Source organism: Lissotriton vulgaris, unplaced genomic scaffold (assembly GCF_964263255.1).
Source record: "Lissotriton vulgaris unplaced genomic scaffold, aLisVul1.2 SCAFFOLD_673, whole genome shotgun sequence".
Classification (NCBI taxonomy): Eukaryota; Metazoa; Chordata; class Amphibia; order Caudata; family Salamandridae; genus Lissotriton; species Lissotriton vulgaris.
In genome coordinates, this window is record NW_028242452.1 from 8,325 (window position 1) to 296,682 (window position 288,358).

Sequence of the window (288,358 nt, forward strand, 5' to 3'; positions counted from 1 at the left end):
GAAAAATCATCCAGCATTTACTATAACATGTATGCGGATGATACTCAACTATACCTGAAGATCGCCTCCCCTGAGGACATTCAGTCCAACTCAGGCTTGCTGGAAACACAAAGCTGGCTGACACGTAACCACCTGAAACTAAATGCTCTAAAAACAGAATTCCTCCTAATCTCACCCCACAAGCAATCACCGGTCATCGAACAATGGTTGAATCAGCTAACTGCTCTTAACTGCAGACCTCACCTCGTGGACTCCGCATCCTCGCTTGGTATTATACTAGACAATAGTCTGAACATGCACAAGCACATCAGTTCCCTCACCAAAGGAGAGAACCTCCAACTTAACATCCTAAATAAGCTCAAACCCTATCTCCCTGCTCATGACCTAAGGGTTGCAGTGCAAGCAGATCGCACATCTGGACTATGGCAGTGCAACGCATTGTTGCTTGCCCAGAGTGAAAACTGCTCCCCTTAGGGTGGCCTTCAATGCTGCGGTTAGGCTCGTAACAGGCGCAAATAAATTCAACCACATCTCTCCAGACCTGCTAGCCCTGAAATGGATCCCATATTTATCTTGGATACAGCTGAAAATTGCATGCATGACACCCAAAGCCATCCACCTCAAGACCCTGATGAACCTCGCCCAGAAACTGGAGCTCTCATGTGGTTCAAGAGCCTCCAGAAGTACCAGCACCCTCTTACTCAAACCACAAAAATTAAAGAAAAAAAAAGACCTATAATAGAGCACTCTCAGGTATGGCGCCAAGGATCTGGAACTCTCTTCCCCGCGAAGTCAGGGTGATCCCTTCCACTATCCTCTTCAAAATAGAAGTTAAAGGGCTCTTGATGAAGAAAGATCTGAATCAGTCGGCCTTCCTCACTTGACTCCCTTGCTATCAATGCTGTTTTGTGTCCTAGAAACTAGGCTCACGGAATGTTGGACATTTTAAGTCAATGTACTTTTCGCTATGTTGAATATTTGTGTTTGAATGTACACGTCCTACTGCACAATCTGTAAAGCGTGCCAATACCCTCTGTGGTAATCTTCGCGCTATATAAAACTTGCAAAATAAAATAAATCTCCCTCATGGTGGTTCGGCGATGAGCCCACCCACGAGCAGAGCAAGCCGGGATAGCAGCATCACAGGTTTGTAGTATACGAATAAGTCAGTGTTAGCATTCTGTCAAAAAACAAGGCAAGACCCACACATAGTAGTTTAGAGTGCTTACAAGAATCCTCGCAGAGCAGCGAATGCGAGCTGGCTCGACTTAAACATGAAAAGCGGCTACTGTTGCTCAAAGGCAACAACCCTCGAGTGGTGTGTGCGGGGTCCGCTGGACTAAGGGAGTGCTGGGAAATGAGTGACCACACTCACAGGGAGTTTTTTCCCCTTCTCCCCATTGTTGGGGAAGATATAAGCCAATAGGAAGCATGCTTGTTACCCACTGAGAGGCAGGAGGGTTCACTGCAAGTGCAGAGAGCGGGATCCCATGTGGGAAACAAGAGTCCACAGAGGAATCCTGCTAACAGGACACCTTAGTATAGAAAAGTGCAAACATTTAGAGTAAAACAACCCCGGGACTGTGCAGCTCTGTGCACCGATCCCCAGGCACTTTATCTTACTGCATGTCGTACCTCCCCCAATGTGATTGAATATGCGCTTAAAGCCCAGATCTCATTGTGTCCGGAAAGCAGGGCATTGTGAAACATAAGTGAACGCACGCAGAAAATAAAATCAAAAAGCGGCTGCCGTTGCTCAAGGTCAACGTCCCGAGAGTGGTGTGTGCGGCGGCCGCCATTGCGAATCAAAGCACGTTGTGCCTACAGTAAGAGAAACTTAATAAAGCAAATCGAGCTTACAGACTTAGGAAAAAGGTATTGTGTAACAACCGAAGTAAAAGGGCCAGTCACCATGGGAGGTTACAAATTAAGACAAGGCGTTACTAAGGAGAGGTTAACAAGCCTATTTCCGAACCAGAAGGCAGCATTTACGAAGGACAATGACAAGCCAATAACAAATATGGGTGGAGAGTGGGCGAGGCTTCTAGTCCATACTCCACTACAAGTCTTGCAGAGCAGCACATGTGCACTGACTAGGCTCGACCTAAAAAAAAAAAAAAGGTAACAACGCTGTGCGGCTGATGTAAGATTTAAAAGCTTGCATTTCTAATGTGTGTGAAATACATTGAAGAAAAAAAAAAGCTTACTTTAAGACACAAAATATATTTAACAAAGGAGGACAGGTGCTGTGCTGCCCAACATTCAGTGCCATCTGCTTTCTCTATCTAGCCTGAGCTGTTTATAGTCCGGTAGGAATGGGCCAAATTGTGGCTGAAAAGGATAGTGTCTCGCTGCAGCACTTGCACGTCCTATGCTGCAGACACCTTGCTAGAGTGCAAAGGAGGACAGTCATACAAGACCTCAATCACACAGGCACATAGCTACAGCTACTCGAACATGGAACTGTACTGGAGGACATGCATGTGGACAGGCTACAAGCAGCTAGAATTAAATGTGGATCTCATTGAGTGCCTACTGGTGATGGACTATATTGCATAAAGACAACAATTACGGAGAGACGAAGCAGGTGTGCTTTTGGAATGCATAATTAGACCACCAACTACACCTATCCTCTTGGAGCTTACACCCACCAATATCCGTTGCACCACTCAATTAGATATTATTGAGGCCTTTCGCAGGAACTACACAGAGCTTAACGGCGCTCGACGCCTTCAGACCCCTGGCATCATTGAAAAGATTTTCAGTTGCCTCATATATCGACTAACCATAAAGAAGGATTGGTAGCCCTTCTGACATGGGCGAACTCCGCCAAACTATTGGCAAATTGGCCCGTAATAAGACGTCCTGGATGGATGGGCTACCCATTGAATTTTATGCAACATTCCTCTCCCGACTAATTCAACAGTTGAATGGCTCTTTAATGCATCCTTAAAGCAAGTCTTGACTACATCCTTACTAAACCTGCCCGTAACTAAGAAGACCCATCTTCTTATAGACCTCTATCCCTCCTAAACACGGAATACAATACGTACAGTGAAGTGCAGGTGAGACAGCTGCTCCCTCTGATCCGAGCTGATACACACCGATCAATACAGATCTGTTAAACGGCAGAGCACCTCACTGAATATACGTGGCTTATACCAGGTCATGAAGGTGGCACGAGATTGCTACCCTGCAGAAAGCTGCCTATCCTTACACAAAGCAGGCATTTGATATATTGGGGGTGGGATTACAAGTTTAACACTCAAATTCAATATTCCTTCCTAGGTTAGGCTCTTATACACTAATCCTACTGCAAGAGTGGAAGGGTGCACACATCACAGTACCCAGAGTTCTGTGGCACTATACAGGGACGCCCACCATCGCCTCTGCTAAGTGTCTAAGCAATGGAACCCCTACAACAAGGCCTCAGGAAGCTAGACCGCGAGTGGGGAATCATGCAGGGACCTGTGATTCATACTGTCTCCATGTTTGCAGATGATATGATTTTATAGTTGTGACCTTGATACAGATCTGACACCTATATTTAACTAACTCCAATTGTTTGGTGACCGGTCTGGTCTTAGAGTCAACCACGCCCAATCCCATGTTTTCATTCCAGGACAGCATGGAGCAAGATACACTGCTCTTAGGAGCACACAACATACAAGAGACACCAAAGTTCCACTATCTGGGCATCCAGATCTACAGAAATAGTCTTTGGATCACACCGATTGTCATTAGTATGCCGGATAACAGTGGCTAAGATGGTAATGCTGTCCCGTCTGTTGTATTACTTTGTTAACTTAGCTATTGTTATCCCCACAACGATTTTCAAAACACAAAATACCTTACTGATTGAATTGATATGGGGCACAGGATGGATTAGGGTTATCCTACTCAAGATGCAATTACCACCTTGAGAGGAAAGGATGGGCACCCCGGACCTCAAAGCTTATTGCTTAACGGGACAACTAGTGACTGTCCTACTGATAGGCAGATTTCAACAGACAAAATTAACTATACACAACACATTCAACAATTAGGCATACTTCATAGATCATTGCTAGTACTGGTATGACCCACTCCTCTTCCATTACTGCTCCTCATTGCACTAGCATACTGGAGATGTGTTCTCTTCTATGCAAGTTCACCCCCCTAATACGCCACTGAAGAATTTACCCACACCAGTGGGCACACTCACGTCGACTAGGCTATCGTCCTGGGAAAGTGCAGGGGTTACGACAATTGTGGATCCATTAGCAAAGGGCGCACTAATGAGACATCAAGAGTTCACAAAACTCCTTCGCCTGAAAGATTCAGTTTTCCTGACACATGCCAATCATTTTCGATATGTCAGTACAATGGAGCCCCACCCCCCAGGGCACAACTACACAAAGTAACAGAGCCTCCTTTGGACATCCAAACGCACTGGACGTTTGTACTCAATATAGCGCAGTTTACAGAGACGTAGATCTAAGCTGGCAGTTAAGGGTTAGGGCTTGGGGGGTGGTGGTAAGGGTTAAAACAATGTTTTATGTTTGGCATTTCTGCTGTTTGCTCTTTCAGACTGTTTGCAGAAGAATATTGTATTGCTTGATGTATGTTCAACATGTTGCATGCAATGCAAGAGTGATAAGCCTCCTCGAACCTCATTGTATAGTTCTATTTGACATGTTTAGGATTTCTCTGCCCAATAAAATAGGTATGAAAAAATTAAAGACTGAGAATTCACAAGAACACAAAAATTGGTTTCAGTCGTTCAAAGCCTATTAATACTCCGGTGTGTTCTGGGAACCTTGCTTTATGAATGTATAAAAAGAACTACATCTGGGATCCTGCTAAGCATTGTAGAATAGCACAGCTACTAGAATACCTAAAGAGTAATGTTTTCTTCATGTTACAACCTACACAAAAACACTGTTTCCAGGTGTATTTTTTCAGTGGAAAATGTTTTTTAGAAAAAGGGCTGTTCTTGGATAGGTGTACAGTACGACAGTTCCATAAATTGATAGTTTAAGAAAAATGCTGCTACTAAATGATAAGTTTTGTTTACAATTTCATCTAAAAAGTATACTTTAAAAAATACGCTTCAGTATTCCGCACATGCGCAGCAAGATTCTACAGTGTATGAATATCAGAGAATTCCATGACTGTCATATTACTGTGTCATCAAACTGATGGCTAATAGTGTTCTTGACCCCTGAAAGGACTTCATAATACTGAATCTTCTGAAGACATTAGTAAGACAAAAACACTATTGTTTAACAAGTTATGAACGAAAAACACTGATAGAACACACTTGACCTTTTAACATGTAATTCATGGATTTGGCACAAAGATTTGCGGGTTGGTTGTCACACTAACCCTCATCCAGAAATTTAAAAAAAGACCAAGACGCTGCACGGCTGATGTAACATTCCAAAGCTTTCATTTCTATTGTGTGTGAAATACATAAAAAAAGAAACCCTTAATTTAAGACACAATATATATTTAACAAAGTATTGCGGACACATGCTGTGCTGCCCAACATTCGGTTCCATCTGCTTGCTAGATCTAGTCCAAGTTGTTTATAGCAGGTAGGTATGGGCCTAATCCGGACTGAAAAGGCTAGTGTCCTGCTGCAGCACTTGCACGTCCTATGCAGCAGATACCTTGCTAGAGTGCAAAGGAGGACAGTCCAAGAACAGGGCAACAACACAGATAAGTCTAGCCTCAGGCTTTAGCCGCTGCAGCCTGAGCAGCCGTCAACTGCTGAATTTTCATACTCATCATTTCCACCACAGCTGAAAAAGAGAACACATTTAATTATAAAGATATTTAAGGAAAAGCAGTCACAATTATAACAAAATATTATCACAAAATAAGAGATTAATTTTATGTGCAGATCTGCACCCGTTTGGTTTCCCTTTAAGACACCCATCTTCCATCCATTAGGTCCGTCTTTACCAGCTTGTTCATCTCATTCTCCACCATCTGCTCTCCCTCTACCCAAACTCTCCAAAGGCTTGGTCTCAGTGCTCGGTTCTGATAGATTCAATGCCTCAGCTTCTGGTTGCTGTCCCACTAACTCTCAGCAGTGTATGCAACAAGAGTCCAGATCGACCTTTTTATATTAAAATTAATTGCATCCATATAACAGATACATCGCCATACAGCATGTGCACATCCATGAAGAGATTCTGTAAAGCATGTGTCAACTCAAACAATTAACCGGGTCTACTGTACAATGGGAACATGGTAGTCCTATCTGACCAATCCAAAACTATTTCCAAATCTAAAAACGTGTGCATCTTGACCTTTGCCCTAAAATAAAATGTTGGAAAACATGCTCTAACGTCTCATCTAATTCAGAATTCTAAAACACAATCACTAATCCGTGTGCGTCTAATGCATAATTCAGGAATAATATATAACCGAGCATGTGTGAGCTTGTTCCAGGACTTTTGTAGTCTTTGGAAATCACGTGTGCTTATACCACTACCCAAGAGAGGTTTTAACAAGCATTTACAATGCAATGGTCTCGGCATTATTAAAGGTAGAGCTATTGGCATTGCTCATTTTTTTTTTTTTAATCAAAAATAAATGGCATTGTCATTTACAATGCCAATAGCTTAAGAGTCAAAACCATTGAAGACAAGGAGAATTGACAGAAAGGTTAAGACGTTATATAATCAAAAAATATATGTTCCATACCAATATTATTCTGTGTGAATATTCTGTGGTAGTTTAGTTACGTGATAAGAAGGGAGATGTGTGGTTTCTTCAGCAGGTCAGAGGATTCTAGAAGCTGCGGTGTGTGGTAAAATGTGGGACCTTTCATTGTTTAGGTGATGCGCTTCACAGAAACACTCGTACAATAACTCCTTCTCACTTGGGTCAGCTGCTCACACCTTATAGCAAGTTGTACTCTTGGAAATGTCCCCGTTGATGCTGGTTACCAATAGTTTCCTTGGCCGACCGAGGCCTCATGACTAAGTGGCTCTGTGCTCCCTGTACTGCCTTGTAGCCTTGTGTTGGAACACAAGGTTTCACCTTACTTATGGCTATGCCCCGAGTTGGGTATTATTATTTATTTCACCACTAAGCTGAGCATCCTCATTGGCTTACATGCAGGTGAAGTTCTTACGTACTCTGATGTCATGGTTACTTCCAGGATGCCCCTTCATTTCCATAGTCCTGACGATGCCCCATCATTTTACCAAGAGGGGTTAAAATATGTTGACAAGCTATTGTAACAAACAGGAAATGTGTCTGTTTCATCCAATAAAAAAAAATGTTGTAGTACCTTCAACAGTTGTCTGTTACTGTGATAAAAAAACGTTGTGTATTTCTGCAGTGTAGCCACACAAAAACCTTGGTTTTGACACTGGGGACATATTGCATTAAGTGTTTGATTGTTATGGTAATGTTTTTTTTGGGGGGGGGTGGGTATTTTTTTTCATGTTTTAACAAGTATAAATAAAACAGGACTTCTCTTTATACCAGGAGTGGCTGGTTGTGTTCTAGATTCCAACTGTGTTATTTTACCTGTTACTTATATAATACTGTTCAGATTATGGACTACCTCATTATTTTGTAAAGGATGCCAGGGTGAACCGCTGCTGCCTGGGATTTGACAGATGAGTGAGAGCAGACCCGAGTCCTGGGTGGAGGGCTGTAATGGAATGCAGAAGGGGGGCAGACACTGCGCAGCATGTCTACACCCCCACCCCCACGGACACTAAGGGGCAGGCACGGGTAAAGGGGGGCACGCACTGCGCAGCATGTCTTTACACTCCAAGGGACAGTAAGGGACAGTAGAGGAGCCCAGATCAGCTGCATGTTTTTACACCCCCCACGGACAGTAAGGGACAGACACGGACAGTAAGGGACAGTCATGGACAGTAGAGGAGCCCAGATTAGCTGCATGTTTTTACACCCCCCACGGACAGTAAGGGACAGACACGGACTGTAAGGGACAGTAGAGGAGCCCAGATGAGCTGCATGTTTTTACACCCCCCCCCACGGACAGTAAGGGACAGTAAGGGGCAGGCATGGGCAGTGGATGAGCCCAGATCAGCAGCATTTCTTTACACCCCCACGGACAGTAAGGGACAGGCAAGGACAGTAGAGGAGCCCAGATCAGCAGCGTGTTACACTACCACGGACAGAAATGGACAGGCACGGGCTGTAAAGGGCCGGAAGGCACACACTGCGAAATGTGTCTTTACACCCCCACGGACCGTAAGGGACACGCAGACTAAGTGGGGGGAGGGGGGGGAATACATCAGCAGCATGTCTTTACACCCCCACGGACAGTAAGGGACCGGCATAGACCGGAGAGGAGCCAAATCAGCAGCGTGTCTTTCAATGTCCACAGACAATAAGGGACAGTCACGGATTGTAATGGGGCGGAGGGCACCGATAAGCAGCATTGCTTTACGCCCCCACGGACAGTAAGGGGCAGGCAAGGACAGTGCAGGAGCTGAAATCAGCAGCATGTCTTTACGCCCCCACGGACAGTAAGGGGCAGACATGGACAGTGGAGGAGCTGACATCAGCAGCATGCATTTACACACCCACGGACAGTAGGGTGCAGGCACGGACAGTGCAGGAGCGGAGTGCACACACCACCAGCATGTCTTTAAACGCCCACGGACAGTAGGGTGCAGGCACGGACAGTGCAGGAGCAGAGTGCACACACACCACCAGCATGTCTTTAAACGCCCACGGACTGTAAGGACACCCACAAGGAGGGGGACACCAGCCCACACAGGGACAGTGATGGGCCCCACTGAGCGTACAGGTGCAGAGGATCACAGCTCATGCTCACAGCACCGCAGACCTGGGCTGGCTGCGCCCCAGCTCTGCCCTAGATTCCTGCTCCCGCGCACACGGAGCGCAAGGGAGGCGCGCGGCATATTAATGCCCCGTGGGTTTAAGTCACATTAAATCTCCGGACCGGAAGCTGAGCTTTGCTCAGCTTATAGGTCCCGAGACCTAAAAATCACACCTACACCATTAGACCTTCTCTATGCAACAGAACCACAGGTGCACCACTCAGTATCTCCACCACTACACAGCATCTTATGCAATAAATCACACCCCCACCATTTAGACATCATCTATGCCACAGAACCACAGCTGCACCACTAGAAGGCAACTCCGCCAACAGGCTACATCTCTTTCACTAGACCACCACTTCACAACTATATATTTCAAATGTAACCACTGTCCATGTACCTTATGGGCACCACTAAAGCACGTGTTCACAAGCTGCCCCATAACCATAAGGCTCCTGCACCGCCACTGCAGCGTTTCTCTCACTCTTCCCTGTCTCGAGCCCACGTCCCTCCTTCATGACTCATCACCGCATTCGGCTCTTGTTAATCCTAAATCAATGGAGAGATGAACACACAGGGTAGTGTCTAGTAGGGCCCTGAAAATATTAGGAGATGTGGTTTCAGGGCCACAGACTCTTTTACATCTTGCAACACTTTATGGCGATTCAGCTTGCAGATCTTCACAAGGATAAAAGGCCGAGTCATGCAGATCTTCAGAAGGGTAAAAGGCCGAGTCATGCAGATCTTCAGAAGGGTAAAAGGCTGAGTCAAGCAGCTCTTCAGAAGGATAAAAGGCCGAGTCATCCCTGCGGGGCTTAAAACCAGTGATCTGCAGGCGGCCTGCAGGCATGTTCAGCAGACTCTTTAACACACCGTGCTATCTTGCAACCAGTGAAGCGCTCATCTCACACCTCCAGCCCGCCAATCAACATCCTTCTCTCATTCTAGCCTCGACAGAACACGGCGCATTCAACATTCTTTTTCTGTGGTAATTACACAAAAAGACGACCCCGGCTCTGTGCCCGGGCTGCAGCTGGGAGGCGATAATTTGATTCTCCAGCGTCTCCCATCGCAACAAGTTGGGGCAGGGACGGTGGCACGGGAAGGGAGTAAGATGGAGGGGTCTACTCCACCCCTCCTCTCTCTCCTTTTTCCATGTAACCCGTTCACCCAAGCAGACGTTTATTTTCAAGGACAGCGCGTTATGTGGGTGGGCGAGGGTGAAGTAAAGCCTCAAGAAGGGCACCCACTCTGTCCTTCCTCTCTTCGCACCCCTTGATACCCTCGCCCATCACTTCAAGCTTAAATGTATAGCCAGGGCCACTGGAATTATGCGGCAGGGGACGATCAAATTATGCGGCAGCGTTGTCTAAATTATGTGGCCACAAACGCCAAATTATGCGGCATAATGCTGCGCATTTTGTTATAGAACTGCTGTTCACCTTCATAGGACCAGTTAAATACCCAAATACAGCAATAAGCAACAGTAAAGTGACCGGTCGTTGTGTGCAAAGGGCAGTCCATTGCATGCCAACAAACATGGCTGCGTTTTAGTAACTTTTGATCCCCTTAATCTAGAAACAAATGTTAGTGTTAAAAGAAGCAGATGGTCGATTATGCGGCAGATCCACAATTATAAGGTAAACGCTGCAGCCGCTAAAGCACATTATTCTGGTGGCCCTGGATATAGTTCGTGTGTGGTAGACTATCAAAGGCAGGGGTGCGGGGCGGCCAATGGGGCGGGGGGGGGGGGGGGGTCTCTAACGCTGATCAAGTCTCTGTCCTCAGCACCCCTTCCTACAATACTAGGGTGCAGGAAGGGCGGCGTGGGGTCTAATCCAAGTAAATGCCCCATCCCACTGTTCAGGTTTAAAGAGAAATACAGTTATAATAATGAACCCTCACTCCTTTGGGTTCCGAGGTCACTGCACCTGCTGCATTCATGATACCTACCCTTGGCACCCTCATGGCATGTCCGCTCGCTCAGGCATGATTCCTCCAGCTACCTCTCCTTGAACCACTCAGTCGCCACAAGGAGGGGGAGGGGCGCCTTTATGAAAAATGTTTCTTTTTTAAGCGGAGGAAACGAGTTCAGCCTCGACAGAAGCGTCAGCTTCTCGGTTACCTCCACTTGGCCCCCAAGAGATCCTAAATATATATATATATATATATATATATATATATATATATATATATATATATATGGGTGCCCCGCCCCACATTTTCAGGTGAGAGGCGGCGGCCACCTTCTAGACGGGTTATATTACCTGTCCCTTACCCCACGATTCAAAACATATCTCAGTCTCAGGTGAGAGGCCACCTTCATGGAGGGGTATATTCAGAGGGTGGGTTAGCTTCACACGAGCCTCTGCGTCTCCGTACCCCCTCCCCCCTCCCACGCGTTGAACATGTCCATAGGCCGCCGTCCATCCCAGGTGAGAGGCCACCTTTATGAAAGGGGTAGCTTCAAAGGGAGGGGGTCAGCCGCAGCAAGCACCGCCAAGTTCTCTGTGCCCATGTCGCCTGCCCCCCGCGCATCATAAAGCCAAACCTCTTAAACATCCCCCCCCCCCCGTATCCGCCAATCTCAAAGGTGAGATGGCATTTGTTGGGGGGCCTCACTCAGGAGTATTTGCTTGTCTGTCACCCCCCTCCCAGTGTAGAGGCCACCTTCCGAAAGGAGATTCTTCAAGGACAGCACACTACGGGGGAGGGACGTAAGAATGAGGTCAGCCCCACCCGGAGCCTCCTCTGCCCCACCCCCCTCCCTGCTCCCGCTGCCCGCCCCTCCCCGATTCCTTCTCTGATTGGAAGTCTCCGCCTCACGTCAAGGAGCAGATGGCTGGGAGCGAGTCTGCTTGCCAGACATTTACCAGCTTGTGTTCCTCCAGTCCCCGCCGCGGAAGAGAAGAATGAATAAAAGCACCCCCCCAAAAAAATGTTTGAGCGAGTACGTGAAATAGCAAAATAATTGTTATTGTGGTCATATTCAGGACGCGCCACATTTCTTCGTGGCTCCTTAAGTAATACATACTAGCAAACGCTATTATACTCGTGTTATCGACCTTGGAAGGATGACAGGTGCAGGCGGCCCTGGCCTCCCATCGTCTGTAGGTTACACAGAATTCCAAACAGATAGTCGCATCCGCGGGACTCGAACAAGCCACCTGCAGCGCACACCTCTCTACTGCACGCGCTGAACCCACTCAGTTACCTCACAGGTAAACTTGTGACCCGGAAGTCGCACAGTGATCTCTGCAGCAGATTGGGGAAAAAATACAGTCTTCGCCCGGTCGTGATCACATGAGGTTTTGGTTTCTGAGCCAGGATGGTTTGCAGAAAGTCTCATGATCATGCCAAGCCAGGGAGGCACGTGCCCATCTGTACCCAGGTCAGAGTCAGACTATAACGTAGGCAGTCCTCACGCAACCCCACAGGGCGCGAGGCAGCCAGGGTGGAGGGCCGACAGACAGGCAGCTGTAAGGGAGGGGGGACGACTAACAAGCCAGACTGGAGGGCTTGAAGAAAGGACAGAGAGAAAGGAAGTAGGGAACGCTGGCGGGAGCACTCCTAGGAAGGCAAGCTGGAAAGAATGGGTGAAGGAAGGCAGACGGATGCACTAAGCAAAACGAAAGTAAGGCAGGGAGGAAAAAAAGTGGAAGCAAAGAAGGCAGGTGGGGAGGCAAGAAAGACAACAGATGGGTAAGGCTGGCACAGGTCTATCCATGCGCAGGAGCGGGGGCACCCAGACCCGTGACGGAGGATGCCAGCATCTCCCACCATCTGAGCCCGCGCCGTCCTTTGCATCTGCCCCCTTCGGCCGAGCGCCAGACCTGCCGCATGCACCAATGACTGGGTCTTACCTCCCGCCGAGGCGGTGCGGGCAGCATCGGTAGCGCTTGGACGGGGCAGACTGTGTGGTAGGCGCATGGCGGCCTCCTGGCCTCGTGCTCTCACGGTCCGCAAAAGAAGTTCAACCAGCCCTGCGTTACTCCCAGTGCGTCCACGCGCTGTGTTGTTTGTGGGGTGAGGGCCTGCTGCGCATCTGCCCCCTTCGGCCGAGCGCCAGACCTGCCGCATGCACCAATGACTGCGGGAGACAAGGGTCTTACCTCCCGCCGAGGCGGTGCGGGCAGCATCGGTAGCGCTTGGACGGGGCAGACTGTTTGGTAGGCGCATGGCGGCCTCCTGGCCTGGTGCTCTCACGGTCCGCAAAAGAAGCTCAACCAGCCCTGCTTACTCCCAGTGCGTCCACGCGCTGTGTTGTTTGTGGCTCCCAGTGCGTCCACGCGCTGTGTTGTTTGTGGGGTGAGGGGCCTGCTGCTGTTTTAAGCGGGAGGAAGGGAAGTGGGTCCGGCGGAGGAAAGAGCGCAGGGAGAGGAGGAGGAGGCTGAGAGAGGAAAGGCAGTAGGAAGGAAACCGAGGCAGGATGCAGCATCGGGACAACGGAAGGTCTGTCTCGTCTGGCGGTCGGGCAGAAATGGCAGCCTCAAGCTTCGAAATTTTTCCGATTCGGGGGCGTGTTTTGCTGTCCTGAGTGACGGACAACGTCACGAGCTAAAGAACAGCAAAATTTACGCCCCCAAATCCGAAAAAGACGGGGCTTGTTTCGAGTGACTCACTTCTCTTCCAATGGCTGGCCTCTGTTTAAGAAGCCAGCCAATTGAAGCGAACGGAGCTGAGAGGCGGGTCTAAACTGCCCTACTAACTGACATTAATTCTCTGACCGGAAGCTGCTTTCGCAGCTTCGTCCCGAGACCTAAAAACTGGAATGGGCTACATCTTACACTTAATGCGAGGTGGTTGAGCAGGGCCATTACAGGTGTAGCGTTAGGTGCATTTACTTTTCTTCTTTAGCTGTTAGTTTGAAAATTGTCAAAGCTTAGTAGCATATTAACCTGTGTGGAATTCAGATAAACCCATTAGAAAGACCAGCACAGACCTTCCCAAATGCTATAGGATGGATGACCACCCATCTACAGGAAACATTGCTGGATATCCTAAGGCCTTTTTCAAGAATCACAGCCTTACCCTGTTTCATAGCATGCTTCTCTTGAAGTGCTGGCTGAATCTTTTCGATCTGCTTTGTTAGAAATTCCACTTTCCGTTTGAAGAAGTCTTTGGCACGGTCTGAACTCTGGAAAGACAGATCAGAGGCATGGTAAAAAAAAAAAAAAAAAAAACACTATCCACCCACACACACATACACCACTACATCGTAATGCCAAGTTCTAGATACATGACCAGCCTCAACACCTTACATCTCCCATCCCATCCCTCATCCCAATGTGTACTTTTATGGAGTGTGTACGTGATTGATTTTGAGACTGTTGCAAGGTGCAGCGGCAACAGTGATGTTGGGGTGCAGAAGCAATGGAACAGGGCACTGGCAAGTCAAGCCAGGTGGAATTCGGCATGCCTTTATGTGACATACTCGGGCACCTACAGAGACCAAAGCCTCAATCCTTTCTATTGCTTGCCCAATGGAAAGAACTATATACCAGAGCTCAAGGACATGAACTTGTTGCAGCGGTAGCTAGAACAGAATTGTCGAACAGAGATGGGGGAGGCAAGTGTCTGCACACATTTTGGAATCGTTGGTGCTAAACGTGAAAAAAAAAACAATTATGCATCAGTGTCCAGACGTGTTCCCATAACTTTTAAATCAGTATTAGTGAGAAAATGCACTGGCTGGTAAATAGCCAGCCCTTCATTTCCCGCTACATAGGATTAGGGGCTATTTTGTATTACGACTTCAAGGTGATCAAAATCTTTGAATTTGTCGACTGCGTGTGTCTAATTTACCAACTGCCCATGGTGAAAGCAAGTGACTCATGTATTCCATCAATTTTCCACAGTTAAATGGGATGTAAACTCATTGATTAAATACCCTTCGCCACCGAAAAATCTATCAACCTACACTCCAGTGATGGAGTGTTTATTCCTTCCTATTTTTAGGTCAAGTCACACCGAAAAGGTATGTTATACAGATTCATGGCTAACAGAATAAACCAAAGATGAAACATGAGCGACAACACTCATCACTACATCTTATCATAATTTGCATACATTAGCTACCATGGCTAAAGATTTGTAGTGAGAAAATGGTCAAAGTCAGATCATTGGAGGATACTGCTAGCAGCACACATTGGCAGGCAATCGTCTTCAGGTATACTAGTGGGCAACTACTGTTTACTAAAAGATAGATTGAAGGCTTCAATTAATCTCAGCCACTGGTACACCAAGCTACCTTGGATTGGCCTGCGTTATATGCAAAACAATCTTGACACCGCTATAATGGAAACATTCCAGACAGAACTGCCAAGCCAAGTGCTCCCTAAACCAGAACACAAGCACCCCCAGTACCGGTTTTGCCACACTTAGGGCTCAGTCAGATATAGCTTGTACTAGTGACAGTGTCCACAAGACCTAACAGTGGGCATACCAGTTCCACTCAGGGTGACACCCTAAAGTATATAAGAAGTGATGGATAGAATGCTTAAGTTAATGTCAGCCACTGGTAATTACTCGCAGCCGCATCCCAATCCATTTAATGAGCCCATAACAAATGCAAGACCAGTCTTGGGTTGCTTGTGTTCTGGTTCAGAAGGACCTGGTTTGGCAATTCAGGCTGGACTGTTCCCAATGGAGCTGGGTCAAGACTGATTTGTTTATAGCTGGGTCAAAACTAACGTTGCATGGTGTGCAAAATAATGGATTGGGATCACCCAGAATAATTTCCAGTACCCGAGATTAATTCAAGCATTCCATCTATCATTTTTTTGGATACTTTAATATGTCACCTTAAGTGGGACAGGTAAGCCCAGATAAGGGTCATTGGAACCAAGCTATACTCTTCTGATGAACCCATACCTGTGAAACCGGTCCTTGGTTGCTTGTGTTCTGGTTCAGGGTGGACCTGGCTTGGCAGTTCGGGCTGGATTGTTCCCACTGGAGCAGGGTCAACACTGAACTTCATAGAGTTGGGCCCAAACTGAGGTGACATGGTGTGCAAATTAACAATGGACTGGGAAAAGACCCAAGTAATTACCAATGGCTGAGATTAATTCAAGCATTCAGTCCATCACTTTCGTATACTTTAGGACTACTACTGGAGAGAGATGAGCTCCTTCCAGCAACTACCACAAACTTACCTAAAGACAAAGTCACAAGCATACCTACTAATCAGGTTTACCTAGAGCTCCCACTTGCCTGAGTTCTGGGGGGGTGGGGTTGGGGAGAGGGACTTTCAGGGTGAAAAAAAAATCCCGCAAACGTGACCTGCAAAAAATATTGCACATCATGACTGACAAAAGGTGTCATAAGACTTATCACTCAAGAATCCCAGTCGGACACATGGATAACAACGGGTTGTAGTTGTAGAAGTGCTTTACTACTCTCAAGATGGCAAAGAGAGTGGTTCACTGCATGCAAAAACAAGCACTGACAAAGCCAACAGATATCGCCTATGCAAGAGCTATTGGCTTTGTGTTTTTAGCCATACTGTACAATAGCATGGCTGAAAGTAAAGAAAAAAAACTGCTTTTATTTGGTCGAGGCTAGCCACCTCCTATTGAGGTTTTTAATTTATTTATTATTTTTTTTACTCTCAGCCACGCTTCTGTAAAACAAGCACTTTTGTTGAGTGCTGCAACTTAATAGCTCTGAAAAGAAGGACTTTTAAAAGTGATAAAATTGACACTTATCTCTCAAGCTAGCGGATAAGGAGGACTTAAGGAAAAAATCATTTTTGGTCAATTGCCAATTCTTTTGGTAGGTTGTCGCCCCAACCCTATTTGTCATATCATTTACGATCTTGGATTAAGAATAAATTTATGCACTTGAGGTTGGGAAGATATCCGACAACGGATGGAATTCCAAAATGGGAGAATCAATGGTCACTGATTATTTGCAGGCTTTGTGGGCTAAGTGAGGAAACAATAATGCATATTGTAATTTTATGCCCAGCATTGGCAGATGCTCGAAGTCTATCCTAAAACCGATTTTTAATGAACTAGGAGTTATAACATATAGGAATGCAATTATTACTTGTTTGAGTGGGGTCAATATTAAACTTATTTATCTTTTTGTTAAGTTAATCATTATTGTAGAAAAGAAATTCAAAAGAGTTGATGGACTAAGTAAATGTATTTAGAGATAAAATATCTAAGGAATATAACTGGAGAACTGTTTGAAGTATAATGTTATACCATCTTAAGGGCCTACTAGCACAATCTAATCTAGTGACGCACATTGCACTTTATTATTGCTTGCAAATGGAAAACAGCTAAACATTTGTATTTATAATACTTACTGCTAACACATGTCTCTTTAGTTAAATGCTGCTATAATAGTATTTGCTGCTAGCATAAGGCACATTAGCAAGTATAATGCATTGTAATTATTTTTATGTAATGTTTTAATATTTTATCGAAATGTCATTTATCATCTCATTACTGGTGGATCATTTTTAGGATGTGAATAGCTTTGTGTATGTTTTTTTTTTTGGTTCTCTTCTCTCGATTGTAATGATTTTAATTAATCAACAAATAAATTCTACTACTACTACTACGGCTCGGCCTTATCCAAGGGCGTGCTCAGATTACGGAGAAAGGAGCGGAGGCGAGGCGGCCGCCTGCCCGGAAGGCGGGGGTGTGCTCAAGTCAGGGGTATGAGCATGGGCAACAACCTGCGGCACCACAGGGAGCCCTGCAGGGCTATGCAGCGCGGCAGAGGCGCCGTGGGACAGAGGGGGACCCAGGAGGGCCGCACCCTAATAACCTACAGTGGAGCGTAGATGGGGAGCCAGCCGGGCCATGCCCTAACAATACCACATCCCCGACGTTTCAGGGCGGCAAGAGCTCAATTGGTGCCGGGGGCGAACCAGCCGACGAGTTTGTCGGAGACCCCACAAGAAGTTGAGGTTCAGAGGATGCTCCAGGAACTGGAGAGGACCTAAGGGAGACCTGCAAGGCCGTAGCATAGGCCTCCATTTAGGCCCGAGTCGCCCCCACACCCGGAAAGGGCGAATAGAAAGAGGCAGACAGTCAGGAGCGCACATCCGGGAAGTTCCGGGAACCAGTGCCCCTGACAACAGGTGAGGTCGATGACCTAGGCGACAAGCGCCTCGACTTACCAAGTGGAGAACGACGGCCCCGGACACCCCAGAAGGCAATCGACGATGGAACCGGCCAGTAGAGGGATCTGCAGTCGACGAAGAGGCTGGGGGAGGGGTGGGGGGGGGGGGGGGGGAATAGACTACTTAGACCGGGACAGCGATCCGAGAGAAGCTTCATATGGCGCTCCGGCCGAGATTTCGGTTTCAGAAGCTGGCATGCTTCACAGTCCGTGGAGTCATGGTGCTCGCCTAGACACCACATACAAATAAGATGCGGGTATGTCGCGGATATCTGCTGTGAACAAGAATTACAAGATTTGAAACCCGAAGGCATTGCGCACTGTTCCAGGCGCGAAGTGCCAAAAATGAGGCCTGAAAACAGGCCAGAGGATCTCACCCCGGATCCGCGTTGCACGCAGGAAAGAAGGAAACGGACGTCAGCGCGCCAGGTGGGACTTATATGACCTGCTGATGTCACATAGGAGGAAGAAGTCGGGCGGGATCGTGTTGCGCCGTCCCCCGGCGTGCAGAGGTGCTCCTGCAAAAAAATTCCCGGATCCAGTATCACACCTGGGGATATTCTCAATTAAGGAATCTGCGGCTAGATGTCTATCAAATAGAACATGCAATGATGGGTGTGTGTGGGGGAAAAGGCCTATGACAAGGAAAGCAAAAATTAAGAAATTGAATCAAAGAGACAAAGTAGAAACTGCCTGAGCCCAGCTCCCACTGCGGCTCCCCAGTCTGGCCAATTCTTGGCTGCACGCCCATCCCCCACAGCAGCCTGTCTTGACAAACATGCCTCACGGAAGAAGCCCTTTTGCCATCCATGCTAAGCATATAACATCAAAAATGTGCTGACACAGTAACACTACAGATACACAGGGACAGCAAATGCTGAGTGAGAGAGGTCATCGCTGTTCACTTCGACCTCATGCTAGAAACAGGGGCAATACTACAAAAAACAAAGGTTATGGTGGAGGGGGTGAGGTGGGATGAGACGGAGCTTGTAAAAACACAGCTCTAGTATGGAGTGTTCAAAAACAAAGAAAAAGTAGCTTCTAAAAAGGGAGCAGTGGATGTACACAAGAACTTCGTTCATGTTGTGGGGCAGGGTAAAACACAAGATGCATGCTATGGCTGAAGCGTATGAGAGCGACAAGGGATCAGTAAATGGTAAGCCTATGGGCGGGATGAAGCCCACAGACTGAAAACAACAGGTCTCAAGACAGCTGCACTTTCTGGCCGAAACCTAAAACGGTAGCTAAACCCATTCTGATCAATGGAATGGGAGGAGATTGTCGGACAAGTTTAGTCTCAATTAAACATTCTGGTGATCCAACAACAGAAGCTATTAATAAAGTCCAACACCAGAACAGCAGCTGACCTGGTTTCTGTACTAGCCATTAGACAGCTCAAAGACACGGATGGTCTTTACTTTATTCCACAAGCCCAGACTGAAATGCGGTTCATTACAGAAGTCACATGAATAAAGGGAAGAAATAATGCAAATACATAGCCCAACTTGGAGCGTTTAGGAGGGTTTGTTTTATTCTTTCTCTCACCTGTTCAACGTAATAACCAGTTCCCACATCAATCAGCACATGCTGCACATCATTCAGCTTGCCTGGAACATACATCTGGAAAGGAGGTTAAGGAAAACACACAACATGACTCAATTTATGCAACATGCCATCAACCCATCTGACACTAAGTCTATTGCAATTCAACGTAGTGTAATCCATGTATGGCTTCCGAAGCTGTGCATTCTGACTTTGTTCAGGTCTGCCTGGATTATTCTAGGATTTTCCATTAGAAGCTGGATAGTGTTAGTTCACAAATGGGCTTCATAATTAGTTGTTGCTGTTTGATTGTAAAACACTGGGCTCTGCAGTCCAAGGTGTACTCCCAATGTGCCTTCACTCAAAGTTGAATCAGCCACTATGCCCTAAAAACAGGCAAAATAAAGTCTGATGGTGGTGGCAGGTGATTATAGTTTAGAGACACTAGCTATGCCAGTATTTAACTATGATTGACTGACTATTCTGGAACTCAACTGTTCTCTGCCTAAACTATAGCCTGTCCTGGGTAACAATTAACGCACAATGACTAAAAGTAAGGAATTGGACTTCAAAAATGTGCAACTTAGTCCGTTAGCCATTTTAAATATTAACACAGACTTCGATGGGGAGCCCTTCACCCATAGCAGAGTTTTTGGGTCATTTGGTCTTTTGGACCATTTTACTGCTTTCTCAGCTACCTAGGCTCAAACCCACAGACAAAGACAACTTCCTACATTGTAGGATTCTGTCTGGAAGCCCTGTCTCAGTGATTTTAAAAACAGAAAGCCTACAGTAAACCCATGAGTTTTGCAGAGAACACCTGGATATTCCACCATACAACAACTTTGGTCACAATTGGGTGATAGGTTGTATTTTTGGCCACACACAGACTGGTCAGTATAGTTTCTTGTGTTATTTCATAATATGGACGGCCCTATTATCCTAACTTAACTAGAGTACCCAATTTTCAAAACAATAGCTCTGTATGTAAACAGAGTTTGGCGTAATTATTTAGTTCAAAATGACCCCTGCACCCCAATCCCAACAGAAATGCATCATTCACAACAAGAAAGTCTGGGTGGGGGAAGCAAGAGTGGCCATCCATAGGTCAGATTGGTGCTGGTCTGTTACCCCTGAATATCCAGAGCCATGTCCTGCAAAATCAGGGTGGGGGCATCCTAGGTGCTTGACCCACTGACCCATGGTGTTCCACTGTGGGGGCACACAGGTATAGGGCCATATGGTGTACTGGACAAGGAGAATGCGCAAGGATGGGAGCCCAAGACACCTTAACAAACTTAAGGATCATATCCTAAACATTCCAGAACCGATTTTTGGGGGTAGGGGCCTTAACACCATTATAATAATAATAATAATAATAATGATAATAACACCTTTTGTATAGCGCCTGGTTACACTAGGCAACAGTGTGTCCCCGCGCTTTAAGACTAATTACCAGCACAGAAACCCGGAGAAACAGAAGGTCGCTGAAGGAAAGGGCGAGAGGATCTCAGGGTTTAGGAAAAAGGTACGATTTCAATTTACGCCTAAAGTTTCCTTCAGATGGCTCCATCCGGAGCTCAATGGGGAGGTCATTCCACTGTTTGCTGGCCAGATATTTGAATGACCGTCACCCATCCGTGCCCGTTGGATTCTGGGCACCTGAAAGAGCATACAGCCCTGAGATCGTAGATAACGATTAGGGTAGTACTTGGTAAGTAGTTTTTGGAGATAGACAGGACCTCTCTCATAAGCAATGCGATGGGTCATGCACATACTTTTAAATATAATGCGCTCCCGTATGGGGAGCCAGTGGAGTCGCACTAAGGCTTGTTTCCCTGAAGATCTTCTAGAGAGGTTGAGCGCCAATCTAGCTGCTGCGTTTTGAACACATTGAAGCCTATGAAGGCCTTTCCTACTCAGGCCTAAGTATAAAGCGTTACTATAGTCGAGATGGGGCGTCACCAGAGTATGGATTAATGTTTTCCTGCTGTTAGCAGGAAGCGAATCCAGGGTCTTGCGTAAGGTCTTAAGAATCCCATAGCATTTTCCTGCTATCCCCTTAGTGTGATGTTCATAGGATAGAGTCTCGTCCAGTTTGACCCCTAAATTCTTAACCTGTTCCAATGGTTTAGGGACGGTGCCAAGTTCTTTAGGCCACCATGCCGACGACCAAATGGATGGAGATTTCCCCAACACCAGAAGTTCAGTTTTATTAGCGTTGAGGCGTAAGCAATTTGTATTCATCCATCCCGCTAGTCCGCTCAGACAGGCAGTAAAGTTGGCTGAGGCCTCATCCGGAGGCTGAGACAGTGTCACTACCAGCTGGGTGTCATCAGCATATGACACTATCTCAACCCCATACGCCTCAACCAGCTTGGCCAGGGGCGCCATATAAAGATTAAACAAAGTCGGGCTCAAAATTGAGCCCTGAGGCACCCAGTGTCTGAGCGAACGCACCCCAGATTTAAAAGGTGGACAGTGAACTTGGAATTGCCTATTCGCCAAGAATGTACGCAACCACTCGTGAGCCAGACCCTCAATGCCAGCCTCGCTAAGACGAGAAAGCAGCAGAGGATGGGAGACTGTGTCAAAAGCCGCGCTCAGATCTAATAAGAGGAGCGCGGCTGTCTTCCCCTCATCAACTTTACTCCTTAATAGCTCGGTGGAAAAGAGGAGGGCCGATTCAGTTGAGTGGTGCGCTCTAAATCCTGACTGCGAGGGATGCAGGTGCAGTCCCCTATCCAAATGTTCAGAGAGCTGTTTGTTAACTATCTTTTCCACCACCTTAGCGCAAAAGGGCAGCAGCGATATAGGTCGATAGTTATCTAACTGCGCAGCACTCGGATTAGGTTTTTTCTTTAAGGGGATGACCTGCGCTATTTTCCAGTCTTGAGGCATGTGGCTTGTTTTAAAGGATAGTTTCGCCATATGGCCTATGTGAGTCGCTAGCAGTTCGGCTTGATTCCTAAGGACGTTGGGACGGGCCACATCCCTAGGGGAGCCTGATTTAATGCTGCGGATAATGTTCAGCAGCTCCGTGGTGTTAGGCACCGTAAACTGATTAAGGCACCCGTTATTCCCCTCACTGCTAGTGGAGGTATCCCTAAGGGGTTCTTCCAGTACCTCTGGAAAGGTTTTATATATATTGTCCACTTTCTGCACAAAAAAAATCAGCAATAGCTTCACACATGGCTGTCGAGTGCAGATCAGGAGCTATAGTTCTCTCCAGTGAGGTGAGTTCCTTGTAAATAACAAAGAGTTCTTTAGTAGAGTTCTCCGCCCATTCAATTCTATTCTTTAAGAAGTTGCGTTTGGTAGATCTAATCAATTTATGATAGCTCTTTATACTCTTCTTATAATTGAGTCTTGCCGAGTCGTCATATTTACAGCGCCAGATGCACTCTAACTTTTTGCATTCTGTTTTACATGCTTTTAATTCAACATTGAACCACTGAGCTGTTTGAGCACCTTGCTGGGGTCTTGGTAGTCCACGGGGCAGTTTCATCCAAAGCTCCAGACAGCCATTTTTCATAGTCTGTCCAGGCTTCGTCTACACTGTCTTTAAGTGGGTGGCTGCCTCTTTTTAAAGCCAGCTCTCACTCGTCCTGCTTAATTTTCCCCCATTGCCTACGTTTACATGCCATCCGTTTATTGCTAACCAATAATTTGGACTCCCCACGGATGGTAAACTCCACCAGAAAATGGTCCGACCATAATACCTTACTGGGGGTTGCACGACCACCCCCTCCCTGTTGGCGAAGATCGGGTCCAGAAGATGGCCAGCTTTATGGGTAGGAATCAGGGATTGAATGTGAAGATTAAACATTTTTAAAGATGTTAGTAAACTTAGAGCTTCCATGTCGTTTTCATCCTCAATGTGAAAATTGAGGTCACCCAAAATCAGAAATTTATACCGTAGTGCAGGATGGGCAATTACTTCCATCAGGCTGTCCAGAAAAGGCGAGGTCTTACCTGGCGGACGATAGATCAGGTAACCATTAATGGCCCTGTTAGGGGGGTATTTTATAGTAAAGAGAGCGGTTTCACAATCTTTAATTGACACGGTCTATAAAGTGCATGACAGACCCAGTTTATGAATAATGGCGATACTGCCTCCCCGCTGTTTGACCCGGTCTAGTCTTAATATCCCATAATCCTGCGGGAGAGCTTCCAATATATCTGGATTGGACTCTGCATCCAGCCACGTCTTGGTTAAGAAAAGTGCATCTGGTTGTTTTTCCAGTAAAAGGCCATAGATGTCCACCTTGTGCTTCCTAGGGGAGCGACAATTAATCAGTAGCATGTTCAGAGACTCTGTCTTACAGTCAACAGTGGTGTCATTAACTGGATTGTACAGGCAGGTCTTACACATCAGGGGCAACCTATCTACATTCAGAGTATGCCTACAGGCTCTCTGAATGGAAGGACAGAGGCTTAATAATTGGTCTTTGGAATATCTGAGCGGTTGCAGAGCATCTGCAGAGATTTGAGCAGAGTTTCGGGCCCCTAGCCCCGTCCGGGCACAGACGGGCTTGCCTTTGGCGCGCCCGCTGCGCGGTCGGGAAGACCGTGTCCTTTTATCCAGTGTGGAGGAGGGTGGGATGCGGCCAGCAACTGCACCGCAACCCTTTCCTCCCTCCAGTATGGCGGGTCTAGCGAGTCTCTCCTGCAGCGTCAGCATGTAGTCTGCTGCGCTGCGCTGGGAGAGGGGAGCACAAGGGAAAGGCTGGTCTCTCACGGAGCACCAAAGCGTTAGGAATTGCCACACAAAGTAAGTAAAATGCACAGTAATACACAAATTCTAAAAACGGTTAAAAATCCCAACACGCTGTCCCCCGGCTTTCCGCCTCAGGGGTGAACGCAATTAAATTATGTCAAGGATAGCCCTTAGGGCAATCCACCACTTAAGTTCAGGTGGCACTACCCTCACTAACTGAAACCCCCAAGGAAAGCAAAAGTACAGCAGTCGACCAGAAGTGGTCTTTAAGTGACAATGGCGAGCCTGCCATGAGCAGCCAGTTACCGAGGTACAGGAATACATGCATCTCCAACATTTGTAAATGGGTTGCGACCAAGTCATCCCTTTCGTGAACACCCGAGAGATCATAGTAAGACTTCACAGCAAATTGGAGCACCCTAACCCCACTGTGAATAACAGGAAGCATCTATGGGAAAGCTGGCCAGATACAAGAAAATATTTGTTTTGCAAGCTCAGGGACTACATCCAGGTTACACAGCAGAGAGGGCATGTGCCAGAGTGAGAAATGGGCCTTGTCCTTTCTCACAAAGGCATTCAATGATCCGAGGTCTAGTATAGGCCTGAGGCCTTCATCCCTTTTTGGCATGATGTACGGCAAATAGCTTCACTTGCGCTTTTCAGCGTCTGGCATCCACTCAATGGCGCCTTTGGCCAGCAAAAGAATGATTATTTCCATCTAGAGGACTGTAAATACATTTTCTGTTGTGGGTTGGAGGGATGAATAGGACAGGGGACAAAATTAGGAGCAGGGGACAAAATTAAAAGCAAGGCGTAGCCCCTTTGAATAATATGTAAAACCCATTGGTTTGACATGATAAAAGGTCATATCCTGTCCCCTACCAGCTAGTCAGTCTGCGAGGGAAGAATCAAAGCGGCTTATGTGCCATTGAAGCAAGGGAGGAAGAACAAGATGACTTCTGCTTGAGTGAACGACTTTGGCTACAGCTGCATTCTCTGCTTTAAAAAGGCTTGGCCAGTTCCTGCACAAGATGAAGTTGGCCGTTGCTAGTGGGATAATGGGATAGTCCCCTACATTTACTGGTTTGCTAGTAGAATTGCCAGGCTGGGGACAATAACCCAAAGGTCTTGCTGTGCTGTAACAATCCATTCCCTCCGCTCACCAAAAGTCTAGATCTTTCAAAGAGCATGTACATGAGGGTTATGCCCTAAATATCAAGTAACCGATTTGGCTTGAATTTTGGAAAGTAAAGCCCTGAGATCTTCTGGGGTGATCCCACTAGCAATGTCCTATAAGGAATGGATGTACCTGCCCAGAAGGCACACAGAGTTCAAAGTAGCGTAGGACAAAGCTAGCTGACAAAACAATTTTCTGCTTAAAGACATCACTAAGTTAGACTCCTTGGATGTGGGCTCGAAAGAAAAGTCTTCGGATTGACTTACCTTTTATAAATAGGCAAGAAAGATTACAGGCATGGGATGTTTGTTGGGAAGTAAGGTTCACTAGGTGCTGGTCTGTGTTGCCTAGCCACAGGCTGACTGGTCGGAGCCACAAGAGTCTCGTTAAATGGCAGCATTGCTCTGAATTGGGACCAGCTCTTCGAATTTCAATCACTAAACTGATTTAGCTTTTAACTGTGGGAACTTTTAGATCTAGCACTTCTATGGCTCTTTGCACTCCCTCCGTAAAGAAGGTTCTTTCTTTCGCTGATGTACCAGCAGAAGTACAGCCCACTGGCATTTTGAAGGTCTAAGTAAAGCCCTTCAACAGTGTAGGGAGGTGGTGGCAGCTTGCCAGTCTTCTTACATCGCCTGTGCTGTGCCAAGGAGAATATTTTGTAGGCCTGGACTGTGTCCGAATTGAAGACAAATGGGTCTTTCAGCCTCTATAAATCCAATTAAAAACCAAAAGGTGATTGAAGGAATGCTTGAATTAATCTAAGCCAGTGCCACGTTCCAGACCATTGTGTTCGGACTCAGTGCAAGCATTTCTCCCATCACCTTCTGTGTGTCTGGTAATGGAAAAGCACTGCACAGGCTTGATGTGGCCTACACGGATTCTAGGTTGGAGACTGGTATCAGAATTGGGTCTGCACAAGCAAAGGCACTGAAGAGACTGGCATATACCTTAAAGCCAGGAGGGAAGTCTAGACAAATGTTAGCAAGGACATTAAAACAGGTGCAGAAGGACTAGTCAGCAATGGTGGACAGCCTGCTGCCAGTTGTCTGAATGGAGGCCCCCGCTGTTCCAGTGGGGCCTGAAAGGCACCAGCTGAATGATCTTCAACATTATATGGTATTGTAATTGCATTTATATAGCAATTACTACCCCTGACGAGGCGTTGAAGACCCATAGACGATTAGTGTTAAATTAGTATAGTGAAACATGCAAGTTCATTTTAAGTGTTGGATAGGTTAGTCAGTCATTTTGATTTGGAATGATAGTAGAAGGATAGAGGAAAAAGGTTTGTATTTATATAACGCCTGTTGACCCATGCTATTCAGCAAGCCCATAAAGGATTAGTGGTGAACTAATATGGTGAAATATGAAGTAATTTCAGTGGTGTATATTTAGTCAAATTATTTGGAGTGAGACGGATAGCAGAGGGATAAAAGGGGAAGAAAGGTTTGCATTCATATAGCACTTTGTTACCCCTGATGGGTGTTGAAGCGCTTTTCTGGCGAGTAGCACGACACTTTGGAACCCATGAAGGATTAGTGTTGAAAATTAGTATGGTAAAACATGAAGTAATTTGAGTAGTGAATATGTTATTCAGTTATTTGGGTAGAGAAGGGAGGTGGCAGGATAGAAGAGGGAAATAAGTTTCTATTTATATAGCGCTTGCTACCCCTGATGGGGTTTTGAAACACAAGTGACACGCTACTCTGGAACCCATCAGGATTAGAGTTGAATTAGTACGAAGAATCATGAGTAATTTTAGTGGTGGATATGTTAGTCCGTTATTTGGATTGAGAAGGGTTGGGGAGGGGTAGAAAAGCAAAAAGGTTTGCATTTATATAGCACTTGTAACCCTGAATGGGTGTTGACTCTTTATTAGCGATTAGGACACTACTCTGGAACCCTATAAAGGATTAGTGGTGAATTAGTATAGTTGAATATGGAATTTGAGAAGTGAACAGGTTAGTCTGTTAATCTTGATTGAATAGGATAGCGGAGGGATAAAAGAGTAGGATTTTTTTTGGGGGGGGGGGGGGGGGAAGAGTCTAAGAAAAGGGTTATTTTGGCGATCATAGTAGTGGTATGGGGTTTAGGATAAATGAGAGAGTGGATGTAAAGGATATATTGATAGATGTATAGGATGAGAGCTAGGGTAATGCATAGGAAAGAGTAGTAGAAAGAAGTTTGAGATGAGTCAGAAGGTTGGGCTAGAAGATATAATGAGCCAAGTATAGGCTGAGAAATAGGGTAATGCATTGGAAATGCTAAATTAGAAGAAAGTGATAAATATATAGATTCATAAGTACATTGAAAGTACGGTATATAGATGCATAAAGGAGGTAAGTATATGTAGATTAAAGATATTGATAGGAGCCTCAGGATGAGAAATTGGGTAGTGCATTGGATAGGCTTTCAGGAGAAAAGTAACAGACACAGATCCAGTACATGGAAGGTACATAGATGCACAATGGAAGTACGTACATGTAGACCAAAGATGATGTATTTATTATTATTTTTCTCTCAACAACAATTATTTTACATGTTTATTCAAAGTAGTACACAAAGATACGTACATATCTATAGTGAAAACAAATGCTTATATACAGAGGGCTATGCTGTAAATTTCTGTTTGCGTATGGTGCTTATGTGGGGAAGAGACATTTGGAGTAGTTTTCTTAAGATAAGGTGGTTGTTGGTGGACCTTCTATTAGGGGTAAAGAGTTCCATAGTTTGGCTGCTTGAACAGAGAAGGATGTGCCACCCAAGGTTTTTTTCTTGTATGGTAGGATTTTGAGGCGCGATGCTACTTTAGAGCGGATGTTCCTTTGTTGAATGAGTTTGGTGATTTTATTGCGGATGAAGAGTGGTTCCATTCCATGTATTGCTTTGTGGGTGATACAAAGCAGCTTGAACGTGGATCTCCTGGCAACCGGTAACCAATGCAGGGCTTTCAAGGCAGAGGAGATGTGGTCTTGCGGTTTGATATGCAAGAGTAGTCTGGCAGCCTAGTTCTGAATCCGTTGTAGTCTTTTCATGGTCCTTAAAGGTGATCCTTGGTAGAGGCTATTGGCGTAGTCTAGTTTGGACAGAACAAGGGAAATGGTAGATTGTACCTTGTGTGGAAATGCTAAATGAGAGAACATTTGTCGCAGTGTTTTTATAGTGACAAAGCTTGTTTTTTCTAGTTTATCCACTTGGGCATTAATTGACAGCTTGGATTCCATGGTCATTCCGAGGTTTCGTACTTCCTTCGAAACTTTAGGCAGTGATCCCAGTTCATTAGGCCATGCGGCAAGCAGGTTGTAATGTTTCCTATTGCCACACATGAGTATTTCAGTTTTTGAAGCATTCAATTTGAGATGGCTCCAAGTCATCCACTGATCCACGGCCCTCAGACAGCTGAAAAGGAAAATGTTACTTACCAGTATGCATCTGTTCTTGGCATGTAGAGCTGCAGAGTCGTACACTTTTGCAATCGATCGCCACCTGGTGTTGTGCTCGGATGATTGCAGGTTGTTGTCTTCTTGCAAGAAGACTTTGTAGTCACGAGATAGGTGACTCCTCCCTTGGACAATGCTGCGCATGGTCATCAACTCCATCCTCAGATTGTTTTTCGCCATGATGGAAAATGATGGAGTTAGTAGAAGTAAAGAGAAAGGATGTCCATGCGTGTGCATCTAAGTAAGATGAGTACTGGAACGGATACAAGTCCGGGAAGGTGGGAGGGTGTGTACGACTCTGCAGCTCTACATGCCAAGAACAGATGCATACTGGTAAGTAGCATTTTCGGTTCGAGGCATATGAGCTGCAGATCGTACACTTTTGCAACGATTGTGCAGCAGTGTCTCCCCTAGCGGTAGTCGCTTGTATATGTTGCAGCATTCCGAAATAGTGTTCTAAGGACAGCTTGGCCTACTGCAGCTTGCTGCTTGGCTTGCACATCAACACAATAGTGTTTACTGAAGGTGTGTGTTGTAGACCATGTTGCTGCCTTGCATATGTCCTCTAGTGGTATATTTCCTAAGAAAGCAATGCGAGTTGAGTGCGCACTAGGAGGAACAGTTAGTGTACGTTTAGCTTTTGATAGCATATTTGTATAAACTTTACAATCTATCTGGCAATTCCTCCCTTAGAAATGGGATTGCCCTTGTGTGGGGGAGAGAAAGATACAAATAGTTGTTTTGTCTTTCGGAAGGATGTAGTCATGTCTGTATAGTATAACAGAGCTCTTCTAACATCTAAGGTGTGTAAAGCCCTTTCTGCAACAGAGGCCGGTTTTTGGAAAAACACTGGTAGCTCTACTGATTAGTTCAGGTGAAAAGGAGTAATAACCTTTGGCAGGAATTTAGGATTGGGCCTAAGAACCACTTTGTTAGGAAGTATCTGAAAAAATGTTTCTTGTATTGTGAATGCTTGTATTTCACCAACTCTTCTGAGAGAGGTGATGGCAACAAGGAAGGCAGTTTTCCATGAGAGGAATTGCAATTCACACTTGTGTAAAAGCTCGAAAGGGGGTCCCATAAGTCTTGTAAGGACCACGTCTAGGTTCCATACTGGGGCAGGTGGTAACCTAGGTGGGATTATTCGTTTTAATCCTTCCATAAATGCTTTGATTGCAGGTACTCTAAAGAGAATTAGATGTTGCATATTCTGTAAATAGGCTGCAATTGCTGCCAGAAGCAGGCGTATGGAAGAATAAGCCAAATTGGACCGTTGTAGGTGTAGAAGGTAGCAAATAATATTTTGGATGGAAGCATCCAGAGGATAAATGAGATTATTGTTACAATATATTGCAAATCCTTTCCACTTAGCGGCATAACATGCTCTGGTAGTGGGTCTTCTAGCTTCTTTAATTATGTTCATACAGTCTGGTGGTAGGTTTAAGTAACCAAACTCTAAGACTTCAGAAGCCAGATCGCCAAATTCAGTTGGCTTGGTTCTGGGTGTCTTATTTCTCCATGGTTCCGTGTTAACAGGGATGGCGTGAGCCGTAATTTTTTATGTGGAACCAGTGAGATCTAGTAGTGTGGCGAACCACGGCTGACGTGCCCATGTGGGAGCCACTAGTATTAGTTAGAGAGACTGTTGTCTGAGCTTGCGTACTACTAGTGGAATGAGTGGGAAAGGCGGAAAAGCGTACGCAAATCTGCCTGACCAGTTCATCCATATCGCATTCCCCTCCGACCGTGGGTGTGGAAACCTGGTGGCGAAGGTTGGGCATTTTGCATTTTCGTGGGTGGCAAACAGATCTATTAGTGGATGCCGCCACATTTGGAAGAATGGTTGAAGAACTTGTGGGTGTATCTCCCATTCGTGAATCTGTTGTGACTGACGACTCAACAGATCTGCTATCTAATTGTGAATTCCTGGAAGGTGTTCTACTGTCAGGTGTATGTTTTGAGGAATGGCCCATCTCCAAATGTTCTGTGCAAGCTGGGACAGTTGCAGAGAGTGTGTCCCCCCCTGTTTTTGTATATAATACATGGCTCTTATATTGTCCGTCCGGATTAGGACAGCTTTCATACTTGTACCTGAAACGTTTTGAGTGCTAGGAAAATTGCTAGCAGCTCTAGATGGTTGTTATGGAACTGTTTTTGGTGGTTGTTCCATTGGCCTTGTGTGGTATAATGTAGGAGATGGGCTCCCCGTCCTGTGAGGGATGCGTCTGTCGTGAGCATTATCTGTGGAACAGGTTCTAGGAACGGCCGTCCCTTTGTCAAATGTTTGGTGTTCCACCATTGCAGAGAGCGATATGTACGGCTGTCTACCAACACCAGGTCTGTGAGCTGACCTTGAGCCTGATTTCACTGCTGTACTAGACATTCTTGTAATGGGCGCATTTGCAGTCTTGCGTGAGGAACTATGAAGATGCAAGACGCCATCATGCCTATCAGTCTCATGAACACTCTGACTTGGAGAGACTGCTGGTGTTGAAAAAGGGAGACTAAGGTCTGAATGCTCTGTATCCTGGCTGGACTGGGATACGCTAGATCTGTAGACGTGTCTATGGTAGTTCCTAGATACTGATGAACGTGCGAAGGCTATAGGTGCGACTTGGTGTAGTTTATTGTAAACTACAAGTCGTGCAATGTCTGAATTGTTTGTTTTGTGTGTTGGACACACTGGTTGAACGATTTTGCTTTTATGAGCCAATCGTCGAGGTAAGGAAAGACATGTATCTGTTGTCTTCTGAGATGTGCTGCTACTACTGCTAAGCACTTTGTAAACACTCGTGGTGCTGTGGTGACCCCGAATGGAAGTACTTTGAACTAATAGTTCTGTCCTTGTATGACAAACCTTGGATACTTTCTGTGCGCAGGATGTATAGGAACATGAAAATAGGCGTACTTTAGGTCTAGTGTTGAAAGAAAGTCTCCCTGTTGTAGTAGTGGGAGTATTTGTTGTAAAGTGATCATGTGAAAATGATCTGATTGTATGTAATGGTTGAGGGGTCCGAGGTCGAGAATTGGTCTTAGTGTCCCGTCCTTCTCGGGAATTACGAAGTACAGGGAGTAAACTCCTGTTCCCCGTTCCTCTAAAGGAACTACTTGAATAGCATCCTTTTGTAGAAGTGCTATAACACTATAGGTGTGACAGGGTATACTCAGACATGAGTCCCTTTCTCACTGCACCATCAGGATTCAAGCAAGCCGGGCCGAAGAAGGCTGAAATGCCAGAAACCGGTCCCCGGTAGCTTGTCTCCTTTCTGGTGAAGAATTGGCTTGGTAGTTTAGTCTGCCCTGTTCCCATGATGCACTGGGCCAGGGACAGACTGATTTGCATATAGCCAGGTTCTGAGCTGAGATGGTGCAGTGAGATAAATAACGGTGATGGATCAAGCCCTGATCTTTGGACTGGGTAAGAGTGGTCTGCTTAATTCAGACACTCTGTTCATCACCACCCCCTTTTCTGAATCATAACTTCCTGCTGAAGCAGAGTTATATCTTCTGTGGACATTGGACGCAGCACGGGTGGTATGTTCGGGGGGGTTGCTGTGAGTTCTAGGCAGTAGCCATGTTGGATAATTGGTCTTACCCATCTGTCTGTTGTGATGGAATTCCAGACAGGTAGGAACTGTGATAATCTGCCCCACACAGGAGTGGAATGCTGTAGGGGAGGCAGAGGGAAGTCACAGTTTAGGAGTGGAAGAGGAGCGGTTGTTGTTATTACCTCTACCTCTCCCCTTGTTATTGTTGCCTCTGTATCCTACTCTAAAGTAGCCTTTGTTAGAGGAGGCCTGTGTGTGCGTCTTAAAAGATGATGTATCTGTGCCGGTTTGCTTGGAGCCTCCTCTATAAAAGGAGCGGCGAAAAGAACTTCTAGTCTGTGTGGATTATAATGCACCAATAGACTTAGCTGTGTCCGTGTCTTTCTTCATCTTTACTAGTGTGTTGTCTTCTTCCGGCCCGAACAACTGGTTCTGATTGAAGGGCTGGTCAAGATAGTAGTCTGTACCTCTGGTTTAAAACCTGAAATGCGTAACCACGCATGACGTCTGAGTATAACACTAGTATTGACTGCTCTAGATGCTGTGTCAGCTACATCTAGTGCACATTTAATTGAGGCATTGATATTAATTTGCCTTCTTGTAAGAGCTCTGCTGCCTGATCTTTGTATTGATCTAGGAGGTGCTCCATTAGTTTTTCTAATTGGTCGTAGTGAGCCCTGTCATAGCGCGAGAGTAAGGCTTGTGCATTTGCTATGCGCCATATGTTTGTTGCCTGCGCAGCAATCCGTTTCCCTGACGCATCAATAACTTTAGATTCTTTGTCAGGAGGGGGCGTGTCACCAGAAGTCTGGGAATTGGCTCTTTTACGTGCATTAGACACTACCAAAAAGTCTAGTGGCAGATGTCCCTTAATATAGACTGAATCAGATGGTGCTGGTCTATACTTCTTTTCTATTCTTGGATTTAACACCCTACATCGTACCGGGTCTTTAAATATTTCTGGAGCATGTTTAAGGACTCCTTTGATCATGGGTAGTATTTGCGTAGACCTTGTTGTCTGCTCAAATGTATCCAGTAAAAAATCCTCATCAATGGCATCAGAGTGCATTGGAACCCCATGGTAAAGGGCGGTTCTATTTAATAGATGATTAAACCCAATACTATCTTCTGGAGGGGAATGTTTTGTTGGGTAGTACGGAGGATCAGGAATGTCTGGCACATTGTGTGGTGGAAAACCATACATGTCGTCATTCTTAGGATATTCTGGATTGACATCTTCATCTAAAGGGTATGCATGTGGCTCTGGTACGTCATTCACTCCACCTAGATCATACTTCTCGTCAGTGTGGTGTGATGATGCAGGAGATAGAACAGGAGAAGCTATAGGTTCAATATAAGGAGGGATAGGAGAGGAAAAAGGTGAAGGAGAGGAAGGGTGCATTGGAGAAGTAGCACAATCCTTTTTGCCAGGAACCACAGGTAGAAGTGGTGTGTCTGCTGGTCTCTTCTTGTAAGGAATTGCTTTCACATGTCCAGTTTTTGGAGTGATATGGACCTTTCTTTGTTTCAGGATCTGGTCTAAACAGTTCTTCCTCCTCTACAATCTTCTTCGGCGTCGATTTTTTCGGTGCCGATATGGGTTGTTTTGTGTTTTTTGCTTTAGGAGGAGTTATCGAGTCCTGTGGCAAATTTTTCGGTGCCAAAGGTGGTTTCCGCTTGGTAGGCTTGTTAGAGGGTTTAGGTGTCTTTGTATCAGGCCTTGGAGTCTTTGGTACCAATGTTGGAGATTTCGGCGTGGAGACAGGTCTTGTTGGCCCTGCGGCGCCGGACTCTGGCTTTCCATCTTTATTCTTGGAACCGGAAGGTTTCTGAGTCAAAGCTTTCGGATCCGGAACAGTTTTTGGCTTCGGCACCGAGGTGTCTTTTGGTTTGGGTGCCGAAGGATCTTTGTCTTTGGGCACCGAAGGGCATCTTGGCTTCGCTGTCGAAGAGTCATTCTGTGTCGAAGGATGTTTCGGTGCCAATGGAGGAGGTGGAATTGGCCCATGCGGTTTCGTCGGTGCCGAGGCACCGGAAGGCATAGTCTTTTTCCTCGGAGCCGAGCCCGTAGGCGGGCGTCTGAGGGTAGATTTCGGTCTTGACTGGGCCCCATAGGCGGAGTGCCGACCGCTGCCTTTGGCTTGGGTAGTGTATGCTGTGCAGGGGCAAGAGTACTCACGGGTTGCCGAGATGGAATCTAGTCATCTGAGTCCTCTGCCCCCGATATGATCTGGAGATCAGGAGAGTCTTCCTCGGCCACGAGTGGAGCCTCGTCCTCGGAGATATCTTCGAGTGGATCCTCGTCCCCGGAGACGTCCTCTCCGACTATCTCCTCCTCAAAGATGGCCTCTGGTGCTGGCGCTGATCTCCTCATCTCGTGTCGACGTGCCCTCCGATCCCGAATGGTGTTCTTTGATCGGAAGGATGCACAGGCTGCGCAGGTCGACTCGTCGTGTTCCGGCGATAGACAGAGGTTGCAGACCTCGTGATGGTCGCTATGAGGGAATTTTGCTCGACATACCGGGCATCTCTTGAATGGAGTTCTGTCCATGAGACGTAGGCCATACGGTGCCGATAGGCCCAACAGCCCGCGTAGACGCACGAAATGTAGCTGGTGATGTCGAAAAGTCTATTCGATGTCGAAAATGTGTATATAAAGTTTCACGCTTTGAAGTTGCTGAAAAAGTATTTTCTAGCCGGAACGGAAAACTTTCATCCGAACCCAGTGGCGGAAAAAAACAATCTGAGGATGAAGTCTATGACCATGCGCAGTATTGTCCAAGGGAGGAGTCGCCTATCTCGTGACTACAAAGACTTCTTCCAAGAAGACAACAACCTGCAATCATCCGAGCCCAACACCAGGTGGCGATCAATTGCAAAAGTGTACGATCTGCAGCTCATATGCCTCGAACTTGGTGATTTTCCAATGTCTTTGGGGAATTCCAGTTGAATACGTGAGGTGAAATTGATTGATCAGTACAGAGAATGACATGTAGATGTTGAAAAGCTTGGGCGAGATGATAGAACCTTGAGGGACCCATGCTTTTGTGGAGTACGGTTTGGAAGAGAAAGGTGGGGTATGGATGAAAGTTCGGTTTTGAAGGTAGGACGTGATCCAGTCCAGAGCAGTTCCCTCTATGCCGGCTTCATAGAGTCTTTGTTTTAGAGTGTCATGGTCAACCATGTCAAAGGAAGTTGAGGTCCAAGAGGAGCTTCTATCTACTGCACAGCTGAGAATGACTGGGAAATACAATCAGGGCATGCTAGGATTAGCTGAGGGACTGGATCAGTGTCAGAAGACACTGGAGGCTCAGGACCCTTTGAGTGTCGCCCTCCCAATCTCTCATTTGAGATCATGTGGTGGAATGAAATTGATCCCGGCTTGGCATTCTTGTGTTTCTGGTATGTTTTCGACTTACCTGAAGACTTTGAAAGAGAATGGGACTTTTGCTCTGACCCAGCCTCATGATCAGGAGTGGTTCCATGTCTTGGAGTGGGCCCACAGCTTCAAACACCACCTTTTCTCTTCAGTGACATACAGCCAGGCTTCCCACTCCCTGCTAACTTTCAGGTGCATGATGTTGCACTTTTCACATGACTTCCGGAAGTTCCTGGAGCCCATGCACCCAAGGCACAGGTTGTTCAGGCCTGTGAGACATTTGCTATCTAAACTAATGGCATAATTAGAAACCTGTCATTTTCAGCTGAAACATAATCCATTGGCTTTAAATTATTTTGACAATCATCAGAAAACGGTGCAGATCTACGTTGAATGGTATTGAAAGAGAGGAACTGACATCAGAACACTATATGCGGTTCAGTCCCCTCCCTTCTGGGGCGTGCAAGATTGCCACTGTACCACCTGCAGGAGTCAATGCTGGGAGAACTTTCTGGATATAGTCTGATGACTTGGATATTCTGAAGGTGGGGAATCTGTGGTTAAAAGAATGGGTCAGTAGGTACAATTTAAAAATCTTTCAATCGGGACTTGGAACTTTTTAGACTAACATCAGAATTTTTACCCATGCTTAACACTTTCAGGTGAAATTTAAATACACATCTCTTCCACAAATACCAGATCTCTTCAATCCTCTTTACATTTTCGATATTAATGTGTTACTAGTTAGTTTAACCAATGTTTTCCAGTTTTGCTGTGATACATATTTTTTAAAAAGGCACACAAGGACATCCAAGGGTGGTTCAGGTGCTCTTTATAAGAGACTTCATCTTTAAAAAAGTTAAGAGTAACAAGACTAGAGCAAATAAAAGCCAACCTCTTTCTTCTAGGCTAGAGTAGAGTAACAACAATATGTTCATATCACCCAAAACACAACCTCCATGACACAAACGTCAAAATAATTTTGTGATTTGCAGTAATTTTAAACACTTAAAGGACCCCTGTCTCTTTAACAGGCCAATTTAGAAGCTGTTGCAAATCAGGAACAGGAAATTTGCTTCACATCATGCAGCAAACGCCTGTTAAATCGAAGTATAGAGGGCAATAAACTCAGAAAGTGGGTGTGGTGCATGTCAGAATTATTGATATCAAACGGTTATTATATAGAGTCAGGGGTTGGACTTCTAGAACATTATTTGGGGCCTAGGACAACAAGGTTTCATGTTTATTTTGTCTTAGGGACAAGTATGCCCAACTTCCTGCAGCACAAACCCTTTGGCTGCCAGTTTACAGTACCACTTGATGGATCAGGAAAAGCCATGGATTGCAGTTAAGGTAATATTCGTGTACTCCAGTGAATGCTGTTCGAACTTTATTTATAGTTCATTAATGCAAAGCCTTTATTATTAGGGTGAGTGTTCTAATTAAATAGTGTAAGCTTAGACTGCACTGCTGACAGCAGCCCCAGTATGAAAATATCTACACACGTTTGAAAAGTTCAACAATATGAGGCGAAGTATAATGCTCACAGAATGCGCTCAGATTAGATGCAAATATTTGCACAAGTTTTAAAGCAAGATTGACGAGTCCTTGCTTTCAAATTAAATGTACACAAAAAACACGAGGACAACATGTTTCACTATACTATAATTAAAGTTTAAGTATCATTTCTTTGGAACATCATCTAGCAAAATGTGTTGATCCATGCTAGTATTCGCAAAAAAAATCATTATGGAGAATCCGTGCTACCAGTTTATTATGAGAAACATGAAAATAAACAATCCTTGGCAAAGCCAATACGTCTGACATTTGTAGTAAGCCTTTTGGTTTAGTTAAAGCTGTTGTGGGAGCTGCTAGGCCCTCACCATTATAAGCAGCACTGGCAAAAAGCAATATGTTGCTCTCAAAAAGCACACCTTGCCACAGTAGTCTCTGGCAATGAAAAAAAAATCTGTGTGCCGATATGCTCCTTGTGAAAGCAGAATGCTGTCACTCACAGTGAAGCTAATCTATAGGTAGGTAGGTACGTAGGGACATAATTTTTATTAAAAACAAAAGGCTTTAGTTAACTAAAGACCTACTTAAGGGCCCAATTCTTGACCCCTTCATGCTCATGACGAGCTCAGCTCGTCATGAGGCACGGTTGAGCTGTGCTGATGACGAGCGGAGCTCGTCATGAACAATGCGAATTACACATGCATCAGCACAGGAGGGGAAAACCATTAGCAGCGATGTTGTTAAATAAGTGACAAAATTGCACCCATTGTGTATGCCCATGCGTTAGTGCAGATTTACAGATTTCATGAATTAACAATAATTCACTGAAGTAGGCCAGGAAATTGTACTCCTACAAAATATTTGTGTACTGCATTTTAGCACAAGCAAATATGCACGTGTAGATTTGCTCATGCGAAAATCTGTTGAGCGTTTAAGAGTTCGTTTTTCCCTCCAACTACTTTTTTTGCCAACCATCGAAGAATTTACTTCTGTGCTTGTGAGGAGTAAATTACAACCTTTCTTAGAAAAGAGCTGGTGAAAATCCCTAAAACATGCACATTATTAGTTTGCACAGACACCAAAGTGCATTCCAACCCTGAAACTATTGGTTAACCCTACCTCCTGCCCCAGTATGTAGATCCATGGAAAGGTGGCAAAAAGCATGAATTGCTGGAATTCAAATCCTACGATTGTATGAGCCCTGGCATAGGCGACGGACTATTATCAGAGCACTTCTTGAGATTGCTGCCTTAATTTATCACCGCACTACGAGGCGCCAAAAGGGACAAGTGGATTTTCTTTACAGGACAAGTAGATTTATGAAGCAACCTGTCAAATAGACAAGTAGATATTTTATTAAAATTCCACACCACTGTGTAGAGGGATTTAGGTACCACCAAAACAAATAAGAACGCGAATAAGGGTGTACTGTGAAGTTTTCATTTTCTTTACCATGGACTCAGCATCCCTAACTAGATTTCTGATCTAGTGGGCTGCAAATGCATGGAGGGTCGAAAAATGCTCTTACAGTTGAATACTACACATTACACTGTGAATTCAATTGATTGTGAAATTCGTTAGGAATACAATAGAATCTTGAGCAACTTAGTCCATATATCAATTTTGTATAGCAAATTTAAAACTGCAATGAAAAGGATACAGAACTGGTCAGTGGGACAAGCAATTCCTTCCCTATAAAAGAAAGAAAAGAAATGTCAATTTAACATTTTTATAAATAAATCATATCAGCCCTACCAAAGCACCCAAATTAGGAGTATGCTGCGCATGCTATGCTGGTCAGCCAATCGTACAGATTTACAAAAGTTCAAAAGAGCACAGAATAAGTCCTGTTCATCCACAATCACATTCTTTTGTTTGCAAGCTACACATATTGTGAAGGTTGGAGTATTAGATTTTGTGGCAACGATTGGTTTCAACCAGTAAAGCTGTAAAATGTTTACCACAAAACTGAAATATGTAAGTTGCACAGTTCACACGATGGGCTTGCTCATCGTTGCACAATATTTAAAAAATAAAATATGGAACCTTGAACTGCACACCAAAGTTGCCCAACGTTGATGCTTGAGAGGATGGTTTGGTTGAACAGAGGGGCATGACCGATTCTGAAATGTGTTCTCCTGAATACCAGAAAGCAGTGAAATTTGCACTGGGCAGAAGCTGTGGTCCCAAACTTCATGACTGATTAATATCTAGAAAAAGGTGGCAGACATTGGGATTTTTCGCCTCATATTATTAACAAGAACAGAAAAGCTTCATATGTCCTACAGTTGAGGAAAGGCTCAAAACGTTTTAAAACATCTGTTCATGACTTTCACACTAATTGAAGATGAGACGCTGATCCTTAAACTCTTAATAAATGCATACATTTCTATGGCACAAATAAAGCCGGACTGATTAGTTTCCAAATTCGATATAGAAGCTATTCTGTAATAAGATACTTATTTGGAAGCCACAAATTCATAGGTGCAATTTAAATCGCAAACCTTTTATGATTCACTTTTCTACTCTGATGAGACCGTCATTTGAAATATGTTCTACACTTTGTGTGCTTATCAACCTATAATAAGCATAGGACACAAAGAGAACAAAAATAAACTTCAAAATGAAAATTGGTAAGAGACTTCTCTATTGAAAATTGTGCACTCGGTCAATTGATTCGCGATGTAATGTTGTCCCAGGCACCAAATTATCTTAACTGAACAAGGAGATATTGCAGCTATTCACACCATGGTTTTGGTTTGCTAAAATACCAGTTTTTGTTCCTAATTTATAATAAGAGGGACTTGTACATCATATTCATTTGTACCCCAAGATATCTGCAGTCTGCAAAGTTGAACTATACTATTATCAACACCCAAGTACAACCAGGAAAGTACCATCTGTGACTTTAGAGTACAGTGAAGATCTCAAAAAAAATATAAACTATTTATTTACTTAGGAGATATAGAAAGCACAAGTAGACTGGCTGCTTTCACGGAGTTCTGAAAAGACAAGGTGACCAGAGTGCCAATATTAGAAAAGGGTAAGTCCTACAGAATGTTGAGTGACATACCCATTCGATACTGTTCATGTATTGGCACAGACTGGATGAAGCCCGTTTAAAGTGTTTAGCCTGCAGTTGTTTGTTTTCTGACCTCCAGTTAGTTTAAATGTTTGTTAATTGGCAGTGGTACAGATTAATTGACCAAAGTTTTTTGGGTCGAATTTAACCTGGGGCATGTTTTCTTTCAGTCGGCCTTGCACACGATGTATGGATCTGATCCTGGATTCCACAGAGACAGTGGAAGACTTAATGTCAGTATTGCTTGGTTGCATTTCTTGAGGGTGATGCACAGTATAGATGCATAATTTTGCAGCATTTGCAACTGTCAATGTACTTTTTTTCTTTACAATCTGAGGTAAGATTACAGTAGTTCAGACAACTGCTAAAATGGCTCTAGTCCGTTCCTCTCAATGATTGATTTCCTTCAGCGGCAGGATTGTTCTGAGCAAGAACACCTGAAGGTTAAGGCCTGTGACTTCAATGTTCCTTTGTGGAGCTAAAAACTAGAGATCTTCATAAAAGATTGTTTAAATATTGTTTTTACTTTGAGATGTGGACGATGGGGAACCCAGGCCATTCAAACAGCAACTTTCCATTGTCAAGGACTCAGAGTAACAGGATCTCCATTTCAGATTTGTTAGCACGAGGGTAATTTTCGTTCATCCAATAAAAAAAGGAAAATGCTACTTACCAGTATGCATCTGTTCTTGGCATGTAGAGCTGCAGATTTGTACACTTTTGCAATAGATCGCCACCCGGTGTTGGACTCGGATGATTGGAGGTTGTTGTCTTCTTGGAAGAAGTCTTTGTAGTCACAAGATTGGAGACTCCTCCCTTGGACAATACTGCGCATGGTCATCGACTCCACCCTCAGATTGTTTTTCGCCATGATGGGAAATTATGGAGTTAGAAGTAAAGAGAAAGGATGTCCATGCGTGTGCATGTAAGTAAGAGGAGTACTGGAACGGATACAGGACGGAGGCGGGAGGGCGTGTACGAATCTGCAGCTCTACATGCCAAGAACAGATGCATACTGGTAAGTAGCATGTTCCGTTTGAGGCATATGAGCTGCAGATCGTACACTTTTGCAATGATTGTGCAGCAGTGTCTCCCCTAGCGGTGGCCGCTTGTATCAGTTTCAGCATACTGAAATAGTGTTCTAAGGACAGTTTGGCCTACTGCAGCTTGCTGCTAGCCTTGCACATCAACACAATAGTGTTTAGTGAAGGTGTGTACTGTAGACCATGTTGCTGCCTTGCATATTTCCTCTAGTGGTATATTTCCTAAGAAAGCCATAGAGGCTCCTAGTTTGCGAGTGGAGTGCGCTCTAGGAGGAACTGTTAGTGTACGTTTAGCTTTTTGATAGCATATTTGTATACACTTTACAATCCATCTGGAAATTCCTCCCTTAGAGATGGGATTGCCCTTGTGTGGAGGAGAGAAGATACAAATAGTAGTTTTGTCTTTCTGAAGGATTTAGTCTGGTCTGTGTAGTATAACAGAGCTCTTCTAACATCTAAGGTGTGTAACGCCCTTTCTGCAACAGAGTCCGGTTTTTAGAAAAACACTGGTATCTCTACTGATTAGTTAAGGTGAAAAGGAGTAATAACCTTTGGCAGGAATTTTGGATTGGGCCTAAGAACCACTTTGTTATGATGTATCTGAAAAAATGGTTCTTGTATTGTGAATGCTTGTATTTCACCAACTCTTCTGAGAGAGGTGATGGCAACAAGGAAAGCAGTTTTCCATGTTAAGAATTGCAATTCACACTTGTGTAAAGGCACGAAAGGGGTCCCATAAGTCTTGTAAGGACCACGTTTAGGTTCCATACTGGAGCAGGTGGTAACCTAGGTGGGATTATTCGTTTTAATCCTTCCATAAATGCTTTGATTGCAGGTACTCTAACCACATCGCTGCTGTGGTTAATTTTCCCCTGTGCTGGGAATTGCCATTTTGCTGGTGTCATGACGAGCTCAGCTCGTCATCAGCACAGCTCAACTGTGCCTCATGACGAGCTGAGCTCGTCATGAGCATGGAAGGGGTTAAAGAGAGATAGATGTTGCCTATTCTGTAAATAGGCTGCAATTGTTGCCAGATGTAGGCGTATGGAAGAATAAGCCAAATTGGACCTTTGCAGGTGTAGAAGGTAGCAAATAATATTCTGGATGGAAACATCCAGTGGGTCAATGTGATTATTTTTACAATATATTGCAAATCTTTTCCACTTAGCGGCATAAAATGCTCTGGTAGTAGGCATGGGCGGAAAATCCGTTCCGCACGCGGATTTTGCGGATTTTCGGGAAATCCGCAATCCGCGAGATTTGCGAATCTCCCGCAAAATCCGCAAATCCGCGAGCAGCGGATTTTGCTCGCACTGCTCGCACTGTTCGCGTGAGTTCGCGCCCCGCGAATAAGTGCAAAATTGCAGAAATACGATCTTAGCAAAACTGAAAGTAACTACTTACCAGGTTCAAAAGTTCAGGCTCATCATTAGTAGCCATTTCCTGTAGTGCTTCCTGAGGGGCCCCTCCAGAGTTCAGTTGCCAGTTGCAACTATTATGTGACCCTGCTCTGAACCTCAGAATAGTTACACATATGCCACAAAGGTCCTGAATTACAGCTAAGGGAGACAAGCAGGAGCCAGGCTGGAAGTTAAAATCCATTAATCAGCCCCTAATTCATTATTGTCAGTTGGGGCAGGGCAGGTGTTGTAACTAATTTTGCAACAATGAAAGCACTTAGCAAGTGCAAAAGATCACTAATCAGGGCGCACTAAGGAAGCAGGTGCCAGCTAAAAAAATATTCTGTGACACATTAATCAGAATGTGTCACATTTTCTCTCTCTCACATTTTTTGAATTTTAGGCGCACGTTTTTAATCTTGACACCTACACTAATGCTTTAAGGAAAATTTTCCAGTTTAGGTAGTCATTTTTAATCATGCACATTTTTCTTTAAGCACTGCACATTCTTTTTTCTAACTGTAGATCGCACACAATTGTGACTACAGGCACTGCCTCTTGATGGTATGGGCAGTAGACGGAGCAATTGCCCGTCTCCCACATGATGATATGCCGCCATGAGGGTGGTCTGATGGGACTTTACTTGCCCTGTGTAATGCAACACACTTCCCTGCACGCATATCAGTGTGATTCTTTTTGCACCAGTCAGCACAGCACACCATTACAGACCTGGTCTCCTCTTTTTGTGTGTTTTAACACATTAATCAGCCCCAAATTAATTCAGGTCACTTGAGGCAGGGAAGGTGTGCTTTGCTTTGCCGAAAATAATGTACACTGGACAACCAGAGGGTGTGGTGATGAAACAGAGGGTGGCATGGGTGGGCCAGAGGGTGGCATGAGTAGTCAGAGAGTGGCAGTGGTGACAGAGAGTGGCAGTGATGAAGAAGAGTGTCCCAAACAGGCTGGACACGTAGAAACAACAAGTTCGCGAAACTTGCGACCCGACAGGTAAGTTCGCAATTTGCGAAAGTGTACAAAACCCTCGCGAACTGGCAGAAACACGGGCGAACACAAAAAAAAAAATCCGCAAATTCGCGGGAATTCGCGGATTTTGCGGATTGCGAATCCGCAAATCCGCAAAATTCGCGAACGCGAGATCCGCAAAATTCGCTCATGCTTATCTGGTAGTGGGTCTTCTAGCTTCTTTAATTATGTTCATACAGTCTGGTGGTAGGTTTAAGTAACCAAACTCCAAGACTTCAGGAGCCAGATCGCCAAATTCAGTTGGCTTGGTTCTGGGTGTCTTATTTCTCCATGGTTCCGTGTTAACAGGGATGGCGTGAGCCGTAATTTTTGATGTGGAACAAGTGAGAGATCTAGTAGTGTGGTGAACCACGGCTGACGTGACCATGTGGGAGCCACTAGTATTAGTTTGAGAGACGGTTGTCTGAGCTTGCGTACTACTAGTGGAATGAGTGGGAGAGGCGGAAAAGCATACGCAAATCTGCCTGCCCAGTTCATCCATATCGCATTCCCCTCTGACCGTGGGTGGGGAAACCTGGTGGCGAAGGTTGGGCATTTTGCATTTTCCTGGGTGGCAAACAGATCCATCTGTGGATGGCCCCACATTTGGAAGAATGGTTGAAGAACTTGTGGGTGTATCTCCCATTCGTGAATCTGTTGTGACTGACGACTCAACAGATCTGACAACTCAACAGATCTGCTATCGGATTGTGAATTCCTGGAAGGTGTTCTACTGTCAGGTGTATAGTTTGAGGAATGGCCCATCTCCAAATGTTCTGTGCAAGCTGGGACAGTTGCAGAGAGTGTCCCCCCCCTGTTTTTGTATAGAATACATGGCTGTCATATTGTCCGTCCGGATTAGGACAGCTTTGTTTCGTACTTGTACCTGAAACTTTTTGAGTGCTAGGAAAATTGCTAGCAGCTCTAATTGGTTGATTTGGAACTGTTTTTGTTGGTTGTTCCATTGGCCTTGTGTGGTATAATGTAAGAGATGGGCTCCCCATCCTATGAGGGATGCGTCTGTCGTGAGCACTATCTGTGGAACAGGTTCTAGGAATGGCCATCCCTTTGTTAACACCATCGATGCTAGTGTTATTTTCCTCCTATGCTCGAACTTGAGATTCCCCATTGTTCATGACGAGCTCAGCTCGTCATGAGTGTATGGAGGTGTACACCATGACGAGCTGAGCTCGTCATGAGCGTCAAAGGAGTTACGTTTTTGGTGTTCCACCATTGCAGAGAGCGATATGTACGGCTGTCTACCAACAACAGGTCTGTGAGCTGACCTTGAGCCTGATTCCACTGCTGTGCTAGACATTCTTGTAATGGGCGCATTTGCAGTCTTGCGTCAGGAACTATGAAGATGTAAGACGCCATCATGCCTATCAGTCTCATGAACACTCTGGCTTGGAGAGACGGCTGGTGTTGAAAAAGGGAGACTAAGGTCTGGTGCTCTGTATCCTGGCTGGACTGGGATACGCTAGAGCTGTAGATGTATCTATGGTAGCTCCTAGATTCTGGTGAACGTGCGAAGGCTCTAGGTGCGACTTGGTGTAGTTTATCGCGAACCCCAAGTCGTGCAATGTCTGAATTGTTTGTTTTGTGTGTTGGACACACTGGTTGAACGATTTTTCTTTTATGAGCCAATCGTCGAGGTAAGGGAAGACATGTATCTGTTGTACTCTGAGATGTGCTGCTACTACTGCTAAGCACTTTGTAAACACTCGTGGTGCTGTTGTGACCCCGAATGGAAGGACTTTGAACTAATAGTGCTGTCCTCGTATGACAAACCTTAGATACTTCCTGTGCGCAGGATGTATAGGAACATGAAAATAGGCGTACTTTAGGTCTAGTGTTGAAAGAAAGTCTCCCTGTTGTAGTAGTGGGAGTACTTGGTGTAAAGCGATCATGTGAAAAGGATCTGATTGTATGTAATGGTTGAGGGGCCTGAGGTCGAGAATTGGTCTTAGTGTCCCGTCCTTCTCGGGAATTAGGAAGTACAGGGAGTAAACTCCTGTTCCCCGTTCCTCTAAAGGAACTACTTGAATAGCATCCTTTTGTAGAAGTGCTATAACTTCCTGTTGAAGCAGAGTTATATGTTCTGCTGACATTGGACGCTGCACGGGTGGTATGTTCGGGGGGGTTGCTGTGAGTTCTAGGCAGTAGCCATGTTGGATAATTGGTCTTACCCATCTGTCTGTTGTGATGGAATTCCAGACAGGTAGGAACTGGGATAATCTGCCCCTCACAGGAGTGGAATGCTATAGGGGAGGCAGAGGGAAGTCACTGTTTGGAAGTGAAAGAGGTTCGGTTGTTATTACCTCCACCTCTTCCCTCGTTATTGTTGCCTCTGTATCATCTTCTAAAGTAGCCTTTGTTAGAGGAGGCCTGTGTGTGAGTCTTAAAAGATGATGTATCTGTGCCGGTTTGCTTGGAGCCTCCTCTATAAAAGGAGCGGTGAAAAGAACTTCTAGTCTGTGTGGATTGTAATGCACCCATAGACTTAGCTGTGTCCGTGTCTTTCTTCATCTTTACTAGTGTGTTGTCTACTTCCGGCTCGAACAACTGGTTCCGATTGAAGGGCTGGTTCAAGATGGTAGTCTGTACCTCTGGTTTAAAACCTGAAATGCGTAACCACGCATAACGTCTGAGTATAACACTGGTATTGACTGCTCTGGATGCTGTGTCAGCTACATCTAGTGCACATTTAATTGAGGCATTAGATATTATTTGCCTTCTTGTAAGAGCTCTGCTGCCAGATCTTTGTATTTATCTGGGAGGTGCTCCATTAGTTTTTCTAATTGGTCGTAGTGAGCCCGGTCATAGCTTGGGAGTAAGGCTTGTGTGTTTGCTATCGCCATATGTTTGTGCCTACGCATTAATCAGTTTCCCTGACGCATCAATAACTTTAGATTTTTTTAAGGACTAAAACAAGGCAGACAGTGGAACCTTCTTTGTACATTAAACTAACCAAAATTACTCAAGAGTAAATTCCCCTTATATTCTAAGAGGGGACTTGTGTGCACTCCGAATAACCACCCACCATCACAGTGATAGTTCTAAATAGAACTTAACATGACTTCATTCATAAGCTCAGGTGCACCGTATGTTGAATTTGTGAACACTCCATCACAAACTTATTACAAAGACAATACAAATAGTGTCCAATTTTTTAGAAAAAAATCCACTTCATTGTTCCATTTGTACTCAACAGCAGACGCGTTTCATCCCTCACGGGACTTCTTCAGGGAGTGAAAAATAATTGTGGGTAAATCAGCCGGTAATGAAAGGAGACAGGATCCCTGGTCAAGTGCTATACGGACTGGAGGAACGCGACTAGACATCCGAGGAGACTGATCGAGCATTTTCGTGCTCCCGCGAGTCGACTGTGGCCAGAGGGAAGGTTCACAAATTCAACATGTGGTGCACCTGAGCTTATGAATGAAAACTTTAGATTTTTTTGTCAGGCGGGGGCGTGTCACCAGAAGTCTGGGAATTGGCTCTTTTACGCGCATTAGACACTACCAAACAGTCTAGTGGCAGATGTCCCTTAATATAGACTAGATCAGATGGTGCTGGTCTATACTTTTTTTCTATTCTTGGATTTAACACCCTACATCGTACCGGGTCTTTAAATATTTCTAGGAGCATGTTTACTGACTCCTTTGATCATGGGTAGTATTTGCGTAGACCTCTGAGACTGCTCAAATGTATCCAGTAAAAAATCCTCATCAATGGCATCAGAGTGCATTGGAACCCCATGATAAAGGGCGGCTCTATTTAATAGATGATTAAACCCAATACTATCTTCTGGAGGGGAATGTTTTGTTGGGTAGTACGGAGGATCAGGAATGTCTGGCACATTGTGTGGTGGAAAACCATACATGTCGTCATTCTTAGGATATTCTGGATTGACATCTTCATCTAAAGGGTATGCATGTTGCTCTGGTACGTCATTCCCCCCACCTAGATCATACTCCTCGTCAGTGTGGTGTGATGATGCAGGATATTGAACAGGAGAAGCTATAGGTTCAATATAAGGAGGGATAGGAGAGGAAAAAGGTGAAGGAGAGGAAGGGTGCATTGGAGAAGTTGCACAATTCTTTTCTGGCAGGAACCACAGGTAGAAGTGGTGTGTCTGCTGGTCTCTTCTTGTAAGGAATTGCTTCCACATGTCCATTTTTTGGCTTGATATGGACCTTTATTTGTTTAGGATCTGGTCTAAACAGTTCATCCTCCTGTACAATCTTCTTCGGCGTCAATCTTTTCGGTGCCAATATGGGTTGTTTTTTGTTTTTTGCTTTAGGAGGAGTTATTGAGTCCTGTGGCAAATTTTTCGGTGTCGAAGGTGGTTTCAGCTTGGTAGGCTTGTTAGAGGGTTTAGGTGTCTCTGTATCAGGCATTGGAGTCTTTGGTACCGATGTTAGAGATTTCGGCGTGGAGACTGGTCTCGTTGGTCCTGCGGCGCCGGACTCTGGCTTTCCATCTTTATTTTTGGAACCGGAAGGTTTCGGAGGAGTCGAAGCTTTCGGATCCGGTACAGTTTTTGGCTTCGGCACCGATGTGTCTTTTGGTTTGGGCACCGAAGGGTGTTTTGGCTTTGGTGTTGAAGAGTCCTTCGGTGTCGAAGGATGTTTCGATACCAATGGAGGAGGTGGAATTGGCACATGTGGTTTCGTCGGTGCCGAGGCACCGGAAGGCGTAGTCTTTTTCCTCGGAGCCGAGCCCGAAGGCGGGGCGTCTGAGGGTAGATTTCGGTCTCGAATGGGCCCCATGGGCGGAGTGCTGACCGCTGCCTTTGGTTTAGGTAGTGTATGTTGTGCAGGGGCAAGAGTACTCACGGGCTGCCGAAATGGAATGGAGTCATCCGAGTCCTCTGCCCCCGATATGAGCTGGAGATCAGGCGAGTCTTCCTCGGCGACGAGTGGAGCCTCGTCCTCCGAGATATCTTCGGGTGGATCCTCGTCCCCGGAGACGTCCTCTCTGACAATCTCCTCCTCAGAGGCCTCCGGTGCTGGCGCTGATCGCGACTCGTCGTGTTCCGGCGATAGACAGAGGTTGCAGACCTCGTGATGGTCACTAGGAGAGAATTTTGCTCAAAATACCGGGCATCTCTTGAATGGAGTTCTGTCCATGAGGCGAAGGCCGTACGGCGCCGATAGGCCCAAGGGCCTGCGTCGACGCACCGGAATGTAGTTGGTGATGTCGAAAAGTCTATTCGATGTCGAAAATGTTTATATAAAGTTTCACTCTCTCCCCCTCCCCTCGCCACCGGGCCACTCTCAGCAGAGTACAGACGCTGAGAGCTGGTCTCGGGCAGCCGATCCAAAATTAGCGGCCATATTGGGTGTGGGCGAGCGCGGTGACGCGCTCCAGCTGCAGATAAAAGGCCACGGTCATGCCTCCGCACAGCGGACGCGCCGGACCTGTGCCGGAGTCGTGCCAGAGTCCTGCCGTCTGCGCCCGTCCACGGCCGGACGGGGCAAGGGGCCATTACCCCTAGTCCTTTAGACAAAAACTCTGAGTTATGATAACACCACATTATATCGGTTAAGACCTACTGAGATGGCGAAATGTCAACATACATTGGACCCTGCTAAGTCTCTTTTATTATGCTAACATTGTCACAGGCACTTTAAAAAGCACGACCACCGGGACAGAGACCATACGTCCACAACACTTTACGATCTAGCACTTCTAAATTGTAGCTCCTTGCCAAAACACTGCACAGAAATAGGACTTTTAATAGAAGAATTGGGTTTGGATGCCATATTCCTGACCGAAACCTGGATCCAAACAGGAAATGAACCAGACATCGTCCGCGCCCTACCTCCAGGGTACAATATCTGTAGAATAGACCGCAGCACAGGAAGAGGTGGAGGGCTAGCCCTTATTTTTAAGGACAAGTATAGCTGTCGCCTCCTGCCTTCAACCTTTACAGAAGGAGAAAACCACCTTTTTTCTCTAGAGCTATCTTCTTCAGACTGTCTATCGGGTAGTCTGATATATCGCCCCCCCCAGAGGCGCTTAAGGATTTCATTCCAAATTGATTGATCTAGCCTCAGAACAAGTGATAGCCATGGCCAATTACACCACTTTAGGAGACTTTAATATTCATCTAGATGATGTCTCTCTGTCCACCACCAATAATCGCCTATCTGGCCTTCAGGCCTTCGGTCTTGACCTAAAATGTCCACTTCCTACTCACGGGAAAGGCCACTTACTGGAACCTGTATTCAGTGAACTGCAAAATCTTACTTCAGGAGACCCATTTTTTAGTTCCCCTGTTCTGGGTCACTAAAAATACGGGAGAGGCACCTCCCCTCAATGTAATATACGACCGAAAGTGGGGTAAGCTACCTTTGGATAAATGGCAAACCTCTTTAAAAGCCACTCAACCTGTAATAGGAACCAACATTGAAGAGGCAAATACCAACTTTAATATCTGGATCCAAAATACGTTGGACTCCATTCTCCCGAACGTTATCACACAGAAATGTGATAGGAAAAACACCGCACCATGGTATAGTCCTCAACTAAGATTGTTAAAACAAACATGCAGTAGACTTGAAAGAACCTGGAGAGCTTCTCCCTCGAAAGACACAAAAGATACATATAGACAAGCTATCAGGAGCTACAAAAAGGAAATAAAAGAAACAGGCTAAATTTTATGAAGAAAAAATAGCCACTGCCGCTAATTCTCCCAAAGAGATCTTTCGAATAGCGAAAACTCTGATTAATCCGACACAAACACCCCCTGCCAAAGAAGGAGCCCAGGAACGCTGTAACAAACTCGCAGTGTTCTTTAAAGAAAAAATAGAGACGATATACAACACCTTTCCCTCCAACCAAAATGATACAGATAGTCAGCATCTTACTAATTCAATCGGAGTGCCCATCTTAGACCATCTGGACCCTCTGACGCCAGAGACACTCAATACAATCATTGGTAAAGTAGTCTCAGGTTCTCTGACAGATGCTGCACCGCCCAAACAGCTAAAAGCAATAATTAATTCTGTCCAAACTACTATAATGGACATATTAAATCTTTCCTTATCGATCGGTATAGTCCCCTCATCATGGAAGTGTGCAATGGTGAAAGCATTGATCAAAAAGCCTAGTCTGGACCCCTCCATTCTATCCAATTATTGGCCAATTTCCCTCCTGCCATGGCTCAGTAAATTGGTGGAGAAACATGTAAACAACATTCTCACCAATCATCTCGTATCAAACAGTCTGTTGGATGACACCCAGACTGGGTTTCGACCTAACCAAGGTACAGAGACTGCACTGTTGCTAGTAACAGAAGAGGCAAGGAAATTGGTAGACTAAGGAGGAAGGGCAGCTATTATCCTGTTGGACCTCAGTGCAGCGTTCAACACTGTCAAACATTCCATCTTGACCAACCGCCTCAGAATGAGCGGGGTGTCTGGCGCTGCCCTGAATTGGATTGCCTCCTTCCTCAGTGATTCAGAAAAGGGGGTGGTGATGAACAGAGTGTCTGAATTAAGCAGACCACTCTTACCCAGTCCAAAGATCAGGGCTTGATCCATCACCGTTTTTTAGCTCACTGCACCATCCCAGCTCAGAACTTTGCTATATGCAAATTAGTCTGACCCTGGCCCAGTGCATCATGGGAACAGGGCAGACCAAACTACCAAGCCAATTCTTTCACTGGGAAGGAAACAAGCTACCGGGGACCAGTTTCTGGCATTTCAGCCGTCTTCGGCCCGGCTTGCTTGAATCCTGATGGTGCAATGAGCAAGGGACTCACATCTAAGTATACCCTTCCACGCTTATGGTGGACAAAAATGATTCAGAAAAGGGGGTGGTGATGAACAGAGTGTCTGGATTAAGCAGACCACTCTTACCCAGTCCAAAGATCAGGGTTTGATAGTTTGGTCTGCCCTGTTCCCATGATGCACTGGGCCAGGGACAGACTAATTTGCATATGGCCAGGTTCTGAGCTGGGATGGTGCAGTGAGCTAAATAACGGTGATGGATCAAGCCCTGATCTTTGGACTGGGTAAGAGTGGTCTGCTTAATTCAGACACTCTGTTCATCACCACCCCCTTTTCTGAATCGTTTTTGGCCACTATAGGTGTGGCAGGGTATACTCAGACATGAGTCCCTTGCTCACTGCACCATCAGGATTCAAGCAAGCCGGGCCGACGACGGCAGAAATGCCAGAAACCGGTCCCCGGAAGCTTGTCTCCTTTCTGGTGAAGAATTGGCTTGGTAGTTTGGTCTGCCCTGTTCCCATGATGCATTGGGCCAGGGACAGACTAATTTGCATATAGCCATGTTCTGAGCTGGGATGGTGCAGTGAGCTAAATAACGGTGATGAATCAAGCCCTGATCTTTGGACTGGGTAAGAGTGGTCTGCTTAATTCAGACACTCTGTTCATCACCACCCCCTTTTCTGAATCCTTCCTCAGTGATCGCCATTTCCAAGTCTTTGAGGGAGATATAGTTTCATCTATTCAGCTGTTGGAATGTGAGGTTCCACAGGGTTCGGCATTGAGCCCAACACTATTTAATATTTACATGAAGCCGTTGGCAGCTGTGGTACATCCATTCGGCATTAAGATAGTCAGCTACGCAGACGATACCCAACTGGTGGTATCGCTGGGCCAAGATGCGGGTTCGTCTGATAGGCTGACACCCTGCCTTGAAGCAGTAGCCGGATGGATGGAGGAATCCTGCCTCAGTCTTAACGGAGAAAAAAAACTGATCTTGTTGGGCAATGCCGCCCCTGCTTCCACCATGCCCTCATGGCCCACATGTTTGGGTCCAGCTCCACTACCCAAACCGCATATAAAGAGTTTGGGAGTGTGGCTTGATGACAAATTGACCTTTAATCACCAGGCCACAATATTATCATCAACATGCTACAGCCTGTTAACGATGATGCGAAAAATTCTCCCTCTCCTCCCTTTTGTAGCACGAAGAATCATGATTCAGGCCTTAATTTTTTCCCGGCTGGATTATGGGAACTCACTATACCTGGGAGCTCCTCTGTCCACCATTAACAAATTACAGGTGGTACAAAACAGTGCAGCCAGACTACTCCTCCAAGTCCCTAGGAGACAATCAGCCAAACAAGCTCTTCGTCAGCTACATTGGTTGCCAATGAATGCCAGAATTCAATTTAAAACACTGTGCATAGCCCACAAATCCATTTGGAAAACAGGCCCTAAAACTCTCCACCCATTAATGCCACTCTATTTACCATCTAGGCCGCTTCGATCCAGCAACCAATTTTTAGCCTCCACTAGAAAGATAAAGAAAGCAAGATGGGGGGGCTGCTCCTTTTCACACCTAGCGGCTAAATTGTGGAACGGCCTTCCCCAGTCTTTAAGAGAGACACGTAGCCTGACTGTCTTCCGCAAACATCTGAAGACACATCTCTTCAACTAGTGTCCTCACTGAATTGTCACTCTTGGTTCTGAAGGGCTACGAGGCCTCCGTGTAGTCTGGCGCTATATAAATACTCTTTCAATTCAAGTCTTTTCTAGCTGGAGCGGAAAACTTTCATCCGAACCCAGTGACGGAAAAAAAACAATCGGAGGATGGAGTTGATGACCTTGGCAGTATTGTCCAAGGGAGGAGTCACCTATCTCGTGACTACAAAGACTTCTTCCAAGAAGACAACAACCTGCAATCATCCGAGCCCAACACCAGGTGGCGATCTACTGCAAAAGTGTACGATCTGCAGCTCATATGCCTCGAACATGGTATTTAGGTGTTCCGTAATGTTTGCCCCTGATGTGTTGGGTACCCTCAGTATAAAAATGGAAATGTATCGCTGTTATAGTAGGTGTGGTGCTGGAAGTATACAAGTGTTGAACATTAGTGGTCAGAGGGAGGTTACTCCCCCATGAACCCTGCATCTCTCTTTGAACTGATAATGCTTGTGTTCCAATGGTTAAGTCGCTGGCTTTTATCATGGTCGAAGGAACATATCAATTTTAAAACTGTGCCAGAATTGACAAGTCTTTCCAGAAGGATCGCCTAGGTATCGTAAGCTGCTGAAAGATCAAGTAGAATTAGAGCTCCTTGCTTTTCTTTGACCAATGTACAAAGAAGATTTTCCCTAAAGTCAACATGTGGTTTCTGTTCTTGACAAGGGAATATAACTTTATTGTAGGTCATGGAGGATATGTATGCATTCAATTTGCTCGTGTAGTTTTAAAGTTATTTTCTTCCAGGTTTTTGTTGATGTAAAGCATGTTGGAAGTGGGCCGATATTTTCTGGATTTACTGTTTAAGGAGAGGTATGATGATTGCATGTTTAAGATGTTTTGAAAAAGATGTGCTAGAGAGGAAACCATTAATCAGTTGAGAGGTCAACCAACAGTGAAGAGAAATGCTTTTGCCTAACTACAGGTCAAGGCTCAATATTAAGGATGAAAGGAACTGCAAGATTTCTGGATTGGTTAATTTCTCATAGATTTTGAACACTTCTTTGATTCACTGATCAGTTTACAGATCTAGGTTTGTGTGGCACATTTTATGGCATTATTATAGAATTTCCTTTGTCTCTTTCAACACATCTTATCCTGTTCAGACAGTGACTTACACCATAGGCATTCCAACCCACATCACTCCCATTTTAGGCTGCCTGGTCTTTCAGTAAACCATTTGTCAGAGGTTTTCAGACTAGTTTTGAGTAAAAAATACCTTGGAGGGGATGGAAAGCATCTAATCAAAGGTGAAATATGCAGATTCTATGGAACATTGGACATGTCTGGTTCTCTTTTGTCAGAGTTATATAAGGCAAGAACTCCTTTCTAGCTTTTCTTGTATTGTCTACTCTGAGTAGCTGTGGCAAGGTGTTTTGAAGCATGTATGTAAGGGAGACTAATTAGTGAGTGATCAGATCATAAATAAGGATGTACCCGAGGATTTTTTGTTTTGAACATAAATGTGAGCACTTAAGTCCGGGGGTGCGCCGCAAAGTCTGAATGCTCATAGGCTATATTTTGTTGAAACCAAGGGCATTTAGATTTTCATTGCGGTCCCAAGCTTGTTTGGAGTCTGATTGGATAACCCAGGAGATGAAATCACATATTTAAAAGATTTTTAATATCCATACTGCACAGGTGCAATTCTACTGTTTGCCAAATCTGGTGCACATCCATTCAGTATTTCTTTTCCTTTATCTTTCAGAAAAATTTCCTATGGGAAATCAATGCTTTTTTTCCACCTCCCAGTCTACATTTTTTATTATACATGACAAAACTTGGCTGAGTAGAATGGCAAGTGTTGGCTACATTGGCCCATACGCAAACTTAACAGACAAATCAAAAATGCTTTTACAATCAACACAGGCTTAAACAACGGCGATTACGTGTGTGTAATACACACATATATACAAAAAGAACAATTGATGGACAGAATGCAGAACAATGTCATGCATTCACCCTAGTACAGAGATCTGGGCCTACATCCATCGTTTTTCTGCTTTCCATGCCATTCTAGTTTGAACCCTGCCATATGCAAATCAGTCTTGATCCTGCACCCAATGGGAACAGTCCAGCCCGAACTGCTAGCCCCTCCCTGGACTGGAACGAAGCATCCTAGGACTGGTTTCGGGGTTTTTCCCCTCATCATTCAGGATAGCTTGATTGCAGAGCAGTTGAACCCAATATGCAGCTCTCGTTATATATATATATATATATATATATATATATATATATATATATATATATATATATATATATATATATATATATATATATATATATATATATATATATATATCCCCATATATCCAGCAAGAGGAAAGAGTCAATCTCCGAAACGCGTCAGTCGAGGCATGCGATAAGATTGAATTTGTCTTTCATTTAAAGGTGTCCCTGCGCTTTGAATAATCTTGCTGCGAGTGCTTTCTAAAGAAAGGCAACTTGTGGTACATATATATATATATATATACACACACACACACACAAACACACACATACATATTCCAAACAAAAGGTGTCCCCCAGGCAAGAACGCACTTGAAAAGCAGACTAATCTTGTCATTTGTAACCGCACTCTATTGTAGATAACCGGACATCATTGGGCTTTAAAATTTCAGCAGCCCTACATGTTTCAGCGCTCCTGCGCCTTGATCACGGGCAAAATGCAATGTCAGCAAGCGGAAAAAGCAGCAAACAAATCACTACCTTTTTAAATAGTTCCGGAAAACACCCCTCGGTAATCAGACTGGACTGTGTTTGAAGTTTGCAGGTAAAAGCAGTTTATGGAAATAAACCGGAGTCTTGTGTTTTTAGCTCACCGGAGAGCTTTACTTTGTATGATTAATGTTCAGTTTTCAAAACTGAGTCCACCGAAGGATTTAATTATTGAAAGCATGCAAATTACAAGTCCCAGGACTCAAATGGAATCTCCGACCAAGGGGGGTGTATATCTATGCGATTTGTAAAGTGGGGGCCGAGATATAGGGCGGTTATGGGGTACCAAAAGTGCTTTCCCGATGCAATTTCCCATACTGCAGCCCAAACAGGTGAATGCAATTACACCAAATTTGGCAGAAAACTAGATCTTGTTCCAGAATGTCATTTCCAGTTGCAGATTATTTTCGCGAGGGGAGAGAAGGAGGCAGCATTGCACTGCATGATAAGGGTATAAACAAAGGTGTGAGCTAGACTATCATATCCAGGAATCCTGCGGTAGTGTTCAGTCCAACGCCAAGTATTTGGGAGCATCACTGATGTTTAGAGTTCCACATCACTGAATGAGGAACCACAAAAAAATGCATTTACCATCATGCAAAATGCCTGGAGCCCCAAGTGCAACCTACACAACTGCCTTTGGGAGGAGTCGTCGAAAAACCACTTTAAAGGGAGTGGTCTTTGAGATCCAGGAGTATCCATCAGCCTGTGAGACCGGCACTGATGCCGGCCATTTTGGCTAGAAACGAGTCTATCCAAGCGTTTCACAGACTGTAAGGACAGAGCTGCAAGTGTGCTCATTAAATCCTTTGTTTTACCCGGAGCAAGTGTGAGAAGTTAGCCTGGCATATGATGTCCACTAGTTCTGTGGGTACCTTGCACCAGTCTAATCGACCCTTATTGATGGTGGTTGTGTAGTCAACCTTATAGAAAGCAATCCTAGTGGTCGCCTGGACCAGCAGTCATCAGGCTAAGACTTCAGAGAGCGTATTAAGCAAGTTGTTTTACCAATTATAATCTCTTGAGTACCAAATGAAAGGACACCACACAAGGTATATATCAAATATATATGTATTTATTCTAAACACAACCCCTCTGTACTCTTTATGAGGTCAGAGGTAAAAGTACAAAACAAGTTACTCAATTACTATACAATAAGTTGCACAGTATACGTTGTGCCCTAGGGGCCTCACAAACCATATACTAAAATAGTGGTATAAGAACCATGAGAAAATTAGAAAGCAGGCCTGGGGCCTGTGGAATCGCTGGGACTACTCTAAACAACCAAAGTTTAGGAAGTAGGAGGCCCACAGGAGACGCGTGCAGTGTCTAAACACAGCAGCGGGTTACCATTGACTTTCTATGGAAAACGTAGAAGTTACAAATATACAATTTAAGGACACTTCCGGATGGACTACGATGGAACCCTTTTAAACTAGGACACTTCGCTGGAGTCAGTCAATATCTTCCAGAGAGGCTGCCATCACACTTAGATTCCGCCTTACTCAACTCCGTATTTTCCACCGCTCATATCCGACTGGGGTCATTCTTGCAAGGATTGGGTTTAGGCCAGACGATCTTTGTTTAAGGGGCTGCCGGCAGTCAGCTACTTTTTACCATATGGTATGGGAATGTCCGATGGTGCAGAGCAGATGGGACAGAATAACGACACATATGCATTCCGCGCTGGGAAAGCCACTTACCTTGACGCCACGACTGGGCCTGCTCAATATATGGGAGGCGACTGATCATATGGAGACAGTGGTGGAATTGGAATTGCGAAGGAATAGAGATGGGGAGCAAAATATGTAATATGTATGTTTAATTTACCTTGATTTCTAATACGACGCTAAATGTAACCTGCATTGTGAAATTATAAATAACAGTGAACTTGTCTGTCATTCTTTCAAATAAAAATATTTTAAAAAAAATAAAACAAACTAGGACACTTCGAGAGTCAAGACCCACAGTAGCACCGGAGTACTCGTGTTACCTCACCCAGGGAAGCCGGGTGCATAGGTGTCTTTTCGTGTCGGGTTTCGTCGTCTTTTTCAATGGAGAGCTGCAAAGAAGTACTGCAGGCGACCAGAGGAAAAGTGTCCGGGTGGATCCAGGGTGGATCGAAGATCTGTAGAACCTGAAAGCAGAAGGGACAGAGTCTGGGTCACTTGCCAGTGACCAGGGCGGCAAAAGAAAGATGCCACCAGATGTCAGGTGAGGTCGAGGCCCACGGGTCACTCGTGGAGTGGGGGCCTCGGAGCTTCGTGCAAATGGTTCAAGCACCCCAATGCACGACTTAGAGTTACCTCGTGAAGTTAGTGCAGCTTACAAAATGCAGGATGTCCAGGAGTTCCGGTCCCACTTCTTTCGTGTCCGCCACGGGTCTCAGCTTTGCTGTGAGCGATGGTCGGGGTCAGAGATGTCTGGAAGTCAGTGTCCTGTGTTGCAGATTCTTCGGGATCCAGCGGGAGCCTCAAAAATGCAGACCGGCAAAGTTGCTGTTGGTGCCTGTTTGAACAGGGTGGTCACTCCTTGCCCACAAGGGAGATGTCCTCCATCTTCCAGTCGAAATGGAATGTCGAAGGTCCAGGATGTATGTTTCAAAGTTTCGTCCAGGGTAATCTAAAGTCCTAGTGACTGGGCTCCTATACTTATACTAAGTTTAGGGGCTGGACTACCCTTAAGGTCCCTCCTATGGGTGGACCTGGGAAGGGGGTGGTTACACCCCTTTCCCTTTGTCCAGTTTCGCGCCAGAGCTGGGGCAGAGTGCCCCAGCAACCGGTTTGAACTGGGAAATGCATGGGGCACCTTGTGTGCCCCAGGCAGTGTCTGGGAAGCATTCACTGAATGCAGCCCTCCCTGCCCCAATACACTAAAGCCTGTCTAGGGAGGTGCTGGCACCTCCCTGGGCAGGAAACCTATTGTCCAGGCCTCCCCTGCTGGAGTTTCGTCCAGCAACAGGAGGTCAGACTTGTGTCTGTGGCAGCAGCATCCATTTTGTGATGCTGAGGCTCTGTTTAACTTTAACCGGGTAAACCAGTAACTACATGTCTTCTCCCTCCAGAAGGGAGAAACACTACCACCGCCGCCAGGACTGGCGGGGGGGGGGGGGTAGTATTCCAAAGTGTTTGACACCGTACACAACATTTTTTGATAAAGCCAAACCAAAGTTAGCATTAACCGCGAGGATTATAAAAAGCACTCTGCCTCCAAGATTGTTAAGGCCTGCCATAGGAGTGACTTATAGGTGTATATATGTAGATATAGGTATACTATATCTAAGAAAGGGGTGTTTACACCACCTTACCCAGGCTGTGTGAACAGACCTGTGGTGTCAGTTTGGAAGGCAAACCAGGGGTGGCATAATACAGGCTGCAGCCCCTGGTAGGCCTAGGGTGCACCTATGGTACACTATACAGGGGCTCACCAGGGGGACCCAGGGGGACCCAGTAACCAATCTGGTATGTACGTGAAGTACATAGTATCAATTTAGAGAGAGAACAGCTGGACTGTGGGCCTGATTAGCAGGGCCACAGCCACACTAAAGTCGAAAAACCATAGAATCGCAGCAAAAAGTGGGGGTAACCATAGGAATCAGACTCTACTCTCCTACAGCAAGTGTCCCGCTAACTTTTTACCAAGGTTAGCATTGGGTGTGTGGGGGAGAGAAAAATAAAAAATAAAAAAAAATAAGAAGGAAAGAGAAAGAGCTTTTCCATAAGAAAAGCATTTTTTGTTTTGCTAATAACTTTGGTGCTGTCGGGGGAACCAGGGAGATTCGTAAAGTGGGGGCTGGGAAAAAGGGCGGCTTTGGGGGTACCAAAAGTGCTATTTCCGATGCAATTTCTCATAAGGATTTTAGACACTACTGCAGCCCAAACAGGCGATTGGAATGACACCATATTTGGCAGAAAGCTATTTATGTATTTATGCAGTGATATATTTTGATCATCTGCTGGAGGATGTTCCTGTGCAAGTTTGATATTATGGATTTATCCAGGACAACATCTCCATCATTATACATGGAGTCCCTGGATTTAGTCTTTGGGCAAATATTACTTACCCAATTATCTCGGACATTTGAACCACTTTGCACTTTATGAATTGTACAATATTGTACTAATATTATTCTCTATACTTATTGTAACTGCAACGTTTAAAATTGGGCTTTATTAGAGATGCCTAGTATTTTTTTTAGGTTTATGCACCACGTGATGACCATAAATGGATGTTTAACTATTGCGGCGAGAATATGATTAAGGGCAGGACTGACCGAAACGAGTCATGCTTCCATAACTGCAATAAAACAGAAATACATAACCATGTCGTTGCCAGTCTCTTGGCGGTGGTACAGGGGGTTTGGACATTTATTACGGAGCAGCATCTGGCTTGCGATACAGACCTCCTCCCTACTGTGGCTGAGCGGTATACAGCAGATTGACAGCTGCTGCTTTCATTTGGAACTTGCTTTGTTGAGGGAGAACCGCCAACCCCTGTTCCCGGAAGTATACACAGCCAGGACAGTTTCACAATGTGTGTCGGAGGACCGAGGCAGAAGAAGATTTCTCACTGTGGTGAGTGTGAGAGCACAGGGTGGAGGTCTTGTGGTCCACTGGATACCAAGCAATACATAGGTTCAGTAGACACCAATTGTACGCAGTCAATATGTCAGCCGACAAGCTGGTTGTGAGGGAAGAGGCAGCAGACTAGTTGTTCGGGAATTTGCCCAACGTTGATAAAAGCATTCAGCCCCGTGTGACAGTGGCAATGCTGGGGACTGAGTTGGTAAAAATGTAATTGAGGACTCTAGAGAAATGCATGAAAACCGAACAAGCTTAAACGGTGTTCCCTCCAAAAGTACCTGGAAGTTGGACGTGGCCCCCGCAGACTACATGTTCTTCCAGTACCCAGCTACGAGAATCCAAATCCTGTAATGTTGAAGGAGTGGGGAACAGCAATATGGAGGAGTCTACTCGTCTGGTGCAGATATTGGTCAAAAATGCTGAAAATCGATAGGGAGTCACTACAAAAGGAAATTCAGTCACCTAATAAGGAGCTGGGTACATTGTTGCAAAATCAAGATCTGATTTCGAAGTATCGGGAAGAAATTCTCGCACGCTTAAAGGAAAGCCTGAAAAATTCACAAATTCCAACCCCACAAGACCGATTACGAGACAGGACACATTTTCACGTTTGCAAGAGATTTGACAAACAGAAAAGGCAACATGCAATTGACAGCAATTGTGGCAAACAAGACAATGGTTTGGGGCAGCTGCCTCCGCAAACATATCCTGCTCAGCATTGGAAAGCGAAACGCATTGGGAAAATGAAAGGATCCCCATAGGTCAATTGGCGTCCAATAAGTTCTCAAATTTTTTTTAACGGAGAGATCACTGACAAACGCTGAGACGAGAGAGACGAGGGTCAAAGGAAACAAAGGAGAAATGAAAGGCGGTTCTAACGCAGGAAGTGTCACAGAAGACTCAAAGAAACAGGTGCACCAGAAGAACTGGCCAAAGAAGCAATAACTCACAACAAATTCCAATATAAATAGCAATCCAGTGATCCATCTATCCAGCATAGAATTGAATGATGCTGAGAAATCGACTTCTCTTTGGGTTTCTTGTTCTGTCCGGAGAGCACGTTCAATTATGCTCAGACCAGGATTGACATTTTCAAATTCATCCGAAAATTAAAATGCTCTAAATTCAATCTGCTCAAATCCAAAATCCAAAAAGCAAAGGCGGGACGCAGCAATTCGGTATTCATGTGGCAATGCGGAGCTTCAAGTAGATGATTTGCGGACACTACATGATCTGTGTGCCTTACAAGCTGAAAGCTCTTTGGCAGAACAAGGTATGTCAACACAAACTGATTAATGACTTCTCTTGTGAGGTTATGAGGAGCATATCTATCAGCATATCTATAAATCTATTATGAGGAGCATATCTATGAGGAGAATATCTATCCCTTTTAAACCAAGGTCTACTTTAGTTAAAGCTAAAGTCATGCCTCGTGATGCTATCGACATTTTTAATGACAGGCTTGCGGAAAATGTGAAAAACTGAACCATATTACACAACGCCAACAGAGGAAGTATCACTGATAAAGTCAAGACTGATAAAGGAGGCAACATTGTCCTAAAGTCAAGGCAAGATTATTTACAAGAGAAATACACCCAACTTAATGATGTGATGTGCTAAGAAAGGAGTAGTTGGGACACTATAGACAGCAGACTAGACGCATCGAGAACAGTTGCAAAAATGGAGAGATGGATTTAGGTTTTGAGGAATAGCAGTTTAAAAAACATTATTCCCCCTAATTTATAAATTCTGCTGAAAGTTCATAAGAATAAAACTCGACCTCCTGGCAGACCCATTATCTTTGCACGACAAAGCACTTTTGAAATTGGTACATTGATTTCTTTTTGAAGGATTTTGAGAGAATGAGATTTCAAGAGAGAGGGAACCCCACTGTCACCAGGGAACAGGGTGCAAGAACACAAAGTCAAAAGGAAATCCCTGGGATGGATTTGTTGGGCTATGGTGTCAAAACCCTTGCAGTTGCACTATAGTACCTGATTTACAGCCTACTATAGATCACTGTCTGACAGGAAAAGATTAACATAATGGTTTCCACAGAAAAAATATATTTGTTAACAATCTAGTACTTTTATTAAAACAAAGAATATTTTACAATAAAAAGCATACATTTAAAATTTCAAAGGAATTTTCCCTGAAAAGTAAAAGTTAATAGAATATGGACAGACAGTACGGTAATGAGGCATATAAGTTCATACACAACACATTATATATTATACACAATAAAAAAATTATACCAAAATCAACATATGCAGCAAAGCAAACAGACCCCTTTTAAAACAGTGGTACTTAAGTATTTTCACCACGATAGATTTTTGGATCCACTGGCCTAATGTTACATGTGCGATCTTACACAAGTGCGACAAAGTTACATGTACGTCCCGTGTGTATTTAGGCTTGAAGTGGATTCTCTCGTATGAAAATGCGTCGACGCGTTTCGGTGCTGTGCACTTGATATGGTGGCACCTTCCTCAGGACTTCATATTTGGGGTTTCCTGTGCAAGCAGGACTTCGCTCTCCCTGTTATAAGGGGCAAGATAATATCATGTCAGTATCTATTATCCTATTTACATGGTTATATTATAGACCAATTGTCTCCCTAGTCTTGTTTTTCCACAGCTGTCTTAGTGGTACATTTATACATCGTGGTTTTGTATGTCATTCAAACCTTGAATTATCTATTGACTGGTTATCTACATGACTTCCATTGAATTATGGGGGTTGTGTCTCCAAAATCCCTGCCCCCACGTTGGGGATCATATCAGCAGTATACTGTTCAGATAGCATAGAAATAATGTCTCTTTGTGCATTTACACTCCTGTTCTTTGTTCTATTGTGTAAATATCAAAGGCCCTTACGTCCTCCAAATATAATTCGTTGTGGAAATCATTAATTTGGGGCTCTTAGATTCAGGGTGGGCGAGTAGTGGCGTGTTTCACATTCCCCCCAATCTCACCTTTGTTGGGGGAAAGGATGTTTCCGGTAATAACTGGGCGCCTGTGGCGTCGAATCAGAACAGTTATTTAAAAAATGTCTGGCTGGTGTGGCCTGCGAATAAACACATACGTTTCAGTTACATGAAGAAAGGTCAACACCATATAATCTAGGTGGGCAATTTATGGACATTGTTTTACCTTTTTGTCTTCTTCTAAACTCCTCCTACTGGGATCTTTTGTCTCCAAGTTGGTCTAGTTTTTTTCTTTATTAGGAACACATATCTAATAGAAAGCATAAGTATATATCTGGTTGTCTCTTCTAATTTTTATAAGACCTTATACCCACGCTTACAGTTCTTAGTTAGTAGTTACCTGTTTGTTTTTGAAAGACTCCTCCTATGGGGTTCTTCTATCTTTGCGTCTCTCTGGTATTTTTATTTACAAATCATGTATCTATTTAGAGAAAAAAAGGGGGATTTTTGTTTCCGATTTTACCTCTCTTGGTTCTATTTGACTCAAAGGTTATTTTGTTTGTACTTGTTCTACCTAGAATCTTACCTGGAATCGTTTTAAAACCCACTTCAAACGGGCATATATTGTCTTTGGGCCTCGCAGGAACTGGATATGTTCTAGTAGAATCAAAAGAACATATGGGTCAGTTAAGGCTAAAGCAACAATCTCTCGGACTCATCATTAATTCATGTTGAGACGTTCTGAAAAGCCCGAAATTTATTAATTTGCTATGTTTATTAAGTGGCCCCCGTTCCTCATACAGGACTCAGGGTCGTGCACGTGTAGCAGTAAAACTTTACTATGTCACTTTAATGCCTGTGCTTAAAAGTTAAAGTTTAGGCGCATCCTACAGTCTCTTCCGTGGGAGTCTGACTAAGAAACGATCGTTTTTTTGTATACGGAGAAAAGACTCCCCATCCCGCTTTTCTTATTTGGCTAGGAAAACATGCTCTTTTTACATTGTGGGGAAAAAAAGCCTCAAATCCCGCTTTTGGATTATTCGGGCAGCCCTTTTCCCGTTGTGTGGTGGAAGGTTACTAACGATTACATTAAATCGTAACCATCCAGGCAGACACTGGCCCACGCCTGTTCAACATAAATCTAGGATATCCTCCCCCATTTGCGTGAACTGCTCGTAAACTGTAGCTTGTCCTTACCTTAGTGCGTGTGGCGCCGCGTTTCTGCCTCGTTTAAACCGCTTTCTGGCGTCCATGTCGGACAGCCTTCTATTTATATATACTTAATGACTAATTATTACTAGCAGCTGGTTAGTTTACTTCTGTTAGGGGGCGTGCTCTATGTTGGTGGTATCGCCATCTTTGAGTGGTGATTTTTAGCGTCCATCGCCCAGTGTATTGTTTGTTTACATTTGCCATAAACCCACGGGGTGCCGTCTATACTGTATTGGGGTATATTTTACATCGCTTCTTGGCTAAACCGAACTTCCCCTCAACTTATTACATATGTTTTAATACTTGGCTGATTGCTTTCTATTCCTCACGGTGTGTTCATATATTGTAGCGCGATTTTAAAAAACGGTATTGGTAACCTGGATATTATGCGTAATTCCTGTCATCATTCTTTTTTTATATTGACATTGGCCGTTTAAAATAAACGGGGGATGTTCTATTTTACTTTTGAAGTAAGTGATCCCTCGTCCTATTATTATTATTGTTTAATTTCAAAGCGATCATCCGTGTTTTGGAATACTCTGTACTGAGGTGATTCACAATACAACTAAAAAACCCAGGCCTACCGTTTTCGGGGTTGCCATGCATTTTCTAGTCTTTTGCCATACAAAAGATTTTTTAATGTTATTAAATGTATATGTACCTAGTGTTAAGCTATCATCGGAAAGGGGGGGGGGTTTGGGGAATATTTCATTAATTGTCTAAGGGGGGGGGAGAAAAAGGTTCACCTTACCCCTCATGTTTTGTTTTCTTTTGGAGCCAGATAGTTATGCTGATTGTTATTATTCTTGTTGGTCGCCATATTTGCCTTTACGTTTTTTTGAACCTGTTGGTACTATCTCTATTCACTGAGCTATTTGGTTCCACTTGGTTTTATTGAGTGTGTATCATATTAGTGCCTCCCATTCTTCTCTTGAGTTGAGGCCTTTCTTAATTGTATTGAATTTAATCATGTACCACTGTTCTTGTTGTTTGCGCCTGCTTGTACTATCGCCTAGTCTAGTCTGCTCTTTTATTCGTTCTATGATAATCCATCTGAGGTCTTTCTCATTGTGGCCTTTCTCAGTGGAACCAAATAGCTCAGTGAATAGAGATAGTACCAACAGGTTCAAAAAAACGTAAAGGCAAATATGGCGACCAACAAGAATAATAACAATCAGCATAACTATCTGGCTCCAAAAGAAAACAAAACATGAGGGGTAAGGTGAACCTTTTTCTCCCCCCCCTTAGACAATTAATGAAATATTCCCCAAACCCCCCCCCCTTTCCGATGATAGCTTAACACTAGGTACATATACATTTAATAACATTAAAAAATCTTTTGTATGGCAAAAGACTAGAAAATGCATGGCAACCCCGAAAACGGTAGGCCTGGGTTTTTTAGTTGTATTGTGAATCACCTCAGTACAGAGTATTCCAAAACACGGATGATCGCTTTGAAATTAAACAATAATAATAATAGGACGAGGGATCACTTACTTCAAAAGTAAAATAGAACATCCCCCGTTTAAAATAAACAGCCAATGTCAATATAAAAAAAGAATGATGACAGGAATTACGCATAATATCCAGGTTACCAATACCGTTTTTTAAAATGGCGCTACAATATATGAACACACCGTGAGGAATAGAAAGCAATCAGCCAAGTATTAAAACATATGTAATAAGTTGAGGGGAAGTTCGGTTTAGCCAAGAAGCGATGTAAAATATACCCCAATACAGTATAGACGGCACCCCGTGGGTTTATGGCAAATGTAAACAAACAATACACTGGGCGATGGACGCTAAAAATCACCACTCAAAGATGGCGATACCACCAACATAGAGCACGCCCCCTAACAGAAGTAAACTAACCAGCTGCTAGTAATAATTAGTCATTAAGTATATATAAATAGAAGGCTGTCCGACATGGACGCCAGAAAGCGGTTTAAACGAGGCAGAAACGCGGCGCCACACGCACTAAGGTAAGGACAAGCTACAGTTTACGAGCAGTTCACGCAAATGGGGGAGGATATCCTAGATTTATGTAGAACAGGCGTGGGCCAGTGTCTGCCTGGATGGTTACGATTTAATGTAATCGTTAGTAACCTTCCACCACACAACGGGAAAAGGGCTGCCCGAATAATCCAAAAGCGGGATTTGAGGCTTTTTTTCCCCACAATGTAAAAAGAGCATGTTTTCCTAGCCAAATAAGAAAAGCGGGATGGGGAGTCTTTTCTCCGTATACAAAAAAACGATTGTTTCTTAGTCAGACTCCCACGGAGGAGACTGTAGGATGCGCCTAAACTTTAACTTTTAAGCACAGGCATTAAAGTGACATAGTAAAGTTTTACTGCTACACGTGCACGACCCTGAGTCCTGTATGAGGAACGGGGGCCACTTAATAAACATAGCAAATTAATAAATTTCGGGCTTTTCAGAACGTCTCAACATGAATTAATGATGAGTCCGAGAGATTGTTGCTTTAGCCTTAACTGACCCATATGTTCTTTTGATTCTACTAGAACATATCCAGTTCCTGCGAGGCCCAAAGACAATATATGCCCGTTTGAAGTGGGTTTTAAAACGATTCCAGGTAAGATTCTAGGTAGAACAAGTACAAACAAAATAACCTTTGAGTCAAATAGAACCAAGAGAGGTAAAATCGGAAACAAAAATCCCCCTTTTTTTTCTCTAAATAGATACATGATTTGTAAATAAAAATACCAGAGAGACGCAAAGATAGAAGAACCCCATAGGAGGAGTCTTTCAAAAACAAACAGGTAACTACTAACTAAGAACTGTAAGCGTGGGTATAAGGTCTTATAAAAATTAGAAGAGACAACCAGATATATACTTATGCTTTCTATTAGATATGTGTTCCTAATAAAGAAAAAAACTAGACCAACTTGGAGACAAAAGATCCCAGTAGGAGGAGTTTAGAAGAAGACAAAAAGGTAAAACAATGTCCATAAATTGCCCACCTAGATTATATGGTGTTGACCTTTCTTCATGTAACTGAAACGTATGTGTTTATTCGCAGGCCACACCAGTCAGACATTTTTTAAATAACTGTTCTGATTCGACGCCACAGGCGCCCAGTTATTACCGGAAACATCCTTTCCCCCAACAAAGGTGAGATTGGGGGGGAATGTGAAACACGCCACTACTCGCCCACCCTGAATCTAAGAGCCCCAAATTAATGATTTCCACAACGAATTATATTTGGAGGACGTAAGGGCCTTTGATATTTACACAATAGAACAAAGAACAGGAGTGTAAATGCACAAAGAGACATTATTTCTATGCTATCTGAACAGTATACTGCTGATATGATCCCCAACGTGGGGGCAGGGATTTTGGAGACACAACCCCCATAATTCAATGGAAGTCATGTAGATAACCAGTCAATAGATAATTCAAGGTTTGAATGACATACAAAACCACGATGTATAAATGTACCACTAAGACAGCTGTGGAAAAACAAGACTAGGGAGACAATTGGTCTATAATATAACCATGTAAATAGGATAATAGATACTGACATGATATTATCTTGCCCCTTATAACAGGGAGAGCGAAGTCCTGCTTGCACAGGAAACCCCAAATATGAAGTCCTGAGGAAGGTGCCACCATATCAAGTGCACAGCACCGAAACGCGTCGACGCATTTTCATACGAGAGAATCCACTTCAAGCCTAAATACACACGGGACGTACATGTAACTTTGTCGCACTTGTGTAAGATCGCACATGTAACATTAGGCCAGTGGATCCAAAAATCTATCGTGGTGAAAATACTTAAGTACCACTGTTTTAAAAGGGGTCTGTTTGCTTTGCTGCATATGTTGATTTTGGTATAATTTTTTTATTGTGTATAATATATAATGTGTTGTGTATGAACTTATATGCCTCATTACCGTACTGTCTGTCCATATTCTATTAACTTTTACTTTTCAGGGAAAATTCCTTTGAAATTTTAAATGTATGCTTTTTATTGTAAAATATTCTTTGTTTTAATAAAAGTACTAGATTGTTAACAAATATATTTTTTCTGTGGAAATCATTATGTTAATCTTTTCCTGTCAGACAGTGATCTATAGTAGGCTGTAAATCAGGTACTATAGTGCAACTGCAAGGGTTTTGACACCATAGCCCAACAAATCCATCCCAGGGATTTCCTTTTGACTTTGGGATTTTGAGAGAAACCTTCCCTAATTCATTTTAGATCCTGGAGATGTCCTTAAACATATTTATGATATTCCTTGGCATTCGGATTATCTCTTAATGACCCTTGATGTATAATCGCTATGTACTGGCATCAATAACTAAGATGGGTTACGTGCTGTTAAGTATTTCCTGAAGAGTAGACATCTGTGCATGTATATCCATAATGGCATATTATTATCTATGAACAAATGGTGTCTGGAGAACTATTTTTACTTCAACCGAGAGGTGTTCCATCAGAGGCGCTGGAAGGCGGTGGCCACGTACTTTGCCTCCAGTTCCACGTGTTTACACATGGGTTGGTGGGAGGAGCGGGTGCTCATCGCAGACCATGGTGATCAGTGGAAGGAGCACATAGTATGTTGTCTTCATTACATCAACAATTTGTTTGTCAAATGGAAGGGCAAATCTGAAACAGCTATGGAATTTGTTGATAATATTAACAATGATACAGTCAACTTACATTTTGTGGCTCATTTCGTCAGTCAGGGGTTTAGTTTTTGGACTGGAGTAGCTACACCAAGGACAATAATATTAAAAAATGCTTACACAGGAAGTCCACTGCAGGCAACTCTGCACTACATGTTAATAGCTTTCACCTCAAGCATTTGAAGAATAGCATTCTGTACAGTGAGATGCTCTGTTAGAGGAGGAATTGCAGTTACCCTGCTGATGTTACTCAGATGCAGGAAGACGACAGATTTCTACAGATGGGTTACACTCAGGGAGTGTTGGATATGGCCATTAAGAAAGCAGATCAGAAAAGCAGGAAGACTATTTGATTGGGTCAAAGTTCAGGATCCGGTCAGTAAACGTATTCTGACTTTCAGGAAACCGGATAAAGAAAGAAGCTATATGTAACAGATATTGGTCACTAGTGCAGGGGAGCACATTTTAGGACCTACACATCGGCTATCCATAATTTTTTGCAAGGCACCATGCATGAGGAATGCTCTTGTGAAGACCAGTCTGGAAACGGTGACCAGCAGCAGTTGGCTAAAGCCTCTGCATGGGTTTTATGAATGCAGCTCATGCAGAGCATGAAAATTTGGCAAGAATACCAGTGAATATGTGACCCCGTTTTGGGAAAAACCGCAACCAAAGCAGAGGTGTACAATTGCAAAATTGAATATGCAGTCTATGTTTTAGAATGCAACTGTAGATAGCAGTACGTGGGGAGTACAAAGTTACAGGTCCACAAGAGGGTACAACAACACCAGAGAGCGATCACCAATAGGGATCAGTCATACCCAGTCGCTAGGTACTTTAGACAACACCATAAGAGTAAAATGAAGTGCATTAAATATTGTGATGATTCTGTTCCTAAGTTGGTTTGTGGTGGCAACCAGGAGAGGCTGCTGAGGCAACTTGAGACATGTTCTATATTGAATTTCGATTCCAAGGCTTCTAATGGTCTTTATTTAGTTTATATGATTTTCATAATTCTCTAGATACCCGAATACAGCATTTTGTTTTCCCATTTATCAGAGTAGCCACGTATGTGATCAGACCGATGCCTTTGAAAGACAAAATCTGCAAGACACTTATCCCTAGCATGAACAAATTGAATCCGGTTCAAGGATTTTATGTTTGTGGACGTTGCAAAGCATGTAAATACAGCTCCAACGTTAAAGAAGTAAAATTATCAGAACACTGTAAACCCTACAAAATCCAAAAACATTTTTCATGTCATACTGAGCCTCTCACACCCAGAGAACCACACAAGACCCCTCGCACACCCAACCACTCACACCTATCCAGAGAGCCACAACACCATTCACACACCCAGACACCAGTACAGCCAATCGCACACCCAACTCAGACACCAAAAAAAACACACTTACACACTCATACAGCCACTCACACCCATAAAGACACTTGCCCAGCCACTCACAGATCCACAAAGCCACCTACACACCCACTCACTCACACTAGTGCACAGGTTGCAGGGATGTTATCAATAGGAAAAACATTAAAAAAAATTCTGTTAAAAAAAACAGAAATTCACACAAAAAACTAAAGGTTACAGGGACATCGTAGTGAGGTTCAGATTTTATACAAACAAAACCACAGATATTCGGAACTTATAGTTATTTCCAGAAACTATAACTCGTGCCCTAAGGCAACTATAACTTGCCATTCACTGCTAATAACCTCTCATATTACATTACTCATGACATCTTCCATGGCATCACTGAAAATAGAACTCCAACATGTGCAGTGAAGTTATTGATGAGTAAACTGAGCATGGCGGGTGAGAGTTAAAGTACCTTAGGGCACGAGCTATAGTTACTTGAGATAACTACTGAATTTCTACTTGTGTGTGTAAAATTTGAACCCAACTATAACATCCCTGTAACCTTTGGGTTTTTGGTTTACATTTACGTTTTTAATGCCATTTCTGAGCTAGGACATCCCTGTAACCTTTGGAATTTTCAGTAGAAAACACACACACACACACACCCTCCCTCTCCAAACCAGGGGATAAATAGGAATAAATAACCTTATTTGGTGTACATGCTTTTACTGAATGGCATCTTATATACAACTATTCCTTTTAATATAAATAGTTTGTAACATCATTGACATAGATTACTTCTGCGGTGGACGGATGAATCTTACCACACCCCAAACAACTCATGTGGGTAGAGTTTATCTTTGTACTTCAAGCACTACTAGCACAGTTTAAACTTCTTGCAAATTGTCAATCGCCCACTAGTGTATGTAGATACAGATCAAAAGTAGACATTTTTCTATATACTACATCCATATTCTGTAACTTACATAGGCTCAAAACCACAGTTTATTAGGTTAACTAAACACTTGCCTTCGTTGCTTGGGGTGAGAACGTTAAGACAATCCTTGGCTTCCACATACTTCGTCTGGACCACCTTTAGTTGGGCAATAGAGGAGGAAAGGAATTCCACTTCCTATTAAAATAAAAGACATGCTCAGAAAGAATAAGTGTACTCGATTTATTCCAAGAAGGAAGGTTTTTGATAACTATTAGACCATTGGACAGAGGTTTGCCACTGTTCAATTTCAACTTAAAAAGATAGGAGACCAGTGCCACTAAGCCAATCAAACATTAAACTCTTAACACCTGGTGCTACTCTACTACCAGATTATCCGAAACTGTCTCTTTATCCCCTTCTATGTTTGCCTCTCTCATGTATGCAGCACACGTCAGACATATCTTTCCTACCACACCTGCTACCTCAGTGTCTCCTCTTGGTCTGTCTGCAAGTACCTCTTCTCTGACAGAGTACGAGGTTTGCTTAGCGACAAGATTGGATGCTTTGCATGTTAATATGACTTCATAGTTCCTGCAAGCCCTTCAAGTGCCATTTGGCAGATGGGAAGGGCATAATTAACGTGTTGAAAGAAGAAAGGATAATGCAGTCAACTGACCAAGAAATAGTTAGTTACTTTTAATCCTAGTTCTTCTAAAGGAGTATACTCATTAAAGTCCTCATCAATGAATTCTACGCCCATGCACAGGATCCCGGATCGCTTTTCATAAAGTATAAAAACAATTTTCTTTCTGAAAAGCACCATTTTAGATGAAAAAGCTTATGACATCCTATAGCAGTCTTTCTAAATGAACTTTCATGAATTCCCTTTTTTTTTTTTAAAGCGTATTTTATAAATCATGAGAATGTCACTAAAGAAAGCGTCAAGAAACTTTCAGGTACATTTTAAAAAGAAAACAAGCATTTGCAATGCAATCAGTCTCGCCTTTGGGACCTTATAAGCAGTTTAATGCAGCACATTACCGTACATTACTGCAAAGTAGCCTAGCTATGGACTGTGTGGCGGTGATCATGGAACTGGCAGTAGATTTGGCAACTGACTAGGGATCGTGGTATTTAAGCTCTTTGGAGTTGTTTGAAGAGAAATACATTAAATTATTGATACGTTTTAATTAAATGTGTAAAATAGTGAAGACTACAAAAAAGTTTTTGTAAGTTTGTGGAAATAAAAAGGCATGTTTTGAAGTTACTCCCACCCTCCGATAGTCTGCCCACAGTTCCCAAGCATGGTGCCAACAGAAAAGCAGAGCCACACGAGGGTAGGGGTAGGGTGGGAGCAATGAGCAAAAGCACTGTACAAGAATGTAAGTTATGACTTCATGCAACTCCCAGCTCAACAAAATAAGCGAAAAAACAAGATACCATTCCTTGCAGTGAGTTAGACTGTGAAAAGTAAACAGCAGGAGTAGGGAAAGGAAATTACAGAAACCAAAAACTAAAGAAAAAGGCACAACAAATGCAGGGTACCACCTTGAGACAATAAGGTTCTCATGTTAAGCAATGGATAAGCTGCCACACAGGAAGCAGGCCCTCAGAACCACCATCAACATAACATTATTTGATTTATCGGGCCCCAAGATTCTAACATCAGGAAATCTACCTCCCCAATACTATTATGTGGATAATCAATTAATAATCACAGCATGATCTCTCACTATAGCTACGCATAATGAATGTTTAGCACAGCAAACAGCCCTGCAGCAAGAGGCCCATCAGAACTCAACTCGGGTCAGGCTAATTACAGCGGACACTGCTTGTTGATAAAGCCAGGTTACTGTGACCTAACAGTCATTGTGACCTTTAGCACTGTGCACACTGCAGCATGCAATGTGATTGGGGCCGTTCCTTCAGCATCAGCCTGCATCACTGTGTCCTTACTGAAAGGTCCCGGTACCCATAGAAACCAGCCAGACGGCCCCATGAATGGGGCCAGGGGCTACACTGAGCTCAGACTCTCGGCGGCAGGTGTGGGGCACCTCTCGTCTCGCCACCCTCCTAAAACAAGAAACGTCCCCAGCACAGACTAGTCAAAATAGGTCCCGATACACAGACCTATGCATCTCCGATGGAAACCCCCGTGCAAGGGACTGGACACATTCAAACCTCCACGGCGTTTATCTCCCTATATTTACGCACTAGCCCAGAGTAGAACACACAGACCCATCCAGCCCCAGCAGCCTGTGCCCTCCAACGTCAATACTGCACGTATGGTCTGAAAATAACAGGCCTCTATTGACGGGCTCCAGCCTGCGCCCATGGTTAACTGTTTCTAGGCCGCCCTCTGGTGCACGCGACTACCATGGATGTCTCAAGCCCCACTGCCCCACCCCCTCCAGCTCAGAGAAGCAGCCCCTGATAGAGACCCGACGGCTGAGATCACTTACCCTGCGCCGGTGGGAATGCGTCTGCAGCCTCCTCCACCGTGGCGAACTGGGGCATCATATACTGAATATGTGGGTGCACCCCCGAATCGACCTGCTCGGAGACCGTGGGACAGGCGGATGCAGTTCAGGCGCGACGTCATCCTCAAACAAGTTGGCCTGGAGTTGAGAACAGCCTAAGAGACACGGGAGGGCATGAGCGTGACACCGTGAGCGTGCACGTTGGCATTCCCTGCGGCTTCTGCCAGTGGCGGCCCTGCAAAGCTAGAAGCGCGTTCACAGACCTGAATCTGCTCGTGCACAGGTCTGTCTCCAGGTCTGTCTTCCTTGGAGGCAAACACGGCAGCTATAAGTCTCGTTGGCGGCAGCGCTTTGCGCTGCAAAGCCAGCGAGACCTAAAAATACAAAAGGGCAATGTAACCTAACCTTGTGCGCCTACTAAGCCTGAAAAAGTGAAACTGTTCTTTTAAGAAAGAGCATTCACCAGTATCCTATTATTTCTTTGCAGTCAGTCAGTCCAGTTTTTTTTAAGGGAATTACTGATCCTGAGAAAACAGTAGTCTATTTCCTTGTCTGGTACAAGGAGAGGAGGGAGGAGTGTTGCTTATGACTAAATGAAGCTTCCCAAGGAAAAGAACTAGCATTAAAGTTAATCACTGGACCACAGGCGCCTGAGCAGGCCTGACCATCTCGTCCCAACTGCACAGGCCCTTTCGTTTGTGGATGGAGCCCCCAAGATAGCCACCTTCAATCTGTAACCCCAGCTTATCTGAGCCCTAAACAGCAAGGACAAAGAAAGTTGGGTCGAAAACACTCAGTGCTGTGTGGCTTGTAACTTTAAAACTTCTCTTTTCTTCTACCGGAGACTGTTTACATTTCTCTCCTGGGTTTCTAAAGCTACTAGAAGACAACCCCCCTCTCCATAACCAGCTAAAATTGCAAACCACACCTGTAGGCCTAACCAGAGTGTCTTTAGAGACTGCGCGAAAAGCCGTATTTTAGTGGCTTGAGATTTGGGCCTTACCTGCAGTGTGCATTGAGCCTGTCTGTTTCCATGGAGAGTCAAACTTTAGGAGCACACACCTGAATTCCCCTCCCCTGCCTTGTGCTTCAGTGATAGGCCCACAGGTATAAAGGCAGGCCTGACTCCTACCCTTACACCCACACAGACCATTAAATTTAAGGTCATATACTATTTCAATAGGTTTCTTACTGGTTGTTGCAGCCGCGTTCTGATTGGTTGCTAAGGTTACGGTTTGTATTGGTCCTAGAACTTCGCATTTGTTTTCAGATTGGTTGATAAAACTAACTAGGGTTCTGATTCGTTCCAAGGGTTTAGGGCTAGAGTTCCCATTGGTCCAAGGTCACCCGATCACTAGGACTATTTAACCTTAGGGTGTTTCAACACGAGTGTCAAGGACAAGGGCAGATGCTTATTTGTGCTGGGTTGGGCCTAGGGCCAGCAATGCTGCCCCCATCTCCATTTACCTGCCACCACCTTAAGCCATCCACATCCTCAAACATACAAACACAGTCTCAGCAAACATGCACTACTCATTCACAACAAACTCTATCCATATTTCAAGGTCTCAACAACTATTAAACCCCACAAACCAAATCTATAAACATTCTGCCCCTAATGTCACACAATGGCTCCGTTGTTCTTACACAAACCACTACTCTGCCCTATACCACTATCATATCCACACATCACCAAATTAAACAACCTTGAACCAGTCAAACACACCCTCCCTTTTCAGCTCCACCATCTAGTTACTCCTAACTAAACCCATTCCATCACCAGCAAACCTATACGCAACCATCTCTCATATGCTTCACAAACACCCTCCTCCTCTATTTACCAAATAAAACACAATCACTAGACACCACCACATATATTACCTCTTCCTGCTGCCAAACACAAACATTCATAACCCCTGTCCATCCGCTCACACAACACACATTCTTGTCCACTGCATATCCCCCTTTCTCATTCAACTTCCATTACCAGTACTTTACATCCAAAACTGACACACACACACTACCTCATCAATATGTCAGTTCACTACTCTAAAGAAACAGAACACACTCCTTCCCGCCAATTATAGATTAAGACTGCTACATTTCAAGTTTCTACATCAGCTGTATAGACCCCCCTGCAGCTTCAACAAATGGGATTAAGATCAAATAGTCACTGTTGAAAATGTACAACACCAGACGCAACGTTTACCCACCTTGCTTGGCACTGCCCAGATAGCAAAATACTAGGACAAAGTATTCATCATAATACGAGACATCATCAAGATAGACCTAGGTTGCACATAGTTGCTAGGCCTGCTGGGGTATGTCCAGGAGATCCATCCCCCCCCCAGCCCCCCCCCCCCCCCCCCCAACTCCGAGGCAACTAGTGGCGATGTTGCTACAATTAGTCAAACACAAAATCGCCATACACTGGGGTGGACGTAACAACCCCTTCACAGAATCTTGGATTAAGAGCATTACATACTGCCTAGAACAACTATCTACCTATTGGGGACGTATGCCCCTGGCCTCCAGACCCAAGGACATCTGGGCTCCATTTGCAGAATGGCTGGTACGGGAGGGGACACCTCGCCTAGATACACACACCTATTATAGATAACGATGCCCAACCACCTAAAACTGACACTATCACTTACGTGATCAAAAAACGCAGCAACTGCCCAGGGAATACACCCGGATATGGGAGTAGGATGCTTAAACATAACGTGCTGCATAGAGGATTACTGAATAATAACTACGAAGCATAGATATATAACTGTGCTGTGTTACACCCCAGGTAGCATGTAAACTAAAGTATGGCTGAAATAGACATCAAAGGACACTGCAATAATGCTTCCATCGGTTTGTGTTAGTTTTTATTTTAAGATATGCAAATGATGTGTAAAATGAACATACTATGTTACCTATTTGCATAATAATAACAAGCATTTGCAATGCAATAGGTCTCGCATTAGGAAAGTTTGAGTTATTAGTCTTGTACATGACAAATTTGTTATTTATGTGTTATTTTTGAAAATTGTGAAAATAGCTTAGTCATTTACAATGCTAATACTTTTATTTTTTGACAATGTGACACCAATAGCATTTTTAATGTAACATGTTTTGTATTTACGTGACTTAGAAGTACTGATTTTACAAATAATGGTCTAAAAAAAAAATACTTAAATAAAAGTTATTGTACTTTATAATGGCAATAGCTCAAACTTTTGTAATTAACTTTTGTGAAGATTATGTTCTTATATTTTAGTCACAATAAAATACAATGAACAGAAGGGAAATAGTTTTTTGTGACATTTGTTATAAAGCTTTATACATTGAGAGAACATATTTGAACCAGTTGTTGTTGAATGTTTGCACAGATTGATACAGTGGTGCCGCCGAGTGATGTTGTGGTGCCGCCGAGTGATGTTGTGGTGGTGATGAGTGATGTTGTGGTGGTGATGAGTGATGTTGTGGTGGTGATGAGTGATGTTGTGGTGGTGATGAGTGATGTTGTGGTGGTGATGAGTGATGCTGTGGCGTTCAGTGATGTTATGGTGCCCCTGATTGATGCTGTTGTGCGGTAAAGTGAGGGCGATAGGTAAAGTGAGGGCGATAGGTAAAGTGAGGGCGATAGGTAAAGTGAGGGCGATAGGTAAAGTGAGGGCGATAGGTAAAGTGAGGGCGATAGGTAAAGTGAGGGCGATAGGTAAAGTGAGGGCGATAGGTAAAGTGAGGGCGATAGATGTGTGTGGTTGTATGTGTGTGTGCGTGGTTGTATGTATGTGTGTGCGGTTACAGAAGGATGTATGTGGAAGAGAGCAGCAGATCAGCATATTATAAGAGAACAGGGAGTTAGAGAAGTAGGCAGTGGAAGGGAACAGCAGATCAGCACGGGAGAAGAGAACAGGGTTTTGGAGAAAGGGGCGGGTGGATGAGAGCAGCAGATCAGGATGGTAGAACAGAACAGGTAGTTAAAGAAGGACGCGGGTGGAAGAGAGCAGCAGATTAGCACAGGAGAAGAGAACAGGGAGTTAGAGAAGGAGGCGGGTGGAAGAGAACAACATATCAGCACAGGAGAAGAGAACAGTGAGTTAGAGAAGGGGTCGGGGTGAAAGAGAACAGCAGTTTAGCACAAGAGAAGAGAACAGGGAGTTGAAGAAGGAGGCGGGTGGAAGAGAGCAGCAGATCAGCACAGGAGAAATGAACAGGGAGTTAAAGAAGGAGGCAGGTTTTAGAGAGCAGCAGATCAGCACAGGTGAAGAGAACAGCGAGTTAAAAAGGATGCAGGGTGGAAGAGAACAGCAGATCAGGATGGTAGTAAAGAACAGGGAGCTAAAGAAGGAGGCGGGTGGAAGAGAGCAGCAGATCAGCACAGGAGAAGAGAACAGGGAGTTAAAGAAGGTGGCAGGAGGAAGAGAACAGCAGATTAGCAAAGTAGAAGAGAACAGGGTGTTAAAAAGGATGCAGGGTGGAAGAGAACAGCAGATAGGCACAGGAGAAGAGAACAGGTAGTTAAAAAAGGAGCCGGGGTGGAAGAGAGTGGTACAAAAGGGGGTGGTGATGGAGGGAGCATCTGAATCAAACACTCACACCCAGTCAGAAGATCTGGGTTTAATCCATCACAGTTCTTTAGCCCACTCTGCCACCCCAGTTCAGACATGGCTATATGCAAATCAGTCTGACCCTGTGCCTCATGGGAACAGTCCAGCCCGAACTGCCAAGCCATGTCTTCCCTGGACCGGGAACAAGCTTCCGAGGACCGGTTTCTGGCATTCCAGCCGTCTTCAGCCCGGCTTGCTTGAATCCAGTGGCAAAGTGAGCAAGGGACTCACGTCTGAGCATACCCTGCCACACTTATGGCGGCCAAAAGCGGTACAAAAGGGGGTGGTGATGGACGGAGCATCTGAATCAATCAAACACTCACACCCAGTCAGAAGATCTGAGTTTAATCCATCACTGTTCTTTAGCCCACTCTGCCACCCCAGTTCAGACATGGCTATATGCAAATCAGTCTGACCCTGTGCCTCGTGGAAGAGAGCAGCAGATTAGCACAGGAGAAGAGAACAGTGATTAAAGAACTGCAAGCCGGCCGCCGTGAATTCCAGTCAGGCCGTCGCTATTTCAGAGCGGGCCGTGCTAGGCCGGACGAAGCCGAAAACTGCCCCCCGTGACGGGGGGCTCAGACCACGGCCCTATTAGGCGCCGCGCAGCGATAGGATGAAGCTGCTGCGCCCTTCAGTACTGCCTGCTGATTGGCCGCTGTGGACGAGCCTCCTTTCGCGCCTCGCATCCGATTGGTTCCCGGGCCGCCCGCATCATCACGGACCCGGGAACAGGTCACCACCTAACCGGAGGGCTCAGGGAAGACCGAGGGCCCTACCCACTACGAGACACCGTTGCAAGGGGCCCGGAGAGGCCCGAAGACCAAGGTAACCCCCCCCCCCGGGAGGAGGACGGAAGGCCGGAATAGGCCCGAGTTCGCCCCTCCCCTGGGGAAGACTGTTGAAGGGCCCCGTTGGCCCTAATTGGCCTGTTAATGTACAGGACCTGGGCCAGAGCCCTGCAGGACTCCCTTGAGGCCTGCGTTGGTTGGAAATAGCCCCTGTTGGGGAACGGATTGTTCACACTTGCCTTGTGCTGGCCCAGAGGGTTATGATTATTTCTGGCCTGATGAAATGTTTATTCCTGAATTATTTTACCTAAGGCAATGGTTCACTTCTACTTACTGGAAGGTTATTCATCCCTGATGCAATGTTCATAATTACTTGGTGAAATGTTTCCTCTTGTTTAACAAGATGTGGCCTGGTATGTAGAGATCCGATTATTCCTAATTCATGGAATGTTATTTAAATGTCTTTCTAAGGAATTTCTTGCAGGTGCTGACTAGGAGCAGGGCTGTTGCCAGGCCTACCGTTATTTAACATTTAATATTTATTTAAGTATTTATGGCCGGGTAATGCAAAACATGTGCTTCTAAGGGAAGGAAATAAGTATATTCTTCTGCGATTTTTGATTACTCTGATCTTGATCTTCGATAAAACGTATTTATTTGAATCAACCATACTGGTGTGGTCTGTCTTTACGTGCATTCATTGTTTCAGCGGATGAGTGTGATGTGTAGTCACTTTACACCTAAGCTTCGGGTGCCTACCTGCTCGAGCCAAGCTACCCCCGGGGACCTGGTGACCCCCGTTCCTACATTTGGTGGCGAGTGGTGGGATACAGGACCTGTGACTATACAGCACCCTCCGGTGGGACAGAGTGCGCTGCAATTAGACTAGACACCTATCGTGCATGCAAGCCTACTCAATTGACCCCCACTGTCTAACCTGAGTGTATAGAGACCTGTTTTGACCTAATCCTGTTACCTACATCCTAGTATCCTTCCTCTAATTTATCTGGGTCCCCACCTGTCAAAATGGAGTTCCAGCTGGCCAACCTTGAAGAGTATACAGTGGTGCAGTTAAGGGAATTTTGTCAGGGGATGGGGGTGCCGGTTGGGCGGAGAGCCGCAAAGGAGGAACTCCGTACCGCCTTGAGGGCATGGTTAAGAGCCCACCCAGAGGGGAGAGGGGATGGGGAACAGGAGGGGCAGGGCACACCAGGGGAAGCGGCTACCCAAGAAGAGCTAGACCTACTGGGTATTGAGGTTACTGAAAATGTTTTTGCCAGGAAGACATTCCAGGGCAGGTAGTAGTGGATCTAGAAGGAGTGGGTCGTCAGAAGAATATGAGGACAGGAGGGAGGAGAGGCAATTGAGATGGGAGCTTGCCAAGTTAGAGCACGAGAGGGAGAGAGAAACATTAGCTTTGGAAGAGAGGAAGGTGGCGCACGAGCTTCAGCTTAAGGAGTTGGAGCAATTGAGGGCGCCAGCAAGTCCCAATGGTGGCAGCGTACCAGGGCCTCAACACAAGCCTAGATTTTGGTTACCCAAGGAGGTGATAGCGAGCTACACTCAGGGGGATGACATCGCCAAGTGGCTGGAGGCGTATGAAGTGGCCTTCACAACCCATGGGGTGCCCGAAAAACACTGGGGAGGTGGCCTGTATCGTTACATCCCTCCCAATGTCAGGGACACCCTCCTGTATCTTGATAAGGCGGATCAGTTCAGGTATTCCCCCATTAAGGAGGCGCTCCTTTAAAAGTTTGGCCTCAACCCCAAAAGGTATCGCCAAAAGTTCAGTGGCAGCCATAAGCTGTCCACGCAGTATTGGGTGGATTTCTTTGATTACGCCCGTAAGGCTCTGGATGGTTGTGTGCGTGGCAGCGAGGTGCAGGATTACGAGGGCCTGCACAATTTATTTTTGAGTGAGCACCTCTTGGAAAAGTGTTTTCCGGAGCTGCGCCAACCTCTGGTGGACCGCAAGCTAACTGATCCCCGTGAGCTTGCGGAGGAGGCGGATACTTGGGTTAGCACCCGGGTGTCACACAAGGGCCCCGGGGGAGATGGCCCGAAAGGTGGACAGGGCGTCCCCCAGAAAAAAAGAGGGGGGGGGGAGATAAAAAGAAGGAGTTCTCACGAGGCCCACAAACAAGACAGTTTGGGAGAGGAGTAGGTACCCTGCCTCATTCCAGTTCCCCAAAGCCCACTTACCCTGACAAGAGTCAGCAGCCAAAAATTGTCCGGTGCTATGCATGCGGGGAGGTTGGACACTACAAGGGGGATCCCCAGTGTCGCAAGAGACCTCCAGCCCCCACAGGTGGCATGAGTCCCGGGGTGGCTAGTGTAGCGCTTGGTGTGGAGCTGCCCCTAGATAGGGAAGAGGAGTGGACAGGCCTGACCCTGGTTTCACTTGGGGACAGAGAGATGGTCCCAGTGACGTCCTTACCATCAAACACTGCTAAGTACCAGCAGAGGGTGAAGGTTAACGGGGAGGAGACTCTGAGGGACACAGGTGCCAGCATGACCACCGTAGTGAGGCGGCTGGTGTCCCCCGAGCAAGTAGTACCTGATGTATTCCATCCGGCCCTATTGGCTGACGGCACTCTGAGCTACTATCCTGTGGCTCAGGTTCCCTTCGAGCGGGGAGGAGTGAAAGGCCCGTTGAGAGTTGCGATAAGCCCTGCCTTACCTGTGGACTGTCTGCTAGGAAACGACATGGAACATACCGCCTGGAAGGAAGTGGAGTTAAGGCCCACACTGAGATGCTGGGGTTACCAGGATGGACTTGGCGTGGTCACGCGGTCCATGGCTGCCCAGCAAGGAGCTCAATCCGGGTTGGAGCCTGAGACCATGGCCCAACCCAATGCCGGTCCTGAGAATGTTGTGGAGGACACTCCGTGTGATGGATGGGGAGCCTGTGGAGGTAACCCCGGAGTCCGCGGAGGTGGAGGTTGTTCCAGTGGGGGACTTGCCGACCCTTGCAGAGTGGCATGTGGAAGGAGGGCCTACCCGGGAGGAATTTTGTCAGGCGCAGAAGGAGTGTCCCACGCTTGAAGGCATGCGGCGACAGGCCGATGCCCAAGCGACCGATCAGGAGACCGGCAGTTTTCACGTGTACTGGGAGGATGGCCTCCTTTACAGTGATCATGAAATGAGTCTTTGGAAACCAAAGGCTACGTGTCGCACAGCTCCACAGGCTAAAACAAGCCTAGTTTGTCCAAGACTTGTTTAAACAAATGATATATCATAATAATTTCATACGCAATCAAAAAGCTTATTCAACACATTTTCTTTTTATATCCCAAATATTTGAAAAATACTGATAATTATTAAAGTCTCAAAAGTTCAAATATGTCATTCATTAATAGAAAACACAATCAATTCTGCAAAGGATATTTCAAAGCAACCCGGTTCAGTAACCTTTCTTCAAACAACAAAAAAGATATATAATAACAATTCCCAATGCATTTCGGGTTCAATCTGAACCCTTCGTCAGGGGATTAACATTACGAAACTGAAACATGTATATACAGTTATTGAAAATTTCTTCTAAAGTGTTTAACGTCCGGATCTACAACACAAAATCATAGTCTTAGTACATGATTTATTCTATACATGATTTCTATTGTATCTGATGTATATATGCTGAGAGCTTGCATGTAGATCAAAAGACTTAAGCCCAAAAGGGAGAAAAAAGTGTCAAGAGGGAAAAAGGAAGAAAAGCTTCCATGACTCTAGCTGGAGTGCATAAAACGTGCCGATAAAACCCGAATCGTGCCCTTTCAAAAGAAAAATCAACGATCAAAACAACGTGAGTATAGAATGCGTGCATCATTCCCCACCTACCTTCCAATATGAATAGTATGTAGCACCCCATTTCAAGGTAACTCTGTTAATGAATATGGTACCTGGTAACCAGAATCCAACTAGTCTTAGTATCTGTATGTTAAAGAGATATATATCAATGCTGGACCCACTAAATATAATCGTGAGTATCTAAAATGCCAAGGACGCTGAGCTCGTACCTTCTGAAATGTTGTGCGCACAAGGTACTGAAACCGACTACTCTTTCAATCCTACAGGACATAACAGGCCAAATTTATTCCTCAATACTTTAAACTGATCTTAAAACGACATCGTTAGGAGAGAATCTTACCTCCTGGTCTTAGTATGACTGCTGGAGTGCTCTTTTCACCAAAACTCTCCCAACGTCTAAACAAAAAGACGAACTCTCGTAAAACAAAGTTCCCGAGTGGAACGAAAAACAAATGTGTCAACATTTATAAAGAGGAACGTACCGCTAGCTATTCAGTTTCGCTGCAAGATTATTCCGCCATCGGACGTCATCACTGAAGTCACATGTTTGCGCAGTAGCCAATCCTGTGCGTTTAAACCCTATTCATGGAAATAGACAAAGGAATCCTTCGCCCCAAAGTAATCAACCTAAACGTAGGACTAAGGAACCCTTTGGGATTCAAAAATAACTGTGTATGGCGTCATGACGGAAGGCTACAGGATGCCAGATGTGGCCCCTGGAAAAGACAGGTGAGCACTGCATCTCCTTTTGTAGACTGAGATGCCAATCAGTGAACTACTATTTATTTGGAGATCATTTGCGACTCGTCTCTAGTTAGTTTAGAACTGCTGAAATACAAGGCTTTGGAATAAAGGCAAACAGTTCTTTGATCAGTTTATCAAAAAAGTTATTTCTCATAGTGTGCCACCAGTTAAACTTGGTAAAGTTTGGGCATTTTATGCTATCCACATTTAGGAATAGCTCTGGCTATAAAAGTCCAAATTCGCAGTAGGCATTGTGCAGCACTTAGTGGATTGATACCTACTCCAATTTTCCTTTAAAAATCCTGCTTATGGAGTTGGTCTGTGAGCTTTGAACTGCCAGGAGATTGGAAGCTGTAATGTGGACATCCCCAGCAATTACACAATTCTATGACGCCGGAGTTTTGAGACAAGAACTGTGGAATGAGAGTCTCCATGATTATTTAAAGGGTGCTTGGTTTTTGTCTGACTGATCCAATAAATAGAGGGGTGGGTAATCAACTTGGAAAAAATGGGATTTAAGAGCTAGATGAACTACCATCGGCTGCAGAAAACTTAAGAGGAAGGACTTCTTTCCTGATCCTGTGCCTGTGCCTTGAATATGCAGGTGTTCCATACAGCTCCTCATATCAGAAGGGGGGCATTTGTCAAAATAGTCTCTGACAGAACATCCTGATGAAATGAAACATCTGGTTCTGTGAATGGCAGAACCAAGGAAAAAATGTAAAGGTAGCGTCCAGGAGGGTCAAATGACCTACCTAGCTGTCTATATACAGAGCCCACTGTTTCTCTAGACACTGTTGCAGAGGTCTCACCCATATTTGTGAATGTGGAACTAGAAAAATGTACGAAGCAAAAGACCCCAGAGGAGAGGAAATTTGATAGGCCGTTGGATGCAACATCTTCAAAAGAACGTGACACTTCAGATGACTAGAAGGAAACCTCCGTACCGTAGGTGGCACATCTGCTGCCTGCATGCCCACAACCGCTCCCAAGAAATAAAATGGACTGGATGTGGAGTTTACCAGATTTATTTTATGGCCCAAGCTTTACAAAATTGATAGAATCAGCCAGAAGGCATGCTGAACCTCTTGAAATGTGAACGTTTTCAAGAGTGAGTTATCCAGTGCCATTTGTCTTGCATTGGTATGCCCCCACTGTTTGCTGAACTGCTGATGTGCTTGGACTGTGTGCCCTGGGCTCCTGCCAACCAGGTGCCCAGGGCCTGTGTTCCTTCCCTAAAACTGTGTTGGAACTAAAACCCAATTGGCATTTCTGGCCACCTCTCAGCCCCTAGTAAAATGTACCCTAGGTACCCAGGGCATGGTGACTAGAGACGGCCCCTAAGGGCTGCAGCACTTCTTGTGCCACCCTTAGGGGCCCTGTACCTTGAAACCCACACACAGCCTTTGCAGGCTGAGTGTCCAAGCAGAGAACTAAACAAAGAGTCATCATTGCACACATCCCTGTGTGCCATGCCCACAAAACCCACTGCCCTGGCATACATCAGCCACCCCTCTAGCTGGGTGCCCTATGCCAGAGGTGTGGGCACAGGTGCATGAGCCCTCTTCCCCTACAGTACCCAGGGCCATTCCTGGGCACTGTAAGTGCAGTGATGCCATTAAGAGTATATGGTGCTGGGAGGTTGTCATTACGAACTCCACTTGCAAAAACAACAGGTGATGGACCGAATGAGGATCAATGTCACACATTCAACCCAGTCAAAAGATCTGGGTCCTAATCCATCGTTTTTTTGCACTCCACACCACCCCGGGTTAGACAATGGCGATATGCAAATCAGCTCTGACCCCGTGCCCCATGGGAACAGTCCAGTGATTAAGTGCAAGCAACACATAATAGGATTGAAGGCCTATTAGAGAAGCCAGGATGGCTAGCTCAACCCACCCAGAACTAAAACCTTCTACAATAGTAATGGGAAGTAAGGGGCCCCCAATTTTTTTCCCATAAGGTCCACATATGGTGTTAGATACAGATTACGTTTCGAAGGGAAAAAAGGGGTAACCCTGATAAACCCTTACTATAAGTAATACAAAATGAGGATTTAAAAATAAAAATAAAAAAAACATAGCTAGTTTTTCACGGAAAACTATTTAAGTGTCAACTTTGAAAATACATTTACATTCTTTAAAAAACATAACTGTAACCAATACGCTTTTGCTCAACTGTTTACAGATTAGGTCCCGGGACTGAATCCAGGATCCAGTCCTGTTAGAAAAGTAATCCTTAAGTAATCAACTGAATTTATGTAGAAACACCCATTGAGCTCAATGTTAAATTGTGTTTAGAATTGTGTTGCCAATTGCAACCACTGTAGCTATTGTACTTACAAAGTCTATTGCCTTTCTGCAAAGTAACTACCTAAAGTCACTCATATTGAGAAAAGCATATTTTGATACCTGTTGGTTCTAAAATAAAACAACTATATCTTTTGATATAAAAACAATTGGCCTAGAGTTCAGTTCTTGAGTGTGTGAAACCTTTTGCTGACTGTGTACATCAAATGCTTTACACTGTCCTCTGATACGGCCTTACTGCTCAGCCAAGCTACCCCTTTAGAGAGCAAGGTCATATCTGACTTTAACCTCCGTTATAATTCTGGAGATTGGGGACTCTATACACAATGTACCTTACTTTGGTCCAGTATATATAGAACCACTTTCTTACATCCAAGTAATAGTGTTAAAAAATTGTTTTATTACTAAGCTGCGTGGCTACCAAGGCCTCTGCATACTGAAATTAAGGACTCTGTACAGCTGAAAATTGCAGCCAAAATTAAAATTAAGAATATGCGGAGTTTCTTTGTGACTGAGATGCTAAAATAAGTGCCCTGAAAATCCATGGCGCGCATCCAGCTCCACTGATAAAGCAGAGGTCAAATTTGATTTAAGGCTAATATTCAACATATTTTAGATCCAGAAAGGGGCTGAATTCATGTGGCGGATCTTTCAAATACATTTCCGTTCCTTTTTGGAAATTAGGCACTTTCACTAATGCTTCCTTGCTCAGAATGATTCTGACCTTTCATTGAAGATCTTGATGGTATTGAGAAGAGCTCCACAGATGTATTACTGGAGAAGATCTGAAACTCAGAACAGCAACAGGACACAATATTCAGCAAACATGTACTTTTTGTGACATTTCTCCACTGGTCTAAACAACTGCTGATCCTTCCCCATACTAATGTTGTGAACAAAAGGAAAAGATGGGAAGATCCACTTTTGCAGGAAGTTTTCCTACAGCAAAGGAAGGCCCATGTAAACCCTTACCGTATGTGGACTTCCAGGATTTGTTTGTTGTGGTCAGCTCTGAATTCATGTGCAGTACTTCATCTGCACGAGAATCAAATGTTTTCCCAGACAAATGCCCCTCCGAATTCTCTGCTGGGCTTCAAGAGGAGTTGGAGCGAGGAAACACTGCATAGCCAAGCCATTGCAATATTCATACAAAGCCAGATATGATAAACCTGTTGCCACACATTTCTTGGGCTGACAACAATAAGCCCTCTAGGATTTCTTTAAAGTCAGTCAGTCAAAAAACTTTATTCGGTTAATTAAAACCATAAAAGCAATACATGATACATAGAATCAGGTTAAAAAATACTATTAAACAAGTGTAAAGAATTGATTGCTACTCCTTCATAAGACACGATTAACGCATTCTTTCTTTAAAAAGGATCGATAGATGTGGGGAACACCTGTATCAACATGTTAAAAAACTTTCTCACCAAGGTTTATGCAAAAGTTAGATTTGGAGATTAGTTAATGCGGCAGCTCTTAGTTTGTTTTGTCTGGCGGCTGCTACCAAAAAACAGGCTACACCATATGTGACCTGCACCGAGTTCAACATCTGTAGATATAATAATGCTGGCCGCACCTGGACGAAATTCAGATGTTTCAAGATGGGAACAAGAATTTTTTTCCGCGGCACCAGGTAGTGCTCACAGAACATGACCAGGTGCAGAGTGTCCTGAGTGGAAAAACAGTCACATGTACAAGGGGGAAAATTTTCTGGGGTACCCCATTCTGTGTGCGAGCCAAGGACAAGGTGGATCAAGTTGAATCTGAACCTTGTGAGCAGGAAGCGATGGTAAGGCTTTGTGACATATTTTAAATAGGGTTCCATAGCTGTAGATGTGGAAAGTTGAAAAAGTAATCTCACCGTAGGTTTACAAAGTTCAACCGATTCTCTTTCGCATTCCAACAAAGTTCGAAAATGCTGCTTCACCCACTTTACATCCTCTTTTTTAAGATTTTGCGGTAGAGAGTACATTTCCGGGCGCCCTAGCCTCGCGCATGCCGCTCTAACATACGCCAGCCACGGTATATTGTGAGCTTTGTCCAGAGACATACAATCTTTAAGGATGCAGTGATTCAAGCTGATTTCCTCATTTGTCCAGATTTTAATCCAGCATAGTACTGGGGACATTTTTAGGAGATCAGAGACATATCCCATGCCTATTTCATTGTGGATCGAATGTGTGGGAGAAGATTTCGGGAGTGACAACAGGGCCCGTATAAAATTGTTTTCAGCAATTTGTATGCCTGGGGTTGAGACGTAGCCCCAAATGTCTGCCCCATAGGATGTGATTGCCACGCATTTAGCTCTGTAGATCCTGGTCATGGCTTCCATAGGTCTAGAGCCCAGTCTTTTGGAAAAACTCAGAAGTGCTGTAGTGGATCTAATGAATCCATTTTCCTTAAGTTTCATTTGTGCCTTCCAAGTTCCTCTCTCGTCAAAAGTGACGCCCAGGTAACAAAAGAAAGGAACCCTCGAAATTGGCAAGTTGTTACAGCTGAAGGATCTAATCTTCATATGTTTCTTTCGTGAGCCTACGACCATGACATGGGATTTAGCAGTGTTAATCTTTAGGTCGAGGGCTTCCATGAAGAGGCAAAAATGGTCCAAAAGTCTTTGCAGGCCTGTGCCAGTCCGAGCTATAAGAACAGCGTCATCCGCGTATAGGAGGACCGGAATAGGTAACCCCCCCCCCCCATACGCGGCATGTCCAAGGTGGCTGAGTTCAAGGATTTCCCCAAGGCATTGATGTACAGTGTAAAGAGGAGAGGGGCCAGGATGCAGCCTTGTCTGACCCCTCTCCCTGATCTGAACTTTGCTGTACACCTTCCATCCCTCGTTGTCCTAACGGACGCAAACAAATTTAAATGAAGGTCATGCAGAAAACTAACCAAGGTGGTGTCCAAACCCAAATTTCGTAAAATAGACCATAGTTTTGAACGATTGACCAAATCAAAAGCGGAAGATAAATCCATAAACCCCAAATAAAGAAGCCCCCCCTTCACCACGGTGTATTTGCTAATGATTAGATGAAGGTTCAAGCATTGATCCATTGTCCCTCTGTGAGCCCTGAAGCCATACTGTAAATCTGAAAGGATCCTGCTCTCCTCCAGCCGATCCCCCAGTCTATGCAAGATGACTCTGCCTAAGATCTTGACGGCAGAGTCCAGCAGGGAGATAGGTCTACAGCAGGCCGGGTCCCCCCTATTCCCTTTCTTAAATATAGGCACAATTATGGAGGTGGACCAAGAAGATGGGAAGCCAGCTGTGGGAATCGCATTAAAAACGTTGGTTAAAATCTTTGACCAAAATTGTGGGTACTGGATATAGAGGTCTGCAGGAACCCCATCGGGTCCCGGGGCCTTGTGTTTACTAGTGTCTCTTATCGCCCTTTCAACCTCCATGGTGTTAAACTCCATAACCAAGTTGGACGGGTCATGGGTATTGGCAGGTAAGGCAGGCACTGTAGATTCATAGATTTTTCCAAAATGGGCAAGCCATCTGTTGTCCTCTATGACACAGTCTTAATCTGATGTCCCATTGTCAGAGAAAAAGGGCTGATTTACAATGGCCCAAAACGTTTTACTGTCTCTCAGCACATCCACAGATGAAAGGCTATCCCAAGCTTCCTCCTTGATTTGGGTTTTACGATTAAGGACTACGGTTTTATATTCCTTCCTTAACTTGGCCACTATTAGCCTATCTCTGGGTTTTTGTTTAATGGTTTTCATCAGGGCGCTATGTTTCCTCGAGCATTCATTATTAAACCATTTATGGGTCTTCGTGTTCCCTTGCGCGACTGTCCTTCGTTCCAAGTTCTTGCTGATCCTTAAACAAATCTCCTCATATGCAGCCAAAACCTCGGGACCCTGGGCGGTTGGATCCAAACACACTGCCATATTGGCCTCAGTCTCTTGGGCAAGTGAGTGAAAGAATTCGTCTGGGACAATCAGCTCCCATTTTAGGCGCCTTCCCTGATCTTTGGACTTCAGATCCTTTGGAGCTGCCACGCCTGACGGACTGCCAGTCCGGAAGCAGTCTAGGTCCAAGGTCAGGAGGACAGGATAATGATCACTTGAGATAACAGTGACCACCCTGTACTCACGTGCCTTTGCCAGGGCCCCATTTGAAACAAAAATGTAGTCTATAACGGTGTTGGCATCTCTCCCAACGAAGGTTGGGGCTCTAGGGTCATTAATACTTTGGTCAAGTTCATAGAGGTTTAGATTAGCTAGAAGGAACTCTAGATACTCGCCCTCGGTTGTGTGCTCGAAATGAGGAATCGCTTCAGATAGTATGCCCCCATATCTATCATTAAAACAACCACCCTCACAGGGGTGAATATTAAAATCCCCCAGAATAACCAGCTCTGGGACGGTAGTGCAATCAAGCCTATAGACTGACAGAAAATTTAACAAAGAAATCAAATGTTCGTTCACGGTGGCGGACTCCTTTGAATTATAAAAATTAATCAGCAAAAAAGTCTTTGAGTCAGGGAGGGTCCACTCCACCGCAAGCGTGTTGGTAGGTGCGGTATCTAATTTTTTTAAAACCCCTGCTAGATCCAGAGAACACAATGTGAGTAAGCCACCCTTTGCTCTCCCTCTTACACCTGGTACTGCTGGTATAGAAAAGCTACAGAAACCATCCAAAGAGAAACTAGATGTGGTATCCCATGTTTCTTGGAATCCTAGAATATGATATTGTTTAATGAATCCTTGCCATATTGGGTCTAAAGCCTTTGCATTTAATCCCGCCACATTCCAGGTGAGGACTTTACATAGTACTAGGTCTGTGTTAGGGGCAATGGACGTAACCACGCCCCGATTCTCACTCCCCATCAAGCTGTTTCCGGGTGTGGGGGATGAATTAACTATGGTCGAGTCCACCGTGGCGGCATACTTGCGAGAAGAGGTTGGACTAGTCCAGGTGCTCCGTTCCCCTGGGGAGCCCTGAGTATGTCAGTCCACCCAATCTGTAGTTGACAAACAATCAAAGCGATTTGCTATAGGGAAGTGCAAGGGGTTGGATGGGCCATTTGGCGGCTGCTGGTAGTAATAAGGTTGGGTGAGAGGGGGACCGTAAAAGGGGCCGCCTTGACGTGGTCTACCTCCTCTACTCCTCACCAAGTTCCAACCCCATCCCAGCCCTCCTCCCTGGCAGGGGGTGGTGTGTCCCAGGGGAGGTTAGGCCTCTGTCTGGGTATGCGGTCGTGTGAACCTTTAAGCCAGCTCCAGCGATTATCCGCTTGATTGTAGGGGAGATAGAAATACGAGAGAGGTCTGGCGGTCACCGTACTCGCCTGATATCTTGGGTCCCCGCTATTGCAGATAAAATCTACAACCTCCGGATTCTCGAAAGTAACCACCACACAGTCCCCTGGCAGATTTTTTCTGTTGCCTCCTACCCAAGGGGCCCTCTCTATCATTAAGATGTTGGTAGGTATGTTTGGCGGAAGGGGATAATTGTTAGCTAGCCAGTGGCATACTTTATTTTTGAGAGCCTGATATGATTCTTCTTCTGGTGAGCGAATTTCAGTGACTCCAGTAAGGATGACCACGTAGGGCGCGGCATCCGGGGGGAGGTGAATGTTTCTACGTGCCATATCCTTAGCTTTATCGTGTGTATCAAGTTTGGGGGCCTGAGATAATCCATCGCTGGATGTGGGCTGAGGGGTTATATTGTTTTTAGAAGGAATCAGTGTTGTATCTGTTTTCTTAGTTTGCTCTACTACAGGGGGTTTAGATTTAGAGCCAGCCTGATTTGGGGTGTTACTGGGTTTCTTAACCGTCATTTTATTAGTCTCCAACACTTTATTAGCAACCACCGGGGTCTTTGCGGGTTTAGTTGGATTAGTGACCTGGGTGGGTTTATTATTTAAATTATGTATATTTTTTAAGACAGTTTCCAAGCAGCGTAATCTTACCTCTATGGGTTCTAATAATACTTTTAGCATGTTAAAGATTACTGTATTATTTATACTTGAGCTGGACTCATCCTGTGGTGGTGATATTAATGGATTACCTGTGGTTCCACTAAGTTGCAAAATTTCTTCCAGACTTTGGTCTATTATGGTATCGTCTGGGAGACTCAGAAGAAAACCGGGGTTGTTGGGAAGTGAGCCCTCAGTGGAGGTAGGCGGAGCGACTAGAGGTTTTTCAGTGTTAGGGAGATTGGGCAAAGTAATGGCCTTCTTTCCTTTCACAATAGAGGATTTGTTGGTTTTGCGTTTTTGCTTGGGGATTGCCCCTTCTAGCCGGGCCCTTTCTTTTGTGATGGCTGTAGGGTTACCGATGTTTGACTCGCTACATTGCGTTCCACTCTCAGTCAAGATGTTGAGGTTGGGTGAGGCCTCCAGGTCCTGAACAATATTTGAGGTATCCAAATCCCCGTTACCCCCGGGATGATGTACTAGGACCTGTACATCTGCCCGGGGATCAGTTTTTGTTGTCTGAGCCTGAGCAATAAGGCCAAGGGAGGAACACTTGGCCATGGCTAGGTCTTGAGAGACTCTCCTGTCCATAAGTATTATCCCTTCGTCAATTAGTGCGCGTGTACGGGTGATTAAGTCATCCAGGGTCCCTGTAAGCTTTTTTGCTCCTGCGGCGGCCATGCTTCTAGTTTCACGGCAGGACATAACCTGTGTATTCTAGATGAGGTGACGGTTCGGAGCTATATATGCCCAGCCAAGATTTGTGGCCCAGTCCAGTCTCCTCGGGCCTCTGAGGGCCACAGAGGGCCCGCCCTTTGCACGGGCTTAGCCCCGGGCGCTCCCGCGCAGCGCGGTTCACCGCTTCTTATAGGCGTTGGTCTGGTTAGGCTGGGCAGGGCGGTCAGGGAGAGCGGGCCAGGTGACTCGGCCTCAGGATTGCCGGGACTCCTGGGAGAGCGAGTCCCGGTTCCTGCGCTCGCAACCCTGTCTCACACTCACTCGCCCAGCAAGGGCCTGCACCTCCGGTTTCGACGACGGCGATGCGGGACCCGCGAGTTGTGGCGTGGTCCTTCCTCTAGCAACAGCAGCAGGGCAAAGGTAAATTCGGCGTCCCCTTTGGCAATGAAAGGCAGAGTCTTTTAAAGTGATTAGGCGGTGCGGTTAGGGAGAGCGGGCCAGGTGACTCGGCCTCAGGATTGCCGGGACTCCTGGGAGAGCGAGTCCCGGTTCCTGCGCTCGCAACCCTGTCTCACACTCACTCGCCCAGCAAGGGCCTGCACCTCCAGTTTCGACGACGGCGATGCGGGACCCGCGAAGCGGGTTCCGCAAGTTGTGGCGTGGTCCTTCCTCTAGCAACAGCAGCAGGGCAAAGGTAAATTCGGCGTCCCTTTAAAGTCTTCCCCGCTCTCATTGTAGAAGCCCGTTAGTTGTTTTTGGGTCTCTATCCCACATTTTACGAGCAATACATTGGCTACTTTCAAAGTAGTTTCCAAAGTTTCACAGACCCTACTGCAAACAGCCTTCATCCTTTTACTTTCTTTCTCTGGAAAGACAGAAGAATTTTGAGACATCGGAAGGTACTACCATGTAGCCTATACTATCACCAAATCTGGTTGAGGATCTTTCTGTCACCCTCTTCGAATAATCTAAATTCTCAGTCATAACCATAGAATAAAATGCACTCCCCTAGGCAGGACGACTATATGGCATCTCAAAACATCTGGGCCCTTTGTAGTATTGTTTAGTTAAATTCAGCTCTTATCCAAGAAAACTAAAATGGGGACCCAAGCAAAGTCAGCCGACAATTTACCAATTTAAAAATGTTATTTCTTGATCTCGTGCTTCACTGCTTTGCATTAGATCAGACCACTGTGTTTGAACTTTAAAAAAAAGGAACTTTTCCATTAATAATGCACTGATAACACTATCACAAGTAAACCAAGAAGTCAGCTTGTCATGTGCACTTTATATATGGCCAATATTTTTGTATGCAGGGCAAGACTGTCTATCAACCCGTTGGCTGCGTCGAACGTTCAGCTCCAGTGCTGAACGTTCGAAAAACGGGTGGGGCAGCGTCGGCCAACGGGCGTGCGCAGCACTACCAAGGTAGTGCACGCGGCGACCGTTGGCTGACGGTAGCAGCCAACGAGTTAAACTTTACAGAAGTAATGTTCTAGAATAGCGTACACTTAAATTTACAGAAAGTGGTCTCGTAATTGACTGTCAATGAAAATGAGCCACAGTGATCTGGGTAGGCTCGCACAATGTGGTAAAGTAAGGAAGCCAGGATTTGACCCCAAGGGTCCTTGTTACACATCGTGCAATCCAGCCACTGGACTGGTACTACTAAAAGCGAGCGGGCATAAGTATGTCTAGAAAAAGTACTACGTTGGAAAAAGGCAAGTTATTTGTTTTTATTTTACTGTCACTGACTTTCTTGTACTTAAAATAGGGGCAAACGTCAGGAGGGTGTTCAATAATTCAGTAGTGGAAAATAAAGGTATTCGCAAAACAAAGGTCCACCCTGCAGAGTTAAAGGTCTACACTTTGACAATGGAGAAGTGGAGAGCTCCAATTGTGAAGTGGAGAGCTCAGCTGAACTCAGATGGCAGTGCACATGGGCTGATAAGGGCATTTTACACTTTCGATTACTGCTTCGGTGGCAGACTGATCATGAAGAGGCAGTACAGCTCTTCAGATCACTCCATGGATTCTCCCCCATTCAGCTAGTCAGAATACCCAGGGTGGTTAAATACAATCAAAGCAAATACTTTGGCATAGTGCTGCTGCCTGGCACCTCATTTGCTGCACAACTCAAGGGAGAATTGTTGGGGAGAACAAGCTATAAACCTGGAAGGCTAGGCTCATTTTGGGTTGAAGAATCCTGCATGAGCTAGACCTAAATCAAAAGATAGGCTCAAGACTACTTTGACCTACCCCTTCCATAATTTATCTAGCATATTAGCTATTATGTGTTCTGCCTTCATTTTCACATGTTCCGCGAGTAGTCTATTTTTGAGTTGGGAGTGTACTGGTAACTCCATCCAGGAGTATGTAGATTTGCATATCGCAAAAGGTGGTATGGCAAGAAATAACTCTTAGGCAACTCATATTGTGGTTTCATTTAGGCAAATGACATCAGACGCTGACCCAATACATCTCACAGTTTGATATACCAATGGTATCCTATTTCTTGAAAGCTCACTCTGATCTCCTTCAAGCCTAAAGGGCATATCGCGTTATGGTTCCCCTAGCACCCAATCTCTCCATGCATGAATTACCACTGTGCTCTTTGCAGGATGATGTGCCCCATATAGATAGAGAATGTTCTACATTTCCAGTCTTGTGACAGTTCATTTGTGTGGAAGATCTAACTGGTGGTCAAAATGCCCATTCATTTACTATCAGGTGTGTTGCTTGATGGTAGATCCTAAATTCAAGAGAGCTATTCTTCAATCATAGAATCGTTTTTACAGTACATCAAGATATCTGAAGACTATACCCCAACCTCCACACTTAGGGGAGTTCTTGCAAATTTGAGTCTAGTGTTTTGAAGCAGTTGTCAGGAACACCTAAGTATGCATTCTGAAGCACACAGGAGAGCTTAGGAAGCAGTATCATCTTAAAAGAGCATTGCTTTGCCCATCAGCAATTGCAACAGTTGCTCCCAGCATGTTGCCCTTGCTTGAAAGTTTTTGAATTGAACTGTTACTTTTTTTCATAAATGTCTGAACTATTTACCAAACAGATAGAAGAATATTGGGAGAATGTATTCAACAGTGACTGCACAAAGAGTTCTTGAGCGTCTTCAAAGTGCTGAAGATTTTTCACCGCCTGGAGAAATCAGAACAGGTGCTGGTCGTGAAACTACTAGATGGAGAGTCAGAATTGGGTGGGTGTAGAACTGGAGAAGGTGTTGATTCCACCATAGCAGAAATAGGAAACGCAGGTGCTGGTGATTCGTGCAGTAACAGAGGTACTGTGTATGATGGACTCACCACTAACATGTATGACTCATCCAGTCCTTACCTAGCCTCAAAGTTCAAGGCAAGAGGCAGCTTTCCCACATCGAGAATGTTTTTTTTAGCTCTCCTTCCGGTGGGGGCAATATGGTAGTCATACCACAATATTTATACAAACACATGAGTAGACCTACCATCACACACAATTGAGAAAAAAACAGGCAAAAACCCAGATTGCAGGCAGAACCAATGAGATGGGTCACTCATGCTGCACACCCAGGACATGGTGCTTTCACAAAGGCACGCATATCTTCCAGCGTTTGTCAAGGAACCAAGGCAAACTGCCCAGCAAATCACCTTTTTAGGTCTCGCTAGACCTATTGTTACCGAGTTCCTTGTGAAGCGACCTAGATCTGGCCACGAGCGCCGATTACACCTCGTGGACGCGCCCCCTGGCCCCGCCCCCCCAGCCGTGCACATCTCTTGTTCCAACTGTGCACAGCAAGGCAGCCTCTCGCCTCTCAATCACGCGCACACACACAGGAGCGCACAGACCCCCCCCCCCCCCACCCCCACCCCACACAACTAAGCAGCACACTCAGACACATGCACACACACATTCCCCCACCAATACCACACACCCCCACTCACCTGGCTCTTTCCGCGTGTCACTCTCCCTCCGCAGCATGTCAGTCTCGGCATCAGCATCAGGCTCCATGTCTTCTCCGGCGATCCTCCCCTGCTTACGTGCACGCTCACGGCGGCGTCTCGAGCTCTCCAACCTCGTGCACTACTCACGCCTGAACCTGGGGACCGAGATCGTTTTTGCGTTGTCTCGCGCTGGTGCGCGTGCAGCAGTTCGTTTCATTCTTGTTGTTCATATGCTCTTTCGAAGAGGCACAGCGTTATTTTCTGAGAACTTTTAAACACATCGTCATAATTCTGGGAGAAAGCCAGGCTGCAGGAACAGGCGCCCGACAAAGCCGAGCAGTGGATTCACATTCGAAGGGCCTGTGGACGCTTTAACAATATAAAAGAAATCTGACCCGGGAGGTGCCCATGCGTGCAGCGCGGCTCTGAAAACAATGCGCATCTCTCGAGGGGAATTTGCGGTCATTGTTTCCTGAATACGGGCAGCAAGAAACCAAGAAACTCTTGAGCATTGTAAAAACGTCCCTGGTTCTAAGAACACGGAAAGTAAAGGCCGGTTGCACCGGCGTAGCTAGGGGGGGGCGGGAGGGGCGGTCCGCCCCAGGCGGCAGTATTTTAGGGGCGTCTACTGTAGTAGTATTGGCCTATTGGATGGCGGCCTGGGGAGCAAAAAGAGGTGCGTCCGGTCTTGGCGCCTGGCGTTGCGCACTCGAGAAGTGTGACTAACTAACGGTGATAGGCCTCACACTGCACCAGAGTGAAGGCAGGCAAGGGAGGAGACAGAGAACCGGATATATCATCAGTCGGAGGGAAAGCAGGGGCCTGTGATCTTGCACCGCTTTCACTGCCGCGTTCGATCTCGGACGCCAGCTCTCCGTGTTAATAATCATGGCCTCGCATGAGAGAGGCCTGGGAGAGAGCTGCCTGCAGTGATGTGCGGCCCTGACACGTCCGGCTCACTCAGAGCGCGTGAGACACTAGTGCCAGCTGCCAGAGTATTGTGAGACCCCACTACAGACAAGTAAGTTCATTGGCCAGGCAGCCTGCATTCTGCCACTGACTTTTAGTGGTATTGGTGTTCGTGTCACACAGAGTCTCACACACAGTGCACTGCAGTTAGTCCGTGAATTTTAGCCCTGGTAGCGGGGCACCGTTGCGCACCTGTATTAAGTAGTTTTAGTTTATAATAGTGAACATTAATTTGCTGGCTGAGGGGCCAGGGCTCAGCTGCGGTATCGTCGGTCATCCGCATCGGACGATGCAAGATCTGATCCTTTCATTTATTTCAGACAGTAATCTGCATGCATGGCTGCTCTGTCTCAATCCTTCTTAGATTTATAATGGTGGGCACCGTCGGTCATTGAAAGCACTAGTAGCTGGGCGTGACCCACTCGGCCTGTAAGTAATTAACTTATTATTCAATTATAATTCAATGAGTCAGTGTCAGCGATAGTCTGCAGCTAGATCAGTCAGATAATCTAACTAATTAATTGTGTACTTGAGTTGAGAGTTTTTTACGTGGTCACATTATACACATAATGTACACGGTGCTTAATTTATAAATGGTGCAAGTATTTGTACATAATATGTCTGAGACGGTTTATTTTCAATGACTTACTGTGGTGTTTTGCTAGGGCTCCCAGCTCTCTCTCATCGTGTGGGGGGTCGTCACGACTCACGTCACCCTCCAGAGGCCCCTCATAACTAGGATTAGTGCTTTTAAATTTCTGATGCTCTGCACAGTTTCAAGAATTAATTAGCGATTTATGTTGCCCAAATGACTGTAATTTCTGATATTTAGTAGTTTCCCTCCTCTTTATTGCATGCTTTTCGCTTGCGAGAAAGTGTCACTCGTAGTCGTTGAAATGTCACTCATAATTTCACTAAAGTTATGAAAATGTCACACATCGCAATCTGAAACATTGACAGCTATGGCAGTAGAGGGAAAATAAAAGGTGAGATGTTGCTCTGCACTGTCGGAAGTGAGAACAAGAGCTGTTATGCAATGCAGGCGCTGGGGGATGGAGACAAAGGCACTGTGTTTTCTCTGTATCGCTGTGTCTTGAGAGCGAAGGCACATTTATTTTTTATTTTTTTATTTATTTATGCGTTTTCATATAGCGCAGACTTTACCCGAAGGCGTCAGAGCGCTTCACAATAGGAACAGAAAATTACAAATGAACAAAATTACAAAAGCAGACGATAAGTTACATGAGGTAAAAGTGACAATTGTGAGCAAACAAAATACATGAGGTAGCAAACAGTGCAATACAGGAGGAAAGACAGCGGCCTGTCCAAACAGTGCAATACACAAAGGCAGCGGCCTGGCCTGTCCTGTCCTGGCACTGCACACGCTGTCATAGAGGGCATCGGATATATTTAGCATACATGATTTAGGGTAGGGGGAGCAAGGAAGGATGTGTGGATTGGAACTGCAGGCACTAAGGGAAATGTAGGGGGGTGTGTTGTGGCACTGCCGTACAGTAGGGTGAGGTGGACACGCCAGGCAATGCGGCTTAGGGGGGACAAGGTGGATGTGTTCCGTACTGCTGCATGCCCAGGGTGTAGGGAGAGCATGATGGATGTGTTCCGACACCTCCCAAAGTGAAGGGCAGGGAGATGTGCTCTCGTGCTGACACTGCATGGATTGGTGTCAAGGGTGTTAAGGGAGATGTGCTCTGCCCTCATCGTGTCATGGAAACATGGGGGCGTGTTCTTATTTAGCATACACCGCTTTATTTTGCATTTCTGTGTTTGATTTCAGGTGCCTTTCCGCTGCAGCTCTGCATCCTGATGGGTGAGGTGGGTTAGGGCACCGCACCACAAGCACACAATGCTGGCCGATAGCGCCTGCGGTGGTTTTTGTTTGAAGTGGGCCTCATTTGGGTGCCCAGTACACATCATGTTGCCGGTCCTCCCACGTTTTGCCCCTTCTTACTCTTTCAGGGTGTCCACCATAGACCCAGGAGAGAAAGATGCATGTCAGATGACCACTAGCTATGCAAATATTTTATTTTAGATTACTTGTGGCTAAACTTGTCTTATGGGAACTTCAAAAAAAACGGGCAAGGATCCAACCGTCCTGGACACATTTTGGACACCTCTAAATCCATCGCGCCAGAGTGGCTGTCTCCAAAAATGCCCTTTTCGTGCTCATTGAGCTGAGGGGGCGTAGCTTCCGGTAGTGCCTGGGGCCCAGAGACCCGAAGAGCCCTCTGCATCATGGTTATTCCTGTATTTTTTCATTCAAACAGCTTGGGAAGGGGGGTCATTCCATTTCTTGCCCCAGACCCCATGACACACTGACTACTAGGCTGATTCAGCCCTTTCTTTCTCAAGGGAAATCCTGCACTCCCACCTTCTCCTGAGGCACTCTGGGCAGCACCCTTGGCACAGCGACAACGAGAGCCATATGCCATTATTACACATATGACCACTAGCCGGCCTCCACACTTTGTACAGGTGCAGCGCCGAGGATGGGACTACACAGAGCCTGATGACCCCAATTCAAAACCTTTTTGAAGAGGTGGGTCCGTCCCAGGGTCTAGTGGAGGACCACTGCCAACCCAAGAGGAACTTCTACAGTGCATCACAGGTATCTCCACAGCAGTTTGTTTGAAACGTTTGAAGACAGGAACGAAAGGAGAGGAGCAGACCGGTAAGTCCACCCAGCAAGCGTGTTGAAAATTATGCAAATAGCAGTTTTGCACCCTAATACCACACGTGATGGTTGGCGCCTGAAAGGATACAAGCATCCATGAACATGGGTCCCAGTATGTTATTTTCTCGTTTTCTTTACCATTGAGGCATTTTCTGCTGTGGTGGGCCACCAGTCAGACTCACTTAATGCAGGCTTATGCTAGGTTGGTGACAAGATAGACAGAGCTTAGAAATCTCCCTTGACTTGAATTGAACTTAGCTGTTGCACACACTGCAACTTAGAGCAGCACCAAGCAGTAGGCACTAGGAGTTTGGCAGAAACTCTCTGGCTGCAATGGAGTGGGTCTGACTGTTGAGACTGGTGTGACTCTGTTCTAAGGCCAGGCTATATGTGTACCACCCCACCCCCCCCCCCTCAGTAGTTCATGCTGTTCTGAGTTCGTCATTGCATTATTGTACCTCAAGTCAGAGCACATCACGTTTGTGCACGTCCCCACTGCTATAATGGGGGGAACCACGATGTTTAGTCATTTAATGTCAGCTGTAGATGATGGATCCCTGAACAGTGTCATGTATATGCATGTTTGCATTGTGCTGAGGGGATTATCAGGTAATCGTTCACGCAGCTCTCTGATGGATGTCACATGCAGTTTTTCTGAGTCCCCAGATAGATCATGCTGTCTGTGTGTTCTCCTTTGTACTGCTGGTCACCGGTGTGTATTCAACTGTGTTGCCTTGGACCGTGTCATGTATGTGCAATGTGCATGTAACTTGCATGATTGATCGTGGTAACTATTAGCGGCAATACTACGTGTCTCTCGGACCTCTTTCAAGTGCTCGCCGTCCATTTTCCACAGCACAGGGGGGCGGCAACCTGAGGGATAGCCCCGGGCACCACAATCTCTAGCTACGCCCCTGGGCCGGTGCCTTCGAAACCAGACGGCCCTCGAGAGAAATCTGAGTCGAGAACATACATTCAACACACTTCACGAAGCACGCTTCTAGGCGCTGTTCAACTCGCTGATTGCACTGGTCCCGAAATACATCACATCCCAGTAATTACTTCCTGACTGATTTTCTCTAATGTACAGGCGTGTCTGCTGGCGATCAATGGGGTTGGTTAAGATGGCAGGGGTTGCTGACAAAGGTAAATGTGGAGATGAGTACATTTGCATTAGTAAGTTCATTCTTACACTCTGTGGTAAATGTCATACTTTTGGCTATTCACGATTTATGTGAAATGTTTACAAAGTGCAGATTTACATATCTCCGGCCCTCGAATTAAGGGGCTGAAGGTTTATTTACGAGTGTGAAGTTACTACTAGCAATTTTTCCACACCTAGGTGGCGTTCTTGGCCACCAGGGCCAAACGTTTATTCAACAATTTAAAGAATTTGAAAAATGTATTTCATGTTACATATTAGTGAGTATCACATTTAAATATGTATTTTGAATGCAGAATTTTGTAATACAATTAGATCATTAATAACATATTTAATTCGAACTTTAATTATTTTGAATGTATTAAATTAAACTAAAATTATTTTTGGGAACTATAAATTAAAAAAAATCCCACCTAAAGGAAAGTAATTTTACCTTAATATGTATTAACAATCATTAAAACGAATGTATAGCATTCAATTAGTTTAATTATTTTGAATAAATATTAATGTCACTTTAATTTTTAAATTGAAAATAGTTAATAAAATATTTTCAAATGAAAAAATAATGACTTTTTATTTGTTGACTTTTTTACATTAAATACATTGTATTTACATGTTTAAATACTTTACTTAATTGAATTTATTTTAACATTAGTTCCTATGAGGTACTACAAAGTGCAGTTTGTGACTAGGCCCTGGTGTGTAACTTGCAGTGTGTCTTTGTAGAATGATGAATGGTGAAGTAAGTAGGAGTTAGCATTTTATCCATGTGGTGTGTGGGACATGATGTGTTGCCCTATGCTGTATATGACTTGATGTGTAGTGGGTTCATATATAAGTAGTATATTCGCTGTGTATGGTGTGCGTTGCACTGCCTCATGGTGTAAGTAATCTGATGTGCAACAGTGATGTTTGCTGTGCTATTTGCATGGCCTGTGTTGTGCGTCCTGGTCTTCTATCTTTATATAGTGAGTCGCTCTGCTCATTATTGTAGGGTATAATAGCCAAGGGATCCATTAGGATGGCGAGCGGATCGCCCCCGCCAGGCCGGCGGTAGCCACTGCCGGACTGACGGGGGCAATCTGCCCGCCATCCATGCTGGAATGACCACCCGCCATATTATCATGGCTGGGGTGTCCGTGGCGGATGGAAAGACCATCTGCCGCTTTTCGACTGGGGCGGTAAAGGGTTCTATATGGTGGCGGTGTCTATCAGACACCGCCAGCCATATTACAATGGGCATTTTCCAATGTTGCCACGGATAGGCATGCAGAGTCTACCTGCGGGGCCCGTTGCGGGCCCCCAGGGATTCCGGGGTGGTGGGAGGTGCACATGTGGGGTACCTATGGTACCCCCTGCATTACAGAGAACAACGTAGCAGGCCCCGCGCGGGGCCTGTCATGTTGTGCTTTGAAATGCACAACATACTTAGGTTTACTGTTAACTGGATGGCAGCCAATTCCCTCAAAGTCAACCCGGATAAAAGCGAGGTGCTCATTATTCCAACTCAAAATAGCCCTTGGTGTGATCTTTTTTGGCCTCCTGAACTGGGTGTGGTCCCAATTACGGGGCCAGTTGTAAAAAGCCTGAGATTGAAAATTGAATCGGATTTGTCTGTGGCTGGCCAGGTTTCTTCGGTCGTGGGCATCTGCACAGGCTTACTTAGGCAATTGAGAAGACTTGTGCCTCTCCTCTCTACTTCTGCATTACAAGCCATTGTCTCCACCACTGTCATCTCTCGGCTCGACTATGGTAATGCCCTCTATTTGGGCATTCCCCAGAAGCTCCTTAGGAGATTGTAAGTTGTGCAAAATGATTAGGCTAGGCTCATTTTAACTCCCCAGGAGAACGTAAGCCACTCCATTACTACATAAAATGCACTGGCTGCTTGTTGAACAGCGCGTGCAATTTAAGAGTCTTTGTATAGCCCATAAGGCTATTCATGGGATTGCACCAAAATATATAAAAGATCGAGTGGAAAAGTATGTGCCCGGTAGAGCTCTACACTCTTCCGAGGCCTTTTGGCTAGCCTCTCCTAGGTATAATCTTAAAACTAAAAGGGGGCTGAGCTTTCTCAGTCCTCCTTCCTCAGATCTGAAATGATCTACCGGAGAACCTGTGAAAGGAATCGGTTCTGCTCTCCTTTAGAAAGCTTTTAAAGACCTACTTGTTCAGACAGACATTAGCATCGGCTTAAGTGCCGTTCCCGCTGCCACTAGACCCTTTTGCGCTAGTGACCCATTCTTTTGCTAGGAAGCGCTTAGAGACCAGTGGTGAAATAACATGTATTTTTACCATTGCGGCGGACGGTGCTCCTCAATGGTAAAAATACAGGATCCGCCTGCCACTGTGGCGGGCGCATCCTAATTTCCCCCATGGGACCCCCGCCCTTATGGCGGGCGGTCCCTTTCCACAATGGGATGGCGCCCGTCATCCTAATGGGTCCCCTAATGTTGTGTCAAGCATATGCTTCTGATGAGTTGTGCTTGTATACCTCTACTAGCTATTGTGTGTTGTGGTGCTCTGTGGGCTCGGTGTCTTCTATGCTGTGGAGCTGCATACATTGTGGGGCTAGTTAAATAACCATTGATATGGCTTCTGGCGGATCTGAGCAGCAGAGAAGGGATGGGTTCTTTAGCCAGTATATATGCTAGATCCATTTCCAACATATTAAGATGGTTATATAATCTTTTACACACCAACTCAAGATCTCTAAGGCACATTTTGAAATTGGAGAAGTTCAGAGATGAGTCATCGCAGTACACTTTTATTCAGAATCTTAATATAGCTCTTAATGTGTCTCACTGCACAGTAGCACTATTACAATCCTGGACACCAGCACATTTGAAGCTCTTTCTACAGAACTTGACACCAAATATAAGCTTCAAATTGGATGTAGAACGCTGTTCGCAAATACAAACCTATGATCAATATGTAAAAAGCATAGAATATAAATCTCCCAAGCTATATCTACACTTTCAGCTAGATCACAGAGAACGGTGGTGCATTCTTCTATTGCGGTTTAAAGTTTATACCTCCAGATGGAATACTGGTTATTATTAAGCGATGATGGTTTTCAATTTTGGGGTGTGCCATGTGATTCTATAGATTGTCAATGGTTATTACATGCAATGTAGGGTTTGATTTTTCATTTTTCATAGGCTGACCACGTGTGTGGCAGTAGTGTGAATTACAGTTTATCTGTAGTGTGAGGCAATGGGTTGTATTTTGTGGTGCAGTGTTGGAAGCAGTGGTGTGTGTTGTAATGCTGATTTGTATGATGTGTTGTGGCTGACATTGAGTAGAGCAAGGGTGATTTTAAAATAACGAAAGGCTTATTGTGCAGTGGCAGGCTAGTTGTCAAGGTATGTTCATGGTGCTGCATTGTGAGATGTGCACATACATTGCATGTGGTGTTTGAATGGAAATAAAGCATTGTGTGGTTGGTGAGAAGTACGAGGATATGTGCTGCCATGCCGCACTGTTTTGACGTTTTTAAAGGAATTGATTTTGTGACAGAGCTGTTTTGGTGGCACAATGTCTCAGTTTGGGGAAGAGTCTGCAAGAACATGGGGCCCGATTCACAGAACTAACTTAAGACAAAATCCTAAACTTACTACTTTTGGTATTCACAGAAGTTAGGATTTTGTCTTACGTCTGTCTTAAGTCTTTCTTAAGACATACTTAAGACAAAATCCTAACTTCTGTGAATACCAAAAGTAGTAAGTTTAGGATTTTGTCTTAAGTTAGTTCTGTGAATCGGGCCCATGGCTGGGTTATTTCTGTGTTCTCATTCCCTGCTCTGAAGCCCACATATTCAAAGGCAAAGTAAGTTTTATTGTTTAATTAGTTAAAACCTTAACAATATAAAAGGACATATAAAACAATCAATAGAATTTGCCAGTTTTTAAAAACGTAACATCAATGTGTTGCTGATAAAATATTAAACACTGTTGATTAAACATTCTCTAATTGTTACTCCAGATCCCAGTCTATTTACATTGGCAAAATCCCAAACATTTCAGCAGACTTGATCTGTTGTTTAAAAGTTTGAGTCACTTGCTTTACTCCTGAGGAGAAAAAAATTGCCACCTTCCGGCTGGATATTTTTGAGTCAATTTTTAGGGCCTGTTCGAAGACGTTAAATAATGTATTCAATGTGCAATTCAATTGTGGATCCGATGGGTCTAGCTCTGACATTGTTGCAGTGTTACAGGTCCTGATACCTCTGGTGTTTAGAGATTTTCTAAGTAAAGTGACTCGTGCATTGTGAAGTTTAGAGCATGTGCAGATTATATGGATAAAGTCCTTTTTAGGTCGAGCAGACCTACTCTCAATGCGTGAGCATTGAGAGTGTCTGCTTCAGACCTTTTGTGGCCCGTATTTAGGAATGTGGACAGCTACCAGACGCGCGCTTTGACGAGGTCAGATTTCACCTCGGGAGCGAGCGTCTGGTAGCTGCTCATGCGCAAAGCCCTTGCTCACACATACAGGCAGCCCTCACCCCTCTGCATGCACGCACGCACGCACACACACAGGCGCCCCCCCCCCCCCCCCCAGGCGCCCCCCCCCCCCCCCCCCAGGCATACACACAGGCACGCACGCACTTTACGTCAGCCCTGGGCCCCACTCACCAACTGCGCTCTTCTGGCGGGGCTCCTCACGGCGCGTCTCCTCATCTAAATCGGGGCTCCCTCAGGTCAGAGGAGCCCCGCAACAGGCGCCACACTCCTCCTTCTCCCCGGCCCCCTCCTGGGGACCCGGGCTACACCGGACGGCAGGGCGCTCCATGCGCCGGCAGCTCGCGGACCTCGGAGGCGGGACTTCCGGTCGGCCGCGAGCGGATTGGCCGGCCGGCCAAGAGCTTCTGGGTCGCCGCGGGCAGCGCGGCGGCACTCTCGTTTCTTACCTGGAGGCCGTCATACTCGCTCTGTATGCCTGGTGCAGCTTGTTTTCTAATTGCCATCATAAAATGCGAACGTTTCGCACGGATTTGCAAAGGCGGCTTTTTTTTTTAATATCGCGGTGCGATTTAGGCGCGGTGACATTAGACAACACGTTGCCCTTTGTGAAGGTGCTCCCCTTTCACGGGTCTGTCATGATTCATTGTTCAGGAAGACTCGCAAATGTCAGATAACGCAAAGAGCCGTCAAGTGGCTCGGACGCGGGCAGGACTCCCCGAGGCGGGAGGCCTGGCTTTGTCGCGGGCTGTCCTTGTGTTTGTGGCTGTGTTGGTCATAGCCAATTAATCATAAGAATATGGTCGCCAGCGCTAGTACTCTCCTATCAGGTGTCCTCTCAACGAGAAATCTGTGATGCAATGGATACAAATGTGTAAGTGCGTCTACGCCTTTTAAGTGCCAGGAGATGTGAGTGGATGCACAGCCTCGCCATTTACGTTTGAAATGTCTCCCGATGCCCTTTCTCTATTCTCTGGACTCGCCCCGCTGCCCAGCACGTCAGTGAAGTAACAAAGGTCTGTGTCCCAACATTTGGGTGTTTGTGGGTACTGCCTAACGCGTTGGGCTTTGACATCTAAAGATAAATGAGTGTTTAATTATTTTGAAATAATAGGGAACAAAAGAGTGAACATGGCAAGGAGGATTCCTTTGTGCAGGGAGTCCTTTAATGTTCATGTTGCTTGAGGCCAGTGGCCGGTTGTACTTTTAGCAGGGCGGGGGAGGTCGGGGTGCTAATGCACACTTAAACACTCACTCACACTCATGCATTCACAGACGAATGGATACACACACATCCATTGACAGCTCTCACGACCTAATATTCATGCACACACGCACGCACCAAACATTAAAATTTAAATCATACTTACCTGCATAGCTCTGCCTCTGAGATCCCTGGAGGGCTGGGACTGCTGCTCTCCCTCATTGGCTGACCTAACGCCAGCTAGTGAGAGAAGTCAGCAGTCCCTCACTTGCCCAGAGTGGGATGGGATCCATGAGACTGCTGGCACCACCCCATTCTGTGACAAGAAGTCAGTGATTGACAATCGGCCCTGGGCACTTTATCATGTTGTCTGCGTAGTGTTTACATGCAATTGCCTAATTATTGATGGTTGTCTTTTAAGGCATTGGGGTTGCTGTTTTTGTCCCATTCAGTACACAATCCCTGGTGAATGTCTTGCTCAGCTTTTCTTGCTCAGTATGCAGTGGGGTGCCTTCTGTGAGTTTAATTGGTTCTATCCATGTAGAGAACTTCTTCAGTGACATGCTCATGGTTATAATGAGAATAGAATTATCTAAACTTTCATGCTCTAATTAGCTTTTTAGGATTTCCAACTCTGGCTAAGAATTATGAACTCAATGCAGTCACTTTTGAAGAAATTCCATTCATCTGCTTCACTTCACAATGGACTGGAATGTGGCCTATGCGATTACCAGTGGCTGAAATAAATTCAAGCATACATTTATCATCTTGTTTTTGTTGCAGTTGACTCTCTAACTGCGAATGGTATGCCCAGACGTGGGTCAATGTGCCATAGGGCACAAGCTATATCTAACTGATGGGGCCTAAGTGGGTTGAAACCGGTTTGGGTTGCTTGTGGTCTCTTCTGTAGGGGGCTCGCCTGGAAGTTCGAGATGGAGTGTTTGTATGAGGAGCTGGATCGGTAATGATTTGTACAAGACAATACTTTGTCTAGTGTGGCATGGTAGGCATAAAATAATGGACTGGCATTCATCCTGATGACTTCACACCCTCACCCTCACACACCCTCACCCTCACACACCCTCACTCACCCTCACCCTCACACCCCCTCACCCTCACACCCCCTCACCCCCTCACACAACCTCACACTCACACACACTCACCCCCCACCCTCACACACCCTCACCCTCACACACCCTCACACACCCTCACCCTCACACACCCTCACCCTCACACACCCTCACTCACCCTCACACCCCCTCACCCTCACACCCCCTCACTCACCCTCACACCCCCTCACCCTCACACCCCCTCACACACCCTCACACACCCTCACCCCCTCACAGCCCCTCACCCCCTCACAGCCCCTCACCCCCTCACAGCCCCTCACCCCCTCACAGCCCCTCACCCCCTCACAGCCCCTCACCCTCACAGCCCCTCACCCTCACAAAATCACTATGTGAATGTGATGTGATGTGAATAGGCTTTTATAGAGCGCTCTTACACTCCAGGGAGCATCTTGGCGCTAGACATCGCTGTCCCGACAGAGAAGAAGTAGGGATGCTGCTTAAGGTAGGTCCTATATGTAGATCCTGGTCTATGAGTAAAGTGTGGGTTAGATTAACGCTAAGCAAAGTGAGTCTTCGATTTTGAAGATCCATGTTTTGAGCATTTTACGAAACAGTTTTTCGGAATGGATCAGGCGCATTTGTGATGGGAGCTTGTTCCAGGCTTTGGCTCCAAGTACTCCGATGGATTTTCCACCTTTTGTGGTAAGTCTGAATTTGGGGACTGCGAGTAGGTTTAGGTTGGATGATCTGAGTGACCGTGGGGGAGTGTATCTTCCAAACCTCTGGGACAGGTATGTCGGTCCTGACTGGTGGTAGGCTCTGAACGTAATGAGCAGGATTTTAAATAGCACTCTTTTGTGGATGGGTAACCAGTGCAGGGTTTTGAGTGCTTTTGAGGCAGATGATTTCCTGGGTAGTCTTAGCACCAGGCGGGCGGCGGCGTTTTGAACCATCTGCAACTTGTGCAGAACAGCTCTGTTTGAGCCTGCATAGATGCTGTTGCAGTAGTCTAAGCGGGATGTGATGAGGGCTACTGCCACAGTCTTTCTAGCTGTTAGGGGAAGGAGGTCGAAGAATCTTCTAAGACTTTTGATGATATTGAAACAGGACCCTGCCACTGTACCTGCTTGTTGCTTGAAGGATAAGGCTTCATCAAACCTTATCCCTAGGTTACGGGCCGACGTGATGGTGTTAGGGGGAATTTCGGCGTCTTGAGGCCACCAATTGGAGGGGGAGAAGAGGTTGTTTTGGCCGAAAGGGAGGATTTCAGTTTTACCTGAATTACATTTGAGATGGTTCGTTCGCATCCAATCAAAGGTTGCCGTCAGACAGGTTTTTAAATTTTCCTCCGCTTTGGAGGAGTTGTTATCCAGTACTAGGATAAGCTGGGTGTCGTCAGCGTAAGATATCGTGCTGATGTTAAAGGATGTGATGAGTTCTATCAGGGGGGTCATATAAAGGTTGAACAAAACCGGGCTCAAGCTTGAGCCTTGTGGTACCCCTGTTTTTATGGTTTTTTCATCCGAGCAGTAGTTTCCTAGCACGGTTACTTGTCTCCTATGGCTTAGAAAGTTTTTCAGCCATTCGAGGGCAGTTCCTGCTAGCCCTGACTCTGTCAGGCGGCCTATCAACACGGGGTGTGAGACCGTGTCAAAGGCCGCCGACAGGTCGAGCAGGATCAGGACGGCCTTTTTCCCTTGGTCCAGTGCCATCTTGAGGGTCTCTACAGTATGTAGGAGGGCTGACTCTGGAGTGTTTCGCCCTAAAACCAGCCTGGTTTGGATGAAATAGGTGGTTTTCCTCTAGATGTTTTGTCAACTGTTTATTAACTGCCGCCTCGGTCAGTTTGAACAGTAGTGGGAGCAACGAGATGGGACGAAGGTTGGAGAGCGTGGTGGGGTCGGGTAGGGGCTTTTTCTGCAGAGGCTTGACTGCTGCAAGCTTCCATTCAGCCGGAATGGATGCAGTAGTCAGAGAGGAGTTTATAATGGAGTTTATGGCTGGATTTACCGTGTCCACCAGAGTGTGGAGCAGCATAGGGGGGCATGGGTCAAACGGGGAGCCTGATTTACTGGAGAGGATTGCTTGTCGGGATTCGCCGAGACTGATGTGAGTAAAAATTTTCAACTGGGGTTTGTTGTTAATTGGTGGCGTTGCATCATAGGGGGGGGGGGTTCAGGAGGGTCAGGGAAGTCTGAGGTAAGTTTGAGTATTTTCTGTTCGAAGTAGTCAGCTATGTCGTTACAGAGAGCTAATGAGGGTGGTATTTCTTGCCTGAGGATTCTGGGGTTCATAAACTCGTCAACAATTTTAAAGATTTGTTTCTGGTTATTGTTGGACCGATTAATTCTTTGAAGAAAATGGTCTTTTTTGGCGGTTTTTATCATAGAGTGATATATTTTCCTCGCGATTTTATAGGCAAGAGCTTCCTTAGGATCATAGTTTTGACGCCATTTCTTTTCGAGAACTCTGATCTCTGTACGTTTGGCTTTTATTTCGGGGGAGAACCAGGGTGCCGATTTTCTATTCTGCTTTTTTCTTACTTTCTAAGAGTTGGCCGGACCACAGCACTCCGAGATCCAATTGCAAAATGTTTTGTAATCGGATTCTGTGTCTCCGGACAGCGATGGTTTAGATTTCTCTGCGGTGAGCAGGAGATTTGGTGAGTTGGCAAGCTTTTTCCAGTCTTTTTGCATAGGGACTTCAATTTTTTGGTTGACGGTGTTAGACCTTTTCTTGTTGGTGGTTAGATTAAAAGGGATTAACCAGTGGTCGGTCCATGTTTGGATCCGCGGGTCTTCGACAGTTAGGGTATTGGTATTGGTGCAAATGCAGTCTAGAATATGGCCTGCTTTATGCGTGGGCAATTTGGTCAGTATTTTCAGTCCTAGGATATTTGTTACGTCGTTGAGCCATATGGTGTTGGGGACGTTGGGTTTGTCTAGGTGGAAATTTAGGTCTCCCAAAACGTTGAAGTTTGCGTATTTTAAGGTGAAAGTGCTGAGAGCATCTTCGAAGCTTTCGAAGAAACCGTTTTGAGGTCCTGGGGGGCGGTAGATGAGGGCTCCCGCAAAGGTATTTTCCTCATTTAGTTGGATGCAGAAACCCATGCTTTCTGCCCCTTTTACGTCTGGGAGTTCAATGGTGGTACATTTCAGTGAATCTCGATGGATGATGGCCAGGCCACCACCTCTGAGTTCTTGTCTGTCGATCCTCTGAATGAGGTATCCTTGGGGGACAGTTTGGGCTATGATCGGGTTGCACCATGGTTTCAGCCATGTTTCGGTTATGAAGAGCATGTCAATGTCGTTTTCCGTAATGAGATCATGAATGTGCTCACCATTTTTGCAAATGGACCTTGCGTTGATCAAGGCTCCTCGAAGCGAGGTTGCGTTATTCATGTTAGGTAACTGTTTTTCCGGAGTGAGGAGAGTTCTGCAATGGTGGCAGCATGCGGGTCCTACCCATGTCTCGGCATTAATAATGTTGAGACAGTGATTTTTGTTGTGATTAAGAGCAAGTAGATCAGCTCGGGTATAGGTAGGTAGTTGATTTGTACGTACCGTGGGTTGGGCAGCGTGTCCGGCCCTGGGCCCGGCCGTGGCACGGAGGGGCACAGACGGGCTTGCCTTAGGCGCGCCTTTGGCGCGCAAACGGCGCTCCCGCTGCGCTCGTCCGCTGCGAGTCCTGCCCAGGCACATGATTTATGCGGGGGAGTCGGGGCGTTGAGGGGGGTGTGGCCAGCAGAGGGGGCGTGTCTCAGGACGCGCCTCGCCCTCGAAAATGGCGATGGAGATGGGGGGTGTCGTTGCAGCGCTACCACTGTTTAGAGTGCCAAGAGTGAAATAGGTAAGTGAAGAATAAAGCACAAAGTATCACAAAGTAATTTTTAAAATGAGTCTTAGCGCTCCCGGCTTTCCGCCTCAGGAGACCGATGTCAATGAGTTGTAAAGCGACGGCGCTTTATTTATACCCTGGAAGGGGGCGTGGCCAGCAGAGGGGGCGTGTCTCAGGACGCGCCTCGCCCTCGAAAATGGCGATGGAGATGGGGGGTGTCGTTGCAGCGCTACCACTGTTTAGAGTGCCAAGAGTGAAATAGGTAAGTGAAGAATAAAGCACAAAGTATCACAAAGTAATTTTTAAAATGAGTCTTAGCGCTCCCGGCTTTCCGCCTCAGGAGACCGATGTCAACCACAGCATCACTGAACGCCACAGCATCACTCGTTTGCCATCACAACATCACTCAGCGCCACCACAGCATCAATCTCTGCGACCATTCAACAACACCTGGTTCAAATATGCTCTCTCAATGTTTCAAGCTTTATTACAAATGTAACAAAAAGATGTTAATATTTCACTTCTGTTCTTGGAATTTCGTTCACAATAAAATACACTGAACATAATCTTCACAAAAGTTATTTACAAAACTTTAAGCTATTGCCATTATAAATTACAATAACTTTTATTCAATTATGAACTATTGAAAAAAAATTAAAAGTCATTGTTATTTGTAATATCAATACATGTAAGTCACGTAAATGCTATAGCTGTCACATTTGAGAAAGTTATAACTATTGGCATTGTAAATGACAAAGCTATTAATTTAGCTATTTTCAAAAACAAAACATAAATAAAAAAATTGTCATTTACAATACCAATAGCTCAAACGTTCCTAATGCGAGACCTATTGCATTGCAAATGCTTGTTTCCTTAAGATTGCAGACCCAGACCCTCAATAGGGCAGCAAAGGTGTTGAGTTTGTTAGGATCGCTAGTTTTGTGCTATATCAGATGCAGCCAAAAGGAATGCCATATCCACTATGTACTGTGCAAATCAAGAGCCCTCCCATTCCTACATAGATACCAGAAGATTTATTTTCGGGAATCATTGGATTGGGCATCCCAGGATCTAACCTCCTGCCACTACTTCTGAATCCCATGACAATTTCAGACCATATGGAAGAATTGACACATTTCTGCACCAGATGTTCGACAGATGGGTTTGAACACCTATCATTTGTCATAACTTTTCTGAGGTATAATAGACTTTGAAAAGAATACAAATTTCGATGAACCATAGACAAGCAGAGATGGCACTTTCCAAAGGAGCCATCCCCCACCTACCTTACCTGGTCATGCTCCCAAGAAGACTGGGTGTCTTAAACAGATGAAGGGAATCTATGACCAGTGATTGGGAAACCCTCAAGATATACTGCCCAACCAAAGCATTATCAACTATTTTAACTTCCAGGGGACTAAATTCTAAAAGGGCCATCACATCTGCAGTTTAACACTCTCACGCATGCTGCCATAGTTGAATATAACTACAGAATTGGTAACAGTAGAGTTCATACACATCTGAAATTAGCTCAAGGATTTCCTATAACTGGAGTCCTATGTATCCTCCAGCTTGGAGGTTACAATGAAGTCTATTGTCAAGACCAAGACATGGAACAACCTCTCCCAATACATCAGAGCCTCCTCCTCAGTTCTTGCGTTCCGCAAGAAGCTGAAGACCTGGCTCTTTGTATATGCACCTTGGGGACCGTACACCTAAACACCTGCCTAAGCACCTGAATACCCTCTCAGGTGATTAGTGTGCCATAAAAATCAATAGAACATAATATAACCCCTCCAGATTATCAAAGTATGCCAATCACATGACCTACCACAGGGGCATTACTTATGTTAATGTGCACTCCCATTTAGCCCAGTGCAACAACTTCTACCAGCATCACAACTCCAATTCAGTAGGCAGGGAGTCTTGAGCTGTGGAGCAGTCCAGCTATCAACATGGATTCTAAATGGGGTCATATCGGGGGCGTGGCCAAGATGGCGGCGGAGTAGGACGTGCTTTACAGTCCCTCCAGCGCCACCAGGTCTTTAGCTTTGTTTCATCGACCAGTAGTGTGCCCATCCATGCCTACAACAGTGCGGCCCTAAGTCCAGAAGCTTGCCCGAACCTGGCGGAGCCCCTTTGGTCTGAGCCGAGCGGATGTGGAGTGGGATAGCGGAGTGAGGCCTTAGCAGACAGCTGCCCAGACGGGCCTCGTGGCAGCAGAGCGCGAGGGCCTACGGACGCTGAGGTGGAGTGTTGGAGGCTCGTCGCCGCCGGTGCTGTACGAGCGGCGTGGCGTCAGGAGCGGTTATTGCGGCGCCAGGGGAGGCCGAGACACACCCGTGGAGCATTGCGTGGTGCGGAGAGAAGAACGGTGACGCCAGCCAATGGAAAAGAGGGGCGGGGCTTAACCTCGTTAGGGAACTCACTCTAAGTCATTAAGTCTCGCCAGCGAGACTGCGGATGTGAGCAGTCTTACGCTAGCCGAGACCTAAAAAGGAAAAGACATCCTGCAATAAAAAGCTGTAGCAAAGAAAAGGGTGGGTTAAAGTGTGGGGGAGGCGGGAGAGAGACGGGGTAGGTGGAACCCTCAGTGGAGTGAACAGCTCTTTGCATATAGACAAGGAGCACTAATGGAATGTAGAACAGCTAATAAAAGCAATATTTTGAAACTAAGTGCGTGATTACATACATTTATATTGCAGCTTGTGTGTTAGCAATGGCAGCCATGCATAGTCATCAATTTATGACTATCTCTCACCCCAACATTAACAGTTTTGGAATCTTGTATCTTTATACAGAGTTTGACTCCTCTACATTCAATGCGAGGGCAATCTGGCCGAGATATCTGTCCCACTATTGCTCATTGGGGTGTGGGCTGGTGAGAGGGGGAAAGAAGCAACACAAATGAACGAAGGGGCAAGTGAAAACACAAGTACTTGTGTGGAGTGCTTAAAACAAAGTAGAAAGTAGCACCTAAAACAGGAGCCGTGGATGGAACAAGCACTTGGTCCATACACTGGGAGAGGGCCAAACACAGGCAGAGGCACAGAGCATGCATGCCATGGACAAACATGAACAGATACGAAGGCGACATTGGAGCAAACAAATGGCAAGCCTATGGGCAGGCAGAGGCCCATAGACTGTTAACGTCTCTTTGATACAGCGCATGTGCTGTCTAGACGAGAACTAAAAGCTTAGGTCAAAGAGAACACCCCTGCCTGGGGCCTCTCTAAATTGGGATTCTGGGACTAATTAGAGGTAAGAGACAAGCAGCTTTCACCACCACTGATCATATCATCATGCAAGTAACACTGAGGTTTTCAATAAATTCTTAGGTCTGGGCTAAACTTTGTTTGACTTGGAAAATCTACCTGTCTGGATTGCATTTAAGTTTCGAAGAATCCAAACTGGCTTAACCTTTAAGTACAATAGAGCTTGTTGTGTATAAAACAGGTTTGGCTGTTGAAGCAACTTGTCTCTGGGATTCTACATCTTCTCACCAGGATTTTTCTGTTGTAAGCTATTAAGTTTGAGTCAGTTCAGACAACATGTACTTAGTTTGGATTTACATACTAACAGTTGCAAAAAACCATAACATAGATTAAGTCTTCTTAAAGCAATCTAATAAACCCTTTAAGCCATGTTTACTGGAGCCATGGTCAATTTAATGTTGGATTAAAGTGTAATCCTCTATTGGGTTTGCCCAGTAAGACTCCCTCTCAGGAAGTTTATTATGTGATTGCAGCTAGGCAACCAGTCGCCTTAATTCGGGTCCCCAATAGAAAATATTTCAAATGTCTCTGCCTTTTCAATAAATTAAAGTACAGTAAGGCCTCAACACATCCATGGGCGAAAGATTTTAAATTGAAGGACTACAGATAATCTTAGATGGCCAGAACAGGCTCTTTAATTGTAAGGGTCCTTCAAACTATTGGCAAAGGATTAAAGAAGAACTAGCACTCTTGGGGGACAGCTCTGCAACTCTCCCTCAACACTACAAGCTAATCCCTGAAAGTTTAGGAGCAGTCTCAATGCCAACTTCTCTTGTTCTCGTGCAGGGCTTGCCGACAACACCGGAGACAACTTTGTAGTAGAACTGCTCTACCAAGATATTCTTATAAATTCATTCATACATAAATACATAGAAATTGTGTTTCAAAGGGCCTGAGAAAAATCTGATTTGTTGCTGCACTTTAACACCATCGCTGCTAGCGATATTCTGCTGCTCCGCTGGATTTTTCAAAAGTCCATTGTTCATGACGAGCTGGGCTCGTCATCAGTGTTTGAGGAGGCTACACCATGACGAGCCCAGCTCGTCATGAGTGTGGAAGGGGTTAAGGCTGAAGTGAGCTGGAAGTGTGAAATTCCAGGAGCAGTAGGGAGTTGATGTTGGATTTAAGTGAAGTATGCACTAGGATGTTCAACTACATCAATATACAGGAGTCACTGACCCAGCTTTCGTCTCATTCCACTTGGGAGCTGCAGCTAACACCAAGATAATTCCTGTAAGGCTATAGCCATGAAAGGCCATTCATGAGATAAGGGAATGGACCCACGGTTGTATTGGGTGGCAGTGGGTTCGGTTGTTTACCCAGAAGGATCAGTACAGACTGACTGAGGTGCCTATCCAAGGCTAACCTGTATTTTGAGGGGAGGGGGATGAAGATAATGCAATCCATCCACTGGAGCATGAATTTTTAAAGGGCAAACTCAAAAAATGACCAACATATTTGACATTTCTACTGGGGCGATCACAGTATTCAACTAATAGCAGTAACAGTTGTTCTCCGGGAACAATTATGTATACATAAAGTCATATTATACCGACGTGATACCAAACTGTGATTAAGAAGGTAAAAAGGCTTGGGTAGTGGCTCTCTTTCCCTCAGAGCAACTACACTGTAAACAAATGCTGGATGGACTTTATTTGGCTACTGAGCATCTAATCATTAAATGTGTGACAGTGCAGATTTATCTTGTACTGGAGCAGTGGCATATAGGCAATCACAATTTCATAATTATATTTGAGAAGAGTTTATTCATTTTTTTTTTTATGTTTGAAAAATATGTAAACAGCGTTTTATCCCACGAGATTTCAATTCCCGGAATGATGAGGACTACACCCAGACCAGTGAATTCTTTGAATTGCTTCATTTATAAAGCTTCCATCAGAGACCGGTATGTCCTACTCATACTTCCTTTGGTTCCTAATTTCGCTGATCCTTTGAAGGTGTATTTCAAAACGTGTCTTTTGATGGATTTGTGTACTCAGTTAATCTGTCAATTCTTCAGGAACCTAATCCAACCACTGTGCTTAATCGGTTACCACCACGTTGGTCCTGATGACGACCCTCTAATATTTACCATGTCGTTGAAACGCCGGCTACGTTAACAATGGACTGATATTGATAGAAATTATGTATACATTGTACTCTAACCTGGACTCTTGTTAAAGGGTCCATAATTAGCCTCTTGCTTGTACATATTTGCAAATAGACTTGTGTACATTATTCGCATACGTCACTCTTCACAGTACCTTTGGAGCACCTACAGGATGAAAAAGTAATCATTCAGAGCAAATTATAATTTTTTGGTATATTTACTCCACGTTTTTCATGGACATTTTAACTCCTTAATTACATTTGGACCCCCCCAATAAATAAAGTAATCATTAAAAAATTGAATACAAATATTGAAAACTATAAACATCTAGGAGCAAGTGTTTCACAAGATAATTGGTAGAGACTTCATTTTTTGTTAGATGAAATTCTAAATATGCATTATAACAGTCTTGCTAAGGAAATTTAATGCCAAGCGTTATGCCTTGAATGCCCTTCTGTCCCATATTAAAAAAGACAAAAGAACATTTAGTAGTTCTAGTAGGAAGATTAATGTTTGGTTTACTGAGTTAACTTCTCAATCGGAACAAAAAGGGTCGTCCATAAAGTAGATTAAGTGGTAAGAATCCAGACAAATTAGCATGCAGCTACCATCATTACGTCTACAAAAAAAGGAGTGCATTAGCCAAGCAGACTTATTGTAGCAAATTAATTGTAGAAGACAGGCAATTAAGGGATGAACTATAAGATCTTTAAGGTAATTAAATCCCTTGTAAATACTGGGATATCAGAGGAGACAAAAATACAAGTTAGGTGGCAAATTATTAAGTATGACCAACAAAAATAATCCATGTTTTAAATCTGAAAATATTATTTTCAAAAATCAAATGCTGGATGAGTTTACTAATGAATGTACAAGTCGATTGTAAAGATGCAGCTCTTTCGATTTGATGACCATATTAGTACTAATAGTGGCCAGTCTAAAACCAACTCTTGCAAGGGAGGAAAGGCCTTCCTATTTTATGAATATAGACAAACCTTAGTGTTTTGACAAATAAAACAAGAATTTTCAAAGCAATAGGTGTCACATTACTTAATGTTTGAGCTACTGGTGTTGCAAATAATAATGCAAACAGCTCAAACATTCAGTAATGCGAGACCAATTGCTTTGCAAAACCTTATTTTTAGGTCTCGCTGAGCCAACGCGCATGTGTTGCTCTGCGAGAGTTCAGTAAGGGGCATTCAAAAGTGCTACCAAAGGCTGCAGGCGAATGAGGTAGAGTGCTTGTGCACCAGGGGCGCGCACCATTTGTCAGCCTGCAGCCTTTGGGAGCACTTTTGCGGCAGCTTTGATGTTCTCAGTGAGCCGCGTGGCCATTGAGAACATCAAAGCGGCCACGAAAGTGCTCACCATTTGCCACCCCCTCCCTTAACCCACTTCCTACTTTTTTCTCTTTACCAAGCCTTCCATAAAGGGCACAAATGTAGTGTCGCCTGTGAGGATGACTCAGTTTGGACTGGGCCCACGCAGGCTTTCAAGACCTGCAATTTGTGGGCCTACCGTGTGTAATGAAAGGATCCATATCTACAAAAATGTCTGTTAAGTTTCAGCGTGTATTTTTCTATCTATCTCTCTATCTGTCGCCCTCGCCCACACACACACACACACTCTGTCGCACTCACACACTCACTCTGTCGCACTCACACACTCACTCTGTCGCACTCACACACTCACTCTGTCGCACGCACTCACTCTGTCGCACGCACTCACTCTGTCGCACGCACTCACTCACTCTGTCGCACGCACACACTCACTCTGTCGCACGCACACACTCACTCTACCGCGCTCACTCACTCTACCGCGCTCACTCACTCTACCGCGCACGCACACTCACTCTGTCGCACGCACACACTCACTCTGACGCACGCACTCACTCTGTCGCACGCACTCACTCTGTCGCACGCACACACTCACTCTGTCGCACGCACACACTCACTCTGTCGCACGCACACACTCACTGTCGCACGCACTCACTCACTCTGTCGCACGCACACTCACTCTACCGCGCACGCACACTCACTCTACCGCGCACACTCACTCTACCGCGCACACTCACTCTACCGCGCGCGCACACTCACTCTACCGCGCGCGCACACTCACTCTACCGCGCGCGCACACTCACTCTACCGCGCGCGCACACTCACTCTACCGCGCGCGCACACTCTACCGCGCGCGCACACTCACTCTACCGCGCGCGCACACTCACTCTACCGCGCTCACTCACTCTACCGCGCTCACTCACTCTACCGCGCTCACTCACTCTACCGCGCTCACTCACTCTACCGCGCTCACTCACTCTACCGCGCTCACTCACTCTACCGCGCTCACTCACTCTACCGCGCTCACTCACTCTACCGCGCTCACTCACTCTACCGCGCTCACTCACTACCGCGCTCACTCACTCTACCGCGCTCACTCACTCTACCGCGCTCACTCACTCTACCGCGCTCACTCACTCTACCGCGCTCACTCACTCTACCGCGCTCACTCACTCTACCGCGCACGCACACTCACTCTGTCGCACGCACACACTCACTCTGACGCACGCACTCACTCTGTCGCACGCACTCACTCTGTCGCACGCACTCACTCTGTCGCACGCACACACTCACTCTGTCGCACGCACACACTCACTCTGTCGCACGCACACACTCACTCTGTCGCACGCACACACTCACTCTACCGCGCACGCACACACTCACTCTACCGCGCACGCACACTCACTCTACCGCGCACACTCACTCTACCGCGCACACTCACTCTACCGCGCTCACTCACTCTACCGCGCTCACTCACTCTACCGCGCTCACTCACTCTACCGCGCACGCACACTCACTCTGTCGCACGCACACACTCACTCTGACGCACGCACTCACTCTGTCGCACGCACTCACTCTGTCGCACGCACTCACTCTGTCGCACGCACACACTCACTCTGTCGCACGCACACACTCACTCTGTCGCACGCACACACTCACTCTGTCGCACGCACACACTCACTCTACCGCGCACGCACACACTCACTCTACCGCGCACGCACACTCACTCTACCGCGCACACTCACTCTACCGCGCACACTCACTCTACCGCGCGCGCACACTCACTCTACCGCGCGCGCACACTCACTCTACCGCGCGCGCACACTCACTCTACCGCGCGCGCGCACTCACTCTACCGCGCGCGCACTCACTCTACCGCGCGCGCACACTCACTCTACCGCGCGCGCACACTCACTCTACCGCGCGCGCACACTCACTCTACCGCGCGCGCACACTCACTCTACCGCGCTCACTCACTCTACCGCGCTCACTCACTCTACCGCGCTCACTCACTCTACCGCGCTCACTCACTCTACCGCGCTCACTCACTCTACCGCGCTCACTCACTCTACCGCGCTCACTCACTCTACCGCGCTCACTCACTCTACCGCGCTCACTCACTCTACCGCGCTCACTCACTACCGCGCTCACTCACTCTACCGCGCTCACTCACTCTACCGCGCTCACTCACTCTACCGCGCTCACTCACTCTACCGCGCTCACTCACTCTACCGCGCTCACTCACTCTACCGCGCTCACTCACTCTACCGCGCTCACTCACTCTACCGCGCTCACTCACTCTACCGCGCTCACTCACTCTACCGCGCTCACTCACTCTACCGCGCTCACTCACTCTACCGCGCTCACTCACTCTACCGCGCTCACTCACTCTACCGCGCTCACTCACTCTACCGCGCTCACTCACTCTACCGCGCTCACTCACTCTACCGCGCTCACTCACTCTACCGCGCTCACTCACTCTACCGCGCTCACTCACTCTACCGCGCTCACTCACTCTACCGCGCTCACTCACTCTACCGCGCTCACTCACTCTACCGCGCTCACTCACTCTACCGCGCTCACTCACTCTACCGCGCTCACTCACTCTACCGCGCTCACTCACTCTACCGCGCTCACTCACTCTACCGCGCTCACTCACTCTACCGCGCTCACTCACTCTACCGCGCTCACTCACTCTACCGCGCTCACTCACTCTACCGCGCTCACTCACTCTACCGCGCTCACTCACCCTACCGCGCTCACTCACCCTACCGCGCTCACTCACTCTACCGCGCTCACTCACTCTACCGCGCTCACTCACTCTACCGCGCTCACTCACTCTACCGCGCTCACTCACTCTACCGCGCTCACTCACTCTACCGCGCTCACTCACTCTACCGCGCTCACTCACTCTACCGCGCTCACTCACTCTACCGCGCTCACTCACTCTACCGCGCTCACTCACTCTACCGCGCTCACTCACTCTACCGCGCTCACTCACTCTACCGCGCTCACTCACTCTACCGCGCTCACTCACTCTACCGCGCTCACTCACTCTACCGCGCTCACTCACTCTACCGCGCTCACTCACTCTACCGCGCTCACTCACTCTACCGCGCTCACTCACTCTACCGCGCTCACTCACTCTACCGCGCTCACTCACTCTACCGCGCTCACTCACTCTACCGCGCTCACTCACTCTACCGCGCTCACTCACTCTACCGCACTCACTCACTCTACCGCACTCACTCACTCTACCGCACTCACTCACTCTACCGCACTCACTCACTCTACCGCACTCACTCGTCGCCACCACAGCCTCAATCTGTGCAACCATTCAACAACAACTGGTTCAAATATGTTTTCTCAGTGTTTCAAGCTTTATTACAAATGTCACAAAAAGATGTTAATATTTCACTTCTGTTCTTGGATTTTCGTCACAATAAAATACACTGAACATAATCTTCACAAAAGTTATTTACAAAAGTTTAAGCTATTGTCATTATAAATTACAATAACTTTTATTTAAGTATTATTAAAAAAATAAAAAGCCATCGTTATTTGTAATATCGATACACCTAAGTCACGTAAATACAACACATATTACATTACAAATGCTATAGGCGCCATTTGCGAAAGTTAAAACTATTGGCATTGTAAATGACAAAGCTATTAATTTAGCTATTTTCAAAACCAAAACAAATCAAAAATGTGTCACTTACAATACCAATAGCTCAAACTTTCCTAATGCGAGACCTATTGCATTGCAAATGCTTGTTTTTTTAGGGATCGTAAGCCCTGTACTCTGCATTTTAGAACTTGCGGCTTCGCTGTTTTCAGTACATTTATGGAATTAAATATACAAAAGCGCTGTTGTTAAAAGCCTTAACATAGAGAACGTGTCACAAATTGTGGCTTAAGTGAGGACGGAGGGGCAGAGGACTGACTAGTAAAGATGGTCAATTAATACACTAGCCTTGATGCTCTCACACTTCCACAAACACTAGTTCAGGGTCCAGCATAGTCCATCTCACATGCTCCATTTCTGAAGGTAAACAAACTGTGGCAAGCCTGGGAGGGAGTCTCTTGGTCCAGTAATCTCTGCAGGGTTACTGTTGACTCGTGATACAGGCCGCATATCAACTGTGATGGTGAGGAACCACCAAACATCAGCTAGAGACTAATCTGTGGATCCCTAACCACAGTTTGCGAAATGTTCCTATGGTATTCTGCATCCTAAGATTGTTTCTGCAAATCGGGAAAGGGCTGGATAGGAAGCTGAAGGTACAAAAACAGATCCACAAGACTGCTGAGAAGTATTAAGAGGGTACCCACGGATGGTCATCGCCAGGATGAGACAAACCTGGTGAATTACAGGCAGTGTATAAGAGGGGCAAAACAATGAACAAGGAGGGCCTATGTAAGTAAGAAAAACGTGTGGACTTCATTTAACTACGCAAACAGTACATGGTGGGTCGAACAAGGCTGTTGTGATCCTGGTGTTTTTGCTGCCTGTTAAATACAATTACTGTTTCTGTAGCCTTTTTGCAGGACCCACTTGGAAACAAAATGCATTAAGCATTCAAATTATAAAAATCACCAGAATACTGTTGACCGCAAGTCTTCATTCAGAGCTGTATGGACCTCAGAGTGTGAAATTGAAATGCCCAAAAATTAAAGAGTTCTGGGAGAAAATATTCATTTTCATTCAAAAAAGCACTGGGGTGCACACTAAAACCAGAGTGCTCTACCCTTGCCACCGCGTTTATGACCTCAGAGCTAGATTCACAGCACAACAGGGATCTGTTGGACCTCCTTCTGACCTCGGCAGTGAAAATAGTCCTGTCCAACTGGAAGAACACCGCCAAGACGACATTCAAAGGTTGGCTCAATTGGGTGACGTACCTCAGAGGCGCAGATAGCGCCTCTCGGCAGAACTCACCCTGGAGACCAGCAACTAGGGGAATGAGGGCATCACTGGACGAGTACCTGGACCCCTATGAACTTAGCTGAAGAGGGGTGTCTGCCCACAAGGCATAACCCCACAGGGGTCATTTCTCGGACCCACTTTGTGGAATGCGATGCCACTCTCTGTGCGAAATGAGACTAGCTATTTTAAGTTCAGGAAAGCCTTAAAAACCTGGCTGTTCAACATCTGAAAATTACACTCTCAGAGACAAACCACTGAATCAGAAGCGCCGGGAAACCCTTTGTTGGGTAGCTGTTGCGCGATACAAGATAAATAAATAGGCCCAGAATAGACCCACGGCTAAAGTACTCTTCTTGTATACTATTTCCTACCTTCTCTCTTCTATTCGCTTTCTTTTCCTTTTCAACTACTCTTAATCTCCAAGCAAGACAATGAAAGGAGGGGTAGCCAAACATGTATACCACCTATCTGTAACCATGGCAGACAGCCAGTTTGGGCTGATACCCTGTAATGGAAAAGCACGATTACCGGTCTGTAAAATGTAATAAAATACTTCGAAATCAACAAACAGAAAAGGTTATAGTAATTGATACTCAAGAATTGTTGCACGTGTCCCAACACTGGTACGCACACAAATAACGAATGCTCTTGTTGATATGAAGGTTAGTACCAAAATAACGCTGTATGAGACTCGTATCAGAAATAGGGACCAAGTTGCTGTGGGCCTCTAGCGTATTGGTCAGGTTTAACATTTCCTGTCTTATGTCTAGAGCAGAGGTCTTCAATCTGTGGGGCACGACCCCCCGGGCCGTGGAGTCATGAGAAGAAAGCTGCGCACTTCACTGTGCAAAAAGACAACGTCCCCGGCGGTTAATTCCGGTAGTTTAAATGCTTCGGTTGGAGTGTTATTTAGGGACTCTCCTGAGCAGTGAAATCAAAGCCAAGCAGACAGCTAAACACGCCTTTCTGCTGGTGTGCTGCTGGCCTGGAAGAAATGCAAATGTGCACAAGTTAATCTGCAAATGTAAAAGATGTTTGGTCCGGGCTTTAATTGACCGAATCACTTGAGGCTTCCGAAGTGGTAATGCACTGAGCTTGAAGTGCTTGCTTTCAATTGTTATTGTATCTACATAGAGCTTACTAGCCCTGAGAAAGCCTTGAAGGGACAGTTCCGTAAAAAAAATACATTTCATTACATAGGGTCTGATATTACTAAAATCTATGGGCCTCATTTACAATGAAGTGGTGTAGAGCAGCGCCGCAAGTATTTTTTACTGCGTTGCCCTACGCCAATTCAATAGGGCAGGAATGGACTTTATTTATAAGATGAGCTGCAATCCTGTCCTTTCTGTTAGCGCCCAATTTGGTGCCTAGCATTAACACAGGTGTCTGCATTGTTGGCATGATTGTTTTTGTGCAGGAAGGCACACCTTCCTGCACTAAAACAATATGTGGAGGGTTATTCCTCTTTTTATGCAGCCCAAAAAAAGAGGAAAAAATTGACGGAAAATAAAGATATTTCTCCTTGTTGCGCACCCCCTGGGTACAGCGTACATTTTTTTACACATCTTCAGGTTTACAGATCCGTATAAATCTGAAAAAGTGTCAAAACCCTAGGGTGTTGCTTGGGAAAACCAAACGCAATACCCATGGAACACCCCCCACGCCTGATGCACTGTAAGGCAACACAGCGGCTGGCGCTGCCTTACACCATATCAAGAAGGCCATGAAAAGCCATGGAAAGTGACTTTGCGTGGACTCATTAATATGGGTCAGCACTCTGCACAACCAGAGCATCCTAAAAAGTGATGCACTGACAGCGCAAGGGACTTGTAAATAAGCCCCTATATTTTGGAAGCACAATTTTATTGTAAAACATTTTGCGCATTTTGTAGCAGTCTTACTGTGTGTAATGCAAGTATAAAATAAAGATTTACTTATTAGCAGTGCTTTCTGTTTCAGACTGTCACCTCGTAGCACTAAAAATAAACAAGTCACCAACATCTAATTCTACACCTCTCTGGTTCCACTCAGACTTTTGCAGTGCATTAACTAATTGAAGTTTCATAATGTACTGTAGTGCACTTCCCACTAAGTAACTACTTTTTAAAAATGTATTTATTATTCATTAAAGCTTGCTTTTTCTTTTATATGTAGCTACCCGACGATGAAAGACCTAAAAAAGTATAGAATATTTTGTTTTAGCCACATCTTTGACCCAGCCCCCCATGGTCAGACTCTCAAGGCCGCCCAGCCCCCAAAATATAACCGAAGTCAAAAACATCAGCAATGTAATATAATTTGTACTATAGAAATTTACCTATATGTGTGTATTGCTTTTTATTAACCTGTAGAATAGTTGGGTTTTTTTAATATAAAAAAAATGTAAGTTCAAAACTTGAAAATCAGTTTATCAAATGCACCTTTAATCTACTTATACTTACTTCCTTTATGCATCTATATACCTTCCATGTACTTGGATCTATATATTAACTTTCCTCCCCAAAAGAAACATTCAATGCACTACCCTATACCTCTATCAATATATTTAATCTACATATACGTACTTCCTTTATGCATCTATAAACTTTCCATGTACTTAGGATCTACATATTTACCACTTTCTTCTAATTCAGCATATCCAATGCACTACCCTATTTCTCACCCTATACCTCCAGCAATATATCCTCTACATCCACTCACTCATCTCTAACCCCATACCACTACTATGATCCCCAAAATAGCCCTTTCTAGATACTCCCCTACTCTACCCCTCCTTGCACCATCTGACACCTCTTACTATACGGTTACCCTAAAACAAGCCTTTCTAAACTCTTCCCTCTGCCTCATCCCCTCCACATTCTTTTTTACTGATGCCAAGCCTCCCACTACTGCTATGACCCCCCCCCCCAAATAAAGTCTACATCCTCCACGCTTCTATCCCTCCACCATCCTTTTGAATCAAAACAACAGACTAACATGCCCACTTCTCAAACTTCAAATTTCACTATATTAATTCACTACTAATTCTTTATGGGTTCTGGAGTAGCGTGCTACTCACCGGAAAAAGCACTTTAACACCCCATCAGGGGTAACAAGCGCTATATAAATTCAAACCTTTTTTCCTCTTCTATCCGTCGGAATCCAAATAACTGACTAACATATCCACCACTCAAATTTCTACTTTCTTCACCGACAAGGCCAACACTTTGGAAATAGAACTTAAAACGGCAGCGGACAACCTGCCCATCCAACAACACAGACTGAACAATACTACCCTGACAATGAACCACGATGAAGCAAAAAACAAAGCGCATCGGGACTCCTTCAAGCTATATGATCAGAATACTATAGCCAAAATATTATTTGATATCAAACCAAATAACCACTATAATGACCCACTCCCTGCAAAATGTCTACAAAAAAAATCAATCACATCGTCATCCCAATATGGACCAAAATAATAAATGCCTCGCTTTCACAAGGGATCCTCCCAGAATGCTTAAAAACAGGACAATCAATCAATCATAGGCATTTATACCGCGCACTACTCACCCGGAGGGTCTCAAGGCGCTGGGGGGGGTCCGCACTGCTCGAACAGCCAGGTCTTGAGCTTCTTCCTGAAGGAGAGGTGGTCTTGGGTCAGGCGTAGGTCGGGAGGGAGGGAGGGAGTTCCAAGTCTTGGCGGCCAGGTGGGAGAAGGACCTTCCTCCTGTTGTCGCTCTGCGGATGCGGGGGACGGCGGCGAGGGCGTGACTGGTCGAGCGGAGATGGCGTTTGGGAGTGTAGAAGTTGAGGCGGCTGTTGAGGTAAGTCGGGCCTTGGTTGTGTAGGGCTTTGTGTGCGTGGGTGAGGAGCCGGAAGGTGATTCTTTTGTTGATCGGGAGCCAGTGCAGGTCTCTCAGGTGTCTGGAGATGTGGCTTCGTCTGGGGACGTCGAGGAGGAGTCTTGCCGAGGCGTTCTGGATACGCTGGAGTCTCTTCTGGAGCTTGGCGGTGGTTCCGGCGTAGAGGGCGTTGCCGTAGTCCAGACGGCTGGTGACGAGGGCCTGGGTGACCGTCTTCCTGGTCTCGGTGGGGATCCACCGGAAGATCTTACGTAGCATGCGCAGGATGTTGAAACAGGACAATGAGACGGCGTTGACTTGTCTGGTCATGGAGAGGGAGAAGTCCAGGATGAAGCCCAGGTTGCGTGCGTGGTCTGTCGGTTTGGGTGCGTTGCCCAGGGCGGGGGGCCACCAGGAGTCGTCCCAGGCGGAGGGTGAGGAGCCCAGGATGAGGACTTCCGTCTTGTCTGTGTTCAGTTTCAGGCGGCTGGTCGTCATCCACTCGGCCACGTCTTTCATCCCTTCGTGTAGGTTGGCTCTGGCGGTGTCGTTGGTCAGGGAGAGGATCAGCTGGGTGTCATCGGCGTAGGAGATGATGTTCAGGTTGTGTTGGCGTGCGATGGCCACAAGGGCGCTCATGTAGACATTGAAGAGGGTGGGGCTGAGCGAGGAGCCCTGAGGGACGCCGCAGATGACTTCCGTGGCTTCTGATCTGAACGGGGGGAGGCGGACTCTCTGTGTCCTTCCGGCGAGGAAGGAGATGATCCATTCCAGTGCCTTCTCCTTGATTCCGACGTTGCTGAGGCGCTGCACTGGGGTGCGGTGGCAGAGAGTGTTGAATGCCACGGAGAGGTCCAGGAGGATGAGGGCCGCTGTTTCTCCGTTGTCCAGCAGGGTTCGTATGTCGTCAGTGGCAGCGATGAGGGCGGTCCCCATCATCAAAAAACCAACAGCGGACCCTGCAGATCCAAATAACTTCCCGCCCATTTACCAATATTCCATTACTGGCCAAATTAATCGAGAAATGTGTACAAAACCAACTGAGTCATCACATCGCTACCTTATAGACGTACACCTAACCTACCTCATAGCAGTGTGAAACGTTTACTACATAGTTCTATACCTACCTCATTCTCTGAATGGTTATGCTATGTAAGATGTATCTCTAACCTACCTCATGTTATTGTATCTGTGAAGCGCTCTGATACCCAAGGGTCACGTTCGCGCTATACAAAAATTTCTAAATAAAAACTTTCATAGTTCACTACACTAATTCAACACTAATCCTTTATGGGATCCGGAGTAGTGTGCTACTTGCCTTAAACTCTTCAACGCCTCGTCAGTGGAAGTAAGCGCTATATAAATGCAATTACAATACAATAACCAGGAGTCCGTTTTTGCTAAAATAGAAGCATTTGTTTTAATAATGTTAATAAAAACCCTTTTTAGGAAAACGGTATGAAAAAAGATTAAGGGACCACTTCCTACCCTGGAATTACTTGGACCTTACAGTTAATCATTAATGGTTGTAAATGGTATGTTTTAATTAGGATGATATTCAGCTACCGCCAGTTACATGTAGCTGTAAATACCAAGCAGTCAGCATCCCATGAAATATAGTATGGCTTTCCTCAGATGCCGTGCAATAAAGTTGCAGCAAATGCATTACAACTATTATACCAAGGGGAACTGGAATTATGTGATTGAGCAGCCGGGGGGATTTTAGCAAAATTATAGATTTACCGCATTTGCCACATAAACCATCATATGCCTCATAATCTACAGATTTTAACAAGAAAAACAGTTTACTCAAAAGTTACTAAAAAGCAGCGATAGGGGTTGCTACCCAGTAGAAGGCCCTTTGAAAAGCTGCACTGGTCACGTTTTTCTTGCTTATTGCTATATGTGCGAGTTAAACTGGTACTAATGAAGCGCAAACACAGATTGACTATTTCTCAGGGGTCCTTACACCTAAAAAAAAAAGTTGACGATGGGGGTTCTCAAGACAACTGGTCTAGAGACACCAGAAGCTCCTAGGGATTAAAACGGACGTTCACAGTGGCAGGGTTTTGGTTTTCTTCGAATAAACGATGTAGATCAAACACTCCAAAAGTGTCTGAGAAAGGAAAGTCTAGCCCTTCAATACGTAGAACCTGGTAACACAAGCAGTCGTGTAAGCTGAAGAATGCCTCCAACATGCCCCCACGTAGTTATCAAGCACCCCGCGCCCCCACTGCTATCTCTGTCCCCGCACGATTCCTGGTCGCTCCCCGCATCTTTCAACCTCGCATGTCTTTCCCTTCAAAGTCCGTAATACTACACCGCTCTACATATTATACCGAGACCCAGATTCACCTATCCGCCTTCCCTCACATTTCTACCAAGAAACCCTCCACATTCTCAACATAAAAACATCGCAGGCACACCTGGTCCAACTGGTTCTTCAAACCTTCCAGCTGTTGCAGGGACAGCTCGCTAATATTCACCGTCTGCGCCATCTTGGGAGAACCGGACAGGAAGTAGAATTAAGCGACGCTCTGCATCAATAGCAACTCGCTCATCTTTTCCGGAAGAAAAGCTCAACCAATAAACAATCCAACGTCTTCATGAACAGAGAAGAGAGACACGCCGCCCAGTTGGACAAAGACGAAAGACTAATGAATTTTTGGGTACCTTCTTTTCGAAAAGTGACAGAAGCCGCTGAAATGAGTGGGCATAAAATGGCCTACGCTTGCCGAGTTTTTAATTTGTATATGTGAGAATTTTCCACATTTGTACCATGATCTCGTGTGACATTTCAGTGCCTTACTTATGACCCTTCAGGTGACACACTTACTTTTGGGCGCGTTAAAATTTGTAATTGGTGTCTAGGGTACAAGTATGTTTAGATAAGAAGGTCGAAAAGTTTTTCATTGTGGGAGGTGATTAGTGTAGTGTTTCAGCCTCGTAATGGGCTAACCCAAGTGGGTACTGTTTGTAGGGGTCTTTGTAACCACACCCCTGTAGCATACACCATCGAAGAGAAATAAAGGTGTTGTTCAAGTATGATTTATTAACACAACAAGGGCCCGCAGTAGCGGGATAAACAACTATCATAAGGGGAGTAAGCTGTCATCTGTCACCAAGTACCGGTGACGTCACCTTTATACAATGTGAACATTCCATGGTGATGCGGTATGACGCTGCATAACAGAAATAGAAAACACACTAACATGACCCTGTGTCCCATAACTGGCACAACATGTACAACATCTCCCTTCCTCCATGAAAACTTTAACCTGAATTTCATTCCATTACATAGTCTTTAAACCTGGTAGGCAATTTGACTACTCTGCCCGTTCTAGAAAGCTGCCCCCCGGTTAGATTGACATCAACGTTACTCATGTCTGTTACAGTATTTTCATTGTCCTCTACTTCATTGTCTATCATTGACTCATCCTGAACCAAAGCAGTGTCCTTGAAACCAGAAGAGTATCTAGTAGACCCTTCATCTGAAGCCAAAGATGATCCTTGACTGACATTGGGACGTGACAGATCTGTGTTACTAGACACATCATCCCATTCTAGGACACTATCATCTAGGCTTCCTTCTCCTTTTCCTGCACTTCTCATTATAATTTGTTCCTGACCAAGTTTCAGTTTTACTACATCGTCTTTACTGCGCCATCCTTCACCTTCAACAAACACAGCTCCACCAGTCGCTCTGCCAACTCTCATTGGTTTGCTGAGCTTAGATTCTCCTTTGCTCACCAGACCAGGCTTCCTTACTAGCACCCAATCACCTGGCGCTACGATTTTATCCTTAGCTCTGTTCACTTTATCAGAATATGCCTTATTCTTCATTTGTTTACACATTATGTTCTCCCTCACATTGAGTTCCTCTTCACACACTTGTCTTGCTTCAACAGCTGTTTTTTCCCATTCACCTATTTTAGGTGTTATGACATTGTTGCATACTCTTCCTCTCATCAGGAAAAATGGTGTAAACCCTGTCGCTTCTTTAGGCGTATTGTTGTACGCATTGATTTTTACCTTGATAAATTCCTTAACATCCATATCATTTGCAATAGCCATTTGGATTCCTTCTTTAAAGAATCTGTTTATCCTCTCTACTTGACCATTGCTCTTGGGACTGTACAGAGGTACTTTCTCCTGTATTATACCACGTTTTTCTAAGAACTCTATCATTACTTGTGATACAAGTTGTGATCCATTATCAGACACTATAATTTTAGGTTGCCCTTCTCTTTCAAAGGTTTTTTCCAGAAATTTTATTACTACTTCCGTTGTAACCCTTTTCACAAACTTGTAACACACCCACTTAGAGTAGTAGTCCGTCAAAACGATTAAATATTTGCATTCATCCCGCAAAAGATTGAAAGGTCCAGCAAAATCTATTGCTACTTTGGCCCAGGGTCCATTAGGGATTTGCACCGTCTGCAACTCATTTTTCTCTATTCTCCAATGTTTATCTGATTTTAAACATTGCTTGCACTTGTCTACAAGATTCCTAACTTCGCTGTCCACTCCTGGCCACCAATAGTGCATTCTTAGAACGTTCCTTGTGGCCGTTGTGCCTGGATGCCCTCTGTGAGCCATCTGAATTATCTTCTGTCTGAGTCCTAATGGCGGCACAAAGACTTCACCTCTTTTTAAGAATCCATTTTCTAGAGTTAACTCATCACTCACTTGTTGATAATTTTTTAGCTCCTTAGGTAGATTCCTCACATGTGGCCATTTGTTTTGTACATACTCTTTTACCTTGGTCAAAACAGTATCTTTCTTCGTACACTCTTCCCATTCCTCATCATTTATGGATCCTTCACACATTACTGTTGCGTCAATATGCGCGACTACGCATTCGTTGTCTTCCAGTTCCTCATCTATTTTCTCCTTCACTGGTAATCTGGATAAACAATCCGCCCTACTGTTCTTTCCTCCTTTTATGTGTTCAATCTTGAAGTTAAATTCCTGAAGCTTTGACATCAGTCTGATCAGCCTAGAACTTGCGTTGCCATTGCCTCGACCCTTGCCGTCCATCATATACACAAGCGGTTTATGGTCGGTTACAAGTGTGAAACTCTTGCCCCACAGATAGTCTTTGAGTCTTTGAGTTTGTGCACAGCCCACACACAGGCTAAAGTCTCTCGTTCAATAGTGCTGTAATGAATCTCAGTGTCATTTAGCTTCCTGGAAATAAATGCAATTGTGTTCTCTTCATTTCCTTTCCTTTGGCAGAACACAGCACCTATTCCTTCATTGCTTGCGTCTACAGTTACTATGTTGTCTAGTTGCGGATCGTAGGGTTTCAGTGCTGGTGCCCTGGCTATCTCCTCCTTGACTGACTTGAATGCCTCAACCTGTTCATCTTTCCACTCATATTTTACATTTTTCTTTAGCAGTCTCCTGAGTGGTTCCACCTTTTCCGCATATTTCTGGATAAACTTCGCATAATATTCACTGAGGGCAAGGAATGACTTGAGGGTTTCCTTATTTCTAGGTTCAGGGGCCTCCCTTATCGCACAAACTAAATCATCTTTTGGCAAAATACCTTCTGCAGTTAGGACATGCCCTAAATACTCAATCTCTTTTGTCATGAATTTGCATTTGTCCTTTGCGACTGTCATGCCTTTTTCTTTCAACACATCCAGAACCGTTCCAATCAATTGTATGTGCTCATTTTCAGTTTTAGAATGTAACAGAATGTCGTCTTGAAAGGCTTCCACCCCTTTCACTTTCCCAAACAAGACATCCATGAGTTTCTGGAAAACTCCTGAAGACGACGCTAGGCCAAAAGGAAGTCTCACATACCTAAACGCTCCAAATGGCGTGATGAAGGTTGTTAGTTGTTTAGACCTTTCAGACAAGCACACCTGATGATAAGCGGCCCTTAAGTCTATGAGTGAAAAATATTTTGATCCTGACGTTGACTGAAGAATGTCTTTAATTTTTGGCAAAGGATGACAGTTTATTACAATATTTTTATTAAGTGACCTCAGGTCAACACACAACCTAATGTCCCCTGTCTTTTTCTTCTTTGATACTACTATAGCAGAAACCCATTCAGATTCTTCTGCTTCTTCAATCACACCTTCCCTCTTTAGCTTCTCAAGTACTTCCCTTAACTCATTTTTTACTGACAAAGGCACTGATCTTACCTTGTGCTTACATGGAATTGCACCCTCTTTTAGTTTGATGTCATGACTGAAACCCTTTACGCATCCAATTACATTTTCAAACACATCTTTATGCTTTTCCAAAACAGTACTCAAATCAATATCATTTCTTTCCACACAAATGCTGTTCATCCATTCTTCTCTTAATATCACTGGGTCTTTTGCCCCCGGTACTAATACCACCCCCAGTTGGGCTAAATCTCTCCATCCTACTAGTATTCTTCCCTTCTCTGCTACATAGACTTTAGTCTCGATTACTCTCCCCTTAAAGGTTACAGTGTCGATGAAATACCCCAACATGTTTATATCCTTCTCTCCAAAAGCTTTCGGGTTCATATCAGATTCAGTTAACTGCACATTTTTCCATTTTTCTTCGAAAAGGGTATCAGATATAGTTGTTATTGGGGCACCTGAATCTGCAGTAAACTTTAGTTCCACCTCACCAATTTTTACATCGCTGATGGGACCCTTTATCTTACCATCTTCCATTTCTATGTACAACACGATATTCGCACACATTTCTTCATCAAAATTTCCTACCGTGTTTATACTAGTGCTATTACTAATTCTTTTGGTTTTGCATAAAGTGGAATAATGACCATATCTCTTGCATTTAATACACTTTTTACCTACTGCAGGACAGTTTTTAAAGTCAGCTAGGTGTTCACTTGAACCACACCTAAAACAGCATAACTGCTTACCTCCCACCTTTCTTTCATTCACATATTTTTCGTTTGTCTTACCATCCCCTTTCTTCTTCTCCTGCAAGTAAAATACATTAGTGTTATTTCCCGTTGAAGACAGTTCTTTGGTGGAAGTCAAAGATCTTTCGATACCTCTAGCAATATCTATAACTTCCTGCAAGGTTGGTCTTTTGCACGCTAATAATCTCTCCTGCACCTTCCTTGTGTAGCAGTAAAATACTATCTGGTCTCTTATGTATACATCTGTCATCTCCTCATATTCGCATTCTACAGCTAAAACTCTTAAACATGCAACATAGTCCTCGACAGACTCCCCCTCTTGCTGTTTCCTTTGAGCAAATTTATGCCTGGCAACCATTATATTATTCTCCTCATCAAATTGCCTCTCCAATCTTTTTAGCGCTTCCTGATACTCATTCATTGGTACAAATGTTCCCGGTGGACTCTCATATTCGAGTAGGCTGTCAAAAATGTCTTGTCCCGCTTTACCTAATAGCCCAAACAACAAGGAACACTTTCTTTCAGCATCAAAAGCTTTTCCATCTATAGATATGATGTAGTTTTCGAAAGCCCTTACCCACTTCTTCCACTTCATAGTGGGCTTTCCGGGCTCATCCAGAAAACGAGGAGGGGCACATATATTATTACACTCTGCCATGCCAACCCAATATAATTTCTTCTCTGTCGACTACTTTGTCAGAGTATAGGTTGTGGATTACTTTACTTTACTTCCGATTATACTTCTGTGGCTTACTTGTAATCCTTTTTCACACTTCTCCTCAGATTTTCATTTTTCTTCTTGTGCGCGATTTTTCCGTTGTGTGCGCTCTTTGAATATCATGCGTTCGATCTCTGACTGGGATACCATCAAAGATGGCCGCACGTTGTTTACGTTGATGACGTGCGCTGCCGTCTACCAATCAGATAGCACTACCGGCATGCTTCATGCAACTCAGCTGAGGTAACTGACTGACGCCTCAGCTGAGTTCTGTCACGAAGCGCGCCGATCATTAAACATTTAGTCAGATTCTTCCTCAACTTCGCGGCCAGATATGCCTTTTTATCTTCGCCTCACTTATTTACGCTGCACTTTTCTTCTGTGCAATTCTCTCGTACGCTTCAGTCTCTGCTTATTATTTTACGCGCTGCCGATCATTAGCGTTTTGCATTATTCTTCAAAATGCTTTCTTTAGTCAGCGCTTGCCCTTCCTTTGCGTACTCACTCCGTTTAGATTCCTTTAATTTCCTTCCCGCAGTTATTTTCATGGATAAGACCTCGATCTTAAATCATCGCCGATCTTCCTTTATTTCCGCTGGCCCTTGTTGAAACAAACCCTCGTCGCCAATTGTAGCATACACCATCGAAGAGAAATAAAGGTGTTGTTCAAGTATGATTTATTAACACAACAAGGGCCCGCAGTAGCGGGATAAACAACTATCATAAGGGGAGTCAGCTGTCATCTGTCACCAAGTACCGGTGACGTCACCTTTATACAATGTGAACATTCCATGGTGATGCGGTATGACGCTGCATAACAGAAATAGAAAACACACTAACATGACCCTGTGTCCCATAACTGGCACAACATGTACAACAACCCCCTCCTGCGTATAAGCAGTGGGCCGACCCTGCGTCTGCGCGTGTGTGCGCTGCGCTGGTGTGCGAATAAAAGCCCAGGGACCTCGTAATGGGCTAACCCAAGTGGGTACTGTTTGTAGGGGTCTTTGTAACCACACCCCCTCCTGCGTATAAGCAGTGGGCCGACCCTGCGTCTGCGCAGGGGCGGCACGCTGGTGTGCGAATAAAAGCCCAGGGACCTGGGCGTGGCGTCAGGCAGCAGCCGGTCACAGTAACTACAACACGTGTGCTGAGTCCATTCATTTAAGGCCTAGTTCAAACATCACATTGGCGACGAGGTGGTCTTTGCCACCCCACGCCCTTGCCTAAGGTGCGACACGGCGAGGCCCTGCAGCCTCCCAAAATCCGGCGGCCGACCCAGCTCCAGCCGTGCCACGTGGCGGTGTGAGCCCCTAGCTGCCCCGGTGCCGAGCGCACCCCAACCGGACCTGCTGCCTACCTCAGTCGAGGCTCCGGACGCACTAGCTCTCCCTCCCTGCTTCTCATGCCAGGCGGGGGCGCCCAACCTCCAAGGTGAGAGCGCGCTGTGCTCGAGCGCTCCAGCGGTGTCTCCACACCTGCCCACGCCCCGGGCAGCGCCACTACGGGCCCTGCAACTGGCCCCCACCCGCCCAGCAACTCTCTCTCCCGGCGGAGGCCGAACACGCGGAGCTGCGCAACACCCTGCCATCCCTCACGCTTCTCGCGCGCACCGCACCGGTCAGGCCTGCCGTTTCTCACGCATTTCGCGTGAGGTACAGTTTGCTCAGTTTGTGGCCCCTAGTTTCGTTCCTCCTGCTGGCCTGAAGTTCCTAGCCACCTGTGCCAAGCCCAGAGAGTCCACCACCGGCACCAGAGTGCGGAGACACCTCACCCTGAAGTTTGCCGTCAGTGCCTTTGCCACCTGCGCCTGCCCTCACCGGCCAAGGCCCACGTGCCCCCCCTGGAACCATTCACAGTCACCGGCACACCACCGTCACAAGCCACACGGTGGAAGAAATGGGTAGAAAGACTGGAGAACTACTTTGTTGCGGAGGAAGTCGCAGTTGAGCGGCGGCGTGCCATGCTATTGCAGGGGGAGCGATCCACGACATTTCGAAGGATGTGGTGGAGGGTGGCCCGCCCAGAAACTACGCCACGTTGCGCGACGCTATCACCGCATACTTCGAACCGTTCGCCAGCGCCGACTACGAGAGGTTCCTACTCCGCCAAGCCCGCCAGCTCCCAGAGAAGTCCGTTGATGTCTTTTACGCGAGACTGAAGAAGCTGGCAAGCATGTGCACCCTCCCGGATGCTGACGATGAAATCCGCGCCCAATTCATACAGGGCTGCGCGTCTACGAAACTGCGCGAAAGGGTATTGGAAGAAGACAATATGACCATGAGAAACATCCTTACGCTCGGTCGGTCCAAGGAGCTGTCCAAGGCCCGAGCCGCGCATATGGAGGCGAAACCCTCCGTCGCAATCAAAACAGAGCCGGTGTGCGTCCTCCAGACTGACTCACCGAATGTCCGTCCAAAGCAGCCTCGGCGGGGAACTCCTAGACCAGCCCAATCATCGTGTAGCTGCTCCTGTGCGTGGTGTGGAGGGCTGACGCCGCACAATGGAGCCTGTCCAGCGCAAGGCAAAATCTGTAGCACCTGCGGGAAGGCCAACCACTTCGCAAGTGTGTGCCGGTCAACGCCAAGGAAGAGACAGAATGGCCCACCCAGGAGGGTAAGGACAGTAGAGCCGCTCCCGAACAGCCCCACCAGCAGCGACATGGACGAAGACGAGGCCGATGCCGCTTCCGTACATGTCGTCCGGATGCTAAACACCTTCGCAGCCACTCTGACTGCAGCACCCATGTGCACAATCAACATCCTGGGCCAGATGGTGCCAACTCTGATCGACACAGGCGCGACAATCAACCTGATGGCGGCCAGCGTATTCCGGACACTGACGAACGCCCCGATACTACACCCCACCAGGGTGCAGGTATACGCCTACGGCACCACCCGTCCACTTCGCCTGTGCTGCATGTTCCGAACCGACCTAGCTCATGGTTCCAACAGTCTGCAATCCAAAGTCTACGTGTCTCAAGAAGGGTCAGCATTCCTGCTAGGATGCCGGACAGCACAGGACCTAGGTTTGATCCACTTCGCCCTCACAGTCCAAGCCCACAACCTTGACCACCTAATGCAGGAGTTCACAACCCTGTTCGACGGAATCGGGTGTTTGAAAGGGCCGGCCATCCACCTCCACGTAGACACATCAGTCGCCACAGTGGCCCTCCGACACCGACGCATTGCGTTCCACCTGCGACCTAAGGTGGAAGCAAAGGTTGCTGGCACGAGCAGGGATCATCGATATGGTGAGCGGCCCTACCCCGTGGGTATCCCCCATTGTAGTGGCAAAGAAACCAAAACAGCCAGACGCGGTGAGAATCTGCGTGGACATGCGCATTCCCAATCTTGCCATCAAGCGTGAACGCCACCTAACACCCACAATAGACGACATAATTGGTGAACTGTCTGGATCGAAATGGTTCTCGAAGATGGATCTGAGGTCAGGATACCACCAAATTCCCCTACACCCGGATTCACGCCCAATCACCACCTTCTCGACTCATGCTGGACTCTGGCGATACACCCGCCTAAACTTCGGAATATCAAGTGCGGCCGAAGTTTTTCAAAACATCATTCAGAATGTCTTGCAGGGGCTGGACGGCGTCCTAAACGTCAGTGACGACATCTTAGTCCACGCGCCCACGTTGGATGAACACATCCGGCGCCTCCATGCAGTATTCGCCCGGCTACAAGAACAAGGCCTGACCCTTCACCGGGAGAAGTGCGAGTTCTTGCGTAAGGACATCAGTTTCTTTGGGTACCGTTTCTCTGACCAAGGGATAGGTCCAGACCCAGACAAAGTAAAAGACATTCACGAGGCTCCTGCCCCCACCTCGGTGACGGCCGTCCGCAGTTTCCTGGGAATGGTCACCTACTGCGGGCGATTCATCAAAGACCTAGCAGATCTCACTGGCCCCCTTCGCGATCTCACCAAGTCAACCTCCACCTGGGAGTGGGGCCCGGAGCAGCAGGAATCCTTTCGCAAGACCAAGGCTGCCCTGTCAGCAGACACAACACTGGCCTACTTCGACCCTCGGAATGAGTCGCAGCTAGTAGTGGACGCCAGCCCAACAGGTTTAGGAGCTGTCCTTGCCCAGCAGCAGGCCCGCGGCGAGTGGGCCCCCGTTGCCTACGCCAGCCGGACCCTCACACCTACAAAACAGCGCTACTCGCAAATCGAGAGAGAAGCTATCGCAATCCTGTGGGGATGTCAGCATTTTCACATCTACTTGTACGGACACCCTTTCGTGGTAATAACGGACCACAAGCCCCTCATCCCTTTATTCCAAGGGTCCTCCACTCGTCCTCCTCCCCGAATCGAGAAGTGGGTGCTGCAACTCCAGGAATTCCAATTCACTGTGGAATATCGGCCCGGCCCCCGGAACCCCGCCGACTTCCTGTCGCGACATGCCCGCCCCGTCACGGTGGCATAAACGGCGGAAGCCACGGCTACAGAGGAGTATGTACGGATGATCGTGGAAAGGTCCAGGCCGCTACCTATCTCGCTGGACGAAGTAGGGCGAGCTACCAAAGATGATGACTGTTTACAAATCGCCATCCAAGCCATCACCTCCGGAAATTGGAAGAACCTCCAAAGCCCTGCCTCTTTCCGTACATCTGGAGCCCAAGCAACACTGAAAGCGTTGTACCAGGTCCGAGATGAACTGTCATTCTCCCCGGAAGGATGCCTCCTGAGGGGCCCTCGCCTGGTGCTGCCGGACTGCCTCACCCAACAAGCAGTGCTCCTAGCTCATGGTGCGCATCAGGGCATCGTGAAATCGAAAAATCGCCTGCGGAGCAAACTCTGGTTCCCGGGTCTAGACCGAGTCGTGGAAGCCATAGTCCAGAGGTGCCCTGTGTGTCTAGCAACCAGCCTGCCTGACCACCCCGCTCCAGTAATCACCGAAGAAGGGCCAACGTCCCCGTGGGAACGAGCCAGCGCGGATTTTGGTAGCCTCCCAGGCGGGAAATACATGCTCGTCGTGGTGGACGATTTCTCACGGTATCCAGAAGTAGAGATCCTGTCCTCCACCGCCGCCTCAGAGGTCATACCGAAGCTGGAAAAGGTCATAGTTACCCATGGGCTCATCGGTGAACTGCGTACAGACAATGGCCCCCCCCTTCAATGGCACTGATCTAGGCGATTACTTACAGTCTCATGGCATCAAACACAGGCGCATAACCCCAAGGTGGCCCTAAGCAAATGGAGAGGTGGAGCGGCTAATGAGGACTTTAAACAAGACTATCCAGATATCACTAGCTGACAGCCAAAGTCTAGAGCTAGCCCTCTATCAATTCCTGTGTGAGTACAGACTGACACCTCATTGCACAACAGGAATCCCGCCAAGCTGCCTCTGTTTTGGCAGGGTAGTCACGGACACCATCCCACACCACCCAACGTGGGCAGAGGCTCCTGCCCCACCGAACCGGTCGATGGAACGAAGAACAAAAACAAATACCGAAGCGTCCCGTCTGAGGAGAGCCACTGACAGTTTGATTAAAGTAGGCGATAGTGTGCTGGTAAAAGACCGTCACCCAAGGGGAAAGTTTCGACTGCCTTTTGAATTGGACCCATGGATCGTGGTCCACGTCAATGGCACTATGGTTACTGCATCCCGGAGGGGTGAAAGAGTCATGAGAAATGTGTCATTCTTCAAAAAAGTCCCAGCGGATGAAGACGGAGAATTCCCGGAAGCAAGAGACAACCGTCAGGACACTCCACAGGCCCCGAGAGAAACATCTAGAGGCGACCACCAGGACACTCCACAAAGTCCAGGAGAAGCGCGGGGGAACGATCTGCCGCCCAGGACCTCCAGCCCAAGAAGCGCCCCCTCCACGCAAGATCCGGAAGGAGCCCCGTCGCCAGGAACACAGAGCAGCGTGGACCTAACAGAGAGAGACTGTTCGGAGGACTTGTTCCAGACCCAGCCGAGCAGGGGCAGTCAGGGCCGGTATCACCTGCGGCCCTGCCCGCAGCCCTCACAGAAGTATCAAGACTTTGTTGCCCGCTGCCGTCTGTGGGAGTAAGACGATCCAGCCTACCTGCCTAACCCAAGTAAGACTGTTCTAGTTTGTCTATGGAAGTTGCAGAAGCTGAGGTATTTTGAAATGATGATTTAAAGAAATGTTTTGTTGTTAATATAATGGTTTTCTTCACATTTCTAGGTAAAGGAGGAATGTAGTGTTTCAGCCTCGTAATGGGCTAACCCAAGTGGGTACTTGTTGTAGGGGTCTTTGTAACCACACCCCCTCCTGCGTATAAGCAGTGGGCCGACCCTGCGTCCGCGCGGGCGGCACGCTGGTGTGCGAATAAAAGCCCAGGGACCTGGGCGTGGCGTCAGGCAGCAGCCGGTCACAGTAACTACAACACGTGTGCTGAGTCCATTCATTTAAGGCCTAGTCCAAACATCACAATTCGGTCAAAGTCAAGCCAGGGGGTGGTGTAATGGACTTGTGTTGTAGATGTTACTCACTGTTTTACTTGTTTGTATCACTTCTATGCCTTCTTCTATGTTTCCCGTTCTTCATTCTTTAGAATACCTGTGTGTATTTCTTGATTCTATTAAGGACAGGAGGCGAGGATTATGCTATCTCATTTCTTTACTGAAAAAATACAGCAGCCAATAAGAACACAGTAAAGAAATAACACACTACATTTCCCATGAGCACCTAGTGACCATAGAGAGTAGGCTGTATAAAAGGAACCATAGAGGACAACACTTCCTCTTTCTTTGTGCAGAACAGTTCAACAATAAAGTTCCAAGAATCCAAACGATAGATGAAAGAAACACGAACCACAGGCCATCGGGAAGCAGGACGATGAAACAGAAGTAGAAGATCGTCTGCAAAGCATCGACTCCTGGCACGTGGAACACAAGTTCAGCAGCTCACTTAGAATCTGAACCTGAAAGGCAAAACAGAGCCGTAACAACCAAAACCCACTAGTCTTAGTAATCATAACTAGACAAAAGGGTGGGAAAAAACAAGGCATAGAACAGCATTATGCATAGAAATTTACATGTACAGTCAGTCAGTGAGAACAACACTATAATGCAGATAGAAACAAGGGTGGGATAATCCTCGCCTCCTGTCCTTAATAGAATTGAACATTTTTGGCACGAATGTTAGCAAATTTTAAATTCTATGGCAGGACGGAGGCTCCGATTATGCTTGTTCAAAGCTTAGCCACCACAACAGAAGCAACATCCACAATAGGCTTGAAATAAAACGTTTTAAATACAGATTCTAAAGACCAATCAGCGGCCTTCATGATATCCTGGAGGCCGACCCCAAGGAAAAAGCCTTAGAAGCCATGGCTCCCCGAGCAGAGTGAGCCCCAAAGACGGAAATGTCAATGCCCGCCTCCAACATGAGCCAGCGCACCCAACGTGCCAAGGTAGCGGGAGTGACAGGCTTAAAAGGCTTCGGTAAAGCTATAAGCAGTTGACCCTGCAAATCATGCCGAAAAGGTGCAGTACTCACCTCGTAATCCTTGATGCATTGAACCACACAAAGCTTTGGATTGTGTGGAAAAGAAGGATAAGACACAGAAGACGTGTTACACTTAGTACGGCGAGATATGGCAAACGAAACACCCTCCGGAGAGAACATGCGCCCAGCAAGATCCAAAGCATGAACATCCGAGACGCGCTTGCAGGACAACAGGCATAGCAACATAGTCAACTTGGCAGACAATTGCTTGCGAGAGAGCAAAGTATTAGAAGGCCATGAATTCAAGAAACGCAAAACCACTGAGACATCCCATAAGGCGACATACTTAGGACAAGGAGGTTTTACCATCCGAATGCCTCCGAGTAATTTAGAAACCAAAGGATGTTCCCCAATAGGTTTATTATCCATAGGAACATGGCCAGCAGAAATTGCAGAACGAAAGTTATTTACTGTTCTGTATGCCAAACCAGAAGAAGAAAGAAATGCGAGAAAATTCAGAACTAAAGAGACATCTGCAGAAGAGGGATCCACTGACCGTTGTGTACACCCATCACACCATCGTTTCCAAGCTGACGCATAACGTTTGTGTGTGTTGGGGGCCCAAGCTTCACCGATAAATCGGGCAGCGTCTGAAGAAAGGCCTGAGATTTGCCAGCGTCCCCCGAAATCCGCCACGCCACAAGACGGAGATGTCCCGAAAAAATGAGGGGGTGAGGCTCCAGTAGAGGGTTCAGCAACAGGTTCCACTTGCTGGGGAGAAGGAGCGGCGGGGAGCAGCTCATCTCCAGAAGAACTGGAAACGACACCTGAGCTCTCCAAAGAGGAGTGATGAGAATGAGCTCTGAAAGAAAGTGCCTCGTGCGGGCCAGAACCCTGGGAATCATCATGAAGGGAGGAAACGCATAGCACAGGAGAGGAGGTCAAGACTGGAGAAACGCATCCGTGGCCAAAGCCTCCGGATCTGGAAGCCAACTGTAAAACAGGGGAAGCTGTCTGTTCAGGCGAGAGGCAAAGAGGTCCATGTGACATTGTCCCCAAATCTGGGACAAAGTCCGAAACACCCGAGGGTGAAGCCGCCAATCGCTGTAGTCCCACAGATGGCGAGAGTTCCAATCCGCTATACGATTGTCGCGACATGGAAGGTATTCGGCAATAATCGTGATCCGACGTTGCAGACAAAGATGCCAAAAGTCCTTCGCAATCTCCGCCAGGAGTTTGGACTTGGTGCCCCCGAGCTTGTTGACATACCTCACTGCTGAGATATTGTCAATGCGGAGGAGAATGCAACAGTTCGACGCCTGAGGTGAAAGACAACGGATTGCGAAGGAGCCCGCAAGGATCTCCAAGCAATTGATGTGAAGGGATAACTCCTCCTGGGACCAACGGCCTCCCGTTGTTAGGGAACCGCACCGGGCTCCCCAACCCCAAAGACTCACATCCGACTCGATTACCACATCCGGAGTCTTCCCGAACAGCGCTCGACCGTTCCAAGACTCCATGTGGTCCAGCCACCACAACATCTCCCAGCGAGCTTCCTCCGAAAGAGGAATGAGATCGGAGTAACGAAGGCCCTTCTGAAGATGCCTGATCTTGAGGTGCTGAAGAGCGCGATACTGTAAGGGACCCGGGAAAATGGCTTGGATTGAAGAGGACAACAGACCTACAATCCGAGCCACCGACCGCAACAATACCATTTGTTTGGACAACACCAAGCGCAATTACCGTTTGATCGCTCTGATCTTCTGACTGGGAGAAGGAGCTGGCAGGCCACCGAATCGATGCGGAACCCGAGAAAATCCATTGTCTGCGAGGGCTGAAAGTCTGACTTCAGAGGATTCACAAGAAATCCCACAGACTGTAAGAGTTCTATGGACCACTGTAAATGAAGTTGCAAAAGGTGAGGGCATTGAGCCATCAAAAGAATGTCGTCGAGGTAGACAACCAAGCGGACCCCACGGGCTCGCAAAGATTCCACCACCGGACGCAGCAGCTTTGTGAAGCACCACGGAGCGGAGGAGAGACCGAAAGGGAGGACAGTGTACTCGAACCACTTCCCCAGCCAATGAAACTGGAGGAAGCGACGATGAGGAGCATAGATCGGAACAGACAGGTAAGCGTCCTTCAGGTCGAGACGGACCATCCAGTCCCCCTCCTGAAGAAGATCCTGAAGAAGATGGATACCCTCCATCTTGAAATGACGGTACACTACTCCGCCGTTGAAGTCCTTTAGATTGAGGACCAGACGGGAACCTCCTCCCTTTTTCTCCACTAGAAAAATGTTGCTGCCGAAGCGGTCGGGATGACAGGAAGAAGAAATGATGGCCCCTTTCGCCAGTAGAGATTCGATTTCCTCGGAGATGAATGTCTGATCTTGATGGGAAAAAACATGGGGTAGCGGAAGTCGGTGTTGGAGAGGGCGTTCGTAAAACTCGAGTTTGTAGCCTTGAACCGTCTCCAACACCCATGCATCGCTGGAGATCAGCTGCCAATTGTGGAGAAAATACTTTAATCTGCCCCCCAAAACAACCTCGGAAGCCAGAATCAAGCTCACCTGAGTTCGAGGAATCAAGACGTCCACCTTGGGCTCCCCCGTAGCCTCCTTTGGAATACTGGTCTCTGCCTTTACGGGAAGGGTAAAACTTGGATTTGCCAGAATTGTAGTTGTCTTGGCTGGTGCCTCTTTGGGACTGACCACCACGTTGGTTTGGTTGAGTGGTACCCCGGCCGGACGAACGTCCCCTTCATCCAGCCCGTCCGAAAACCGGGCGGAAGGCCCGACGAAGATTGGCCTGAGCCTTGTCAAGGCCACTGAACGTTGCTACAAAGTTAATTAGTTCCTTGAGAAAAGTATGGCCAAAAAGCAAGCCCTGAGCCAGAAGACCAGATTCTGAAGGGGCTAGATCAGTCAATTTGGGGTCCAATTTCATGAGAATTGAGCGACGGCGCTCACATGACAGAGCGCAATTGGCATTGCCTAGAATGCAGATGGCCCTCTGAGACCATCCCACCAGCTCCTCAGGGTCGATGAGAGCGTCAGAATCCTTGGCACGGTAAGCAAGGTCTAAAATCTTTGTAATGGGGCCAAGAGGTCTAACATTTTGTCCTGACAGGACCTCCAGGATCTGTCCAGACCCTTCTTCGGATCTTTAGAGTACTTCCTCAAATAGGTCACCATAGTGGGATCCACATCAGGCGTATCCGCCAGCTTATCTGAAAGATCCGGACGGGGGCACTCCGACCTTAAGCGAGTGCGTACATCTTTATCAAAAGGGCGCTGAATATGCGACTGCACATATTCAGCCACCTCAGGGGAGGGAAGCCAGGCGGAAGAATTGGGGTGTACAATGTCTGTAGGGTCAAATGTAAGCACTTGGGGTTTAGATGGGGCATTCACAAAGTGCTCCTTACGAGCCTTCTTCTTGGGTGGAGGAACCACAGGATCCGAAGAGGAAGAATCAGTAGAGGACTCATTGGTCGAAGGGGAATCCTGTTGCGTCATCACAGGTCTTTTTGACTTCTTAGAAGGACGCGAAGTGGTCAATTGTTTTGCCAATTTTGCAAAATCCACCATGTGTGGATTTTTGGGAGATTTTTGGGAACGTCCAGAATGTGGCAACCAACCTTGCTGAGTGGCATACTCAGAAAAGTGCCGTTGGAAAGGGGCAACAGCATGAAATAAAGCCTGTCCCATATACTCGGCATCCACGGAACCTGTATGCTCTTCCTCATTATTGTAGTACTCTTCATCCTCATAGTAATCTCCCATTGCGCCTTTTAAATAAAGGTAATATGCCCACAGAGATGAAGGAAAATATTTGTAACCCAAAGGGAAATGCAGGGGGAGTGTACACCCCAAAGCAAGCCAAGCAAACCAGGGAAACCTGTCAAATTTAAGTGTGGAGGGAGGGCTTGCTTTAAACACCAGCCTGCTAGGAGCAGATCGCAGCCCCCAGCTTACACCCTCAGTTTGGGCGGGAAAGCTCAGAAAGACTAGGTGTGCTCAATGGGGACATGTAGATATTGAATAATGTGGGGCTCAGGGAAGAGCCCTGAGGCACGCCACATTGGAGGGGTGTTTCGGAGGAACGGGTGTTATTCTCCCAGATCTGAAAGGAGCGTTGATCCAGAAAGGACGATAGCCAGGACAGTGCGGTCCCTTCAACACCAGCACTCCTGAGTCGGTGGATAAGGAGTTGGTGGTTGACGGTGTCGAAGGCCGCACTGAGGTCGAGGAGGATCACTGCCACTGATCCTCCCGCGTCTAGAAGTGCTCTGGCCTCCTCCACTGCCGCAAGGAGGGCGATGTCGGTGCCCTGCCCTGGGCGGAATCCCGTCTGCGAGCTTTTAAGCTGGTTATTGATCTCTAAGAATTGTGAAAGCTTTCTATTCACAATCTTATCGGCAATCTTGCTAGTTCCCGGGAGAAGAGAGATTGGCCTGTAATAGGCCAGGTCGGCAGGGTCCAGGGAAGGTTTTTTTAGTAATGCCTTGACGACTGCCGCCTTCCAGCTGGAGGGGACGACTCTCTGTTGAAATGAGGCATTGATGAGATGGGTAAGGTGGGGAACAATCGTGGGTGCTACTCTCTTGAGGATGCGTAGTGGGGCAGGGTCCCTGGGAGATCCGCTTTTGATGGTATTAAGCGTGCTTTCGACATCTTCGGCAGTCACTTGTCCCCAAGAAGTGAGACAGGGGGGGGGTAGGAGTAAAGTTGATCACTTTTTCCTCGCTCAAGTTTGTAGTTGGGATAGAGTCGAGGATTTTCTGGATTTTCTCCTGGAAGAAATTAGCTAATTTATAGCATTTTTCCTGATCTGCCTTGGGGTCAGGTGGGTTTTTAGGCCGGGGTCTGGGACTTTAAGGAGTTCTTTTAAAATCATAAAAGATTCCTTACTGGAGCAGGCGGAGTTTTCTATTCTTTCTTGGAAGAATAGACTTTTGGTCTTGCGGAGGGCGGTTTTGTAACTTTGTAATGCAGTATGGTAGGCGTCCTTCTTTACCTTAGACGTATCCTTCCTCCAGGAACGTTCTGATCTCTTGCATTCCTGTCGCAGAGATTTAAGCGCCGGAGTGTACCAGGGAGTGGGGTTCACTCGTTTCGTGTGTTTGAGAGTGGTAGTATTGGGGAGGAGTTTATCCAATGAGGATGTAACCAAGAATTAAACTGTTCATCGGCAGTGACCAGATCAGTGGAGAGGGCGGGTGTAGAATCTGAACGAATACTGGCCCATTCATCCGGTATAAGCTTGTGCCAACGTCGGTCTGTGACTCGGATTTTGGAGGGTTGGGGGGGTGCTATAGGTAGATGCCAGAAGGTCGGAATTAGGAAGTGGTCTGTCCAAGGAAGGGGGAGGGGGGGCCCGTGGTGATATCCGCGATGTTGGTAAGGACGGGATCCAAAAGGTGTCCCTTGTCGTGGGTGGGTCCGTTATTGACCAAACGGATGTTAAATGACATAAAGTCCTGAAGGAGATCAGATGCTGTAGAATCTGTGGGGTCTGTGAGGTGAAGATTGAGGTCGCCCACGAGGAGAAAGTTCAGGGTGGAGGAAGCTGATTGTGACACCGTATCAGTAAGTGCGTTGAGGAATTTCCCTGGATTACCCGGAGGGCGGTAAATCAGCAGACCTGAGAGGGAGTGTGCCGGGGAAATTTGGAGGGCGAAGTGGCAGCTTTCGCAATCTTCAATGTTGGCACTGCTGGTTCTGCAGACAAGGTGTTCTCTATGGATTATTGCCAGCCCCCCTCCTCTCCCTTTAGGTCTGTTCAGGGTTTGAATAAGATAGCCTGGGGGTAGGGCATTGACAATGTCAGAGTCCGTGCTAGCAGAGAGCCAGGTTTCTGTGAGAAACAGTACGTCCAGGCCTAGGTCCTGTATCAGCAGGTTGGTTTCATGCGTATGCTTGGGGAGGGAACGGCAGTTAAGGAGGCCAATCTGTAGCCTGGGCTTTCCCGAGATCTGTTCGACTGGGTTACAGCGTGCGCAGTTGAAAAAGGGTTTACCTTCAGCGTGGATATAATGACACTCCAGATTTTTTTCCGGGTGAAGAGCCCGAAGCATGTCGCTTGTGTACGCCAAACGGTCATAAGGCAAATCCGGCAGAGTTCCTGGGCCTGGGTCCGGCTGGGCCCGCACGGGCTTGCCTTAGTTGAGTCTTCGGCGCGCCTTCGGCGCGCCCGCTGCGCCCGTCCGCTGCGCGTACGTGAAGTGCACATGTTTTTATGGGCGGAGTGGGCATGGCCTCGAGCGAGTGGGCGTGGCCACAGGACTGGCTCACTCGCTGATGGCAGCGATAGTTTTGGGCGTTTCCCGCTGCAGCGTTTAGCTCTGCTGCTAGGCGGTGAGCGAGGGAAATTAAGCCCCCAGTCTTGGTGCAGTCGGGGTAGAAAGGTAGGTTTTTACAGTTTACAAATTTCACACACAAGGTTAAAATTCAGCGCAGTTTGTTAAAAAACAATGCTCCCGGCTGTGCCTCAGGAGTACGATCTGAGCGGAGCTTGCAATCAGCTCGGTTTTTAAGGGCGGAGTGGGCGTGGCCTCGAGCGAGTGGGCGTGGCCACAGGACCGGCTCACTCGCTGATGGCGGCGATAGTTTTGGGCGTTTCCCGCTGCAGCGTTTAGCTCTGCTGCTAGGCGGTGAGCGAGGGAAATTAAGCCCCCAGTCTTGGTGCAGTCGGGGTAGAAAGGTAGGTTTTTACAGTTTACAAATTTCACACACAAGGTTAAAATTCTGAGCAGTTTGTTAAAAAACAATGCTCCCGGCTGTGCCTCAGGAGTACGATCTGAGCGGAGCTTGCAATCAGCTCGGTTTTTAAGGGTGGAGTGGGCGTGGCCTCGAGCGAGTGGGCGTGGCCACAGGACCGGCTCACTCGCTGATGGCGGCGATAGTTTTGGACGTTTCCCGCTGCAGCGTTTAGCTCTGCTGCTAGGCGGTGAGCGAGAGAAATTAAGCCCCCAGTCTTGGTGCAGTCGGGGTAGAAAGGTAGGTTTTTACAGTTTACAAATTTCACACACAAGGTTAAAATTCAGCGCAGTTTGTTAAAAAACAATGCTCCCGGCTGTGCCTCAGGAGTACGATCTGAGCGGAGCTTGCAATCAGCTCGGTTTTTAAGGACGGAGTGGGCGTGGCCTCGAGCGAATGGGCGTGGCCACAGGACCGGCTCACTCGCTGATGGCGGCGATAGTTTTGGGCGTTTCCCGCTGCAGCGTTTAGCTCTGCTGCTAGGCGGTGAGCGAGGGAAATTAAGCCCCCAGTCTTGGTGCAGTCGGGGTAGAAAGGTAGGTTTTTACAGTTTACAAATTTCACACACAAGGTTAAAATTTAGCGCAGTTTGTTAAAAAACAATGCACTACATCTACTACTAATCATGATAGGCAGTGATTAAGAGTTCCAGGACAATTGAAGCCTCAACATCTAAATGGTCAGTCTGCTTCTAAGAACAGAGCTGGCCTGCACCCATAACTCCAATGAGCTCTAACTGTGTTATGTTGTAATTGCATTCATATAGAGCTTACTACCTCTGAAGAGGCGTGAAGTTCTTTACAGCGAACTGTGTACTGTGAACATGTTACTCCACATTCTCAGGTTAGTGGTTAATTTAGTGGTTATTGTGATTTCAAGGATGGCTTTCCGTGCATTTAATCCAAATTCTTTGTAGTAAAATAAGTTAGATGTGATCTTTAGTGAGAACCATATGAGTTCTTGCAAATGGTGGGTAGGATGAAAAGGTAGACAGGAGTTTAGGTATTGTTTAGTTGCAGGGATATCGTTGTATTGAACGAGTGGTTATGATTTATGAAAATAGGGTTTGGACAAGTTACTTACCTTCGGTAACGCCTTATCTGGTAGAGACATGATCTAGCCACAGATTCCTTATCTTTGAACTTCCAGGTGTGAGGCTGGATCTGGAAGATTTTAGATAGCAGTACCCCTGCGTGCATAAGGGTGGCATCAGTCAACTCTGCATGACGTCGTAGGCTTTGGAATCATCGTGGCATCCACTTTGTCTAAATAGGCACCACTCCGGCACGCTGACATCAGTACTTTTCACATCTTTCCACACCAGAAGCACGGAGCCATGAAGTGACTGACCATGGTGTGTTGAAAAAAGAACTAGGGCACTGAAGAGGAGATAGACGTGGCACTAAACCAGTCCGCAGTGCGGGTAGGATGGGTGGGTCTGTAAGGAATCTGCGACTAGATCATGTCTCTACCAGATAAGGCGTTACCAAAGGTAAGTAACTTGTCCATCTGATAAAGACATCTAGCTGCAGATTCCTTACCTTCGAACAGATACCAAAGCAATACCATTCCTGGGGAGGGACTGCGGAAAGGTTTTCAATCAAAAAATCTTGCAAGACAGAGCAGCCAAAGAGGTCCTCTCTGCAGACCTGAGAATCCAGGCAATAGTGTCTGGCGAACATGTGCAGAGATTCCCACGCGGCCACTAGTCAGATGTCACTAACCGGGACACCACGCTGAAGAGCTGTGGTGGCTGCCTTCGCCCTGGTCGAATGGGCCCTAAGGCCTTCAGGAAGCTGTTTCTTCACCAAGGTGTAACACATTTTAATACAGAGAATGACCCACTGTGAATTGGTCCTCTTCTGAACTGCTCGCCCTTTTTTTGCCCCAACATACCCTATGAAGAGTTGGTCGTCCACCAGGAACTCTATAGTGTGATCAAGTTAAAACAATAACGCTCTTTTTGCGTCTCCAGACGGTGGAGACGCTTCTTTTCCTTTGACAGATGCAGAGGTACATAGAAGATAAGCAGAGTAACAGATTGAGCCAGATGGAAAGGTGTTACCACCTTTGGCAGAACAGATGCCCTTGTGTGGAGCCCTACTTTGTCCGGAAAGACAGTCAGGGAAGGAGGCTGAGATGGCAGAGTCTGCAATTCGCTCACCCTTCTGGCTGAAATTATGGCTACTAAAAAGGCTGTTTTGATAGTGAGCAGCCGAAGGGGGTTAATGTGCATAGGTTCAAACGGTACACACATCAAAAATGTAAGGACCACATTAAGGTCCCATTATGGCATAATAAAAGGAGAAGGGGGGAACAGATGAGTATGCACCTTAAAAAATCTATTTACAAGAGGAGATTTAAACAGAGACAGCTGATCTGGTAGCCAAAGGAAGGCAGACAGGGCAAAAGGTAGCCCTTCAGCATGCCCAAAGGTGGCCCTGCTGGGCCAAGGAAAGAATGAAAATAAGAACATCTGATAGTGAGACATTCAAGGGGTCAACAAATCGCTCTGTACAGTATTTACAATTTTTTGCCATTGACAGGCATATACTGACTTCATGGACTGCTGCGTGGCCGCCAGAATAACCTCACAGACTTCGGGTGGAAGGTCGAAAGTTGTCAACTGTTGCTGCTCGATCTCCATGCAAGGAGGTGGAGAGTGGACAGGTGTGGGTGGAGAACCCCTCCCTGCTGCTGTGACAGAATATCCTCCTGAAGAAGCCGCCTGACCGACAGATCGATGCTCATTTCCCGAAGCTCAAGATACCAGACTCTCCGTGCCCAGTCCGGAGCCACAAGGATGTCTTGGGCCTGGTCACTCTTGATGTTCTTGAGCAGTCTGGGCAGGAATGGTATGGGCGGAAAGGTGTACAGGAGGCCTGTGCTCCACTCGCGATGAAAATGGTCTCCAAGCGACAGCCGCCTTGGAAACTCCAACCTGCAATAGTGCTGACAGTGCGCGTTCCCTCCAGAAGAGAATAGATCTAATCAAGGCCTTCCCTACTGTTGAAAGAGAAATTGCACCATCTCCGGATGCAGATGCCACTTGTGATCCGCATGGAAATGGCGGCTGAGTTTGTGTGCTCTATCGTTCAGAGAACCGGCCAGATGTTGAACCACCAGGGAAATGCCTTGTTGTTCCAGCCAAGTCCAGGGACACAGGGCCTCTTGACAGATGGCCCACAACCCCACTCTGCACTGCTTGTTGCAGTAGCACATGGCAGTAGTTTTGTTTGTCAACATCTGAACTAGCTTTCCTTTGAGGGGTGGTAAAAAGGCTTTCAGTGTCAACCGGATCGCCCGAAGCTCCAATAGGTTGATATGGAGCCTGGCATCTGCCAGAAAGCCAGGGTCCTCTGATCTCCTCCTCTTCCAGATGGCCGCCCCATCCCAGAAGGCACGCATCCCTCACTACCATGAGATATGGGTGGGGAAGAGATAAGGGTCTGCCTCTTACCCAATTGCGGTTTGTCAGCCACCATCGCAGGTTGTTTCATGGATCACTCCGATATCCGACTAAATAGATGAGATTTCCCCAATGCTGTGCCCATTGGAACTTCAGGTTCCACTGCAGAGCCCGCATGTGCCATCTGGCATGGTCCACCAGCAGGATGCAGGGATCCATGAGGCCCAACAGCATCAAAGACATTCTCAAAGAAAATCCAGGATAGAGGCTGAAACATCAGTATCATAGCCGGAATATCCTGTACTCGCAAATCGGGAGGATAAGCCCAAAACTGCACCATGTCCAGAACTGCTCCAATGAAAGGGAGCATCTAAGAGGGAGTCAGGTGTGACTTCGGCACGTTGATAGTACACCCCAGTGAATGCAGGACGTTTGCCATAGTCTGAAGGTGGCAGACGATTGCCTGGGACGAGCTCGTCTGAACAACCAGTCGTCAAGATAGGGAAGACTGGGACTCCTTATCTTCTCAGATGGGCTGTGACCATCGCCATCACCCTCACGGCCCAACGTAAACCGGAGGTAGCGACGATGAGCTGGCAGAATGGGGATGTGGAAACAGGCGTTTTGCAAGTCCAACGCTCCCATCCAGTCTCCCGGGTCTAGGACACACAGGACCTGAACAAGGGTGAAAATCTTGAACTTCTCCTTTTTGAGGAAGTAGTTGAGGGCTCTGAGGTCTAGGATAGGACTAAGACCGCTGTCCTTCTTTGTAACCAGAAAATGGCAGGAATAGCAATCCTATCTATAGCGCCCTTAGCCAAGAGAGACTTAACTTCCTCGTGGAGTAAGACAAGATGATCCTCCATCAGCCGATCGTAAGTTGGAGGCATGGATGGAGGGGTAGTCTTCAAGGGGAGGGAGTAGCCACTTAGAACTATTTGCAGCACCCACTTGTCTGAGGTGATCTCTCGCCAGTGGTGGAGGTGATGGCGTATCCTGCCACCAACTGGACATCCATGATCCAGAGTGATTAGACTAGGACGGGTTTGCGGTGGAAGAGAGGGCTGTCACTTGACCTGACTTCTGGCCACCTAACGCGCGAGGTTGGGTTGAACCGCGTCCACGACCCGCAGAGGTTGTTGGACTTGCAAGATCCTCTGGCTGGAGTAAGGTTGGCGTGGTTGTTAGTCCCTTGCATAACTATGAAAGGGGGGGGAAAACATACACAGGCCAGGATGAAGGGTAGAGGTCCAGGGACTTGGCCGTAGCCCACGAGTCCTTGAAGCCTCAAGTGCTGGGTCTGCCTTGTCTCCGAAGAGACAGGAGCCATCAAAGGCATGTCCATGAGGTTGGCTTGGACATTCCCTGAAAAGCCAGACGTCCTCAGCCACCATTGAGGAAATCGTTCTGCCTAGCAAGTCTGTTGTGTCTAAGCCACATCGAATGGCAAACTTAGCTGTATCTCTCCCGTCTATAATAGCTTGGCATAGGAGAGGCCGATCCTCCTCCAAGACTATGGGCAGCACTTGTGCAACCGTATCCATGACAAGTGGGGATATCGGCCCGAGAGGTATGCAGTGTTTACCGACTGCAATGCTAGGCTGATGGACGAAAATATCTTCTTACCAAAGCTGTCCAACCATTTGGATTCCCTGTCTGGGGGTGCAGAAGGGACTGCGCCATGGGAAGTAGAAGCTTGGTCCAACAAGCTCTGGGGAGTGGGGTGGGTAGAGAGGAAAACTGGGTCATCAGTGCAGGGCAGTGGCAGCGGGCAATGGTTCTATTCACAGGAGCCCCTTTGCTGGTCTTGAACCAGGTGCTCAATAAAACATCTGTCAAGGCTTCATTGAAAGGCCGCAAGGGTTCAGAAGAGGAGCCACCAGGCTGCATGACTTCCGTCAAGACATTAGTCTTGACTGCCACTGTAGGTCCAAGACTCCTGCAGCCCTACGCACAACCATTATAAATGAGACTCCCTCCTCCGTAGCCAGGTAAGGGAAAGACAGCATGCCAGAATCAATAGCAGTCTCCAGGCCTCTGGCATCACCAAAGTCCTCAAAACAGCCCAGGTCTTGATTGGGTTGCAGGATTTCTAAGGTATCCTGCTGCCCCTTCCATTCCTCATCCTCCATGCCTAACACTTCAGAATAGGGCAGGTTGAACAGCATTGAGCTGTATGGCTCTGTCAACACCAGTCTCTGCTTCGGTGGACGACTGTACGACTCTGTGTCAACCGGGATGATGATGGGGGAGGCACCGCTGGTGGGTGCCGGTGATGCAGGGGGCCTTGACGTCAGAAGCGGCACCGGGGAAGCCCGCAGTAGTATGACTGGTGCTGGTCGGTATCAAGGAAAAGATCCAGGAGGAGGCCGTGGTGCTAGGGCCGAAGCAAGAGGTGCAGAATTCATGGGATCTCCTTCAGCCAAGCTTACAGGGCCTGAAGGCACGCAGGCAAGGTCAGGCCACCCAAATATGGCGCTGTGAGAAGTTAGCCTGGTATATGATGTCCACTAATGTAAGTGCAAAACAGAACAAAGTGGCTAATCAGGTTTGTTTTGTAATTAGTTAGGACACACTCAGCCAATTTGTGCTGCGTGAACCCACGAGTTTTGTTTTACAAAAAATGTATTTTCATTTTTAGTTAAGTTTCATTGATTTATCCGTATGTCTTCAAAGGAATGTTTTGTCAAAACAGTCGAATCAACAACAGACAATTTTGTGCGCAATATATACAAGTGTAAAAAATGTTCACAATAGATACTCGAAGTTCAAGACACCAACATACAAATTATTACATACAATGCAAATTGAAACATAGAAAGCATTTCACAAAAAGAACCTGTCCTTTAACTTATATACCAATGGACAGGCGGAAATCAGAATACAATGAAACTGCCTACCTGTCTCACAAAACCTGTGATTAGGTGTTTTAAGGATTAACAGCTAGGGCCAACAACAGTGGTATTAATTATTCCCTGGCTGCACCCTTCTTTCTTGTCACAGGCTGGGGGTCAACGCGTTTCGAACCGTGGATGATTGCGAGGTTCTCCTCAGGACGGGGACTGGGTGAATCCTTCACTGTAAGACATGGGGAGTAGTGTCAAAATAATGATGCGAATACATAAGTGCCCTCTCTGCCTAAGAAAGGAAACATTTTGAGGTTTACCTGCAGAGAGCGCGCAGGAGCTGCAAGAGTGGGTATTAGCTTCACACAGTGTGAGTTTTCTGAAAAACAAGGGTTGGCGGCGGTCAGGACTAATCAGTTCAAAAGAACCCCATGAGTACACAAACATGGGTGCTAGAATGCCAGCATAGCCGGCCCGTGTCCTACCTGCACTTGGAATTGGAGGCAGGGAGAAGAAGACACGTTGGTCAGGACGCCCGGGAATTAGTGCGGAGGCGGGGGGTGGAGCTGCTCACCTTATCTGAAATACTGAATGGAAAGAGGCGGTAAGGGCTAGATTACGTTGTACCCGATGTGTACAAAAAAGCATAGACATCGAGCATTGTCATGTCCTACCTGCGCTTGAGTATGACAACAGGTAGACGGAGACGCCCGGGAGTAAGTCCGGAGGTCGCAGGGGTTATTACTCTCCTTCGCTAGACCGCTAGCTAAAAAATGGAAAGTGTTAAAAGGCATTAGCGGGCCCTAGCTGATATGTATCAAAGTCATTAGAAAGACCGAGGCTTTTACACTTACTCGAACGGGGGCTGCATATCGATCGAATGAAACTTAACTAAAAATGAAAATAAATTTTTTGTAAAACAAAACTCGTGGTTCACGCAGCACAAATTGGCTGAGTGTGTCCTAACTAATTACAAAACAAACCTGATTAGCCACTTTGTTCTGTTTTGCGACTGTTGAGGTCCAGGCTGGTCAGTTATAGGACCCAATACCTTCTTTTGTTGATTCACTAATGTAAGTGGGCGCCTTGCCCCAGTCCAGACAACCCTTATGGTGATTTAAGAGGTCTCAGACAACTGTAGAAAGCTATCCAAGTAGTAGCTGTGGAAAACAGCCTTCAGGCTTAGTCTGGAAGGAGTGTAAAGCAGCTTGTTTATCAGAATGTAATCCTATAAGATAGATTCAATGAAAAAGAACCACAAAAGGTATTTATAAAAATATGTATTTATTATATAATACTCTCTAGTACGTTCCCATATCTCCCACATGGAGATATACACAAAGCACACAATGCCATAGCAAAGAAATCACAGTAAATAGCACTGATACACAGTGGGCCCCAGGGGGGGACCTAACCATATACTAAGAAAGTGGTATAGAAACCACGACTCAAGTCAGGACAATGTCGAGAGGTAGTAGAATCGTTGGGGACCCAAGGAAGCACCCAAGGTAAGTAGACAGGGGCCCACATAGGGCGGGTGCAGTGTGAGAACATGACAGAGGGATCCGTTCAACTCTACGTGTAAGTCGCCGTTGGATTTTTAAAGATTAGGAACCCTTCCCAGTGGACTCTGAGGAAACCCTGTGGAAGACAGAAGGTTGGAGAGCCACCCCACCCGTGGATACCGTGGTACACAAGTTACCTATCCCAGGGGAGGAATGTGCATATGTGTGAAGAGACATCGGAAACCGCCATTGAACCCAAAGGCGGACTTCAGGATAGTGCCACTCATGGAAGAGGAGAAAGTGCCGTAGGAATCGAAATGTGGACTCTTGATGAAGAGTACCTGAAAGCAGAAGGAACGGATTTGGGGTCACTAGAGAGTGACCAGAGGCTTGGTAGACGAATGCCCACCGATGTCGGGTGCTTCAGGATAGATGTCGATGACCTTGACTCCGCAGCAGTGGGGATCAGGAGATGCTGTGGATGACAAGGAGCCGGATACGAGCTGTCCCACAAAGGATGTTGAGTACTGAGGGGTCGGTGTCCGGCAGGAGCACCAACAAGCCTTGGCAAAAGCAATCCACATAGGAAGTCAAGAAGTTGCAGGAAGAGGACCAGCAAGGTGTAGGAGACTCACCACAAGCAGGGGAGTCAGGGCAAGCCCAAAGCAATCAGGGGAGTCCAAAGAAGACATAGTTGACCCACAGGTCGAAGACAATGGAGTCGGAAGAGCACCTTGTGCAGCTTTACAAAACAACAGGCCACAGAGAACAAGGCGCAATGTGGTTGAAGATTTTTGCAGGAGATGTTGCCAGAGGTTGGGGCTACTTGGAGCCCAATGCACTTGCTGCCGAATTGCCAACAAGCATTTGCCCTTGCAAAAGTACGTGGTGCACAGGGGTTCGGGTATTGCAGCCCACTGGTGAGAGGGCCGGTCTGGGCTTGAAGAACATAGAATCCCACCTTCTGTGTTGTTGAACCCTTCAGAGTTCGTAGGAGCTCGGTATCGGTAGATCAATCAGCAGTGTTACAGTGCTCGCGAATGTAGGGGAGTGACTCCTTCACTCCAAGGGAGATTATCTCCAAGTGTCTTGGATGCTCCACAGGCCCTGCACGGATCCTGTATGGTGCCCAGGCACAGACGAGGCAGCAGACTGAATGGGAGATGAAGTCAGGCCCAGACGAAGTCCAGAGTGCCCAGATGGTAGAAGTGTAGTGTTTTCAGTTCTGAATCTTGTCCACAACGAATCTAGGGACCTACACCCAGGTAAGCCCTTAAATACCCTAAGGAAAGGGTTGGGACAATTCAGGGGACCCTTCCAGAGGAGGGTCTGGACAGAGGGGAGGTTACTCCCATGTCCTTTGTCCAGTTTCGCGCCAAAGCGGGAGCCAACGGCTCCCAGGACTGGTTTGAACTGAACTATGCACAGGGACTCCTAATGTGCCCCTCATGCAGTGTTTCAGGCACTGGCAAGCGCACCCACCCACCCAGCCCGTATACACTAAATCCTGTCTGGGAGGTGGCCACACCTCCCCGTGACAAGATGCCTATTGTTCTTACTGCCCCTGCTCGAGCTTGGCTCAGCAGCAAGAGGGCAGAAATGTGTATCTGGTCCATAGCTACCATTTTATGCTGTCCAGGAATAGAAGGCTGCTACCGGGAACACTGAGTGCCTAACGGAGAGCTCTTCCGGTGGGTAGAATCATAGCTCCCGCACCAGTAACGGTGTGGGGGTACGATTCCAGCATGTTTGACACCAAACACGATAGGGTTCATTGCATCGGTTTTCGAGATGGTCATCCCACAGTCACGTAATGCCCCTCTTTATTAGTATATGGCTGTTTCACTGGCAACCTGGGAGAATGGACTCCTTAGGCTGCAGGGGTCTCTTGCTCATGCAGGGGCTTACTCTCACTTAGAACCAAGCACTCTGCCCTCAGGATTGTAAAGGTCTGCTAGAGGGGTGCTTTATAGGTGTTAAATGCAGTTTACCCTTAGATATAGTAAACCTATATCTTTCGTAAGTGGTGCATGCACCATATTACACAGGCTGCAAAGACAGTCCTGTAGGTCAATTTTGAATGGCCTCTCATGGTTGCCACAATACATGCTGCAGCCTATGGGAGACCTCTGGGGTACCTATGCCCTGGGTACACGGTTACCATATACTAGGGACTGACAAGGGTACTCCAGTATTCACTGTGGGGTGTACCTAAGTACATAACACAACAGTTTAAGGCGAAAGCAGATAGACTAGGGTCCTGAATAACAGGATCCCAGTCAGACTAGTCAAAAACAGTGTCACATCAAACAAATAGTGAGGGTAACCATAAGAAGCAGATCCTACTTTCCTGCAGGTGCATTTGGCATCATAAAATTATTTCAGCTGGGTGGGGATCACTCCAGGCCCTGGAAAGGGTTGGAAATGCAGAGCCGATTAATGCACCCGTTCTGCAGAGCGAGGCCATGAACGCCAAGGCTTCTCAGTCTCGTCGTGTGACAGACATGGCAGAAAGAAAAGAACTGATGTTAGCGTGCCTGGGTGGCGCTTATATAGACATATAGATGCGGAAGTCACAACCAACCAGATGCCTACAGCTTCACACAGAGTCGTATGATGCCACCCTTGGGCACGCAGGGGTACTGCTATAAAAAATCTTCCATATTTTGCCTGACACCCGGAAGTTCAAAGGTAGGGAATTTGCAGTTAGATGTCTCTATCAGATGCAGAAACACAAAAATATTGCAGATAGGCATGGAAATCACAGTAGGCTATCCATAGAGAGAGAGAATGCATAGCAGAAGATGGAACGTTAGTAGATTCAGTGAACAATAAATGAGAGAGAACAATTGAGTTTTAAGTCAAGGTCAATTTTTCATGCAGGAACATAATCGGAGGAGGCTTTTTGAAATAGCATGCAATCTGAAGCTTCTTCATGAGTGAGAGGACACAACCTATCTTGAGAACTTCTGTGAAGAAGCCTTGCGTGAGGAAGTCATTGACAATCGTAAAGATAAGAGAGCACCTCCACAGAGAGCTTTGATGAAAGACAATGGTAAGAAATCATCTTCATAAGATGTGGCTTTGAGGAAGTTGAGTATGGCAGCTAAATCTGGGAGGGATAGAACTTTGAAGGTTGACCATTGCAGCATCCTAGAGGAAGGATCAGGTGTAAGAATTGAAGACGGCTTGGTATCCTCAATGTGCTGTAGGGTCTAGTGTATATTTACAATTAAGATGAAGTTGATGGCATGGCCTTCTTTATGGACTGAGGAATAGGTGGGTATGGTAGGGAGTTCATGCAGGACTTGATTGTCTTGAACACCATTCTGCTTCTGGCTGGTTTCCTTGATGGTGTTGGTACAGTACTTTGCTTTTGTTGATGTGATAAGCTGTGTCTGAGTGTTGTGCGGAGGGACTTCAGTATGTTCTGTTTTTCTTCCTTTTCATATTTATTGTCTGTGAATTGATCGGTTATTGTCAGCAAGTTCTTTAGTATGCCAGGGTGTTGAAGGGTTTGACTTGCATGTTGTAATCGGAGTTTGGATATTCCCATAGCTTTCCAAACAATTGTTTGAGTTGTTTAGAAGTGTGTCGGCATTGGACTTGGAGTTGACAGGGCGATGGATGAGTTAAAGCATTAGATTGCCTATGGAAAAGTCTTTGAACAATTTGAAAGTTTGATATTCTCTTTTGTGTTGACCTTGATTTGTTGGTAGGATGTTGAGCAGGGACAGGAAGGGCAAATTGGTCAGTCTTGTTTAGTAGTATGGGTGGTTTGCATTGGAGTGTTGGCGATGTTGAGAAGAAAAGGAAGAGAATGTAGCCTTTGGAATGTGTTGGTTGTATGACATGCTGTACCATGTTATGTGTATAAATGAGGCTGAACAGGGTGCATCTTGTATTTTTGTAGCTTATGTTATCAGGGAGATTGAAGCCACCCAGGAGAGTCGCATGAGCATGTTGGGTAGGCGAGATGGTGAGGAGATTTGAGGATTCATCAATGAAGGCCTTGTTCTGTCAATGAGGCCTGTTGATAGGATGGAAAGTGGCATCTGAGTTGCATAGCATGGGAAATGGCATGGCAGCAGATCAAAGATACCTCTAGTCTATTGGGGTTTCTTGTTTCAACATCGGTCAGTCTCCCCGCTTGCCGGAGGCGACCAGGGGTATGCTTCCCCGATGAGGATGATAATACTGTTTGTGTATTCTGATAAATTTGTGTGTAGGCACATATATATATGTACTCCAAAGTGCTGCTCGAGCGATCCTCAGCCAAACAACGCTGATGTCATCGGTAGTAGCAGCCGCTACTCTTAATTTTCCACAACTTCCGAATCCCGATCACGCGTTTCGGCGTTAGCCTTTTTCAAGTAGCTTAAGTACTTGAAAAAGGCTAACGCCGAAACGCGTCGTCCTTGTTCTACGAGTGCACAATAAAGGGTTTGTGCAAAGATCTCCTGGTGTGTCATCTCTATGTCCTTCTAATTAGCGGGATTCGGAAGTTGTGGAAAATATATATATATACATATATATTGTTAGACGGGGACCCGGAGGGTCGGCCGAGCGAGGGGGAGAGGCCTCCTGGCGAGGGCCCTCTCCTTAGATCGCACGGATGAGCAACTACCCCCCCACAGATGGACGCCACACAAAGATAGGTTCTGTACACTTTTATCGGTATTCTTAGGCAGGTTAAACTTGACGATACAGCAGGACCAGGATACGATGATCCCTTCAATTCTAGTCTCTGGGGGAAAGGGGGTAGCGGGACAGTCTCAGTACCGGGCCGGTACAGGGGTAGCTGGTGTATAGCTCTCAATCCTCGAGGTGGAGGGTTCGCAAGAAGGGGCAGCGCCAGCAGGCCGTCAAGGATGGTTTACGAAGATGAGCCGCGGCAGCGCCAGCAGGCCTTCAAAGATGGTTCACGAGGATGAGCCGCGGCAGCGCCAGCAGGCCTCCCAGGATGAGTTTGTCTCGGTGTCTCTCGACTCCAGGATACAACTGCCTTCCTGCTCTGGAGCTACCCCTGTTATAGGTCTGGCGCCCTTTGATGTCCGGACCCTCCCACTTGGAGGTCGGGGGTCCGGGATGAGGGAGTCCAGACACCCAGCAGGGGGGTGGAGCCAGCGCCCAGGGAGGTTGGGGGCGATCGAAACCAGGCGGAGGGGAGCCATTGACACTCCTTCTTCCATTGACTCGCCAAGTGGTCTCTTTACCCCCTGGGTAGATGGTGGTGCCTCGATGTCGGTGCTTGGCTGGGCCTGAGGCTGAGGTCGACCCAAGGCCACGAGGCCTGGTCGTGGCGGTGTCCAAGATGGCGGCTGGGCCGGGGACGGTGGTTCGGGAAAGGGTCCGGGCCAGCCGCGAATGTTGTGGTTACGAGTCTGGGTTCCGTCGGGGAAGAGCTGGGGGTTGACCCGGAGGGCTGCAGGTGTGGTTCTTGTCCGGGGAACAGGGGTAGTAGTAGTTCGAGACCCGCCATGCGGGGAGGGGTCGGGCATGCCACGAGGCCTGTCCAACATATATATATATATATATATATATATATATATATATATATATATATATATATATATATATATATAAATGCCCCACGAACCACCAGCCTGCTGCACACTCGAGCGGGTGCTCTTCCAAGCGGGGGTGTACCCGCTAAACAAATGACTGCTCCCAAACTTCCTCCACGTTCAGTATGAACAAGGAAACAGCACTCACAGGGGGCGGTTATCGGTGTCAACTGTTTTTTATTAGCAAACGAGCGCAGACAAGACGCTTTTCGGCGCTTAGCCTTTGTCAATTGCAACATAGAACGTGCTGCCATTCTTTTTAAAGAGCATTGCTTCAATTACAGTGTGCAACTTGTTTCCGCCTGGGTTGACGGGTCTGGGGGCATTGCTGTGAAGGTCTAATACCGGATAAAAGTGGTTTGGAGAAAATCGGAGGTGAAAAAGTTTTTCCATTTTCAGGCATTTCACTCACTTTAGCGTTTTCGGGGGGCTGTTTGGGGGGGTTCCTGATGTTTGTGGGTGGGTTTTGGGGTCTTGGAGCAACGCTGGATATGGATACTTTTGATTGCAAGAGGTTTGCCGAAAATCCATGGTGGCAAAGGGGAGTTAGGGCCTAGCTGCAGAGCGCGCACGGAGTGATCTGGGAAATATGCAGAAATTTGACAAAGTGCCCATTTTTCCATTTTGGGTTTTTGGGGGGGGGGGGGGTTAAACTTGTTACCGCCTGGGTTGATGGGTCTGGGGGCATTGCTGTGAAGGTCTAATACCGGATAAAAGTGGTTTGGAGAAAATCGGAGGTGAAAACGTTTTTCCATTTTCAGGCATTTGTGGGGCTGTTTGGGGGGTTCCTGGTGTTTGTGGGTGGGTTTTGGGGTCTTGGAGCAACGCTGGGTATGGATACGTTTGATTGCAAGAGGTTTGATGAAAATCCATGGTGGCAAAGGGGAGTTAGGGTCTAGTTGAAGAAAGCGTTTGACACTATTTTTAACTTAGGGCTCGTTAGGGTTAGCCGTATTGCATGTGTTAGGGGGTGTTCGAGATTTTGGCAACTGGTTTCTGGGGACTACTCTTGGAGCACTTGTCGAGAAATGTCTAATTTTGGTTGCAAGTGGTTTGAAGAAATCCATGGTGGGAAAGGGGGGATTTGGGCCTACTTTACTTTCAAAGTATGTTTTGTCACCATTTTAAACTAGGCCTCAGACAGGTAGCAGTATCGCACGTTTTTGTGGTCTGATTGGGGGTATTCTACGTTTTACCGTCTGTGTTTAAGGGTCTGGAAGCACTGCTGGGAAGGTCTAATTTTGTTCTAAAATCGTAGTTTACACTACACCTAGCTTGAGGGGAAAGATCCGCAAAATTCGCCCATACTTATTTATCCTTCAAAAGGAGACTCAGAATATGCCCTTTCAAAACTATTGTACTGTCGATTCTGAAACTGAAAGTGTGACTTTTTGCACTACACAGCGTACGTACCTTATATTTGTTTCTCAGTGGTGTTTTAATATCACTTCCTGTTTTTGCATCAACATTTACAGGGCGGCTTTCACCCTGTGCAATGGAAAAAAGGATGAAGTCAGGCTTCACATTAGCGACCCGCAATTCAGCATCCGCCAGGCAGGCAGTGGACAGGGTGTCTTCTGGTCACCAACATTGATTGACGGAGCGTCAGATGGATCGGAGGAGTACCCCAAATAAGAGGAATGGCTTGATGCATGCAACTTCCCAAATTCAACAGGACAAGTACAACAACATACAGTAACAGTATCCATTCATTTCTACTTATCTTTTAAGTAATGTTATTGCTGTGAACTTCTATGAGTGTGACTCTGCATTTCTTTGCTCTCTGCTTCTAAATTTGCTATATTTTTGCTATGTTTAACAGTAATTTAATGTTCTAAGTGTTTATTCTCTCTGAGGGCAGAGAGGCAAGTGAAATTGCGTAATGACTGCAGCCCTGTGCTCTCAACTTGTTTCTTCGTAGTTACTAGTAAGTTGCAGTAAGTAGTAGTGCTACTTTGCAGTAACCTAACCATCCCTTTAGTAAACAACTTCTGGCATGCAGTAGTGCACTTCCTTTATGTCCCTTTAAAGATGTATCAATATCTTCAAATCCAAAGATTTGTTTCTCTTCATTTGTTGTTTGAATGTCCATGCTGTGTTTTTTTTCCTCTCTACCAAACTTTCCCAAAAAACCCCATTCCCATCCAATTTTCAACCCCTAACCCTCTTCCCCCGGGCTGTGTGATATTTCATTGTGGTGTGACTGAAAACAACAATAAATTCCACACACTTGCTGGGGAGGATAAGGTCAAAGCAGCCAAAATCATTACAATCAGAATATACAATAACCTCTGAGCACACACCCACAGTTCACTTGTATAATTCGAATGTATATTTGGCAAGTAACTCCAATCCTCAGGAGTCGAATTAATAAGTATAATTTCCAAAGTCAATGTCAAAAGAGTCAAACTTCCAATATGAAAAGTCCTTGTAGTTTATTTCATAGAATATTCAATGTTGATTACACCAGCCAACACGTGTTTCGTTGTGTACTTAATAATACCTCGACTTCTTCAGGGCTGTAATCAAACAAAACATATCCCATAATCATTACAAATATTACATATAAATGGCTATAGAGGTGGAACAGCACCAACCACCATCTAGTAAGATAAAATAAAAGCCTGCAGAGTGAAGGGTTTGAGGTAAGAAAGAAAATAGTCAAAGCCACTCCAGTATAAATGTACACCCAAAATGTGATAAAAGTAAGAACCCTCCAACCAAGAAAAATAATCATGGTATGAGTAATATATCACCTCTGAATTTAACAGTTGTCAATCACTACATTACGGTCCTCCCAGCATAAATCAATCATCATTCTGAAAAACAGAGGCATATCGAAAATCATATATTCCTTAACACTCCCTCTAATATCCGTAAAGTAACCAAATAGTCCACATTTGGTTTCAAACAGAAATTGCTTGCCAACAGAAAGTATAAACTTCACCCCCTATGTTATAATTCATATTTTTACCTTAGTGTTCTCATCTAATCCAATCCAGCACTAGCATACAGCGTTCAATTCTCCACTCATCTATCTGCTTCCACTGCAATCAAAATAAATATATGGCACTCTGAATATACTGCTGGAAAACGCTTAGACAATGTGGTGTATTCTATAACACTTACCCAGTTTCTATTATCTGGTGTGTTCAACAAAATTATATCTTAGGCTTCACTTATCCACTACGCTATAAAAAGCAAAAATAGTACATGTCATTCCCCAATTTAAGGTCCATGTAGCACAGTCCAAACATATAGCCATTAGATAAGCATAAGCATCTCACCAACCTCACTATATAGTGTTCAAAATGTACCTCCAATTATAATTCAAAAGCTCAATATACAAATAGACCGCCCCCCAAAGTTACTAAGGATTCCAAAATTATCTCACCTCCGTTGGTGGTCTGTCTATACACATAATAACCCCCAACGAAAAATTCTCTATCTGTAAAAAAGACGGGAAAGCTTCAAATCATACCGCTTTCATATGTACATATCCAAAATCAATCCTATGAGACTGCATAGACTTACCCACGGTCTTACAATAATATATTCAGCACAGGGTCGTTATCTTCTCAAGATTCTATTTGCGGCTATCTGTGTCAAAATAATGCCAAAAGGTCATAGCCCGTAAACATAAGGGTAGAGCTTATAATATTTAAAGCTCTCCATCACTCACCAAAATTTCAGTTCCATCTAGTTTCACGACCACCTACAGAATATATAAATAGTATCTTAGTATCTCTGTCAATTATATCATTGAGAATACCAGTAAAGCTCCCAGCCTACGTTTCCTATTATTTACCTGTGTTCCGCGCAATCGTAACGTGTCCAGTATCCTCCGACGTTACCAAGCACTGGCGTCTAGCATGAGCGCCATCTTGGAATGTCTTTAAGTAAGAATAGAAATGGGCGCCATCTTGTAACATGTTCGTACTGCTTAGCAAAATATAAGCGGGCGCCTACCATCGTGTGCGGGGGCCATTAATAAAACATGTTCCGATAACCAAAAACGGGCATCAATATATAACTTATGCCTATATTACCCCAGTATCGTCAGCCAGAAGCTTCCTCAAAATTATTACCATCATACAAAACTATATCCCGGTTTCGATCGGGTTGCCGCAAGATTATTAGTAGATCTAAATCAAACCCTGTACTCCACCGTAAATTCAGGGATAATGTACTGGTCCGTTCCTAATTGCAAAATAAAAGAAAATAAAATGGCTCCAATTACAACCCTTATATACATACATCTTATTCCATAGGTATGGGTGAGTAGGATTCATGAAGGATAAATGTTAGTCAGTTAGCCAAAAGAAAGGCAACCGAAAGTGCAGAATTATCCTAACTCCTAACTGTCATTCAACATAGAACATAATACGGGTATATGTGAAGCGAAATCATACAATATCCTTAAGGGAACAAGTGTCCCTTTACAGTCTAATACCAAATAGCAACTAGATGTCAACAACAGGCATGTAGTAAACATAATCAGTAAACACTCAATATGCAAAGAACATAATTTGGGTCAGAGATCTACACAGTTATTAATCATTGCCCAAGAAGTACTGGTATTCATTATCAATATTGAGCCCCTGTTGAACCGATTTCAATTTCATAATCCACAGTACTTCCCTACGCCTGAGTTTCAGAGTTCTGTTACCTCCTCTAGGGTCCTGAGTCACATGTTCTATTCCATGGTAGCAAAATTGGTGTTCTCCCTGATTATCAATATTCTGAACAAAATGAGCAGCAATTGGGTATCTAGTGTCCCCATTCTTCCATGCCCTGATATGTTCCATCATCCTGTCCCTGAGTCTTCTTATTGTGCTGCCCACGTAAATCTGTCCGCATGTACAAGCTATAATATATACAACAAAGGAGGTTTCATAATTAATGAAAGTGTCTATTTCATACATAGCTGAGTTATTGTAGCTGAAACTCACAATCTTTTTACAAGCCCATCTACAGCAATTGCATCGCCCACACTTGTAGAATCCCCTTGTCATATTCCTAGGCCAGATTTCTCTATTCCTAATAGGATGACTTGGGCTAAGGTCATTCGCTAAGGTTCTCCCTTTCCTGAAGGTTATGGACGGTCTCTGCCCAATGTGCAATGATAGGTCTTTGTCAGCAGACAACAAGTGCCAGTGACGATTAATAATAGAGTATAATTTATTAGACTCTGTATTGTAGTTAGTCACTAGGCGAACCTCTCGTTCTTTCTTCTCTGTAGTAATCTTTTCTTTCAGTGTATGTGATCGCTCAAGATTATGTGCACGTCTCCTTGCCTTATCAATAACTTCCCGTTGGTAGCCTCTAGCCGCAAATCTGGTAAACATATCCTGTACTGTATCATTAAATTCTTCATTCTCCGAGCAGTTTCTCCTAGCCCGAACCATCTCTCCATATGGGATGGATTTAATCTGAAAATTAGGGTGGCAACTCGTAGCATGTAATAATGAGTTACAGCTAGTCTCTTTTCTGTACATCTTGGAACACAACTTATCTCCCTTAATGTAAAGTTCAACATCAAGAAAATAAATTTTCTTCTTATCATATTGAGTTGTGAACCTTAGGTTAACATCATTGCTGTTTAGATATTCAAAAAAGCACAAGAGGTCTTCAAGGCTTCCAGTCCAGATCATGAGACAGTCGTCTATGAAACGACCCCAGTATTGAATGTATTCAATCCACCTGACACCACGACGACCCCAGATCCACTCCGCCTCAAACCATCCCATGAACAGGTTGGCAAAAGACGGAGCAAATCTGGAGCCCATCGCGGTCCCAAGACGCTGTCTGTACCAATTGCGATTAAACACAAATACATTGTTCTTGAGTACAATCTGTGTCATATCAAGTATCATCCTTGTGTGCTCAAAATATTCAGCTGGTCTTTTGTTGAAAAAGGTTTCTACTGCATGAGTTCCTAGGGTGTGATCTATATTAGAGTAAAGTGAAACCACATCTAGTGTTACAAGATACATATCTTCTTGCCAGACCACGTCTGACATCATGTTTAATACATGCTTAGTGTCTCGAATATAGGAGGGCAAGCCCTCTACAAACGGTCGCATAAATATGTCAATGTACTCAGAAATCTTTTCAGTCGGACCACCAATGCCAGAGATAATGGGCCGTCCGGGTGGGTTCTCTCTATTCTTATGCACCTTAGGTAAGGTGTATAAACAAGGAGCTCTAGGTGTTGAGACTGTCATATAGTTATACTCATCCATGTCCAAAAGTGACAAATCATACCAGATTTTAAGTTTCTCATTTATCAACATTGTTAAGGATGGTAATGGATTGCTAGATAGGGATTCGTAATATCTCCGATCCCCCAGCTGCGACATAATCTCTGCATTGTATTTGGTGGTATCCATTACAACCACATTACCACCCTTGTCTGCCATTCGAATAGTAATGTCATCATTGGACTTCAGGAGTTTAAGTGCCTTTCTTTCTCCCTGTGTAAGGTTGTCTGGTTTCTTATAGTAACCACCTTTCGACCGCTTATCAATGAGTTTATCAATTTCAAATTCCACTGACTTGTGGAAAGCATCTATGGTATTTCCTGTTCCAAGCTGCGGTGTCCATTTAGATTTCAGTTTTAAACCACTACTTTGACTGAGATACCTATTGATCTCCAAGTCTTCCAAAACTCTAGATAATGTAATAGGGTCATCTTCATTCTCAGTTAAAGAAAGAAGTAGTTTTGTTGCATTAGCCCCTTCTATAGTCAAGTCACTCAATTGGTTATGTATAGAAGTACTTTTGTCTTTCAATGGCGCATGAACAAAGAACTTTTTAATCTTCAAAAGTCTCACAAATTTGTATACATCAATCTTGGTCATGTACCAATCAGAAATAACATTTGGACAAAATCCTAATCCCTTTTTCAACAAATTAGTCATATCATCAGTCAATACAAGTTCAGACACATTTATGATCTCGGTCTCATTATCTGAGCTGCTCTGTGTGCTATTCAATCCTTCCATGACCTCAGTCTCATTCCCCTTCTTGTTCCTTGTTGACCCCCTGCCCCTGGATCCTCTCCTTGTCTTGTAGTTCCGCCACCTCTGCCTCTGATCGTAGAGTCCCGATTCCCAATTCTGTGACGCTTCACCTCTTCTAAAAAAGCATTCTCTCGTGTACCTGACTCGGCCACCGCCCCTCCATTTACCTCTTCATTCTCACTACTAACAATGGATGAGGCATCAGTTTCACTAGCTGTAACGTTAGGTGTGGCAGTTTTTTGTTTGGAACCACGGGGTTGTCTAACCAAATAATCAAAGCGCTTAGCAAAGGTGAATACGCGGCCAGCTTTATAATCATTCTCATCTCTTTGTAGCTTCCTAGCTTTCCTACGTTTGATATCAGCCTGGAGATCTGTTAGAAAGTTATCCAAAATAGTATAATTCTTAATGGTTACTTCAGGTTGGTTAAGTTCCTTAATCTCCTCTTCTATTTTTTGTATCTCCTCAAGTAATTTCTTAATCTTTCTCTCAGCATTCTCAATAAGAATATTAATAAGATTCCTAGAGGAATTTGTAAGCTCCTGCTCCCAATTCGCTAACAGATCAGGCTCCAGGTCTTCGTATGTAGGCATGATCTGAGATCTCAAGCCCCTTGGTATTCTATTAAGAGAGAGATACTGTTTCAGTGTCGCTGCGTCCCACCACTTGTTAAGCTCCTGTCTCTTCAAATTCTCCAATTTTTTGAATTTCTCCCTCAAACCCTCCGTCTTGGCAGGTAAGGGTGCATTGACTGACTTGCCTTGTTTATTCCCTGTGCTGAATATATTATTGTAAGACCGTGGGTAAGTCTATGCAGTCTCATAGGATTGATTTTGGATATGTACATATGAAAGCGGTATGATTTGAAGCTTTCCCGTCTTTTTTACAGATAGAGAATTTTTCGTTGGGGGTTATTATGTGTATAGACAGACCACCAACGGAGGTGAGATAATTTTGGAATCCTTAGTAACTTTGGGGGGCGGTCTATTTGTATATTGAGCTTTTGAATTATAATTGGAGGTACATTTTGAACACTATATAGTGAGGTTGGTGAGATGCTTATGCTTATCTAATGGCTATATGTTTGGACTGTGCTACATGGACCTTAAATTGGGGAATGACATGTACTATTTTTGCTTTTTATAGCGTAGTGGATAAGTGAAGCCTAAGATATAATTTTGTTGAACACACCAGATAATAGAAACTGGGTAAGTGTTATAGAATACACCACATTGTCTAAGCGTTTTCCAGCAGTATATTCAGAGTGCCATATATTTATTTTGATTGCAGTGGAAGCAGATAGATGAGTGGAGAATTGAACGCTGTATGCTAGTGCTGGATTGGATTAGATGAGAACACTAAGGTAAAAATATGAATTATAACATAGGGGGTGAAGTTTATACTTTCTGTTGGCAAGCAATTTCTGTTTGAAACCAAATGTGGACTATTTGGTTACTTTACGGATATTAGAGGGAGTGTTAAGGAATATATGATTTTCGATATGCCTCTGTTTTTCAGAATGATGATTGATTTATGCTGGGAGGACCGTAATGTAGTGATTGACAACTGTTAAATTCAGAGGTGATATATTACTCATACCATGATTATTTTTCTTGGTTGGAGGGTTCTTACTTTTATCACATTTTGGGTGTACATTTATACTGGAGTGGCTTTGACTATTTTCTTTCTTACCTCAAACCCTTCACTCTGCAGGCTTTTATTTTATCTTACTAGATGGTGGTTGGTGCTGTTCCACCTCTATAGCCATTTATATGTAATATTTGTAATGATTATGGGATATGTTTTGTTTGATTACAGCCCTGAAGAAGTCGAGGTATTATTAAGTACACGACAAAACACGTGTTGGCTGGTGTAATCAACAATGAATATTCTATGAAATAAACTACAAGGACTTTTCATATTGGAAGTTTGACTCTTTTGACATTGACTTTGGAAATTATACTTATTAATTTGACTCCTGAGGATTGGAGTTACTTGCCAAATATACATTCGAATTATACAAGTGAACTGTGGGTGTGTGCTCAGAGGTTATTGTATATATTGCCGCTTCTTTTGGAGCCAGTGGTGTAGGATACGCATCATTTCTCTAGAGGCACCATCTTATGATTGTAAATTATGTATAAATTTGTACCCTGATATTAGGTTAGTGCGCCCATAATTGGTTGGTATCCCCCACTTTTTGTCATTACAATCAGAAGTTCATGTGCGCCATCGTGGATTGATAAAAACATCCTCCTCCTACACGACGTGAACAATCAAATGCTTAATGCTTACGTTACGTTGAGGACGTGTCCTTTGCCTTAATTTCTTATAGCAGTCTAACTCCACGCAACTACTACTTATATTTACATTAATTTAACACTGCTTAGGCTACAATTTAGGGCACTGTTCTCTACCGTACTATCTAATGTACTGTTTCTAATGCTACGCTCAGCCCACTCAATGTTTCATTTCCTTTTTTTCATATGGTGATACTGCCAGTGTGTACCACTACTGCTACCAGCACAACAATGATATTGCATCCGTCGAGGATTCAAGTCAACAACCAACCTTATTCACCAACCGTGATTCACAAATCACAGGTAAGATAAGCATATTGGAGAGGTAGTAGAATAATGGGATAGGACTAAGTTGGGAGGAGAGCAGAGACTGACAGTACTACTAGTAAAGTACAGTAGTAGGGCTACTGAATTGACTAAATCGGTTACTTGCATTTTGGTACATTTCAGGACAAGATGTTTCATTCATGCTGGTAAGTTTGAAAAACCAAACGTCCAGTAACCACCGCCAATCCCAACACAAAATAATGGGCCAGATGTAGGTAAATCACATTTACCGATTTTGAAATACCGAATATTACCGAATTTTACCGATTCGGTATTTCAAAATCGGTAAATGGGATGTAGGTACCAACATCTGGACTTTTTACCGATTCCTTAAAAAGTCGGTATTTACCGATTCGGTAAATACTGAATCGGTATTTGCTATTGAATCCTATGGGCCTTGAAGACCATAGGATTCAATTCAAATACCGATTCGGTATTTACCGAATCGGTAAATACCGAATTTGTCAAGGGTGCAGGGGGTGTCACTTTGACACCCTCTAGCACCCCCAAAACGGGCATGTGTGCAAGGTGGCACACAGACATGCCCTAAGGGCACATCTGTCTGTAACATGGCACATGTGTACATGCACAGATGTGCATTACACAGGAATCGGTATTTTACCATGGATTTGTATTCCATGGTAAAATACCGATTCTGAAAGACATGTGTCAATGGAAAATTGGCTACCCACATTTCAATCTTGCATTTTCGGTAAAATTACCGATTTGATAAAATTACCAAATCGGTAAAATTACAGAATCGGTAAAATTACCGATTCGGTAAAATTACCGAAAATGCAACATTTAAAGGCCCCTACATGTCAATGGCCATTTACCGGTCGGTAACGGCCAAATTCGGCCGTTACCGATCTGTAAATGGCTATTTTCGGCCACCTACATCTGGCCCAATATAAGCGCGTATACTGTGTTTTGGTATGAAAAATATAATTATTAAGAAATATAAATTATGGATGTTGTTGTCACAAAAATAAAATAAATTACCTCAACTCACCCCCCTCACTAACCAAACCAATGTCCAAAAATCAAAAAGTCCCCTTTCCCAAAAACCCAATTTCCACCCCCCCAACAGTCTTTAAAAAAGGGGCAAGGGACAGTCACTTCCTCCGGTGGAGTAATGTGGACAGCTGGTGCTGCACGTCCCACAGCTCTTTGCGGAGGTCATGGAGCTGGCTCTGATGTTTTTCGCCGAACCGCTCTAGGTAGTCCACTCGCTTTCGGAGGCGGCGCACACGTGCCATCCAGGCTTTGGGGAGGGCAGCTGTTGTTTTTGCTGCTGTGCGGCGGCGGCTGGAGGCTGTCGGGCCATGGCTCCGTTTGGCTGGAGGCTTGTGGCTGGCAGACCCGGGGGCAGTGGAGGAGGATGTACTGGTTGATGTGTCCTCATGCTCCCTAGCCCACAACCGCCGATACTCGGCACAAATAGCCTCCAGCTTACGGGCCCTGGCCCGGACAGCCATCTCCTTGCGGGTGAGCTTTTTTGGAGTAGCATCTATGAAGAAAGAAAGAAAAATACTGTAGCCAATAGTCTTTACATAAAGTCAAAATAATTCAACAGAAAGTTGACACTCAGTAACACCACCATCAGTAACAAACACAGTATAACATTTTGAAGATAACGAACCAGGTTTTTTGATTGTCGATCCACAACTGGCGCCTCCCGTGTGTGACGTTATTTATAATTTATAACCACTATTTTGACGGTGCCCCAGATAGGAGGAAGAACCTAAACCTCCAATTAGGACCAAGATCCAAACATAATTGATACAGCAGGTATCTGTGCACACGTCGCTTTTTACAGAATAAATGCTGTAGGTAATCAAACAACATAAGCAATACACAAACAATGTGGAAGAAGTCTTGATGGAAGTTTTTCTTCAATTCAGATTTTATTCACCACGCGCAGCCAACACGTGTTTCGTCAGGGCTAGTAGCCCACAACTTCATCAGGGCTGCCGCGGGCAGCGGTTCGAAAGCTATTGCCACAATGGCTATGTGCTCTCAGACGGTTCTAATTCCGACCCGGCTACCGGGTACTGTGGAGGTTCTCGCTGATTCGTCTCAGCCGTTCGTGTGATGGTTAATACCAAAGATGCGACACACCATAGGAGTATCCGTGTGCGCGGCAGGTTATGCCGTGCTGCTTTCCAGCGTCTCCGCGTGTAAATGCGGAAGTCATTTTTTACACGCGGAGATGCTGGAAAGCTGAGACGAATCAGCGAGAACCTCCACAGTACCCGGTAGCTGGGTCGGAATTAGAGCCGGCTGAGAGCACATAGCCATTGTGGCAATAGCTTTGGAACCGCTGCCTGCGGGAGCCCTGATGAAGTCGTGGGCTACTAGCCCTGACGAAACACGTGTTGGCTGGGCGTGGTGAATAAAATCTGAATTGAAGAAAAACTTCCATCAAGACTACTTCCACATTGTTTGTCTATTGCTTGTGTTGTTTGATTACCAACAGCATTTACTCTGTAAAAGGCGACGTGTGCACAGATACCTGTTGTAACAGTATAACATTTTGGCATGTATCTTTCCGCCGTCTTTGTAAGCCTGTGACATTACTGGGAGTTTCAGGAATTCCACTAGCAGCACTATGGGTGGACTCACTACTACGTACATAGTCAGAGAGTACTAAAAAAAGGCCTTTTTTACTTTTTTTCTCTTGTGTTGCAAAAGAAATTACTGGTACGTGAACTTGTGGTAGCTGCCATAATGGCAGCTCACTCAGCTTTCACCCAAGAAATACATACACAGGCCATGATGATGCAGACTCGCAGTACTTTAAGCAGTACATGCAGGTGGGGATAGGAATGTCTTACTTTTCTATAGGGGTGGCACTGCCACTGGCCATACTTCATCTACTCAGCGTCTGCTCTACTACATCATACACCTCTGCTATCGATGAGGATAAAGAAGATAACATCCAGGCTTCCAAAGTACGGCTATGATTCTTCTTAATGTCTCAATGTACCAAAATGTCTTTTTGTCAACAACCAACTAACACCCGTTTCATTATATTTTGGAAACCGCCGTCTTCTTATCTTGAATTGCATTCAACAAAACCATTCTTTAGTCATAAATATTAAGACTCGCTCGTCCTTCGTTTCACCCTTCTTTAACTTTTCGTTCTTCACATCCCTAAACTACATCTGATATGACTTGGCTCCACAATAAAAATTTGCCAGCTGAGTTGAAGTGAAATAGAGGGGGCCATTGGTTACCCGAGAAGTACCGCAGCTAATGCTATTACAAGTCAAGGTTGACTGTCTTCTCCGTGATAGTAGCCCAAAAAGTAGTTCTAAATTAGTAACTGTTATTAACAGTACAGTCTACTTATACCAGTGTACTGTGTACTACTGTACAGTACATCATACACTCCTTTGCGAGCCTACTCAAAAAATTTCAATTAGTAAAGAGTATAATAACTTTCCGCTGCCGCTGAGTCTTCCCCCCCAGCTCCTCCTGTTGGCGCCGCCGCATCCAGAGTGGACCCCTCCGCACTGCTGGCCCCGGCACTGGTGGTCATCTGTGCCGCATCAGATGTTGTGACATCTAGGAAAAACATGTCATATTTTCAGATGCCATACACAACCCCCTATTTTATCTCGGAATGGAAGAAAATGTTACATAACACATTTTTTATTACTGGGATTGAAAAAAAGTAACGGTTTTAGGGAGGAAGTGTTAACCTTTTATATGCTTCTTCCATTAAATGCTACACTTCTTCTTATGACAACTGATGAATGCTTGCTTAACGTGCACCATTTTTCTCATTACAGAAAGAAGATTCCATTGCCCTTCTGCCAGACGATTCACCAACTACTAGTAAGTCATCACCAGCAGTACTTTAAGTACTTTAAAGAAGGTGGGGCCTCCTGCACATTTATTCTAATAATTTCATGTGTCTGCTAACTATTATTAAGTTTGAGTCATAGTAATTTAATTCATAGGAATGTTGTTTAAACTTTAACATCGTCTTCATCCATCACCATTGCTCGCTCCGAATACTACGCTATTAAAAATAAAGAAATAATGTTTTCATTTCTTAATTGTAAATAAAACTTTAAAACTAACAAACACTGTGTGGTTTTTGTTCACGAGTGAGTGAGCGAAAGGGTTTGAACTACTGCACTTGGCAGTCATGTTTCAGTGACTCAGATATGCCGGGACTCGGCGGTAGTCTTCTTCTGTTCTACGGGGTCGTAAAATCATTGGTCAGACACACTAGATAGTCGGTCAGGGAATTGGGGGTTCAACTTCTGTTCGGACTGAGCTATGTCGAAAGTCGAACTGCACCTATCATCAACAATGTCCTATATCTCTTGTCCACACTTCTTTGTGTGCAGAATAGTCCCTGAAACACCAGCGGTATGGGATGTGCTCCTCTCAAATCAAAAAGGCAACTGCTACCTTTTACTTGGTGTAAACAATGACATTTTGTTGTTGGAAATTGTCAAAGCACTTACATTAAGAAGACTGGAATAGACAGCAAGGGCAACCCAGAGGACTGCACTCAGTGCCTAGAGCTATTGCTGGATCAGAGTTTTGTTTCACACCGTTTGCCGACTGGGCAAGCTTAGCTACCTACACAGACTGACTCATAATCGTAAATAGTAGTAGCACAGAGAGTGATGGTAGAGGCAGGATAAGAATGTAGAAAGTAGTTTACATTAGAAGATCAAAGACTATTTTGTAAAACATAGAATTATTAGGAAACAGTTTGTAATGAATAGGAGCTGTAAAAGTTAGGGAAGTATAAGTATTAATATAACAATAGAACAACTTACTTGGACCAGCAGAAGAGCCTGCAAGGGACTGATCCTGTCCACCTTCTTCCACCGGAGTCTCAGTCGCCATCGCCACCTTGCCCCTGGGAGCTTCTGGTGAACATGAAATAAAGAAACACAACATGGATGATTGTTTTTTGGGAAATATTTGATTTCTTTGAACACAATCTAAAATTATGTCGGGGAAACAAATTAACAACAATTGCATCTGATCTGGTCTACTAGGACGATAGTAGTACAGTATTGTAGGATTCGCAGACCGTCTAATAGGAAAGTTATGTAAATCACTAACTACACCAACAACAAAAAGGTTCTAGTACGACTGCCATCACTCAGCAGCACGAGACGTCGCGTGACAGACACAGTCCGTCATCATGATTGCAGACCACTAACAAATGTTCTATAACAAGTAATAAATAATATACTCAACGTATCAATCCACCACTATCTCTTCAAAGTGGCAGCAGCAGGAGTACAAAGAAGGACTAGACTTGAGTGTACTGTCTCTACCATTACGCAGTACGGCTCTCAAATGAGTAAAAAGTTGCAAACAAGAAAGCATAGTAGCAACGCCAATAACCAGGCGATCACCTGCAATGACAGAAGCTATTTAAAGATTAATTTACCTGCAATGTAATCGAATCAGCAGCATTCGAACTCTTCAGGAAAGTAATGGATTAGCAATATAACAGAGCAAAAGAGAAAAAAAGTAGTTTTTAAATAGCTACTTACCAAGGCCAGGGATCTCCAATCCTAGCAGGTCGAGCATATCATGCTCCCGGTCCAGGATGTCAGTCCACCGGTGCGTCGCTTGCTGGTAGGTGCTCCGGACCCCAGACTGCTTTCACATGCGCCGGCACACCTTCTCCCACAGCTGGCGACGCTCCCGGAGGCCGTAACCGGAAGCAATCCGCCCACCAGCTGCCACTGTCATAGGGAGGTGGACTTGCACAAACACCATCAAGGCGGCCACCTCCACCGCAGAGAAGATCTCCCTGGCCTGGACTAGCTCCCCCCTCAAACGCCGGCAAGGGAGCCGGGTACGGGGTGCTGGGCCTTTCCCCTTGCCCTTGTCGGCTCCCTTTGCCATGGTTCTGGGCACAAGAAAAAGGAAAGAAGAATAGGTGTGAAAAAAAAGTAAGAGAGAGAGCGAAATAAATAAAGTAGGCAATAAAGTAACAAAAAGTTAAAAAAACACAAAATATAGATGTAGGAAATTGTAGAGATAAATAATAAGCAAAAAAAGCAAAAAAAAGTTCAGAAAAACATAGGATTACAAAGATGTATGATGGATAGAAAGGTAGCATGACCAAAAACCATAGTAATGAATGAAAAACAAGATGGCCGCGCCCATAGAGGACCACGTGGGTAAGTTTGCCCGATATTTTCCCCGCGAGCACGCAAAAACACAGGCGAACTCATAATAGCGCGCCGCACACGACGCGAGATTGCCAATAGCGCCTGGAACCGGCAATACGCAACGCGCACAAGATGGCCGCGCCCATGTACGACCGCGTGGGTAAATTCGCAGTCGGTGCGCTGCAAGCGGCTTGCGAAGTTGCAAAAACCCCACGAACACGCACAAAAAAACAATCCGCTAATTTGCACGAATTCGCGGATTGCGAGTTCGATTTAGCACGAATTCGCGCCCTGCGAATCTCTCGAAATTGCACAAAAACGAATTTTGCAAAACTGAAAGCACTTAGCAGGTGCAAAAAGTTCAAGCTAATTTGTAACCATTCCCTGTAGTGCTTCTTGAGGGGCCCCTCCAGAGTTCAGTTGCCTACTTGCAACTATTCTCTGACCCTGCTCTGACCCTCAAAGCAGGGTCAGAGAATAGTTACAAGTATGGAACAATGCTCCTGTAAAAAAAATTAAACTGCAACAGGAAGCACTTACAGCTAAGGAAGCAGGTGCCAGACTTGAAGCTCAAATTCAGTGACACATTAAACAGCCCCAAATTAATTAATCTCAGTTGAGGCTGGGCAGGTGTGCTTTCCCCCCATAATCTACAGTGGTGAAGCAGAGGGTGCTGTGATGAACCAGAGGGTGGCAGTGATGAACCAGAGGGTTGCAGGGATGAACCAGAGGGTGGCAGTGATGCTCCAGAGGGTGGCAGCGGTGAATCAGATGGTGCTGTGATGAACCAGAGGATGGCAGTGATCAACCAGAGGCTGGCAGTCTTGAACCAGAGGGTGGCAGTGATCAACCAGAGGGTGGCAGTGATGAACAGGAGGGTGGCACTGTTGAACCAGAGGGTGGCAGTGCAGAACCAGAGGGTGGCATTGATGAACCAGAGGGTGGCAGGGATGAACCAGAGGGTGGCAGTGATGACCCAGAGGGTGGCAGGGATGAACCAGAGGGTGGTAGTGATGAACCAGAGGGTGGCAGTGATGAGCCAGAGGGTGGCAGGGATGAACAAGAGGGTGGCGGCAGTGATGATCCAGAGGGTGGCAGTGGTGAACCAGAGGGTGCTGTGATGAGCCAGAGGATGGCAGTGATCAACCAGAGGGTGGCAGTCTTGAACCAGAGGGTGGCAGTGATCAACCAGAGGGTGGCAGGGATGAACCAAAGGATGGCAGTGATCAACCAGAGGGTGGCAGCCTTGAACCAGAGGGTGGCAGTGATGATCCAGAGGGTGGCAGTGGCGAACCAGAGGGTGGCAGTAATGAACCAGAGGGTGGCAGTGATCAACCAGAGGGTGGCAGTGATGAACCGGAGGGTGGCACTGGTGAACCAGAGGGTGGCAATGCGGAACCAGAGGGTGGCATTGATGAACCAGAGGGTGGCAGGGATGAACCAGAGGATGGCAGTGATCAATCAGAGGGTGGCAGCCTTGAACCAGAGGGTGGCAGTGATCAACCAGAGGGTGGCAGTGATGAACCAGAGGGTGGCACTGGTGAACCAGAGGGTGGCAGTGATGATCCAGAGGATGGCAGTGGCGAACCAGAGGGTTGCAGTAATGAACCAGAGGGTGGCAGTAATGAACCAGAGGGTGGCAGTGATCAACCAGAGGGTGGCAGTGATGAACTAGAGGGTGGCACTGGTGAACCAGAGGGTGGCAGTGGCAAATCAGAGGGTGGCAGTGATGAACCAGAGGGTGGCAGTGATGAACCAGAGGGTGGCACTGGTGAACCATAGGGTGGTAGTGATGATCCAGAGGGTGGCAGTGGCAAACCAGAGGGTGGCAGTGATGAACCAGAGGGTGGCAGTGGTGAACCAGAGGGTGCTGTGATGAACCAGAGGGTGGCATTGGTGAACCAGAGGGTGGTAGTGGTGAACCAGAGGGTGACAGTGGTGAACCAGAGAGTGACAGTGGTGAACCAGAGAGTGGCAGTGGTGAACCAGAGGGTGCTGTGATGAACCAGAGGGTGGCATTGGTGAACCACAGGGTGGCAGTGATGAACCGGAGGTTGGCCGCGATGAACCACAGTGTCACAAACAGGCTGGACACATAGAAACTACATGGTCGTTACCGTTGCGACCACACAAGTAAGTTCGCGTTCCCGAACTTGTAAAAAACCCTTGCGAACTGGCAAAAACCCTTGTGAACACGCAATAAAAGCAAATTCGCACGAATTCGTGGATTTTGCGCAATGCGAGTTCACTTTTGCACGAATTCGCGGACCGCGAATTCGCAAATTTCGCCCATGCTTACTGCAAATAGGCCACAGCAGGCACCCCGGTATTACTCTGGCCAAACTACTGAAATAAAGAACCACATGGGCGTAGACAACACGCTGGGCCCTGAAAGTGCCATGTTCTAAGCCTGATTAGTAGATTCCCACAGGACCAACACGAGCAGGTAACCCCATCAACACTGCAACGCTATATGTGGAAGGCCTAAATAGGTGAGAAGCACATGAATCTAAACACAAGACTAACGCACCGGAGACACGACCGGGAGTAGACAGCCAACCACAAGGGTGAGGGAGCAACGTAGATATCTGGCACTTCCAACATAGGGATAGCAGGCAACCACATCACCGCCCTTGTGAGGCAAGAGACCTCGAGAAGAGAAACGGCCCAAGAACATATAGACGTCGCAGTCCGCACGAGTGGGAAGGGCAGCGATCTCAAGCGACCTGCATAGTAGATGTAGCCAGAAGTTCGCCTGCGACTAATCATAAACGGGAGATCACTAAAGAACTAGTTTAACGGCTTCAGGAAGTGCGAAGAATACCTGGCTTCGCGGAGTCGAAGAATAGATGGATTGCAGTCAAACGCAGACATGGGAAAACCAGATAGAAACCAACCCAAAATAAACTTTGATTCTACCAAAAAAGTCTCAGAACAAGTCGCAATGTACCAGCAGGTGGCCTCACAGGCGGCATCACACACGGGTGGGGCACCGGTGGACAATATCCAATCAATGTTCCTCACGATACAAACCGCACTAACAAATATCGATGGTAAAATTGACTCTCTCACTCATAGAGTGTACCGCATGTCTGAAAGATTGGACCGCCACACTGAACGTATTGATATGGCAGAACGCAGAATCTCAGATGTAGAGGACGCTCAAAATCAGATGACAACTAAACAATCTGGAGTGGATAAACAATTAGCTGCGCTGGTAGCAAAAACGGAGGATTTGGAAGCCAGGTCTCGTAGGAGCAACATCCGCCTTATGGGAATTGCGGAAACCACAAACCCAATGGAAAAATACGTGGAACAACTCCTGATCACTCTGACACTTTTTCAGACGTTTTTCTCATCGAGAGGGCCCACAGATCCCTGGCCCCCAAAACTCCTGTGGGTACTAGACCGAGACCCATTATTGCTAAAATATTAAACTACCATGATAGAGACGCAGCATTGAGAAAAGCGAGAGAATTGGGGACACTGCACCATGAAGGTATGGACATAGCTCTATACCCTGATTTCACTCAATCGGTCCAGGAAGCAAGAAAAAAATGCAGCTTGGCGAAACAGAAGCTTCGGGATCTGCAAATACGGTATGCAATGCTATACTCCGCGCGACTGAAAATAACGGATGATGGCGCAAAAAAAAATCTTCAATGAATCCAAGGACGTTTTGAAATACCTGCAGCTGAGGAAGCCGAAAGGAGAGCGTAGGAGATCGCCGCAAGAGAGACTGCAAGAGAGGGAAGCTCTATCAGATGTGGAATAAAAACTGTTGGTAACTAATGGAAGCCTCCGAATGCAAAGATTATGACAAGAAAAAGGGGACAAAAATGATAGTGGGAAACGAGGTGGTAGATAATCTACCGCCGGACAGGCTGCCGAAAACCCGGAAACTGATGGATGTCATAGCCGAGTGCTAAGCAGGAGCCGGTTTGTAGAAATGAGGACGTAAAAGGGTCCAGATGCTCAGATAAGTGAATACTGGAGTGTCAGTGACATGCAGCCGATGGACAGCGCTGATGTTGGTGACATATATATTACAAAAAGAAATAAGTTTAGGTTTTGAAATATGCCACCTAGAAGGTTCGGAAAGTTATGTGGTTCACATGTTTGGTGCTAATGTATGTTTTCTATATGGCCCCTCCTCGATTTCGTATACTGAGGGGTAAAGTCCTGGCAGCTCCTGCCCTCTAGTGTACTTCACACCTGATATTGTTTGGTAAAGGTTGGGTAGTCTATGCGGGTGGAGGGGGGCTGTTGTAAGGTAATGCACAGGGGATTGTCTTCGTTGGAGGGAACACGACGAAGTGGGAGGGGGGAGGACAGGGGGGGCAAACATGAAAATCACCAGGTGGCTATCATGGATTGCAGCGTCATTATACATTGCTATATGAGAGCTGACATTTTGCAGGAATACAGTATTGAGGATCAGTTGAGTGATAACTATGTTAACTACATTGCGACAGGTTAGGAAACTAACATTCTTAACGTGGAATGTGAGGGGACTTCAGGATCCTAGAAAAATCAGGAAAGTGTTCGCATATCTGGATAGACACAAAGCAGACTTGGACTGTCTACAAGAAACTCATATTACACCACAACGGGAGAATACGGCTATAGATGGGCACAGGCCTGAGCGGCGTCATCATATTCAAACTACGCCAGAGGGGTACTAATACTGATTCCCTTTTACTCTCATAGACACACTGGATGATGACCAGGGCAGGTATGCTATTTTGCGTGGGAATTTTGGGGGTACGGATATCACAATAGTCTCCGTATATGGGCCAAACAATGATGATCCGCAATTTTATGAGAACATATGTGCCAAGTTGAGAGACATACGACCGACAGCTATAGTGTGGGGGACAGACTTTAATATATGCATTGACCCCAGACTGGATAGATCGGCTGGTACGGAGAGACAAGGTAAAAAGGCAACCAGGACATTACCAGATGGCATGGAGGAGTGGTTTCTGGTGGACATTTAGCGGCTGCGCCACCCGGGTTGTAGAGAAGGTACATGCACTTCATTGACACACAATACCTGGTCGAGACTAGACTACTGGCAGACCACACAGGAGGTCAGCACCTGCGTGGCTGCAGTGGAGATTCTGCCCAGGACACTCTTGGACCACTCCCCAGTATGAATGGAAGTAGCAATACCAACACACACCCCGAAACAATTCGCCTGGCGACTCCAGCAGTCGGCATTGAAAGATCAAATATTCATTAGTGAATTGCGCCAAGCCATTATTGACTTCTTCCAGATCAATGAGGGCTCGGTGGATAGCGCTAGGTCGCTGTGGGAGGCGTTTAAGGTTACCATAAGGGGACACTGCATAGGTAAACACGCGGGAATACTCAGAGATATTAGACAACAACTTACAATGATAGAGAGGGATATTCAAGAGCTGGAAACTGACTATGCAGACATACGCCGTAAAATAGACCTATATCACGAATTCGCTGACACGGAAATAAAATATCTATCAAAGAATTCCAAGGCTAGAGCATACAGAGAAGGGGGTAGACCAGGAAGAGTGCTATCACACAAGATAAAATCCTTGCGCCAGAGTACATTAATAACGCACATATTGAATGAGCATGAGGAACTAGTTTATGATACCCCTTCCATATTAGACAGCTTCCGGACGTTCTATTCGAATCTATACAACCCACAGATAACGAAAACGAGCCACGATGTCCATGAATATTTGGATGATGCAGGGCTAGCTGGGCTCTCTGATACACACAGAGAATTCCTAGGGCACCATCTGACGGAAGATGAATTCAGGGATGCCATTAAATCACTGCCTAACAACAAGGCGCCGGGGCTGGATGGCCTGCTGGGCGAATTCAATAAGGAATTCAAAGACCTTCTCCTACCACACTTAGCCCAAATGTTCGAAGAGGCATATGAGGAGGGTGCTCTACCAGAATCACTGCGAGAAGCGTTATTGATAGTTCTACCGAAGCGTGGCAAGGATCTCAGGAGATGTGAGTCCTACAGACCACTTTCACTCATAAACATAGATGTCAAAATCCTTGCAAAAATATTAGTCACTAGAATACAGCTACTGCTGAGGTCTCTGGTACTACTAGACCAGACGGGCTTCATCCCCTCAAGATCCACTACACAAAACCTACGCACCATATTCACAATGTTCCAAAGTCTGAATCCCGAACTGCTGGCGGCAGCGGCGCTCCTGGACGCAGCAAAAGCATTCGATTTGGTGGAGTGGGAGTTCATGTTCACTGTACTGGTGAGAATGGGATTTCCACCCCCTTTCATAAAGTGGATAGCATTACTGTATAAGGAACCTAGAGCTAGAGTTCGGATAAATGGCACCATATCGAGTCACATGGATATCAGCCGCGGAACAAGACAGGGATGTCCTTTGTCCCCCATATTATTCGCGTTAACGATAGAACCACTAGCCTGCAAAATTAGACAGAAGCACCCGGAAACGGCGTTACAATTTAGCCTTCGCCCTATAGGAATATCACTCTATGCGGATGATATGGTGTTGTATGCACGTTACCCAGATGTCAATTTGAACCCGTTGATAAGAGAATACATTAGATATGAACAATACTCAGGCCTAAGTATAAATTTGGATAAATCAGTGGTGATACCCCTGACGGTAGAGACCCCAAGGCCCATGCTAGATTATCCACTGAAATGGGACACGGGTCCAGTGAAATATTTAGGGATCTGGGTGCACAGGGATCCAGAAGTGGTAATCAGAGAGAACTATGTGGTAGCACTGACCAAACTGGAGGAAACAGTAGAAAAATTGATTAAATTGCCATTATCGTTAGCAGATAGAATTGCCTTACAGAAAATGGTAGTGTTATCTCGTTTCTTATACCTATTCTGGAATATACCGATCTGGCTCACAAACGCTTTTTTCACACGGCTGCGATTCGTACTACAAAGACTTACATGGACAGGTAAGCAACCACGGATAACATGGAGGACACTCACAAAACCCTATCACATGGGAGGGTTTGCAGCTTCGGATCTACAGTTATACTACTACTGTGCACAAGCACAGCATGCTCATTATTGGTTACAACCCCACACACATATACCTCACATAGCCGTGGAAACGGACAGTGTTGATCCAAACTGTCTAACGAAATACATTGCAGATCCTGTTAGTTATTATGCAAATGACAAGATACAGCCGGTAAAATGCACATCCAGGGCCTGGCACACTTTGGTAGCACGAGCAGACAAAATACCGTTATATGCGCCGGCGCTTCCACTGGCGAATCACCCTAAACTGTCAGTCACCAATGAACAGAAAATGAGAACTGTACTGGGAGACATGGCAATGTTGACGATGGGTTCAGTGTTTCCACACAATGAATTTATCTCACTCCAAAGCCCGTCACTCTGTACCCACAAAACACCGTTAAAAATGTTCGCATATTACAGGCTGCGAGCAGCGATAAAAGACCTATATGACACTTTTCCGGCTGAACCTCCGACCCTGCAAGCCTTACAGATCTTGTTAATGACGCCGTCACGATCACAGTTGGTCACCCGATTATACACGGCATCCCAAAATGAAAAAAGGGAGGGATTAAATAAATCACACAAGAGGTGGTAACACAAGTATTGGACAGAAGTGACGAATACACTCACACACATATTAGCCGAGCACGTCCCACACTCTCCACTGGTATGTCTCTTGGGTAGTTACAAACTCAAACAGTTTGGGAGAAGGAAGCTGCTGGTGGCTGCACTGTTACTTGCAAAGAGGCGGATAGCTATCAAGTGGGGTACCAAACGACCACCCAGATTTAAGGATTGGTTGAATGACATGATATACTGTAAAGAAACGATGGGCACATATGAGGAGGAACTACCTCAGGCCTCTAGAGCAAAGGATTTTTGGCAACCCCTTGTAGAGTACTTACAGCAACAACAAGGTGACCAATAAATTGTAACTAGAATGTGAGCCAAGGATGGCGAGGTGTATTATAAACACGGGCTGGACTTGATACATAACCCCGCATTTGACTGTCGAACTATAATTCTGTAAGAGATATAAGCACAGCAGATAGGAATCCCCTATTCCCACTATATAAATAGTGCTAGTGTGATGCTGAGCAATGTTGTTTAACGATAACTGATTCATATTTGTGATTGATCCTAAAGGTTCTGGGAAATATGACTGGAAAACCTGCCACACAATTGTATAGTTGCTGCAAATCAAATGTAACTTGATGCTGCTTCGGTGAAATAAAATATAAAATATTAAAAAAATACTTAGTTTACTATGATTTAAATCTTCTAATATATTTCCAAAATGTTATATTATAAATGTTATGCTCTCTTAATATGCTATCCTTTAAAGGGCAGATTTGATATCCCTTCATATTCCTTACCAGCTGAGTTCATATTTTCTGTTTTTAATTTCTTTTATTCTTTCAGGTTTTTCTTTTCTAGCTTCTCATATCAATGTTATTGGCCACTTTAAATTGGCTTTTTTTCTCTTTTTTTCTCTCTTTAAATGTTCTAGCCCTGGATTTTTCTTATTAATGGAGTCCCGGCACAGAGCAGTGCTCTAGTGCACCCAGACCCACAGTTAAAAGCCTATTGTTATTCTATTATACTCTTTCTATTATTCTTTTGTAGTCTATAAATCTTTCTTTATTTGCTTTCTATACTTTATCTTTATTTATCTTTCTTATTGGTGGGTTTTTTCATTTCCTCTTCTATACCCATTTCCATCACATCTTTTTGCAAGTCTCTAATTTTTATTTTTTAATTATTTTTTTTTTCTACCATGGACCTTGCTCATGATTTATGTGCTATATCCTGGAATGTCAATGGATTAACACACTATATTAAACAGAAGAAGGCTCTTTCCTATTTACAATCTAAAAAGGTTTATGTGGCTCTTCTTCAAGAGACTCATCTTAATACACTTGAGTCTGAAAAACTTCGTAGAGATTGGGTGTGTAAAATTATCCACTGTAGTATCAGTAATGGGACTTCTTCAGAAGCAGGTCCTACTCGAAAATGTGGGGTAGCAATCCTTATCAGAAAAACATTACCAGTGGTTTACCTGATTACATGCCCCTGCGAGCTGCGATATATTGGCATGACCACAAGGAAAGTCAAACAAAGGATCTGTGAACATCGAAGCAATGTGAGATGCAGAAAGTCCACGACCAAAATGAGTGAACATTTTTTGCAGTTCAATCACACAACCAACGACCTAAGGTGGACCATAATTGAGCAAATAAATGGAGCCACTAACATCCCCGACAGACTGTTTGAAAAGAACAGAGGTGGGTGTACCGTCTGGGTACCCACACCAATGGTCTTAATGATGCCATACCATGGTAATCCATCTTCAAATGAATCACCCCCTCGCTGTGTCTGATCACTACCATGCATACCACTGGCCCCAACTGCGGCCCCCCCTTTTTTTGTACATATAGCCAACTCCTGTCTTTTATTTGGGCTAATTATACCATCATCTTGGTTCACATTACCTAGAAACGCACATAGCGCAGGTCTTGCTAATGTACGTCCACGCTAGTTTAATAATGCACCCCCATGGGTTGTAATACCAGTATTACCCCCTTCCTTTTGACATGCATGGCTTGACTAAAACCTTTAACTAGGTGTATGTGCTATATATCATTTCCACGACCTGACCCGATTTTTATTAATTCATGATATCACTCGGGCCCCAGCAGCCATCATCCACACTTTGGCTCTTTTACAACTTCATAGATCACGCGCCGTGTATCTCTTTGATCCATAAAGTTTTGAGGCATTCAATCTAGGTACTACGCTCCAGCTCTTTCTGCACACGCCGTCCTTCCTCACCATTACGTGACTACAGATTGGCTAACGCCACCAGCCCACATACAGGCCCCGCCCATCCAGGAAGCGTGAGCGTCCGTGCTACGGGTCTTTATTTACCCTGCACCAACTCCGGCGCTTCATCTACGAGACCCGGTTTCAGAGGGCTGACACAGGTTTCTAACGGGTGCCTGGTGCCGTGGGCGTGAGTACAGACAACGCGCCACTTTCTCCAGCAGCTAAGTTCCTTTTTTCTACCCTTTTTGTAGCCTAATCCCAGTGCTTTCCCTCCCTCAGGGAGTGCCAAATGCATCTCCACCCCCCTACCGAGGTCTATGGTGTATAACTTTTACATCTGTCAAGTGAGAATATTTATATTTTGTTTTACATTCACTTTCCGTTCCTTGTTGTTACATACGGATGTCACAGGCCCTTGGCCCATTGATCGTTTCACGATCGCACGCGCTATGTTAAACGCTGCACCGCATGTTCAACGGCATCGACCTTTGGTCACCTACAGATCACTTGCTACAGGCGCCCCAGAAACACTCACGCGCCTCGATTGGCATTTTCGTGTGCCTTTCGTTCGTAGCCCAGTCTGACGATTATGACTCTATATGTCTGCTGAACCCTATCGCAGACCCACGCAAACCCACAGGCGGGGCCTAACCTATATTGTTAATGCCCCTTGTGGGAGAATGTGGGATACGTCACAAGAGCACATAGTTATGATTTACATCTGACACACCTATGGCCTATGCATCTAATTGTGTGTATGTCTTTATGTGTGTGTTTTGTCAGCCCCCTTCCCCCCCTCCTCTTCCCCCCCCCCCTTTGTCCTCCACAGGTGCATCTAATTGTATTTTTGTTTGGTCTCCAGAACTGTGAGTACCGCTCAAGATTTGCACTTTTTTCACGACAGTACTTTTTTACTTTCACGTCCCTTGGTAGGGTGGGCCTTAGCGTGTACATACCGCCGGGGTATAGCACATTAAAGGTCCTGACGAATGCCAGGTTAATCTACACCAACATTGGCAGAAACATGTTGACCGACACATATATGTAAAGGCGACTAACCATTTACTACATCGGTTAAGTTTCCCGACATATTCTTTTTTAAACATGTCTTATTGATCAGTCATTAAACTATTTTTGATACAATGAAGGCATTTTTATTTTCACCACCCACACTTATTTTAAGTCACCTTCACATCCACTTAGCCACTCACCACTCCGCAGTAAATCTGGCGTTGAAGCACACTGGGGTGGCATTCGGCCACACCCAGTGGGGCCCGATGATGAAGCATGTCACCGACCAGGTCGGTGAGTGAGGGCTTTCTAAAAATACCAAGTCGGTGTTTTTCCCTATACTAGCTGTGCTCTTAATCCTGCCATTTCTATATGAGCTTCGAACACTCTTTTGTTGTTAAGTTTATTCTTCTTCAAGAGACTCATCTTAATACACTCAAGTCTGAAAAACTTCGTAGAGATTGGGTGGGTAAAGTTATCCACAGTAGTATCAGTAATGGGACTTCTTCAGAAGCAGGTCCTACTCGAAAATGTGGGGTAGCAATCCTTATCACAAAAACATTACCAGTTTGTGTACTTAAAACATGGGAAGATTCACAAGGCAGATATGTTTTTGCAAAAATGTGCATTGGTAATATTCATATATGTGTGGGTTCAGTTTACGCTCCTACTGGTGCTAAAAAAGATTTCTTTCTACGTTTGAATCATTTGCTGTCGGAGATTGATGCCTCATAATACATCATCGGAGGCGATTGGAACCTGGTGAGAGATCCAGTTTTGGACAAAACTGGACCTCTTGATAAGAATAATACAGCGGACAAAGCCCTTATGAATGATATCATTGCAGACAACGGCCTTATAGATCATTGGTGCTTGTCACACCCAACTGATGTTGAATATACGTTCACATCTCCCTCCCATTGCACCTTATCGAGATTGGATTACTTTTTAATTGCTCAGAGAACGGTCCAATCGATCCAAGATTCTTGTATTTTGGAGGCATCCATCTCTGATCATTCTCTGGTCCTCTTGTGTCTACAGACTGGGACACCCAAACCAGGTTGTAAACCCTGGAGAATGAACATCCAACGTCATAAACACCCCTTGGTAAAAAACAATTGCAAGAACATCTTCATGATTATCTCTCATTTAATCAAAATTCAGTGGATTCTCACAGGGTCATATGGGCTGCTGCTAAAGCTGATATTCTTGGTAGTCTTCTGCGAGATGCAGCCCAGTTCAACAAACAAAATATTGCTAAACAAAATCAATTGGAACAGGACATTACCAATTTCACACTTTATATACTAAATGCCCTACTTTACAAAATCAAAAATTACTGGAACAATCACGCATGGCATTACATTCTCTTTCACCTCTAAGGCGGAATATGCCTTACAAAAAATGAAAGGGAGGCATTATGAACAGGGTGAAAAAGTGGGTAGACTCCTAGCAGCACAATTGAAGGTTGCTATGGCTATCCCTGCTTTACAATCCTCTTAGGGTTCCATGTTAACATGTCCTCAGGATATTGCTAATGAATTTGCCACATACTATAATTCTTTATACACTCCAGACGCCCATATAGATCAGGGTAAAATGTTGTCTCTTTAAATAGATTAGAATTACCATCTCTTTCTGATGAAGATAGATCCATACTGGATGAAGACATTAGTAAAGAAGAGATTTCTCACGCTATCCATTAAACTTCCTTATCACAAAGCACCAGGAGAGGATCATTTTCCAGCAGAATTTTATCGCTGGTCCGGAGATAAAATTATAGACTGTTTGCATGCGGCATTTCAAGAAGCCGAACATACTTCCACATTAGGTTATATATCTAATACAGCAGTAATAGCAGTTTTACCAAAACCAGGAAAAGATCCACTTCTTTGTAGCAGCTAGTATTCTTGCTCCTCGTCTGCGCAGTCATTCCCTCTCTCATTCATAATACTCAGGTGGGCTTTGTACCTGGTCAATCTTCCAGAAATCATTTACGCTCCCTAGCTCACACTCTGCATACTGCTAAATCTTTACAGGATGATGCTTTGGCATTATCATTAGACGCCGAAAAGGCATTTGATAGAGTGGAGTGGGATTATTTATTTATTTATCTATTTTATCGTGCCATTCTTCGGTCCAATACAGTTGCGACCGACTATTCTTTTTAATTTTGTGGGATCCGCTTAATTGGACAGGGAAAAGCTCTCGTCGTTTCAGAACACCTGAGGAGATTTTATGAAAAGTCCCAACATTAAATTGACAGGTGGGATTCAGGATACCTCTCCCTTCATGAAATATGAGAGTTTTCCTGTACAACTGAAGATTTGTAAATAGCATTATATGAAATGCATTTATTACACCCTACAGACATCGATACTGGGACTTTTATTAGAATAATTAGATTTATATAGTGGACGCCGAAGACCCCATAAGGGAGTTGTTTTAATTTGGAAACGAGACAATTTAACATTTCAGTCTTGAGAAAGGTGGAGGGTACCAAGCCATAACACAGAAACGCGTCGACACAAATAGATAAAAATTTAATTCGAGGAACTATTAGGGTGACATTGTTGATATGAGCCTGACACAATGTATAGATTCCAATCAGATTAATTATTTAGGATGTTTCTGAATTGATGCACTTCATATTTTTGTCTCTCTTGTTTGAAATGTTTTTACTTTTTGTATTGATCTTTCAGTATATGATGTATGTCTAGGTAATAATTTTTATCACTTTGTGTTTTTATTGCTGATTTGACTGATTAATAAACTGTATTTGTACTTTCAAAGATTCTTTTTGATAACAACTTTGATATGTATACATATGTGAATTTCTGACATTTGATGCTGGTGTGTATGAAGTACGGATGAGATTAGGGCATCCAGGAGTAGTATTTGTCCAAGGGGTCTTCTTTCTTTTTATAATTTTAGAAAAATTTGGTTTGGGAGAACAATTTATAAGAAAGATTAAATTGCTATATGAACAACCCACTGCACTGGTCAATTGTGGAGGATTTACTTCTGATACTTTTACTATACAGATAGGCACCCCCCAGGGATGCCCCCTCTCCATGGTTTTATTTTTATTAGCCATTGACCCTTTAGCGGCCGCTATTCGGTAATCTTCCAATGTGGTTGGTATTTCTTACCGGTGGGTGAATCTAAACGTTATCTATATGCGGATGATATATTGCTCACTATTACTGATTTAAACAGATCTTTACCATCATTACTTCAAATTATAGAGGATTTTTCTTCTTTTTCTGGGTATAAAATAAATTGGGATAAGAGTGAAGCACTTCCCATCTCAGATGGCACCTCAAGGGATGTGATACAGGGATATCCATTTCATTGGCAACCTTCTCGGTTAAAATATTTAGGTATCTTGGTAAATAAGGGTTTGGACGCCATGGTGTCAGATAATTTAGGGCCTTTAATCATTCATATGCAACGAGATTTTGATAAATGGAAAGCGCTGGGTCTGTCTTTATGGGGTAGAGTTCAAACGGTGAAGATGGTTATGTTACCGCGCTTTCTTTATATTCTTGGTATGCTTCCTCTTCATATAGATTCCAAAATTAAATATTTCTTATGGGGTTCTATTAAACCTCGTCGGGCTATACATAAATTAAATGCTCATCATTCTTATGGTGATCTCAGTCTTCCCTCCATTGAACATTATACCATTGCCTTGCATTTATCTCAGCTCTCATACATGCTCCAAGATAATTTAAATACACCCCATTGGGTCCATGTTGAGCGCCATCTTCTCTCTGCAACAAATGGTCTTGCAGTTTTATTTGGATCTGGTTCAAGCCACATAGATCCACGCAACCCCCATTGTCTGCAATGCGTAAGATATGGCAAAGAGATCATTGTATCTTGGGCATTAATTCTCGATTACATGTAAAGGCTCCTATATGGAACAACTCCAGAATACGCATTAAAGTTAGAAGCTTTCTATGGGCTCAATGGAAATCGGCAGGCATTCTCACACTAGACCAAATTCTCCATGACGGGATCTTAAACCTCTATCACAGTTAATGGATGAATTCAACTTACCCCCGCTGTAGCATGCCAAATACGATCAACTTAGAAAATCTCTTCTCAAAGCTCTTGGTTCCACACCTTGGTAATTATCTATATCACCAATAGTGTTTTATTTACAAATTTGGGGTAAACAGAAAGGTGTCATTTCAGGTCTCTAATAAACAATTACATCTCAATTATTTTCACATCCATTATCCTGCAATCTCCAACATAAATGGCAAAGAAGTTTACAGACTTCTTTTTCAGATATGGAATGGATGAATATACTAGATGGTTTGGATAAGGGAGCTCGAGAAGCTCGTTTAAAGTTTTACTTATTTAAAATTCTACATGACTGGCATTGGTCTCCGGTTAGATTACATAAGGTAAGATTGTTATGGCATTCCAATTGTTGGAGATGTAATGCTTCTGGATGTGATATTGTTCATATTCTTTGCACGTGTCCATTGGTTAAAGATTATTGGTCTTACTGCATTTACCCCTTTCCACAGCTAATATTATATTACATGATTTCAGAAATGTTCCCACTCTTTCTAAATCACAATCTCGTTTCCTACATACCGCCCTTGCAACTGCTAAAATCTGTATATTAAGACAATGGAAATCTTTCACTCCACTATCTCAAGAGTCCTGGTTATCTGCTATGATTCAAAATGCTTCACATGAATGGATTATATATAATATTCAAGATCAACTAGAGTTATTTTCACAAATATGGAATCCTTTTCTACTTTCTTAACATGTTTGTATTTGTTATCATTTAGTTTTTAACACTTGATTATATATACTTTTTCAATCTTTCCTTTATATATTGTTATATATATTTATTATTCTAGATAGCATAATATTAAATATTGTTCTATATATGGATTTACTTTTTAATTTATATCATATGATCCTTACCCTTATTACTTGTATTTGAGTTTTCTTGTTTTTGTTTAATGATTCTGAAATGCTAATAAAAAATGTCAACACTAATTCCCCTACTCCTCAGTTTCATCCATGTTTCTCTTCTTGCAATCATGTTGCTTCAGCCCTTCCTGGCCCAGCACTCCTTGTGCACACACACTGCATCATTTTACTCCCGTCGCTGCTGGAGAGGCCATACATTTCAACATAACCCCTGGGGAGCCCCTGATTCTGTTCTGCAGATTTGAGAAGGGCAAAGGGAGTTTGCTTCTGAGATAATACGTTATTAAGGAGAGTGCGGTGGTCTTGTGCACTGCCTGCACCCCTGTCCCCTCTGTTAGTCACTTCAGCTGCTCCCTCGTCCGCCTTCAAAAGAGAAGCAACAGACAGTAGGGCTGCATCTTATTATAAATGAACGCGCAGCTTAGCGGGTTCAAGCCCCTTCTGCAGAGCTCTATGTACAGCGTGATAGCTTCATCGTTATGCTTGACTCCAGCCTGTTATCCTTCCAAAATAAAAAAAACAGGCATTTGCAATACAAAGCTACTTGCATTGTAAATGGCAACGCTTTTATCTATGTGTTGATTTTAAAACCAGATAAATAAAAGGCATCGTCATTTACAATGCCAATAGCTTAACATTTCACAAATGCGAGACCTATTGCATTTCAAATGCTTGTTTTCCTTGGAGTCACGCGTCTTGTGTCAGTCAGACACTCAGATCACTTCATTTCGGCTATCATGGCCATAAAAGTACAAACAAGTTATAGCAACAATAAATAGATAAAAACATTCATAAAAGTATAGTTACAGACCAGAGCTACATTAAAAAATAAATCTAAGTTCAATCTTAATCACAGATTTGAAAAAAGGAGTGCACATAGATACGACAACAGGATTTCCCCAGGATAAATAGTCCAAGTGATATCAGGCAAATACAGGGGTACCTTCCTTCTAAGGCTCCACATAGCAGCCAAGGATTTGGCAAAAGATATGCCAACAATTGGGCGGCTATCCACCCTGAAAATGTCACGGGCGACAGAATAATTACGTACGTCTAGCAGCCTACATATAGTATCTAGCCAGGAGCGGCATGGGAAGCGTAAGCTAGACACTAGGTGCCAGCGGAGAGCAACGCTCTGCCTGCGTAGTGTGCAGAGATTTGCCTACGCTGCTGAGAAGGCAAATCTACGCACAGTCCTCAGTGGAGCAGAGTTGACCAGCCCCCTCCTCCACCCCACCTATTAAGAAATTAATTAAAAATACATTAAAGGTGAAAGAAAAAAACTTACCTTGACTGCGGCATCCCCGGGCGTCCTTTCGAAAAATAAGCATGCGGGTGTACGCGAGCATGCGCAGATCACCCTGAGACGGCGAGGAAGAGGACGGCAGCCCGGGGACGCCGTAGTCAAGGTAAGTCTTTTTTCTTTTACCTTTAATATATTTTTAATTAATTCTTATTAGAGGGGTGGAGGCGGGTGGCAAAGCGGAGCGGAGTTCCACAGAGTTTGTTCCCTACTCCGTGGACCTCCGCGTAGTCCCGCTTGGCCAGCTCCGCCCAGGGTTACTGGACACACAAAGAAAACATGTGGAATGCTCTTGACTGGAGAGATACAGGCGGGGAATGGAGAAGCTCCCCCACCTGCCCAATTGGAAGTGAACACTCTCAGTAGGAGGGTACCCACTCGGGAACTGGAAGTAAAGCTTCCTGTCGAGCACAACAGACACCTGATCCCAGAAGGTCTCAAACCCACAAGTGGGCTTGAAATCGATAAAATCATTAGTAAGTTTAGAGCAGGCAGCCTTTTTGGATTCATTGGCCATTAGTGTTGCCCAGTAATGTTTTTCAGAAAATCTTTGCACAGGAAATTAGTGGAATCTGGCTGATCCCACAACTCAGGCATCCCAAGTCAGTGTAATGCCTCCTTGATTGTCATGAGCCAGGGGACCTTGCTGAAGGTGTCAGCCTTCATGACATCCTTAAGACAAATCACATAGTTTAGGGGTGGTCCATAGGCATCTCCAATAAAATAGGGGGCATAAACAGATTTTACCCACAACCCTATTTACTCCCAGGTCTATAAAAAGTTAACAGAGTGGAGTGCTAGTAGGAAGATAGTCAAGATCATTTATTTCCAGTTATGGTTACTTCTTCATGGTTGGAAATGCTCCACAGTTCCACCCTGTATAGGGTGGAACCCAGTGTGTTGTCCTTGTAAAGACAGAGTGATGGGTTTGGTGTACGAAGCAGAATACTCCTTAAGTAACACACCAGTGGTCTGCTTAAGTTTCAAGGCTGCCTAATTGATGTGGGGGTGCCATGTCATACCCCCAGAAAATGTTACCCCAAGATAGGTAAAATAATCAACCCTTTCCAGGGGGACCCCACTCCCCCCCCCCAGGACTATACTCCTCTTCTACGATTTATGTGGATTAAACAACATCACTTTTGGTTTTATAGGTGTTGATCTCCAAGGAAAGCTAGGTGAAGCGAGTCAAAAGTGTCAGAAGCCCAACAAAGTGTTGTCTGCAAAGAGGAGAATCAGAGATTTGATTTGTGCCAATGAGGGAGCATGTGTATCAAAGTGGGACAGGAAGTGAACAATGTCAATTACAAATAACAAGAATCATGTGGGGTCCAGAACACAACTCTGGTGAACACCTTTGCGAACTGCTAACCTATCAGTCAATTGTCTTTGCGCCCCCCCCCCCACCTAATATTCGTTTAATGGTCCTCTGGTAAACGGATTAGTAATGATAGAATGTGAGGAGGCATTGCCAGATCAGCGAGTGATTTCCAAAGGCCAGCCGGGGAATCAAGTCAAAAGCCAATTTTAGATCGAAAAAGGCAATGTAAAGGTTGCACTGGCCAATCACAATGGTTCTCCCAATAGATTAACACAAAACAGAAGGCCTGGTTGATGGTTGAGACCTTCCTGCGAACTGGGACTGAGGACATCTTGTTCCATAATCCAATCATAGATTGTAGGCAGCAGAAAGAGGCAAAACACTTTTTGGAGGCAGTCTATTAAGATTAATGGTCTGCAATTGCTTGGTTGAGATAGGTTGCCTTTTTTATGGATGGGTAAAACTACTACGCCCTTCCAAGAATCAGGAATGGGTGCCCCATCAGTGATGGCATTAGCAATGGCTAAAATGTAGCTGGCCAATCCTCCAAATCAGATAAGAATATGTCAGCTGGAACACCATCGGGTTTTGCGCTCGGCACCGGGAGACAGCGTTTAGGTACTCGATGATATGAGTGATAGCAAACGTGGGCATGACACAGGAGGGATGCGGAAGGACTTCGGTGGTAGCCTGTGTTGGAGTGGTAGAGTCACCAAGTCAGATGGAGCAGCGTTATTTGATGGCTCCAATGTGGCTGAAGCGCACCACATGAGACTAATTGCCAGAATTTGGTCGAATTTGTGGCTAAACATACGTCCAGAAGGACCCTCCCCCTCTGTTCATCCTAGTCCCATTTAGCATTAGAAATGGTCATCTTGTAGGCCTTCCTCTACAGGGGAATGTGGACCAGATCCTTAGATTTGATGGCTGTTACTAGGGAATGATTGAGTTTGAGATATTATTTATTGAACCAGGATCGATTCTTATCAGTACTTTTCCTGTTGCGTGAAACGGATGGAGAAATTGCCTAAAATGCGCTCAAAGGGGGCCTTATGAATATGCATTCAATTGGTCTGGTGTGTCAAACTGGTTGACCTCAATTTGAGCGAGGACTGTTTTAAGGTCCATATCTATGACAGATAATATATCAGGAAGAGCAGCTACCTGATGTCATTTCAGGTGATGTTTGTCAGCAGTGAAGGTAATATCCATGGTGTAAGAGGGCAGATCAAGATCTGAAGGGATGCTCTCACAAAAGGCCTGGGTGGTCAAAGAGAGGGGGTTGTCATTGCTTTCTGATCTTTCTAAAACAATCATATTGATTACAGATGGCCACAGCCTTAAGTCGACTAATATGTAATCCATTTGGCTCGCGTGATGTGGCTTGTCGTAAGTGTGGACACATTTTAAATCAGATTTAGTTCTACCATTAAAGGCCCTGAGCCCGTGCTCCACTGTAAGTGCCTTTAATAGGAGAGCGGCTTTTGTCCATCTGTTTATTGGTGGAATATCTAACAAAGGAATAGCCCAAGCATAATCTTCATCCCTGGTTAAATAAACGTCATCATTGTCGAGTGGCTCAAATGTTATGTTCAAGTCACTCGCTACAATAAGACAGTATTAGTAAAAGCACTGTTCAAGAAAGTTTTCAAGCACCTGTTGCATTTGTAAAACCATACTGTCCCTGACCCCTCCTACATAGACATTAAAGATGGTTATTCTGTGGTTACTTCCAGTGTTCAACCGGATACCCAAGATGTCAAGAGAAATAATATTAAGTTGACGTATTCAACAGTTTAGTGAGGCTCTAACCTGTATGACTAGACCCCAGAGGCTCTACCCCTCTGGCTAGGAATTGCAAGAATGAAACAACTAAGATAACCTGGCCTGTGGATTGAATTCAGAGGCCAGGCTTCTTATACTAGATATATATCATAATTGCCCATAGATTGGTTCCAATCCATTGTGGCCCTGAGCCCCATTCCCAGACATCTCAACTGCGATGACACTATTGGACACAGAAGGGACGTAATTGTTAGGACCACTAGAGGACTAATAACTAGCAAGCAATGGATTAAAGTTAGTATTAGACATGATCAACACCTCGGAGGAACAGGAATGAGTTGGATGTTCAGACCCCCTAGCATCCATTGGACAGCCAGGCAGAGCAGAATTGAATGTAAGCAAGATTGATGGGTCAGAAGGTGGAACAGCCGCCCCCCTGAGTCAGTCATTATCACTAAGATGTGAGGTGGAATTGACAGACACCATAAGAGATCTCTCATCAGAGAACTTCTGTCTTAGATATTTAAATTAAATACTGGAATGATTAGGAGGGCTTGTCCTGACATCAACCATTGCTTTGGACGTGAGAATTAGTTCTATCATGTCAAAGTTGGAATCAGGGATGACTATCGTTTTGGCACTGATAATGTCATCTCGGATAAGTGATTGACAACCCCTCACGTAACGTATCCAGTGTGTCATTGTTCTTTATATATTTTTCCTTTTCATGGCTAATTTAATGGGTCAGCTTAGTACAGGGGCCTCCAAACTGTTCAGTAATAATAGCTACTTATGTTCAATGAAGTTAATCCTGAGCTAATAATAGTACAAGTGTTATAATAGTGACCATATCAGACAAGATTACATTAGATGCAATATGACTAACAGTGATCTCACCAGTGCATCAGTAAGGGTTGCCGGCAACAATGTTAATACGCCTTTATCAATTTGGAATGTCTCTACATCAGAGGTCTTCAAACTGTGGGGCGTGCCCTCCTGGAGGGGCATGGATGGGTTCCCTGAGAGGGCGCAAATGCCTCTGCAAGTACATGTAAACGTAGATGGCCTGGAAGTGCAGCGATGTTTATTTGCTGCATTTCCAGGCTGTCTTCATTTACTCGGAAACCCTTGAAGTGAGATCAGAGTGCTGTGGGGCCGTATGTCAGTGAGTGTGGTGCTGCCGGGATGGCTGGTCAGTGTCTGGAGTCTTATCTCTGACACACACAAGTCTTTCACAGGTCTTTAAGACCATTTGTTTATTTACATACCGGTGTATGCCTCTGTTATTTTTCTGTTTCCAGAACCCCCTATTCCTTACATTTGTATTTTACATTTACTAGCGTGATAATGCATTTCATGAAAAGGAATATAAAGTAGAGTTGCCAAAAGAAAAATGCCAGCCCTGTGTTGTTTAAAGAACCTGCAAAGACCTCGTCTTGACACTAAATAGGGTTATAAAAAAAAAGAATCTATTCATTTGTAATGTGACTTTTCTGTCTTTGTTCCCTTTAATTATCAGTCAGGAATCATTCAGGCAGCCGTAGGACACAATTAAAAGTGCTTTATATTGATATTTGCTGTTAAAAGTGCGTACCTGTTTATTTTTGTACTATCTGCGTCATCAAAATAATGAGCTGGCAAACCTAATCATAAGACTGGAAGTTTGTTGCAGGATCAGCACATTATTTATTTCCTCCACCCTCGATCCCTATATAATGCCATAATAGCAATATATTAACTTATATCAGGAACCCTACGCCGCCATCGATAACATGCTGAGTTACTTCAAGTGTCTGGGAATGCACCCTGCATTCAGACAACTCACTCCTCATTCTCCCCCTTCTCTTTCACGCTCACCCTGCACTCACAGCGATCACAATGCTCTCACACTGATCACATGCACTCACACCATTCACCCGCTCACCCTACACTCACAGCGATCACTCTGCACTCACAATGCACTTGCGCTATTCACTCTGCACCTCATCCAACAGTCAGACGAGTACGCTCCTCACCCCGCACTCATCTGAAACTTCACTCACCTGTCCCCCTCACTGCTCAATCTGCAATCTCACTCAAACAAGTCCATCACAAACCATGCCTTCATTCGTCCCACCCTGCATTTACATACGCACCCAAAATCATATGGTCATCTCACTCACCCAGCAGTCACTCCTTTTACCCTACTCTCACACTGTCGCATCGCTCACCGTGCACTCACATGGGCACTCCTACCACCCACACAGCGCAAAGGGTTAATGTGCCTGCTACAAAGAACGGATGCCTTATGGATTAGAGAACTGAGTGAGAGTAAACTATGAGTAGAGCTATTGAAAAATGAAATGTTTGTCTGAAAGGGGCTATAAAGAGAGAAGGTGCATTGCTGGTGAGTAGTAGTGAGGGAATTCATGGAGGAGAAAAGGGGGAGGGGCGCCAAAAAAGACTGTTACACCGTGTGCAGCCAGTGCTAGAGCCAGCCCTGGCTGGGAGTGTTAGCCCCCCGAAGTTCGGGTCTAGTTGCACCCCTGGTGTGCTGGCAGGGTCAAAGAGGTTGCTAAAAATAAAATAAAAAGCCTACGTGTTTTATGTTTTCACAGTCTTGCTGGTGTGTATAAAATAATTTTTTTGCAACTTAATTGGCTAATAAATGCAAGTTAAACTAACCGGTGATAACTGCACTCTTTTAGGTTATAAAACCTAAGTTAGTGACTACCATCACTGCAGATGTCTGTGTGTGTTAAAGCTAAGCAACACATAATTGAACCCTAGTTTGTGCAGAGGAATAGTGACCTTTGTATTTATAGTCAGGGCCACTGGAAATATGCAAATGTGCGGTTTTGGCATTTTGCGCATAGTTATGGATTTCCCGCATTTGCCACAAAATCCATTGTCTGCTACAAAATTTGCAGATTTAAAACTTGTTTCTAGCTCAAATGGTTCAAAAGTTACTAAAAATGCAGCAACACATTACCTCACAGTGGAAGGTGCTTTCTAAAGGTTGACTGGTCTCCTTTCTTTTGCTTATTGCTATATGTGGGTATTAATGTGATATTACCTTATGAGGGGCGAAAACACCCAGGGCAGTGTTAACAGGTGTACAAATTTCAAAATAATGCAGTAATGCTATGACGAAATATGCAGCATTATGCAGCATAATTCGCCTTTACTTGCTGCAGAATTTAGTCAACCCTGCTGCATAATTTGGCCTTCTCCTGCGGAATAATTCCAGTGGCCCTGTTTATAGTGCTATGAGGTCCCAGCCTGTGGCAGAAAGCACTGTGAATATGTAAGTCAATATTTTAAAACAATATTTACATACTCAGCTAGGTTGCTGAATCTGTATCCAATGCAGACATTTTTGTAAGTGTCTCCCCTATTCCAGATCTCGGCTGATAACACCCTTACATTAAATCTCAAAAAGAATACATCTTTGCCACCATGAAGCCTTAAGCAGAGCCACTGGATTTATTCAGCAGAAGAGGACCACATTATGCGGCATGTTTGACTAAATTATGCAGCAAGAAAAGGAAAATTATGCGGCACAATGTGCCACATTTTGTGGTTAGCAATACTTCATTATTTTGTCATTTCAACTTGAGGTAACGCTGTCAGGGGAAATATTTCACCTCATTATCACCAGTTTAACACCCAAATACAGCAGTAAGCAACCACAGGATTACCAGTGAATCTTTGCCAAGGGCCTTCCAATGCTTAGGAACACTTTGTCACGCTTTAAGTAACTTTTGTTCCGTTTGAGCTAGAATCATGTTTCTTCAGTTCAAATCTGCAGATTAGAGAGCAAATGCATTAAACTATAATTATGTGGAAAACACTGCTGATGCAGAAACTCATAATTCCAGTGGCCCTGGCTTTAAGTGACTCAATCAATTTATAGCTGGTAAGAAGGCTGGTTTTTTTTTAACTATCTGCACTACCACTACACCCTTCGCTTTCAGGCAGAAGCACCACAAAGTCAGTATTAACCATTCAGGGGCAGTTCTTTTGTGAAAGCTGAGTCAATGGGGTGGCAGGTAGAAGGCAAGCAGGGTTGCATTCAAATGCAGAGCCCTAATCCTCTTGATCCCTGGGGCCTCACAGTAATGGTCTAGGAGACAGAGGAAAGGAGCTAGATTCAGTGAAGTAGTGTGGCTCACTGGTTAGAGGCGGTTAGAGGCGGCAGACCCGAGAGCAGAGGACGGCCCGGGACCAGGGTTCGATTCCCGGCACGGCAGGTTTCTGGACCAGGGTCAGCGGACTCGATAATTCTCTCGCCTCGGTGCCCACTCTGATCAGCGATCACACTCGGCAACTCTGGGCATTAGCTTGCCTCATCTTCACTAACGGCCCCACCAGACCGCCGGGGATGCCTGGTCTCACCCTGGAGATACCCATTAAGGGACCATCTCTCAGGGAAGCCAGGAAGGGTTTCGCAGCGGTCGAAGCGCCTTGGGACCCTACAGGTAAGTAGTGCGCTATATAAATGCCTATACATTTACATTACATTTACATTTACATTCATAGATTTTGTCAAAGAGAAGGCCCAGAATAGGGAGCACTGTATGGGGACTTATTTTTATGTTTACAAATGGCCAGAGGCAGCTTCTTCAGAGATATACCCCAAAGAAGGGGACAAAATAAGAGTTTTTTTAGGGACATTCATTAGTGAAGCTGGTACTGCTGCCTATTGTGTTATCATTAAGGAGGCAGATGCAGCAGGACTGGAGCCCAGGGATTTGAGGGGCCCACTGCATCTCAGGTATGACTGTCTACCTTTAAAAAAGGGGCATTGGAGCTTATTTTCCTTTCAATTATTAGGCCCGAGGTGATGATCCATCATGGTGGGGAAGAGGTAAAAGATGCAGAGGAGAGAGCCTCCTACTCAGGACTGTGGTTATCATTAGTGCAGCAGGTAGAGTTGTATTGGAGTCAAAGAGTGTGAGGGGCTCACAACACCCCAATTAGGTGGAGCAGTTTGTTTGGGATAATGTCTGATTTTGTTTGATGCATTTGCTGTTTTATAAATCTCATATTTAGTGTGGTTCATACACTATAGAAAAAGCCTTCTTGAAATCATTTCGTAAGCCCCAGGGGGCCTGACCTCAAAATATTTTGCTTAGGGGGCTCAGAGTAAGAATGTTTGAAGACCTCTGCTCTACATGGATAAGACATAACAACTATAGATGTAATGCAGCTGGCACCAAGGTATTAATATTAGTACTACGCCTTCCCAATGCGACCTGATTTATTTGTTTATTTTTTATTTTAAAAGGTTTTATATAGCGCTGGCTACACCCGAGGGTATCAGAGCAATTTACATCAACATTGGAGATGAGAGGAAACCTCTACGTCCAGAAACGCTGTTGCTTCCACGCACCTTGGACCCACAGAGGAGAGTCTTTGCTGTCTGCTGCTTTGCCCTCCCGCCTCCCGCCTCGCGCTGCCCGTCTCCACTAACACCTGGGAGAACGAGGTGACCGAGAGGAGCGCGGTCGAGGGAACTCCAATTCCCAGGAGGCCTAGCGGCGCACGCCGCGTCATCAGCGTCGCCAGCGCGCCAGGAGGCGCACAAATAGCGCATCACCCCCGTCTCGCGGGACGCGAGCGGGACGCCGGGCGAAGCCCGGGCCAAGGGCGGGCCCGTTTTAGCCCGTTCGAGACCGAGAGAGACTGGACTGGACCTACCCTCTAACTTCCACCCCTTTAAAAGTGTCTAGTGGCAAGGTAAACCTATTGTGCATCTACTGTGTGGCTAGTGTATTGATAGTTAACCAGTGCTAGGATCTTGCTACCAATTGTTGTTTTGTTTATCATGTCCAAACAAAAAACGCCTGTTACCCCGGCAAATACTATGCATAATTATTTAGTCCAGGTAGTGACCAAAATTAATAACAACCGCAGGACCTCCTTAGGGATGGGGGATTCACCTCCATGTGCCCAAATCAATCAACCAGGGGTGCCCCAGCCTGCAACTGATGATCCTATTGTTTTCGATCAAAGTGAAGTTTTGATTGAGCACCTAGAAATTAATGGTTCAATGACTTCTACGAATCACCAATCCGATCCCTTCACAGATCTGATTAATCTGGAAGATCAAGATAAATCAGTGACAATTGAGGAGGAAGCCATAGAATCTAACACCACCCTAACACCTGTCCCCGCTCCAAGAGCAAAAAAAGGGATTACTAAGGCGCCACCTAGAAGAGGAGGCTTACGCTCCTCTAAAAATAAACCTACAACCCCACCTAGACGTGCAAAAAGAAAGAAAGAGGATGGGATAAGGGAGGAGGACTATGAAAATGAAGAAGGGGAGGACACCCTGTTAATTAAGCTTATGGGCACATTAGAGTCCAAATTATTAGGTATAATGAAACCCCTAATATCGAAGGTTGACCAATTAGTTACCAAGGTCAACAAGCTAGAGTCGCTCCTAAGGAAAACCAATGAGGGGGTGGGTGAATTACCTAATCTAGTTGCCTCAAAAATTGATCAAATGGAGTCTGTGGGGAAATTATTGCCAGGGGTGACCACGAATGCTGGCTTACAAGCCTCTTCAGACCATGTCCAACATGCTACTCTTAGGAACGATATTGCTCTTGACATGAATCTACCCTCTGAGCCAGCCCAATTAATGGGCAATAGCATTACTGAGACACCAAACACAGAATTTGCCCCAGTAGAATTGATCGTCGAAGCCTCTCCCCTCATTTTAGTACTAGCTAACACTCCTTTGCTGAAAACTGGTCAGATCGAGTCCCCTGATTCCCTTAGAAATAAGGCTCTCCAGTGGTTGAGCAGTAACATGCATATATCCCCCTGGGGTAAGGAAAAATTGTCAGACGATCTGCTCACAGCAAGGAGAGTTAGGTGGATAGGTACCAAGCCAAAGAAATTTCAAGGGGATTGTGTGGTTTTGAATTTTAAGGGCCCTGATGTTCTGCCTGATGTCCTACGGAACATTCTTCCCCCACAACGTAGGACAGCTGAAATAGTCCCACTGACGCTGGACTTCTTCTACAGTAGAAGGGGTCTAGTAGCAAAACCAAGTATATTAAGAACGAAATGGACAGTAGTGGGAAATAGAAAGGCTAGAACCAATCCAGCATGTGAGTGGGGGTTAGCTTTGGATAATCAATATTCTGTGTTAACGGACCTGAATGAGTGTGATTGACTCGAATTTGTTTCACCTGCTACCTTGAATATGTGGTCGGATCAAGGCCGTGATAAGACCCTGATGTTAGATGGATATATACCAGCCCCAGACGATCCTTGTAGTTCCGGCTCGGAAGAACAAAGCAGAGCCCATGTGGAACAGGAAAAACCACTGGAAAATGTTGAGCTGTTATCTGAATTGAATAAAAATGTAATATTAGGAGCAGATCCTGTAGAATCACCAACCATCCCCTATATTGTGCAGACGTACTCCCAGCAGGCTAAATCAAAATTGTCAATCATTTCATGGAACATAGCTGGAGTAACTAATAAGTTAAATATTCCTGATTGGGCTGATTTTATTAATCAGTTCGATATCATCATGTTCCAAGAAACTTGGTCGACTATACCAATTTTTAGACAAGGGTTCTTAAATTTCTTTGTCCCGGCAATTAGCAATAGAGTGGGACGACCCTCGGGGGGGCTGATAATTTGGGTACGCCAAACCTTAAATTGTTCGGTAAAGAAAAGGCCTATACCGTCTAACGATATTTTGGCACTTGATTTTATCTGGCAAAATGGCTACCAACTAGCCCTTTTTAATGTGTATGCAAGGGGAGTAGCCAGGGGAAAATCATCAGAGACCATATCGTGCCTAGAGATGAATATTGAACAGCTACCAGACCCCTCACATGTAATAATAGGTGGGGACTTTAACACTACCTTCGAGCCCTTGGGCGAGGAGGATAAGGTCCTGGCTGAAGACGAGGATTCCAAGTGGGGCATACCTCAACTAGACATCCCCGTAATCAAGACTTGGAGCACGGTAGCAATCCAACTGAAAAGTTTCTGTCTCTCAAGAGGACTTAGAGCAGCGAATGGCCGGACAGCGTCAGATTTTATGGGGGAAAACACCTTTGATAATGGCAGATCTGCCAGCAGGATAGACTATATACTCCTAGATGTAAGGCTCTGGGATAAACTGGAAGACATGGAAGTGAAGGCCAAGATCGAAAGCGACCATAACCCGCTGTGCTTGACACTACATACCTTCCATGATATAAATGACCATCCCAGAGAGGACTATATGGTCACACAGGACCTAGTATGTTCTAATAACTTTCGTTACTTGAAGTGGAACATGCTCCTAGAAGACCTCGACAAAATAGAGACCCTGAAGGAAGTAGTAGTGGGTGAAGTCGCTAAGATTAAGTCTCATCTTGGGCAGATTAATTTTATAGACTACATGATGGCCGCCCATGAGATACTTTTTACTAAAATTCAAAGCTTCTTTCGCAAAAAAATCTCTACAGGTAAAATGAAGAAACCACAAGAAACAAGGGGGTGGTATGATAAGAATTGTAGGGCAGCCCGAGACAAACTTGGGAAGGAACTAAGAATAGGAAGACCTGAAGCTGTAAGGCTGGCGAGAAACCAGTACAGACAGGTACAAAAGTTGGCCAAAAAGCGTTGGGACGAGGATTGTTGGCAAGAACTTAAGGAGATTTGTGCCTCCAAGGATTCAAAGCGCTTCTGGGCTTCAGTAAAATGGGCTAAGGGTGGCATAGCACCCCAGCCTGTTAATAATGTCGCAAAAAACAGTTGGGTTGAATACTTTCAACCACAGTATGCCCGTAATTTTATGTTTAATAATGTTAGCCCTCCTCCACAAGTCTACTACAAAGAACCACTATTTACTGAGAGGGATGTGAGTGTTGTACTAGACTGTATAGCAGGGGGGAAAGCTCCAGGTATGGACGGCATCCCGGCTGACATTTTTTTGTCTGACCGGAAGTCCTGGTGTACCTATTTTACAATGTTGACCAATGCAGTGGCAATGGGAGGGGAAGTCCCTGCCTCATGGAAGGGAGCTGAAATAATTCCCATATACAAAAAAGGTGACCGTTCCCTGGCTAAAAACTATAGACCCATTAGCCTAATTGATACATCTCAGAAGTTAATGGGCCGACTAGTCCAAAACAAACTGCAGCAATGGATTGATGCAAATAACATACTGTCAGTCTACCAAGCTGGGTTTAGGCCCTTAACCAGTAGTATCGACCAAGTTCTCCATTTCTTAACGGTCTATTGGAGAAATGTCACCTTGAAGAAGGGGACATTGTATGCAGTTTTTGTAGACCTGAAAGCTGCTTTTGATTTAGTTCCCAGGGAAAAACTTTGGCAGACCTTGGCGGATGCAGGAATAAAACAGGAGTTGCTTACACTCCTTGTTCGCCTACATGAAAACAACTTTGCAAAGATTCGATGGGGCAAGCAAGGAGAGGTAACCGACTCCTTTCCGGTTGAACGTGGGGTACGACAAGGGTGTGTCCTAGCCCCAACTCTCTTCTCCATTTACATAAATGGTATTGTTAAACATCTAGAGAAGATTGCTAGTGACGCCCCCGTAATAGCCGGCTCCCGCGTACCAGTTCTCATGTTTGCGGACGACACATTACTACTTTCCCGCACCCCTAGCGGGCTACAAAAAGTAGTAGATGCCTTTGGTGTATACTGTGATGAAAAGGGCCTAGAATTAAACACCACTAAAACGAAATTCATGTGCCTTAATCAAAAGTCCTCCTTTAAGGGTGTAATAAAATATAAAGGAACACCCCTGGAAAGAGTGGACTCTTTTTCATACCTAGGCATCACTCTGCAAGAAAACATGAGCTGGAATCACCACATAACCACAACTCTTCTAAAATTTAGACAGTTGTCAGGTGCTATTTCGCTGAGACACCGCACCTCCTTGACAAAACCTCTGAATTGTGTCATGGAAATTTATTCCATGAAGGTCCTGGGGGCCTGTCTATATGGCTCTGAATTATGGGGTTTTTCAAACTTGACTAATTTGGGCCGAGCGGAAAACAAGTTCCTGAGAGGGGTCACAATGGTCCCCCAAAGTACCCCAATAATTCCATTAAAACTAGACCTGGGCAGAAAATCAGTCGTGGACATAGCAAGGCTTCGACCTCTCCTGTATTGGAGGCGAATTATGGTAACCCCTGAGCTAGCCCACTATGCAGCAGCATTGATGGATGTTATCAAGTTCGATCGCTTCCACACTATCCCATGGCTAAGGGAGTTGCGAGGTCTACTTATAGCATTGAAACTGGACGATCTATGGGATAACAAAGACCCATCTTGTTTCCCCTCAAAGGAAAGCCTAAAAGATCTTTACTGGGAGAAGATATATTTTGCAATGTTTAGTGACAGTACAAATGTAAAGATAACTTCTCGCTTTTTAAACTTAAAAATGTATCCATCATACGAAGGTTTTTGGGACCTAATTGAAAAACCGTATGATAGGAAACTCTATTTTCAATTTCGCATTGGCACACTACCCTTAAATGCATTTAAGAAGCATTGGTCCCAGACATGGGATGAACACTGCCACCATTGTAAAGAGGAAATTGAACACATCTCCCATTTTCTGTTTTGTTGTCCACTGTATTTGGCCCCTAGACGTAAGTGGTTAAAACCGCTATGTCTAAAGTTTGGAACTCGTAGCCAAGCTGAAGCCCTCAGGATACTGGAATCAGATTGCACAACACTACATGTGGTTGGAGTAGCAAAGTATCTTGCATGGTCGTGGCTAATTCGTACTCGTTCATTATTGGCTACTGTATTATAATGGAATCATGTATATCCCCAAGCTGTTTTAAGGCGACAAACTGTATGTTTTTAATCTATGAAATGTGTTTCTTAAATTGTAATAATGTGATTGTATTTTTATGACTTTTTTATGTCTTATTCGACATCAAATGTTTAATATGTTTTTTAGAAGTATTTTTACAAGTAGTATTTATTGTACAGGGTTAGGTGAATGCTTTTATGACAAAAATGTCGAATAAAGCTTATAAATTGATTGATTGAGAGGAAACATAAAATAAAAAATATATGAGGCAAATAACAACAAACATCACATGAGAATAAAAGTATAAATAGAATAACATAATGTTCATTGTGCATAAATCGGAATAGAGAGCAAATAGTTATTATCAGTGGGTCGTTGTTACGAGTAAACTATATAATAAAGTAGGGAGGACAAGTAAGACAGTCTCTTAAGGGGGCGGTAGTATGATGAGGGGGGATCTAGGCTCTAAGTTACCCCAAGAATTTGGTGAGGAGATGAATTTTAAGGTCTCTCTTGAAGCTGTCATAGGAGGGGTTGCATCAGAGATCTTTGGGGAGGGCGTTCCAAATGGTAGGGGCCTTGCCAGAGAAGGAGCGGGATTTAGATGAGCTTTTTTTGAGAAGAGGTGGAATGAGAAGAAGGGTGTTGGAGCTTCTCAACAATCTGGTGCTGCCAGCTTTTTTGAGTTTCGATGAGAGATATGTTAGAGTGTCCTGATAGAGGGCTTTGTGTGTGATACAGGCAATTTTGTAAGAGGATCTGCCTTCAATGGGGAGCCATTTGAGGGTCTTGAGGATAGTGGAGATGTGGTCAAAACGTTGACTGTTGTTAGTCTAGCTGCGAGGTTGAGGACGGATTTGATGGGGGTGAGGTGGATTTTGGGACTACCAGAGAGAAGGGCATTCCCATAATCAATTTTAGATAGGACGAGAGATTGGATAATTAGTTTGAAGTCGTTGTCTGGGATAAAAGGTTTGATTTTTTTGAGGTGGTGGAGTGTGAAGAGTGCACTTTTAGCTGAGTCTTTTAAATGGGAGTTGAGTGTGAGTTTATTGGTGATGGTGATACCGAGTGATTTGACAGAATCAGTGAGGGAGAGAGAGCAGTTTAGGGCGTTAAGGTCCGTGATCCAAGCTTGGAAGTGGAGAGGGTTGCTTTTGGGCGATAAGAGGATGATCTCGGTTTTGTTAGGGTTGAGTTTAAGATGGTTGTTATGGAACCAGGCTTGGATCTTGGTTAGTGTTGAGTTAAGGTGAAGGATATCTGCATGTGATCTAATTTTATAGTACAGTTGAGTGTCATCAGTGTAAAGGTAGTAGTGGATTTTTGTTTGTTTAAGTATGATGGTAAGGGGTTCCATAAAGAGGTTGAAGAGGGCGGGGGAAAGGATGGGTCCTTGAGGGACACCAAGAGAGACAGGAGTAGGTTTAGAGAGGCTGTTTTGAATTTTAATTTGTTGAGTTTGATGTTGGATGTAGGAAGTGAACCAGGTAAGGACAGTGCCATTAATGCCGAAGCGATCTTTGAGTGTGTTGAGTAAGGTAGGGTGGTAGACTGTGTCAAACGCGGCGGTAAGGTCAAGGAGGATAAGTAGGTCACTCTTGCCCTTATCCAGGGCTAAATGAATATCATCTACTATGTTTAGCAGTGCGGTTTCAGTGCTACATCCTTTGTGGAAGCCAGATTGAAGGGGGTCTAGAAGGTTGAATGTGGCAATGTGATTGTCTAGTTGGTGGAGAGCACATTTTTCGAGGGCTTTGGAGAGGAGAGGAAGATTGGAGATAGGGCAGAGATTGTTCGGGACATTAGGCTTTGGGATTTTTGGGGATGGGGGTGATTTGTCCAAGTTGAAGTGAGGTGGGAACATTTCCTGTAGCGAGGGAGGTTTTAATGATGTTGGTCCAGTAGGGGACAATAACATGTTTGAGATCTAGGACGAGTGCGGACGGGAAGGGTGTTTAGGGTGGGAGTATGGTTTGAGTTTAGTAAGGATGCTGAAGACTTCCTGTTCAGACACGGGAGGAAATTATGCCATGCGGCATTGTTTTTAGGAGGTGGGATAATGGGGAGAGGATCAGAAGGGTTGAGCAATGAGAGGACGAGAAGAGAGGAGGAGTCAGAGGGGTGTTCACAGGGAGAGGGAAATAGGGGAGTGGAAATGTGAGGGAGTTAGGGGGTGGGTGGCAGTTGAGGGTGGAGGAAGGTGCGGTCAATTTTAGCAATTTTTTCACTGAAAAAGTTGGCGATTTCTTCACATTTGTTAATGGAGGCAGTGCAGGAGAGGTTTGATTTCTAATAATGTTGAACAGTTCTCTAGGTCTATTTTTGGCACGAGAGAGTTGGAGACGAAAGAATGAGGCTTTCTTGGAAAAGATGTGTTTCTTGTAGGACGATCTGGCATTTCTCAGGGGAGCAAGATGGGATGGGGAAGGATGTTCTTTCAGCCAGTCTCAGAGAGCACCTTTCATTATTAAGGTCAAGGGTGAACCATTTTTTAGAGGGGATTTTTTTTGGGTCTTTATTTTTAGTGGAGCGAGTTTGTCTAGAACCTCTGAGATAGTTTTATTAAAGTGCTCACTGAGTTCATTTGCTTTGGAAAGGGGGCAGAGTGACCGAGTTGGGATTGCAGTTCATGCGCTAACACTCCAGGGGGGATTTGCCTAAGATTTCTGGACATAGTTGTAGTTTTAATGTTTTGTTTAGGGGCGGGTGGCGCTGGGGGGGAGATAATAAACAGGAGAAGATGATGGTCAGACCAGTCAATGGGGATGATGTTGGATAAGGAAGCTAGATCAGGTTTGGAGATGATGGCGTCAAGGGTAGCTCCTTTAGCCAATTTCAAGAAGTCTTTATTAGATTGATTAATCATAAAAGACATAATATACAGTATATACATAATTAAAAACATCTAAAACCAGTATTAAATCACTTATACAGGCTTCTTATTGAATGGATACAAAATTGACATTAACACAAAAATTACCAACAAACATCGAATGTGGTAGACTAGTCAATAACAGGTAAGCAAACAAACATTATTAAACCCCCAGCTGATTGTTTTTGATGAACCTGATTCTAAGCAACCAAGCCCACCCCAAAACTTTTGCTACCCCCACAACAATTATAGGGGTCAGATTAGTTTTTAAGATTCTGCTTGCTTCGACAGCCGAGCGGGTACCTAGGCTTCTACAAACCGGGCTTAGCCATTTGGCTCTTGGGGCAGTGTACAAAGGACACACAAACAAAAAGTGGTTTAAACTTTCACCTTGTCCAAGACAGTTTGGACAATGCCCAGTACCACCAGAACCCCACTTTTTGGTGAAATCCCCTAGAGGCAGCGAGCCGCATCTGAACTGGTGGAATAATTTACGGTCCAGAGGCTTTGTTATAGTGTCCCAATATTTTTCGAGCTTGGGTGAGTCTTTAAAAACAATGAATAGACTTGTAAAATTGCTGGAGCACATTCTCAAATGTCTATTGTGAACCACCCAGTCCCAATAGTGCAATTTTAGGACTTTTTTGGAGGGAAAGATTGCTGATTCCGGAACAGACCACAGGTCACCATACCCCAGGGTTGAAAGGGTAGAACTTAAGTCCTTAAACCAGCCTATGCTTGAGGAACCAGGACAATCTTTGACCTCCAAGCAGGCCCTAGCATAAAAATGGAGTTCCGGCGTTGTCCATAGACGTCGCCAGAATGCCAATGGACGGAATCTCGCTTGATCCTCCACCGGTTGGCACCCGAGATCAAACAATAGCGGGATCCGCGGAGTTGACTGAGGCAGACCCGTTGCCATCCTAAGAAATTTGTTTTGGGCCAATCTCAAGGGGCCCAGTTTGCTGAAGCCCCATAGTTTCGCCCCATATAAAACTGAGGGTAGAACCTTTGAACCATATATCTTAATTAGCTGTGAAATTGGCCGGGTAAAGGAGCCTTTGTGCTCTTTGATCAAAGCACCACCTATCTGCAGGTGCTTTAAGGCCATAAGCTCAACCTGATGGGACCAACTAAGGTTCTCACTAAAAGTAACTCCCAAGTAAGTAAAATACTTGGTTTGTCCAGAGGGGTACCCCCCATAGTAACCCTTGCACTAATTTGATTGTGTCCTCTTAAAACCATAAATTTGGTCTTAGACACATTCACTTCAAGCTCATGTTCGCTGCAGAAACACTCAAACCTCGAAAAGGCTTGTTGAAGACCCTGTCTGGTTTTAGAAATCAGGAGAGTGTCGTCAGCGAACATGAGCAAGGGAATTTTCATTCCAGCCAAAATTGGAGCGTCCGTAGGATGGCTTTCAAAATACTTGGTAACTCTGTTAATATATAAGGAAAAAAGGGTGGGGGCCAGCACACACCCTTGCCTAACACCTTTGTCCACAGGAAATCTATCCGTCACCTCCCCAGGTTTGCCCCAGCGGACTTGAGCATAGGTATGTGCATGTAGGTTCACCAAGAGGCGTACCAGGGGGGGTGGCATGCCCAGTTCTAATAGGCACTTCCACAACCCAGCCCTCGGAATGAGATCAAAAGCAGACCTCAAGTCCACGAAGGCTGCGTATAGGTTGCCTTTGCCCAAGAAAACCGTCTTCCAATAAAGAAGCATGAAGCGGAAGGCCTGGTCTAGAGTGCTCACATGAGATCTAAAACCAGCTTGAAGAGGGGTTAGAATATTATACTCTTCTATCCATTCCTGGATCCTGGCAAGAACAAGACGGGCTATGATTTTTTGCACCGCGTCAATGAGACTGATCGGCCGGTAGTTGGATGGGACCGACCGATCACCTTTTTTATAAATAGGCAAAATTTCTGCTCCTGCCCAGGATTCAGGAACCCTAGCACCTGTGGCCAGAGCATTTGCCAACTGGACTAAGTAAGGTACCCAGAGGTCATGATCCTGTTGGAATAAATCGGCAGGAATGCAGTCGGGACCAGGTGCCTTTCCCCTTGGAATAGATTTCAAGACTAATTCAACATCTCTAACCGTGAACACTAGAGGGTCAACCGACAATGGCCAGCAGATGGTGTCCTGCGCATCACTGAGGCATCTAAATTGTTCCTCAAAGTAACGCACCCATTGTTGTTGGTCCACCGAGGCTGGGCTCGGGCGGTCATCCTGGGACAAACCCCATTTAAGTATGTGCCAAAACTGTTGCATGTTCCTAGAGCCACGAGCTTCGGTTAGAGATGACCACCGTTCTTCATCCCAGTTGGCCTTGGCAGAGCGTTTAGCAGCATTAAAAGCCATCCTACATGATTTGATTAGAGCAGGGTTCTTAAGTTTTAGAGCTTTAAACAGTTCTACATGGGTCCGTCGGCACTCTTCATTGAAACAATTGGAGGGTTTCTTGAACCCCCTATTACCCTTTTTAGAAACAGACTTAATGAACAGTTTTTTTAAGGACGTAAACAAACTGGTATGCGTGTCAGTAATAATTTTGTTAATCACCTCCTGTGAATCACATTTAGAGATTTCGGCCAGAGAGTTGGAGACCAAAGATCTGATCGTTTTGCGTGCTTCAGCATCTACAGAATCTATTTTGAACAACAAGGGGACCCCAACAAGTATCAGCGAGGGACCTCGGGGAGCTTAATCATATGTACACAACAGTGGTCCCTTGCAGGGAGAGGAATAAAATGAAGAATGAATATAGACTCAGTCAGTTCTATATTAGTGAAGACGTGCCCAGCCGGGCAGAGGTCCTCAAAGTTTATATTTAAATATAGGTATGTAAAACACAATAACACCTTCAACAATTCAACATCCGTGGGGCACAAGCCTGTACCAACCCACGACAATACACAGACAAACACATACACAAAAGGGCTTATAAGGCAAAATCAGCAGTCTCTGTAAGTTTCCAAATTGTTAGCAGAGAATTACTCATAGGTACCATTACATAATTTTGTCAAGAAAATTCAACAAGTATATGGTACACAGTAGGTCGACGACGTTTCGGACCCCCTTACTAAATGATGGGGTCCATAATCAGGACAAAGCAGTGGTTGCCTTTTTTGTTACTAGCCTCTTTAGCCAGGGGGCTATTGGTAGCAAACTAATATAAGAGCGCGCAGGCAAATAGTTAGGTCAGGAGCAATTTAATATTTCGGTCCAATTGGTGATTTTCCAACAATTGATTTATTGCGAGGGTCCAGGGGCGGGGAGGGATAGTATTCCGTTTCCGCGTGAACCTTGGAAACCGGAAAATGCCGGTAGCGCCGTATCGCGCTGGGGTCCTGGACCAGGATTGCCGGATCAGTCGGCACGACTTGGATTTCCTGGTTGAAATAGCCCCCTGGCTAAAGAGGCTAGTAACAAAAAAGGCAACCACTGCTTTGTCCTGATGATGGACCCCATCATTTAGTAAAATTATGTAATGGTACCTATGAGTAATTCTCTGCTAACAATTTGGAAACTTACAGAGACTGCTGATTTTGCCTTATAAGCCCTTTTGTGTATGTGTTTGTCTGTGTATTGTCGTGGGTTGGTACAGGCTTGTGCCCCACGGATGTTGAATTGTTGAAGGTGTTATTGTGTTTTACATACCTATATTTGAATATAAACTTTGAGGACCTCTGCCCGGCTGGGCACGTCTTCAATAATATAGAACTGACTGAGTCTATATTCATTCTTCATTTTATTCCCCTCCCTGCAAGGGACCACTGTTGTGTACATATGATATCAGCATCTACAGAGACCTTTGGCCAACGAACCCTCCTCATGTCATTAGTGAGTACAACAGCCTCCTGAACTAAGTTGGACAGGCATTCAACCGGCCCCGAAAAGCTGAGATCCTTTAATTCCGCCACCAATGGATCGTGATCACTTTCCGGACGTGACTTTACTTCCATGTCCGTTACCACAGGCCACAGTTTTACATCCAATAATATATAGTCGATACAACTACTATGTCTGCCATTACTAAAGGTGTGTTTACCCAACCTGTCAGAACATACTCGTCCATTTAGGGCACGTAATCCCCGATCCAGACACAGCCCTTTAATGAAAATAGCCGCTTGAGACCATTTTTTAATCGGGGCTAAGTCAAGTTGAGGAATCCCCCAGGCCAGATCCTCGACCTCTGTTAAGAGGCCATCATCCGAACTCAATGGTTCGAAACAGGTGTTTAAATCGCCCATTACTACCACATGACCTGCTTCCGGAGTATCACTTAAGAATTCGTCCAGACGGAGGAGGGTAGATGAGACCCTACCACCCTGGATGCCCCTAGCATATACATTAATCAACAAAATATTCATCCCACTAGTAGATTTAATACTAACTATCAATATGTCTGGGCTGTCAATAAAAAACTTCCTCTGCTGACACACCCTCATATTGACGAACCCAAACTGACAGGCCACCCATAGCTCGACCTCTGTGTCCTCTGATAGCTGGTTTACTAAAGTTCAGGTAGCCAGAGAGGAACAGTGGTAAGAGTGCCCAGGTTTCCTGAAAGGACCAGACGTCACTCACCTTGACGTATAAAATTGATCCAATCAGGAATACAGATGCGTGACTCAAGACCCGCTATATTCCAACAACCCAGGATGGTACCATTTCTAAGTACTCGGACGCTGGATGTATCTTTGACAGAGGAGTGAGATTTGTTGTTCAAAAGAGCGACTTCTTCTTGCATAGGGGCAACTCCATTTATGTCATTAGTATAAATACAAGGGGACCCACCCTGTGCACCTGGCACCATTTTAACACACTCAACAATTGGATCAGTAGATAACACTGTTTCGGGAACCATATCCATGTCGCCAGTCACACACAAATGAACAGAGCCCCCCTTAGCACTTTGGTATGCTTGGTCCTTTGAAATTTTAACATAACAAAATGAGTTAGCTAGGGCATCTACAGTACCCGTACAATCTGAATTACCCTCTGTAACCCAAGATGGAATGGCTGGTCAATAATTAGCTCCTTTAGCGTGGGTGGGGGCATGGCAAATCTGCTTGAGGTTGCTAATCTCGAGAAGGGTATTGAGAAGGTTGGTAGTAGGATCATTGGGTTCATTCCAGTGGAGGTTGAGATATCCAAGGAAGCGTTCATTGGAGTTGGAACGCAGTAGTGAAGAGGAGATAAGATCAGAAAATTCTTATGCAAATGGGAGGTGATCACCAGGAGGGTGGTATATGTTATGGAGTGGCATGGGGGAGGGGGGGGCATTTTTTATTTTGACTTTGGCTCCTAAGTATTCAAAGGTAGAATAGTCAGGGTTGTTACTTTGGGCGAGCTGTAATTCTTCTTTGAAAATAATTGCTAGACCTCCCCCTATTTTGTCAGGTTTATCTTTTCTGAGAATAGAGTAGCCAGGAGGGGTCAGAAGGTCAAGGATGGGTGTTGAGTGGTCTTTGAGCCAGGTTTCCAAAAGGAAGGCAATGTCCACATCCTCATTGAGGATGATTTCTGAGATTTCGGTCACATGACGGACTGCTGAGCGGCAGTTCACAAGCATGCATGAAAGGGGTTTCGGTTTGGAGTTAAGGGCAGGGAGGAGTTAAATGCTGGTGAGTTGGGGTAGGGCCTGGGGAAACCCAGAGACTCCGGGTTTCTGCAGGTCCCCGAATGACAGGGATGTTGGGGGGAGGGGTCTATAGGAGGGGGAGTGTTAAGGTAGTCATAGCATAGGGCAGATAGATCGAGGGCGGAGTAGGTATTTGTGGTGTGAAGTGGTCTGTCAGAGCACGGGAGGAGGGGCGTAGTGGACCAAAGATTGGGGTATGGGTGCTTTCTGTAAATAGTGTTAATAGCATGAGGCCAGGGGGGGCGCACATAGGGTTTGATGGATTTAATCCGAATGAAATCATTTCTGAGCAGTGTTATATCAGCTGCTGGGGTCAAAAGATTGAAATCTAGGGTGCGAAATAGCTGGAGGTGGTTGGGGAGGGGGGGCGGAGTCGGGGCTAAAGGAGGGGTTATGGACGGAGTGGTTAGGTAGTGAGGGTTGGAGGCTTGGAGTCATAGTTTTAAGTGGGGGTGGTAATGTGAGAAGTTCTACGTTGGGAAGAGGATTGCTGAAGGCCAGGGGATGGGAGGGGAGTATAAGCCTGGGAGTGGTGGGGGGGTTAGGTGTGATGTGCGCTGGATTGAAAGGGTGAGAGGGGAAGGGGGTAGGTGGAGGCAGGGTATGCGGGGCCAGGGGGGAAGTGGGAATGGTGAGGTGGATGGGCGTGCAGTTTACAAAGGCAGGGGAGGAGATGTGCAGGGCATTGTTCGATAAGGGGCTAGTAAGACGGAGAGGAGGAGTAATAGGGAGTGTCGGAATTGGTCGGTCATTAGGGGATGTGGGGGTTTGGTGGAGTGAATTGTGGGGGTGGCTGGGGGATGGTTCAGGAGAAGATGGAAGGGTAGGATTAAAGGTGAGGGGAGTGTTGTTACGGGCAGGAGTTTCAAGGAGGAGTAGAGTAAGACTCTGGGGGCAGAAGAGAGTTGGCGGGGTCTGGAGGGGGCAGGTGAGGAGAGGTGGAATTGGATAGCACTAGGGGGTGGTTCGAGTGCGGCTGACAGGGTAGGAGCATTTGCCAGGGGACTGTCATTTTGGAGAGGGTTGGGAGTAGTGGCGGCCGAGGGGGGTCCAGAGGGGGATTGGGACTGAGGGGATGTTGGAGGGGGAGTAGAAAGTGAGGGGGATTGGGTCTGAGGGCATGTTGGAGGGGGAGTAGAAAGTGCCAGGTGGTCGGACAGAGTGTTGAAGAGGAGTTTGAAGATTAGGAGGTACTTCTCAGAGGTTTGAATCAGGATATTTTGCGTTTTGTAGATGGAAATGGGGAATTCACCAGGAAAAAGAGAGGAGGGGGGAAGTGGGGAGTTTATGACCGTGAGGGATTTTAATCGAGCTAGAAACTGGAATGTGTTGTAGGAAGGTGCTCTTCCATTGAGATGGGCGTTTGATGTTGAAAATGTTGTTAGTTTTAATGGGGGATGTGAGGCTGTGATAGTTATCTTCAATGAGGGTTTCAGGATGACGGGTGAGGAGTTTATGTTTGAAGTTCTTTTTGGCTTTTTTAGAGAGGATGGGGGTATGAAATTGTCCAGGAGTTGGGACCATGTTTGATGAGTGAGGGGGGACTGTTAGTTAGATCCTGAGTGGTGGGAGGTGTGTAGGTGGTGTTTAGGTCGGACATGGTGGTGAGGCTATATTGGGGGACAAGATAAGTGTGGACAGGGAGGGGCAGGCAAGGAGGTGGGGGTAATAGAGGAGGGAGGTTATGGTGAGTAGTGATGCGTGGGAGGATATGAGAGGGGCGGGGGAGGGAAGTTCTATCAGGGTCTTTAGCAGGCGGGTGGTGAGTATAAGAACGGGAGATGCAGTGATAGCACGTATGTAGATCTATGAAGTGCGGAGTGATAAGGAGAGTACGTGAGAGAATTGTGTAGGATACAAGGGGGGACAGGATATCCACTGACTTCGTTAGAGCTAAGATTTATCTCTCAAATATCAGCTTTAAATATATTTGCAAAATTATGAGGTTTCAAAATACACGTAGTTTTGTGTTGAATAGACACTTTTAAATTTTCGTCAACACGACTAATTCAACCAACCAAAAGTGTTGAATTTAGTAGGTTGGGCTGCACACAGAAGAGCTACTTACAGGTGGGTGGAGAGCTACCAGTAGCTCACGAGTTACTCATTGGAGAAGCCTGGCTTAGGAACACTGATCATCATGATGGAATCAGCACTGGCAGGTCTACTTTTAGTGGGGCACAGGGAGTTGTTAGGTTTATGACCGAGATTGGCCCCAAAGGAAGAAGAAGATGGAAAACTATCCAGAGTCAAGTGCCCAGTATGAGCGCCTAAGCTTTGAGTACTCGAGGTATTGGAAGTTACCCCTTTGTATTTAAGCGCCCATAAAGGCACATGACTGGGAATTTAATGATGATGATTAGCAGTGGGAACAACATCGGATATGGGATCGGCACCCTCATTCACAGGAGTCACGGTCAGGGTACAGCAGCAGATGGTCAGGAAATGGTTGCGGGTAGATCGATTTGTCCAAACACTGCATGCTTGTTGCTAAAAGCTATAAGCTGTTCCAGTTACGCTAGGAGTCCCACAAGGTTCCTGGCTATCCCCTACACTCTTTAACTTATTCATGGAACCACTCACTGATCTGCTACAAGCGTCCAACGTGCAATTTCACATGTACGCTGACGATACCCAACTGTACCTCAAGATAAACACCCTTGACGACATTAATCTGCGTTACACCACTCTTAAGTCCACCCAAACATGGCTGGCAGGAAATCAACTCAGATTCAATGCTTTGAAAACTGAATTCCTCCTTTTTGCCCCACCCGCCAAAGTCCCGATAATGCACAATTGGACCAAACACCTTACAGCACGCAATGTTCAACCAACCATTGTGGATTCAGCGAAATCATTGGGTATAACTCTGGACTGCAACCTCAATATGCAGAAACATATTAAGAACGCCACGAAAGGAGCAAACTTTCAGATTAATACACTAAGGAAGTTGAAGCCCTTCCTACCTCCCAATGACTTCAAAATGGTGGTTCAAGCTCTAGTTCTACCATGGCTGGACTATGGAAGTGTCTCTCTATGGGGTCTCCCCAAAGCCATTACAGCTCCCCTAAGAACCGCCACCAACGCAGCTGCAAGACTCATCACTGGCTCGAAAAGAAGGTCCCACATCTCCCCTGACCTGAAATCTCTCAACTGGCTGCCATTTAAAGCCAAAATTCACCTGAAAATAGCCTGCATGACACACAAGGCCTTAAATCACCATGCTCCCAGCTATCTCACACAAAAACTCACAATATCCGGGGGGAACAGATCCACAAGAAGTGCGGAAAACCTCCTTTTGAAGCCACAAAAATTCAACAATAAAAAACTTACAAACGATCATTCTCAGGAATGGCACCCTGGATATGCCTTTCCACTGGAAATAAGACTGAACCACTCCACCTCATCCTTCAAGTTCGAAGTAAAAGGAATCCTTATGGCAAAATTCACCGAAGCATAATCCCAGGTTTTCGCGACCTTGCTTCGTCAGCCCGCCCTTACTCTGCACCTTACCGCTTTGCAGTTTGTATACTCAACAATTTGCTATATATATTTTTTTCCCTCATTATATTAATATGATTCACCAGGCTGCTCCTGTTCTGCACCATGTTGTTTTACTTTTGTCTTCATGAATAATGCTGTGCTCTATGGTCTCTCAATGTATGATATAACTAAACTCATCTACTGTAAAGAGCTCTGATACCCGCAAGAGTCTTGTCCGCGCTCTATAAAACTTTCAAATAAATAAAGAATTGGTCAGTGATGTAATCATGCATTTTAGAAGCCGCTACCTCAGTTTTCAAATCTAAGATAAAAGCAGTGTAAGAGGCGTGGTCAGAGGAGATGGGAGCAGAAACATCAGGTGCCGTGGAAGAACACACCAAATTATTAGCGACATCCTAATCGTTCGTCATCTCGGCAAATGGGGCAAAGCGGTTACTGCAATGTAAAGCATCCTCAAATGTAGACTGTAGTTGCTAGACAGAATTGGAGTGTACTAGTGATGTTATGTTATGTTAGGGGAGATTTATAAAGTGCACGTACACCAACAGGTCTCTTGGTGATAAGATGGCACAAGTGCAGTTGTTAACCTCTTGCATGCTGATGACGAGCTGAGCTCGTTATGCAGCAGGGTGGGCGTGTGCTGATGACGAGCTGAGCTCGTCATGACCTCCGCGGAACGCCCATGCAGAGATAATTACCCCGCTGTGCTGGGCATTCCATTGAGCGGGCATGGCCATGACGAGCTCAGCTCGTCATCAGCACACGGCCACCGTGCTGCATGACGAGCCGAGCTCGTCATCAGCACCGCAGCGCCGCGTGTAGTCCCCTCCCCCGCACCCCCGCGGCGAAGGGGTTAACAGTGAGTATGCTTTACCCACAGTATGTTGCTCCTGGGCCTGAAGAGTATGTTTCTTAAACATCCCCTGGATTTGATTTTGCTTGTTTGTGCTGCCTGGGGGTGAAAAACTAATGGGGGGAGGACGCGAGGCAGCGGGGGGCTGCAGCGAGTATCTCCTCACATTCAACCAACAGATTGTCATGGCGGTCAAGCACACAATTGCATCCTGCACGTTTTTTGCAAATTTGTGGTTTTCTTTTTTATCAACCCCCCTCCCCATCCCCTTCAGTGGCATTCCTTTTTCCCCATTTGTAGATGACAAGGGGCGTATACCAGAGCTGAAAACAGAGCTATGAAATGGTGGATTTTAACATTTTCAGTGAGGCAGACTAGAACAATCAAGGCAGCAAGCTTACTTATCAGATCAATGCAAACTGACCCAGTCAAACGGCTTAAGGTGCTTAGATGCAACTAGGGGTTGCAAGATATAGCAAACAACAGTACATTTTAGTTGGGAAAATACATGTTAGCGGGAGGTCCAGCCTCCTCTGGATATGGACGGGCCTGCCCTTGGTCCAGGCTTTGTGAAATAGCGTTGTTGATGAATCCGAGGTGAGGGTCCCAGGGATGTGGGACTTGGAATCCCTATAGGTGGCGGCAATCAGCTGCAGCGGCTCCCCCGTTAGGCAGATGACAGCGTGGGTTCAGTTCTGAAGCCCCCACTTAGCAGGTCTTCAAGAAGGTCTGTCCATCACCCCCAACAAGCACAAATGGTCCCTAAGGGAACAGCAATACTCCCTCCTCTTGCGAATCTTGACATGTACCCCTTAGGTTAGAGAGTTTTGTGTAACACGATTCAAGGCTCAGACGGAGAGACCCGAGTTCAGTAATATTTGAGCTCAGCTCAATCAGGAGAGAGGAGTTAGCCTAACTGCTAGGGTGGTCGACCTCAAATCTGGGGGACTGGGTTCGAGTCTCAGCAATGACGCTGAACATCCTGTGATTCTGGGCAAATCACTTAACCCTTTCGATGCTGATGACGAGCTCAGCTCGTCATCACCCACGGGTGTCGTGTGCTGATGACGAGCTGAGCTCGTCATGGTGCCACTAAAATGGCATTTTCCAGCACAGGGGGGGGGGGGGAAACGCCCAGCAGCCATGTGGTTAATCTCCCCATGCCTAACAAAAAATGAATGTGTCCTCATGTAATGCAACTGGTGCTATGTAAAGCGCTCTGATACCCACTTTGGGTCAAGGTCGTGCTATATAAAACTCTGTAAAAAAAAAATCCAGTCTCCTTTGATACAGTCTCACCACAACACTGTACATGTCCTTTTGACAGCAAGTGTCTCCACTCCCTCTCACTTCTGGGGTGTGAGGTGGTGATTGCAGAAGGGGCCGTTGATCTTGGTAAGCTGTTAACAGGATGGGTAGTTCAATTGGTACGCTGGAGTTCTTCGACAACTGCAGATACTGGTGGTGGGAGCACTATGCAGGCATTGGAGCTACTTCTGGGTCACTTGAGCAGCAGATGGATAGCCATTTAGACCGGGACACAGCGGCATGCTAGCAGTCACAGTGAGCACTTTGTAAACGCAGCAGTGGTGGCGGTCACAGGCACAAGTCTTAGTTTTGATGGCAAAGGTCTCCATGGTCACAGTTGTTTCACTTTACCAGCGAGGACACTCGCATTCGTTCTTATTGCACTGCCAGGAGGTTAACGGCCAATCTGCAATTTACGTTTGCCACCTCACTTCTGGAGAGATTGTGCCCATCCTATTGGGCTCACCAATCAGTCTTTGGTGTCTCCATGATTCCCTTGGTTTGACCCTCAGCACTAGGGTCTGGGTCTGTTACTCCAACACCTCCTGCAGGGTTGGCAGGATATGTCCCTCTCTCAGTAGGCCGGCTGGCTTCCAGACACTTAAGATCAGAGATACAGCTCTCCCACCAAGACAAGACTCCAGGGAATAACCCCTGTCATCTGGGAAGTTGGCTGTAAGGCAGACACCAGCTCTGGTTGCACAGCAGTCCTCACAGTATGCTGCAGAGCAGAGTGATGCTCCCTGTAGTACGGTAGTCTCCATCCAGGAGTAACCACAACAGAGGCACAAAGAGAGATGAGCTTTCTATACCTGGCGTATCAACAACCACACTATGCAGTGATCAGTGGAAATACAAAAGGCTGGCTCACCTAAAAGATCCTTTCCACACTGAAAAGGAGACTTCAGTCCCACCCTTCACCACCACCATCTTCCAAGTGGCGGCACTACAGGAAGACTAATCAGCAGCTCCTCCCAGCATACGGGCTTCAGTGACTTTCTGAAGGTGTCTTGTCTCCACCCTCCAGCTTTAGGAATGTCAGCAAACCACTTCCACTGTCTGGGAATTCAATCTCACCTCCATCTTGGGAAAAGGAGCAGATTCGGGGCTTCCAGAATGGAATCCAGAGGCATCCATTACACGAGCACACTTGTGTACATATTGCATGTACCAAACGAGACACAACATAAACACACACAGCATGTATTTTGAATGTTAGCACAAGGGTTAGGATTAGCGCACTGAAGCAGAACTTCACATTGGTGGGGCCTCCGCTCCAGTGACACAGATAAAAAGGTCTGATCATGACTATGCATTCACAAAACACAGTATGCTGTGCCATCGATCTACATGCTTAACCCGTGGTAGGCTGGTAGTCTCACTATCAGGACAATGAGGGCATGCTTAACATGTCCCTCAAGGTCACAGGATAGGTCCATGACCTTCATCACGTCAAGGGACAGCATAGGCCTCTATGCACTACATTACCACAAGGCTAGGGCCAAAATTAAATAATCTCTGGGACACCTACTACTCACAGTCAAGTTTTCAGGATAGGGCAACCTGACATACCTCACAGGGGACATTCCAGTCCCAATAACATGTTCAGGCAATATTATGTTTTCCTAAATTAATATGGCTTCCTATATGGTCTTTCCACTCTGTAGGTGTAAACCTGATGTTTTGTGGATTCTAAACAAGTGCACATGTGTGTCTTAATGTATAGTCACTGGTCTAAACAAACATTATTTCTATGCACACATGCGGTAATAGCCGCTCTGCAGCCTGTAAACGGTAAACAATGTGGAGAGCTTCTGAGTGGCTTGTAAACCTGACGAGGGGCCTGTAAGTCACAAGCAACAGCCCCTCTAGACGAGTTCAGAACAGAAAGGATCAGCCAACCGCAATACCTGAAGTGGTAGTACCTAAGGACATATTGGTTCCTTGGCAACACACTAAAAAGGCCTTCACACCACTGACCCTGGCGGTCTGCAGGACACACCTGAAATAATTCCCACTCACCAGTGTCAGTCTTCCTCCTTGCCTTCCCACTGCTCAACCACAATTCTTTCAGCACAGCTCAGTCCACCAGAAAAAAAAACACGAAAGCAACTATAATTAATCACCTTTAACCTTCCTAACCATGAAAGAATTCATCAAAGCTGAAAACGCTTGCCTTTGGGATGTCTGTAGTGCCTAGCTACCCAGGGGGTGAGCAGGGGTTGTCTTGAGCGTGTATCCCCCTTACCCTGACTAGAAACAACAGTCCCAATTTGGACAAAAGTACCTACCTCTGCTAAGTAAAGAACCCATTTCTAACAATAAAGTAACATGTCATGAATCAAAATATTCATGTGCGGCAAAAGGATCAAACACTGCTATGAACAATTTGGCCTTAGTAGCTAGCCCCCACATAACTCTAGTGAGGAATAAAAGGGTAACCATGAAATCTTTCAATCATAATCAGAGTGGGTTTGTCCAATGTGTCAAAACTACAACATGAGTCACTTCTTTCCCTCATATTGGCTATAAAGATGTCTCTGCCCGCATTGCCTGAAATTATTGGCCCGCACCACTTGCTGGAAGTGTTAGCCCCCCTTCCCTGCCACCCCCACCCAAAGGTTGAGTCTTGTTGCTCTTCTGACCTGAGCACAGGTTTCTCGCAGAGCTGCCAAGTTTTCCAGGTCCATCCGTGTTGTGCTGCTCCAGTCCACGTTTTTTCATGGAATTCTGGGACTTGTAGTCTTGTTTATTTCATTATAAAACAGGACTACACGTCCCATAATTCAGAGGAAAAAACCTGGACTGGAGCGGCACATCACACAATGACCGCAGAAACTTGGAAGCTATGGTGAGACTCACAGGGAAAGTAGAAGCACCCCGGAGCAACACACAGTAAAGATTGTTCTAGAAATTCACACAAGTGAGACCCCATTACGAGCCTGGTGAAGAATGAGAGCTCCTGCTGTGAATGGTATACCGTCCATGAGGAGAGACCCATCTATCCGCAGGGACGCAACAACTGCTCCCGGGTGTGATTGGTTCGAAGTTATCTCACTGTGACCAATGAAGAGTGGCCCTCATTGGGCTCTCTTGGTAAAGTTCATAATAAATTGTAGCGTATGACCCCCGTGTGAGTGTCTTCGCACGTGCTTGTATTGATGTGTGTGTGTGTGCAAGTTGTGACAGCCTTAGGGCCGCGCCTTCCCAGCAGCAGAATCCTGTGGATGGAACACCTGTGACGTGCCAGACCCTCCACTGTGATGTCACCAGGTCGAGGCCAGCCCCAGCAGGGGAATCCTGTGGATGGAACACCTGTGACGTACCAGGCTCTGCACTGTGACGTCACCAGGTTGAGGCCAGCACCAGCAGGGGAATCCTGTGGATGGAACACCTGTGACGTGCCAGGCCATCCACTGTGATGCCACCAGGTTGAGGCCAGCACCAGCAGGGGAATCCTGTGCATGGAACACCTGTGACGTGCCAGGCCCTGCACTGTGACATCACGAGGTCGAGCCCAGCACCAGCAGGGGAATCCTGTGGATGGAATACCTGTGACGTGCCTGGCCCTCCACTGTGATGTCACGACGTCAAGGCTAACACCAGAAGAGGAATCATGTGGATGGAACACATGTGACGTGCCAGGCCCTCCACTGTGACATCACGAGGTCGAGGCCAGCACCAGCAGGGGAATCCTGTGGATGAAACACCTGTGACGTGCCAGGCCCTCCACTGTGATGTCACAAGGTCGAGGCTAAGTGCAGAGGGGAGGCCTCCGCCGCAGCAGAGACAAGGAGAGGCCACTGAGGGGGCAGAAGGTCGGGCAGGATTAGATCGTCTTTGAGGCTCATCGCAGGATCATTTCGTGATTACATTTTTTATTGAATTAAAGCCGTGTCTCGGCTGCTCTACCTCTTACACTGCATGCAACCCTTGTCATCGCCCATAAGCCGGTGATGCATGATGACAGGTTAAATGTCTATTGTGACGTGTCCGTGGTATACAAGGCTGGTAACCAGGCAGCCGCGGCATTGCACTCATGAGCACCGGACGGAGAGGACCACTGCTGGCGGCCGGAGCCGAGGCCCCTGAGAGGCCGAGGGGGCCGGGGCCTCACAGGCTCCAAAAGAACTGGGCGGGACTGGGTGAAAGGGACAAGGTGAGTATAGAAACCAAATGAAAAACGAACTTGAAACCGAACTTTAAACTGAATTGATACTGACTTGATACTGGCTTGATACTGACTTGATACTGACTTGATACTGGCTTGATACTGACTTGATACTGGCTTGATACTGACTTGATACTGACTTGATACTGGCTTGAAACTTCCCTTCCCTTTTCCTTTCTCTTTCCCGTTTTTCCTTCTCTGCCTTACATTCCTATCTCTCCTCTCATATCCCCTTCTCCCCCTTTCTTTCAAGTTCCATTTTTCTAAATCACTCTTTATTCCTCTCCCCTTCTTTTACTCCCCTCCCCTTCCCATTCAATCCATTCCGGTCTCATCCTGCACTCTTATCTCCTTTTCCATCCCCACCCCTTCCCTTCTCTTCCCCTCCATTCCCTCCCATTCAAAGCCTCTTTCCCTTCGAATCTGTTCCCATCGCCTCTGCTCCTTTTCTGCTCCCCTTCCACTTACCCATCCTTTCTTCCTTATTCTTCCTTCCTTCACCTCCCTTCCTCTTCACCATTCCCTCCCCTTTCCCCTCACCCATCCCGTCTTCCATACCCTACCCTTCCCCTCACTACTCTTCCCCTCACCTCCCTCTCATTTACCCTCTCCCCTACCTTCCCCTTCCTTTTCCTGCCTTTGTCCTCCTTTCTCTTCTCCTGTGCCTTCTTCCCCTCATTCTTCTCTTCCTTTTCCTTTCCTTTCCTTTCATTTCATTTCCCTTCCCTTCCCCCACCCTTCCCCCACCCTTCCCTAACCCATCCCTTTTTCCCTTTACCCCACCCTCCCACTACCCCTCTCCCTCCTTGTTCCCCTCCCCCTCCCCCTTTATTTCCATTACTTTCTTCTTTACCTCTTTAATCCTTTCCCCTTCTGCCACTCCCTCTTCCCTTCCATCCCATTCACCGCCTCACCTCCCATCCTATTCTTTTACCCCACACACACAACCCCACACAAACACCCCCCACACACAACCCCCCACACAACACCCCCCAACACATACAACCCCCCACACACACCCCACAAATAACCCCACACACACAACCTTCCACACACAAGTCCCCCACACACACAACCCCCTCACACACAAAATCCACACACACAACCCGAACCCCACACACACAACCCCACCTACACACACACACAAACCCACAAACACAACCCCAAACACACACACATACAACCCCCCCACACACAACCCCACACAAACACACACCCCCACTCTCACAACCCAACAACCTCACACACACACAACCCCATAACCACACACACACAACCCAACACATACACACACAACCCCCCACACACAACCCCCCACACACAACCCCCCCACACACAAACCCACACACACAACCCCCCACACACAATCACACACACATAACCCCACACAACCAGACACAAACACACAACACAACCCCTCACATACAACCCTACACACACAACCCCTCCACACACACTCCCCTACACACACACAACCCCACACACCACACAACACCCCCACACACAACCCCCCACACACACAACCCCACACACACACATCCACCCACACACACAACACCCCCACACACACAACCCCATGCAAATAACCCCTGACACGCACAACCCCCACACACAGCCCCACACACACAACCCCCCACACACACAACCCCCCACACAAACCCCCAACAAACACAACCCCACACACACAACCCACACTCACACACACAACCACACACACACACACACAACCCCACATAACCCCACACACACACTCCACCCCACACACACATTCCCACATACTCACACAACCCCACACACACAACACCCCCCCACGCACACCCAAAAGACCCGACACACACAACCACACAGCCCCCCACACACACAACCCCCACGCACCCCAAACCACAACCCCACACACATACACACACACACACACACACACACAAAGCCCCCCACACACATCCATACGCACACACAACCCCCCACACACAACCACCCCCACACACAACCCCACAACCACACACAAACAACCAACCATACACAACCACAACACTCCCCACACACAATCTCCCGCACACACAACCCCACACACCACATACCACACACACACACAACCCCACACACACACAAAAAAACCCAAACACACACCATACACACAACCCCCACACACAACCCCCCCCACACACACAACCCCCACACACACAACACCCCCACACACACAACCCCATGCACACAACCCCTGACACGCACAACCCCCACACACAACCCCACACACAGCCCCACACACACAACTCCACACACTCACACACACAACCCCGACACACACAACCCCCCACACAGACACAACCCCACACACACAACCCACACTCACACACACAACCACACACACACACAACCCCACATAACCCCACACACACACCACCCCACACACAACCCCACATACTCACACAACCCCACACACTCACACACACAACACCCCCACACACACACACCCAAAAGACCCCCCCCCACACAACCACACAACCCCCCACACACACAACCCCGAGGCACCCCAAACCACTACCCCACACACATACACACTCCCTCAACCACGCACACACACACACACAAAGCCCCCAACACACATCCCTACACACACAACCCCCCACACACAACCACCCCCACACAACCACACAACCCCACAACCACACACAAACACACAACCAACCCTACACAACCACAACACCCCCCACACACAACCCCACACACCACATACCACACAACCCCACACACAACCACACACACAACCACACACACACACAACCCCATACACACACAACCCCATACACACACATAACCCCCCCCACACACACAACCCCCCCACACACAAGCCCCCCACACACAACCCCCACACACAAACCCCCCACACACAACCCCCCACACACAACCCCAAACCCACACACACAACCCCACACACACAATGCCAAACACACACACAAAACCCCCTGCACACACACAACCCCACACAAACATACACACCCACACACACAACTCCACCTCACACACACAACCCCATACCCCCACACACACAACCCCACACATACATACACAACCCCACAATACAACCCCCCCACACACACAAACCCACACACACAACCCCCCCACACACACATAACCCCACACAATCACACACAAACACACAACCACACAACCCCACACACACACGCCACACACACAACCCCACACACACCTGCCCACACAAACAACCCTAAACACACACAATCCCACACACCACACAACCCTCCACACACAACCCCACACACACAAACCCCCCACACACAACCCCCAGCACATAACCCCAAACCCACACACGCAACCCCACCTACACACACACAACCCCAAACACACACACCCCCCCCCCCCACACACACAACCCCACACAAACACACACCCCCACACACACAACCCCACCTCACACACACACACACACAACCCCATAACCACACACACAACCCTACACATACACACACAACCCCACACATACAACCCCCCACACACACAAACACACAACCACACAACCCCCCCACACACACCACACACAACCCCCCACACACTCAACCCCACACAAACATACACACCCACACACACAACTCCACCTCACGCACACACACACAACCCCATAACCACACACACACAACCCCACACATACAAACACAACCCCACAATACACCCCCCACACACAACCCCCCACACACAAACCCACACACACAACCCCCCACACACAACACCACACACACAAGCCCACACAAACAACCCTAAACACACACAACCCCACACACCACACAACCCCACACACCACACAAACCCCCACACACAACCCCCCACACACAACACCCCCACACACAACACCCCCACACACACAACCCCACACACGCACAACCCCCACACACAACCCCACACACAACCCCACACACAACCCCCTACACACTCACACACACAACCCCCACACACACAACCCCCCACAAACACAACCCCACACACACAACCCACACTCACACACACAACCACACACACACACACACACAACCCCACATAACCCCCCACACACACAACCCCACATACTCACACAACCCCACACACTCACCCCCACAACACCCCCACACACACCCAAAAGACCCCACACACACAACCACACAACCCCCACAAACAAAACACCCAGGCACCCCAAACCACAACCCCACACACATACACACTCCCTCAACCACACACACACACACAAAGCCCCCATACACATCCCTACACACACAACCCCCACACACAACCACCCCCACACAACCACACACAAACACACAACCAACCCTACACAACCACAACACCCCCCCACACACAATCCCCCACAGACACAACCCCACACACCACATACCACACAACCCCACACAACCCCACACACAACCACACACACCCACAACCCCATACACACACATAACCCCCCACACACACAACCCCCCACACACAAGCCCCCACACACAACCCCCACACACAAACCCCCCACACACAACCCCCCACACACAACCCCAAACCCACACACACAACCCCACACACACAACGCCAAACACACACACAAAACCCCCCGCACACACACAACCCCACACAAACATACACACCCACACACACAACTCCACCTCACCCACACACACAACCCCACACTACAACCCCCCCACACACAAACCCAAACACACACCCCCCCCACACACACACCACACACACATAACCTCACACAATCACACACAAACACACGACCACACACACAACCACACAACCCCTCACACACACAATGCCACACACACACACACACCCACACAAACAACCCTAAACACACACAACCCCCCACACCACACAACCCCCCCACACACACAACCCCACACACACAAACCCCCCACACACAACCCCCCCACACACAACCCCAAACCCACACACACAACCCTACCTACACACACAACCCCACCACCTACACACACAACCCCACACACACAACCCCAAACACACACACAAACTCCCCCACACACACAACCACACAAACACACATCCCCACACACACAACCCCACCTCACACACACACACACACAACCCCATAACCATACACACAACCCTACACATACACACAACCCCACATACAACCCCCACACACACAAACACACAACCACACAACCCCCCACACACACACCACACACACAACCCCCCACACACGCAACCCCACACATACACACCCACACACACAACTCCACCTCACGCACACACACACAACCCCATAACCATACACACAACCCCACACATACACACAACCCCACAATACAACCCCCCACACACACAAACCCACACACACAACCCCCCCACACACACACCACACACACATAACCCCACACAATCACACACAAACACACAAACACACAACCCCACACACACACGCCACACACACAACCCCACACACACATGCCCACACAAACAACCCTAAACACACACAATCCCACACACCACACAACCCTCCACACACACAACCCCACACACACAAACCCCCCACACACAACCCCCAGCACATAACCCCAAACCCACACACACAACCCCACCTACACACACACAACCCCAAACACACACACAAACCCCCCCCCACACACACAACCCCACACAAACACACACCCCCACACACACAACCCCACCTCACACACAACCCCATAACCACACACACAACCCTACACATACACACACAACCCCACACATACAACCCCCCACACACACAAACACACAACCACACAACCCTCCCACACACACCACACACAACCCCCCACACACTCAACCCCACACAAACATACACACCCACACACACAATTCCACCTCACGCACACACACACAACCCCATAACCACACACACAACCCCACACATACAAACACAACCCCACAATACACCCCCCACACACAAACCCACACACACAACCCCCACACACAACACCACACACACAAGCCCACACAAACAACCCTAAACACACACATCCCCACACACCACACAACCCCACACACCACACAAACCCCCCACACACAACCCCCCACACACAACACCCCCACACACAACACCCCCACACACACAACCCCACACATGCACAACCCCCACACACAACCCCCACACACAACCCCACACACAGCCCCACACACAACCCCCTACACACTCACACACACAACCCCCCACAAACACAACCCCACACACACAACCCACACTCACACACACAACCACACACACACACACACAACCCCACATAACCCCCCACACACACAACCCCACATACTCATACAACTACACACACTCACCCCCACACCCAAAAGACCCCACACACACAACCACACAACCCCCACACACAAAACCCCCAGGCACCCCAAACCACAACCCCACACACATACACACTCCCTCAACCACACACACACACACAAAGCCCCCATACACATCCCTACACACACAACCCCCACACACAACCACCCCCACACAACCACACACAAACACACAACCAACCCTACACAACCACAACACCCCCCCACACACAATCCCCCACAGACACAACCCCACACACCACATACCACACAACCCCACACACAACCACACACACCCACAACCCCATACACACACATAACCCCCCACACACACAACCCCCCCACACACAAGCCCCCACACACAACCCCCGCACACAAACCCCCCACACACAACCCCAAACCCACACACACAACCCCACACACACAACGCCAAACACACACACAAAACCCCCCGCACACACACAACCCCACACAAACATACACACCCACACACACAACTCCACCTCACCCACACACACAACCCCACACTACAACCCCCCCACACACACAACCCCCACACTCACAAACCCAAAGACACACCCCCCACACACACACACCACACACACATAACCCACACAATCACACACAAACACACGACCACACACACAACCACACAACCCCTCACACACACAATGCCACACACACACACCCACACAAACAACCCTAAACACACACAACCCCACACACCACACAGCCCCCCCCACACACACAACCCCACACACACAAACCCCCCACACACAACCCCCCCACACACAACCCCAAACCCACACACACAACCCTACCTACATACACAACCCCACCACCTACACACACAACCCCACACACACAACCCCAAACACACACACAAACTCCCCCACACACACAACCACACAAACACACATCCCCACACACACAACCCCACCTCACACACACACTCACCCAACCCCATAACCATACACACAACCCTACACATACACACAACCCCACATACAACCCCCACACACACAAACACACAACCACACAACCCCCCACACACACAACCCCCCACACACGCAACCCCACACAAACATACACACCCACACACACAACTCCACCTCACGCACACACACACACAACCCCATAACCACACACACAACCCCACACATACACACACAACCCCACAATACACCCCCCCACACACAACCCCCCACACACAAACCCACACACACAACCCCCCACACACAACACCACACACAAACAACCCTAAACACACACAACCCCCCCACACACACAACCCCACACACAAACCCCCCACACACAACCGCCCCACACACAACCCCAAACCCACACACACAACCCCACCTACACACAAACAACCCCACACACACAAATCCCCCCCACACGCACACCCCCACACACACAACCCCACCTCGCACACACACAACCCGATAACCACACACACAACCCTACACATACACGCACAACCCCACACATACAACCCCCCACACACAACCACACAACCCCCACATACACAATGCCACACACACAACCCCACACACAAGTGCCCACACAAACAATCCTAAACACACACAACCCTGCACACCACACAACCCCACACACAACCCCCCCACACACACAACCCCACACACACAACCCCACACACACAACCCCCCACACACACATCCCTACAGACGCACAACCCCCCACACAACCCCCCCCACACCCCACCCCACACACCCAACCTTACACAGCCATACAACCACAAACACACACAACGAACCACACACACAACCGCACAACCCCCCACACACAACCCCACACACCACACAACCCCACACACAACCCCCCCACACACACAACCCCCCACACACACAATTGTAAATGTAAATGTATATGTGTGTATACTTGTAAAGCGCACTGCCGCCCCATCTCGGGGCATCCTGGTGCTGTATACCGCTGTGGAACCCTTCCTGGCTTTCCCTGAGATGCCCCCTCCCGGGCACCCCCAAGGTGAAGCAAGGCATCCCAGCGCTGTTGGGACCGTTGTGGAGATTAAGCAAGCTATTGCCCGGAGTTGCAGAGTGGGACCCATGATTAGAGTAGGCACCGAGGCAAGAATTATCGAGTCCGCGGACATTGAGCCCAAGACCCTGACACATTGAGAATTGAACCCTGGTCCCAGGCCTGACCTCTGCTTCAGGGTCTGCCGCTTCTAACCAGTGAGCCACACTACCACACACACACACAACCTCATACACACACACACACACAACCCCCCACACACAAGCCCCCCACACAAAACCCCCCACACACACAACCCCAACCCCACACACACACAACCCCAAACACACACACAACCCCACACAAACACACACCCCTGCACAAACACACACCCCCACACAAACAACCCCACAACCTTACAGCCACACACACACACAACCCCATAACCACACACACACAACCCCCCACACATAAACCCAAACACACAACCCCACACACATAACCCCACACAACCACACACAAAAACACAACCACCCCACACAACCCCACACACACAACCACGCCCACACACAACCCTACACGGTGTGTTACCGCTACAACGCATCTTTTACAACGCGTTCCGTTACAACGCGATTTTTACATCGCAAATACCATTACAATGCATGCCATTACAACGCATGGCATTACATAGCAGATGCTATTACAACGCATGGCATTACATCGTAAGTATTGGTAAGTATTTAATTTTTTATTTTTATTTTATTTAATATTTTATAATTGATTTAATTATTATTAATTATTTAAAAATATTTATTTCGTTTTTAAATATTATAAATTAAATATATTAATTTAAGTATTTTTTAAAGTAAGTATGAGTATAGGAGTATATGTTTTGGGGTACTGATGTATATGTTTTGGGGTGTTTGGGTATTTTTAGGTTTTAGGGCAGTGTTTGGGTTTTGGGGTACAGGGGTGTTTTTAGGTTTTAGGGCAGTGTTTGGGTTTTGGGGTACAGGGGTGTTTTTAGGTTTTAGGGCAGGGTTTGGGTTTTGGGGTACAGGGGTGTTTTTAGGTTTTAGGGCAGGGTTTGGGTTTTGGGGTACAGGGGTGTTTTTAGGTTTTAGGGCAGGGTTTGGGTTTTGGGGTACAGGGGTGTTTTTAGGTTTTAGGGCAGGGTTTGGGTTTTGGGGTACAGGGGTGTTTTTAGGTTTTAGGGCAGGGTTTGGGTTTTGGGGTACAGGGGTGTTTTTAGGTTTTAGGGCAGGGTTTGGGTTTTGGGGTACAGGGGTGTTTTTAGGTTTTAGGGCTGGGTTTGGGTTTTGGGGTACAGGGGTGTTTTTAGGTTTTAGGGCTGGGTTTGGGTTTTGGGGTACAGGGGTGTTTTTAGGTTTTAGGGCAGGGTTTGGGTTTTGGGGTACAGGGGTGTTTTTAGGTTTTAGGGCAGGGTTTGGGTTTTGGGGTACAGGGGTGTTTTTAGGTTTTAGGGCAGGGTTTGGGTTTTGGGGTACAGGGGTGTTTTTAGGTTTTAGGGCAGGGTTTGGGTTTTGGGGTACAGGGGTGTTTTTAGGTTTTAGGGCTGGGTTTGTTTTTTGGGGTACAGGGGTATTACGACTTTATATAAATTAAATTAATTAAATTAATTTTATTTAATTTAATTAAAATAATAACTATATTTACAATTATTAATTTAATTGTATTAATAAACGATTATAATTAAATTATATTATTTAAAAATGTTTAATTAATTAAATTCTTTTAATTTTATTAAATATAATTATATTATGTATTATTTATAACTTAATTAAATTATAATTATATTTATTGTTATTAATTACATTATATTATTTTCTATTTATAATTTTTTTATATATCATTAATTATATTATTTTAAATATATTACATTAATATCAATTTTAATATTAATTAAATTACTATAATTAAATTAATTACTGTTTTAAAAATGTTATATTATTTTTATTATTTTAAATTAATTTAATTAACTTTATTACATTTTTTTAAAAAAAGATATACTTACCTATACTTACGATGTAATGCCATGCGTTGTAAAAGTATCTGCTATGTAATGCCATGCGTTGTAATGGCATGCATTGTAATGGTATTTGCGATGTAAAAAACGCGTTGTAACGGAACGCGTTGTAATACATCGCGTTGTACTGACACCAATCCACCCTACACACACCACACAACCCCCCCACACACACAACCTCTCACACACACACAACCCCCCCACATACACAACCCCACACACACACCCAACACCCCCATTGCACACACCCCCACACACAACCCGCCAGACACCCCATACACACAACCCCCACACACATAACCCCTCACACACACACCCCACACCCCCCACATGCACACACACAACCCCCTACACACGCACAACCCCCACACACACACAAGCAGACAACCACATACACTTTCTCTTTCCACGAAACTCTCACAGACACACAGACACATACTCTCACAGACGCTCTCTCACAGACTCAGACACACTTTCACACTCTCTCACAGACACTCTCACAGACACTGTCTCGCAGACACTGTCTGACAGACTCTCACAGACAAATTCTCACAGACACACTCTCACAGACTCTACCAGACACTGTCACAAACTCTCACAGACACTCTCTCGACACTCTATCATAGACACTCTCTCACAGACACTCTCTCACAGACTCTCAAAGACACTCTCACAGACACTCTCTCACAGACACTCTCAGACTCTCACAGACATTCTCTCAACACTCAAACTCTCACAGACACACTTTCACAGACACACTCTCACACACTCTATAACAGACACTCCCTCACAAGCACACTCTCACAGACTCTCACACTCTCAGACTCTCACAGACACTCTCTTACAGACTTTCACAGACTCTCACATTCTCTCACAGACTATTGAACAGACACTCTCTCACAGACTCTCACAGACTGTCTCACAGACACTCTCTCCCAGACACTTTCTCCCAGACACTCTCTCACAGACTGATTCTCACAGACTCACACTCTCTCAGACACACTCTCTCACAGACTCTCACACTATCTCATATTCTCTAACAGACTCTCTCACAGACTCTCACATACACTCTCACAGACACTCAGACTCTCACAGACTCACACTCTCTCACAGACACTCTCTCACACTTTCACATACACTCTCTCACAGACTCACACCCTCACAGACACACACACTTTCACAGACTCTCACACTCTCAGACTCTCACAGACACTCTCTTACAGACTTTCACAGACTCTCACATTCTCTCACAGACTATTGAACAGACACTCTCTCACAGACTGTCTCACAGACACTCTCTCCCAGACACTTTCTCCCAGACACTCTCTCACAGACTGATTCTCACAGACTCACACTCTCTCAGACACACTCTCTCACAGACTCTCACACTATCTCATATTCTCTAACAGACTCTCTCACAGACTCTCACATACACTCTCACAGACACTCAGACTCTCACAGACTCACACTCTCTCACAGACACTCTCTCACAGATTCTCACAGACACTCTCTCACAGACACTCTCACACACAGACACTCTCTCACAGACACTCTCTCACAGACACTCTCTCACAGATACTCTCACAGATACTCTCTCATGGACACTCTCTCAGACACTTTCAAAGATACTCTCACAGACTCACAGGCACTCTCTCAACAGGTTCTCAGACACTCTATCACAGACTCTCACGCTCTCACAGACACTCACATACACTCTCTCACAGAAACTCTCACAGACACTATTTCTCAGACCCTCACACACTCTCAGACAGACACTCTCTCAGACACTCTCTCACAGACACTCTCTCATAGACTCTCACAGACATTCTCTCACTTTCACAGACACTCACACACTCTCACAAACTCTCTCACAGACACTCTAACAGAAACTCTCTCACAGATACTCCTTCACACTCTCACAGACTCTCTCACAGACACTCTAACAGACACTCTCTCACAGACACTCTCACACTCTCTAACAGACACTCTCCCACCGACTCTCACAGACACTATCTCACAGACTCTCTCACAGACACTGTCTCACAGACAGCCTCTCATAGACACACTCTCACAGTGTCTGTGAGAGAGTATCTCTGAGAGTGTATGTGAGAGAGTGTCTGTGAGACTGTCTGTAAGAGTATGTGCAGGTCTGTGAGCGTGTGAGAGAGTTTCTGTGAAAGACTATGAGAGAGTGAGTCTGTGAGTGTCTGTGAGAGTGTAATAGAGTGTCTGTGAGAGAGTGTCTGTGAAAGTCTGTCTGTGAGATAGTGTCTGTGAGAGTGTGAGTGAGTGTCTGTGAGAGTGTCTGTGAGAGTCTGTGAGAGAGTCAGTTAGAATCTGTGAGGGAGTGTCTGTGATAAAGTGTCTGTGATAGAGTGTCTGTGAGAGAGTGTCTGTGAGAGTGTGAGAGTGTCTGTGAGAGTCTGTGAGAGTGTCTGGGGGAGTCTGAGAGAGTGTCTGAGAGTCTGTGAGAGTCTGTGAGAGTGTCTGTGAGAGTGTGCTTGTGAGAGTGTCTGTGAGAGAGTATCTGTGAGAGATTGTTTGTGAGAGAGTGTCTGTGAGAGTGTGAGAGTGTCTGTGAGAGTGTCTATGAGAGTTTCTGTGAGAGTCTGTGAGAGAGTGTGAGAGTCTGTGAGGGAGTGTCTGTGAGAGTGTCTGTGAGAGTGTATATGAGAGAGTTTCTGTGAGAGTCTGTGAGAGAGTGTGAGGGAGTGTCTGAGAGTGTCTGTGAGAGTGTCTGTGAGAGTGTCTGTGAGAGAGTCTGTGAGAGTGTCTATGAGAGTCTGTGAGAGTGATGGAGCAGATGTCATCTGCAGTCAGGCATTGTTTTATTTTTTGTGCTTCAGACAGACTGCATTTAAATTGCCACGCACCTTTTGGTGCAAGTTAAAAACATGGCACATGAAAAACATGAAAGTGAGGCCTATTCAGTCTGAAATGTGTTTTTGCAATGTAGAGAAAAGGGGCCTTTTTAGCTTTGAAGATTAATAGAATATGTTTCTCTCTTTCCCAGCTCATCCCTTATAATCTACATTCACTATTTCCGTCATAAGAGACTTTGACTTGTTGCATATTTTAATAAATATTTTCAGTTAATAACACCTCTTTTTATAATGTGTGAATTAATAATGCACCAAACACTACACAGGGGGCTAAATGCTTTTTGCATGAAAAGCTATCTAAAACACTAAAGCATGTTGCTGTGTGTGTTATATTAACTGTGTGCCCTATATTAACTGTGTGTGCTTATAGATTTTACACTAAATGCATAAAAATGCTATGTTGCACATTGCACATTTATTTTGCATGTTGTCATAAATAATAGAAAAGCTGCTTCACACTAATAGCTTGGCTAGGTAAACATTTATAAGGGGTATTAGTATGGAGTTGGGAAACATAATGGGCTGATTTACATGAAATTAATATTCTATTTGTTTGTTTTATTTTTGGGCCTACCATTAAATGGCTGCCTGTGAAACCAGCAAGGCCATGGCTTGCTTTGAAAGAGAAGAGAGCATGCGCAGACACCAGCTTGACTCAAACTGCGGAAGGAGTCAAGGACATCTTGAACTGTACATTCTTGTGAATGTGCCAATGTACCAGTTTGATAAAGTATAGAATCATTTTCCCTAGCAATTGTTGCCAAATTATAAAATGTATTTATTATGAATGCTTCTTTTGTTAAAACTGGTATAGTCAGGTTTTTAGAATGAGTCAGGGTGGTGAGAACTCATGCTATTGTGGCTGACCAATCAGGTTTTCCTGAAGATGCAACATTTTTGTGTGGACTGCCAAAAATTAGAGTATAAATAATGACCTTTCTGGAGGGGCTTTGGCTTCTAGGCTCATTAGGGGGGTGAGTGAGCTCTTGAGAGAAGGAACAGATTAGACCAGACATTCTATGGGTCAGGTACGAGAAACGTCCCGGGAGATTGCTGAAGGGCGGGGTTTGCGCGCGAGGAGAGTCAGGGGGAGGTTTCTTGCTTTCACGTCATATATTGGCACTGCAGGCCACATTCCTTTGAGGTCTGGTGAAGGAGGGGCTGTCTCACTCCCTGCTTGCTCTTTTGACACAGACAGATACAGAAGAACAGCAACAGATAGAAAGGCTTTTTAGATTTAGATGCTAAACTATAAGTTTATGCTTTGACTAATTAATTAGGTCTGAAAAGATTTATTTGACTTATGCATTTATTTCTCTTAATGGGAGATTTTTGCAAACTTTGATTTTTTATTAGCCTTGCAAGACAATTTTTCTTAGAAACTCTTTGAGAGTTTTGACTGAAATGTTGCACCACATTTTCTTTCCTATATGTAATGCTAATATGCAGACTGTAATATGTTCTGTATCAACTGTATCAAATAATTCTATATGTGTACACAAAAATGTTTTTATGCCTTTTATGATTTTTATAAATTGAATAAAGTGTATTTGACTGACTGACTGTTCTGTATTAATGCTATTTTTCCTGTTTTCCAAATTCTGTAACCTGATTGATATTTTACTAATGAATAAAGGGTCAGAGAAAAATTAACTTTTGACTAGAAAATAAAACCCTTTAAATACTCAACACCTCTCTTTATTGGCTTAAAATAATAATTGCATTTTTGACTGTTCATCTTTATTTAAAGTCTCCTGAAGGTAATACATGTTGCGAAGGGCCCAACACCTTTTTCAGCGGTAAATTAGAGGTAGCATGAGGGTTTTGCATTGAGAAATTACCAGAAGAAATTACCGCTCCATCAAGAGTGTCTGTGAGAGAGTGTCTGTGAGAGTTTCTGTGAGTGTCTGTGAGTCTGAGCGAGTGTCTGTGAGAGTCTGTGAGAGTCTGTGAGAGAGTGTCTGTGAGAGTGTGCTTGTGAGAGTGTGTCTGTGAGAGTGTGCTTGTGAGAGAGTGTCTGTGGGAGAATGTCTGTGAGAGAGTGTCTGTGAGAGTGTCTGTGAGAGTGTCTGTGAGAGAGTATCTGGGAGAGAGGGTCTGTGAGAGTCTGGTAGAGTGTCTGTGAGAGTCTGTGAAAGAGTCTGTGAGTGTCTGTGATAGAGTGTCTGAGAGAGTGTCTGTGGGAGAGTCTGAGAATTTGTGAGAGTGTCTGTGAGAGTGTGAGAGTGTCTGAGAGTCTGTGAGAGTATCGAGAGAATGTCTGAGTGTCTGTGACAGTGTCTGTGAGTCTGAGAGAGTGTCTGTGAGAGTGTCTGTGAGAGAGTGTCTGTGTCTGAGAGTGTGCTTCTCTGTGAGAGCGTGTCTGCGAGAGAGTATCTGTGAGAGAGTCTGCCTGTGAGAGTCTGTCTGTGAGAGTGTCTATGAGAGAGTGTTTGTCAGAGAGTCTGTGAGACGGTGTCTGTGAGAGAGTGTAAGTGAGAGTTTGTGAGAGAGTGTGTGTGAGAGTCTGTGAGAGTGTCTGTGAGAGTCTGTGGGAGAGTGTTGGAGTCTGTGAGAGTGTCTGTGAGAGTGTGAGGGAGTGTCTGTCATTAAGTTTGAGAGAGTGTCTGTGAGAGTTTGTGAGAGTGTCTCTGAAAGTTTGTGAGAGAGTCTGTGAGAGTCTGAGAGTGAGAGAGTGTCTGTGAGAGAATGTCTGTGAGAGTCTGAGAGAGTGTCTGTGAGTCTGAGAGTGGTGTGAGAGAGTGTCTGTGATAGTCTGTCTGTGAGAGAGTGTCTGTGGGAGTGTCTGTGAGAGAGTGTCTGTGAGAGTGTCAGTAAGTGTCTGTGATAGTGTCTGTGAGTCTTTAAGAGTCTGTGAGAGAGTGTCAGTATGAGAGTGCCTGTGAGAGAGTGTGTCTGAGAGTGTGCTTGTGAGAGAGTGTGTCTGTGAGAGTTTGCTTGTGAGAGTGTCTGTGAGAGAGTATCTGTGGGAGAGTATGTTTGAGAGAGTGTCTGTGAGAGTATGTCTGTGAGAGAGTGTCTGTGACAGAGTCTGAGAGAATATGAGAGAGTGTGAGAGTCTGAGAGAGTGTCTATGAGTGGGAGAGAGTGTGTCTGACAGTGTCTGAGTCTGTGAGAGTCTGTGCGAGAGAGCGTCTTTGATAGTGTCTGTGAGAGAGTATCCGTGTGAGAGTGTCTGTGAGATTCTGTAAGAGTGTCTGTGAGAGAGTCTGTGAGGGAGTGTCTATGAGTGTCTGTGAGAGAGTGTCCGTAAGAGTGTCTGAGAGAGGGTGTCTGTGAGAGTCTGTGAGAATGTCTGTGAGTGTCTGAGAGTCTGTGAGAGTGAGAGAGTATCTGTGAGAGAGTGTCTGTGGGAGACAGTGTCGTGAGAGTCTGTGAGAGAGTATCTGTGAGTGTCTGTGAGAGTGTGAGACAGTGTCTGTGAGCGACTATGGGAGTGTCTGTGAGAGTATGTGAGACTGTCTGAGTGTCTGAGACAGTATCTGTGAGAGAGTGTATGTGAGAGTCTGTGAGAGACTGTGTCTGTGATAGACTGTGTCTGTGAGAGTGTGCTTGTGAGACAGTGTCTGTAAGAGTATCTGTGAGAGTTTCTGTGAGTCTGTGTGAGACAGTGTCTGAGAGTCTGTGTGAGAGACTATGAGTCTGTGAGAGTGTCTGTGAGAGATCATCTTTGATAGTGTCTGTGAGACTGAGAAAGTCTGTGTCTGTGATAGTGTCTATGAGAGTGTGTGAGAGTCTGTGAGTGTCTGTGAGTCTGAGTGTCTGTACGAGTGTGTTTGTGAGAGACTATGAGAGTCTGTGAGAGTGATAGAGTATCTTTGATAGTGTCTGTGAGAGAGTCTTTGAGAGTGTGTGAGAATGTCTGTGTCTGTGAGAGTGTCTGTGAGTCTGAGTGTCTGTGGGAGTCTGTGGGAGAGTGTGAGAGTCTGAGAGAGTGTCAGAGTCTGAGAGAGTGTGTCTTTGAGAGTGTGTCTGTGAGTCTGTGAGAGAGTGTATGTGAGAGACTATGAGAGAGTGTGAGAGAATGTCTGAGAGTGTGTCCGTGAGAGTGTCTGTGACCGTGTCTGTGAGAGAGTGTGAGGCAGTGTCTGTGAGAGAGTCTGTGAGAATCTGGGAATGTCTGTGATAGTGTGTGAGAGAGTCTGTGACAGTGTCTACGAGAGAATGTCCGTGAGTGTGTGTGAGAGACTGAGAGTCTTTGAGGGTGTGGGAGTCTGCAAGAGAGGGTATGTGAGAGGCTATGAGAGAGTATCTGTGAGAGAGTGTCGTGGGAAGTGTTGGACAGGCCACATGAAGGGCCGCTCTCCCCCGGCCCAACCAGGCCTGAGTCCAGTCCCGCAAGTACCACACACCACCATTGCACGTCCTCCGTCCCCTCAGGGACCCCTGCCCTCGAGCATGTCGACCTCGTGGGTCCGATCCACTGCCGGCCCACGCGCCCAGCCTGGGGCGCCATCTTGGACACTCCACCACGAGGCCGCCTGGCCCCCGATCGACCTCAACCCTGGGCCTGGGCCGGCCTCAGACATTCCGGCACCACCCTCCACCCAGGAGGTGAGCGGGCTACTTGGCAAGTCAATAGGAGAAAGAGGTGCCGATGGCTCTCCCCCACCAAGTGCCGCTCGCCCATCGCCTCCCCGGGCGCTGGCTCCACCCCCCTGCTGGGTGTCTGGACTCCCTCATCCCGGACCTCCCGACCTCCAAGTGCGAGGGTCCGGACATCAAAGCACACCAGCCCTATAACTGGGGCAGCTCCAGAGCAGGAAGGCAGTTGTATCTTGGAGTCGAGAGACGTAAAGAGGAACTCATCCTGGACGGACTACTGGCGCTGCCGTAGCTCTGTCTTGTGCACCATCGTCCTGCCTGTTGGCGCTGCCACAGCCGTCGTAATCTTCATCACCTTCATCGTCGTCGGGACCTGCTGGCGTGGCCGCGGACCGTTGTAACCGCCATCTTCACCGGGACCTGCAGGCTCCGCCGCGGACCGTCGTTTTCCTTCGTCCATCTCGGGACCTGCCTGGCTCCGCCGCGGCCCGATCATCTAGAACGCCGAGCTCGAGGATTGAGAGCTATTTTCCACTCGTTGGTAACAAAGACTGTCCCGCTACCCCTTTCCTAAACCAGAGACTAGAACCGAGGGGACCCCTGAGTCCAGACCTCCTTGTATCCATCATCGTAACCTAAGAATTGCATATAAAGTCTCGTTAACCTTCAACCTTGTGTGGTGTCCGTCTGTGGGGGGGAAGTTGCTTATCTGTACAGTCGTTGGAGACGGCTCTCCCTGGAGACCTCTCCCCGTAACCTCGGCCGACCCTCCCGGTCCGTCTAACATTGGTGGCCAGCGGCGCGATCCGAATCACCGCATAAACGTACAGAGAGTAGCTCACCCCACGACGAAGTCACAATGACCACGAAAGAGAGCGGATCAACCGAGAAATTCCAAATGGAGAAATTGGAGGAGTACAACCATCGTGAACTAAAGCAATTCTGCATCGAACTGGGTATCGCTACCACCGGACTGAGTACCAAGGACGATTTTAAGCATGCCCTAGAATCTTGGGCAGAGACCGGGGCTGCCGGAACCCCTGATCAAAGCACCGTAGAAAAAACGACCACGGCCCCTGAAGGGCAAAGAACGGGTCTCTCGCAAGACGAGATCCAGGAAAGAGAAAGGACCCGACTACACGAACTAGAAATGGCCCGACTCAAAATGGACGTTGAACTTAAGTTGGCCGAACAAAAAATCAACTTAGAGCACCTGCGTCTCCGAGAAGAAAGAGAGGAGAAACAGAGACAAAGGGAGCTCGAGGAAAAGAAACTAGCGTACGAACACGAACGGAACCTAGCCGAGATCAACCTACGCAAGCAGAATAAAGAAGCAGGGGTGCCCGAGCGACCCCCCACCTCCGGGGCCACAGACAAAAAGGTACACATCCCCAAGGATGTTGTCCGAGAATATTTCAGAGAGGACGACATCCAGCAATGGTTTAAAGCCTATGAAATCGCTATGACTGCACACCGGATCGATAGAAGCGACTGGGGAGCCGGTCTCTGGGGAAGATTCCTCAATGAGGGCCGCGACACCCTGCTACAGCTCCCGGACCACCAGATGACCTCCTACGACCATATGAAAGCGGCACTCCTCACCCGCTATGGTCTCACACCCGAGATGTACCGTCAGAGGTTCCGAGACTGCACCCGCATCCCGGGTACAACTTGGGTGGACTATGTAACATACTTTAGCCGAGCCTTCGAGGGCTGGATCCGAGGAAGCAACGTCACGACCTACGAGCAACTATTTAATCTGATGGTATGGGAGCATCTGTCGAACAATTGCTTCATTGAACTCCGCCAGCACCTCCTCGACAGCAAGTTAACGGATCCCCGGCAGCTCGCAGCCGAAGCTGACCGGTGGGAGATCACCAGAGTGGGCCGGAATGGGTCCTACGAACAGAACCGGAACAACAATGGTCAGCACCGACCCAGAGGAGGAGGAGGGGGCCAAGGGCGAGGAAGAGACAACGCCCCGGTCGCCCCCGCTACCAACACCACCCCCCCGGCCAACCGGGGCAGCACCCCAGCGCGACCGGGGTACAGAGCCAATGTCACGTGTCACCGATGTCAACGAGTCGGCCACTATGCGAACGACCCAAACTGCCTGCAGTACCAGAGCCCAAGACCCCGCCAAGTGGCCGCTGCAGCCCTAGGGGAAGAACAGATCTCCGAGGAACAGGAAGAATACGAACAAGAGCATCAAGAGTGGGAGCCAGCCGCCATGACTCTAGCCTGCTTAGGGGGGAAAGACATGGTCCCGCGGGTCCCCCTACCCGCTAACACCCAGAAGTACAGCCAATGGGTGAGCATCAATGGACGCCAGGCCGAAGCCCTTCGTGACACCGGGGCCAGTGTAACAGCCGTCCGCTGTCACCTGGTGGCCCCAGAACAGTATCTACCGAACATTCTCTGCCCTGTACGATCAGCCGATAACTCGGAAAGCCTGTGTCGGATGGCCTGCGTCCCCTTCGAATGGGGGGGGGTCTCCGGCATGTTGAAAGTAACGGTCCGAGACGATGCCCCCGTAGACTGCCTCCTGGGCAATGACCTGGAAAGCTCTCCGTGGGCCGCCGTGGAGCGAAAGGAACACCTGGGGATGTTGGGCGTCCCGGACTGGGCGTGCGTCACCACCCGTTCCATGGCCGCCCGTGCCAACCACCGGCCAGAAGAACCCGAATGGCCGGCGCCACCGCCTCCGGTCGCCCCAGCCGAAAACACCGACCGTAACATTCCCTCCGAACCAGCTCAACCTACCGACCTCGCTAACCTCGATCAGTGGCCTCAAGAAGGGGGGCCCACGCAAGAACAATTTCGCCAAGAACAGAAGACCTGTCCCTCCCTCGAGGGACTCCGCCAGCAAGCGCTCGCCCAAAGCGCAGGGGATACCTCCGGAACTCATTGGGTCTACTGGGACAATGATCTGCTGTACAGCGAGCAAAGAATCGCCGAGCTGGGGAGCAACCGAGTACTCGTGGTACCCCTCCGTTTCAGAGACTTCCTGTTAAACCTGGCCCACGATGTCCCCCTGGCAGGACATCTGGGACAAGATAAAACCTACAGTCGCCTAGTGACCCACTTCTTCTGGCCCAAAATGAGGAACGATGTGCACCAGCATTGCCGATCTTGCCCCACGTGCCAAGCCAGTGGAAAGAGCGGCCGCAAACTAAAGGCCCCCCTGCAACCTTTTCCTGTGGTCACTACCCCGTTTGAGAGAGTCGGAATAGACATTGTGGGGCCCTTGGACCCACGCACAAAACAAGGCCATCGATTCATCTTGGTGCTAGTGGACCACGCCACCCGCTACCCTGAGGCTGTTCCTCTGCGAACTGTGACAGCCCCGGTAGTCGGCCGGGCCCTGATGGGGATCTTCTCCCGTGTGGGCTTCCCCCGAGAAGTCGTCAGCGACAGAGGCACGAACTTTATCTCTAAGTACATGAAATCCCTCTGGCAACAGTGCGGGGTTACCTACCGATTCACAACCCCCTATCACCCTCAAGGGAACGGACTCGTTGAGCGGTTCAACCGCACGCTAAAGGGAATGATCGGGGGGTTGGAAGAGCCCCTCCGTCGCCAGTGGGATGTGCTGCTGCCGTGCCTCCTCTTCGCGTATCGAGAGGTCCCCCAGAAATCCCTGGGCTTCAGCCCGTTTGAACTGCTATATGGACACCCAGTGCGAGGGCCGCTCAGTCTCGTCAAAGAAGGCTGGGAGATGCCTCCGTTAAAGAACCCTCCAGATGTCTTCCGGTACCTCCTCACCCTCCGCAACCAGACCCGGCGGTTCAGAGAACTAGCGAAGGCCAACCTAGAGGCCAGTCAAGAGGACATGAAAAAATGGTATGACCAGAATGCCTCATCCATTGAATTCGAACCTGGCCAACAGGTATGGGTGATGTCCCCCACTGAGCCATGCGCCCTACAAGACAAATGGACGGGGCCCTTCAAAGTAATAGAGCGCAAGGGTCCTGCCACCTATCTCATCGACATGGAATCCTCCCGGAACCCTCTCCGGGTCCTCCACGCTAACAGACTAAAGCCCCCCTTTGTGCGAACAGAGCTCAGCCTCCTGATGGCCACAGACACTGGGGTTGAAGAAGACTCCGAGCCTCTCCCTGACCTCCTACGGACTCAAGAGCAAGACGGCTCCGTGGATGGGGTCCGGCTCTCAGAGGCCCTCACCAGAGAACAACGCCAAGAGTGTCAAGCCCTCCTATCACAATTCGCCAGCCTGTTCTCCCTCACCCCAGGTGTCACTTCCTGGTGTGTGCACGATGTGGACACCGGGGACAGCCCCCCTATCCGCCACCGGGCCTACCGCGTGCCAGACCGGGTACGGGCCTGCATCCAGGAAGAAATAGCCAAGATGCTCACGCTCGGGGTCATCGAGCCCTCAGACAGTCCCTGGGCCAGCCCTGTCGTACTGGTCCCCAAAGCAGCTGCCCCCGGCACCACACCGGAACTCCGGTTCTGCGTCGACTACCGGGGCTTGAATGCGGTCACCAGAACAGACGCGCATCCCATCCCCCGGGCAGATGAACTAGTCGACCGAATGGGAGCTGCCCGCTACCTCAGCATCTTCGACCTGACAGCAGGCTATTGGCAGATCGGCCTCACACCCCGAGCGCAAGAACGTTCTGCCTTCTCCACCCCCGATGGCCATTACCATTTCACGGTCATGCCCTTCGGCATGAAGAATGCCCCAGCAACATTCCAACGGCTCGTCAATCAGGTCCTGGCGGGGCTCGAAGGATTCAGCGCCGCCTACCTAGACGACATCGCTGTATACAGCCACCATTGGACCGAGCACCTCCACCACCTCCGAGCAGTGCTGCAAGCCCTTCAGCGAGCTGGCCTCACGATCAAGGCCAGCAAGTGTCAAATTGGGCAAGGGTCTGTAACCTACCTCGGACACCAGGTGGGAAGCGGCCTAGTGGCCCCTCTACAGCTGAAAATTGCCGCCATCCAGGCTTGGCAGCCCCCCATCACCCAAACCGAGGTACGAGCCTTCCTGGGCCTCACGGGCTATTACCGAAGGTTCGTGAAAGACTATGGTACCATAGTGGGGCCCCTCACAGAACTCACGTCAAAGAGCCAGCCCAAGAAAGTCACCTGGACCCCAGAGTGTCAAACTGCATTTGAACAATTGAAGGCCGCCATGTGTTCCGCCCCTGTGCTCCAGGCCCCAGACTACAGCCGGGAGTTCGTCGTCCAGACGGACGCCTCCGACCAGGGCATTGGGGCAGTCCTGTCTCAAGTGAACACCGAAGGCCTTGATCAACCGGTGGCCTTCATCAGCCGGAGACTCCTACCACGGGAGCAACGCTGGAGCACCATAGAGAGGGAAGCCTTCGCTGTGGTATGGGCCCTCAAGAAGCTCCGGCCCTACCTTTTTGGCACCCACTTTCGGGTGCAGACCGACCACCGACCCCTGCAGTGGCTGATGCATATGCGGGGGGAGAACCCAAAGTTGCTACGCTGGTCCATCTCCTTGCAAGGTATGGACTTCACAGTCGAACACCGGCCTGGGCCAGATCACGCCAACGCGGATGGCCTGTCCCGGTTTTTCCGCCTCGACGAGGAGAGTCCCCAAGAGGATGGGTAACTCTCCCCGCCTTCAGCTGGGGGGGACGCATGTTGGACAGGCCACATGAAGGGCCGCTCTCCCCCGGCCCAACCAGGCCTGAGTCCAGTCCCGCAAGTACCACACACCACCATTGCACGTCCTCCGTCCCCTCAGGGACCCCTGCCCTCGAGCATGTCGACCTCGTGGGTCCGATCCACTGCCGGCCCACGCGCCCAGCCTGGGGCGCCATCTTGGACACTCCACCACGAGGCCGCCTGGCCCCCGATCGACCTCAACCCTGGGCCTGGGCCGGCCTCAGACATTCCGGCACCACCCTCCACCCAGGAGGTGAGCGGGCTACTTGGCAAGTCAATAGGAGAAAGAGGTGCCGATGGCTCTCCCCCACCAAGTGCCGCTCGCCCATCGCCTCCCCGGGCGCTGGCTCCACCCCCCTGCTGGGTGTCTGGACTCCCTCATCCCGGACCTCCCGACCTCCAAGTGCGAGGGTCCGGACATCAAAGCACACCAGCCCTATAACTGGGGCAGCTCCAGAGCAGGAAGGCAGTTGTATCTTGGAGTCGAGAGACGTAAAGAGGAACTCATCCTGGACGGACTACTGGCGCTGCCGTAGCTCTGTCTTGTGCACCATCGTCCTGCCTGTTGGCGCTGCCACAGCCGTCGTAATCTTCATCACCTTCATCATCGTCGGGACCTGCTGGCGTGGCCGCGGACCGTTGTAACCGCCATCTTCACCGGGACCTGCAGGCTCCGCCGCGGACCGTCGTTTTCCTTCGTCCATCTCGGGACCTGCCTGGCTCCGCCGCGGCCCGATCATCTAGAACGCCGAGCTCGAGGATTGAGAGCTATTTTCCACTCGTTGGTAACAAAGACTGTCCCGCTACCCCTTTCCTAAACCAGAGACTAGAACCGAGGGGACCCCTGAGTCCAGACCTCCTTGTATCCATCATCGTAACCTAAGAATTGCATATAAAGTCTCGTTAACCTTCAACCTTGTGTGGTGTCCGTCTGTGGGGGGGAAGTTGCTTATCTGTACAGTCGTTGGAGACGGCTCTCCCTGGAGACCTCTCCCCGTAACCTCGGCCGACCCTCCCGGTCCGTCTAACAGGAAGAGAAAGTGTATGTGGTTGTGTTGTTGTGTGGGGTAGTGTGTGGTTGTGTGGGAGGGTTGTGTGTGTGGGGTGTGTGGGGGGTTGTGTGTGGGGTGTGTTGGGTGTCTGTGCATGGGGTTGTGTGTGTGGGGTTGTGTGTGTAGGGGGGTTGTGTTATGTGTGGGGTTGTGTGTGTAGGGTAGTGTGTCAGGGTTGTGTGTGTGGGGGGTGTGGTGTGGTTGTGTGGGGTTGTGTGTGTAGGTGTGTTGGGGGGTTGTGTGTGGGTTTGAGCATGTGGGATTGTGTGTGGGATTGTGTGTGTGGTTATGGGGTTGTGTGTGAGTGTGAGGTTGTGGGGTTGTGTGTGGGGGGTGTTTGTGTGGGGTTGTGTGTGTGGGGTTGTGTGTTGTGTGGGGTTGGGGTTGTGTGGGGTTTGTGTGTGGGGGGTTGTGTATGTGGGGGGTTGTGTGTTCGGTTGTGTGTGTGGGGTTGTGGTGTGTGTGGTGGGGTTGTGTGTGTGGGGGGGTAGTGTGGTTGTGTGTGGTTGGTGGTGTGTTTGTGTGCGGTTGTGTAAGGTTGTGTGTGTGGGGATGTGTGAGGGGGGTTGTGTGTGTGGGGTTGAGTGAGTGTGTATGTGTGTGTGGTTGTGTATGGGGTGTGTGGGGGGTTGTGTGGGGGGGATTGTGTGTGTGTGTGGTTGTGTGTGGGGTTGTGTGGTTGTGTGTGGGTGGTTGTGAGTGTGGGGTTGTATGTGTGAGTGCATGGGGTTGTGTGAGTGTGTGGGGTTGTGTGTGTTGTGGGTGGTGCATGTTTGGGTGGGGTGGTGTGTGTGTGTAGGGGGTTGTGTCTGCGTGGGGTTGTGTGTGGGGGGTTGTGTGTGTGTGGGGTTGTGTGGGGTAGTGTGTGTGGTTGTGTGGGGTAGTGTGTGTGGGAGGATTGTGTGTTTGGGGTTGTGTGTGCGGGGTGTGGGGGGTTTGTGTGGGGGGTTGTGTGTGGGGTTGTGTGTGTAGGGTAGTGTGTCTGGGCATGTGTGTGGGGTTGTGTCTGTGGGGGGTTGTGTGGTTGTGTGTGGGGTTATGTGTGTGTGGGAGTGTGTGAGTGGGGGGGTTGTGTGTGGGGGTTTGTCTGTGGGGGGATGTGTGTGTGTGGTTATGGGGTTGTGTCTGTGGGTGTGAGGTTGTGGGGTTGTGTGTAGGGGTGTTTGTGTGGGGTTGTGTGCGTGTGTGGGGTTGTGTGCGTGGGGTGGGGGTTATGTGTGTGGGGTTTGTGTGTGTGGGGTTGTGTGTGTGGGGTTGTGTGTGGGGGGGTTGTGTGGGGGTGTGTGTGTGTGGGGTTGTGTGTGTGGCGGTTGTGTGTGGGGGGTTGTGTGTGGGGGTTGTGTGTGTAGGGGGGTTGTGTGGTTGTGTGTGTGTTTGGTTGTGTGTTTGTGTGAGGGGTTGTGTGTGTGTGGGGTTGAGTGAGTGTGTGTGTGTGTGTGGTTGTGTGAGTGGTTGTGTGTGGGGTTGTGTGGTTGTGTGTGGGGGGTTTTGGGTGTGTGGTGGGGTTGTGAGTGTGGGGTGGTGTGTGAGTGCATGGGGTTGTGTGAGTGTGTGGGGTTGTGTGTGGGGTGGGGTGTGTGTGAGGTGGGGTGTGTTTGTGTGGGGTGGTGTGTGTGGGGGGTTGTGTCTGTGTGGGGTTGTGTGTGGGGGGTTTGTGTGTGGGGTTGTGTGTGAGTGTGAGGGGTTGTGTGTGTGGGGGTTTTGTGTGTGGGGGTTGTGTGTGTGGGGTTGTGGGTTGTGTGTGTGGGGGGTTGTGTGTGTGTGGAGGGGTTGTGTCTGGGGGATGTGTGTGTGGGGTTGTGTGTGTGGGGGGTTTGTGTGGGGGTTGTGTGTGGGTGGGCTGTGTGTGGGTGGGCTGTGTGTGTGGGGTTGTGTGTGTGGGGATGTGTGTGTGTGGGGTTGTGTGTGTGGGGATGTGTGTGTGTGGGGTTGTGTGTGTGGGGTTGTGTGGTGTGTGGGCATGTGTGTGTGGTTGTGTGTTTGTGTGGGGTTGCGTTTGGGGGTTTGTCTGTGGGGGATGTGTGTGTGTGTGGTTATGGGGTTGTGTGTGTGGGTGTGAGGTTGTGGGGTTGTGTGTGTGGGGGTGTTTGTGTGCGTGTGGGGAGTTGTGTGTGTGGGGTTGTGTGTGTGGGGTTGTGTGTGTGGGGTTGTGTGTGTGGGGTTTGTGTGTGGGGGGTTGTGTGTGGGGGGCTTGTGTGGGGGGTTGTGTGTGTGGAGGGTTGTGTGTGGGGGGTTGTGTGTTGGGTTGTGTTTGTGGGGCTATGTGGTGTGTGGGGTTGTGTGTGTGGGACGTTGTGTGTGGGGGGTTGTGTGGTTGTGTGTGTGGTTGGTTGTGTGTTTGTGTGGGGGGTTGTGTGTGTGTGGGGTTGAGTGTGTGGTTGTGTGAGTGGTTGTGTGTGGTTGTGTGTGGGGGGTTTGGGGTGTGTGGTGGGGGTTGTGAGTGTGGGGTTGTGTGTGTGAGAGCATGGGGTTGTGTGAGTGTGTGGGGTTGTGTGGGTGGGGTGTGTGTGAGGTGGTGTGTGTTTGTGTGGGGTGGTGTTTGTGGGGGGTTGTGTCTGTGGGTGGTTGTGTGTGGGGGGTAGTGTGTGTGTGGGGGTTGTGTGTGTGGGGTTGTGTGTGTGAGTGTGTGAGGTTGTATGGGGGGGTGTGTGTGTAGGGATTTTCTGTGTATGTGGGGTGTTGTGTGTGGGATTGTGTGGGGTTGTGTGTGTGGGGTTGTTTGTGTGTGGGGTTGTGTGTTGGGGGTTGTGTGTGAGTGTATGGGGTTGTTTGTGGGTGTGGGGTTGTGTGTGGGGGGTTGTGTGTGTGGAGGGGTTGTGTCTGGGGGGATGTGTGTGTAGGGTTGTGTGTGGGAGGGGTTGTGTTTGGGTGGGCTGTGTGTGTGTGGGGTTGTGTATGTGGGTATGTGTGTGTACGGGGTTGTGTATGTGGGGTTGTGTGGTGTGTGGGGTTGTGTGTAGGGTTTTGTGTGTGTATGGTTGTGTGTGTGGGCATGTGTGTGTGGTTGTGTGTTTGTGTGGGGTTGTGTGTGGGGGCTGTGTGTGTGGGTATGGGGTTGTGTGTGTGAGTTTGTGGGGTTGTGTGTGTGGGGGAGGTTGTGTTTGTGTGTGGGGTTATGCGTGTGTGTGTGGTTGTGTGTGTGGGGGGGGTAGGGTTGTGTGTGTGGTTTTGTGTGTGAGATTGTGTGTTTGGGGTTGTGTGTGGGGGGCTTGTGTGGGGGGGGTTGTGTGTGTGGGGTTGTGTGTTTGGGGGTTGTGAGTGGGGGTTGTTTGTGTGTGGTGGGTTTGTTTTTGTGGGGGGGTTGTGTGTGTGTGGGGTTGTGTGGTGTGTGGGGTTGTGTGTGTGGGGTTATGTGTGTGGGGTGGTTGTGTGGTTGTGTGTGTGGTTGGGTGTGTGGTTGTGTGTGGGGGGTTCTGTGTGTGGGGTTGTGTGTGTGGCTGTGGTTATGTGTGGGGTTGTGTGTGTGGGGGGTTGTGTTTGTGTATGGGGTTTGTGTGTGTGGGGTTGTGTGTGTGGGGTTGTGTGTGTGGGGGCTTGTGTGGGGAGGTTGTGTGTGGGGGTGTGTGTGTGGGGTTGTGTGTGTGGCGGTTGTGTGTGGGGGGTTGTGTGTGTAGGGGGGTTGTGTGGTTGTGTGTGGTTGGTTGTGTGTTTGTGTGGGGGGTTGTGTGTGTGGGGTTGAGTGAGTGTGTATGTGTGTGTGGTTGTGTGTTGGGGTGTGTGGGGGGTTGTGTGTGTGTGTGGTTGTGTGAGTGGTTGTGTGTGGGGTTGTGTGGTTGTGTGTGTGGGGGTTTTTGGGTGTGTGGTGGGGTTGTGAGTGTGGAATTGTGTGTGAGTGCATGGGGTTCTGTGAGTGTGTGAGGTTGTGTGTGGGGTGGGGTGTGTGTGAGGTGGTGTGTGTTTGTGTGGGGTGGTGTGTGTGGGGGGTTGTGTCTGTGTGGGGTTGTGTGTGGGGGGTTTGTGTGTGGGGTTGTGTGTGAGTGTGAGGGGTTGTGTGTGTGGGGGTTGTGTGTGGGGTTGTGTGTGTGTGGGTTGTATGTGTGAGTGTATGGGGTTGTTTGTGGGTGTGGGGTTGTGGGTTGTGTGTGTGTGGAGGGGTTGTGTCTGGGGGATGTGTGTGTGGGGTTGAGTGTGTGAGGGGTTTTGTGTGGGGGGTTGTGTGTGGGTGGGCTGTGTGTGGGTGGGCTGTGTGTGTGGGGTTGTGTATGTGGGGATGTGTGTGTGTGGGGTTGTGTGTGTGGGGTTGTGTGTGTGTGGGCATGTGTGTGCGGTTGTGTGTTTGTGTGGGGTTGTGTTTGGGGGTTTGTCTGTGGGGGATGTGTGTGTGTGGTTATGGGGTGATGTGTGTGGGTGTGAGGTTGTGGGGTTGTGTGTGGGGGGGTGTTTGTGTGCGTGTGGGGAGTTGTGTGTGTGGGGTTGGGGTTGTGTGTGTGGGGTTTGTGTGTGGGGGGTTGTGTGTGGGGGGCTTGTGTGGGGGGTTCTGTGTGTTGGGGGTTGTATGTGGGGGTTGTGTGTTGGGTTGTGTTTGTGGGGTTATGTGGTGTGTGGTGTGTGGGGTTGTGTGTGTGGGGCAGTTGTGTGTGAGGGGTTGTGTGTTGGGGTTGTGTGTGCGGGGGGTTGTGTGGATGTGTGTGCGGTTGGTTGTGTGTTTGTGTGGGGGGTTGTGTGTGTGGGGGGTTGAGTGAGTGTGTATGTGTGTGTGGTTGTGTGTTGGGTGTGTGGGGGGTTGTGTGTGTGGGGGTTGTGTGTGTGTGGTTGTGTGAGTGGTTGTGTGTGGGGTTGTGTGGTTGTGTGTGGGGGGTTTGGGGTGTGTGGTGGGGGTTGTGAGTGTGGGGTTGTGTGTGTGAGTGCATAGGGTTGTGTGAGTGTGTGGGGTTGTGTGTGTGGGGTGGGATGTGTGTGAGGTGGGTTGTGTTTGTGTGGGGTGGGGTGTGTGGGGGGTTGTGTCTGTGTGGGGTTTTGTGTGGGGTTGTGTGTGTGTGGGGTTGTGTGGGGGGGTTTGTGTGTGGGGGTTGTGTTTGTTGGGTTGTGTGTGTGGGGTTGTGTGTGTGAGTGTGTGGGGTTGTATGGGGGTTGTGTGTGTGGGGTTGTGTGTAGGGATTTTCTGTGAATGTGGGGTGTTGTGTGTGGGATTGTGTGTGGGGTTGTGTGTGTGGGGTTGTTTGTGTGTGGGGTTGTGTGTTGGGGGGTTGTGTGTGAGTGTATGGGGTTGTTTGTGGGTGTGGGGTTGTGTGTGGGGGGTTTTGTGTGTGGAGGGGTTGTATCTGGGGGATGTGTGTGTAGGGTTGTGTGTGGGGGGGTTGTGTGGGGGGTTGTGTGTGTGGGGTTGTGTGTGTGGGGATGTGTGTGTATGGGGTTGTGTGTGGGGGTTGTGTGGTGTGTGGGGTTGTGTGTAGGGTTTTGTGTGTGTGGGGTTGTGTGTGGGGGCTGTGTGTGTGGGTATGGGGTTGTGTGTGTGGGTGTGAGTTTGTGGGGTTGTGTGTGTGGGGGGAGGTTGTGTTTGTGTGTGGGGTTGTGCGTGTGTGTGTGGTTGTGTGTGTGTGGGTGGTAGGGTTGTGTGTGTGGGGTTGTGTGTGAGATTGTGTGTTTGGGGTTGTGTGTGGGGGGGTTGTGTGTGGGGGGTTGTGTGTGTGGGGTTGTGTGTTTGGGGGTTGTGAGTGGGGGGTTGTTTGTGTGTGGTGGGTTTGTTTTTGTGGGGGGGTTGTGTGTGTGTGGGGTTGTGTGGTGTGTGGGGTTATGGTTGTGGGGTGGTTGTGTGGTTGTGTGTGTGGTTGGTTGTGTGTTTGTGGTGTGTGTGGTTGTGTGTGGGGGGTTCTGTGTGTGGGGTTGTGTGTGTGGCTGTGGTTGTGTGTGGGGTTGTGTGTGTGGGGGGTTGTGTTTGTGTACGGGGTTGTGTGTGGGGGTGTTGTGTGTGCGGGGCTGTGTGTGTGAGTGCATGGGGTTGTGTAAGTGTTTGGGTTAGTGTGTTGGCGTGTGTGGTGGTTGTGTGTGTTTGGTTGTGTTTGTGGTTGTGTGTGGGGTTGTGTGTGGGGTTGTTTGTGATTGTGTGAGTGGGGTTTTGGGTGTGGGGGTTTGTGTGTGTAAGTGTGTGGGGTTGTGTGAGTGTGGGGTTGTGTGTGGGGGGTTGTGTGTGGGGGGGTTGTGTGTGTGTGGGTATGTGTGTGGGGGGTTGTGTGTGGGTTTGTGTGTGGGGGAGGTTATGTGTGCAGGGAGGTTGTTTGTGGGGTTGTGTGGTATGTGGGGTTGTGTGTGGGGCGGTTGTGTGTGGGGGGTTGTGTGTGGTGGTTGTGTGTGGGGGGGTTGTTTGGTTGTGTGTGTGGTTGGTTGTGTGTTTGTGTGGGGGTTGTGTGTGGGGGGTTCAGTGAGTGTGTATGTGTGTGTGGTTGTGTGTTGGGATGTGTGGGGGGTTGTGTGTGTGGGGGGGGTCGTGTGTGTGTGTGGTTGTGTGAGTGGTTGTGTGTGGGGTTGTGTGGTTGTGTGTGTGGGGTTTTTTGGGTGCGTGGTGGGGGTTGTGAGTGTGGGGTTGTGTGTGAGTGCATGGGGTTGTGTGAGTGTGTGGGGTTGTGTGTGGGGTGGGGTGTGTGTGAGGTGGTGTGTGTTTGTGTAGGGTGGTGTGTGTGGGGGGTTGTGTCTGTGTGGGGTTGTGTGTGGGGGGTTTGTGTGTGAAGTTGTGTGTGAGTGTGAGGGGTTGTGTGTGTGGAGGGTTTTGTGTGTGGGGGTTGTGTGTGGGGGGTTGTGTGTGTGGGGTTGTGTGTGTGAGTGTATGGAGTTGTTTGTGGGTGTGGGGTTTTGGGTTGTGTGTGGGGGGTTGTGTGTGTGGAGGGGTTGTGTCTGGGGGATGTGTGTGTGGGGTTGTGTGTGGGGGGGTTTGTGTAGGGGGTTGTGTGTGGGGGGTTGTGTGTGGGTGGGCTGTGTGTGTGTGGGGTTGTGTGTGTGGGGATGTGTGTGTGTGGGGTTGTGTGTGTGAGGTTGTTTGGTGTGTGGGGTTGTGTGTGGGGTTGGTTGTGTGTGGGCATGTGTGTGTGGTTGTGTGTTTGTGTAGGGTTGTGTTTGGGGGTTTGTCTGTGGGGGATGTGTGTGTGTGTGGTTATGGGGTTGTGTGTGTGGGTGTGAGGTTGTGGGGTTGTGTGGGGGGGGGGGGTAGGGTTGTGTGTGGGGTTGTGTGTGAGATTGTGTGTTTGGGGTTGTGTGTGGGGGGCTTGTGTGTGGGGGGGTTTGTGTGTGGGGGGTTGTGTGTGTGGGGGGTTGTGTGTTTGGGGGGGTTGTGTGTTTGGGGGGGTTGTGAGTGGGGGGTTGTTTGTGTGTGGTGGGTTTGTTTGTGTGGGGGGGTTGTGTGTGTGTGGCGTTGTGTGTGTGGGTTTGTGTGGTGTGTGGGGTTGTGTGTGTGGGGTTCTGTGTGTGGGTGGTTGAGTGGTTGTGTGTGTGGTTGGTTGTGTGTTTGTGGTTGTGTGTGGTTGTGTGTGGGGGATTCTGTGTGTGGGGTTGTGTGTGCGGCTGTGGTTATGTGTGGGGTTATGTGTGTGAGGGGTTGTGTTTGTGTATGGGGTTGTGTGTGGGGGGTTTTGTGTGTGGGGGGTTGTGTGTGTGGGGGGTTGTGTGTGGGGGGCTGTGTGTGTGAGTGCATGGGGTTGTGTAAGTGTTTGGGTTTGTGTGTTGGCATGTGTGGTGGTTGTGTGCGTCTGGTTGTGTTTGTGGTTGTGTGTGGGGCTGTGTGTAGAGTTGTTTGTGATTGTGTGTGTGGGATTTTGGGTGTGGGGGGTTGTGTGTGTAAGTGTGTGGGGTTGTGTGAGTATGGGGTTGTGTGTGTGGGGTTGTGTGTGTGTCTGGGGGGTTGTATGTGGGGGGTTGTGTGTTGGGTTGTGTTTGTGGGGTTGTGTGGTGTGTGGTGTGTGGGGTTGTGTGTGGGGCGGTTGTGTGTGGGTGTGTGCGTGTGTGGGGGGGTTGTGTGGTTGTGTGTGTGGTTGGTTGTGTGTTTGTGTGGGGGGTTGTGTGTGTGTGGGGTTGTGTGTGGGGTGGGGTGTGTGTGAGGTGGTGTTTGTGTGGGGTGGTGTGTGTGGGGGGTTGTGTCTGTGGGGTTGTGTGTGGGGGGTTTGTGTGTGGGGTTGTGTGTGAGTGTGAGGGGTTGTGTGCGGGGGGTTTTGTGTGTGGGGGTTGTGTGTGTGTGGGGTTGTGTGTGTGTGGGGAGTGTATGGGGTTGTTTGTGGGTTTGGGGTTGTGGGTGGTGTGTGGGGGATTGTGTGTGTGGAGGGATTGTGTCTGGGGGATGTGTGTGGGGTTGTGTGTGTGGGGGGTTGTGTGTGGGGGGTTTTGTGTGGGGGGTTGTGTGTGGGTGGGCTGTGTGTGTGTGGGGTTGTGTGTATGGGGATGTGTGTGTGGGGGTTGTGTGTGTGGGGTTGTGTGGTGTGTGGGGTTGTGTGTGGGGTTGTGTTTGTGTAGGGTTTTGTGTGTGGGCATGTGTGTGTGGTTGTGTGGGGTTGTGTTTGGGGGTTTGTCTGTGGGGGATGTGTGTGTGTGTGGTTATGGGGTTGTGTGTGGGGGTGTGAGGTTGTGGGGTTGTGTGTGTGGGGGGTGTTTGTGTGGGGTTGTGTGCATGTGGGGAGTTGTGTGTGTGGGGTTGTGTGTGTGGGGTTGGAGTTGTGTGTGGGGGGTTTGTGTGTGTGGGTTTGTGTGTGGGGTTGTGTGTGAGGGGGCTTGTGTGGGGGGGTTATGTGTGTGGGGGGTTGTGTGTGGGGGGTTGTGTGTTGGGTTGTGTTTGTGGGGTTATGTGGTGTGTGGTGTGTTGGTTTGAGTGTGTGGGGCGGTTGTGTGTGGGGGTTGTGTGTGTGGGGGGTTGTGTGGTTGTGTATGCAGTTGGTTGTGTGTTTGTGTGGGGGGTTGTGTGTGTGTGGGGTTGAGTGGGTGTGTATGTGTGTGTGGTTGTGTGTTGGGGTGTGTGGGGGGTTGTGTGTGTGTTGTTGTGTGAGTGGTTGTGTGTGGGGTTGTGTGGTTGTGTGTAGTTGTGTGTGTGGGGTTTTTTGGGTGTGTGGTGGGGGTTGTGAGTGCGGGGTTGTGTGTTTGAGTGCATGGGGTTGTGTGAGTGTGGTTGTGTGTGTGGGGTGGGGTGTATGTGAGGTGGTGTGTGTTTGTGTGGGGTGGTGTGTGTGTGGGGTTGTGTGTGAGTGTGTGGGGTTGTGTGTGTGTGGGGTTTTGTGTGTGGGGGTTGTGCGGTGTGTGGGGTTGTGTGTGTGGGGTGGTTGTGTGGTTGTGTGTGGTTGGTTGTGTGTTTGTGGTTGTGTGTGTTTGTGTGTGGGGGGTTCCATGTGTGGGGTTGTGTGTGTGGCTGTGGTTATGTGTGGGGTTTTGTGTGTGGGGGGTTGTATGTGTGGGGGATTGTGTGTGGGGTTGTGTGTGTGGGGTTGTATGTGTGTGGGGGTTGTGTGTGGGGGGGTTGTTTGTGTGGGGTTCTGTGTGTGGTGTTGTGTGTGTGTGGGTTGTGTGTGTGGGGTAACAGAATGGGATGGGAGGTGAGGCGGTGAATGGGATGGAACGGAAGAGGGAGTGACAGAAGGGGAGAGGATTAAAGAGGTAAAGAAGAAAGTAATGGAAATAAAGGGGGGAGGGTGAGGGGAACAAGGAGGAAGCAGGGTAGTGGGATAAAGGGAAAGAAGGGATGGGTTAGGGAAGGGTGGGGGAAGGGAATGGAATGGAAAGGAAAGGAAGAATGAGGGGAAGAAGGCGGAGGAGAAGAGAAAGGAGGAGAGAGGCAGGGAAAGGAAGGGAGAAGGGAGGGGAGAGGGCAAATGAGAGAGAGGGAGGTGAGGGGAAGGGTAGTGAGGGGAAGGGTAGGGTATGGATGAAGGGATGGGTGAGGGGAAAGGGGAGGGAATGGTGAAGAGGAAGGGAGGTGAAGGAAGGAAGAATAAGGAAGAAAGGATGGGTAAGTGGAAGGGGAGCAGAAAAGGAGCAGAGGCGATGGGAACAGATTGGAAGGGAAAGAGGTTGTGAATGGAAAGGAATGGAGGGGAAGAGAAGGGAAGGGGTGGAGATAGAAAAGGAGATAAGAGAGTGCCGGATGGGAGCGGAATGGATTGAATGGGAAGGGGAGGGGAGGGGAGACAGAAGGGGAGAGGATTAAAGAGTGATGGAGTAAAAGGGAACTTAAAAGAAAGGGGAGAAGGGGATAGGAGAGCAGAGATAGGAATGTAAGGCAGAGAAGGAAAAATGGGAAAGAGAAAAGAAAAGGGAAGGGAAGTTTCAAGCCAGTATCAAGTCAGTATCAAGTCAGTATCAAGCCAGTATCAAGTCAGTATCAAGTCAGTATCAAGCCAGTATCAAGTCAGTATCAAGCCAGTATCAAGTCAGTATCAAGTCAGTATCAATTCAGTTTAAAGTTCGGTTTCAAGTTCGTTTTTCATTTGGTTTCTATACTCACCTTGTCCCTTTCACCCAGCCCCGCCCAGTTCTTTTGGAGCCTGTGAGGCCCCGGCCCCCTCCGCCTCTCGGGGGCCTCGGCTCCGGCCGCCAGCAGTGGTCCTCTCCGTCCGGTGCTCATGAGTGCAATGCTGCGGCTGCCTGGTTACCAGCCTTGTATACCACGGACACGTCACAATAGAGACCTTCACCCTGTCATCATGCATCACTGGTTTATGGGCGATGACAGGTGTGGCAGTGTAAGGGGGGAGGGGGAGCAGCCGAGACACGGCTTTAATTCAATTACCTAAAAAAAAAGCAAAAATCTATTTAGTCACAAATGGATCCTGAGATGAGCCTCAAAGACGATCTAATTCTGCCCGACCTTCTCCCCCCTCAGTGGCCTCTCCTTGTCTCTGCTCCGGCGGAGGCCTCCCCTTTGCACTTAGCCTCGACCTCCTGACATCACAGTGGAGGGCCTGGTACGTCACAGGTGTTCCATTCACAGGATTCCCCTGCTGGTGCTGGCCTCGACCCAGTGACGTCACAGTGGAGGGCCTGGCACGTCACAGGTGTTCATTCCATAGGATTCTGCTGCTGGGAAGGCGCGGCCCTAAGGCTGTCACAACCTGCACACACACACACATCCATACAAGCACATGCGAAGACACTCACACAGGGGGGTCATACGCTACAATTTATTATGAACTTTACCAAGAGAGCCCAATGAGGGCCACTCTTCATTGGTCACAGTAAGATAACTTCGAACCAATCACAACCGGGAGCAGTTGTTGCGTCCCTGCTGATAGATGGGTCTCCCCTCGTGGACGGTATACCATTCACAGTAGGAGCTCTCATTCTTCACCAGGCTCGTAATGGGGTCTCACTTGTGTGAATTTCTAGAACAATCTTTACTGGGTGCTTCTACTTTCCCTGTGAGTCTTATCATAGCTGCCAAGTTTCTGCGGTCATTGTGTGATATGCCGCTCCAGTCCAGGTCTTTTTCCTCTGAATTGTGGGACGAGTAGTCCTGGTTTATAATGAAATAAACAAGACTACAAGTCCCAGAATTCCAGGTAAAAACTTGGACTGGAGCAGCTCAACATGGATGGACCCGGAAAACTTGGCAGCTCTACGAGAAACCTGTGCTCAGGTCAGGGGGGGGGGGGGCTAACACTTCCAGCAAGTGGTGTGGGCCAAGATTTTCAGGCAATGCGGGCAAAGCAATCTTTATAGCCAATATGAGGGAATGAAGTGACACATTTTGTAGTTTTGGCACATTGAACAAACCCAATCTGATTATGATTGAAAGATTCCATGGTTACCCTTATATTCCTCACTAGAGTTATGTGGGGGCTAGCTACTAAGGCCAAATTGTTCATAGCAGTGTTTGATCCTTTTGCCGCACATGAATATTTCGATTTATGACATGTTAATTTATTGTTCGAAATGGGTTCTCTACTTAGCAGAGGTAGGTACCTTTGTCCAAATTGGGACCGTTGCTTCTAGTCAGGGTAGGGGGGATACACACCTAAGATAACCCCTGCTCACCTCCTGGGTAGCTTGGCCCGAGCAGACACACTTATCCCGGAGGCAAGAGTTTTGAGCATTGATGAATTCTTTCATGGTTAGGAAGGGTAAAGGTGATTAATTGTAGTTGCTTTCATGTTTTGTTTTCTGGTGAACTGAGCTGTGCTGCTAGAATTGTGGTTGAGCAGTGGGAAGGCAAGTAGGAAGACTGACATTGGTGAGTGGGAATTATTACAGGTGTGTCCTGCCAGGGTCAGTGGTGTGAAGGCCTTTTTAGTGTATTGACAAGGAACCAAGCTGTCCTTAGGTACTACCACTTCAGGTATTGCGGTTGGCTGATCCTTTCTGTTCTGAACTCGTCTAGAGGGGCTGTTGTTTGTGACTTACAAGCCCCTCGTCAGGTTTACAGGCCACTCAGAAGCTCTCCACATTGTTTACCGTTTACAGGCTGCAGAGCGGCTATTACCGCATGTGTGCATAGAAATAATGTTTGTTTAGACCAGTGACTATACATTAAGACACATATGTGCACTTGTTTAGAATCTACAAAACATCAGATTTACACCTACAGAGTGGAAAGACCATATAGGCAGCCATATTAATTTAGGAAAACATAATATCGCCTGAACATGTTATTGGGACTGGAGTATCCCCTGTGAGGTGCAAGGCATGTTGCCCCATCCTGAAAACTCGACTGTGAGTAGCTGGTAATCCAGAGATTATTTAATTTTGGCCCTAGCCTTGTGGTAATCTAGTGCATAGAGGCCTATGCTGTACATTGACGTGATGGAGGTCATAAACCTATCCTGTCACCTTGAGGGGCATGTCAAGTATGCCCTAATTTTCCTGATATTGGACTACCAGCCTGGCACAGGTTTAGCATGTAGATCGATGGCGCAGCATACCATGTTTTGTGAATACATAGTCTCTCTCCCCACTTTTCTACGGGCACTAGAAAGGGAAAAGGAATTCCAAAAGGGACTAAAAACCTGGATCTTTAAGTTACAGGACACCAGCGCTAGAGCACTAGTGTAATAGTTGGATGAGCTATCACCAGCAGCCAACCTATCCCCTACATCTCTGGATCATTCAATGGTGCCTAGATGCTCATTGTAGCGTTAGTCGTGCGATATAAAACGACTAATTGCATTACATTACATGATCAGGCCTTTTTATATGTCACTGGTGTGTAGGCCTCACCGATGTGAAGTTCTGCCTCAGTGCGCTACTCCTAACCCTTGTGCTAACATTCAAAATATATGCTGTGTGTGTTTATGTTGTGTCTTGTATGGTACATGCAATATGTACACAAGTGTGCCCTTGTAATGGATGCCTCTGCATTCCATTCTGGAAGCCCCAAATCTACTCCTGTGCACAAGATGGAAGTGAGATTGTTTTCCCAGACAGTGGAAGTGTTTTGCTGAAATTCCTAAAGCTGGAGGGGGGAGACGTAGACAACAAAGTGGGGACAGAGGAGGCAAGACACCTTCAGAAAGTCACTGATGCCCGTTTGCTGAGAGGAGCTGCTGATTAGTCTTCCTTTAGTGCTGTCACTTGGAAGGTGGAGGTGGTGAAGGGTGGGGCTGAAGTCTCCTTTTCAGGGTGGAAAGGATCTTTTAGGTGAGCCAGCCTTTTGTATTTCCCCTGATCACTGCATAGTGTGGTTGTTGATACGCCAGGTATACAAAGCTCATCTCTCTTTGTGCCTCTGTTGTGGTCACTCCTGGATGGAGACTACCGTACTACAGGGAGCATCACTCTGCTCTGCAGCATACTGTGAGGACTGCTGTGCAACCAGAGCTGGTGTCTGCCTTACAGCCAACTTCCCAGATGACAGGGGTTATTCCCTGGAGTCTTGTCTTGGTGGGAGAGCTGTATCTCTGATCTTAAGTGTCTGGAAGCCAGCCGACCTACTGAGAGAGGGACATATCCTGCCAACCCTGCAGGAGGTGTTGGAGTAACAGACCCAGACCCTAGTGCTGAGGGTCAAACCAAGGGAATCATGGAGACACCAAAGACTGATTGGTGACCCCAATAGGATGGGCACAATCTCTCCAGAAGTGAGGTGGCAAATGTAAATTGCGGATTGGCCGTTAACCTCGCGGCAGTGCAATAAGAACGAATGCGAGTGTCCTCGCTGGTAAAGTGAAACAACTGTGACCATGGAGATCTTTGCCATCAAAGCTAAGACTTGTGCCTGTGACCGCCACCACTGCTGCGTTTACAAAGTGCTCACTGTGACTGCTTGCATGCCGCTGTGTCCTGGTCTAAATGGCTACCCATCTGCTGCTCAAGTGACCCAGAAGTGGGTCCAATGCCAGCAGTGTGCTCCCACCACCAGTTTCTGCAGTTGTCGAAGAACTCCAGCCTACCAATCGAACTACCCATCCTGTTAACAGCTTACCAAGATCAACGGCCTCTTCTGCAACCACCACTTCACACCCCAGAAGAGAGAGGGATTGGAGACACTTGCTGTCAAAAGGACATGTAGACAGTGTTGTGGTGAGACTGTGTCAAAGGAGACTGGATTTTTTTACAGAGATTTATATACCACAAACTTGACCCGAATCGGGTATCAGATCACTTTACATAGCACCAGTTGTGTTACATGAGGACACATTAATTTTTTGTTAGGCATGGGGAGATTAAGTGATTTTCCCAGAATCACAGGATGTTCAGCGTCATTGCTGAGACTCAAACCCAGTTCCCCAGATTCGAGGTTGACCGCCCTAGCAGTTAGGCTAACTCCTCTTTCCTGATTGAGCTGAGCTCAAACATTACTGAACTAGGGTGTCTCCGTCTGAGGCTTCAATCGTGTTACACAAAACTCTCTAACCTAAGGGGGACAATTCTAGAGTCGCAAGAGGAGGGAGTATTGCTCTTCCCCTTGGGACCAATTGCACTTGTTGGGGGTGGTGCAGAGACTTTCCTGAAGCCCTGCTAAGTGGGGGCCTCATTTATTTTTTTGTAAACATTTGTTATTGATTTTTCATTCACCATCACAATAATCAAATATCCCTCTCCCCCATCAAATTGGTATCTGCCGACTCAGGTATATGTCCATGCTACTGTCAAATAATGTTCATATCTTATGTCCCCCTTGTTTCAATTAGGAATCGTGCCATAACCTTTATTAACGTACATGGCAAACAACCGACATTGATAGCCCGTTACATCTTATTAAACAAACCCCTAAGAATCCCCCCAACCCCCTAGACCCCCTCCCTCCCACCTGTGTGTTCCAACTATTCGCAACAATTCAGTATATAGAGCTTGTGTTGACAGACAGTCAGGATGCCCATTATTGTAATGGGCGTTCCAGCACCCCACCTCGCCACAACTCACTAGTCCCTGTTGTCCTCAGTTGATTGGTTTATCAGCGTCTGAACCAGTTCTTCCCATGCCCTTGCCGTGTCTAGCGCCTTTTCATTATTCAGGCGTCGCGCTTGTTGGAAACGAATGGCCCCCTCCCCACTAGTCCACTTAAGCAACTCAGCTCTCCACCTTATACTTCTGGGACCTTCCTTCGCCTTTCAGCGCATTGTAATTTCCCTTTTCGCCAGTACTAGGCCCATATCTATAAACTTACTTGTTACCTTCATCCTGGAGGTGTGAGGGAACCAGTGTAATATGCATGTAGCCATATCAAAGGTCAACTGGTGCTCCGTAACTAGGTTTAGTAGGTCCCCCACTTCCCCCCAATAGCTCCCTAAATTCGGCCATCCCCACAACATATGTTCTAAATCTGCTCCCACTCGACTGCACCTAGGACACATTACATCTCCAACATTATAATATTCCATGATTTTACCCGGAGTCAAATATGCCCTATGTATTATACAGAAATGCACTGGTTGGAGGCGTGGATTCCTGGTGCCCTTTCACGCCCTACGTAGGATGTGTCCCAATGTGGTCTCCGGTATGGGCTTCCCTGTGCTCACCTCCCATTTCAGACGAAGCGTATCTAACGGGGCCAAACCCTCATTGAACATTTGTGAGTGTAGGCATGTAACTGTTTTGAATGTACCTGTTGCCATCACCACATACTGGCACGCTTGCGTTATTTCCGGTTCTAGCAGTCCCCCCTCCCAATGATTTTGGATGGCTCGCACCAGGGCCGCAGGTATCAGAAATTCTCCCTTAGGGAGATCAGACCTCTCCTGCAGTATCTGATAAGATAACAGCACTCCATCTTCGTACAAGTCCCCCAGCATGTGGACCCCTGCTTGCTCCCACTCCCATAATGACGACCAATCTCCTCCATGGGGAAATGCTGTCAGCATCCCTAGTGGAATCTCGGGTGCGTAAGGGCGTTGTACACCCCCTCTTCGCTGGCTCCTGTTCCAACACAACCTCAGAGTCTTTTCCTCTAAAGTGAGATCCCTAAGGTTCAGTCTTTGTTGCAACACTATGAAAGACAGGATATTTCTCGGAATTCCGCCTCCTCTCGCATTTTCCGGGCCCCTGAATTCCTTGGCTACCACCTGTGTAAGAACCTGTAATTGTGTTGCTATATAATACAACTCCAGATCAGGAACCGCCAGGCCGCCCTCCACCTTAGGCCTCATTAATGTCTTAAGCGCCACTCTGTGCCTCCCTGATCCCCAGATAAATCCCACAATCATAGATTTCAGGTTGGCGAACACTGAGCACGACACCCATATTGGCAGCGTCCTAAAAAAGTACAGAAGTCTAAGCAGCGCCACCATCTTCAGTAAAGCTATCCTACCCATAACCGAGAGTGGAAGGGTACTCCAAAAGGCCATGCTCCCCTTAAGGGTGCGTATGCATCTCCCTATACTTCCTTCTAAAAGATTGCCGGCTCCATGATAAATATGTACTCCGAGGTATGCTAAGCAAGGAGGTTCCCACCTCACAGTCTTCGGCATCCTGGAAGCTACCCTCCCCGGTTGCACTGGGAACAAGCAAGTTTTGGTCCAATTGACCTTTAGTCCTGAAACCGTTCCAAAATCCAACAACAATCGCGCTGCCCCTGCCAATGCACCATCTGTATCCGCCAAAAATAACAGCAAATCATCCGCGTATAATGATATGTATTGTTGTTCTCCTCTAAAAGCCAGACCCTCATACCACTGTCCCAGCCAAGCTCGCACTGCCAACGGTTCTATTGCTAAAGCAAATAGCAGAGGGGAGAGCGGGCACCCTTGTCGTGTCCCACGGGCCACTACACAATGGGCAGAGATCATCTGCCCCACTTTAACTCTTGCCACCGCTGAAGTATACAGCACCTTCGTCCACCTCACAAACTCCTCGCCCAGTCCAAAGTGTCCCATGTTTTGTACAAATACGGCCATTCTAGGCTATCAAAGGCCTTTTTTATATCTAAAGATAAGATTGCAGCCATAGGAGAATCTATGCCAGATTCCCCCAGGAACTTCACCAACCTCCGCACATTGGTGGCAGTATTTCTGGTAGGGATAAACCCCGCTTGATCTTCATGTACCAAGTCAGTCATATGCTGCAGCAAACGCGACGCCAGGATCCGACTAAGTATCTTATAGTCAGTAGTGAGCATTGACAATGGGCGGTACGCTGCCGTTCCGTACTATCACGTCCCGGTTTTAACAGTGGGACAATGAGGGCCTCGCGCATCGATTCCGGCAGCTGCCCCAATTCCCGCGCTTCGCTATAGACCTCCAGCAACCATGGTGCTAATAAGTCTATATATTGCATATAAAATTCCACAGTTAATCTGTCCATCCCCGGTATTTTATTCTGTGCCATCTGCTTAATGGTGCTGCTAATTTCATCAAGCGAAATGGGCCGACCAAGATGTCGCGTCTGCTCTTCCTCCAACTGTAGAAGCATCACATTTCCCAAGAAGGACCCAATAGCAGTTTCGTTCACCGTTAGTGTACTCTTTTAAAGCCTCTCATAATATTCCCTGAACCCATGCATGATCCCACTCTGGGTATAGACTGTTGTTCCCACAGCCGGCCTTAGTGCCAGGATCGGGGAGCTACGTGGTGCAGGGTTAGCTAGCCAAGCTAGCAGCGTTCCTGCCTTGTCGCCCTCTGCGTGTGCCTTCACGACATACTTCCGATAATTGAAGCAGCGCAGCCTCTCTACCTCCGTGGCCAGCATCTCCTTAGCCTCTAACAGTTACTTCTTATGCTCCGGATGCTCAAGCCGTGCCTGTTCCGCCAACCTCAACCGTTCGTCCGCTTTCTCAACATCCTGCAGCACGGATTTCCTTACCCCAGCATATTTACTTATGCATATCCCCCGTACTACTACAGTAAAGGCGTCCCATTCCATTGCCCTAGTAGGAGTAGACCCAGCATTCTCAATAAAGTAGTGTGCTATCCCTTCTTCCACCTCCCTACGAAACACCGGATCCTCTAAAGTTTCAGGGTGCAATCGGCATGTGGTAATTTCTGCTCTTTCCTTCGACCAATTCAAGGTGAGCAGCAGTGGGTTATGGTCGGACAAGGTCCTAGTGAGATATTCAGAGCTGGTCACAGCAGATGCCACCATTGGAGAGCACAACATAGCATCCAGTCGAACATGCAGTTCGTGTAACGCTGAGTAGTAAGAGTAATCCCTAATTTGCGGGTGATGTGATCTCCATACATCAATCAGATGTCACCTAGCCTGCCAATCCTGCCTATGCTTGGACAGTCAATGAACAGGGGAATCTAGTAATGGGTGATGAGATCTGTCCATGATCGTGTCCGTTATTGAATTAAAATCCCCTCCCATTATGATCGGGCCCGCCAGGAATTGTGCCAAAGTGCCAGACATTCGATCCAGGAATCGTGCCTGCTCTACATTAGGGGCATAAATACTACAGATGGTCACCTCCTTGCCATATATTTATTTATTTATTTACTGGCATTTGTAGACACAACCAAATACCTGTGGGTGTCTCGGCGCCCTTCAACCGCTACAAATCTGCCCTCCCCATCTATTGTCTGTGTAAGCATCTGAAAAGGGACCCCAGCCCTAATCCAAATCAATGTCCCCCTCGCAAACGCCGAGTATGACGTGCTAAATACCTGCCCTCTCCATCTACACTGCAGCGCTAGGCCCTCCGACTTTATTAAGGTATGTTTCCTGAAGTAACGCTATGTGCACTCCCCTCCTGACCAGATATGCATGAACCCTGTGGTGCCTCGTCATCGTGTGTAGCCCCCTTACATTCCAAGTAATACATCGTAAATCAGGTACAGTCCCCATCACAACAATATAACCATTTCCTCCCTCCACTTACAGCATTGAACACACCAGTGTACCCCAAAACCCAACCCAACCCCCAATTCCCCCATCCCCTCACTCCACCAAGAACAGGTCCTAAAACAAAATTGTTAGTACCCATCCAAACTAGACCAACACTCCACTCATACCTAAGCCCAGCAGTAGCCACTGCAGGCATGCCTTAAGGGCAACTGGGGGGGCTTAGTGCCAACCGCGACCGCTGTTGCCCATACAATCACCCCGCTGCGATCCCCAAGAAAACACAGCTACCTTCTCCACCCGTACATCAGTCAGCAATAGAACAAATCTTTGCACATTAAGGTGTTTCCCTGCTCCGGAGTCACTTCCCAGAATAAATTCTCTGTCCGCCACATTGTGCGATTGTACTACTACAGCACTATACACGGCCCACACACAGCCTCTCAGCCGACCACCATCCCCAGCATTCAACAATACGAATCATCACTCATCAAGGAGTCTATCTGCTGTGGCCGGGGTGACCTGCGGCATCTGAACACTTCCGTCCTCCGATATCTCCGATTCCGATTGTGTCTAGTCCTTTTCCGCGTTCATGCTCCCTGGAGACTGCAGAATCTGACTGCTAGCTAGCGCTGATACTGCCTCCAGCGCGTTCTGTCTCTCCAACTCGGTTTGGGACTGCGATTGCTTCCGCACTTTTTGCCTCCTGCCTCGAAGGCGTTGCGATTGGCACTGGGGGAGTCCTTCAGATATCTCCTGCAATCGTCGTTTTTTCCGATCCGTGCCAGATCTGTAAGTTTCCAGCCATGCCCATGTGTCGTCCGGGGTGTCATGGAAATGAGTGGCACCATCCAGCATTATTTTCAGTTTCGCAGGTAACAGTAGCGAGTACTGGATGTCTTCCGATCTCAGCTCTCGTTTCACAGCCAGGAATGAAGTACGTCGGCGCAGAATTTCCAGTGTATAATCCGCGAATATGGTCACCCTTCCGTTATCAACCTGGTATGGCCCATCCGTTTGAGCCCTCTGTAGTAATAAGTCTCTGCCCTTATAATGCAAGAGCCTAGCCACCACTGGTCGTGGGGGGCGGCCCGGCTGTGGTGGCTTGGCAGGTACCCTGTGTGCCCATTCCAATGTAAAGAAGGTAGACAGGCACTCAGTCGCAACCACAGTCCTCAGCCACTGTTCAAGGCATTGCACCATATCTGGCCCCGGCACTTTTTCAGATAGGCCCGCCACGGGAATGTTGTTGCGTCTATTTCGGCTTTCAGCATCCTCAGCCCGCTTCTCCAATGCTTGTATGCGATCTAGTGCATCCGCCATTTTTGTCTCCAACACCCTTTGGGCCGGCGCCATTTCCTGGATAGTCGTTTCTGCCTGCTTCACTCTATCCAGCAGCTTAGAGTGGTCCGCCTGCGCGATGTCCTGCTGCAGAGCTGTCCGTGAATCCGCAATAGCTGTTAGTATACGGTCAAACTGTCTTTGTAATTGAGGATCCTGGGCTTCCTCCATTCCATCCGATTCTGCTTGCGATTGCGGCTCGCCCTCTGGTTGCTGGGCCGTCCCCCGGCTTTCCTCTTGGCTTCCCCATGCTTGGAGATTAGTATTAACAGCAAGGTTCAAGTGCCCTCTCCTCTAGCCCTCAGGTTCCGGGTCCACTCCTACGGCCTCCACTGCTTGTCAAGAGTTCCGGGGTTTTGTTATCTAGGGAGGTCTCCTTTCCGCCGCCTCCGATTGTCAGTGTGCTAACCGGTCATCCCCGTTGACTTCACGATAGTCAGTGGCATACATGGAACCACATCTCCCCAGTTCACAGTTCGCGCCAGCAGGCCTCAGCACACAGCAGTTGCAGTGTCAAAAGGATGAACCCCAGCCCCGCCTGTCCGGGAGCCAAAGTGGTTTTGCTGTCCTATGCGCCACACCATTCAGCACTTGCTCGCCACCCAGCGTCAGGGCCAAGTCAATTCCTGGGAGCCTGTGTACCGCTTCTCATATAGCACCGGTCTGATTTAGGCCTTCTATTGCCAGCATTGCCACTTCATGCCTCAGCCCGTAGCTCGCCTTCAATATTGTGCCTTGTAGCATCACCAGCCTTTTCTTTGGGCGTACTGCGCACATCCTCCTCTCATGCCCCGGTCTGCTGGGCATCCCCCTCCATGTAGTGGGCCTGTGGAGCTCCAAGGCTCCCCCCGCATTGATTTTCAAATGGCCCCCTCGCCGCCTCCTGCAGCAGGGCCTCCGCTTCTCGCCCGTGCCCCCCTCACCCCCGCCCCAGTTCGCAAGGCGCAGCTGCGCCCTGGGCCCGTGACCGCCTCCGGAGCCCCAGGCCGCCGAGCAGCCCACACCTCACTCACCAGGACAGGCAGGAAGGTGCCAGGTTCTGCCGTACAGTACTTCACAGCTCTTCACCACTGCTCAGGGCCCGCTGTTCAGGGAGTCGCAGCGGGAGCCTCAGTCCGCCGATCGTTCTCTTTCCCGAAGGGGCCTCCCCATTAGGCCCGAGTGGCCCACGCCAGGTCTCCCGCCACGCAGCACTCCACCGGCTGAGTTCCGCTGCGACTCAGCCAGATTCCTTCAGCTGTCTGGCACGTCCATGTTGCACCATAGCTACGGCGGTTGTTTTCGGCACACCAGTCAGTGCCGCTGCACCTCAGCCGGGGGTTCAGGCGCCTCACACCAGCATCGCCGCCATTTTGTGCAACTATCTTGCGGCCAGCTCTCTGTCCGGAAAACGTCCCGGAGCCCCTGCACTGCAAATCGAGTGTCGCTGGGCAGACACCAAGACAGGGTCACCTCACGCTCACGACTCCTGACACCATCGGAGGTTAGAAGGTCCTTAATATTTCAGGATCACTGCGGGATCTTCACGGAGCTCGGCGCTCAAGCAGCCAGCTCCATCGGCCTCCAAGTCACGACCCCTCCTAAGTGGGGGCTTCATAACAGAACCCAAGCTGTCATCTGCCTAGCGGAAGAGCCGCCGCAGCTGATTGCTGCCACCTATAGGGACTCCAAGTCCCACAACCTTGGGACCCTCACCTGGGATTCATCAACAGCGCTATTTCACAAAGCCTGGGCCCAAAAAAAAAGTACGAGAGAGAGCGAAAGAAATAAAGAAGGTAATAAAGTAACAAAAAGTAAAACAAAAACACAAAATATAGATGTAGGAAATTGTAGAGATAGATAAAAAGCAAAAAAAGCAAAAAAAAGTTCAGAAAAACATAGGATTACAAAGATGTAAGATGGATAGAAAGGTAGCATGCCCAAAAACCATAGCAATAAATGAAAAGCAAGATGGCCGCGCCCATAGAGTACCGCGTGGGTAAGTTTGCGCGATATTTTCCCCGCGAGCACGTAAAAGCACAGTCGAACTCGTAATAGAGCGCAGCACACAATGCGAGATTGCCAATAGCGCCCGGAACCGGAAATACGCAACGCTCACAAGATGGCCGCGCCCATGTACGACCGCATGGGTAACTTCGCGGTCGGTGCGCTGCAAGCGGCTTGCGAAGACGCAAAAAAAACCCTGCGAACACGCAAAAAAAAACCAATCTGCTAATTTGCACGAATTCGCGGATTGCAAGTTCGATTTAGCACGAATTCGCGCCCCGCGAATCTCGCGAAATTGCACAAAAACGAATTTTGCAAAACTGAAAGCACTTAGCAGGTGCAAAAGTTCAAGGTCATTTGTAACCATTCCCTGTAGTGCTTCCTGAGGGGCCCCTCCAGAGTTCAGTTGCCTACTTGCAACTATTCTCTGACCCTGATCTGACCCTCAAAGCAGGGTCAGAGAATAGTTACAAGTATGGCACAATGCTCCTGTAAAAAAAATTAAACTGCAACAGGAAGCACTTACAACTAAGGAAGCAGGTGCCAGACTTGAAGCTCAAATTCAGTGACACATTAAACAGCCCCAAATTAATTCATCTCAGTTGAGGCTGGGCAGCTGTGCTTTCCCCCCATAATCTACAGTGGTGAACCAGAGGGTGCTGTGATGAACCAGAGGGTGGCAGTGATAAACCAGAGGGTGGCAGGGATGAACCAGAGGGTGGCAGTGATGAACCAGAGGGTGGCAGGGATGAACCAGATGGTGGCAGGGATGAACCAGAGGATGGCAGTGATCAACCAGAGGGTGGCAGCCTTGAACTAGAGGGTGGCAGTGATGAACCAGAGGGTGGCAGGGATGAACCAGAGGGTGGCAGTGATGATCGAGAGGGTGGCAGTGGTGAACCAGAGGGTGCTGTGATGAACCAGAGGATGGCAGTGATCAACCAGAGGGTGGCAGTCTTGAACCAGAGGGTGGCAGTGATCAACCAGAGGGTGGCAGTGATGAACCGGAGGATGGCACTGGTTAACCAGAGGGTGGCAGTGCGGACCCAGAGGGTGGCAGTGATGAACCAGAGGGTGGCAGGGACAAACCAGAGGATGGCAGTGATCAACCAGAGGGTGGCAGCCTTGAACCAGAGGGTGGCAGTGATGAACCAGAGGGTGGTAGGGATGAACCAGAGGGTGGCAGGGATGAACCAGAGGGTGGCAGGGATGAACCAGAGGGTGGCAGTGATGATCCAGAGGGTGGCAGTGGTGAACCAAAGGGTGCTGTGATGAACCAGAGAATGGCAGTGATCAACCAGAGGGTGTCAGTCTTGAACCAGAGGGTGGCAGTGATCAACCAGAGGGTGGCAGTGATGAACCAGAGGGTGGCAGTGCGGAACCAGAGGGTGGCAGTGATGAACCAGAGGGTGGCAGGGATGAACCAGACGATGGCAGTGATCAAACAGAGGGTGGCAGCCTTGAACCAGAGGGTGGCAGTGATGATCCAGAGGGTGGCAGTGGTGAACCAGAGGGTGGCAGTAATCAACCAGAGGGTGGCAGTAATGAACCAGAGGGTGGCAGTGATCAACCAGAGGGTGGCAGTGATGAACCGGAGGGTGGCACTGGTGAACCAGAGGGTGGCAGTGCGGAACCAGAGGGTGGCAGTGATGAACCAGAGGGTGATAGGGATGAACCAGAGGATGGCAGTGATCAACCAGAGGGTGGCAGCCTTGAACCAGAGGGTGGCAGTGAACAACCAGAGGGCGGCAGTGATGAACCAGAGGGTGGCACTGGTGATCCAGAGGGTAGCAGTGATGATCCAGAGGGTGGCAGTGGCAAACCAGAGGGTGGCGGTAATGAACCAGAGGGTGGCAGTGATGATCCAGAGGGTGGCAGTGGCGAACCAGAGGGTGGCAGTAATGAACCGGAGGGTGGCAGTGATGAACCAGAGGGTGGCAGTGATGAACCAGAGGGTGGCACTGGTGACCCAGAGGGTGGCAGTGGTGAACCAGAGGGTGGCAGTGATGATCCAGAGGGTGGCAGTGGCGAACCAGAGGTTGCTGTGATGAACCAGAGGGTGGCAGTGATGATCCAGAGGGTGGCAGTGATGATCCAGAGGGTGGCAGTGGCGAACCAGAGGGTGGCAGTAATGAACCAGAGGGTGGCAGTGATGATCCAGAGGGTGGCAGTGGCGAACCAGAGGGTGGCAGTAATGAACCAGAGGGTGGCAGTAATGAACCAGAGGGTGGCAGTGATCAACCAGAGGGTGGCAGTGATGAACCGGAGGGTGGCACTGGTGAACCAGAGGGTGGCAGTGCGGAACCAGAGGGTGGCAGTTATGAACCAGAGGGTGGCAGGGATGAACCAGAGGATGGCAGTGATGAACCAGAGGGTGGCAGCATTGAACCAGAGGGTGGCAGTGATCAACCAGAGGGTGCCAGTGATGAACCAGAGGGTGGCACTGGTGAACCAGAGGGTGGTAGTGATGATCCAGAGGGTGGCAGTGGCAAACCAGAGGATGGCAGTGATGAACCAGAGGGTGGCAGTGATGAACCAGAGGGTGGCACTGGTGAACCAGAGTGTGGTAGTGATGATCCAGAGGGTGGCAGTGGCAAACCAGAGGGTGGCAGTGATGAACCAGAGGGCGGCAGTGATGATCCAGAGGGTGGCATTGGCGAACCAGAGGGTGCTGTGATGAACCAGTGGATGGCAGTGATCAACCAGAGGGTGGCAGTCTTGAATCAGAGGGTGGCAGTGGTGAACCAGAGTGTGCTGTGATGAACCAGAGGGTGGCAGTGGTGAACCAGAGGGTGGTAGTGGTGAACCAGAGGGTGACAGTGGTGAATCAGAGAGTGACAGTGGTGAACCAGAGAGTGGCAGTGGTGAACAAGAGGGTGCTGTGATGAACAAGAGGGTGGCATTGGTGAACCAGAGGGTGGCAGTGATGAACCGGAGGGTGGCCGCGATGAACCACAGGGTCGCAAACAGGCTGGACACGTAGAAACAACATGGTCGCGACCGTTGCGACCACACAAGTAAGTTCGCGTTCCCGAACTTGTAAGAAACCCTTGCGAACTGGCAAAAACCCTTGCGAATGCGCCAAAAAAGCAAATTTGCACGAATTCGCGGATTTTGCAAATTGCGAGTTCGCTTTCGCACAAATTCGCGGACCGCGAATTTGCAAATTTCGCCCATGCTTACTGCAAATAAGCCACAGCAGGCACCCCGGTATTACTCTGGCCAAACTACTGAAATAAAGAACCACATGGGCGTAGACAACACGCTGGGCCTTGAAAGTGCCATGTTCTAAGCCTGATTAGTAGACACCGCAGGACCAACACGAGCAGGTAACCCCATCAGCACTGCGACGCTATATGTGGAAGGCCTAAATAGGTGAGAAGCACATGAATCTAAACACAAGACGAACGCACCAGAGACACGACCGGGAGTAGACAGCCAACCACAAGGGCGAGGGAGCAACGTAGATATCTGGCACTGCCGACATAGGGATAGCAGGCAACCACATCACCGCCCTTGTGAGGCAAGAGACCTCGAGAAGAGAAACGGCCCAAGAACATATAGACGTCGCAGTCCGCACGAGTGGGAAGGGCAGCGATCTCAAGCGACCTTCATAGTAGATGTAGCCAGAAGTTCGCCTGCGACTAATCATAAACGGGAGATCACTGAAGAACTAGTTTAACGGCTTCAGGAAGTGCGAAGAATACCTGGCTTCGCGGAGTCAAAGAATAGACGGATTGCAGTCAAACGCAGACATGGGAAAACCAGATAGAAACCAACCCAAAATAAACTTTGATTCTACCAAAATAATCTCAGAACAAGTCGCAATAGACCAGCAGGTGGTCTCACAGGCGGCATCACTCACGGGTGGGGCGCCGGTGGACAATATCCAATCAATGTTCCTCACAATACAAACCGCACTAACAAATATCAATGGTAAAATTGACTCTCACTCATAGAGTGGACCGCAAGTCTGAAAGATTAGACCGCCACACTGAACGTATTGATATGGCAGAACGCAGAATCTCAGATGTAGAGGACACTCAAAATCAGATGACAACTAAACAATCTGGAGTGGATAAACAATTAGCTGCGCTGGTAGCAAAAACTGAGGTTTTGGAAGCCAGGTCTCGTAGGAGCAACATCCGCCTTATGGGAATTGCGGAAACCACAAACACAGGCCCAATGGAAAAATACGTGGAACAACTCCTGATCACTCTGTTGGGGAGAGACACTTTTTCAGACGTTTTTCTCATCGAGAGGGCCCACAGATCCCTGGCCCCCAAACCGTCTGTGGGTACTAGACCGAGACCCATTATTGCTAAAATATTAAACTACCATGATAGAGACGCAGCATTGAGAAAAGCGAGAGAATTGGGGACACTGCACCATGAAGGCTTGGACATAGCTCTATACCCTGATTTCACCCAATCGGTCCAGGAAGCAAGGAAAAAATACAGCTTGGCGAAACAGAAGATTCGGGATCTGCAAATACCGTATGCAATGCTATACCCCGCGCAACTGAAAATAACGGATGATGGCGCAACAAAAATCTTCAATGAATCCAAGGACGTTTTGAAATACCTGCAGCTGAGGAAGCCGAAAGGAGAGCGTAGGAGATCGCCGCGAGACAGACCGCAAGAGAGGGAAGCTCTATCAGATGTGGAATAAAAACTGTTGATCACTAATGGAAGCCTCCGAATGCAAAGATTATGACAAGAAAAAGGGGACAAAAATGATAGTGGGAAACGAGGTGGTGGATAACCTACCACCGGACAGGCTGCCGAAAACCCGGACACTAATGGATGTCATAGCCCAGTGCTAAGCAGGAGCCGGTTTGTAGAAAAGAGGACGTAAAAGGGTCCAGATGCTCAGATAAGTAAATACTGGAGTGTCAGTGACATGCAGCCGATAGACAGCGCTGATGTTGGTGACATATATATTACAATAAGAAATAAGTTTAGGTTTTGAAATATGCCACCTAGAAGTTTGGGAAAGTTATGTGGTTCACATGTTTGGTGCTAATGTATGTTTTCTATATGGCCCACCCCTCGATTTCGTAATACTGAGGGGTAAAGTCCTGGCAGCTCCTGCCCTCTAGTGTACTTCACACCTGATATTGTTTGGTAAAGGTTGGGTAGTATATGCGGGTGGAGGGGGGCTGTTGTAAGGTAATGCACAGGGGATTGTCTTCGTTGGAGGGAACACGACGAAGTGGGAGGGGGGAGGACAGGGGGGGCAAACATGAAAATCACCAGGTGGGTATCATGGATTGCAGCGTCATTTTACATTGCTATATGAGAGCTGACATTATGCAGGAATACAGTATTGAGGATCAGTTGAGCGATAACTATGTTAACTACATTGCGACAGGTTAGGACACTAACATTCTTAACGTGGAATGTGAGGGGACTTCAGGATCCTATAAAAATCAGGAAAGTTCGCATATCTGGATAGACACAAAGTAGGCGTGGCCTGTCTACAAGAAACTCATATTACACCACAACGGGAGAATACGACGGGCTATAGATGGGCACAGGCCCGAGCGGCGTCATCATATTCAAACTACGCCATAGGGGTACTAATACTGATTCCCTTTTACTCTCATAGGCACACTGGTTGATGACCAGGGCAAGTATGCTATTTTGCGTGGGAATTTTGGGGGTACGGATATCACAATAGTCTCCGTATATGGGCCAAACAATGATGATCCGCAATTTTATGAGAACATATGTGCCAAGTTGAGAGACATACGACCGACAGCTATAGTGTGGGGGGGAGACTTTAATATATGCATTGACCCCAGACTGGATAGATTGGCTGGTACCGAGAGACAAGGTAAAAAGGCAACCAGGACATTACTAAATGGCATGGAGGAGTGGTTTCTGGTGGACATTTGGCGGCTGCGCCACCCGGGTTGGAGAGAATGTACATGCACTTCATTGACACACAATACCTGGTCGAGACTAGACTACTGGCTGATCACACAGGAGGTCAGCACCTCGGTGACTGCAGTGGAGATTCTGCCCAGGACACTCTCGGACCACTCCCCAGTATAAATGGAAGTAGCAATACCAACACACACCCCGAAACAATTCGCCTGGCGACTCCAGCAGTCGGCATTGAAAGATCAAATATTCACTAGTGAATTGCGCCAAGCCATTATTGACTTCTTCCAGACCAATGAGGTCTCGGTGGATAGTGCTAGGTCGCTGTGGGAGGCGTTTAAGGTTACCATAAGGGGACACTGCATAGGTAAACACGCGGGAATAATCAGAGATATTAGACAACAGCTTACAATGATAGAGAGGGATATTCAAGAGCTGGAAACTGACTATGCAGCCACATTGCAGGATTCTAGATTAGCAGACCTACGCCGTAAAATAGACCTATATTACGAATTCGCTGACACAGAAATAAAATATCTATCAAAGAATTCCAAGGCTAGAGCATACAGAGGAGGGGGTAGACCAGGAAGAGTGCTGTCACACAAGATAAAATCCATGCGCCAGAGTACATTAATAACGCACATATTGAATGAGCATGAGGAACTAGTTAATGATACCCCTTCCATATTAGACAGCTTCCAGACGTTCTATTCGAATCTATATACCACACAGATGACAAAAACGAGCCACGATGTCCATGAATATTTGGATGATGTAGGGCTAGCATGGTTCTCTGATACACACAGAGAATTCCTAGGGCACCATCTGACGGAAGATGAATTCAGGGATGCCATTAATTCACTGCCTAACAACATGGCGCCGGGGCTGGATGGCCTGCCGGGCGAATTCTATAAGGAATTCAAAGTCCTTCTCCTACCACACTTAGCCCAAATGTTCGAAGAGGCATATGAGGAGGGTGCTCTACCAGAATCACTGCGAGAAGCGTTATTGATAGCTCTACCGAAGCGTGGCAAGGATCTCAGGAGATGTGAGTCCTACAGACCACTTTCATCCATAAACATAGATGTCAAAATCCTTGCAAAAATATTAGCCACTAGAATACAGGTACTGCTGAGGTCTCTGGTACTACCAGACCAGGCGGGCTTCATCCCCACAAGATCCACTACACAAAACCTACGCACCATATTCACAATGTTCCAAAGTCTGAATCCCGAACTGCCGGCGGCAGCGGCGCTCGTGGACGCAGCAAAAGCATTCGATTCGGTGGAGTGGGAGTTCATGTTCACTGTACTGGTGAGAATGGGATTTCCGCCACCTTTCATAAAGTGGATAGCATTACTGTATAAGGAACCTAGAGCTAGAGTTCGGATAAATGGCATCATATCGAGTCACATGGACATCAGCCGGGGAACAAGACAGGGATGTCCATTTTCCCCCATATTATTCGCGCTAACGCTAGAACCACTAGCCTGCAAAATTAGACAGAAGCACCCGGAAACGGTGTTACAATTTAGCCTTCGCCCTATAGGAATATCACTCTATGCGGATGATATGGTGTTGTATGCATGTTACCCAGATGTCAATTTGAACCCGTTGATAAGAGAATACATTAGATATGAACAATACTCAGGCCTAAGTATAAATTGGGATAAATCGGTGGTGATACCCCTGACGGTAGAGACCCCAAGGCCCATGCTAGATTATCCACTGAAATGGGACACAGGTCCAGTGAAATATTTAGGGATCTGGGTGCACAGGGATCCAGAAGTGGTAATCAGAGAGAACTATGGGGTAGCACTGACCAAACTAGAGGAAACAGTAGAAAAATGGATTAAATTGCCATTATCGTTAGCAGATAGAATTGCCTTACAGAAAATGGTAGTGTTACCTCGTTTCTTATACCTATTCTGGAATATACCGATCTGGCTCACAAACGCTTTTTTCACACGGCTGCGATCCGTACTACAAAGGCTTACATGGGCAGGTAAGCAACCACGGATAACATGGAGGACACTCACAAAACCCTATCACATGGGAGGGTTTGCAGCTCCGGATCTACAGTTATACTACTACTGTGCACAAGCACAGCATGCTCATTATTGGTTACAACTCCACGCACATATACCTCACATAGCTGTGGAAACGGACAGTGTTGATCCAAACTGTCTAATGCAATGCATTGCAGATCCTGTTAGGTATTATGCAAATGACAAGATACAGCCGGTAAAATGCACATCCAGGGCCTGGCACACTTTGGCAACACGAGCAGACAAAATACCGTTATATGCACCGGCGCTTCCACTGGCGAATCACCCTTAACTGTCAGTCACAAATAAACAGAAAATGAGAACTGTACTGGGAGACATGGGAATGTTGACGATGGGTTCAGTGTTTCCACACAATGAATTTATCTCACTTCAAAGCCCGTCACTCTGTACCCACAAAACACCGTTAAAATTTTTCGCATATTACAGGCTGCGAGCAGCGATAAAAGACCTATATGACACTTTTCTGGCTGAACCTCTGAACCTGCAAGCCTTACAAGTCTTGTTAATGATGCCGTCACGATCACAGTTGGTCACCCGATTATACACGGCATCCCAAAATGAAAAAAGGGAGGAATTAAATAAATCACACAAGAGGTGGGAGGAACAGACGGGAATGACAATATCAGAAGAGGATTGGAGATATAGCTGTGAGCAGTTGAAGTTACTCATCCCAAATTGTAATTTGCGCATTATTCATTTTAAATTTCTACATCAGACGTATTACACTCAGGTCAAACTGCCCAAATAAGGCCTCAGAGCAGATGACAAATGTCAGCGCTGCTCCGCTCCACGCGCAGATTTCTTACACATGGCGAGGGCATGCACTGATCTACACAAGTATTGGACAGAAGTGACGAATACACTCACACACATATTAGCCGAGCACGTCCCACACTCTCCACTGGTATGTCTCTTGGGTAGTTACAAACTCAAACAGTTTGGGAGAAGGAAGCTGCTGGCGGTTGCACTGTTACTTGCAAAGAGGCGGATAGCTATCAAGTGGGGGAGCAGACGACCACCCAGATTTAAGGATTGGTTGAATGACATGATATACTGTAAAGAAACGATGGGCACATATGAGGAGGAACTACCTCAGGCCTCTAGACCAAAGGATTTTTGGCAACCCCTTGGAGAGTACTTACAGCAACAACAAGGTGACCAATAAATTGTAACTAGAATGTGAGCCAAGGATGGCGAGGTGTATTATAAACACGGGCTGGACTTGATACATAACCCCGCATTTGACTGTCAAACTATAATTCTGTAAGAGATATAAGCACAGCAGATAGGAATCCCCTATTTCCACTATATAAATAGTGCTAGTCTGATGCTGAGCAATGTTGTTTAACGATAACTGATTCATATTTCTGATTGATCCTAAAGGTACTGGGAAATATGACTGGAAAACCTGCCACACAATTGTATAGTTGCTGCAAATCAAATGTAACTTGATGCTGCTTTGGTGAAATAAAATTTAAAAAAAATAAAAAAACATTTAGTTTACTATGATTTAAATCTTCTAATATATTTCCAAAATGTTATATTATAAATGTTATGCTCTCTTAATATGCTATCCTTTAAAGGGCAGATTTTATATCCCTTCATATTCCTTTCCAGCTGAGGTCATATTTTCTGTTTTTAATTTCTTTTATTCTTTCAGGTTTTTCTTTTCTAGCTTCTCATATCAATGTTATTGGCCACTTTAAATTGGCTTTTTTTCTCTTTTTTTCTCTCTTTAAATGTTCTAGCCCTGGATTTTTCTTATTAATGGAGTCCCGGCACAGAGCGGTGCTCTAGTTCACCCAGACCTGCAGTTAAAAGCATATTGTTATTCTATTATACTCTTCCTATTATTCTTTTGTAGTCTATACATCTTTCTTTATTTGCTTTCTATACTTTATCTTTATTTATCTTTCTTATTGGTGGGTTTTTTCCTTTCCTCTTCTATACCCATTTCCATCACATCTTTTTGCAAGTCTCTAATTTTTATTTTTTACTTTTTTAGTAATTTTTTTTCTACCATGGTCCTTGCTCATGATTTATGTGCTATATCCTGGAATGTCAATGGATTAACACACTATATTAAATGGAAGAAGGTTCTTTCCTATTTACAATCTAAAAAGGTGGATGTGGCTCTTCTTCAAGAGACTCATCTTAATACACTCAAGTCTGAAAAACTTTGTAGAGATTGGGTGGGTAAAGTTATCCACAGTAGTATCAGTAATGGGACTTCTTCAGAAGCAGGTCCTACTCTAAAATGTGGGGTAGCAATCCTTATCAGAAAAACATTACCAGTTCGTGTACTTAAAACATGGGAAGACTCACAAGGCAGATATGTTTTTGCAAAAATGTGCATTGATAATATTCATATATGTGTGGGTTCAGTTTACCCTCCTACTGGTGCTAAAAAAGATTTCTTTCTACGTTTGAATCGTTTGCTGTCGGAGATTGATGCCTCAGAATACATCATCGGAGGGGATTGGAACCTGGTGAGAGATCCAGTTTTGGACAAAACTGGACCTCTTGATAAGAATAATAAAGCGGACAGAGCCCTTATGAATGATATCATTGCAGACAACGGCCTTATAGATCATTGGCGCTTGTCACACCCAAGTGATGTTGAATATAAGTTCACATCTCCCTCCCATGGCATCTTATCGAGATTGCATTACTGTTGGACTTGGCCCTTCTGGCAGGTTCACCCCTAAACTTTTTGCTTTTTAAATGTGAATTGGAGGTAGTGATTTTTGGTTTCTGCGCACTTTCACTGTGTCCCAGTGGAAAGTGCGTGCGCACTCTGAGTGCGTGGAGTTAGGTTGGCCTGCCCTCCCATAGGAATGCATGTGGAATGTCTGTGTCCCTGGTAGTTCCTGATGCGTGAGGTGTGCCTTTGAAAAGACGCCACGCGATGGAGCCGGCTTGATTCATGTTAGACGGGGACCTGGAGGGTCGGCCGAGGACAAGGGGAGAGGCCTCCGGGGAGGGCCGTCTCCAGCGATCGTACAGACAAGTAACTTCCCCCCCACAGATGGACACCACACAAAGATGAGGTCAACACTCTTTATATAAGATTCTTGAAGCACGGTTATCAGCGATACAGTGAGATCGGGACACGAGAGTCCTCTCAATTCTAGTCTCTGAGGGAAAAAGGGTACAGGGACAGTCTTGGTACCAGTCTGGTACTGGTGGTACGATGAATAGCTCTCAATCCTCGAGCTCGGAGTTCTGGAAGGTCGGGCCGCGGCAGCGCCAGCAGGCTCGGATGATAAGTCTCACTTGAGAAGGGCAGCGGCAGCGCCAGCCGGCAAGGGCGATGGTTCACACAAGGATCGGCAGCGCCAGCAGGTCCCGACGAAGATGTAGGTTGCAGAGGGCCGCGGCAGCGCCAGCAGGTCCCGACGAGGATGTAGGTTGCAGAGGGCCGCGGCAGCGCCAGCAGGTCCCGACGAGGATGTAGGTTGCAGAGGGCCGCGGCAGCGCCAGCAGGCAGGACGATGGTTGACGAGGCAGGGCTGCGGCAGCGCCAGCAGTCCGTCAAGGATGAGTTCTTCAAGGTGTCTCTCGACTCCAGGATACAACTGCCTTCCTGCTCTGGAGCTGCCCCAGTTATAGGTCTGGCCTCCTTTGATGTCCGGACCCTCGCTCTTGGAGGTCGGGAGGTCCGGGATGAGGGAGTCCAGACACCCAGCAGGGGGGTGGAGCCAGCGCCCGGGGAGGCTGGGGGCGTTGGCACCTGGCGGGGGGGAGCCATCGACACTCCTCTCTCCCATTGACCTGCCAAGTGGTCCGTTCACCTCCTGGGTGGATGGTGGTGCCTCGATGTCGGGGCCTGGCCAGGCCCAGGGTTGGGGTCGAGCTGAGGCCACGCGGCCTCGTGGTGCAGTGTCCAAGATGGCGGCTGTGCCGGGCAATGGTGCTGACGGAGGCCCGGGTCAGCCGATGCTGGGATGTTCAGGAGCAGGCGTCCCGTGGGGGACGGGGTGCGGGTTGCTTCTGGGGGTTGCCGGGATGGTTCTTCTGGTGACACCGGGAGAGCCGGTGCTCGGACCCTATCATGCGGGGAGGGAGCGGGCCGTGCACGAGGCCTGTCCAACATGCGTCCCCCCCAGCTGAAGGCGGGGAGAGTCACCCATCTTCTTGGGTACTCTCCTCGTCGAGGCGGAAAAAGCGTGACAGGCCGTCCGCGTTGGCGTGGTCTTGGCCAGGGCGATGCTCCACAGTGAAGTCCATTCCCTGCAGGGAGATGGACCATCGCAATAGTTTTGGATTCTCCCCCCGCATCTGCATCAACCATTGCAGGGGTCTGTGATCTGTTTGTACCCTGAAATGGGTACAGAAGAGGTAGGGCCGGAGTTTCTTGAGGGCCCATACTACTGCGAAGGCCTCCCGCTCGATGGTGCTCCAGCGCTGCTCTCGGGCTAGCAGGCGCCTGCTGATGAAGGCCACTGGCTGATCGACTCCCTCGGCGTTGAGTTGAGAGAGGACTGCCCCAATGCCATGATCCGAGGCGTCCGTCTGGACGATGAATTCCCGGCTGTAGTCGGGGGCCTGGAGCACGGAGGCGGTGCACATGGCGGCCTTCAACTTCTCGAAGGCCGTTTGACAGTCCGGAGTCCAGTTGACTGTTTTGGGGGTTTTCTTGGACGTGAGTTCTGTGAGGGGCCCCACCATGCTGCCATAGTCTCTCACAAACCGTCTGTAGTATCCGGTGAGACCCAAGAAGGCTCGGACCTCGGTTTGGGTGATGGGTGGCTGCCAGGACTGGATGGCAGCGATCTTGAGCTGGAGGGGGGCCACCATACCGCTCCCCACTTGGTGTCCGAGGTAGGTCACGGACCCCTGGCCAATCTGGCATTTGCTGGCCTTAATGGTCAGGCCGGCTTGTAGGAGGGCGTGCAGGACTTCTCGGAGGTGGTGCAGGTGGTCGGCCCAGTGACGACTGTACACAGCGATATCGTCCAGGTAGGCGGCGCTGAACTCTTCGAGGCCCGCCAATACCTGGTTCACAAGTCGTTGGAACGTAGCGGGAGCGTTTTTCATGCCGAATGGCATCACTTTGAAATGGTAGTGTCCATCCGGGGTAGAGAAGGCGGATCGTTCTTGGTCTCTGGGGGTGAGGCCGATCTGCCAGTAGCCCGCTGTCAGGTCGAAGATGCTCAGGTAGCGGGCAGCCCCCATACGGTCAATCAGTTCATCTGCCCGGGGAATAGGGTGAGCGTCGGTTCGGGTGACAGCGTTCAGGCCCCGATAGTCTACACAGAAT

At 46.8% G+C, this 288,358-nt stretch overlaps 1 protein-coding gene across 1 annotated transcript; it reads right to left on the reverse strand.

Moving 5' to 3' along the window:
- Window positions 1-5,409: 5,409 nt before the first annotated feature.
- Window positions 5,410-130,414, reverse strand: PFDN5 (prefoldin subunit 5). The gene is made up of 6 exons (XM_086948317.1): window positions 130,279-130,414; window positions 71,788-71,890; window positions 38,948-38,979; window positions 19,509-19,583; window positions 13,857-13,962; window positions 5,410-5,786 (listed from the first exon to the last, which is right to left on the reverse strand). Exons 1-6 carry the CDS (start codon window positions 130,348-130,350, stop codon window positions 5,716-5,718), a joined length of 459 nt encoding a protein of 152 aa, XP_086804443.1. The 5' UTR covers window positions 130,351-130,414; the 3' UTR covers window positions 5,410-5,715.
- Window positions 130,415-288,358: the final 157,944 nt, after the last annotated feature.

What these genes read in the sequence shown, in the direction of transcription:
- PFDN5 (XM_086948317.1), bottom strand. Translation starts at nt 130,350, where the DNA reads ATGGCGCAGACGGTGAATATTAGCGAGCTGTCCCTGCAACAGCTGGAA. An exon ending in TCTCACCCCAAGCAACGAAG is followed by an intron (nt 38,980 to 71,787) that starts GCAAGTGTTTAG and finishes TTTCTTTTATAG; the next exon opens with GGAAGGAATTGCTTGTCCCA. An exon ending in CTGGTTATTACGTTGAACAG is followed by an intron (nt 13,963 to 19,508) that starts GTGAGAGAAAGA and finishes CTGTCTTTCCAG; the next exon opens with AGTTCAGACCGTGCCAAAGA.